The following is a 253,463-nucleotide window of genomic DNA, read 5'->3' on the forward strand; positions in this document are numbered from 1 at the left end:
AATTACGCTTTAATTTCTATGATCAACCGAGTTTAATGCGAAGAGAAAAGGAAAACTTCGTTAGTAACAGAAATCATCTATCTTGATTACAAGCTTGTTAACAATTTTACTATCCTTTGTAATGATAATTGATACTTCAGCGAGGATAAATCGAAGAGATCGCAAATTAGATATACAACACCCTGAAAAAAGTAAGCGGACACGCGTCGGTTTCATTGACACCACTGCCATTCACTTCAGTAGCGCGTCGCACCCACCATTTGGACTCTGTAATACACTGCACCGCCCCTGGGTAGGCAGGGTTCCACCAATGAATCATATAATAAATTTGCGTGCATTCTATAAGCTACCTTTTCGAGAAAGAGAGAGAGAGAGAGTAAAAGAAAAGAGAGAAAGAAACAAAATAGAGAGAAATGAGGGAGAAAGACATGAGAGAGAGAAGAAATAAAAGAAAATAAAAGATAGTGAGAAAAAGAGACAGGAGAAAAACAAAGGAGAGAGAAAGGAAAAGACAGAGGAGAGGATAAGAGAAAACGAAGGAAAAAGAGAGAGAGAGAGAAAGAAATTAGAGAAAGGGTAAAAGAGAGAGGGAAAGAAGAAAGAAAAAAGAGTGAAAAAAAGAGAGAGGAGAGAAACAAAGAGAGAGAGAGAGAGAGAGAGAGAGAGAGAGAGAGAGAGAGAGAGAGAGAGAGAAGACAGAAATAAGAGAGAAAAAAGAAAAGCGAGTGAGAGAAAGAGAGAGGAGAGAAACAAAAGAGAGAATAATGAGAAAGAGAGAGAGAATGAAGAATACAGAGGAGAGGGTAAGAGAAAACGAAGAAAAAAGGGAGAGAGAACGAAATTAGAGAAAGGGTGAAAGAGAGAAGAAAAAAAAAAGTGAGAGAAAGAGAGAGGAGAGAAACGAAAGAGAAAGAAATGAGAAAGACAGAAATTAGAGAGACAGCTGAAAGAAAAGTGGGTGAGAGAAAGAAGAAAGAAAAGAGAGTGAGAGAAAGAGAGAGGAGAGGAACAAAAGAGAGAGAATGAGAGAGAAAAAGAAGAAATAAAAGATAATGAGAAAAGGAGATAGGAGGGAAACAAAAGAGAGAGAAATGAGAGAGAAAGGAAAAGACAGAGAGGATAAGAGAAAACGAAGAAAAAATGAGAGAGAGAGAGAGAGAGAGAGAGAGAGAAAGTAAAAGAGAGAGAGAAAGAAATTAGAGAAAAGGTAAAAGAGAGAGAGAAAGAAGAAAGAAAAGAGAGTGAAAGAAAGAGAGAGAGGAGAGAAACAAAAGAGAGAGAAATGAGAGAGAGAAAGAAGAAAGAAAATAGAGTGAAAGAAAGAGAGAGAGGGGAGAAACAAAAGAGAGAGAGGAGAGGAGAGAAACAAAAGAGAGAGAAATGAGAAAGACATAAATGAGAAAGAGAGAGAGAATGAAAAAGACATAGGAGAGGGTAAGAGAAAACGAAAAAAAAAGAGAATAAGAAAAAAATTAGAGAGAGAGAAAGAAAGAAAGGGAAAGAAATGAAAAAGAGAAAGAAAGAAAGAAAAATGAGAAAGACAGAGAGGAGAGGGTAAGAGAAAACGAAGAGGGGAGACAGGGAGAAAAGGAAGCGGGAAAGAGAGAGAGAGAACAGGAAAGAGAAAGAGAAATGAGAGGAAGCGAAAGAGAGAGAGAGAGAGAGAGAAACAGAAATAAGAGGAAGGGGATAGATGGGAGAAAGAGAGAGAAAAAAACAAATTAGAAGAGAGAGAGAGAGCAATGAGAGAAAGAGAGGAAAAAGTGAGAGAGAGAGATAGAGAGAAGAAAGAAATGAGAAAGGAACGGGGAAGAGAGTGAAAACCGAAACAAATGAGCGAGAGAGAAAGAAATGAGTAAGATGGGGGAAAGCACACTGAAAGAAGTAATTGCTTTAATTGTTTCCCAACGAGTGTCACTTATCAGATTTTAATGTTCACTTTGCAACGTGTTTTCTTAAAGACATCCCGCGTGCATGAAATTTCCTGAAGGATGTTAAAAGCAGCAAGTTCGCTTCCACTAAATCCGAAATGTGGGTCGAGCACGGTACAAACATCGATTTATATTTAAAATTTAATTTTAATTTTTAGCGTAGACCGACACGTATGGTTGCCCCCTTGTAGTCCGTCAATATCTAAATTAAGTGTTTCTAATTCTTTTAATGAAAAATTAAAAATACCTAAAATCTGTCATTGGAAAAAAACCCAAATTTATTTATTATCTAAACATTGATTATTGCTCTTCGATTTATCAATATTTTAATACCAAATTTTGAAAGCCTTTAAAAAATTACCATTACTTTTTTCAAATAATATACGTATTTGATGCGCAAGGTGCGTGCAAAATTAAACGACAATCGTTGCTTACCAACGCCTAACTACTGCGCATGTCAACGACATTCACATCGTGCTGTAGCTTCTTTTTTCCTGTACACATCACTTTTGTAATCGTAATTTAGGGCAAACAAATTCATTAAATTTTTAGTTAAAATCTGCAAAAATGGTGCAGAAAAGTTGGAAATGTTACGAAACGCGACGAAACACGAGTCAAGCACGTGTGTACGAATGACACAAACGATTCAGAGGAACGGTAAGATCACAACATTGGAGTACCCTTCTTATTCACCAGATCTGGCGCCGTGCGACTTTTTTCTGTTCCCGAAAATTAAAACTCACCTCAAAAGAAAACGATTTGAGGACTTAGCAGACAAACAGAAAGCAGAAATTAAAGGCGCCATCTTCCGAGAACTTCTGCGTTTATATACATATATTACAGTATTATTACATAATAATTAATTGAAAAACATTTTCCTGTATGCTCGCTTGGAAAATTAAAAAAAAATTTCGATTTGTACTGGATCCTTTCAATAATTATTTCAATTGTTCTATTTGAAGGCTAAATACCCGGATCAATGATATCAAACGAAATACGTTCGAAGTACTACTGTTGGTCTCGCCCTGGTAGCGAATGTTATAATATTGTGACAATTTATCCGAGGCGTGGTGCGGGGCCCCTAACTTTTGGCTCCCTTGTATCCAATGGATAGGAACGGTCTGTGGAAAACTATTTTGTTCACATTTTTTCCCCCAAAAAAATTGATTATCCAAGGGTGGCTAACCTTCTCCTGCAGCGTGCCACATATTATGTTAGCGATACGTCACGTGCTGCCTAGGAGCCGATCCATTAGCTACAGGAATTATTAACCCCCCCTACACTACGCGCTTGAAGCAACTTTATTTTATTTTATTTTTTTCGCTAAATACATAAAGGAATTTTATGCTCAGTCCATTTGTGGACTACTATAATCTCAATCCGATTACTGAGTGGTCAGTTCATTAAATACACTCGTTTAGCCAATGCCAATGAATTCAGGCTGCCGTGACAGCTGAATTATGGCCTACTCTGCAAAATAATGCCATGCAATTCTGGTTCAATTGATGTCAACAATTCTGGTTCGTGTTGACATAATTGTTTCCAACAGTTATTCAAAATCGATGGTTGTAGATCTCTGCTCTAAAGAACTCGTTCTACCTCATGCCACAGGTGTTCAATTGGATTGAGATACGGGGACCACTATAGTAGGCTGAATTCTGGCCCTGTGAGATAGTGCATTTTCCTGTTCAAATAACCCATTCACAGATCGATACACTGCAACCACGAAAGAGGAGCCTCGTCTGAAACGATTTACAAATAACCTGCGGCATCTAAATGTTACTCCACTCATATCAACGGGCCAATTGTGCACACAAAAGCACTCCCCCCCAACCAAAAAGATGCCTCTTTGGCTACCACTATTGTGCTAAGTTGTTCCACTGATTTTGGCCTTTGTTATTAGAGGTTATCAGACTTGTCAGTCTTCCTTGGTCTCTTGTATCGACAAGCTCTTTCGGAGCACAGGATTGCCATTCGCTGTTTGTTATTTGGTATTGATTCTCGATGGAACCGAGACACAGTGGTATTTGAAACACAACCGGTTCAATTCCCGAGATAGTCACATCGGCTTGTCTGGAGTCATATTGACCATCATGCCATGTTCAAAGTCAGTTATTTTTTTTTGCCTTGATCATTTTCGCCTGCTAAGCACATACAGAACTCCTACATATTTTTGCCCATCTAGTTTACATTGCATGAAATTATGGCTCACTTTATACACTTAATGGACAGAAATCATGGGATACCTACCTAATAACGGGTAGGCCCACCTTTCGCCCGGATAAGGGCAGTCACACGGCGAGGCATTGAGTCCACTGGTTCAATAAAACGTTCCACTGGTATTTCCATCCATGCTTGCATCACCGCTGTAATTCTGTCATATTCCTGGGCGCAGGATCCAAAGCGCGAACGGACCTTTCCACAGAATCCCAAATATGCTCCAAAGGGTTCAAGTCCGATGAACAGGGAGGCCATTCCATGGTGGTAAAATCTGCGGAAAGCTCTTCGAACCCTATTCTAGTCACCACGGGTCTGTGGGGAGGCGTATTGTCCTGCTGAAAGATTTCATTGCCCTGTGGATGCACGATGACCATGAAGGTCATCGCGGAAACTTAATACGTGCTAAATTCCAAGTAGGGGAGAAGTTGGCGGGAATCTTTTTGTTTAATATGTTAAGTGATGTGTGGCGCTTAAACCACTCAATGACGAGGGCTTCGTTTTGAAAGATTTTATAACTGGAATTTAGTTTAACTATTGTGATCGCTGAATCGATGAGTGGGTTATGATTATAAGATTTAACTTGTTGTGTTAGTTCTGTACTTGCTAAATTAGATTTGAAGCTATTAAAGTGGCAGTATGCACGCGTGTTACAAATTTTTGATGTCCCGAATTTTGCTGTTATATTGCCTACGTAACATGCTTGACAATCTGATTGGCATCTAATTAAATATACTGTATAATGTTATTATAATCTTGTGTCCCATACTCGTATGTTGTCTTGTATGAATTGAATTTAGAACTTAATTTGTTATAAGATGTAAATATTAATTTGATATTTGTATTTTTAAAAATCTGTTGAAGTCGTCTAGCATAGTGTTGATGGTATGGGAGAGCGATAAGGGGTTTGTGTATCTTATTCTTATTCACGTGGTTATTAATTTTGCTCGGGTTATTAGTATTATTATGGACTTTGGTGATGGTTTCTTTTATTAGTTGTAATGGGTATTTCCTGTCGATGAATTTTTTGGTGAGGTATTGCAATTCTACCGATAAGTCTGTTTGTGTGTGACTATATTTGATAGCGTTGTATATCTGATTGTATAGAACTGCTTTTTTGTGTATAGAGGATGGTGTGAGTGGTAATGTAAGAATTTACCGTAAGTGTGTTCTTTCTGTATATTTTTGTGCCTAAAGATGTACCTATTTTGTATATAGTGAGGTTCAGAAAATTAATTTTATTATCGGTTTCTATTTCGAGGGTAAATTTGAGTCTCTCATGTGTTGTATTAAACGAGTTCAACACATGAGAGACTCAAATTTACAACTTTACTACCACTTTAATAGCTTCAAATCTAATTTAGCAAGTACAGAACTAACACAACATGTTAAATCTTATAATCATAACCCACTCATAGATTTAGCGATCACAATAGTTAAACTAAATTCCAATTATAAAATCCTTCAAAACGAAGCCCTCGTCAATGAGTGGTTTAAGCGCCACACATCACTTAACATATTAAACAAAAAAGATTCCCACCAACTTCTCCCCTATTTGTAATTTAGCACATATTAAGTTTCCACGTGCACTGAAATGAATGCATTTCGGGAGCCCAACCTGTATATAACACACTCGCGCGCTCTCCCCTCCCCACTATAGCTAACTGAAGACGATTTCGAAAGTCGCTCGTGCGTGACTATTAGCTTTTATCTCACTTCATTTAATTTATTTTAATTAAACAACCATAGAATGGAAGGTGCACTTTCCTTTATTAGAAAAATTTTTAAAGCCCATAACAATTTTTAAATTTATAATCCCCGTAAGTTATTAGAATCTCTTAACCACTATGCACGTGGCAAAACTTTCAACCAACTAAGTGGATTACTATGAGGTGAGTGCTGAAAAATTAAGCTAAGCTATATCCACGATCTAATGTGTATTGTATATGTGGGGCGGTAGAAAGTGTTCAGTATATAATGAGCGAATGTGAGATATATGATCTCCGAACGGACATGATGTTATGTTATGAACCTAGGGAGCCCCATGAGGTCTTTAGTTCAAAAGAGAAATATGTAAAATTTATGGTTTTTGTTAATGAGGTATTTATTCCAGGGCTCGTTGGACAGTAGAGGAAGACCGTCTCCTTGTCTATGCTGAAATGGAATTGAAAGATCTTAGAGATAAGAATATCAATCAGCTTTTACAGGCTAAGTTTCCTCATCGCACCATCGATGCCATTAAGAGCCGAAGGAAAATATCATATTACTCTGAGTTAGTTCAACAACTGGTAACCCAAGAAAGGGTAAGTGCCACTGACTCTATCTGTCTATTGACTCCTCTTCTTCTTCAGAGCCACTCTACTTTCCTGTAATTGAGCATATTTCTGAAGGAGGGTTGTGTTGACCCCCCCCCCCCCCAGCCAGAGGTGTCCGGTTCCGCCGGCAGAAGAGATTCAGATCCTCCTCAAGCGGCGCCTGTGTCCATAAGCTCTGTTCCTCTACCCTTAACATCTCTTCATTCCAGTCCTTCTATTCGTTATTTTGTGAAGAAGGAAGTTTGGAAGTGGGACGATATGAAGACGCCCAAATCTGCTTTGTATGACGAGATAATACGGTCCCTAGCAACTGTTCCTGAATCTACAAAATTTTAAATTCTATTTAAATTCATCGCCTTCTTAAGACCTTTTTAGCTGATGCTCTGGACAACAGAATCAACTTCGACGAGTTGGATAGGTTCATTGATACTGTCTTCCTTGGCTCCGATGTTACTGTTCGACGTCCTACCAAGCCACTACTTCATCGAGACGAGCCTTCTCATCATCTTGCTAGTCGTAGGGTTTTCAGGAGGAGAGAGTATGCTAGTACTCAAGCATTATATTCTAAAAGTCGCAAGAGATGTGCCCATCAGATTCTGGAGGGTCTTAAATCCTTGCCTCAGGAGGTCAACTTTGTGGAATTCTTTTCTTTCTGGTCTCAGCTTTTCTATCCTCTTTGTGATGATTCTCCGTTTATCTTTCCTACCTCCTACTGTGAAAGTGAAGACATCTCGAATGTGCTGTATCGTCCTATCACTCCAACTGAGCTCAAATCGGCTTTCTCTGGATTATCATCTTCACCAGGTCCTGATGATGTCCCACCTTTCTTCCTGAGGAATGTTCCGGCTCAAGTAGTGATCTACTTACTACACATTTTCCTATGGACTGATCATCTGCCTCTATCCTTGTTCCGTGCTCATACGATATTCATTCCCAAGATCTTAACTACTTCACCGGCTGATATATCGTCCTATTTCTGTGTCATCTGTTATTTTGAGGACTTTTCACAAGATTATCATCAGTCGGGTGATATCGATGGTGAAACGTGATTCTAGGCAGAAGGCCTTTATTCCTAGAGATGGAACAGCAGAAAATATTTCATTATTGCATTGTATGATCCATCATTCCAGGACCAATTTGAACCACTTACACCTAGCAACTTTAGATATTAAGAAAGCTTTTGACACCGTTTCAAATAAGGCCATTTTGGAGGCACTAAGGTATCATCATTTCCCTATTTCCTTTCTTACCTATATTCAAGAGCTGAAAATGAATTTCACAACTCCTTTGAGATTTTTCGGAAAATGTTCCACGATTAAACCTACAAGAGGAGTTCGACAGAGAGATCTCTTTCACCATTTCTGTTTAATATAGTTATAGATCTCCTGTTGAAGAAATTGCCATCGTATATAGGCTATTCCATAGAGGGCCACGATGTAAACTCCCTTGCATTTGCTGATGATCTTGCCGTTGTGGCCAATACCACCACACGGCTCCAGTGTCTCCTCGATAGGACTTTTTATTTCTAACAAACCAGGGCTTAGCTATCAATATGTCAAAGTCTTGGACTTTGTCTTTAGTCCTCTCAGGTAGGGAGAAGAAAATAAAGGTTGTATCGGGCAAATTCCTGCTTGGTAATGAGTTGATTCCTTCTACAGAAGCGTTGTTTATGTGGACATACTTTTGGGGTTCTGTTTTCTACTGCTGGTAAAACATCTTTTGCTGCTGATTTAGATCTGTATTTAAAGCGGATAAGATCTGGTCCCCTTAAGCCACAACAACGGCTGTTTATTCTTAAAACTTTCCTCATTCCAAAATTTCACTACCCTTTGGTTTACTGCAGCCAAATTAAGCCATTTGGACTTACAAATCAAGTTAGCTGTGAATAGTTGGTTACACCTCCCCAAGGATGTTGTTTCTGCCTATCTCTATGCAGATGTCTCCCAGGGAGGGTTGGGAATACCCTCCCTTCGGTGGGTTATCCCAATCCTCAAGCAGAGACGTCTGCAGAAGTTACAATACTCTTCCTCTCCTATCATCAGGGCAGTCGCTAACCCCCCTACCTTGAGGTCGGAGTTATGCAATACACAACGTCTCTCTATGGATGGTAGTTTTATTATTGATTCTAAGGCCAGAATGAAGGAATGATGGAGGTCTCTCTTACATAGGTCCTTCGATGGACGTGGCCTTGAGGAGTCGGCCAGGGTTTCTGCACAGCATCATTGGGTCGGAGATGGGAACAGATTCATGTCTGGTCACTCTTATATTGACCTTATTAAGACAGAAATCAATGCTCTTCCTACCCTCTCCAGAACATCTAGAGGAAGAACATCTGATAGGAACTGTAGGGCAGGCTGCTTAGCAGTAGAATCACTGGCTCATATAGCTCTTAGGTGCCATAGGTCCCATGGCCCTAGAGTTAAGCGTCATGATGCTGTTGCAGGCATAATTAATAACCGTCTATACTAGAAAGGCTGGCTGACTCTTCCTGAGCCGCCCTTCAACACTGAGGAGGGGCTTAGAAAGCCAGACCTCCTTTGTGTGAGGAGAAACTCCATCTATTACCTCGTTGCCCAAATAGTCGGCTCTGGTCATCTTGAGACATCCCATCATCTCAAGAAGAGGAAGTATGATTCCAATGTTAGTCTAAAAGAACAGATAAAGCAGGAATATGGTGGCAATCCCGCAGTTTCAACAGTAACCATTTCCTATCGGGGGATCTGGTGTCTCTCCTCAGCCTCCCTGCTTCTTACCTTAGGACTTACCAAGTCTGATTTCGGATAATATCAGTGCGAGTACTGCAGGGAACCTTTGGCTGCTGGAGGGCTCATCAGCAAATGATATCTATGACAAAATAGATTGATAATCTTCCGTGTAGTTTGTAGAACTCCACATTTGTATTGGATACCATGTCCTTATGTATGGAAAGATTGTGAAAAAAAATAAAAATATATAAGAATAGTATATATTATGTACAGTATTTAATGATTAATTTATTTATTATGTAAATAATAAGTCAGTTTTAAATTTACTGAGATTTATTGTTTAAAGTTTTAATTAACTTGAGCTGTGATGAGATTGATGAAGTTTGGTTCGAAGTTATCGTTGTGGTTATGTTGCGTTTAAAATTAACAGAGAATGAAAAGATAGAGGAAGTTCTGCCTCCTTGTGGTAGGAACGGTAACTCGCGTCATTATGTTCTGATTTATCATGCAGTGGCACGAGGCTAAGTGAACTAATATCAAAGAGCTGAGGCGTATTTGAACATATGTTCCTGGAATCGCTTGATTTGAATAAGTGCCGAGATAAGTATCCATACATTCATACCATGAACATATGGATACCGTTGTCCCACTTCCCGTGGATAGGGATGTAATTTTAAGGGAGTTACAGCATTGCTTTGGTCAGACAAGTCACACGTGTGACTAATCTGATTAGCTGCTACTGTTGTCACTAAATTGAGACAAAAAATAATTTTCGTTTAGATTTTACTCAAGTTTTTGACAGAGTCCCACGTGAGTGATAATTGCATCAATTGGAGCAATGTGGCATTAGGGAGAAGCTTGTGGATAAAGAGATGTGATAAGTGGAAGTAGATGGACTAGTTATAAATAGTCATTGCTCTTCGTGAACTAATGTTGGGTGGGCCCACGTATACACCTCTGGCATTCCCCTCGCTGAATAACTCTTCATGTGTGAATGTAGATACAAAATATTCATTTAGTTTGTTATCTACCTGAGCAGGATCATCAACAGTTGAACCATCGATATCAAGTGGACCAATCTGATTCATCCCCTTCCTTCTAGAGTTTACATAAGTAAAGAACTCTTTGCTGTTTTTCTTTGCATCCCTTACCAAAGATTTCTCGTAATCTGCCTTCGCCTGCCTAACCTCCTTTGTAACTTGGTTGCATATCAACTTGTATCTATCATAGGCTTCTGTGTCACGTGTTAATTTGTATGTATCCCATGCATTTTTTTCCTCTGCCACATGTCTCATTAGTTCATCTGAAATCCATTTAGGCCTAAACCTTGAACAATATTTCTTAGTTGGTATGTAAAGCCTAGTACCTTCCAAGATAAGTTCTTTAAATGCTTCCCATTTTGAATTTGCTGTTGGTAACATCATCAGTTGGTCCCACTGTATAGAATTTAAATACCGTCTCAGACCATCGTAGTCGCCTTAACATAAGCAATAACCCTTCCCTTTACCCCTGATAGTAGTTGGTAGTTACCTCTTTGAGTAAATCCTACTTCAGCACACTGTAATCACTGCCACCCAGTGGTTCCTTTATCTGCAGATTCCTAATGCATGAAGAATCACTACTGATAATCAAATCAAGAGTATTACTCCCTCTAGTTGCCTCCCGAACACGCTAATGTAGAAAACAATCATCCAATAAATCCACAAAAGCCTGGCTAGTGTGTGAGTGACCAACCCACAAATTCCAGTCAATATCTGGGAAATTAAAATCCCCCATTATAAGACTCTCTGATTAACTGGCCCACTCTATTTCTCTGTACAGTTTCTTATTATATTCATCAGAGTTATTAGGCCTTTACCACACTCCTATTCTCAATTTTGATCTCCCAATGCTTATGTCACACCAAACTGACTCGACACTGCACTCTCCAGCGATGTCGACTGGCTTCACTTCCTTTGATTTTATGTGTTTCTTAACTAATGGCATAACCCCTCCTCCCTTCCTATCCTTTCTGTAGACGTTGTACTCCCCAAATTCCAGTTCTGCATTCCTTATATCTGTGTGGCACCACGTCTCTGATATCCCAACAATATCCGCCTTTGATGCTTTGAGCAATACCTCAAATTCATCAAATTTATTTACCAAACTCCTAGCATTGGTGTACACAGAAGTATACATGCACCTGTTCTTTTTCTTAGCTACCGTAACACAACCCATGTGTTTACTTGTACCGCAATGACTCCCAACAGTCTCTGAAATATCCTGCATCTTGTTTTCCAGGCTTCTGCTAGTTCCAATAGAAGCAGTGCAAGAACCACTTTCACCTCTGCCAGTGGCTACTGTTAATCTATTAATTCTTGAATCCCCCCAAGTTAGCAGTTTTCCGACCCACCTAACACTGCCTCGATAGCATCAGCAAATATTCTTGCACCCTTTCTATTTAAGTGTATCCCATCCCTCTAGAATCAGTCACTTCTCTTAACAAGTACAGACGAGGCTGATAAAATTCTACCCCTTGAGCCTTGCACAATCTTTCCATGGCCGAATTGATCGACAAGGCTCTCATCATATACTCCCTCCTATCGTGTCTGGACAGAATTGCAGACATTTTCAAATTCAACCCTTTTTTGGCTTGGCTTGCTCAGTGGGATAGTCACATCTCCAGTACTCAAGATGGCAAGTCATTGTCATTTAGATGATTTTTTGAGTGGTGACTTGGAACCCTAACTAATGGGGTATACTTCTGTACTCGGATGAGTCTAATTTTTACCTACAGATTCTAAACATTATTTCATCTGGGCACAATGAGGAATGCAGTACCATCTCTCCATTATAGAAAGGGAGACTTACAGTGCAGGTGGTGTTCTCATGTGGGGCAGAATAATCATCAATGGCCGCAGGCTTCATATTTTTGATAGGCAGAATAATCAATGGCCGCAGCCTTCATATTTTTGATAGGCAGAATAATCAATGGCCGCACCCTTCATATTTTTGATAGTACAGTAGCTGCACAGTACAGATAATAGATCGCCAAACCCTATGTGCAACTTTTTTGAGGTGCAGTTGGCCCAGATTTTTTCATGCATGCCACTGCACATTAGCATTAGTAGAGGCATTTGATGCAAGAAAGCAAGCTTATGCAGCATCCGCCAAAGAAAAAATAAAAATAATAAAAATAAATAAAAATAAAAATAAAATAATAATAAATAAATAAATAAAGAAATAAAAAATACCCACTTCCACTTCACCCCTCTGTTCATTCGAAATACCTGTCCAGCTGAGCCTTAAACTTATTTAGGCTATCAACTTCCACGACAAAGGATGGAAGTCTGTTCCACCAACCAACCAACCACCAGCTGGCTAAAGGCAAATTTTCTCACGTCTATCCTACATCTGTATTTTCTCAATTTGAATTTATGCCCTCTCAGGTGATTATTCTGAGCAAGAGGAAGAATCCCATCAGCATTGAGCATTCTCAAACCATTCAAGGCTTTATACACCTCTATCAGATCACCTCGCTGGTGCCTAGTCCCCACACACTGTAATTTGCAAAATTTAAGCCTTTCTTCGTAAGAGCACCCCTTTGTTCCATTCACTAATCTTGTTGCCCTTCTCTGTACTCGTTCCAGCATCTCTACATCCTTCTTGAAATGAGGCCTCCAGACCTGTATACAGTACTCTAGGTGTGGCCTGACCATTGCCTTATACAAGGGAATAATCACCTCCTTATCCCTGCTAGAAAAATTCCTATATATCATCGACAATACACCATGAGCTACTCTTGCAGCCCGTCTGCACTCCTCAGAAAACTTCATATCTGCCTGCACAACCATCCCCAGGTCCCTTTCATTCTCTGCCACTGTCAGTGTAGTACCACAGAGTTGATACCTTGCTCTGGGGTTGCTGTTTCCCATATGTAGTACTTTACATTTGTCAATATTAAACTTCATTTGCCACCTCTCAGCCCATCTGCTCAACCTTTCCAGATCCTGTTGCAGTAGCATAGTGTCAGTAGTGTCCTTGACAACCCTGCCAACCTTCGTATCGTCTGCAAACTTGGACATTAAGCTTGATATACCATCATCAATATCATTTATAAATACAGAAAACAATAATGGTCCCAATACTGAACCCTGAGGGACTCCACTAATAACATTAGTCCACAATGAGCAGTGTCCATTGATTACCACTCTCTGTCTTCTCCGCCTCAACCACCCCTTTATCCATAGCAGCAATTTTCCTCAAATGCCACACTGCTCCAATTTGTGCAGCAGTCTTCCATGTGCAACAGTATCAAAAGCCTTCCTAAGGTCCAAGTATATAATATCAAAGTTATTCCCTGCATCCAGTTCTTTTGTGACTGCATCATAGTATCTAATCAAACTGGTCAGGCAAGACTTCCCCTTAACAAAACCATGCTGTGTTTGAGCTATAACTGAAGTCTTGTCTAGATGATCCTGCAGTGCTTCTTTAACCACTGCCTCCACATAGAACTCAAGGGATGAAGTTGATCTTGAAACTGAAAATATTCTGACTGACGTGGCCAGCATGATCAGCAGACTTAAATCGAATAGAACATATGTGGATAGATCACATTGCATGTTGACAGTGAACTCCTTAGTCACTTTGTGAGCTGAGGTCTGTGCTGGTGGAAGAACAGGATTTGTTGCCACAAAACCTTACACCATTATATCGAGCATGGTTCAGCACTGTCAGTCCTGTTTAACTGTCAGAGGGGATCATACTGGTCATGTGACCATATTTTCAATCATCTTGTATGGACTTCAGTAGTGACCTTCTTTTTTTTTTCTTTTTTTTTTTTCTTTTTTTTCTTTTATACTCCGGCACGACAACCAAGTCAGTAGAGTTTACAATAAATCATCAATACAGATATTTATCGTATTTAGTAGTCACGGGCTTGAACTCCGGTCCACTCAAGGAACGCGTGCTATGCACTCCTTCTCCTGACCAATGGGCTACATCAGGCCCAATTCTTATACAACCCCTATAAATGTCCATTATACCTGTCTGAAGCTTCATGCTTTCTTCTCATTCCATTACACCATACCAAATTTTGTCTCGCTTAATCGCAAGCTGCATGAGTTACATCATTTTTTTTCTGCCGAGCGGCGTATATGTGAAAAGCCATCGAATGTCGGCTACAGAGCTTGCCAACCAGAAACCTTACAGGGGGACCTCATTAAGGTCTACAAGGCTCAGAGTAGTAAAAATGAATAGTCAAAGTTTTCACTTATGATTCCTATGATTAACTAGTAATAAATTCATATTACAGGGGATGAAATTCATACTGGATTGTTGAAAATTTTCCTTCAGCCACTGAGTTTATTACTGGAAAAAGTTACCTACAATGCAGGAAATTTTCATTTTTATAGTGCAGCAAAAGCCTCTGTCTTCCTTGCACTTTATGAGTGATGCTAATACTAATGATAGAATATTTTCCTTTAGTCAGTGATGACTATTTAAATTCCACTTCAAATATTTGTCCAATCCCTCATGTAGTCAAAGTTCCAAGCTCATTTCATGGAAGTTTGATTTCTGAAATCTGTAGGAGCAGGGGTTTTTTTACACATATAGCAACTTAAGCCATATTCCACCATACATGTCTGTAAATTGCATATATTCTGTAGTCAGTTTACTGGACAAAAAACACAAGTTGCCGGGAGAAAAAATCTTGCTACCCTCACCTGAGACCAACTCAGCAAAGTTGCAAAAGATACAAATTCCTTGCATCATTGACAGGATTCAAACTCACGTCTTTTCCACCAGTGTGGAGGAGAACAGTGATTAAACCAACTTACAATGAGGGATTCTGAAATTTGTTTCATAAATTTAACAACGCATTAGTATTCATCTACAAGGTGGACAGGGTGGATGCCCTCGAAAGATCTAAATTGAGCGGCCCATCAGGCTCTCAGCTGCCCACATCAACGCCAGAGCTTGCACTTGGTCATCACGCAACACAGCGGCAACCCCTAAGGCAGAATGCGCTGGTCCCACAGGAACTAGTTGTTGTTGGTGACTCTATTGTCAGGGAAACGGGGAACATGCTTTGTAAAAAGGATAGGTGGAACAGGACCAGGGTATGTCTGCAGGGGCAAAGGTTGATGACGTTGTAGAGCGGATATCATCTTTCAAGGGCACAAAAGGTGATATAGTTGTACACGTTGGCACTAATGATATTAAGAGTAGGAGACCGGCGGAATTACTCAACAAGTACAGGTCACTGTTGAAAAAAAGCCGTGAAATAGGGTTGAATTTGAAAGTGTCTCCAATTCTGCCCAGACACGATAGGAGGGAGTACATGATGAGAGCCTTGTCGATCAATTCGGCCCTGGAAAGATTGTGCAAGGCTCAAGGGGTAGAATTTTTTTCAGCCTGGACTGTACTTGTTAACAGGAGAGATTGCTTCTACAGGGATGGGATACACTTAAATAGAAAGGGTGCAAGAATATTTGCTGATGCTATCGAGGCAGTGTTAGGTGGGTCGGAAAACTGCTAGTTTCGGGGGAATACAAAGAATAATAGTTTAACAGTAACCGCAGGCAGAGGTGAAGGTGATTCTTGCACAACTTCTATTAGAATAAGAAGCGACCTGGAGCGAGGGGTGTTGGGGGTTTCAGGGACGGATGGCAGTCATCATGGAATAGTTGGGTATATGGGATGTGTTAGGGTAACAAGGAATAGGCATAGGAGCATGTATGCTTGCATGTATACCAATGCTAGAAGTATAGTAAATAAATTTGATGAATTTGAAGTGTTGGTCAAGACATCAAAGGCGGATATTGTTGGGATAGCAGAGACGTGGTGCCACAAAGTTATAAGGAATGCAGAACTGGAATTTGGGGAGGACAATGTGTACAGAAAGGATAGACAGGACAGAAAGGGAGGGGGTGTTATGCTGTTAATTAAGAAAAACATAAAATCAAAGGAAGTGCACCCAGTTAATATAGATGAACAGTGCTCTGTTGAGTCAGTTTGGTGTGAGATAAGCACTGCGAAAGGAAAAATAAGGGTAGGAGTGTGTTATAGGCCTAATGACTTGAATGAGTACAATGAACAATTGTACAGAGAAATAGAGTGGGCCAGTAAATCAGAATGTCTTATAATGGGGGATTTTAACTTTCCAGATATTGACTGGAACTTGTGGGTTGGTCACTCGCACACTAGTCAGACTTTTGTGGATTTATAGGATGATTGTTTTCTGCAGCAGCATGTTCGAGAGGCAACCAGATAAAGTAACACTCTTGATCTGGTTATCAGCAGTGATTATTCGTGTATTAAGAATTTGCAGATAAAGGAACCACTAGGTGGCAGTGATCACAGTGTGCTGAAGTGGGATTTACTCAAAGAGGTAACTACCGTCTTCCGTAAAGGGGAGTACAGTGGTCTCAGACAGTTTTTAAATTCTGTACAGTGGGATCAACTGACGATGTTACCAACAGTAAATTCTAAGTGGGAAGCATTCAAGGAATTAATCGTGGAAGCTACTAGACTTTATATACCGATTAAGAAATATCGTTCAAGGTTTAGGCCTAAATGGTTATCAAATGAACTAATGAGACTCGTGACAGAGAAGAAAAATGCATGGGATGCATATAAATTATCAGGTGACGCAGAAGCCTGTGGCAGATATAAGCTAGTCTGTAATCAGGTCACAAAGGAGGTTCGGCAGGCAAAGGCGGATTACGAGAAATCTTTGGCAAAAGATGCTAAGAAAAACAGCAAGGATTTCTTTACTTATATAAACTCTAAAAGGAAGGGGATGAATATGATTGGTCCACTTGACATCGATGGTTCGACTGTTGATGATCCTGCTCAGATAGCAAACAAACTGAATGAGTATTTTGCATCTACATTCACACGTGAGGAATTATTACAATTTGAAAATGGAAGAAGGTTATCAAATTGTAGCAGTGTGCTTAATGATTTTGTAATAACTGAGAGCAAAGTGGAGGAGAAATTGTTGAAGTTAAACATAAGAAAGGCACCTGGGGTGGATGGGATCTATCCAGTTATTTTAAAGGAGGCGGCAAAGCAACTAAGCAAACCCGTAGCCATAATTATGAGAGCATCCTTGGACTCAGGGGAGGTTCCCACGGACTGGAGATGTGCAAATGTGTCCCCAATTCACAAAGGTGGATCGAAGGGTGACACGAGTAATTACAGACCAGTTAGTTTAACTTCTGTTCCGGGTAAAATGATGGAGTCACTGGTTAAAGATGCATTGCAGGATCATCTAGACAATGCAGCAATAATTCAAACACAGCATGGGTTTGTTAAGGGAAAGTCTTGTCTGACAAATTTGATTGGTTATTATGATGTGGTCACAAAGGAACTGGATGCAAAAAATAATTTTGATATCATATACTTGGATTTCAGGAAAGCTTTTGACACTGTTGCGCATGGAAGACTACTGTACAAATTGGAGCAGAATGGTATTAAGGGTAAGTTGCTACAATGGATAAAAGGATGGTTAAGTGGGAGAAGACAGAGGGTGGTAATCAATGGGTGCTGCTCTTCGTGGACTAATGTTATTAGTGGAGTCCCACAGGGTTCGGTGTTGGGTCCACTGTTGTTTTGTGTATTTATCAATGATGTTGATGAAGGTATATCAGGCTTAATGTCGAAGTTTGCAGATGACACAAAGGTTGGTAGGGTTGTTAATGACAGTAATGGCAGTGTGCTACTGCAACAGGATCTAGATAATTTGGGCAGATGCGCTAAGAAGTGGCAACTGAAGTTCAACCTTGACAAATGCAAAGTACTGCATATGGGTAGAAGTAACCCCAGAGAAACGTACTAACTGTGTGGTACTACACTTAAGGTGGTAGAAAATGAAGACCTGGGAGTAATTGTGCAGTCAGATATGAAGTTTTCTGAGCAATGCAGAAAGGCTGCTAGGGCAGGTCATGTGGTTTTGTCAATGATATATAGGAATTTTGCTAGCATGGAAAAGGAGGTGATGGTCCCTCTGTATAAGGCAATGGTCAGGCCACGCCTTGAGTACTGCGTACAGGTCTGGAGGCCTCATTTTAGGAAGGATGTAGATTTGCTTGAGCGTGTACAGAGAAGAGCAACACGATTGGTGAGGGAAATGAAGGGATACTCTTACCAAGAGAGGCTTAAGTTCTGCAAATTGCAGTGGCTGGAGACTAGGCACCTGCGCGGTGATCTGATTGAGGTGTATAAGGCCTTGAATGGGTTGAGCACGCTGAATTCTGATGGGATCCTTCCACTTGTTCAGATTACGAACCTACGGGGACATAAGTTCAAATTAAGAAAGGACAGATGTAGAATAGATGTGCGGAAATTTGCCTTTAGCCAGCGGGTGGTTAATTGCTGGAACAAACTTCCATCTGTCGTTGTGGAAGTTGATAGGTTAAATAAATTTAAGGAGGAACTGGACAGGCATTTGGAGGGAATGGTGTGATTTTTTTTTTTTTTGGCTGATGCTGCATAAGCTGCTACACTTGCTTTCTTGCATCATGTGCCACTACTACTACTACTACTACTACTACTACAAACGAAGTGAGGCAAGATAGCATTATCTACTTTTTTGGTTGATGTATAAACTTGCATCATTGTGCCAATGCAAACTTTTCTATAGTTCAAAAAGTCAGTTGCAATTACTGCAGGCCAATGGTTGCAGTTCCTTTTAGACATTAGACACACAGTAGTGAGCAGGTATCTGATATGCACATAACATCCCTGAAACTGTCACAATAGCCTGGATTCATTTCAGCATTGACCCCACAAGAAGTAAAAAAAAAAAAAAAAAAACAGGGGGAACCGATCCGTTAACTGCTTTCCAGTTTTCAAAATGGATGTTGCAGATCTCAACTCCCAAGGTCTTGTTACAGCTGACCCTTCATACAGGTACCATAATTGGACTATCTGGAAGCTGGGGAAGCCAGAATATTAGGCAGGATTCAATCATTACTGGAGCCAATTTTGTATAGTTTGGCCTTGCAACACTGTTGGAAGAACCCATTTGCAGATGGATATACTGCAACACTAAGGGATACACCCGGTTGGAAATATTTTCAAGTGGCACCCAAATGTTTTGCCAGTTTTCAAAGGTGGACCATAAAAATATCCCCCTATATTGACATGTGGCAGAATGGTCCACTAACTACTGCCTTCACCATATTCTATTCCTTCCAACAGCATCAGAAAGCAAGAATCAGGATTATTCAAGGCTTATATTTTCCCTATCCTCCACCATCCAGTGGTGTTCCTCACACACTGTATACTTTTTTTGCTGATAAGTATGACCCCCCAGTTTGGTTGTTGGCAGTGTTTATAACCTATCGTTGGCAAGGTGAGGTGTGCGTTACAAGATGCCTCTTTGGTTGTTCGTACTGAGTTATTTGTAACCGTTTTTTATATGTAACAACCACAGCTTTTGTTATCCTACCACAAGTCTTGTCAACAGCTTCTCACATCAAGCTGTTTCAAACAACAGGATCACTGTTAACTGGATATTATTTGGTTGTTGGAGCAATCTCAATACATTATAGGCTTCATGACTCTGATGAGTATAATAAGGAACTGTACAGGGAAATAGAGTGGGCCAGTAAATCAGAGTCTTATAATGGTCTTAATTTCCCAGATATTGACCGAAATTTGTGGGTTGGTCACTCACACACTAGGAAGGCTTTTGTGGATTTATTGGATGATTGTTTTCTACATCAGCATGTTCGGGAGGCAGCTACAGGGAGTAATACTCTTGATCTGATTATCAGTAGTGATTCTTCTTGCATTAAGAATCTGCAGATAAAGGAACCACTAGGTGGCAGTGATCAGTGTGCTGAAGTGGGATTTACTCAAAGAGGTACCTTCAGGGGTAAAGGGAAAAACACACTTCCTAGTGTGTTTTTGCTTGCATAAAGGTGACTACGGTGGTCTGAGACAGCATTTAAATTCTATATGGTGGGACCAACTGATGATGTTACCAAGAGCAAATTCAAAATGGGAAGCATTCAAAGAATTTATCTTGGAAGCTACTAGGCTTTACATACCAACCAAGAAATATTGTTCAATGTTTAGGGTTCGATTCCCACCTCGGGCTTGGATCAAAGTACAGCAAAAACCTTGGGAGGTGCAATATGGCCACAGAAGCCGATGCGCCAACAACTACCAAATCAAAAAAAAAAAAATCAATGTTTAGGCCTAAATGGATGTCAGATGAACTAATGAGACGTGGAAGAGAAGAAAAATGCATGGGATACATATAAATTAATGGGTAACATGGAAGCCTATGATAGATATAAGCTGGTCTGTAACCAAGTCACAAAGGAGATCAGGCAGGCAAAGGCAGATTATGAGAAATCCTTGGCAAAGGATGCAAAGAAAAACAGCAGAGTTCTTTACCTATGTAAACTCTAGAATGAGAGGGATGAATCAGATTGGTCCACTGGATATTGATGGTTTAACTGTTAATGATTCTGCTCAGGTGACTAACAAACTAAATAAGTATTTGGCATCTACATTTGCCCATGAGGAGTTATTTAGGGAGGGGAATGCCAGAGGTGAGTTAAACTCTGCCAGCAAGTTGAATTATTTTGTAATAACTGAGAGGAAAATGGAGAAATTGTTGAAGATAAACATAAAAAAGGCACCTGGGGTGGACGGGACCTATCCAGTTATATTAAAGGAGGCAGCAAAGGAAGTAAGCAAACCCTTAGCCATAATTATGAGAGCTTCTTTGGACTCAGGGGAGGTATCCATGGACTGGAGATGTGCAAATGTGACCCCAATTCACAAAGGAGGATCAAAGGGCAACACAAGTAATTATAGACCTGTTAGTATAACTTCTGTTCCAGGAAAATTAATGGAGGCACAGGTTAAAGCACTGCAGGATCATCTAGACAAGACTTCAGTTATAGCTTGGACACAGCATGATTTTCTTAAGGGAAAGTCTTGCCAGAACAATTTGATTGGATACTATGATGTGGTCACAAAGGAATTGCATGTAGGGAATAACTTTGATATCATATATTTGGATCTTAGAAAGGCTTTTGATGCTGTTTCACATGGAAGACTGCTGCACAAATTGGAGCAGTGTGGCACTGGAGGCAAACTGCTGCTATGGATAAAGGGATGGTTGAGTGGGAGAATACAGAGAGTTGTAATCAATGGACACTGCTCATCGTGGACTAATGTTATTAGTGGAGTCCCTTAGGGTTCAGTATTGGGTCCATTGTTGTTTTCTGTATTTATAAATGATATTGATGATGGTATATCAAGCTTAATGTCCAAGTTTGCAGACAATACGAAAGGCAGGGTTAAGGACACTAATGACAGTACACTGCTGCAACAGGATCTAGAAAAGTTAAGTAGATGGGCTGAGAGGTGGAAAATGAAGTTTAACATTGACAAATGTAAAGTACTACATATGGGAAGCAGCAACCCCAGAGTGACGTATCAACTGTGGTACTAGTGAGTGGTAGAGAATGAAAAGGACCTGGGGGTAATTGTGCAGGCAGATATGAAGTTTTCTGAGCAGTGTAGACGGTCTGCAAGAGTAGCTCATAGTGTCTTGTCAATGATATACAGGAATTTTTCTAGCAGGGATAAGGTGATTATTCCCTTGTATAAGGCAATGGTCAGGCCACACCTTGAATACTGTATAAAGGTTTGGAGGCCTCATTTCAAGAGGGATGTAGAGCTGCTGGAACATGTACAGAGAAGGGCAACAAGATTAGTGAATGGAACAAAGGGGTGCTCTTACGAAGAAAGGCTTAAGTTTTGCAAATTAGTGTCCGGAGACTAGGCACCTGCGAGGTGATCTGATTGAGGTGTGTAAAGCCCTGAATTGTTTGAGCATGCTCAATGGTGATGGAATATTTCCTCTTGCTCAGAATAATCATTTGAGAGGACATAAATTCAAACTGAGGAGAGACAGATGTAGGATAGATGTGTGGAAGTTTGCCTTTAGCTAGTGGGTGGTTGGTTGGTGGAACAGACTTCCATCCATTGTCGTAAAAGCTGATAGCCTAAATAAATTTAAGGCTGAGCTGGACAGGTACTTGGAACTAACGGAGGGATGAAATGGGAGCGTTTTTTTGGCTGATGCTGCATAAGCTTGCTTTCTTGCATCATGTGACTCTACTAATGCTAATTAGGCGAAATTGTGGCTTTATGTGAAAACTCTGGTAGGCTTACATATTCCATACTGGCACTGACTACCATGCCACAAAGTAATTAAAATCTGTCATCTTGCCCATTCTCATTGCACACATACAGCATCACTATGTATCTGCACACCTGCTTTATATTGCGTTGATGTGAAGTGATACTGTTATTGAAGGAGTGATCTATTTCATGAAAAGGATATGTATACCTAATAAAGTTTCCACTCTGTATAGTAAAAAAAAAAAAAAAAAAATGGAGATCAATATAAAAGCCTTATGACAATGCTTTTATAAAATATCCTTTGATCTTTGTATAAATAGTCATGTTGGTTAGAAAGCAGGTAGAGAATTATGTTTTATTTAGTGCTGCTAGAAATAATCTAGGAATATGTAACCAATTTCTCCTATACATACTAAAATATGAAACTTCAGCTCTCTTTAGGTACTTGCCCACGAAAGGTTTTTAACAGAACTTTTTTTTTTTTTTTTTTTTACCCGAGCTCACAAACTGGAAATTTATAATTTATGAAATGAAGGTTTCTTACACAAATTTCAGAATAAAATTACACTTCTCTGAAATGATTACCTTTCAGAAATTTGTGTAAACTAAAAAAATTAATTTTTATCTTAGTTATACCAAATTATTGGAAAAATGGCAATATCTAATCAATATCATCAATAAATCTAAAATAGGATTATCTCTACTTATCACTCTTAAGTTGCCCTGATATAGTGTGATATGTTTGTTATTTGGTTTTTAGGAGCATTAGCAACTAAGGCCATATTGCTCCGGTAATATGCGGTGGTCATTCCCTGACCTTTCCACCTCCTCCGTATTTGGTGGTGACGGGATCGAACCCCGGTCTAATCAAGAAGCGTGTGTTACGCACTGCTGCTCCTTCCCACCTGGCTACGGAGGCGCCATAGTGTGATATGGGAATCCACTCTATGCAGCAGAGCTTTTCTCAAAAGTAATACAAATAAATTTGCTACCAAAATTGGTGCTTCTTGAAAATTAAGATGCAATTTCTCTGTATAATAATAAGGAAACTATCAAATTAATGCTATTTAACAGTGAAAGATTTAGCATTAAAACCCTTGGGAAAATTTTTAAGACCTTCGTATAAACTGATCTTTTCTTATATAATCATAAAACAAGGGAACCCTATGCTGTGTATCTTCTCTCTATAAACAAATTCAATAATATGTACATCTAAACCATGATTAGAAGTCTAGACCAAAATAATTTGGTATTTAGAAGTATTGCAACCTTACTACATTGATTTTATTTTATCTTTTTTAAACTTAATTATAGTTTTAATGCTAATTCCCACTCAAATGTTTTATACATGTTGAACTGAACTTTCTGAAATTGTGTTTAAAGAACATATAATTTCAAGTTCATCATTTTAGTCACTAGCACTTGATTTGTTTTGGATCAATTTTAAATTAAAAGTGGAGGTTGAATTATACCTATAAATTAAATATCACAACACGTAAAAATAAGCTAAACTGAACAAAGTTTAGCTGCATACTGCTAGTGCAGTATACAGTTTAGAGTAACTTCCTGTACAGAATACAACAGCTTAGGTCACATCATTTACATGGAAGAAACTGCAGTTAAATAAAAATTAACCTGTTACGTTAACTTCCAATGAGCTTGAAATCTGCAAGGTAACCAAGTATAATTCTGAGGAAGGGTATCAAATGCAACGTAGAACTATATGAAAGATATTGCTCAAACCGTGCTGTATCAGAAGACAGTCAATCAATCATCGTATAATGGAATGTTGCTTTAATGAAAATAACGAGATATTTATAGAAAAATGTTTCATTCTAAAGTTTGAGCATCTTTCTGATGCAAATATAATAATAAACTACATACCATGACTAAATAAATTATATTATGTGACATCAGAATTCATAGATAAAGAACTTTTGGTGAATCAAACTTCACTTTTTATCATAGAAGCATTGGTCATGTTAATGTTTATTTTTACTAATAAAAGGACATTACTCCAATACACTTTGATTTGAAATATGCTATATATATGCAATGAAGGGCTACCTTTTTTATTTCAAGATTCTACATTAATTTAAATTCAACACAAATTTTCAGGACTTTTGGAGCTCTATCAACCAAATTGGGACATGTACCCACTCTTTTTCTAAAAACAGTAATATTGGTTGAAAACTCTTCACTCTAACCATGAAAGGCTAATGCATGAAATTCTTGAATTAACTATATTGGGCACCAAATAACACTAATCTATAAAATTTTTGGGCGCCTCCGTAGCCAGGTGGGAAGGAGCAGCACTGCATAGCACACGCTTCTTGATTAGACCGGGGTTCGAGCCCGTCACCACCAAATATGGAGGATGCGGAAAGGTCAGGGAATGACCACTGCATATCCCGGAGCAATATGGCCTTAGTTGCTAATGCTCCTAAAAACCAAACAAAAACATAAAATTTTTGAATTTCATTGATGGATGTCTAAATTCATTTTAAATTAATTTAAAAGCAATTTTAATTTTCTGTTGATTTAAAATTAATTTTAAACTGTACCATCTTGAAATAAGATATTTCATTGCATTTTATAGCATGTTTTTAACAAGGTTGCCTTATAATAAGTCTGAAATTATTGTTTAAATCTTACTTAATCTATTTTGTTTGTTCCAAATATGAAGTACATTAAATAATAAGATCTCAGTTACATTTTACAAATGCATTAACGAATACCAATTGCATCACTTTTGTAACATGTATTGTCTCAGGTGCTTCCCATAAGATGGCAGCACTAAGCACACTACAAAAAAGTTGACAGTGAAAATAGTGCCATTTTTCTTGAAAGAAAAGCAGTGTTATCAAATGTTTTTAACTGGGGGAAATGCCAATCTTCCTTTAAAAAAAAAGGAGGGGGTAGGAAATGCTGCTCTTGTAAAGGAAATACCATGTTTGTTTTCATTAATATTATACATACTCCCATTTAGAATACTACCAATATTTTATGGTGTGGATGGTGCTGCCATCTCATGGGAGCACCTCAATCAATACACATTAAACAAGTATTACCATTCATATTCATTAGTACATTTGTGAAATATAAATTAAGATACCTTATAGCTTGAATATACTTCATATTACCTTAATGAAAAAAAGGAAAAAAAAAAAAATAGTTGCCCCAGTATATTTCTAAGCACAACACTTTTTTACAACATAAAACCATAATTTAATTTTCTTCTCAATTTTTTAAAGTTGAAATTTGAGACTTTAGCTAGAACCTATAAGGTATATTCATTAAAAATAAAAATGCTTTTATTGCTGTTTCATAAATACTTCAGCAAACTTTTATTTTATAATTTTTTAAAAAATATATTACAATAATGATGATTATGATATTGCAATATCTGATTTTTCTGCAGATTTAAATGATTCTGATCCTCTTAAAATTGGCAACTCTTGTTTAATGATTCAATAAACAAATAAAAAAATTACCCATATATCTTTTATTGGATGTAGGAGTTTCTTGTTTAACACAAAACTGCAACAATTACTAAATTAGAATACATATAACTTGTTACAAATTCAGGTACAGACTTTATGGAAAGCACAACAATATACTGTTAGTTTCTATATATTTCTTTTTTCATTTTTTTTTATCCCTTTTGAATATGAATTATGCTGCAATAAACATCATTCAAGTAACAATGCTGGAATTTTATATGGTAAGATATGATTAGTGAAAACATGACCTTTGAACAAAATAAAAAAAAGCGGAATTGCATATAGCAGTTCAGCCTTTTTTTTTTTCTTACTGTAATAAAATTTAGCAAAATGCACTAAAAATAGCAACAAGGAGTAACCCCAATTACAAAAATGCATAACTTTCTTAAGTGTGCATGTATGTGCATGTGTATCTTTCTGTTCATTATTTAAATTTTAAGGGTATACAAATGTTTTAAAACTCAAACACAATTGTACTAAATTATATGGCACTTTTCTAAATAAATTATACAGCCTTTTACAGTAACAGTAATCTATTTCATTCAGAATAAAAATAAATTCATTTCGTGAAAAAAAAAAGAATATGAAGCAATAAAAAAGAATGCAACTCATCCGGTTTTCAATTTTGAATATTTTACATCTCAACAATCTCTATTTCTAATAATAGTAATTTTCATTACTATTACTAGCTGAGAAGGAATCTCAGCTAATAATAGTAATGAAAATTGTGGTCAAGCACAGTTTCTTAATAACCAGATTAACAAACCAACCATCTGAAATAAAATTTCTAATCTTTAACTGGCAGCTCACAGTTTACAAGAGCAATCTTACTATACATTTTTACAAGTTAATAGGAATCTGCTGAATTTACATGTAGCAACAAACACACTTTCTTGCTTTTTTCTTCCCATAAAAAGAGTTGGTAGATTCTCAGGCAGCTTTAAACCACAAATTTATCAGTAAGAAAATTGCAAAACCTTATCTTAGCCTGGCTGTCTCAATTTCTATAATTATTATTTAACTAATTGATACTGATTTTTCATAGGGAAAATAAAATGAAACAACAAAATAAGAACCCATTCTCTTAAAATCAGCCTAGTCATCATGCTACTTGTTTTAGATGTTTTAAAAGATTAAAAATTCAGTTCTTTTCAAGAAAGAAAAAAGGAAAGAAAAGATACATACGGTGAAAATCCACTGAGAACTGAGAAAAATCCTAAGTGTTATAATGATAAAATTTCAGGTTACAAAATAAATGTACATGAATGCTAAATAAAAGAAGAAACTGGTAAAATATGTTGTGTAGTCCCTTCTCTCTTGATTGCAACTGTATTATAAAAGTTGTTGCAATCAAAACAATAATTTGTTGCAGTACCTTGCACATTAATGTTATGCACACACCAAATGGCTACTCCAATGAAATTGATTTGGAGTCACAGAATTTCTTCTTTTGACCTGGAGTCACAAAGGATGGCATCTCTAATTTTACCTTGATTCTTAACCTAACAGCATCAGCAAAAAATTCTATAAGGCTTTAACATTAAGTGGAATATTTGCCCCATTTTAATACAAGAACAGTTGTCAATATTTTATTTATGTATTTTTTCCTGGTCGGTGTAACAATTTTCTTTTAACATTAAAATGCAGGGCAATCACAATAATCTGAACGCATGTAAACCAGATCTTAGGTTTAAATTTTTTTCAATAATTAAAACAAAAAAAAAAAAAAAACCCAGTTTTATAGTAAGCAGAGAACTTGTAGGTAATTTTCTTGAAATTACCAAATTTGTGTTTGTCTTTACTACCATTACAGAAGTCAGTCTGGAGATAGCTAGAATCATCAGCAACGTGCTGTTTGCATGCATTTAATAACAGAAAGTTTTTACTTGTTCTCAACAAATAAACTTTCAAGGCTGCGCTGTTCAAGAAAACTTCTTGCCTGATAGGTGACATTTCAAAACTAAGAACATTTTAGACAGTCAGCAACATAAAAATACTTCTGACTTTTTCATTGGAAGTCTTTTCACACTACCACTAATCACCCATGCTTTACTCAGCTAAGAGTGAGTAACCAGCAGTTCTATTCTGTGCTGTCGATTCAGTTTTGTTGCAAGTTGGATACAACCAAGTTACAATATGTATATCCAGGTGTAGTTGTTTTAATTATTTATGAACTCTTATTGCAGCAGTGATAACAGGAAGCTCAAAGCATCACTCACAGAGACGTGTGATATTTTAAAGCGACTTCACACAGAAGCCGAGTTAAAATAAAAGTTCACATACTGATCAAGTAAGCACAATGTCTAAAATGGATGAATATCCTTCAGTGGGAACTACCATATATATTTTAGGTCCTTCCAGAGTGATTGCATAAAAACACAACTGGATAAATATCTGTATAAATTTTTTTTTTTTATTTGCAAATTTCAAAAAATTATTTCAAGATGAGCGTATTTGGAAAATTTAGAATGTGCTATGAAATTAGACATTTGTCCAAAAGCGATGAAAGACTTCACTGTAGAACCCTACTGTACAAATTTATTCAAAAGGAAACTGAATTGGGTTTGTCCTGAATAAGTATATAATGCTAATAAGAGCAGATAACAATGAACAGTTTTATTAATTAAAATTGCAGTTCATAAAAGCAAAAATACTGCAATGGGTAACAAAATCAGAAAAGAGTAAATGGTGCTCATTCCTTGTTTGTCCTACACTACCACACAAACACCAATAAAGCATAAGAAGTTAGATTTGATTTCAACTTCTGTATTGAAATATCCCTGCATTCTACAGTATTGTACTGAATAGGGAAAATGCAGCCAAATCCTGGGGAGTTAAAGGTGAACAAAACAATTGTTTTTAAATGGAAATTTTTCACCTCAAACACTGCTTGGTGCTCTTCATATACACAAAATACCTTAATCACAGTTCAACATACAGTTGCTAACAGTACTCTACAGCTGATGAGAAGCCAGTAAGTTCCGAAACAGCTGTTCTAGCAGTGTCTTAGATTTTTAAATGTATAATGGATTTATCTATTCTGGTGATGCTATACAATTTGAGAAGATATTAGAAAATTAGGCAGAATTGTGGATAATGGTATTTGACTATAAGCTAAAAATAAGCCTAAGCCTTAATTCTTGAGTACTCAGTGCTTGGTTTTCAGTACGAGCATATAAGTCTTTCCAAGACTGAAATTAACGCAGGTAAAGCAAACAAATTTTGCTTTGGAAATGATTTCGAATTTCAGACTGAGGGTGAAATTATAAATAGTATCTTACAAGATAAAGAAAGGAAAATAAAAAGGACCATAAAGATGCCATTGAAAGAAATTTGGTGAACCATGACAATGCTATTTCATGTTTTAACATATGAACTGAATGGGCTACAGAAAATAACATTCCAGCTCACCAGATCTGGCTTTTACACAAATTTGTGAAAGCACTTTAAAGAAGAGGCAAAGCAAAGTAAAATAAACACAAATCGGTTATTTATTCATTTTTATTTAAAAGTATTACATTGTGAATATTTACCATGGGAGTTTTTTTTTTATTTTTTTATTTCATAATCAGAGTAGTTCAACACTAAGTTTCAAATGCTTTTATCTTCAGAAGCTTCTAATGCTCTCATGTGTGAATATTTCTTACTAAAATTTTAATTAATTGTTTTTTTGACATTATTATGACAACTTTAAAAATAAATTATCATGTTCATAGTAGTTTTTAAAAAAATTATAGTAAATTTTAAAATTGTAATTTCATCATTTTCTCTCTCTAATCATTTCTATAATAATAACTTTCAAATAAATTCAGCAACACACGCAAGCTTTAACAAAAATCAGAAGGAATATTATACTGTGCTAGTGTGCTAGTAATATAATTTAGTGTCTAAATTATTATTAGCATATGGTGCAAGGAAGCCTGCAGCTTATTCTGCACCAGCCAAAAAAAAAAAAAAATTTCTGAATTACTCTGAGAGAGAGAGAGAGAGAGAGAGAGAGAGAGAGAGAATGAGAATACTTCATGAAATCTTAATGGTTTTCTTTCTTTGCTATCCACAAGTGCACTTTCTTTGATCTCCACCCTCCCCCAACACTGAGGGAAAGCAATCAGATCATTGATGTAAATAAACAATTAACATGCAGTCACAAACTAACTCCGCTATACCTGTGCATATCATTTGCACAGCTAAGCTTGAGTTAAAGAATGATATGAAAATCTACTCAAGGATATTTTGACAATAGCTATGTCCACAGTTGCTGAACTTAAATGGAGTTTATTGCTATGGCAAGATTTGAATATTTTTCATATTTTTAGGAGTATGGAGATGGAAATTTACCCAAACATCTGTACTAGTGAATTAAGGATGGTAAAGAGTGACAATGAAACTAATCCATAACCCACCAGTTTCACTTCTGATAATACTACTCTTCCTCATAGGCATTTTACAGTTTAAATTTATTTGTAGATCCACACTTTTCCATTTAATTTCTATCCAAATAAGGTTTTTTTTTTTTTTTTTTTTTTTTTTTTTTAATGTACCTTCTGGTTACTGGGGCTGTTATTTATTTTATGAGGATTCTTGTTTAATCTTAATAAAGAAAGCACATTGCTAAGGAACAGTTAAAGGATTTTCATGGATTTTCAGTTTATAAGCTTGTTCAAAAAGCACCATTTTTTTGTTAATGGCAGAAGAGTATTAAAGGGTACGAAAAACAGCATTAAAAAAAAAAACTTTGTACCTTATATTTTTGTTCCCAGAGAAAGAAAATTGGCAGAATTTTAAGAAATGCAGTGCTCTTCCAAGTACAGTTCATTCTGCAGACAGAAAACATATCTGTATCAATTATAAATAAATGATGCCTATCAATTTGTAGAAGTGGAAACAGAAAGGTATTCCAAGCTGTAATAATTTAATCATGCTTTGACATGCTGTCACAAACTTTTAAGAACAAAAACATTACAGCATGTGACAAGTAGCACTGATAACAATTAAAATTAAAGAGGAGACTCATATTTGAATTTTTTCTGAAAAGTGAAATACACATATTTCAGTCAATATTACTACACAATTTCCCTATATGTAATGATATTAAATCAGTTTAATAACATTAATAATGACCATTAGAGCAGATTTCTCATTATAGATCTTACTCATAATAAGGACTTTCACTGCATATTTTAACATGAAAAAAAAAGCACACTATGATTATTACAGCCAACAGTAATAATCATAGGGAAATCATTAATACTTAAACTGACAACAGAAAACATGCAAAAAAGAAAATATGCTGCATAAGAGAACTTTACTTTTCAGAGGTGTTAGCTATTCAAAACATGCCCCATTATGAATGTTTGTATATACTGCACACAGTCAATATACATACATGCAAAAAACAAAACAAAAAAAAAAAGTTAAAATTACCATACATATCAAATCCTTTAAATGTTTACAGTTATAATTATATACCACCGTAATATATATAAAATTCTGCTGACTGAAAAATGACCAATAATTAATGAAAGAAGGTAATAAAAATCCAATTCTACATGTAGGTGTGAAATTTTGTCAGTGATACAATCTAACAGTAAAAATGACAACTTAAAAAAAAAAAAAAAAATCAAATGAGCCTCCAACCCCAGTATAATAAATGAAGCTGGCTTCACGAAAAAAGAATCAATATAAATTTAAAAGTACTTAAAGAAAATTTATACTTTTAATATTTTTACACTTTTAATTTATATTACCATTTTATGAATTGCATGCATAGCAAACAAAGGATGCACCAAGTAATTCTGCAAATAACATACTGTTTTGTCAAACTAAATCAATAAATTATTAGTCAAAAGATAATAAGTACTTCAAGAAAACCTTGCATTCTAAATTTATAGTTAAAATAAGGGATAAAAAAAAAGTAAAACAGACTTGATATTAAATACTAAAACAAAACCAAAATATATTTTCCACAATTAAAATATCGAAAGGCAAGGGGAAAAGAAACACACACACACCAATGTAATAGTGCATAAGGTACTACTCAAAAGTTTGTGGACTATAAAAATTATTTCACTTAATGGCTATTCCATGGTTTCTTTTCTCAGTAGTGGCTCCCACTCCCCCACAAAGTAATAATTCTTGCTCAGTGATTCTGCCACTACTGAAAGCACTTCTGGAAATTTTATTAAGTCTCCTCCCACTGACTTTAAAATTTAGCCTTTGGAACAAAAAAGATCACAGACACCAGGGCTATAATACTAATACATAACCAATCCCCGTTCTACATTTTTCTGGATGTTTAAGTCTGACAACTTCCTACAGGTCTGTAGGATTTCCTCCCCCAGACCCTTGTAAAAGTGCCATGCTGACACTGTAGAATTTACTTTCAACTCCATCATCCTAGTAAAATACAGTAATCCTAATGGGTCGATTACTTTACTCTAGCTGCATCATGTAGAACTATATACCACCATGTGTTGCCATGGTATGGAGAGTCCATAAACTTTTGTAGCACCGTGTGTGTGTGTGTGCATATATATATATATATATATATATATATATAAAATATTGAAGTACATATTGTGTATAAAGACATAAATATACAACTTATTGGCTTGGATCACAACAAAATTGATTGAACACTACAAACATTATGACAATACTATCTATGGAACATGTATATAGTTTATGTGGATGCATTTCACATGAAAACCAGGTTTGGATAGGTATATCTGAAAAAAAAAAAAAAAAAAAACAGAAAAAAAAAAAATTATTTTTTATTTTATTTTTTTTTTTTATGAAAACCCCAACTAATATGAATAATATACAGGGTGGACTACGTTAGTTTGCCAAGAAATAATTTATCCAATATAAATCTGAAATCTCGAAGTCAATTTCATTCAATATTAAGTTATTAATATTATATTATATTTATATGATATTTATGAACATTTAAATGATTTGTTTAAATTTTCAGCAATTTAATTTTTGATAAACTGCATCTCCTCCTAGTAAAATAGCACATGGTCCACCCTGCTACATAATGCATATTATTATATCCTAATGACTTTGTCAGGAGTCAACCATCAAGTTAAAGATAATTAAAAAACAATACATGGGTTCCCTGTTTCTGTAATAATTAGTATTCAAGCAATATTAGCCAATATACAAAAATGCATGTATACCATTAAGAAAATATGGATGAAAAAGATGCTGAGAGGATGAATAATGAGATGAACAGTTTAACAAAACAGAAAAAGATGGCAATAGCAAGTTATAAAGTCTACAGCTGCTATAAGTTGATTTGTAACAGCACCACAGAAAGGGTTAGGCTGGCAAAAGCAGACTATGACAAATCACTGGCAAAGACTGGGGGCAACAGTTTTTCACATGTGTGAATGCAAAGAAAAAATCAGATCAGACTCTTAAATATGGATACAGAAAAGTCATAGATAACCCATATGATAAATTGAACAGGTACTTGGCAATGATCTTTACAGATGAAAGACTGTTGCACAAAGGAATTATGCAAGTGAATGTGAGCGGTATGAAATCAGCAATACTGAAATTATGGCACTCTTTGTCAGGAAAACTTTCAAGTCTGAAGGCAAGGTCCTGGTGTTGATGAGATATACCCAGTAAGTTTGAGGGAGAGTGGAGGGGTTACTATTATGATTAATTATGTCGCATGTCCATCATTAATTATTAATGATGGACATGGGAGAGATTCTTTTGGAATGGAGAAGTCCCAATGGGCACCTCCGTAGCCAGGAGCAGCAGCAGCGCATAGCACACGCTTCTTGATTAGACCGGGGTTCAAGCCTGTGACCCCCAAATAAGGGGGATGAGGAAAGGTCAGGGAATGACCACCGCATATCCCTGGAGCAATATGGCCTTAGCTGCTAATCCTAAAAACTAAATAACAAACAAACAACAAGTGCCAATGCATTGGCAATATATAAAGGCAGTTTAAAGAGCAAAGTAACTAAAGACCAGTCAGGCAGACTTTATTGGTAAGGAAAAACATGGAGGCAGTTATAAAGAATGCAATACAGGGGCATCTAGATAGAAATGGTATTCTCAAGAAAACTCAGAGCAGTTTTGTAATGGGAAAATCATATTTAACTGATCTAGTACTCACCAGCTGGATGTATAAAATAATTTTTACATTGATTGGACTTTAACAAAGCATTTGATTCTGTTCTGCATGAGAGGGTACTGTATAAGCTAGAATGTTGCTATAATGGATAAGGTCCTTAGATAGATTTATGAATGGCACTGCAGGATAACAGGCAGAGGGATGTGATTATTGGCTACTCTTCAGACTGGGCTAGTGTTAGAAGTGTGGTCCTCTAAAGCATTAGTACTGGGATTGCTGTTCTCATTTTCTTAAATGACATTGACAAAGGGATGGAAGGCATGATATCAAAATTAGCAGTTGATATGAAAATTAAGAGGGTGGTTAATGACCAGTGCCAAGCAGTGCTCTTTCAGATCAACTTGGGAAGCTTCAGGAATGGTCAGAAAAGCACAACTATGTTTTAATACTGCAAAATACAAGCGTTTTACACTTGGAAAATAAAAATTCCAAAATAACTTATCAATTAAAGACAGCAGAGGAGAGATTTGAGATTATATACCAGGCAGTATAGATGGGCAGCAAGAAGGGCCCTATTACTATTGATGATTTATTGAACATTTACTTGTAGAGATAGTGAGGCCATAATCTCACTGCTGACTGGGCTAACCAGGTGGGTAAAGTGCCTGCCTGCCTGCCAACCCAAAGGTCGCGGGTTCGAATCCCGCTTCAGGCTTGGATCAGAGTAAAATGCAAAAAAAACTTTGGGGGGTGCATTATGGCCACAGAAGCCGATGTGCCAATAACTAACAAAAAAAATAATAATAAATAAAAAATAAAATAATAATAATCTCACTGTATAAGGCAAAAGTGAGTGTGCACTTGAAATACTAGAACTGAGAGCAATAAATTCAAATTATAAGGAGAAGAATTTAAATTTTATTGGAATAGGTTACCTCCATGAGTAGTTGAGCTGGGGAATTCAAAGGTCAGCTGGATTAGCACCTATGCAGAGAAGAAACTTTTTTTTTGGTGATACAGCAAAAGCAGGGCATCATTTCACACAACAGCACTTTTCTTTTAGTATCCTACCAGCTTTGATGTCTATATATGTATTTCTGCTGAGTTTAATGATCAAATTTGGAGGGTTAGATCTTACCCCACATAGTCCGTTAAAGTGAGGTTTTATGATTAAAGCATATTAATTGGCAAATAAAGTTTAAATTTTAATTTTAATGCAATGTGTAGTGATTATTACTAACCAAACAGAGAACCAGACTGAAAACAAAAATGGAAAGTTATGTGCAGAGACTTAACATGCCCAAGAGAAATTTGTTGTTGTTTGGTTTTTAGGAGCATTAGCAACTTAAGGCCATATTGCTCCGGGATATGCGGTGGTCATTCCCTGACCTTTCCACATCCTCCGTATTTGGTGGTGACAGGCTCGAACCCCGGTCTAATCAAGAAGCGTGTGCTACGCACTGTTGCTCCTTCCCACCTGGCTACGGAGGTGCCCCCCAAGAGAAATAAAAACATCTGTAACAGCACATATTCAAATGAAACTGTACTTGTAGCTAATGCAAGAGTAACGATCTCTGGCAAAATTTGCAAAGTAACGACCTCTGTGCTGGACAGGGTAAAAACACGTGATAATGTGCATGAAAACAGCAAAAAGAGTAATGACAAGTTTTAGTGAATGAATAAGGAACAAATTAACTGGTGGACTATATGTAATGTATTGAAGTCAAATCATGTTTGACCTCAATACATTACTTTTGGCTATTTTCATGCACATGATTACACATTTTATTATGTCCAACAAAGATGTCGCTTTTCAAATTTTGTAGAGATCATTACTATTACACTGGCTCTAATTTAATTTGATTTTCTATGCTGCTGCAGTCAGTATGTCACATGGATTTATCTTGGGCATGGTAAGTTTTCACTTCTTTCATTTTCAATTTTTTCTGTTGCCAACAATAATCACTATGCACTGTTAAAATTAAAACTTAAATTTAAACATTATTTACTCAGTAAGTTTTAATTTTAATATACAGTAATACAATGTATTTTTGAGACAACAGTGCTTGCATAATATTGATTATTAGAACTTATTAAAAGCAATATGTATTGTTGCTTTTCCTCTCAAACATGGCAGCAGAATGTTATTAGAATTGGCAATACACAGCAATATGTATTTATTTTATTTTTGTGTACTCTGTAGCTTTGCTTAAGTAGTTCAACATAATTTATAATTCTTCCAGATATACCTATTCAAAGCTGTTTTTCATACATACATATTCCATATATGTATACAAAATGGAAAAAAAAAAATCTGCAAATTATCTAAATTTATAATCTAGGAAACAGACAATGTATTGTATGCAAATTATTATCAGAGTATAACTGTATGGATCTCCAGGCAATCATATAACCAAGCTGTTAAGCAATAACATGAGAAAATAGCCATGCTAATTACCAGTAACTAGTCACATCATCTCTTAAAAAGCTGATGACAACACTTGCCAAGCCATTTATATTTGATAATACTAACTCCATATGGTCATTTGCATTTCACTCCTTGAAAAATGCATTAAATTTTGTATGTATTTAAATTATTGTCTACTGTGCTAATTTTAATTGCAGTTATCAGTTTCTGTGTGATGTTGTTAAAAACTTAAAAATTATTTCTTTAAACAAATATTTCCACTGATTATAAATTAAACATGTTAATACTCAATTGTAGTGACTGTAATTGTAAATTTCTAAGTTCTTTAACTTAAAATGTCACTTGAAAGGCCAAGAAATGTCTCTTTAGCAAGAGGGAAGGGGGAGAGGGGGGAAATTGTACTCAAATTTTTCTTCCTGAAAGCAATTAATATTTCAAGGCTATTGAAAAGGACAGTGAAAGAAAAGAAAATTTCAACAGAAATAAATTTAATAAGAAATGAAGGCAAGCAGCACTACAGATATTAAATTCATAAACAAAGATTACATATTCACTTTCATGTTTAAAGAACAATTAAAATACCTGATACGAGTTGTGAAAAAAGTTAGGCCATGTATAGTATGTATGGTTTCATTCTTACAATATATTACACACACATTTTATATGTTGTAAGGATATCCAAACTTTTTTGAAAGGGAGTTCATTAAAAGCTAATCCTCCTTCAAGGAGGGAAACAGTTACTTGTTTAAACAAGATTCGGGACGGATAATTAAAAATGTTCTGCCACTCTCCCGCATAGAACAAGTGTCAAGGTGTCTGTGGGCTAGATGGGGGTCCAAAAGGCCATACTGAGGACGAAGTATACCATACTTACTTTCAGCTACAGCATGGCTAAATATACTCAGTACTATCTTCATGTTTCTGTCACATAATGACTACATAAGCTCATTTCATTCACCATAGGAGAATAAGCTGAATTCATGTTTATTCTCCAATTTGTTTTCTAATTTTTAAAACAAATAAGCAAAGATACATAATGCTTATAAAAAAATTTACAAACAGCATTACACAGGTAATGCTTGTTGCAATTCTTTATAATTCAACAATTTTAATACAATTACCACCAGATCCCCATTGTTTTAAAACTATCTACATTTATTTCTTTTCAGAAAAAGATAACAGCCCTTAAAAACAATGTAAAATATACAAATATAAAAAGAACTCAATTTTTACAGTAACTACAAACAAAGAAATAGGCCAAATGAAAAATAAAATTCACCTTAAATTCCAAAATTTACAAATTTCGCCCAAATATAGAAGGGCAATATACAAATATATTAAGTATGATAAAAAATATAAATGTAAGATATAACAGCAAAGTGACGGCTGTGTAATTTCCATGTTTCACTTTGTACTTTTTTTTGTATATATATGCATGTATACACACCAAATTTGGCAATATATGAGTTTCCTTCCTTTCTGCTTTATTTTTTCATTTCTTTGGTGAAAAGCTAAGTAGTGAAATTCTAATGTGATGAAACTATAAGCTAAAGTTAAATTTAAAAATAATAATAATAATAAATAAAATACTGCCCTGGACAAGTACAGCTAAATTAACTTCAAGCTAACATTTGATATGAAACATTTTTTCCAAACATCAGCCATTTTGATTACTAGACCTAATCACACTTTATTCCATTTTAGATATTTTTTAATAAAACAAACTGAAGACTTAAAGGTTTTAAGTTTTTAATAATCTGAAAAATTTGTGTTCAAAATATCTCAGAAATCTTTATACAATTAAATAACTGTGCCTAAATTAAAATTTGCTATAAATCATTAGTCATATTAAAAACTGCAAAAAGATGTCAGTAAATAAATACACAAATTACTTTTGAAGACAAATAAGAAACTGCAATTAAAAAGTTCAAAGCAAACATAGAGGCACCATTGAGAAGTGAAAGTTTTATGGGAAGAAGGAAAAAGGATAAAATAACAGGCATAAACACATTCACGAGCACACTACTTTCCTTTCAATAGCATAACGATGTTTATGAACATCTTCATACTAGAAGCAAACAGAAACATGCTGTTTTGATCTACTTTTAAAATGAAAGATATCATAACAGTACACACAGACCCTATTAAAAATAGCACTTTCAATTTTCTTTTCATCTGCAGTTTCAATATCAAATCCCATTAAGAATAAAAATGGGACTAACCTTTGTTAGCACCAATGGTTGTTATTCCTATCATTTATATTCCCAAGAAACCAATAACTACAATATACATACAATGCACTGTGTGACAAAGAAATACATGTGATATTAATGCAAATTAATATAGCCCATGATTAAGATAACCAATACTATATATATATTAGTCACACTGCACATGAATCTTAATGTACATTAAAAGAATCTGAATGTCTATTAGTATACATGAAACAAAAATAAACTTAAACATGGGAACAAAAGATACAATTTTTGATTAATTAGTATCAGCAAAGTAATGGTGGATGTAATATTGTCACCATTTAGGCACTTGATAAATCTGTGTAGGCATTAATTTACTATCATAAAAAAATGAAAGGAATTCATAATACCAATTTAAAAAAAAATTCTAATGTAAAAACCCTATAATTATGATATAAATGATTTTTATTATACACATCAATCCAAAAGATACTATAAAACAAGGGCTTTTACTAATTGCTACTTTTTTTTCATCCCCCCCCCAAAAAAACTTTTCATGTAGGAATATGATGCAAAGATATAAACAAACAAAAATCTTAATACAATCCTAGTTAAAAAGTAGTTTCTCCTCCATCCAAGATTCTTCTTGGTACAAAAAATAACTAATTTGATTTCTCAAGACCTTTCCAGTGGTGAAGAATGAAAAGGCGTGGAGAGAGAGAGTCTCATATTATTGGATGGCTTTAGGGCAGTGGTACAATAACGTGAGTCTGGAAACCTTTCATGGTAGCGTTCAGATCGAAGGAACTTGACAGTTACCAACTTCCCTGAAATGAAGATTAAAAAAAAAAAAAAAAAAAAAGGCAAACTTCCAAGTAAATTGAAACAATGACAAAGCTAATTGTATATTAATACCAAGTATAAAAACAAACTGCAATAATAAGTTGAAATGTAGTAAATATCAATAAAAAAGGAAATAATAACAATAATAATACAGTAAAGTCCTGAATAATCACAGGGAATGAGGTACCAGCTATATTAATGTGCTGGCTGAATGAACACTGCTCTTATAGGTGCTTGCACTGCACAATGAAATGTCATAACATGAAATTAAACTTTAGTCACACCAATGTACAGCAATTACTCCGCATAGCACTGATAATTGGTACCAAAACTGTTCTGTGTTATGCGAAACTGTGCTGATTGAGGTATAATTATAATAGGTTTAACTGAATGCGTACCAGAGAAAGAGTCTATAAACAAATTATAATAAATTTATAAACAATTTACACTTGATAACCAATTAAAAGGATTTGAAATAAAAAATATTGCAAAAATTTTATTAATGAAACATCATGAGAGATGAGAAAAAAGCTTTATTGTTTATTTAGGTATTTCAATAATAAAGTCTGGTGAAGTCATCTCTTCTTTTTCTCAGTGTACAAGTCATTGTAGCATCACATCCCATCTTGTAAAATTTACCATATCTTGATGCTATGTTCAACATTCAGAATCGCCTCACAGGCCACGTAAACCCCCCGAAAACCTTTTTCTAATTCTCTTTTGAAAATTCTTTTGGTGCCACTTCAGAATTGTTTTCCTCTTCTTCATATACAGTTTGCTCGTCAATTTCAAGGAGAGTTGCATCATCTAAGCTATTTGCATGTGAGTCAACGCAGTCACGTACATTGACAGTGTCCAAAGTTTTGAATCCTAAGCTTTTCCAATCTTCACAATGTCTTCGGCCATTGTCTGAACTTTAATTACAATCTTCTATCCATATTAAAAAATGATGTTCCATATTAATCAACAGTGAACTTCTTTGCTTAGTTATCATGTTCATCATGTTAGATGCTGTAGAAATTCCCTGCTCTTTACACCGATCTTTCTTTCAAATAATCGTTTGTACTGATGCTTCATTCATTCCATTTTTCTGCGTGATTTTAGCACATGAAGCACCATCTTCATGGCACTTGATAATATCAAGTTTTTTTTCTAATGTAAGCTACTAAATTGATGTTTAGTAGCTCTGCCGTTTTCATTACTTTTCCTTTTTTTGACTCATCGTTTCGTATTTAAAGGGATAAAAAATAAATTGTGAAATGAAAAGTTTGAAAAGCTATCACATCGTCTCATCACAATGGAATTAAGAATAATGAACACTGTTGCACGTTGCTGCTGACTGCCTGAGGGGTGCTATTGGCACATGTGAGACAACAGAGTTGGCACCGCAGCATACATGTAGAGTACATGTCTAGGCTATTGAATGAGTTTTAACATATACAGTAAATTTTCGACTTAAACTTAATTGAAAACCGTGATAGAGTAAAACCCGTGCTGTCTGAAGCTGTGCTAAGTGAGATATTGCTGTATACATTATTTCCTGTGAATTAAATTTAAAATAACACTTATCACTGAAAACTTATCACCAACTGTGGTTTTATGTCACAAACTGCTGTAAAAGCAAGATGGTTTTTACAATTAAACATTCTTGGATTTACAAACTGACTTCACTTCACTTCATCTTTACATGAGTGGAAAGCCAAGGAACTATATAATTTTCATATCTTTCTAATCTTCTACAAATAACCAATTTCTGCGTTAAAGTCAACACAACATATTTACTTTTTTTCATCAAATTTCTGATCTTTTCTGGATACCAAAATGGACAATATCTGTCCAACTAACTGATGTTTTAATGCCGGCAGCTTTAATACAAAGGACAGACTTCAGTACCTTTGGTAGTCACTTTTGACATAATGTTAACAGTAAATATAGTACTTTCCAACTTTCTAAAATTTTTTCAAAGTTAATTTTTTAATATAAATTGTTGCTTTGTTAAACACTGTTGTTTTCATTTAATGCATTTTTTTAATGTTTATTTAATTTGCAATCTTTCTGCTACTAGTAGACAAGAGGTGCAACTGTCCTTTTTTCAATATATGATTTTTAAAACTGTGCCGCCTGAATGAGCTTTCCAGATGAACAAATGCCGATATATGGGCTTTTACTGCATAAATTTTAACTAAGCTTGATTCAACATTCTAATAGCATTCTTTCTGTTCAGCTTGAATTGTTGCATATGTACAAGAATAAAGTTTAGCTGTGTGTGTATGTGTGTGCATACAGACACACAGGAGGATCACACCATTGTGGTAGTAGTAGTGCTGTGGCACCTATTTTAAAATAAAAAACTGAGTATCACCTCTTTTGCCTTAAAATACAGTTGGAGCTCTTTATAGCGACCTTTTTTTAGCATTCCAGCATGTTATAATGGCCCTATATGGTAGGTCCCAGTCAATTTCCCATAAACTTAATGCTACTTTACATTCATTATAATGACCTCAAAAGACAAATAAACTCTCTAAAATGATCAAAAAGTTTCCACCACTCTTATCTTGTTTTTTTACTTTTTTATTAGAATATTCACATTTCAAAATGAAAGAATACTGAAGATAGTAGCTAATGATGAGCTTGCAGGAAACTGTGAGAAATCACTGTGATTTCCCATGCTTATCAACAACTTCTCACAATTGTTACAGTAATGAAATTAACTTCAACTAGAAGTTTATTTCATTGTACTGTAATCAGAGCATATAGGTTTATCAGTATGGCTCCTGAAAAGTGGGAACCTTATCCAATCGCAAACAAAATTAAGATTTTACAAGTTGTAGACAATGGCATAAGTCCTAAAACCAATACTGCTGAACATTTTGGTATTCCTAAAATTACACTAAAAGGTCAAGAAACGATTGAGTTTACAGAATTCTGCTGCACCAGGATCAGAGCATGAAAGATGAAGCATCCAATCTTGAAAAGGTACTCTTGAATGACTAATGATGATGAATGCAAAACACATTCCAGTAGATGGAAATCTTTTAAAAGCTAAGGCCGAACCATTTGCACATCAGATGACTACCGAAGACTAAGTCTTCCAATGGATGGCTCCAGAAATTTAAGACTCATCATGGGCTGTCTTTCAAAAACGTGTACATTGAAAGTGCAGCCATCAACAGCTAAGAAAGAATGGAAGGTGAATCATTTAAAAATGTTTTGTTGACATATGACAAGAATGACATCCTCAATGCTGAAGAAATTGGACTTATTTTATTATTATTTTTTTTAAAGTTGTTACCAGGTGTTTACATTTAATGAAAAATGTAGTGGTGGAAAAAACAAAATAACAAATTACCATTCTCCTAGTGGCAAAGATGTCTTGCTGAGAGAGGCTTTCTCTCTCAATCACTAGGCAAGCTCAAAAGCCCAGATGTTTTAAAGGTTTAAAGATATTTCTGAGTATTGAGCAAACCAAAAGGCTTGGATATCACCAAAAATCTATGAAAAATGGATCTGAAAATTAGATTGAAAGATGAGAAAAAATAGAAAAATTTTGCTGTTTGTGGATAACTGCACCCGTCATTACCAAGTGAATGGAATACATGCAATCACTGTTAAGTACCTGCCACCATATATGACATCAATTCTTCAGCCACTTGATCAAGATGTAGTGCAATGCTTTAAGAAAAATATCAAAAAATGCTATTAAACAAAATTGTGTTGTGTCTCAAAAACAAAACCTAATGTGAAATCAACATGCTGTAGGCAATGTATATGTGTTTTGGAATGGGATGAGGTTGGTGAAAAAGTGATTGCCAACTGCCTCACACATTTTGGATTCATTGCCTCAAATGATGAAACAAATGAAGCTTTGTACACTTCTTCCTCTATTAATCACAAAAGACAGTTAGATAATAGTGAAGAAATTTTTGAGGATGTGAGTTGTTGCCGAAACTTAGAGGGAGACATGTTTTGAAGATTAAATCAAAGATATATATATATTTTTTTATGTGAACCCCAACCACGAGAGGTATTAGAACCTATAGTACTTAGTACCATGCTAGGGTTGGAAGTTGAGAAGGCGAAAGAAGATATTTGTTGACATTGGACTTGAACTTCTGCAGATTGTAATTTGCAGGAAATACATATGAAGGAAGGTTGTTCCAGAAAACGGCAGTTGAATGAATAAATGAGGAAGATGAAAAGTTGGTTCTGTGGGTTTGAAGTTGGACAGTAAATGGATGTTGGCTGGTGGCGGCACGTGTTCGGACTGTTTTGAAAGAGAGAGCAGGAATTATAGAAGCCAATTCAGAAGAACAGTGCCCATGGAAGTATCTGTAGAAGAGGCATGCAGCAGAAACAGTACGTCTATGAGAAAGCGAGTGGAGAGACTCTGTTAGAGATGAACCATTAATTAACCTAAGTGCCCTCTTCTGAATGGAATCAAGAAGCTTGAGAGAGGTTTTGGGGGCACTACCCCAAATGTGGGAACAATATTCCATGGCAGGACGGATTTGCGATTTATACAGAGTGAGCAGCTGTTTGGAAGAAAAGTAACACCGAGAGCGAAAGAGAAAACCAAGTTTTTTAGATGCAGAGGAAGCAATGTTTGTAATGTGCTTGTGCCAAGAGAGATTAGAAGTCAGGGTAATCCCCAAAAGAGATATATCATTTTGCCTAGAAATCGGAGTGTCACTAAAGATAAGCATAGGAGCAGAAGAATCCTTTTTGCGAGATATAAGACAAGACTGAGTTTTAGAAGGGTTGAAATCAACTAAGTTGTCTTTGCCCCACTGGAGAATTACCTGAAGATCGGCATTCAAGGAATTGGTAGCAGTTATTCAAGAAGTTGAAGCTGATTGAGCAGGGTAAGGTTTCTCAATATGGAAAATGGAATGCAATGTGCTATCATCGGCAAAACTATGGATAGGATTTCCAGTTAATGGAAGAAGGTCATTAATATACAAGAAGAAAAGAGTGGGGGAAAGAACTGAACCTTGGGGGACACCGGCATTGAACCTTGGGGGACACCGGCATTAGTGGAGAAGTTAGAAGACAGAGAGCCATCTACCATCACCCTCAGTGAGCAATCAGAGAGAAAACTGGATAACCAATTACTAAAAACAGTTGGCAAACCATAAGATGGAAGCTTGTTTAGAAGACCTTTATGCCAAACACGATCAAAAGCCTTTGAGATGTCAAGAGCAACTACCTGTGTTTCACTGAACCTTTCCATTGAATTAGTCCATAAATGGGTAACATAAGCCAGAATATCACCAGTGGATCGACACTGACAGAATCCATACTGGCGATCGTTCATCAGACGGAAGATTTCTAGGTAGTTTAAGAGTTGGCGGTTAATTGATTTCTCCATTACTTTAGAAAGAGTAGAAGTAATTGCAATGGGACGATAATTGGATGGGAGGGATTTGTCACCCTTTTTAGGAACTGGCTGGATATGAGCAAATTTCCAAGCAGAAGGAAAAACACCTTTCGAATAAGAAAGTGAAGAAAGGCGGCAAAGAATAGGAGTAAGTTCAGGAGCACAGGTTTTGAGAACAAGTGGAGAAATACCATCAGGACCTGGAGCTTTCTTAGCATCAAGATTCATCAAAATCCTTCTGATATCATTTTGACAGACGACCACAGGAGACACTGAACGGAGCGTGTTGGGAATGGTGAGAGGTGTTTCACCAAGATCATTAATACATGAGCTGGAAGAAAAATGGGATGCTAGCAGATCAGCTTTATCCTTGGCTGAAGCTATCATTTTGACAGACGACCACAGGAGACACTGAACGGAGCGTGTTGGGAATGGTGAGAGGTGTTTTACCAAGATCATTAATACATGAGCTGGAAGAAAAATGGGATGCTAGCAGATCAGCTTTATCCTTGGCTGAAGTGACAACAGAACCATCTGGTTTGGGCAGAGGTGGGAGCAGAGATGGGCAAAAGTTGCAGCCAACAGCTTTGGCAAGAGACCAGAATGCTCGGCTACCATTACGGCAAGAAGCAAGTTTTCTACTCTTAGCCTGTTCAAACTCTAGTTTGGACTGATTAATAACTGCTTTACAATTGTTGCGAGCTTTGGTGTAGGCAGAAAATGAAACTGAAGAATTAGAAACAAGCCAATTATGATATGCAACATTCTTCTCTTGAACAACCTTAGCACATTTATTGGAAAAACCAAGGTTTAGATAAAGGACGAGATTTTAAAATGGAGTGTGGGATAAAGGATTCCATTCCTGCAAGAATAATTTCACTGACACAATCTGAACAAACGTTGACATCAGAAGTTTTGGAACAGTAATCCGACCAAGGAAAAGTAGAAAAGAAGTCTCGCAGGTCATCCCATTTTGCATTCTTGTAATGTCAAACAACATGAAGTTGGGAATAGCCATGAGATAAAGGTTCCACTGGAGAAGAGACAATCACCAAGTTGTGATCGAAGTGCCTAAAGGACCTCTCACTTCAACCATGTACTTAGAAGGGTTGTTTGTGAGAAACAGATCAAGCGTGTTGGCTGTATGATTAGGACTGTCCGGAATTCTTGTAGGTAAATGAACAATCTGTGCAAGGTCATTAGTAATTGCAAAAGCCTCAGCATCTCGACCTACTGGGTCGGTGTGACTAGAAAACGGAAGCCAGCTGGAGTTGTAAACATTAAAACACCAAGGAAAATTACCTCACTGTTAGGAAAGTTGGACTGGAGAAAGTCAAGTTGCAAAGAGAGGAAGTCAAAGAGCTCCAAGTGATTAGTGGAGTTGGGAGAACGGTAGAGACAACAGATGAATTTGACACAATGAGGTAGAGAGATTTTAAGCCAGAGAAGGTCAAAGAGAGGAGATTCCAAATTTCCAAGTCTCTGACAGGGAATATCAGAACGGACATATGCACAAGTACCACCTTTGAGGCGAAAGGAATCATACAGCAAATAATTTGGGCATCTGAGATGAGCAGTAGTTGAATCAACCGATAACTGAGATTCTGTCAGAAAAAGTACATGGGTTTTGGCAGACTGCAAGTGGAAATGGACATCGTTGAGATTAGAATTGAGACCACGTATATTTGTGAAATGAATTAGGAAGTGCTTGGGAGGTTTAGATCTTTTCGCAGATAAGCTTGCTCTATTATTTTGACAATTCATGGTGTATTCAATAGTAAGAAAAAGTGGGTGGGACATGCTGTATGAAGTAATGAAATTTTTGGATAGGGCATACACGTGGTAAGAATATACCCAGATCCTTGACATAACGTGGCCTCGACAATGCTCCCCGCATACACACTACTCGGACTCCCTCCAGTCACTATCTGGCAGAGTAGAGGTATTCGGAAGCCTCCTAGAGAGTTACCAATAGGTTCGGTCCGGTGTACTAACTTGTGGCCGGCCTGCGAACACCGTTTTAGAGCTGTACCCTCAAAATGTAAGGAATATTGGATCTAGCCACAACGTTCATCATAACCTCAAAAGTCATCAAACATACTACATGATGCAAGAGATAGGGAAAGGTTGTCTGGAACTTAGCTCTAGAGACTAAACATGGATTCCACCACTTCAAGCCTCCAATAAGCAAAGTGGTGGTATTTCACCGGTTGATGAGAGTCATCTACCAGCTAGTACTGCCTGGTAACATAGAGGGGCGGCGTTTCTCCATGTGGTGTGTGCGCCACACCTCAACCCCTGCTTACGTTGGTTCACACCTGGGTAGTCACCCACCATGTACTTGTGCATGGAGGTTATACCCAGGATTACTAACAGTCCCACCATCGTGAAGGTACAAGCAGAGGATCTGGCTGTCACAGACCGTCCGGACTTCGCCGAAATTAGGTCCACTTGACTTGAGTGTCACCCAAATATCAGTTCCATCAGCGTTTTAGACTCCCAGGTAGCAAGTATAGCTTGTCTGGCATATCTGAGAGAATGTCTGTGACAACCTCAAGGACAATTACTTGACATATGTAAGGATTCAGGTACCCAACTCTATACTTAAGTTAGAGCTCATGCAAAACTATGTAAATGGCCATTGGCAGTGTTAATATGATCACTGATTAAGCAGGTTTTTTTTTTTTTTTTTTTTACATAAACTATACATAATATATTATGTGTAAACCAAAAATAAATTCTACAATGAAAACATCAATGTAAAATAATTGCAGTCATTGTGAAATTATTACTAGTATTAATTAACTGATACTAGAGAACATCCAGAGTGACACAACAGATTTGAGGAGTTGGTAAGGATGCTGAAGGTTTTTGTGGTTGTTCAACTTTTTTACATGTGTACTTTTCAAAGACTGACTGCACAACAGCCCCCCCCCCAAGCACAGATGGTCCTGTAACAAGACAGACCATCTTGGATGGTCTCTGTTGCCCTTGAAGACCTTAGCAGTATCATGGTCGATCCTCTCTAGGGTTGCCATTCCCTTGGCAATGTTCTTGAAAGTTTCAGCCATTTCCTTTGTTGTTAAGTGTTTTGGAAGTTCCACTTCAACATCCTGGCTCTCCTCTGCAACCTTCTCGGCCTCCCATTCCATTAACAAGTGGTCTCTTCTCATTGTATAGATGGATGGGAAATCCAAAGCCATGGGTTACAGTTCCCATATCTGAGGCATATTTTAGGCACCATTTCATCAAGCAATTGAAGGACTATTGCCAAGCCAAAGGAATCCCCTTCAAAATCTTGCTGATCTCTGACAATGCCCCCGGTCATCTCATTCTTTGTAAATGGATAAATTGCATCCTAACATCAAAGTTGCATTTCTCCTACACAACACAATGCTGCAACCAGTGGATCAGAGGGTTATAGCAACCTTCAAGGCATACCATCTATGAGGACATTTTCTCAAACTATCTGACCATGTAGAACTTCTGAAGAGTACTAAAATATGAAATGTAATGGTAATTAATTGAGATGAGATCAAGCCAATGAATATGAACCAGTTTGCAAGAACACATGCCCTCAAATTTGTAAACAGTTTTTTTTTTTTTTTTTTTTTTTAACATTCAAGTTGATCTTGCTTGTTCAACTGAACCTTGAGTATGATGCTGAAGATGTTAAAATCAGCTTGATTCGTGTGGTGAAGAGCTGACAAATGAGTTAATGCACAAAAAACATAGGCTTCAACCTCCAGTATCTCAGTGCATTACTACCAAAGGGAGCAGAGTTAGATGATTCTCATTCTTAACCTTAAAACTTGGCAGTTTTTTTTTTTTATTTTCTTCTTCATCAATGTATACTTATTTTGGTAAAGATCTCATACTGTAAAAGTTCTTCACCGTGGTGAAGGACTTTTATAGTATGGACAATGACTCATTCAAAATAATGGGTCATCAGACTACTATTACACATGTATCCATAATTATATTACAAACAGAAATCAATGTCATAATAACATATAAAATGTAATATCAAGTTTAAAAAAAAACGTATGTACCCTGTATGCAGGAAAGATGTTTTATTTTATGTGAATACATCTCTTATGAAAATCAAAACCATTTAAATTTTTAAAATTGGACATCTAGAACTGAAGTTATGAATGATGTAACGTTTTATGCTCACACCTGCTACTTACTCTACCAAGTCAACATTAGTAACTGAGTTAGGGTCATTTAGAAGTGATGTCATTTCCGTCTCGCATTTTTGCTACTAATCAGTTTTACTTCAGTCCAAAAAATTCAGTAGGTGCTGCCAAAGATGTTTTTACATGAACACACAAAAAAATGTAGGAATCTCATAAAGTTAATTAATATCATTAAAGATATTCTTATGAATATCCAAACAAACTCTACAATTGACAAAATTAACACCAGTCAATATGTATAAAATATTAATACAGTAACTAAAATATATTTAATATAAAAGTATTTTGTGGATCAAAAACCTATTTCTCCCCCATCCCATTTTTCATAAACACCTAACCTAGTTATTCACAGATTTGACATTTGTGAATGTCTCCAGGAACTTAACTTCTTCCATGAATGGAAAGCTCCTCTCAACAGTTAATGCAACCTGATCAGCCAGATGGAAGGTATACAGATGATTCTCAGAATTATGGAAGTTATGATTCTAGGAAAGGTTCTAAGCAGAAACCCATTTTTCCACATAAAGCTACTAGAACATTTGATAATGATATAATAGAAGACTGCACTCCTGACCAAAGGTCTAATATGAAAATTTTGTTAGGTGAACATAAATTGCATATTTAATCAATCAATCACATATAAAATATTGTAATAGTGCTAATTTAACTAGTATATAATCATAACTATTTTAATTATTCTGACAATCCACTCTCACTAAGACCTTCTTGGATAGCACAGTAGATACTGCCACTGCTCTTTCATTGAGTGGGAAAACAACAATAGGAATTAAATCCAGGCCTTTTCCACACAATGTGATAGTATTACTAGAGGAGATGGAAAAATTATGTAGATAAAGTTTTTTTGGCTGATTCTATATAAGCTTGCTTCCATGTATCATTTGCAGCTAACACATTAATACATTATGCATATGAGAGAATCACTCTATTTCCGACATCAAATGCAGACAGCTGAAGTTGCACAGGTCTGTACCCTGTAATCCTGATACTGATCGCAATAGATCCACCAGCCAATAGTGATGGAAATTCCAACCCAACAACATTAGCAAGTCCAGCTCATTCTAGTCTCACAGTAGCTGCAAGACTGGTCACTAAGAGTAGCAGGAGAGCAAATAATGTCAAAGCCAGCCAACCAGCAGTACCAGAACTGAACAAACTCTCTCATTGACTCAGCAATAACATGCTTCTGGTTTCAGCTCATCAAACCTGGATATCCAGATGCCACATTTCATTTATTTATTCCTTTGTGTAGAAGAGGGACTGCTTTGTTGCAGGAATGCAGGGAAGCTTGAAAATGACCATGCAAGTGTATCCAGTTCAGTCAACTTTGTTGAGTAGCCTTTGACAAATATTTTGAGAAAGAAATCAAAATGTAGTGCAGTTGTAATCCAAATTATTAAAAGCAAATTAGTTATCCAAATTTATTAACCTTATTGTCACATACTGAAGTGTTGTCAATCTGTAATTTATTTTTTATCAGTCCTCAAATGATCACTTTAAACAGTATCACAACAGTGACAGAATAATATTACTCTTCAAATGGGATAAATAACAAACTATAATGTAATGGGGTAACTCAGATAAAGTGGTGTTTATGTATAGGTTTAAAAATGAAACAATTTGCAAATCAAAATAAAATACTAATCTTCTCTTGAATAATTAAATAACTAAAAAAAGAGAAGAAAAAATGCTTGTCACTGCCATCTTCAGAAAAAATAAAAAAATCTTAAACACAAATTGAATATCTTTTGATGGGTGTGTTATTCATTTTATTCTCTCAAAATATATTAATTTTTAACATCTGGTGTTTGAGCATATCCTTTCCTTTAAGATGTGTATGGAATTAGAATCAGAAAGAAAAATATATAGGACAGAGTCAAATAAAGAGAATAACCCCACTAGCAAGCTCAAGGATAATTCTGGGCAAAAAAAAATTAGACATACCATCAAACCACCAACCATGAAGAGCTCGATATGCTTGGCTTGCTGCTCCAGAACTGCTACATTTCAAATAAACACAACCCTGAAATAAATAGATCAAAACAGATCAACCAAAGGTCAACCTAAATAATTAAACTGACTCAAGCAATCATAAGCACACTCATATAGATACTTTAAAGATTATTAAGTGATAAATGTAAGTTAATAAATATAAATTTTACAGCTAATAAGTAAATATAAGTTTTATAACTAACAACCATTGGCATTTTAGATAAAACAACCTAAAGTGTCCATTTTTGGGTTGACTTATTAAAATTTATATCGAATCCTAATCTGGCTTCCATGTTTCTAAAGCATCAATTATTATCATTCTTTTTTTTAATCCTTCAGGCATTACTGTTAATAATTTTTTTGTTATTTGGTTTTTTTTTTTTTTTTTTTTTTTTAGGAGCATTAGCAACTAAGGCCATATTGCTCCATGATATGCGGTTGTCATTCCCTGACCTTTCCGCATCCTCCGTATTTGGTGGTGACAGGCTCGAACCCCGGTCTAATCAAGAAGTGTGTGCTACACACTACTGCTCCTTCCCACCTGGCTACGGAGGCGCCCGACCGTTAATAATAATAATAATAATAATGATAATAATAATTTAGTTCTAATACAGTTCAAAGTACATAAAATACATTTAAAAAAATATTTGCTTCAATGACAACCAAGGCAGAAGAGTTTACAAAAAGAAATTCCATCAAAACTGCAATAATAATACAAAGTTAACAAAATATAGTAAATAATATGATAAAAACCCTTCACTGTGCGTAATTAACAATGGTTCATTAAATTTAGGGGACCAAACAAACAGTGAAAAAGCAATTTGAACTTCCACAACTGTGGTCTTCTTTTCAAGACCTTTGACCACTAGAAAAACTGAAAAACTAACAAACTATAATTTAAGATCTCAAAAAAAGATATATCACAACATATGGTATTAGTTTAAAATACAAATTTAATAAACCATTATTAATTACATGCACTGAAGGTCTTTTTTTTTTTAATTCAGTCAGTTGATCTGCTGACTGTTAGTAATGCCTTGAATTCTCACATAAGTATCGTTAGAATAACAAAAAAACAAACACAGAATGGTTATAATACAAGTATAGCATATAGAGTTGAAACCCCCAAATCTGGCAGTCTATTATCCAGCATGACCCATTTTCCAGGCTAATTTTAGGAAAATGAACAAATCCAGAAAACCACTTGAGGGATAAACTCCAGAATCAGCAAATTCAGTTCTTGGATTGGATATTTGCCCAGGATGCATCAATGCAGCTGTAAAGAGTGTAAATTATCACAGGACTATGTGCCAAACACATCAAGAAATTTGTGTAAATCTGTAAATTGGGAAATATTAATGGAAGGGCACAGGATTGTCTGCTGCTATTCATGAACAAGATTAGTGACACACTGATGAGAGTGATGCATTGCTTAAAAAGTTTTTTGGTCTCAAAATCCATATGAAGCATTAACTGATACAACTCACCCAATAAATACTAAACTTTGAGCTCATATTTATAAACAGTACTGACACAGTAGCACTTTCTCCCATTTGTATTTGTCTTTAATTAAATATATAACCTAAAAGAAAAACAAATGGCACAGAGGATTGTAGTAGTTTAAAACACAATGGATCATTATCAATAAATAAAATAACAATCTTTATTGAAAGTGTTGTGGAAAAGGTTGGATTGCTTAAAAAACTCAATAGTGGTATTTTGCTGAAGTGAATGCAAAGGTTATTACATTGGTTCATAAGTTGTGTATGGAATATTTTTTAAGGAGATAATTATATTTTTCCAAATACTATATGTCACCTTTCTCTTTATGTCAGATGTAATTTAATTAACATCTGATGGTGATTTTAGATCATACAAAACAGGAACTTTTTGTAAGAACTTTTTTCTTAAGTTACAAAAAGATAAGATAAAAGTGTATATGTTAGGGATCGTCACAATAATGATGGGTAACCAGATCAAGAACTTAATTGCTCATTGTATCAGAAATTAAGGTATCAAGAAATTATCATTGTATTAGAAATTAAAGCAGTGCGCAATTCCTAACATACATTTCACTATTCTCTGAAATTATTAGATCACACATCGAGATTCAATCCTGAGGCAACATAGAAATAAATTATGAAAAATGTTACCTTAAGTATGATACTGTTTGATGTGAAAAACAATATCATACTTTTTTAGGTCTTTCAAGAGAAAGAAAATAACATATTACAGAAAAAATTGTATAGTTTTTGCTTACTAAGATTCACAAGATTACAATATCAATACACTACTATCTTTTAGGCTTAGCATTGTTATAGAAATCTACAAGTTTTAGCATGCTTAAATGAAAAGAATGACTGAAAATGAATAAATTTCAAATTAAAGTACTGATGAAAGTGTTTAACACAAGAAATTACATAAAGAAAAATATAACACTGTAACTGAAAGAAACACACTGCTGTTGTCAGCCTCCAACAACAACTGGTGCCATGAATGAGTGCTCCGAATTATATTTAGTATTAGGGTAGACATATAGTTCCAGGAAGTCACAGGCATTTGCTGCACCAGTAAAAAAAAAAAAAAAAAAAAAAAAAAAAAGACAGATTAGAAAATACAAATTATGCACTTCACTCCTCGCGTAGGTAACTATCCAGTTGATCTTTAAATTTCTTCAAAATGTCAGCCTCAAATACTTGCAGAAGCAAGTTGTTGCAGTAGTCAACAATTCGCTGGCTAAAAGAAAACTTCCTACAATCTAGTCTAAATCTCTTCCCCTATAATTTAAACTTATGGCCTCCAGTTCTGGAATTCTTTATAACAGTGAAAATTCTACCTTCATTCATTTTACTAATCCCTCTTGAAGCCTTATAAACCTCAGTCAGGTGTCCTCTAAGGTGCCTGGTTGCCAAGCTCTTTAACCCACATAATCAAAGTCTTTCCTCATATGGCTGCCCGTTCGCCAATCTTACCATGCAAGATGTCTTGGACCCTTTCAAGAAGCTCAGTGTTTTTTTTTTTTTTTTTTTAGGCTAGGTCTCCACACTTGGACACAGTATTCCAAATGCAGTCTTACAACTGCCTTATACTGTGGGATTATGATCTTCCCATCGCTACAGGATAATGTTTGATAAATCATCAATAGGACACTATGTGCATTCCTGGAACCTGTTCAGAAAACCTCACATCTGCCCATATCATAACTCCTAGATCCGTTTCTTCTTCTACTGCTTTTAATTCAACCCCACCAAGTGTATAATTTAATCTGAGGTTGCTATTCCCCAAGTGTAAGACTATTTTGCTGTATTAAATCTTAGCTGCCACTTTTCTGACTATTCTTGAATCCTGTTCCAAGTCATCCTGAAGGAGCACTGCTTGACATTTATCATTAATGACTCAATCACTCTATATGTCATCTGTAAATTTGACATCATGCATTCTATCCCTTCATCAATATTGTTTATGAAAATCAGAAATAGCAGTGGTCCAAGAACTGATCCTTGGAATACCTCCCCAATTTTGATGTTACACCAATTGAAGAATATCCATTAATCACAACTCTCTGCCTCCTACCTGGCTGGCACTCCGAAATTTATATTAGAATATTTCCAGTAATCCCAGTATGTTCCAGCTTATATAGTAACCCCTCATGAGGGACTGAGTCAAATGCTTTTTTGCTAAAATTCAAATAAACTATGTCAGAATTGTTCCCTACATCCAGCTCATGAGTAACTGTGTCAAAATAGCTCACTAAGTTAGTTAAACATGATTTTCCCTTAATAAAACCATGTTGTGTGTCCTTAAAAATGGCATTTCTTTCTGAATGTCTTTGGATTACACTCTTAATCACAGCTTCTAAGACTTTCCCTACCATTGAAGTTAGACTAACCAATCTATAGTTACCTATTTCACTCTTAGAACTACCTTTATGTATTGGTGATAGGTCAGCAATTCTCCAATCCAAAGGAATTGCTCCTAGGTGCACTGATACCCTCATAATTAACCTCACTGATTCAATGCACTGTCTGGCTGTCCCACTCAAATTACTGGGTACATGCCATTAAGCCTGGGAGCCTTACTCACCTTCAAGATCATAAAATTTTTTAATAAATAGTCATCAGTAATTCCAAAATCATTAATTTTATATGACTCAAACTCACTTACACAGCCTCTTTTCAGAATGAAGGGTCTTTTGTTAGTAAAGACCGATGCAAAATACCTATTCAGAACATCAGCTAGGTTATCTAAGGCTTTTCCACTCCCAGTACACAATGGTCCTATCTGATTTGTTTTTTATTTCTTTGTATGACATACATGAAAAATCCCTTGGCCCCATTCTTTGCTCTTTTCTCCAGTGCTTCCTCATATTCAGCCTTCACCTCCCTAATCTTATTTGTGGTACTGTTACAGACCAACTTGTAGTTGTTGTAGGCGTCAGTACTTTTCATTCCTCTGTAACTTTCCTATTCTGACATCCTCCTCCTCGTGCAATATTTTCTTCATGGTATATATGCATTCATGGTTTCTGCGATTTCTGCTTTAAAAGTATTCCATAATTCAAATGTATCTACCCTCCCTTGGCAATCTGCCCAATAAATAGATGTCATATAGCATCTTAAACCGTCATAGTCCCCCTCTTCTGAAATTAAAACCCATGCCTTTACCTTTAACTATTGCAACATCTTCCTTCATCTTCCAACTAACAAGTGTGTGATCACTACTTGCTCATGGTTCCTGTACTTTAAGCCCTGTGATGTCATCTGATTTGTGAGTAATGATGCGGTCACCAATATTCTCACTTCTAGTATTTTCTCTAACATTCTGGTACAAATAATAATAATCTAGTTTATTTTAAAAATCGCTCCCTGTGGTGAGTTTCCCTCCCACTTATTACAATCAATTAACACAGATTGAAGTTATACATAATAAGACATTCACTCTTGCTTGCCTATTCCATCTGCATGTAGACACTCCTACCATACTCTTCAAAATCTTCTGGTCTGCAGAATACCCCCACTCTCATTATACCTTTGATTCCAACTAACTCACAGATTTTATGCTGGCAGATGTAACTTCTGACTCAGCAAAATCTCTTTTCACACTCAGGCTGCTTTTGATGAGAAGCATGACATCACCACTCCTGTCTTCCCTATCTTTCGTAAATACATTATACATACTATAGTGGAACTTGTCATCCCCAATTTCTGGGTGGCACCTCATTTCTGTTAGCCCTATTATGTCAGCATTAGTTGTACTAAACAGGAGTTCAAATTCGGCCATTTTAATGACAACGGTTCTGACATTACTGTAGACACAGTTAAGATTAAGTATTCTTATATATACACACACACCCCTGATGTTATTTGGACTTGTTTCCCTAGTCCTTTATCTTCCAACTGACTTGAAATGTTGTTGGCCTCAGAAAATCTTACCAACATCAGCTGTTGCAACAACAAACAAGAATTTGAATTACATTGCAATTTAGGGCAAAAGCCTCAGGTTGTGTAAAAAGTTAACATGCATACAAGTTAGTACAATTGCATCAGATCTGTTTGCGGTTAACTACTAAATAGTTATTTAGTCTTCTCCTATGGTGAAGAGTTACTTATTTGAGGTAGTGAAATATTATGGCAACTTGTGAAGGTATTCACAGTATGAGATAAAAATAATGATGCCAATCTTATAAATATTTAGTAGTTAGCTGCAAACAGATCTGATGCAATTGCACTAACTTGTACGCAAACAAGAATTTTTGAGGTGAGTGCAAGCATTACTTTTACCCATATCATCAGATAAATGCAGATCTGCAATACCCTTCTCCCTCCCTACTAGCAGTTCCCTGAATCCTTAAGGTATCCTCAATATAATACTAGCAAAAATCCTTGCACCGCCTTTGTTCAAATAAATACCATTTCTACAAAAACGATTCCATCTCAAGTCTTGAGTTAATCTACAAGGCTTTCAAGCACATAATCCCTCCTATAGTGTCTGCAGAAAACTGCAAGCACATACAGATTCTGGGCTAAATTGAAGCCTTTTTTTTTCCCAGCATAGTCCTATATCCAACAAATGGTCAGATCATGTTTGTTTAACACATTCGCTGCCGATCACGCACCAGCGCGTGATGTCGCAGCAGTATTGAAGAGCCAATCACGCTCTGGTGCGGGATGTGGCATCATTACCCAGTAGCCAATCACGCACGGGCGTGGGATTCACTAGACTTTTGTATGAAGTTGTCAACTTCAGTTGGCATTGTGTTTCTGCTGTTTATATTTGCTTTGGCGTCAAGTAAAGGATTTAAACTATATGTAGTTGTATGTGGTGTTGAATATTTTGTTACGTGACGTGAGGAAAAGCCTTGTAATATGAGTTGTGCAGATGACAGTTTAGCAGGCCAGTCGGGCCCGAAAAGAAGAAAAGTGCACTACAAAAAATCCCTTACAGATGAAGAAATTGCAGAAATATTGGAGGATTTATCTGACGTATATTCCAGTGACGTCAGTTACAACGATGAAGATTTTATTCCTCCAAAGGACGCTTCGGATTCGGAAAGTGTAGATGAAGAAGGTATTGTGGAAGAGGCTACACTTTCACTGCAGGATCCCTGTAAGTTGGAAAACGTCGTGTAGGAAAATGACGTAACATTGATGAAACAGTTTCGTTTCACAAAATCCGAGTCTTTGCTGCAACCCGTGCCAGGTGAGAATCCAATAGATTACTTTCGTCATTTATTAACCGACAATATCTTGGATGAAATAATTACACAAACAAATGTTTATGCTCATGAAATACTTCTTCCCAGAGAAAATAAAGAACATTCTCGAATAAATGCATGGAAGGACACCACTAGAGATGAAATGCTGGTATTTTTAGGATTAATTTTACATATGGGAACCATTCGACTGAACTGCATACAAGATTATTAGAAAACAGATAAGCTGTTCGGATTACATGTATTCGCAGACAACATGAGCAGGAATCGTTTCTTATTATTACTGCGGGCCTTGCATTTTGCAAAAAATCCAGAAAAGAAAGAGGTATGTCCACGGGATCGCCTATATAAAATTCGGAAAATGGTGAATCTGTTCAATGAACGAATGTCGGAAATATATTATCCAGGACGTGAGATTAGCTTAGATGAGTCTATGATATTGTGGCATGGAAGGCTTGTTTTTCGACAGTACATTCAAAACAAACGCCATAAGTATGGCATCAAATTGTATATGATCACAACGCCTACTGGCATGGTTATCAAATTTCAAGTGTATACCGGTATGTTGGATGATTCTGGTGGAAAAGGACATGCACAAAAAGTCGTCATGAACTTACTTGATGGGATGTTAGATGTCGGGCATAGCATATTTATGGACAATTATTACAATAGCTATGAACTCGCTAAGTGTCTCGCTGACAGACAAACCCATTGTACTGGGACAATCAGAAGTAATAGGAAAACATTTCCGAAAGAGGTTCGAGAAAAAAAACTGAAGAAAGGAGAAACTTTATCAAGGTGTGCCCGTGGTGTAATGATTGCTAAGTGGAAGGATAGAAGAGATGTCAGTTACATATCTACAGAATACCAAAATGATATGGTGGAAATGCAGAACAAACGAGGCGAAGTGAAATCAAAACCATTGCCTATAATTGAGTATAATAGGTTTATGTCAGGCATTGACAAGCAAGATCAAATGCTTGCCTATTATCCTTGCGAAAGGAAAACCATTAGGTGGCCTACGAAAATATTTATGCATATTTTGCAACTAATAATGATAAATGCACACCATATCTATAATAAATATTCACATAACAAGGTGCAACTTTATGACTTCCGTTTATCAGTGATCAGATCTTTATTAAAACAGCCATCTGATCTCCCTCATACTGTGCATCATGTACCTGAACTGGAACATGTGCTCAAACCACGGGAAGAAAGAAAAGGTGGAAAGATATTGAGGAAGCAATGCAAACGTTGCTATTCCGAAGGGAAACGTAAGGATACAATCTATATCTGCAGTGTTTGTGAAGGATCACCCGGCTATTGCTTAGATTGTGCGAAAATTATACATAAGTAACATTCTGACACATAGTATTTATAATCTGTATTGGTTCGGTATGAAATAAAACGTATTTCTTAATGTTACCATGTTTTTTGTTTTATTATTTACAAACTATATTATTATGTTTTTATGTCACGTGCCAGCGCGTGATGCGGCATTTAAAGCCAAATTTGACCTCCAGTGCCTATCACGTGCTGGCGCGTGAATCTCAAAATTTTTTGGAAACTGCTTATACGACACTTAAATATTGATATGGTATACCGAACAATCCCTTATTACCAATTTTCAAGCTTTTTGGTTATGGAAACACAGTCGGCTTCTGGCGACAGTCTCCGCCTTCTGTGCCGCGCTATTGACGATAGCATGCTGACCCATGACCGGCAGCGAACGTGTTAATATTATTAGTCCTTACATGAATAATAATTCTTTCTTTACCCCAATTAAAATCTGACAATCTGTTGGTTACATCATCAATTGATGCTCTCAGAAAACACACCCTGGTTCCGGTTCATCTAACTTTAATACAAAAAATGTTATGTATTTTCCTCACAATAGTCTACCAATAAAACTAAATCTCCTTCAACCAAAGAAATATGCACTTGACTATCCTTTTCTCGGACCTGAATTGGTGATGCACCACCTGGCAGGTTATGAGATACTTGAATCTCTGACGAGCTCCTAGTTGTATTTGTTTCTAGGGCAAGCACCTGTTTCTTCAGTGACTCAGATTCTTCTCATAATGCACCAAGTTCTAATTTAAGATCAGTACACTGTTTACATCAGGTGCAAAGAAAAGAATTATCAACTGAGCATCGCTTGTCTACTAAACTAACCATAGAGTATGTACCACTGGCTATACAAATGAACTTGTGACTCACATTGGAAATGCCTACAGGCATTTCCATCTGACTCCTTGGACTTTGTGCTGCAAGTGGATCTGGTAACAACCATTATTTAGGTAATATCTGAACACCAATTTGTAATCTTTCTTAAATTTAAATTGTAAATTTACAATTTAAACTCAAATTTTGTAACCTCAAGAAAGAATACAAAATTTAAAATTAGCATTAGCATTAGTAGAGGCATATGATGCAAGAAAGCAAGCTTATTCAGCATCAGCCAAAAAAAAAAAAAAAAAAAACCTCTCCCATTTCACCCCTCCGTTCGTTCGAAATACCGGTCCAGTTGAGCTTTAAATTTGTTTAGGCTATCAACTTCAACAAGAAGTGATGGAAGTCGGTTCCACCAACCAACCACCCGCTGGCCAAAGGCAAATTTCCGCACATCTATCCGACATCCGTCCTTCCTCAATTTGAATTTATGCCCTCTGAGGTGATTATTCTGAGAAAGATGAAGAATCCCATTGGCATTGAGCATGCTCAAACCATTCAAAGCCTTATACACCTCTATCAGATCACCTCGCCGGTGCCTAGTCTCCAGACTCTGTAATTTGCAAAACTTAAGCCTTTCTTCGTAAGAGCAACCCTTTGTTCCATTTACTAATCTTGTTGCCCTTCTCTGTACCCGTTCCAGCAGCTCTACATCCTTCTTGAAATGAGGCCTCCAGACCTGTATACAGTACTCAAGATGTGGCCTAACCATTGCCTTATACAAGGGAATGATCACCTCCTTATCCCTGCTAGAAAAATTCCTGTATATCATTGACAAGACACCATGAGCTACTCTTGCAGCTCGTCTGCACTGCTCAGAGAACTTCATATCTGCCTGCACAATTACCCCCAGGTCCTTTTCATTCTCCACCACTGTCAGTGTAGTACCGCAGAGTTGATACATTGCTCTGGGGTTACTGTTACCCATATGTAGTACTTTACATTTGTCAATGTTAAACTTCATTTGCCACCTCTCAGCCCATCTGTTCAACCTTTCCAGATCCTGTTGCAGCAGCATAGCGTCAGTAGTGTCCTTAACGACCCTGCCAACCTTTGTATCATCTGCAAACTTAGACATTAAACTTGATATCCCATCATCAATATCATTCATAAACACCGAAAACAACAATGGACCCAACACTGAACCTTGAGGAACTCCACTAATAACATTAGTCCACGTTGAGCAGTGTCCATTGATTACCACTCTCTGTCTTCTGCCACTCAACCATCCCCTTATCCATAGCAGCAATTTGCCTCCAATGCCACACTGCTCCAATTTGTGCAGCAGTCTTCAATGTGCAACAGTATCAAAAGCCTTTCTAAGATCCAAATATATAATATCAAAGTTATTCCCTGCATCCAGTTCTTTTGTGACTACATCATAGTATCCAATCAAATTGGTCAGGCAAGACCTGCCCTTAACAAAACCGTGCTGCGTCTGAGCTATAACTGAATTCTTGTCTAGATGATCCTGCAGTGCTTCTTTAACCAGTGCCTCCATTAATTTACCTGGAACAGAAGTTAAACTAACAGGTCTATAATTACTTGTGTCAGCCTTTGATCCTCCTTTGTGAATTGGGGTTACATTTGCACATCTCCAGTCTATGGGTACCTCCCCTGAGTCCAAAGAAGCTCTCATAATTATGGCTAGGGGTTTGCATACTTCCTTTGCTGCCTCCTTTAATATAACTGGATAGATCCCATCCATCCCAGGTGCCTTTTTTATGTTTATCCTCAACAATCTCTCCTCCACTTTCCTCTCAGTTATTACAAAATCATCCAGCTCACTGCCAATGTTTACTTTACCTACATCATTCTCCTTCCTGAATAACTCCTCATGCGTGAATGTAGATGCAAAATACTCCTTTAGATTGTTAGCCACCTGAGCAGGATCCTCAACTGTTGAACCATCAATATCCAGTGGACCAATCTGATTCATCCCTTTCCTTCTCGAGTTCAAGTATGTAAAGAACTCCTTTCTGTTTTTCTTTGCATCCTTTGCCAAGGATTTTTCGTAGTCTGCCTTTGCCTGCCTAATCTCCTTTGTGACTTGGTTACAGACCAACTTATATCTATCATAGGCTTCCATGTCACCCCTTAATTTGTATGTATCCCATGCATTTTTCTTCTCTGCCACATGTCTCATTAGTCCATCTGACAACCATTTAGGCCTAAACCTTGAACAATATTTCTTAGTTGGTATGTAAAGCCTGGTAGCCACCAAGATTAGTTCCTTGAATGCTTCCCATTTTGAGTTTGCTGTTGGTAACATCATCAGTTGGTCCCACTGTATAGAATTTAAATACTGTCTCAGACCATCATAGTCGCCTTTACGAAAACAAAAACCCTTCCCTTTACCTCTGATGGTAGTTACCTCCTTGAGTAAATCCCACTTCAACACACTGTGATCACTGCCACCTAGTGGTTCATTTATCTGCAGGTTCTTAATGCATGAAGAATCACTACTGATAATCAGATCAAGAGTATTGCTCCCTCTTGTTGCCTCACGAACATGCTGATGTAGAAAACAATCATCCAATAAATCCACAAAAGCCTTGCTAGTGTGCGAGTGACCAACCCACAAATTCCAGTCAATATCTGGGAAATTAAAATCCCCCATTATAAGACTCTCTGATTTACTGGCCCACTCTATTTCCCTGTACAATATATTATTATACTCATCAGAGTCATTAGGCCTATAGCACACTCCTACTCTCAATTTTGATTTCCCTATGCTTATGTCACACCAAACTGACTCGACACTGCCCTGTCCATCGATGTCAACTGGCTTCACTTCCTTTGACTTTATGTGTTTCTTAATTAATAGCATAACCCCTCCTCCCCTCCTGTCCTGTCTATCCTTTCTATATACATTGTATTCCCCAAATTCCAGTTCCGCATTACTTATATCTGTGTGACACCACGTCTCTGATATCCCAACAATATCTGCCTTTGATGTTTTGAGCAATACCTCAAATTCATCAAATTTATTTACCAAACTCCTAGCATTGGTGTACATGCAGATATACATGCACCTGTTTCTATTCTTAGCTACCCTAACAACCCATGTGTTTACTTGTAACGCAATGACTACCAGCAGTCTCTGAAATATCCTGCATCTTGTTTTTCAGACTTCTGCTCATTTGAATAGAAGCAGTGCAAGAATCACTTCCACCTCTGCCAGTGGCTACTGTTAATCTATTAGTCCTTGTATCCCCCCCAACTAGCAGTTTTCCGACCCACCTAACACTGCCTCGACAGCATCAGCAAAAATTCTTGCACCCTTTCTATTTAAGTGTATCCCATCCCTGTAGAAGCAATCTCTCCTGTTAACAAGTACAGTCCAGGCTGAAAAAAATTCTACCCCTTGAGCCTTGCACAATCCCTCCAGGGCCGAATTGATCGACAAGGCTCTCATCATATACTCCCTCCTATCGTGTCTGGGCAGAATTGCAGACACTTTCAAGTTCAACCCTAATTCACGTCTTTTTTTCAACAGTGACCTGTACTTACTAAGTAATTCCGCCGGTCTCCTACTCTTAATATCATTAGTGCCAACGTGTACAACTATATCACCTTTTGTGCCCTTAAAAGATGATATCCGCTCTACAACGTCATCAACCTTTGCCCCTGGCAGACATACCCTGGTCCTATTCCACCTATCCTTTTTACAAAGCATGTTCCCCGTTTCCCTGACAATAGAGTCACCAACAACTACTAGTTCCTGTGGGACCAGCTAATTTACAATATATTACAGAATTTAAATTAATAAAGTATTACAGAATTTAAATTAATAAAGTATTACAGAAATTAAACTGTACATTAAAACTTTATTTACTAGTGAATAAAATTTAAAGAAATTTTAAACTCAAAAATTTCAAATTTTAAATATTTAACTTGCAATTTAGCCTCTTTGATACAAATTTATCAGCCAGATTTGGAAGAAGGCACCAGAAAATCATTGTACTGATGATACAGATAAACTAATCCATTATTTAGACTGTCTTATTTAAAGTTCTGTTGCATTCTAACTTGTTGTGCCTTCTACATTTCCAAGGTAGTTTCTGATTATTATTATTCTTTTCAAACGGAATATATTACAGAAACATGAGGTTTGCTATTGCTGTCGCTTGAAAGTGAGGGAAAGAATGCCGCTTCAAGCTAATCGCAGTAAGCAAAAAAAGACGGCCGTATAATGTTAATATAGTAAGCAGCAGCCTAAACTTTCAGTGTTACATTCAGTTTTATACTTGGCAAAAACAGATCTTTTAAGCTCAAGAAAGTCTAAAAAGAGATCAGGCACTTTTAAAGTGACTTTTAAACTGTTCAAAGGTACTGAAGAAAATAACTGTTAGGCTAATTCTAGGTAACGGTAAGTGTCATAGAAACACTAGTGATTGGCAAAGTCAGAAGGATAAAATGGAAAATTATCTTTTAATCGTGATTTATTTTCCTTGTCTCTCTCACATTTTTTGCTCCTTTTAAAAGGATAAAATATGAAAAACCAATTATTCTAGTCAGACAATGACGTGACAGGTAGCAAATTCTCAACAGACTTTTCCATTAGAATTCATTATTGTTCTACACATTTTTTTCTTCTTAATCTTAAGAATTAAAAAACAGTCCACTAATGCTACTAAGTTTTATTTTCCCTATTTTAAATTTTAATGTAATTACTGATTATTTGTAGAATTTTAAATGGAAACCCCAAAGATCAGACTGCACTTGACAGGTACTGAGTTACAATGGATAGGCAAAATGGTTGAAAGGCTTTTATCATTGGAACTGCAGACTTCAGACACACACACACACACAATGGATAAAAACAGTATGTGTTGGGCAGTAAAATGAGTATATTCTACATTATGAGAAAATTCTTGTCATACACTTATGTCTCATAGAGTGATTTATTCAATTATGGTATCATAGTTCAGTTTTTTTTTTGTTTGTTTGTTTTAAAAAATATAATAATTACCTCTGGAGAAGATGTGTCTACTTTTATATGAACTATTCCATCATTACCTTCACACTTTTCTAAAATAGCATCCTGGATATAAATCTGCCAGTTATCCCCATATTCCCTTAAAAAAGAAATAAAATAAAATACTAAATATCCTAGCATAAGAAATTTAAAAAAAAATACTGCCTTAAGTAACTTTCAAAATCAACGTTAATTTTGCAACATACAAAGCTATATAGATTATTAAAATACATATGCTTTTTACAAATCAGTGCTGTTGTTATAATTAGAAAAGAAGAAAAATATTTGTAATATAAATGTGGTAATATAATAAAAATATAATATAATAAAAATATTTGTAATAAAAATATTTGTAATATAAATGTGGTGATATTACAAATCATCTTGTAGCCTACAACAGCTACAAGATGATTTGTAATATCACCACATATAAAATTAGAGGCCAGGGCTGCTCATGCGAAAGCACTGGCTAAAGAGAGCAAAGAATGGGGGCAAGGAATTTTTACGAGGGAGTATCAAGAAGTTTGTATCATGACCAAAATAAAACACCAGTAGGAAGCTGCAGTTTTTAATATAAGTTGTCTATATATTCAATAACTAACATGTAAAATTTCATTCCCGTAGGTGATCGTACACCAGAGGTGGAGCCCGGAATCTGAGAAAGGACGCTACGGTTGACAAAGTGGAGTATCGAGCAGTGACCAAGTTCTTGAATTTGCAGGGCAAGAAAGCTCAGGACATTGCCAAAGAAATGAAAGCTGTGTATGGGCAGAATTGTGCATCCTATGACACTGTAAAAAAAGTGGAAACGGGAGTTCCAGTGCAGTCGTACAAGTGTCTTTGACAAGCCAAAAGAAGGAAGGCCATCAACGTTCACAGACAGTGAGACGGTTGCAAAGGTTGACAGATGGTGCTCAGTGACAGACGTGTGACAATTCATTTCATCACAAATGCAATGGGAATTAGTTATGCCACAGCATTTTACACGACCATCTGCACATGTCTAAGGTCTCTGCACAATGGGTTACGAGATTGCTGACGCCTTTGTAGAAGCAATGTCGAATGCAACGTTCTCGCTAACTGTTGGATTTGTGTAATGCGGATATTTTGATGACGAATGATGGGTGTACCAGTATGATCCGGACACTAAAGACATGTCAAAGCAGTGAAAGCACACCTCCTCCCCACCTCCCAAAAAGGCAAAGACTACTCCATCTGCAAAGAAGGCGATGTTGTCTGTGTTTTGGGACAGAAAAGGGGTTATCCTGACAGATAACCTACCTCGTGGTTCAACACTTACTGGAGAATACTACAGAAATCTTGAAGGTGAAAAGGAGTGGAATGATAACCGAAGGTGTCTGTCTTCTGTCAGACAATGCACCGGCTCACACGGCCGTTGCCACCACCAATTTTTTGCCCACTGAGGCATTGAACAACTGCAGCACCCACCCTTTCTCCTGACCTAGCACTGTCAGACTTCTTGTTTCGAGAAATGAAGAAACCAGTATGTAGACGCCACTTTGATTCATCTCAGGAAGTCATCAATGAAGTGGAATCATGGTTTTAGGCAAAAAGTGTGGATTTCTATGATCAAGGCATTAAACAACTGATCGACAGATGGGAGAAATGTGTTACTATACATGGAGAGTGCATAGTAAAGTTCCTGTGAAGTTTCACCTTTCTGGGGCTATTATTTCTAAGTAAGGGTACGAACTTTTTGATACCCCCTCGTATGTATGTGAATACAAGAATAAAGTGAATCAGATTCCTTTGGACTGGAGAAGTGCCAAAGAATCTCCAATGCATAAAGGCAGTTCTAAGAGTGAGGTTGGTAACTACTTTTTTATTGTGCCTGAGAATTAGTTATGCCACATAACTAATTCCCAGGCAATTCATGCTTTCTTTCTGCTTTTTTCCAGTTGTCGAACATTCATTTCTGAATAATAAAGTATGTTCGGGCATTGTTCAAATGGCGCCTCCCTAGCCAGGTGGGAAGGAGCAGCAGTGCATAGCACACGCTTCTTGATTAGACCGGGGTTCGAGCCCGTCACCACCAAATACGGAGGATGCGGAAAGGTCAGGGAATGATCATCGCATATCCTGGAGCAATATGGCCTTTGTTGCTAATGCTCCTAAAAAAAAAAAAAAAAAAAAAAATTGTTCAAATAAACATCAGTTTTAAAAATACGGTAAGGACTAAATTCTTCCAATAAATTAGGTAAGACATTTTTTCACAACGTTTTACACATTGTGTACAAAATTTTAGACATTTTACACATTGTGTCTTTCCATCCACCTGCTTAGGCACCGATCTGTAGGCTTAAAATCATTTACAGTGAGTTCATTTGCAAATTCCTTCACCTTTTTTGCATAGGATATTTCTACTGATCAGAGCATATTTTAATCATCTCAACATCTTCAGCAAATTCATCCTTTCCACATCTTTTTCTTTTCCTGTTAAGAATGTCATTCTCAGTCACTCCTAATTCATACGATTTTCTATTCTTTAAAAGTTTAGACAAAATAGGCTGTGAAAGAGCAGATTTTAATGCAGCTTCTCTCTGACTACACTTAGATAAGGCATCATAAGCACTTAGAATTTTGTTCTTTTCGCTCAAACTTAAATCTCTACATTTCTGCAACATTTCTATTCTAAGAAAAAATAAATCATGGTTCAATTCTTTATGGATGTCAATTTCAAACTAAATTCATGCCTATTCACAGAAAGCAGACAGTGGATACAGTACAGCACATATGCACTGTGAGATCATATGATCACTTGTGGGAAAACTTCAGATTTTTGGGCAGTGTAATTAAATACCAATAACTTGTCATATATAGCTGTAAAACTGTACCACATAGACCAGTGGTTTTAGACCTTTTTTTTAATAACTCCTAAGTAATTTATTTTATTTTGTGGCACCCTACTCAATTTTCTGTCTATTAGATCCGATTCTGTGTGTGTGTGTGTGTGTGTGTGTGTGTGTGTGTGTGTGTGTGTGTGTGTGTGTGTGTGTGTGTGTGTGTGTGTGTGTGTAATATAAATATATATAATATTAAATTTAATATACAAGGTGTCTCAAAAATATTGGTAGAAATGTTTAGGGGCAGTAGGTAACATCTAAAGGAATGTGAATCGCATAGGAACCCATAACCGGAAATGTCACCGTAAGTCGGTACACGGCGCTGTTCATCAGTTCGCGAGAGGGAAAATTTCTGATTTACTCATTCTAGCAGTAGGCACCACACGAAGAGCATGCATCAATATACGAACTGTGAGCTGTCAGACATGCACCTAGTGTATGGATTAGCAGAGGGCAATGGACGAGCCGCTCAACGAATTGATGGAGAATGCTTCCCAGACAGACATGTACCAGACCACCATTTATTTGTGCATGTGCATCAAAATTTGTGTGATTATGGGTCATTTAGAGGTAAGAGGAGTAGTGCGGGCAGACCACGTTCGACGTGAACTCCTGCCATAGAAGAAAGTGTGTTGAATGCCGTCCAGAATAATCCTACTACCAGCACACATGCCATTGCCTCTGCCTTAGGAGTGTCTAATTGCAGTGTACAGCGTGTCTGGCACGACAATTCCTTACACCCCTTTCATCTCCAAAGGGTTCAGTTACAGCTCGCCCAAGATCATCCGCCGACCGGGCTAGCCGAGTGGGTAAAGTACCTGCTCGGCAACCCAAAGGTCGCGGGTTCGATTCCCGCCTCGGGCTTGGATCAAAGTACTGCAAAAACCTTGGGAGGTGCAATATGGCCACAGAAGCCGATGCGCCAACAACTACCAAATCAAAAAAAAAAAAAAACCAAGATCATCCTGCACATGTGGCTTTTGCGCAGTGGTTTCTCCAAGGAAGTGTTCAAGACTTGAAATTTCCAGCCTATGTTTTGTTCACGGATGAGGCTTATTTCACTCGGGAAGGCTTATTCAATCAGCAAAATGCTCATGTGTGGGCTCACGACAACCACGACACAGTGTGTGCCCCCATGCGGCACAAAACTGCTTCGCAATAAATGTGTGGGCAGGCATGGTCGGTGACTGCTTAGTCAGCCCATACCTGTTACCATCCCGCATGAACTCCGCTAAATATCGGATCTTTCTTGAACAAATTCTACCAGGGTTACTTGACGATGTTCCAGCAAATGTGAGACGCAACATTTGGTTTCAACATGACGGGCCGCCTGCCCATTATGGAAGGTGTGTTCGTGACCATTTGAACAGGCGTTTTGGGCATCAATGGATTGGTCGCAGTGGACCCATTGCCTGGCCCCCACGCTCACCTGATTTATCGAGCCTTGATTTCTTTCTGTGGGTAGCCCTCACATCTATTGTGTATGAGTCGCCTGTGGAGACAGAAATGGATCTCGTGGCGAGACTCGTCTGCACTGCTGTTACTGTCAAAGAAACTCCACGTGTGTTCGACCGTGTCTGCCAATCCATGCTGCGTCGGTGTCACGCATGCATCGGCGTCTCATGGTGGAACCTTCAAGCATCTGTTGTAACATCATGAAATGCATCCATCTGGTACTCCATTGTTAATATTATGTCAAATAAATGTTTGCCACTAATTACTGTCTTGTGTCATTTCTGCTTCTTGTGCCTCTGCTACTACTTTCCCGTGATGTTTCCAGTTATGGGTTCCTATACTATTCACATTCCTTTAGATGTTACCTACCTCCCCTAAATGTTTGTACCAATATTTTTGAGACACCCTGTATATAATATTAAATTAATATTAAATTTTAATATATAATATTAAAAAAATTATGTTATATGATAGTTATTACAATAATATAACTATAAACAAAATTACAATTCATAATACAAATTATATATAAATATATATATATAATAATAATTTTATTCTTTATATAGAGGTACTAAATAAACATCAATTATAGATCACCACAAAATTAAAAAGATACCGTACATGTTTTATAATGAAATAATATTAGTAAATTAATAAGAGGAGTTTACCTCAATATAGTACGTGGAACACTTCCGTATGATACCCTCCAGAAATAAAAACGAAAAAAATCGACAACTTACCGGTACATTAAAGTAAAATATAAATAATTAAAGTAATAATTAATAGTAAAAAGTAATAATTAAAGTAATAATAATAAAAAATAAAATAATTATTATTTTATTTTTTATTATTAATAATTAATAGTAAAAAGTAATAATTAAAGTAATAATAATAAAAAATAAAATAATTATTATTTATATTTTACTTTAATTATTTATATTTTACTTTAATGTACCGGTAAGTTGTCGATTTTTTCGTTTTATTTCTGGAGGGTATCATACGGAAGTGTTCCACGTACTATATTGAGGTAAACTCCTCTTATTAATTTACTAATATTATTATCAACGTAGAACATATTGAGTATTACAGCTCTGTTTCATACTATATAATGAAATAAATATATAAATTTAAAAAAAAAAAAATTTAAACCCAAATTATGTGGCGTCCCTGGAATGTTGTTGCGGCACCCCCAGTTGAAAACCACTGGTATAGACCGATAGCAAAAGCATCATCTTTTTTCAATTGTTCACTTGCTTTTGTTTATAGGCACTCTCCTGCTTTTCCTGTAGGCTACAGACATGTGGCAAGAATTAAAAGTTAAAATGTACCACTTTCACACAGAGGACAACAAGTTCATAAACACTATTTGGAGTAGTCAGAGTTGAAAATAATCAACAAATTTCTGACTTACACACAATTTTGTGTTCTGGAAGACATATTTCTTCTAATTGAAATGAAAAATGATAACAATAAACAACAGTATGATCATACAAAGTGGCAGAATTTACATATACATTATAAGATTATCATATTTGATTATAATAAGTGGCTGAAAACAATAAACAGCAATAACATTAACTAGCATTCACTGTGTATATATTTCCCCTTGTGAAAGATGCAGTAAAACATTCCTTAGGGATGTATGTAGTTCACTAATAAAAGGTACTATATACTGCTGATCAGCTTGGAAACGTTCTGCCACAAAAGGAATTTTTTGTCATCAGGAAAAGACAAAGCATCACTTGATGCAAGGTAAGTATAGAGGGTGGTAAGGTAAGTATAAGAGTCTAGTAAGTATAGAGGGTGTGATGAATTCATATGTATTTTCCTTAAAATAGTCTAGCATCTAGGACAAAATGACATGCCTGGAAGGAGCATTAGCAGGGTGAAAAGCTAGATGGTTTGTGAAATGTGGCATTTCTTCTGCAAGCTAGGAGGAATTGCTTCTTAGAATTGCTATATAGTTGTGTCCAGTAACTGTGGTGTCCTTAGGAATATAATGTGATGTTCATTAGCATCCTATCACCATTTTCTCTGCACTTGAAATAACAAGATTTCTTCAGAAGTGGTCAATTAATGTGCTTCCATTGGACAGACTGGCACTTGATCTCTGGATAGAACAGTGGGAACCATGAATAGTGCTTTCTTCCCCACGTAAAAACTGTGGGAAAGAAAGCGCTATTCATCTTTTATAAACATCACTTGGTACACATTGAAATAACTATCTTTAGTTCCTGGGTAAGTATCCTAGGTACCCACCTGACTGAAACTTCGATCATTTTGAGGTCTTCGTGAAAAACTGTTCACATGGAGCCCACAAATATTCCTAGTGATGTGGAAGTGCATCCACAATATGTCACCTGTTCTCCGTAACCTTTACCCAAACAGAGACAATGCTTTCCTCTGAACAACTGGTTCATGGTCACAATTTGTTTGTTTCATTCTCATCTTTCTTCATATTTTTTTGACATCATCAGACTTTTAGGACACAGTTTTTGCAGTGAATATCAATAACTTTCCTTACTTGTACACAAAAATTTGACAATAATATGCTGCTCTTGCATCTTGCAAAGGAAAGTGCTACCATTTTCACTGTCTCACATGCTCCCAATTTGAGTGTTGCAAATAATTTTCTGTGGTGGGTACAGGACATCAGAATAGTCAATTAAACAAAACAATATACAGTGGATTCCAGTTATTTGGGCCACCGGTTAATCGAGGCAGCCGTTTATTTGGGACAAATCTTAAAAAACAGAATCCAATCAAGAAAATAGCCAGGGTTTACTTCGTTTAATTGGGACAACATGCCGTTTAATCGGGGCAGGAGACTGCAGCACTGGAGATCACCCTATGATTGTCTCCGACCGTACCATGTAGTTTGGTCGGATTTCTGGAGGTCACAACCATAAAATAATAAAAACAATTAACAGTCACCTGTTATTGGGCTTTTCTGTTAGTGAAATCTATCATAAACGGATAGTAAACTCGATCTTATTGAATTTGCGGTAATACCGACAATTCTGTGGGTTATTATGGCGAAATGTGTTTACACTTCCATGGAATCTTCAGTCATATAAAAAATTTAATTTTCATAATCTTCTCTTCATTCCTATTTTGTAAAGTTTCGTAACTTGTTACTCCATTCTCACTTGCGCGTGTCATGTTACTTGCAATTTGTGTGTGCCGTGTTTTTTGTTATTGATTGCTTATCTTTTTACTGTTTTAAATTTTAACCCCCATCCACAAATGTCAGTGAACAGAAATGTCAACTAGTTCGTATGTACATGTTACAGTTCATATTAATTATTCCAATTATCACATATATTCTTCCAATTTTCATGTATCATTTAGTTTTTTAATTGGTAAGGTAATAAATTTGTGCTTAATATATCTTTACTTTTATAGCCTGTGGATAATATTCTTCCTATTTTCGCTAATTATAATCGCTGTTTAATAGAATTAAAATTCAATTCACAAACATGATCACAATGACCGGTGCTTACTACACATTGTATAGTGAACGGTACTTTACTATGGTGACTCCATCGTAACGTGATTTGATTGTACAGTGAACCAATTGTAAAGTGGGGTTCCATTGTGTTTTTAACTTTTTTTATGTGAAACTTTGGATAATTGGGGCAGCTGCTTAATCGGGCCAAAATGCACTAGTCCCAATTTGTTCCAAATAACCAGAATCGACTGTATTTCAAGAATTCTCAAAATGCTGGATCTTTTCCTTAGTGAGAATTGGCATAAAAATTAATTAAAATGTCCTAATTAGAACATCATGCAAACTACACAGAGAAATTAGATTTAATAAATTAGGAGAATTTATAACTTACATATATACCTAATACAAATGCAAAAAAAAAGTTTAACTGAGAGCAATTATAGAGTGAAATGTGATTATGAGGCAGTATCTAAGAAGTTCACAAGGAAGACATTGTTTAGCAGCTTACAAGTGGTGCTGTTCTTGAAAGGTTGGGGAAAGAGAAGCACCAGTTTCTATTTCCCCCATATAGTTTTTTTATTAATTTAGTACCAACAACATGACATTTATAAAATATATATATATATATTTTAAACTATTTTAAAATTGACTATATCAGTTTTTGATAAAATTTAAATGTATACTTACATTTCTGGATCAAACATGTTGCGTATTTTAAGGTACTGCGTTACGCTAAATGGGGGCATGTTCAAGCCTCTCCCTGAACTACCAAATGCTGAAATATAGTCAAGAATTATCAACAAAATAAACCTTAACTAAGTTAATTAGGCAACTAAATCTGTATGAATATATATACATATAATACATATGTATTACTGAATTTTAACAATGCTGAATGCCACTCATACTCAAGAAAAATATACTGTTGCATATTTCATACCTCTGAAAAATATATACAGTAGGAAAAAACTGCAACCCTACAATTAACAAAACTTTGAAAATGTGTAAATAAATTGCTAGAATATTTACAATTTACTTAGAGCATTACAAAAAAGACAGTGTATAACTTATACACAAATGCTGAATGAAGAATGTTTATTTCCAAACTTTATTTTTTCTTGCATCATTCAATTTTTTTTATTTCAGTTCATATTTGTGATTCTATATTCCCCATTCCCCCCAGCAATGGATTAACACACAAGTCTTGAAAGACATTCCACAAGTATAGTACATCAAAAAAAGTTAATTAAATACAGCAATGTATATATTACATTATTTCAAAACATTCAGGGACATACATATTGATGTTTGTTTGTTATTTGGTTTTTAGGAGCATTAGCAACTAAGGCCATATTGCTCCGGGAGGATATGCAGTGGTCATGCCCTGACCTTTCCGCATCCTCCATATTTGGTGGGCAAGGGCTTGAACCCCGGTCTAATCAAGAAGCGTGTGCTATACACTGCTGCTCCTGCCCACCTGACTACGGAGGCACCTCATACATACTGAAAGATGTCAGAGTTTATAGAGGAGCCGAATGTGGATCTCACCATTTTCTTGTTAAAACAACATTGAGGTGGAACTGGATTAAGAAAATAAGAGTGGAAAACAAACTATACAGGGAAGGAGAAATGCTACAAGTGGTAATGCTGAATAAATCTATGAATATTTAAAAAATATTGTAAAAAAAATAGCTAATGAAATCCTAGGCAAAAAGAAGAGCCAAGGACCAAAAAAGACCTGGATTACAGAGAAAGTAAGAGCTGCTTGCATATCAGAAAATGGCTGGGTGAAAGGAATGATGCATATAGGAACATTTATGTTGAAAAGAAGAAAACAGCCAATTGGTTGGTAGTAAAAGTGAAAAATGGGAAAGGAAAAACGTGACTATTAATAGCAAATTGGGCTTCAAGTAGGGTTGCCAGATGTCCTTTATTTTAGCCAAACTATCCTTGTACTTTACTGAAATGAGAAAGGACACAATTTGTCCTTTATTTTCATTTTTCAATGCCTGTGCCTCGTAATGGCAGTGGCGGATTTCCGCACAGGTGTACACTTCGAACCCCACATAGCCCCCCCCCCAAACTGACAAAAAATTACAATTTCATTTCAAAGCTTCAACAGGGGATACATGTTAAAAACCCCTCAAATGCAAAATCTGCTAGTGAGAAATGAACCATAAAGAGATGACCTATTCTAGCCTCTCCGGCTCATATATGTAGTTTCATGAACACTATGCACTTAGCTTCATACTTCCCGATTAAATTATATTTTTTTTACAAAGCATAAAAACTTGCACCTGTGTGGCCATGATCTAATTTTCACGAAAATTGTGTGACTGGTAGATAATTAGTAAAATCATAGGTATCGGAAAAATCACTTTTTATAATATGGAGTTCAATGGCTTTATTTAAACTGTTTTTCCTATAACTTTACAAAGAAACATTTATCTATTTCATTTATACGGTTATAGGCACCTACATATTTCATGTTATATACAAACATTTTTTATTTTTTAGCCATCAAAAATGAAATTTCCCCCCAAAAAGAAGAAGAAGAGGCTTTGATCTTATAACAAAAATTGGGAGCAAGAATATGAATGGCTAGCTTCAACAAATGATCCTTGTGAGACGAGATGTCTCCTATGCAGAAATGTATTTAAAGTTGGTTATATGGGCATCTTAGCAGTTACTCAGCATAAAGACTTGCAAGCTCAAATTGGCAAATTCTTCAAATCTTCTTGATAGGTTTCTTGTGAAAAAGAATATGAAAGAAGAGGATTTAGTTACTGCAGCTGAAATAACTCATATTTATCATTCAATTAAGCATCACCATTCTTATAACTCATTAGATTGTAGCATGAAATTCAACTCTAAACTTTACAATGATTCAAAAATTGCACCAAAAATATCATGTGGAAGAACTAAATCTGCTGCCATTGTTTGTAATGTTTTAGGTAAAAAAAGCATTGCAAATTGTTTTGGACGATTTAAAACATCATGATCTACCATTTTTTTTTTGTTTAAAGATTGATGCTTCTAACTGAAAGAATATGAAAATGTTTCCTTTGTCAATTCAGTACTTCAACAAAGAATATGGTCCTACAAATTATTTAGTTGATTTTTTTGAAAATGCTGATGAAAGTGCAGATGGAATGTTTGAGTGCCTAAAAAATTCCATAAATAATTTAGGATTGGATTGGCAAAGGGTATCTAGTTTCAGTGCAGACAATGCAAATTGCAATTTTGGAAGTAATAAATCCTTATTCCAAAATATTAAGAAATTAAATGAAGATGTAATTAAAGCAAACTGCCAATGCTCACATTATTCATAATTTAGTTAAATATGCTTTTGGTAATTTAGATATTGATATAGAAAATACTGTCTTAAAAATATATGGCCATTTTTCTGTTCCAGTTAAAAGAAGGGATAACTTTAAAGAATTTCATGAGTTTGCTGAAATAGAGTTTAAAGAAATTTTAAGTCACATACCAACCAACTAGATGGCTTTCTTTACAACCATGTATAAAACGAATTTTGCTTTCGTGGAAGGCTTTGAGCCTTTATTTCGTAAGCAAACCAAAAGACTGTTCCAAACAGCTTTTTAAAATCCTTCAAATTAATGAAAATTCAACACAGGTCCCTATAATTATAGAATTATATTTTCTTTTCTCAATGTATGCGATCAAAATAATTTGCAAAGTAATAAAAGATATTGAAAAGAATGAAATGTGTGCCAGCGATATTTTTTATATAATGAATGATCTAAAAAATTCACTGAAGAATCGTCTTGATCAAGAATTTTTTGGGTATCAAGTCCATCAGCATTTTCAGAAATTAGACCTTGTAGTTAAAAGCACAGTAATAAATGATTTCAAAGCATTTTATAATGCTGCATTGAAATATTTAGAAAATAAATTTAATTTTAATGAAAATACCCATTTTTTGAAACTCAGCAAATTAAGCTTTAAAAATGGTTGTCCTAACTATGACTCATTTGTTGAAGTAGCAGAATATTTTAAATTAATAGAAAAACTAAAGTTGGATATGAATGATTTATTTGATGAGGTTTCAGTACTGAAAACAAATTATGAAACCGTCAACCTCTGAAAAATTTAAAACTTGTTCAAGTACTTCGAGTCAATGGCATTTAATTTTGAGAAGTGTTGATTTTAAGCTTTCAATTTTCAAGGTCATTTTGTATGTTTTTTCAGAAAGGATTTTTAATGTAATGAACTTGAAGTGGAGGGATGGGCAAAATAGATGTTAAGTTTCACTCATAAAAAGCAAACTAATGATCTACATCAATTTTAAAGATAATTGTTTAGATTTTTCTGAGCAAATTAAACATGATGCCAAAGTTCTTAAGGCTGCTCGAAGTAATACAAATTATGTTCAATGGGAATGATTTCTAGCTATTAAACCAGTACATTTTTTTTTTTTTTTTTTTTTTCGCTTTTTTTCACCTACCTAAAATTACTTTAGCTTGATGTCAATTAATGCACTAAATTTTCATTAAAATATTTGGATCAATTCATGCTTTTTATATCATCCATATCGTCATTATCCTTATATATCAATCCATATCCTTCCCCATAGAAAGCTGTGGTTTACCATTAAATATTTTAAATTTTAAATTACACTAAAATTTGCAAATATTTATAGTCAATATGAAAACTATAATTTTTAAACCAAAATCTAAAAAATATAAACAAAATGTTTAATTATTAACTAAAAAATCATTCAATTTTCCTTTTTTTTGGGGTGGGAGGGTAGTGGAGTGAGAGTTGGAGAGTGGTAGCATTAATTAATTTTGAGTGTCCTTTAATCTAGTCATAGAAATCTGGCAACCCTAGTTTCAAGCGATCAGGCGGAATCGTAGAAGGTCCTTAAAGACTTGAGAAAACAGAATAAACACAATGCTGGTTTGCAATTAATGCCTTTGAAAGACTGGATGAAGTACTATGAAGGACTTTTAAAAGAAGACCAGGAAGAGTTCAAGATAGTGGAGGATTTCGGTGTGCAAGACTCGGGCTTAAAAGTTTCTGTTAGGGAAGCGGAACTCTTACTAAAGGAGGGAAGGAATGGTAAATCGCCTGGACCTGTAGGAGTTTATATGGAACTTCTGAAATACGGAAGAAGAGGAGTGGCTGTTTTGATACAAAAACTGTTAAATGGTATACTGAGAGGAGAAGAAATACTGAAAGAAATGACAACAGGATATATTACATCAATTTATAAGAAGGGCGATCAGAAAAGCTGTTAAATTACAGAGGAATATGCATCCTGAACCCGCTGTTAAAGATTCTTGGTAAATGGATCAGTAACCATTTAAAGCCCGAATCAAGGTGTCAGAAAAACAAAGTGGTTTTTCAGCCGGGAGATCATGTATAGACCATATCTCAACAGTATGACAGATCCTTGAAAAATGCCAATTGAAAGGAAAAGAAATCTTTATAATTTTCATGACCTTGAAAAGGCATATGACAGTGTTCCAAGAAAACCCTTATGGAAAGCACTGAAAGAGGCAAATATTGGTGGACAATTGATTAACATTATCAAGACAGGAATAATAGATGCAGAATTAAAGTTGGATCAGCTTTGTCACCTGAATTCCACACTTCAAAAGGCTTATTACAAGGCTGTTGCATGTCACCAACACTTTTCAAAATTTATATCAACTTCTGCCTAAGATCCTGGTCAAAAAAGGTAATAAAATAGGATTGCTGATCAATAAGAATATCTATATTCACAATTTATGTTTTTGCAGATGATCAGGTGGCGACAGTACAAGACTTAGAAGATGCAGACTATGCATGTCGTAAATTGTTTGAGGAATATAAACGATGGGGTCTAAAAATCAATTTTAGCAAGACTGAAATGTCTTCAGGATCAGGACACATTTTAAATATTGAAGGTTTTAAAATCAAACAAGTTGATAAATTCAAATATTTGGGATCAATCTTACAAAGTGATGGATCATCACAAGTAGAGATCAATAAGAGAATTGCAGATGGCAGAAAGGCTATTGGCATGTTAAATTCTGTTCCATGGAACAAAAATATTCTAAATAAAACAAAGAAACTTAGAAACTTATATTTCAAACGATTGTTTTTTTTTATTATTTTTTTTTTTATTTGGTAGTTGTTGGCGCATCGGCTTCTGTGGCCATATTGCACCTCCCAAGGTTTTTGCAGTACTTTGATCCAAGCCCGAGGCGGGAATCGAACCCGCGACCTTTGGGTTGCCGGGCAGGTACTTTACCCACTCGGCTAGCCTGGTCGGCTTCAAACGATTGTACAATGTCTTCTATTGTATAGAGCCCTGGACGTTAAATAGACGAGGGGAAAACAAATTGCTCTCCACAGAAATGGATTTTTGGAGACACTCAGCAAGAACTTCTAGAAGAGACAGAAAACAGAATGAAGACATAAGAGAGAAAATGGAAGTAAAAAAGAATATTATTGACACTATCAACATGATATGGACATGTAAAACATAACATGATATGGACATGTAAAACAGATGCAAGAAACCAAATATTCAAAGGCTATCCTGGAATGGACACCTCCTGGAAGAAGGAGAAGATGAGGACCAAGGAGGACATGGATGGATGGATGGATGGAGTACATGACAGCCCAAGGGTTAACTGACCAAGACACCTTACTTAAACCGCACTTTATGGGGGGAAAAATTCCTACCAAAAAATAACTTGTAGCTGAGGAAACCCATTGTAAATGGAAACACTCATCTTGAAGAAGAAATACAGCAATGTTTCAAGAATTCTTAAATTGCTGGGCATTTTTCTCAGTGGAAATCCACATAAAAATTAATTAAAATACACTAATTTTAATTAATTACACTAATAAAACATCATGAAAACTACACAAAATACATATGGCATATACAAAAATCACATCAGATCAGCAACTGTATGTGTTTGTCTATGCCACATATGTACTCTGTCTCGTTTCCTTGGTTTTAATTAGTATAATGCTAAATTTTATGTCAATATTCACTGAAAAGAGGAACCAATAGGTGTCCTGGAATAACTAGTTAATCTTACTGCATTTGTATAATGGCTAAGCCCATTATATGAAGGGGATATAAAACATTCATAGCATGAGTATGAAAGGGTAGTGGTACAGTACAGTGTTAGAAATTTTTGTACTTAATGTATAACTATTCAAATTCCACTAAGTTTCATGCAATTTTCAATGTTTTTTTTTTTAAATACAGGTCCTGAAGTCAACAGAGTTGTGTGGATGAGGAAAGATGGACAAAATCAGTCATCTAATATATGATAAAAAAAGGAAATAACACCAAAGGCAATTTATGAGGATATTGTTACAACAATGGGGGGGAATGCTCCTTCCTAATCCATGGTTAAGAAGTGGGCAGCAGAATTTAAATGGAGGAGGGAGCCTGGAAGATGACTCACATTGTGGAAGACCTACAACATGCAATGCTACAGAAGTTTTTGACAGTGTGCATGATCTGTCTATAAGTGACTGATGAATGACAGTTCAGTATGCTACCAGCAGCTTGAGCATTTCACCTGAACGTGTGTATAGAGCTTCTCACTATGAAAAACATGTTAGTACAGTGGGTCCTAAAAAATTGTTGATAAAAGATCATTCACATAAAGAAAATTTCCTTGAAAAGTTTGTGACCATGAATGTTATGTTATGTTATTTGGTTTTTTTTAGGAGCATTAGCAACTTAGGCCATTTTGCTCTGGGGATATGCGGTGGTCATTCTCTGACCTTTCCGCATCTTCCATATTTGGTGGTCACGGGCTCGAACCCCAGTCTAATCAAGAAGCGTGTGGTACACACTGCTGCTCCTGGCTATGGAGGCGCCAAAACCATGAATGAGACATGGGTCCATCACCAGAGACAAAGGAGCAGTCCAAACCAGTGGAAACATAGCTCTTCTCCCTCTCCAAAAAAAAAAGCTAAGTCAATCCCTTCTGCTGGCAAGGTGATGGCATCAATTTTTTGGGATGCTGATGGAGTGTTGCTAGTGGATTACCTTTCTAAGCCAGAGAGTCACACGGGCATATTATACAGACCTTGTAAAGCATTTGCAAGAAAACATCAAAGACAAATGTCAAGGAAAACATGGTAAAGGAGTCTTTTTCCACGAGGACAGAACACCTATTCACAAGTCTGTCATTTCAATTAACTAAGTCTTTAACATAGCCCCATAGGAAAAAATCCAGTGGAGGATCACATCAAGGAATACCGGGAACTAGGGAATGGGACCAACCATGCCAATCCACTGATCTGGAAAACATTCACTGAGCAGGTCATGCACAATCTTGGCTAGATGCAGAAGTGGTCCATCCTGCTTGACATCACTACAGGCTGACAATCTGCCAGCTGTGTATAAAAAACTGGTTGCAGCATATCAAAATAATTGCTGGGTTTGACCATTTGCTCTGCAAAAAAGAATGATCCAATTATTCAATCATACTTAAAGACAATACCACACATCAACTTTTAAGGCTATCATGTTCAGCATCCTTTGTTATGCAGAGATTGTCCAGAAACATGGTAAGTAGATTCATCTGAAAATCTAATGTTATTCAAGAAACCATCATTATCAGCTTGTAAATGTATGAGCCATCAAGTGTTGTCATTGTGCTGTACTTCAAGAAGATGGAGCTGGTATGGATAAGGCTAAAAACCTTTCTGGAGAGGTTGAATCAAAATGTGTAATAAAAAAAAAGTATGACAATATTTGAATAAAATAGGAAGAAAGGAAATTTCTTCCTTTAATTTCTTACTCTGATTGTAACTACAGTGGCTACCTGCTTGATTTACAGGTAAACACTGAAACACCACCACATATGCTCAATATTTTCTTCATTAATCCTAGGTTAATTGGAATGATGAATGACATTCATACGCATATCTCCATGAAATTTTTGTGCACCTAAAAACAGATGGATGTAAAGGTGGGTCTCTGCCAGATGTCACTTTGAAATTCTTTTAAACCTAAATATCTTATTAACCAAGACACAAACTGCATTTTTTCCTGCAGGGCCACCACCTATACTGCTTTAATGATAGTGTATTCAATTTAAAGAGAAGTGCTGTAGTCTGTAATCAGAAAAAAAAAAATCTTTTTCAGTTTATTCATCACAAGCAGGAAGAAACGTTAGTTTAACTTATGCACTTTTATTTTCGTTATTAAGGTTGTAGGATATCTTATGGAATGCATGTATATGCTAAAATATAGGATAGAATAGAAATGTCAGTAACTTAAGTCTAGTGTAAAATAACTTAACAGAGACCAAAAATGCTAGAGGAAATTTAAGATAATTTTAAAAGCTTTCATACCTTGTCCTTGCCACACTTTGCCTTGCCTAGAACTTGTTCCCTGGAAGGGAAACATTTTTAAAAAATATTATATATATATGTATGTGTGTGTGTGTTATCGTCAATTTTGCTGTAGACCTTTTATATGTAAGTTCCTCAAAACAATATATTTATATATTATTATTAGTTTGCAATAAGGATCAAACTACATAGTTTGTCATCTTAAAAAAATATATATTACTATGAATTCTACAACATAATGACCAGTTATATACCACTTCATTTTACAGGATTTAAAATAATTAAATAATAAAAATGGACAATGTTAATTGCACATCATAACAGATATCAATGAATGAAAATAATGTGACATCATGTGAACAATGAGAATTTACCAACAATTAAGTCATACTTACACACTATTGAGATTTTTAATTTCGTAATTACTTTAAAATAAATTTTGATTATATGAATAAGGAGCCTTGACTTTGACTAACAAAAGATTTTGCAAAAAAATATTTATAACTGAGACAAGCAAATAGAGAGAAATGAAAAAGACTGTTACAAAGTGTACAGTTCTGTGTGGTCTTATTACTAATCTTAATGTGATTATTTTGCTATGCAAGTATTGTAGTATTATGTACTATACAGTAAACCCCCGCTATTCGCGGTATCTATATTCGCGGTCGCTGATGTAATATAAAATGAAACCTAAAAAAAATGTGAATTTTAAAGCGCCGTGAACATTTTCCGCTGTAAAAAAACATAGGTGTGGCTAAAATCTTTTCTGGTCAAAACAGCGCTCAGTGGGTGGGGGGAGAGGGGTGACAAAATCGCAAGCTTGGATGTTTCTCACTAATCCTTGTTTAGTATGTGTTATGCGCTTGTCATGGAAGGTTTCATCGTTTGCTTTTAATTTATATGCTTATAAATTGAATAAATTTATCAATTTATAAATTGATACGCTTACAAAAATGATAAATCTATCGTTTTGCAGTGTAAAACAGACTTTTTCAAGCGTGTTAACAGAAGAAAGTGACTTTATTGTGGACAAGTTCTTTCTAACCCGTACAAAAATATGGCTAAGAATAACAATGGAAATGCGAAAAGACAAAGAAGGTGATGACATTAGCGTGTAAAATTGAGTTATTAGACAAATCGGAAGAAAAAATCCGCCATAGTGTCTATTAAAACGCGCTAATTGCTTCAAAAATTTGCTCTGTAACTTGTGATATTAAACCGAAAAAAATGGAAAAAGCTTTAAATCTGTGGATAGAAGACCAAACTCAAAATAAAATTCCGTTAAGTTCTCTCATCATTCGTGAAAAGGCAAAACTCCTTTATCAATACTTTAGCGAAACTGGTGATAGCACTGGAGGGATAAGTTTTTTAGCTAGCAAAGGTGCTGGTTGGAAAGATTTGTTTGAAATTTCTAATAAATATTACATTTAATATTAAATTGTTTCTTATTTTCATTTCTTGCCATATGCTTGCAATTCACTATGTACTGTCTATGTACATAGTCATATTATGACTATGTACGTATAATACATACATAGACAAAATTTTAGACTAGTTTTTCTTATATATTTCATACTTTGGAACGGAATCCCTTTATGTGAGCAATAACTCAGTATTCGCATTGTCGATATTCGCGGAATTTCTCAGGAATGTAACCCCCGCGAATAGCGGGGGTTTACTGTATATTTCTTATTTGTCTTAGTCAATTTATTTCTTATTTATTTAATCTATATGCACATAACTGCAAACAAGGTTATTCCTTTTTCTTTTTTTAATCCTAGAATCATACCCTATTTTCCTTATAGATTTTATGATTCAACAAATGCAGATTTTTACAATGTGAAAATCTTCAATTGTTAAATACATTTGTCTACACCCTTGAGATGGCCACCTAGGGTCAGAAGAATTTACAAGACAGAAAACACAAGGACATTACCAAATTAATCAGGCATGTGGGTTGAAATCACAGTCAACTCAAATCTCACATACATGTACTACTGAACTCCCGTACATTCTAGAACAGTACTGCACTGCTGTTTCCTTTCAAAGGGCTGAATTACTAATTTGTCCATTGCTAACAGGCTAAATTAACATTAAATTAAGAGAAGTTAAAATACATCAATAATGTACAATCCTTTTCGTCATTAATTTTTTTTCCAACTGGGAATGGGACTTTAACAGCTTTGAAAATAGATTCGTAATAAGAATATATTTAAAAGATCCTCGATGCTGTCACAGACATTCTCTCATGTATGCCAAGCTGGGTTTGCTACCTGGGAGTCTAAAACACTGATGGAACTGATATTTGGATGAACTCAAGTCAAGTGGACCTAATTTCAGCAAAGTTCAGTCAATCTGTGACAGCTAAAATCCTCTGCTTGCACATTCACAATGGTGGGGCTGTTAGTATCCCTAACTTGCACATGGGGTATAACCCCCCATGTGCAAGTCCTGAAATAAGGCACCTAGTATACTGGAGGTGATCACCCAGGTGCAAATGAACGTAAGTAGGGGTCCGAGGTGTGGTGCTCACACCACATGGAGGAATGCTGCCCCCCCCGTGTTACCAAGCAATATTAGGTGATAGATGACTCATCAACCAGGGCAACACCATCACTTTACTTATTAGAGATTTTAAGTGCTCAAACCAATGTTTAGCCTCCAGACAAAGCTCTGGCAAGCCCCCATCTCTTCCATCATGCAGTATGATTGATGTCTTTTGAGGTTATAATGGAAATCATGGCAAAAACAATCTTCCTTACGTTTCGAGGGTACAGCTCTAAAACAGAGTTTGCAGGCTGGCTGCTAGATAGTCCACCAGACCAAACTAATAGGTTTGGTCTGGTGGTTGTGCAGTCTGCTAGTGCAGTGGTTTTCGACCTTTTTTTTTAATAATGGCACCCTTAAGTAATTTATTTTATTTTGTGGTACCCCTATTCAATTTTCTGCCTGTTAGATCTGATTCTCTCTGTATATATATTTAAAAAATGTTATATGATAGTTATTATAATAATATAATTATAAGGATGTACCTTTTCATAATGAAATAAATACTTAAATTTAAAAAAAAAAGTAACTTAAACCCAAATTACGTGGCACCGCTGGTTGAAAAACACTGTGCTAGTGTATAATCTCGCTGCCTCTACTCTGCCAGATGGTGACTGGAGGGAGTCTGAGTACTGTGTATGTGGGGGGGTGGGGAAGAATTGTTGATGCCTCATTATGCCTAGGAGCTTGGCATACTCTTGCCTTCCATATGCCATATCTAAAAATTTCATTACTTCGTACAGCATGTCCTCCCCCACCTTTTCTTACTACTGAATACATTATGAATTATCAAACTAACAGAACAAACTTATCTGTAAAAATATCTAAACCTCCCAAACAGTTCCTCATTAATTTCACAAACATATGTGGTCTCAGTTCCAATCTCAATGATGTTCAATTCCACTTAAAGTCTGCCAAACCTCACGTACTTTTTTGACAGAATCTGTTATCAGTTGATTTAACCACTGCTCATCTCAATTATACTAATTATTTACTGTATGATTCCTTTTGCTTCAAAGGTGGTTCTTGTGCATATGTCCACTCTGATATTCCCTGTTAGAGACTGAGTAATTTGGAATCTCCTCTGGCTTAAAATCTCTCTCTTTTTTTTTTTTATGAGAACCCCAAACACGAGAGGTATTATAACCTATAGTACTTAGTACCGTGCTTGGGTTGGAGGTTGAGAAGACGAAAGAAGATATTTGTTGATATTGGACTTGAATTTCTGCAGATTGTAATTTTCAGGAAATACGTATGAAGGTTGTTCCAGAAAACGGCAGTTGAATGAATAAATGAGGAAGATGAAAAGTTGGTTCTGTGGGTTTGAAGTTGGACAGTAAATGGATGTTGGCTGGTGGCGGCACGTGTTCGGACTGTTTTGAAAGAGACAGCGGGAATTATAGAAGCCAATTCAGAAGAACAGTGCCCATGGAAGTATCTGTAGAAGAGGCATGCAGCAGAAACAGTGCGTCTATGAGAAAGCGAGTGGAGAGACTCTGTTAGAGATGAATCATTAATTAATCTAACTGCCCTCTTCTGAATGGAATCAAGAAGCCTGAGAGAGGTTTTGGGGGCACCACCCCAGATGTGGGAACAATATTCCATGGCAGGGCGGATTTGCGATTTATACAGAGTGAGCAGCTGTTTGGGAGAAAAGTAACGCCGAGAGCGAAAGAGAAAACCAAGTTTTTTAGATGCAGAGGAAGCAATATTTGTAATGTGCTTGTGCGAAGAGAGATTAGAAGTCAGGGTAATCCCAAAAGAGATATCATTTTGCCTAGAAATCGGAGTGTCACTAAAGATAAGCATAGGAGCAGAAGAATCCTTTTTGCGAGATATAAGAAAAGATTGAGTTTTAGAAGGGTTGAAATCAACTAAGTTGTCTTTGCCCCACTGGAGAATTACCTGAAGATCGGCATTTAAGGAATTGGCAGCAGATTTTCGAGAACTTGAAGCTGATTGAGCTGGACAAGGTTTCTCAAAATGGAAAGTTGAATGCAATGTGCTATCATCGGCAAAACTATGGATAGGATTTCCAGTCAATGGAAGAAGGTCATTGATATACAAGAAGAAAAGAGTGGAGGAAAGAACTGAACCTTGGGGGACACCGGCATTAGTGGAGAAGTTAGAAGACAGAGAGCCATCTACCATCACCCCAGTGAGCGATCAGAGAGAAAACTGGATAACCAATTACAAAAAACAGTTGGCAAACCATAAGATGGAAGCTTGTTTAGAAGACCTTTATGCCAAACACGATCAAAAGCCTTTGAGATGTCAAGAGCAACTACTTGTGTTTCACCGAACCTTTCCATTGAATTAGTCCATAAATGGGTAACATAAGCCAGAATATCACCAGTGGATCGACACTGACGGAATCCATACTGGCAATCGTTGATCAGACGGAAGGTTTCTAGGTAGTTTAAGAGTTGGCGGTTAATTGATTTCTCCATTACTTTAGAAAGAGTAGAAGTAATTGCAATGGGACGATAATTGGATGGGAGGGATTTGTCACCCTTTTTAGGAACTGGCTGGATATGAGCAAATTTCCAAGCAGAAGGAAAAACACCTTTGGAATAAGAAAGTGAAAAAAGGCGGCAAAGAATAGGAGTAAGTTCAGGAGCACAGGTTTTGAGAACAAGTGGAGAAATACCATCAGGACCTGGAGCTTTCTTAGCATCAAGATTCATCAAAATCCTTCTGATATCCTTTTGACGGAAGACCACAGGAGGCATTGAATGGAACGTGTTAGGAATGGTGGGAGGTGTTTTACCAAGATCATTAATACATGAGATCAAAGAAAAATGGGATGCTAGCAGGTCAGCTTTATCCTTGGCTGAAGTGACAACAGAACCATCTGGTTTGGACAGAGGTGGGAGCAGAGATGGGCAAAAGTTGCAGCCAATAGCTTTGGCAAGAGACCAGAATGCTCGGCTACCATTACGGCAAGAAGCAAGTTTTCTACTCTTAGCCTGTTCAAACTCTAGTTTGGACTGATTAATAAGTGCTTTACAATTGTTGCGAGCTTTGGTGTAGGCAGAAAATGAAACTGAAGAATTAGAAACAAGCCAGTTACGATATGCAACATTCTTCTCTTGGACAGCCTTAGCACATTTATTGGAAAACCAAGGTTTAGATAAAGGACGAGATTTTAAAGTGGAGTGTGGGATAAAGGATTCCATTCCTGCAAGAATAATTTCACTGACACGATCTGAGCAAACGTTGACATCAGAAGTTTTGAAACAGTAATCAGACCAAGGAAAAGAAGTCTCGCAGGTTATCCCATTTTGCATTCTTGTAATGCCAAACAATACGAGGTTGGGAATAGCCATGAGATAAAGGCTCCATTGGAGAAGAGACAATCACCAAGTTGTGATCTGAAGTGCCTAAAGGACCTCTCACTTCAACCTTGTACTTAGAAGGGTTGTTTGTGAGAAAAAGATCAAGCGTATTGGCTGTATGATTGCGATTGTCCGGTATTCTTGTAGGTAAATGAACAATCTGTGCTAGGTCATTAGTAAAGCCACATTCCATCAAATTCATCTGTTGCCTCTATCATTCTCAAAACTCCACTAATCACTTGGAACTCTCTAACATCCTCTCTTTGAAACTTTACTCTCTCTGGTCCAACCTTCCTAACAGTGAGGTACTTTTCCTTAGTGATTTTAATGTTGACAATCCAGCTGGCTTACGTTTTCTATTAACACGGACCCAGCAGTTCAAGATGCTGAGGCTTTTGCAATTACAAATCACCCTGCACAGATTGTTCATATACATACCAGACAATCCAATGGTGGGTGGAACAGACTTCCATCCCTTGTCGTGGAAGTTGATAGCCTAAATAAGTTTAAGGCTCAGCTGGACAGGTATTTCGAACGAACAGAGGGGTGAAGTGGAAGTGGGTTTTTTTTATTTATTTATGTTACTTTTTTTTTTTTTTTTGGCTGATGCTGCATAAGCTTGCTTTCTTGCATCAAATGCCTCTACTAATGCTAATGCTAATGCTAATCCTAACCTCACAGCCGATACACTTGATCTTTTTCTCACAAACAACCTGTATAAGTACACGATCAAGATGAGTGGTCCTCTTTAGGTGCCTCAGATCACAACTTGGTAATGGAGCCTTTCTCTAGTGGCGATTCTCAACCTTGTGTTGTTTGGCATTACAAGAATGCAAAAATGAGATGATCTGCAGGATTTCATTTCTCTTTTTCCCATAAATGTGCTAAGTTCATTTTCCAGTTCATTCTGTTTTGTGCAACGACCATCCATTTACTACCCACAAACTCATGAATTTCATCTCTCCATCTCCGTTGTTGTCTTCCAGGTTTTCTTCTAGAATCTCTGGAGTATCATTCTGTTATTTTCTTAGTCCATCTGTCATCATGTATTTGAGCTATGTGTCCTGCTCAAGACCATTTAAGTTCTTTAGTTTTGATAAGAATGTCCTTTACTTGAGTTTGCTGCCTAATCCATGTGTTTGTCTTCTTTTCTAACAGTGTGATTCCCAAAATAATTTGTTCCATTCTTCATTGTGTAGTTCTTAGCTTCTCTTCCATTCTTTTGGTGAGTAACCAAGTTTCACTTCCATAAGCCATGGTGCGAAGTATACACCGGCTCATTATTTTACTTTTCAGACAAATTGGGATATTGCTCCTCAGTATACTATCCATCCAAAATTTATTCTTCTCTTGACTTCCAGCCATTTATCATTATTACAGCTAATGACTTGTCTCAGATAAGTATATGACTCCACCTTTTCAATTACTGCTCCTTCAATCATTATATCCCTTTCTGTGGCATACTTGTTCATCATTACTTTTGATTTAGCCATATTCATCTTTAGTCCAAAATCCTTACTAACTGTGCATAACTGATTAGATTTTCCTCTAATTCTTTGGGATTGTGGCTTATGATCACAATGTCATCTGCAAATCATAAATGGTTTAGATACTCTCCATTCACATTGACTCATTTCTGCAACCAGTCTAATCTTCTGAAATCTTCCTCAAGGGCAGCAGTAAACAACTTTGGAGATATTGTGTCTCCTTGTTGAACTTCTTTCCCAATTTTAAATTTCATACTGTCTTTGTCTAGTCTAATAAAGGTGGCAGCGTTCTCATAAATTTTCGTCAAAATCATAATATATGGGGTATCTATGCCTTGTCTTTCCAGTGCCCGAAACACTGCCTTATGCTGTATAGAGTCAAATGCCTTTTCAAAATCCGCAAATGCCAGGCATAATGGTGTTTTATATTCATTTGTTTTCTCCATTAGCTGTGATATTACATAAAGGTGATCCATAGTTGAGAATCCTGTCCTACAGCCAGCTTGCTATTTTGGTTGATTCTCATCAAGTATTCTTTTTAATCTGTGAACCTTGTGACCAACTTGTAGATGTGGGATAACAAGCTAAATGGTCTATAATTTCCAATTTCTGATTTATCTCCTTTCTTATGCAGCAAAACTATGATTACATTATTCCACTCCTTAGGCGTCACACCTTTTCTAATGCATTTTGTGAAGTCTTGCCAGTTTTTGTGTCATGTCTCTTCCTCCCAATTTTAACGACTCTACAATAACTTCATCTTCCCCCAGGACTTTCTGATTCTTCATTTTCTTCAACACATGTTCTACCTCATCAGGAAGAATATAGGGTATGTCGAATGCGTTACTAATTTGCAATCTATCTTCCACACTGCTGGCATCATTCCCTCGCTCCTTGTATAAATCTCTATAGTAGTCTTCTGCTATTTGAATTATGCCTTCTCTGCTGGAAAGAGCAGTGGAAACCATTTCTGCCTTCTCTGCAGAAATGGTTTCCACTGCTCTGTAAACCAATCATGGCATTCTTTGCACCATGCAAGGTGACCATTGACTGCAATTGTTGGTGTTTGCATTCATCACTCTCAGAGGAATGCTGGTATGGTGTTCTCTGCATAGTGTATTGTATAAACCTCAATCCCAATTGATGCTGTTAACACATGGTTAATGTTTTGCATGGATGCATGACAACATTGTTGTATTACCCTTCTAATTATCTCCTGTTCACATAAGTGAGCTATGTGGTCTTCCTGTGCATTGCTTGAACATACAGGAAGACTACAGTAGTAGTGCTGGCATTTCATGATAGTATCACTGATAGTTAACTTTGGATATTAGCTTCACTCGAATGTAAAAGGAACATTGCCTGTTTTTTTCCAACCACTATTCAAGGTATCATTCTGAATGGTCAGAAAGGGAATTTACAAGTGGGGTCGTGTATGAGATCAAGTGCCCGGATTGTGAGGAATGTTATGTTGGTGAAACGAAATGTCGGTTCAAAGATCATCTGGGGGAGCATATGAACGCGATAAAGAACACAGATTATGGGAAGTCTGCTGTGGCAGAACATTTTTGGGAGGAACACCATCAAATCTCCCCAGACGAAGCTGTTATCTTCGACCTGACACATAGATTTTGGGACCGCAAATGGCTCGAGAGCTTGCAGATTTGTTCCTCTGAGAGCAATACCATTAATAGAGACAGGGGAATCCTCATTCATCGCCTCTTCGAGGCGGTGGTTCTTGGACAGGATGAGCAGTTCCGCCTGGCATGAAATGGCACTGGAACCAGAAATGGCTCCTGAGCCATTTCTGGTTCCAGTGCACATGAGGAGAATACTGCCCCTGCTCCTGTAGAACCATGTGCTGAGAACCATGAGCCTGCTGATATTTAAGGATAAATCTCACTGTTGAAAAAGGAGGTGGATGCCTCTGAAAGCTACGGTGTTTTAGCGCTTTTATCATCCTGTGTTTTATCTACATTGTTTTTTTTGTAAATAATTCTTTGCAGTTTAAAATTTCATATTTTATTGTACAGACAATTACCTTTTTATTAGTTTTATCCGGTGGAATTTTATCACTCTATTTATTTCATTTATCTACATCATTATTTTAATATAACATAACACTATTTATAATTTTAATAACGGTTGGTGTATGATTGTGCAGTTATTATGAATATGAATATTCCTAACCCCAGAGGCCTATTTGAAGATCAAATGGGCATGTATGGGTGTAGAGGATTCTTGGAAAATATCTGCTGCTGGAGTGCACTGTGCAAAGAATCAAGATTGGAACAGGTGCAGTTACTGTGTGGGGCTTTTTCTCATGGTTACAACCTACACCCTTTTGTGGTTGTGGGCAAGAACCATAAATGCCAATGACTATCATACCATTCTGGCCAATTTCATGAGATTAGCAAAGGCACATGACGCACGAAAGCAAGCTCATCAGCAAAAAAAAAAAAAAAAAACCCTTATTTCACCCATCCACTCGCTCCAAATGTTTGTCAAGTTCTGCCTTGAATCTATTTAAGCTATCAACTTCTACAACGACAGATGGAAGTTTGTTCCAGCAATCAACCACCCGCTGGCTAGAGGCAAACGTCCGCACATCTATCCTACAATCGTATTTCCTCAATTTGAATTTATGCCCTCATGGGAGATTATTCTGAGCAAAAGGAAGAATCTCATCAGCATTGAGCATGCTAAAACCATTCAAGGCTTTATACACCTCAATCAGATCACCTCGCAGGTGCCTAGTCTCCAGACACTGTAATTTGCAAAACTTAAGCCTTTCTTCGTAAGAACAACCTTTTGTTCCATTCACTAATCTTGTTGCCCTTCTCTGTACTCATTCCAACAGCTCTACATCCTTCTTAAAATGAGGCCTCCAGACCTATATACAGTACTCAAGGTGTGGTCTGACCATTGACTTATACAAGGGGATAATCGCCTCCTTATCGCTGCTAGAAAAATTCCTGTATATCATTGACAAGACACCATGAGCTACTCTTGCAGACCGTCTGCACTGCTCAGAAAACTTCATATCTGCCTGCATAATTACCCCTAGGTCCTTTTCATTCTCTACTACTGTCAGTGTGTTACCACAGAGTTGATACATTATTCTGGGATTACTGCTTCCCATATGTAGTACTTTACATTTGTCAATGTTAAACTTCATTTGCCACCTCTCAGCACATCTGCTCAACTTTTCTAGATCCTTTTGCAGCAGTGTACTGTCATTAGTTTCATTAACAACCCTGCCAACCTTCGTATCGTCTGCAAACTTGGACATTAAGCCTGATATACCATCATCAATATCATTTATAAATACAGAAAACAACAACGGACCCAACACTGAATCCTGAGGGACTCTATTAATAACATTAGTCCACAAAGAGCAGTGTCCATTGATTACCACTCTCTGTCTTCTCCCACTCAACCATCCCTTTATCCATAGCAGCAATTTGCCTCCAATGCCACACTGCTCCAATTTGTGCAGCAGTCTTCCATGTGCAACAGTATCAAAGGCTTTTCTAAGATCCAAATATATGACATCAAAGTTATTCTTTGCATCCAGTTCTTTTGCGACTACATTATAGTATCCAATCAAATTAGTCAGACAAGACTTCCCCTTAACAAACCCATGCTGTGTCCAAGCTATAACTGAAGTCTTGTCTAGATGATCCTGCAATGCTTCTTTAACCAGTGCCTCCATTAATTTCCCTGGAACAGAAGTTAAACTAACAGGTCTTTAATTACCCGTGTCTCCCTTTGATCCTCCTTTGTGGATTGGGGTCACAGTTGCACAACTCAATCAATGGACACTGTTCATCGTGGACTAATGTTAATTAGTGGAGTCCCTCAGGGTTCAGTGTTAGGTTGATTATTGTTTTCTGTATTTATAAATGATATTGATGATGGTATATCAAGCTTAATGTCCAAGTTTGCAGACGATACAAAGGTTGGCAGGGTTGTTAAGGACACTACTGACGCTATGCTGCTGCAACAGCATCTGGACAGGTTGAACAGATGGGCTGAGAGGTGGCAAATGAAGTTTAACATTGACAAATGTAAAGTACTACATATGGGAAACAGCAACCCCAGAGCAATGTATCAACTCTGTGGTACTACACTGACAGTGGTAGAGAATGAAAGGGACTTGGGGGTGGTTGTGCAGGCAGATATGAAGTTCTCTGAGCAGTGCAGACGGACTGCAAGAGTAGCTCATGGAGTATTCTCAATGATATACAGGAATTTTTCCAGCAGGGATAAGGAGGTGATTATTCCTTTGTATAAGGCAATGGTCAGGCCACACCTGGAGTACTGTATACAGGTCTGGAGGCCTCATTTCAAGAAGGATGTAGAGCTGCTGGAACGAGTACAGAGAAGGGAAACAAGATTAGTGAATGGAACAAAGGGGTGCTCTTACGAAGAAAGGCTTAAGTTTTGCAAATTACAGTGTCTGGAGACTAGGCACCAGCGAGGTGATCTGATAGAGGTGTATAATTAAGCCTTGAATGATTTAAGCATGCTCAATGCTGATGGGATTCTTCCTCTAGCTCAGAATAATCACCTGAGAGGACATAAATTCAAATTGAGGAAAGACAGATGTAGGATAGACGTGCGGAAATTTGCCTTTAGCCAGCGGGTGGTTGGTTGGTGGAACAGACTTCCATCCCTTGTGGTGGAGGTTGATAGCCTAAATAAGTTTAAGGCTCAGCTGGACAGGTATTTTGAACGAACAGAGGGGTGAAGTGGAAGTGGGTTTTTTTTTTTTTTGGCTGATGCTGCATAAGCTTGCTTTCTTGCATCAAATGCCTCTGCTAATGCTAATGAAGAATCATTACTGATAATCAGATCAAGAGTATTACTCCCTCTAGTTGCCTCCCGAACATGCTGCTGTAGAAAACAATCATCCACTAAATCCACAAAAGCCTTGCTAGTGTGTAAATGACCAACCCAGAAATTCCAATCAAGATCTCTGATGTGGCAGTTCTTTAGTACAGACTTATGTTTATTCAATGGGATAATGCCCAATTCATACTGCTGGCTGTTTAAGCTGATAGCAGGTTTGCTGCAGTTTGTGACAAACACAGTTGTGTAGAACCTGACATATATCCAACTTCGTTTTCTTATTCTGTAAAAGGTTTTTTTTATTTATTTTATTATTTTGTTTGTGATGTTTCTTTTCATAATGGATGATAGTAATTACTATACGTAAATTTTTGATTTTTAATAAAAAACATTTAAATATTTTTAAAAAAGTTTTTACATGTTATTAAAAAAACAAAAAATATTAATTCTGCTGAAAATGAAAAAACAATGTTATATATAGTCATAAAATATAAATATGACACTAACAGTCACTTCCATTTTCCATTTCAAAGAACTGTTAAGTGTGAATTTCAAACTTATATTTGCCGTATATTAATGTATTTTATTAAACAAATTAAGGTATATAGAGATAATAAGCAAAGCAAGAAACCACATCAATAACACATCACAACCACATCAATAACAGTAGAGACAAAAAATGTTTGTACAATAATTAAATATAAAACAAAAAAGCTACTTTCCATAGAAGACACTTCCACCACATGTCAGTTAACATGCCAATTTCAAACTATATTTGTGAGCAAAGATATACTGAAAGTTCAAAATTTATGAGATAATGAAAGTAAAAACACTTAATGATTAAAAGATATTTTTGAAGATCCCCTGTTGGGTCCTGCACATTGGCACTGGTTGAAGAATGACTCATGGACACAAATGTGAAAAGGATGGAATGGCCAGTGCAGCCCCAATTTGAAACCTACAGAACATTTATGGGATGAACTGGATATGGGATGAGAGCCAAACCAACATGTCCCATAATGGTGACTCAACTGGTCCCTCACTGTTCTACTGGAGAAATTGAGGACTATAACCACTGCAGTCTATCATTGGTAAAAAGCCTACTCAGGAGACTGGAGTGGGTTACAGAGGCTGAAGAGAAACTGACATACTAACCAAGTGAGTGGCAGTGATATCAAATGTGAAACCAACATGTGCCTGGATACTTTTTGGAGGGTAGTGTATATGTAGTGGTAATAGTAAGGGAGGCAATGGGAATTTCTTTATTTATTATTACAGCCACAAAACAGCAATAGACATGCCTTAAGATGCAGCTACAAAATTGATTACACAGTTATAAAGCAGATCCAAACAGAAACTTCGAATATTAATTACAAAAAGGGGAGGAATAAAAAAAATATGTATATATTCATTTTTAATTATAATCGTAAAAGAAAAGGAAGGCTCAGTCTGACTGATATAAACAGAGAGGAATAAAATTGTATGGTTGAATTTCTTCACTCACATTAGAAAAATGTAATATTAAAATGAATTTCAAAGCTTAGATAACAGATGCATTTAGGGATTTAAGTTTAGAGATTAAGTTAAGAGATTAAAGTGCCCAGGGGCATCAAATATTTCCAAATTTGCTTTGTTGATTAATCTTGCCATTCTGTTATAGTAGTTGTAATACCCATAATTTGTTCTTGCATAGGATGGTTTAGCAGTGGATAGTTTCTTAAAGCGCTGATCAGGGCATTAAAGTTTATTTTTGAGACTAAGTTGAGGCTATTTATGGTATCATTTAACAGTTTGTTAAATAGGAGTAAATCGGCTTTATCTCTTCTTTTAGAGTCTCAAGCCCAAAGAATTTATCCCACACTTGGTATGATTTCTCATTATATTGCAATTCACTTTTTAAAAAAAAAACATGTTGTATTGCACTTTTTTGGATATTTTCAATTTCTAATTTTTGACCTGGCTGCATAAGAGACCAGACCTGTGAGGCATATTCTAGGGCTGGCCTAACATAAATTTTGTAGAGAAATATAAATAATGCCAATTTATTAATATCTCTGCTAACTCTTTTAAGAAAGCCTAACTTTTCTAGCTGCCCTCACAATGCCTGAGATATGGAGATCAAAGGAGAGTGATTTGTGTGTGTGTGTGTGTGTGTGTGTGCGTGTGTGTGCGCGTGCGTGCATGCATGCATGCATGCATGCGCACACATTGGTAAAACTTATCAGCTCATGCTTATTCTCCTTAACTACCACTATTCTCCCTCAGTCACTGAATTACTAGTTGCAGAGTTTCAGTTAAAATTATAGTCACTGGTATTGCTTTATAAGTTTTTATGTTGCTGCAAATATGTTAATTTTGATTTGGTAGTCCCTTAAAATATTTGGCAGGTCATTGACAGATTAGAAATAGCTGTTGTTGTTGTTTGGTTTTTAGGAGCATTAGCAATTAAGGCCATATTGCTCCGGGATATGCGGTGGTCATTCCCTGACCTTTCCGCATCCTCCGTATTTGGTGGTGATGGGCTCGAACCCCGGTCTAATCAAGAAGCATGTGCTACGCACTGCTGTTTCTTCCCACCTGGCTACGGAGGCGCAGATTAGAAATAGCAGAGAGTGCAAGGATGAACCCTGTGGGACACCAATTTCTGGTTTAAAAGGGTATGAAATTTTACCTTTAAAAGTTACCGACATTTTTCTCCCTTCCAAGTAGTTTGTGATCCAGTTAAGAGCCTGTCCTCCATTAATCTCTGATGCACCACCTTGTCAAAGGCTTTTCTTAAGTCTAGGAGGATAGTGTTAATTTGTTCTCCTCCATCTAGCACTTGGGGTATATCTAATACAAAAGAAATCATATCTGCACAAGCATATTGTCTCTTGATAAATTTGTGTAATCCGATAGATTAAGTTATAAATTTAAACAGCTGTTTCATTACAATGGATTCAATTATCTTTGAGAGTGTATTTAATTGACAAACTGGCCTGTAGTTGTTGGGTGAAGATGGGTCTCCAATTTTATAAAGAGAGGAAACAAAAATCTTTTTAAATTGAGTGGGATAGCTTCCACTTTCAAAAAATAATTTATTAAGTGAAGTAATGGCTTTACTAATGTTGTTCCAGATTTTTTCCAAAAAAATCTGTAGAAATACCACCAGGGTATTTCTACTGTTTTTCTTTGTGCAAAGTCTTTTTTCATACTGCAGATTGTGCTCAACAATTTGGCTTGGTTGATTTCAAATACACTTAGTATATAATTGTAATTAGGGAAAATTCTTCATTTACTTCAATTATGTCATCATCTGCATTTTTTTTTTGTATATTCCTTCAAAGCTGATAGAAAAGTAGTCCACCTGAGACATATATAAGAGCTTTTGGAGAATATCCACACTTTGTAGCATTTTGATTTTCTTGTCTTAAAATAACTGAATAGAGACTTAATATCTTTTGCCTCAAAGACTCTTCTTTCAATAAAACCCAAGTATTTGTCACAGTCACAATTTAATGTATTCTTGACCTCTCTTCTTAAAGGAGAATATTTATTATAAAAGCACATTTTCTTATTTATCTTAAACCTACTATGCATTTTTTGTTTCTTTTTGCCAATAAAGATTTTAATTCTTAGAGAACCAGTGTTGATAATTTGAATCTATAGCACAGTACAAGGCTGTTCGTAAATTCATTAATGATTTGATAAAAGCAAGGATCATTAATTTAAAAAAATAATTCTCAATGGTAGTTTTTGAATGCATAATTCATATCAGGTCATTTCACTTTATTGAAATTAAACTTTGTTTTTGTACTACATCAGTACCTTTAATTAATATCTTCTTAACAGAAAAAGCCAAGGGATTGTGATCTGATTTGACTAGTTTTGTTGGCTTATTAACCACCAATAGAAAACTGGTAAAGATTAAATCAAAGCAGTTCTCATTTCTAGTTGGAAATTTACAGTTCTGATTCAAATTTAAAAATAATGATAATACGTTTTGAAATCTACCTTTTGGTGTCCGCACATTAGTTTGATTCTCATTGCACCCATTGTAGGCATGCAGCATATTAAAGTCCCTTAAAACAATTAAATGATCCAGTCCCAGATGTTGATCAAAAATTTGGTCAATAGTGTTCTAAAATTCAATCATTAGAGAATTATCTATAAGCGGTCGAAAGTAGACAATCATAACATAGCAGAAATAAGCACCACTACCCAGTTGTAAGAAAATAATTTCAATTTTAACCTAAAGTTTTATTTTAGAGACAGAGATCTCTTTTATACAAATGATCATAAGCCCATTGCCTTTCTCATCCAGTCTATCCCTACGAACAAACTGGATAGACCAGAGGAGAAAGGTGGCTGTCAAAGCCCAGTGGGGCCAATTCATTGTCCCTATTTTGAGTGAGCCATGTTTCCACTAAAAAGTAAATATTGTAATCTTCTTATATTGGAATGGAACAAGATACAAAGAAATTGGATGTAAAAATAGTGGATACTTCACAGACAATAAAATTTGCATATGCAGAAGAGGAGTTAGAAATTTTGTTAGGAAGGCAACCTGGCAATGATGGCAGAGGATATAACAGGCTCGCCTACGAAATACCTATTCTACATTAATCATCATTTTGAAATTAGCAGATCTGCCTCTGCATACCTTACTAAATATACAATTTTGCTTAGTTTTACAAGCGTTGCTAATGCAATTATGAATAAAAACATGCTAACAGATGAGGCAAATATGGTTCTGTTTTTTTCCAATGGTTTTGTGCTGATATTTTTGGTAGTAATGTAATAGCATAAAATAAACAAATATTGGACACTTGCTGCTACTACCCAGAAATTATGTGCTCTTTGTTTTAAGCTTACTTATTATATAAAATGGTTTATTGCCTTGATTATTATTCATTTTATTTTTTATTTAATTGATAAACCATAGCAATATATGCACATTGCTAGTTTGAATTTTTACACGCTTAAGTTTTATAATTTTGAAAATGGAAGTGGCTAACAGTTTCATTTTTACAACAGAATTAATAAAAGTTCTGTTATGTTGAAAATAAATATAAATAAAAACATTTTTTAAATTTTTCATTAAAAAATGTTAAAAATGCATTTATTAAGTATTGCAATTCATTAGGAAAAAATAAATTGGTGAGCTTAGCCCCATGCAACCACATTTGTTATGATCACAGAGGCTACAACTGTTGGGTTAAGGAAAGCTGAGAAGAAAATAGTTAGAACTGTAAGAGGTAAGACATCATTTAAGAAGAGGAAGAAGATATTTACAGGGAGAATAGATACTGCGTTAAGGAAGCAAGTAGCAAAATGTTTTGTACTAAGCATTATTCTTTATGGGGCTGAGGCATGGGCACTAAAAGGGGACAATATTACAAGAATGTTAGAAGCAATTTACATACACTGTGTGTTCTTGAAAAGTAGTTTGTAAAGCAAAAATTCATGAATCAGAAGTAATTTTCTCAAAAATAATGGTATAATAAGAGGATGTATTCCAAAAAAATATAAAATGTTGGCTCCCAAAAATGTATCATGACAAGAACAACCATAAGATTTATTTAAGATATATGACCTACCAACAAAATTTAAAACTTTTTTAACAACTGATCTTAAAATATCTTCATTACGATAAACAGTAGAGGTAGAATGTACTCGAGGAGCAATCCTTATGAGTTAATAAGGCACATGAATACAAAAGTATGTTTCTGGTTAGATCACACTGCAGTCTAGCATAATAGCTTTGAAATTGTGATAATTAAGACAGAAATAAATAATCACAGAAGTAATACTTTTCTATCTTATGGTTACAATAAGTTAGCTACCAGCCCCTTTCTAGAGTCAAATTTTACAGCAACTAATCTAATAGAAATTCTTCACACCTTATACTGCTTATTTCTTTACACCTTATACTAGAAACATGAAATTACTTCAGAAAGAATAGAAATAAAACCATCTAAACAGAAAGTATTTTTATCTAACAGGAGATAATAGTGGCAATTTGAACTTTCTTCATGTATGCTTGTTATTACATTTCTCAAAAAATAACTTAAATAATATGCTACATTTAACTGCATGTACAGTATACGTAAAATTATTAAACAGACAGCATAAAAATCGAAAACACTTCACTCTTATCAATCAGTTTTTTTTTTTCAAGAGATGATGCTTTATAAAGCCTTGGAAAGGTTTGTAATATGAAGATATGAGTATGTAAACTGGAATAACACTGCATCGAGGAGGGTAGGAGAAAACAGAAGTACAACAAAGGCCATAAGGAAAAATTAAGAAAAATTAGATTGAGCATGTGTTGAGGCAGGAGGGTTTTGCAAGAGATGTAACTGAAGAGGAAAGTGATAAGCAAAGGAAACAAGAAGAAGGAGAGCTGCAATATTATATGATCTGATAGAGGTTGAAGAGTATTGTGGATTGAAGGAGAGGGCTAGAAACAGAGAAAAATAGAGATGTCACTGAATTATGACTGTCGTGGAACTGCCACGTGGTAGAGAACATATAATAATGATTCCAGCAGCCCATGGCATTTGCTGCACCAATCAAAACTAATATAGTGTGAAGGAGGTTGTTTATGCATGAGTAATTCACACACATCATTTCTACTACCAAGGTAGTTTTAATGCATCATTTTAATCATATTTTATATTGTGAATACCTTCACAATGAGTTGCCATGGTATTGCACTACCTCGAATAAGTAATGCTTCACCTATGGAGAAGACTACTGTTACTTATTCTCTGAGTATACCACCACCCACAATGCACGGTTTCAAAGCTTATTGGCTTCCCATCGGTGGGTGGACAGGAACCCTATTGCTGCAATAGTGACAACCCAGTTATGAAGTATAACTCTACAATATGAGAAATGCCTGATGGTGTGCGTGGTTTAATCTAAAAGATATTTCTTGGCTGAATGCCTAAGAGTGCGAAGGAGTTTGTTTAACCCATGCATAAACAAACTCCTTCACACTCTTAGGCATTTAGCCAAGAAATATCTTTTAGAAAAATAACATTAAAATAAAAATATATAATAAAATAAAATAAACTACCTATTTGACCCCCTCCCGTACATAGTTACCTATCCAGTTGACCCTTGAAACTCCAAGCTGTCAGCAACAACAGCCCATGGAAGCAACATGTCCAGTTTCTCTGGACAAACCACATTTTACCAGAAAGGATGTGCCTACCAATTTAAATGTGCCTCAATTTAAAAGAAACATTTATCCTATTATGTTAACATTAACAAGTAATGTATCTTTTACAACCTTGTGCCAGTAAATTACACTGCACAAAGGAATAACTAAAAATCCTGTTAACACCAAACAACTTCCAAATTTTAACTGGACCATCTTAATGGGATACTTTATTACCATTTCCTTTCTTTTTTCCCCCTCCCTTAAAAGTAAATACAGATGAACATTACCACTTCACAAGGTTTGCTCCTTCTGAAGTGATTAATTTTACAGCAGTCTTGCATAATTATGAGTCAGAAACACCACTTAGCCAATGGTTCTGTACAAAAAGTAAACTAAAGTCTTAATTTTCAATAAACATATGCAAATAACAACCAAATAATGATGCATTGAGATAAATTTCAAATGTTTAACACTCAATACTATCAGCTTTCATTTAATTTTAATTTTTGCAAATTTATATCTTGAGAGAGAGAGAGAGAGAGAGAGAGAGAGAGAGAGAGAGAGAGAGAGAGAGAGAGAGCACAGTTCTTACATCATGTGAAGTAGGCTGTAGCCATCTCCATACTTTAAAATTCTCCCCAGCAATATACTGTTGTTCAACACGAAGTCTTGATTCATTTTCTTCAAGAAATGCAACTGCTTTATCCCATAAGTTCTGCTCTGAGTTTCTAATACAACATCAATGTAATAATGTAATAGCATAAAATAAACAAATGTTGGAAACTGCTGCCACTGGCAACAAGTGCCCAACAAAATTTCAAAACAATTAATTACTTCCTTTAATCTGAATAAAACTAAATCACAACATAAACACTAGACTCATAATATATATATTCCATTAAAGTTAAATACAAAGAAGATGAAGAGTTAAGTATACCTGAACAAAAAATAAAAGCTACACATGTACATACAGGAATATATGCATATTTTAAGTTTTTAAAGTATAGTTTATTGCAGTTTTAATTGAAGTCTTAATATTTTATGTTTTTTTTATCTTATCTTCCTTCATGGATTAGGCAATCCGCCTGTTCCGATCTCGAAGAGGTCTGCCCATCTTTTCTTTGGTCTTCCTGTTTCTTTTTGCTTTTGCTCTATATGTATAAGCTAATTTAGGGAATCTATTATCTTCCATTCTTTCTACATGCTCTTTCCATCTTTGTCTATATTCTATAATTTTTCCCTTAATTGAGTAAATCTTTAATTCCTTTCTAATATTTACGTTTGGTATTTTATCTAATTTTGGTATTCTATCTAACTGCAGAAATTAAATTTTTAAGATATTTAACATATCTTAAAAATTTAATTTCTGCAGTTTGTATTCAATTAACGTCTCTTTGTTTCGGTATCCATGTTTCAGAACCGTAAAGAAGTGTTGGTATTGCCATTACTTTGTAAAATTTCAATTGTGTTTCTTTCCTTGTTTTCTTAGCCAGAGTTCTTTTTATTGTTCCACATATATTTTGAAATTTTGCCAATTTCTGCTTCATATCTTCTTCGACATCATATGTTATATAACATCCTAGATATTTAAAATGTTTTACTTGTTCTAATATTTTATTGTCTATAACTATTTTTGTTCTCACCGTATTTTTCCCTTTAAAAGCCATTGTTCTAGTTTTCATCGTTGACATTTTAACTTTATATTCTTCTGTTATTTGGTTTAATTTAAATACTGCTCTTTGTAAATTATCTTCACTATCTTGAATAATTACTTGATCATCTGCAAATAACAGTGTATTAATCCTATTCTTTGTATTTAAATATATACCTGTATTAATTTCTTCTTTCCATTTACATATCATATGTTGTTTGTTATTTGGTTTTTAGGAGCATTAGCAACTAAGGCCATATTGCTCCGGGGATATGCGTGGTCATTCCCTGACCTTTCTGCATCCTCCATATTTGGTGGTCACGGGCTCGAATCCTGGTCTAATCAAGAAGCATGTGCTACACACACTGCCCACTTGCTATGGAGGCACCTACATATCATATCCTCGATATATATGTTAAACAGCATTGGTGACAAGCTACATCCCTGTCTAACTCCTTGATTTATTATACTTTCTTCTGTTCATTTATTACCTGTATCTATTACTATTTTTGTTCCTTGATATAAACTCTGTATTATTTTTGTAAGATGCTTTGGGTATCCTTTATTACTCAATATGTCCCATAGTTTTCGTCTGTTTGCTCGATCAAATGCTTTTTCATAATCTATAAATGCTAAATGCGTTTCTAAATTAAACTCTTTTCGTTTTTCTATTATTTGTTTTAATATAAATATATTATCTGTACGTGATCTTCCTTTTCTGAATCCTGCCTGTTCTTCTATTAATATTTCATCAGAGATAATTTTAATTCTATTATTTATTATTTTGCTACAGATTTTATATACTGTATTTAGTATGCTAATCCCTCTATAATTCTTTGTTTCATTTCTATTTCCTTTTTTTAAATATTGAAATAATTTTTGCTATCTTTCATTCTTCTGGTATTTTATATTGTTCCCAACATTTATTAAATAAATTTAGTATCCTGTTTTTTAAAAAACTTCCTCCATACTTGATCAGTTCTGCATTTATACCATCCATTTCTACTGCTTTCTATTTTTTGTAGCTTTCAATGCCTTTTGCAATTCTTCCTTCGTTATCAGATCTATGTCACTAACTGGGTCTAACTGTATCTCTTCTGTTTGATATGTTGGGTCTTTCCACAATTCTTCGTAATGTGTTTTCCATTGTTCTTCCTTTATTATATTTATTCTTGAAGTGTCTTTCTCTGTGCTATTCAAGTGTTTCATCATTTTATATGCCAAATTTTGTCTTCCATGAACATCATGTTCTATTGTGCTTATAAATCTATCCCATGACTCTGCTTTAGCCTTCCTTATTATATCTTTAGTTTTATTGCGTTCTTGTTTATATATTTCTTCATTCTCACTTGTCCTATATTTAAGATATTTATCTTGTTTATCTTGTACTGCTTTAGCTATTTTTTCATTCCATATCTTTACCCCCCCTCCTCTTCTTATAGTTTTTCCTGAATTATCCTAGTTATTTGTACATAATTTTAGTTTTAATTATAGATATTTTATCGTTTTAACATCCATATAATTAGTCGGTTGTTGTAATAAACTGTCAAGTCAGTGGAAGCAGTATATTATTAATATGTAGTAATTAACTCATGTGCAGCAATAGTGAGCAAGTATACAACTCTCCCACTGTATTAAAATGAAAGCAAACACCTATGAGCAGAACTTAAACATTTTAGTGAGATTTAACATGCTAAATCAGTAGTTTTCAATGGGGGCGCTGTGGCACTTTAGGGTGCCACAACAACATTCCAGGGGTATCACGTAACTTGGGTTTAAGTTACTTAAACTTATTTTTTTTTTTAAATTTATATGTTTATTTCATTATAAAAAGGCGTACAGTTTCTTTTTAATTTTGTGGTGATCTATAATTGATGTTTACTTAGTACCTCTATATAAAGAATAAAATTATTATATATTGTATATATATAATTTGTAATATGAAATGCAATTTTACATATATAGTCAATTCTGGTTATTTGGGACACATCGGGACTAGTGCATTTTGGCCCGATTAAGCGGCTGCCCCATTTATGCGAAGTTTCACGTAAATAGTTAAAAATACAGCTTTACAATTGATTTTTTGTACGATCAAATCATGTTACGATGGACTCACCATAGTAAAGTACCATTCACTATACGATATGTAGTGTCGGCCATTGTGATCACATTTGTAAATTAAAGTTTAGTTCTATTAAACAGCGATTCTAATTGGCAAAAAAAAAATAGGAGGAATATTATCCACAGGCTATAAAAGTAAAGATATCCTGTATTAAGTACAAATTTAGACTTTATTACATTACCAATTAAAAACACTGTAAATTGATACGTGAAAATCAGAAGAATTTTTTCCACAGGTTACCAAAATAAAAATACGCTTATGTGCATAGCTTAATTAATACGTACATATTAATACATACAATGGGGGCGCTGCGGTACCTTAGGGTGCCACAACAACATTCCAGGGGTGTCACGTAACTTGGGTTTAAGTTACTTAAACTTAATTTTTTTTTTTTTTAAATTTATATGTTTATTTCATTATAAAAAGGCGTACAGTTTCTTTTTAATTTTGTGGTGTTCTATAATTGATGTTTACTTAGTACCTCTATATAAAGAATAAAATTATTATATACTGTATATATATATATAATTTGTAATATGAAATGCAATTTTACATATATACAGTCAATTCTGGTTATTTGGGACACATCGGGACTAGTGCATTTTGGCCCGATTAAGCAGCTGCCCCAATTATGCGAAGTTTCACGTAAATAGTTAACAATTCAGCTTTACAATTCATTTTTTTACGATCAAATCACGTTACGATGTACTCACCATAGTAAAGTACCATTCACTATACGATATGTAGTGCCGGCCATTGTGATCACATTTGTAAATTAAAGTTTAGTTCTATTAAACAGCGATTCTAATTAACAAAAAAAAATAGGAGGAATATTATCCACAGGCTATAAAAGTAAAGATATCCTGTATTAAGTACAAATTTAGACTTTATTACATTACCAATTAAAAACGCTGTAAATTGATACGTGAAAATCAGAAGAATATTTTCCACAGGTTACCAAAATAAAAATATGCTTACGTGCATAGCTTAATTAATACGTACATACTAACTAGTTGACATTTCTGTTCACTGACATTTATGGGTGGGGATTAAAATTTAAAACAGTAAAAAAGACAAGCAATCAATAACAAAGAACACAGCACACACTCACAAATCGCAAGTGAGAACGGAGTAACAACTTACAAAGCATAAAAAATAGCAATGAAGAGCAGATTCTGAAAATTATTTTTTTTTATATGATTGAAGCACTAACAGAAAAGCCCAATAAACAGGAGACTGCTAATCGTTTTTGTTTTATGGTTGTGACCGCCAGAAATCCGACCGAACCACATGGTATGGTCGGAAACAATCATAGAGTAATCTCAAGTGCTGCAGTCTCCTGTCCCCGATTAAACGGCATGTTGTCCCAATTAAGCAAAGTAAACCCTGGCTATTTTCTCGATTGGGAAAATTGAGTGGGGTGCTGCAAAATAAAATAAATTACTTAGGGTTGCCGTTATATAAAAAAGGTTGAAAACCACTATGTCAAATCATATGAAAAATAAAATGTTTAAGAAAAATAATGCACATATAAATATAACCATTGTAGAAAACTATTGCAACTGATAATAGCTATAATTACATTATATACACAGGGTGTATCATAATATGTGGAGCCTACTTCAGGGATGGATTTAGGACTAAAAAACAATAAAAAAGTTCTTGTAAACATACGTCTGATTTTGCTTATTTCCAAGTTATAGCCATTTTTGTGTTCCAGCAACTATCTGCTTATGTTTACAGGAAATGCTCAAAATGACCACCAAACACCTGAATACAAGCCTGCAAACACAGACTTCCTCACCCACTCAAAAGTTCCAGGTGTATGTTGGATTTGCTGTTCTGGCGCTGATGGGTCTACCACCACCTGAAACCCGTTTTCTACATGAACCAGTTTCCACAAGGCATTCGCATATTCTCTGAATGATCTTATTTGGCACATGACAATTAGGGAAGTTTTCTGCACACAGACATCTTGTCGTGGCTGCATTACATCTAGCAAGTCCATACACGAGATGCATGTGTGCTATCTCTCAATTTGAATAAGTATCCATTATCACAGCAAATGCACAGTATCAAAATGTTAATAACAAGCTCTATATGTAGCACCCTTGTCAGGAGAACTAACTGAAATCACTCAAAGAACAGTATGGGATCTTGTTTACATAACTATTAGCAAGACCTTTTACCAGATATCGAGCACTGTTTGTAAGCATTTGAATGGAACCAGCTATGCAAACTCAGTTTATGGAAAGAATTGCTGGAACACAAAAATGACTTAGAAACAAGGCAAAATCAGACCTATGTTTACATGAACTTTTTTTAAATTGTTTTTAGGTCCTAAATCCATCCCCAAAGTGGGTTCCACATGTTATGATACACCTTGCATATGTATATATATATATATATACAAAACAACCTTCAGTGACCAGAAAATTCCATTATCTTATAAAAAGAATGAGGGAGAGAGGGAATTAAAAACCATTACATTACCTCTGTGAAGGTGGTATAATCATATCCCGCACATGTAAAACAGCAACATATGGTTCACAGTCTGGATTAGAAAGGAAAGCTTCATGATTCTGTTCTAATATAGCTAAAGGTATATTGAAGAAAAATACATTGAAGAGAAATACATAAAAAATAAATACATTGAACTCAGCATTAAAATAGAAGAAAATCCACCAATATTAATGGGAAATTAAACTTCCCCATTTCAGTTATCAGTTTGAGAAAAATCTATTGAAATTAACAAAAGGTATCAAAGCATTGTAGCACAATTTAGAGAAATGTTCTACTAACCCAGGAACTGTCATGCTACACTTGACAGATGTAGTGCAAAAAGAATATTCGTGCAAAATTCTTTCATTCGTAGTTAACAACCGAAGCTTTTCTTACCTTCCTACACAGGAATGAATATGATGTAGAATATCTGTATGAAAACACATCACGTGTTTTTGCAACCAAGTAAGGGTGAAGACTATAAAGTTTGTACTCGGGTTATCCAGAATCATCATAATTTCCCATCCTAATATATAGATAACATGCAGGCACAATTAAGGTTAAGTTGGGGGGAAGGGGTGTAATAGCACACTATCTTATATATTTCTCCAATATATATATTAATTTATTACAATTTCAATTTTGCTTTAACCTCCTTATAAGTTTCCATATTTATATTCACTTTGTGCCTCGTAAGCATGATGGCATATCTATTATAATTAGGAAATGATGCTTAGTAGTGATTTTCTATGGAATTTTTCAATCTAAATAACCACTCTTATTCTCATGGGTTTTTTTAAAAAGTTAGTTTATTTAGCCTTATTGACTATATGTACTATACAATTAGGTTAAAATTTCATGAACCTTGCCTGAACCTATCATCAGACCATACTTGGCTGTACTGTTAACAGTCTCCTGTCTTGCTGAATGCTTACATCTTCTTCGTTTGGAAATAAAGACACAAAACGAATATTCAAATTTAAAAAAAATTTAAATAAATTTGAAAATAAGACTTGTAAACTTAGGAATGTAGTGGCAAAAGGTGCAGTGTTAAGTACATAGGTTTCCAAACCTAGAAGGCAATAGATGAGTAAGAAGGATGAAAAAGGAAGTAAATAAAATAGAACAGAAGAGTAAATTATTGCTAAGGCAAAATGAGGATTAATTACAGGCGATCATTGCAAGGCCGTTGTATGGAAATTTTTGCTAACTAACAGGAGACAAAATTAGGACAGAAATAGACCTTTCTGCCCTGAGGACCGTATAGCTCAGAATATTGAAGTATTTAGTAAAAGGAAAGTAAAAAGTACAGCCACTCCCCGACTTATGTAACAGTTGCATTCTGTGGAACTCTACTCTACTCAAGTCGAATTTCCCTAAATGCTTATGCAGCACCTGCAAATATACAAGCTGAATTTAATTGAAGCAAAAAAGAAATGTTCGACGAACATGTAAATAGAATGTTTTATTCGAGTTTTTATCTCATGCGCAGGAAAAATTACAAAAGTGAACAAAATTACAAAAATTTCAAAATTATAAAATTACAAAAAGAGAGAGAAGACAAGCATAACGTTAGCAAGACCTCTTTAGAAGGGGTTTTTTCCAACACATCACAAAATTTCTCTGCAGCTGTAGAATCGGAACTGGTGACTTCACCGCATACTTTAATGTTTTGTAAATCAGCACGATGCTTGAATCTATTAGGCCACCCATTGCCTGCCATGAACTTGGGTTGGGGTTCGGCATACTTATCATTAATATCTTCATAAATACTTTCTTTTGCTTGAATGGGCATGGACTCAGGGGTACTTGAATAGAATAGAATCTTTAATTGCAGCAATGATAGACATACAATTAGTCCCGTCACGGCATGGTGGTGCCAGGGGTTAACAAGACATATTTACAAAAGAGATACACATGAGAAAAAGATATTAGTATTAGTATTAGTAACGGCCGTATGGTGCAAGAAAGCCTATGGCTTATGCTGCACCAGCCAAAAAAAAAAAAAAAAAAATCCGAACAAAACAATGATAAAAACAAAAATTAAATAAATAAATAATAATAATTAATAAATAAATAAAAATAATAAAATGAAATTAAAAATTAAATAAAAAGGAAATTAATCCTATCATCCTATGCGCTTCCCTTACCCGAAAGTACTATCCAGATGACCTTTGAATTTCCCCAAACTGTCGGCCTCTACCACCCATGAAGGCAACTTATTCCAGTAATTTATAACTCGCTGGCTAAAATAAAACTTCCTGCAGTCCAATCTAAACATTTCCCCCCGTAACTTGAATTTATGTCCCCTAGTTCTAGCATCATTTATAATCTTGAAAATTTTGTCCTCATTCATTTTACTGATGCCTCTCAGAGCCTTAAACACCTCAATCAAATCTCCTCTAAGGTGTCTAGTTTCCAAACTCTGCAACCCACATATTCGAAGTCTTTCTTCATAAGGACGCCCTTTTGCCGATCTCACCAGGCGAGTTACCCTTCTTTGCACCCTTTCAAGAAGCTCGATGTCTTTCTTTAGGTGCGGTCTCCATACTTGAACGCAGTATTCCAAGTGTGGTCTAACAAAAGCCTTATATAATGGGATTATCATGTCCCTATCTCTACTTGCAAAAGTTCGATAGATCATCGATAGGACACCATGGGCTTCCTTGCAACCTGTTTACAATGCTCAGAGAATTTCATGTCTGACCGTATCGTAACACCCAAGTCCCTTTCCTCCAGTACTGGGTTTAGTTGAACTCCACGAAGTGAATAAGTTTTTTTGGGATTACTGTTTCCCAGGTGTAATACCTTACACTTTGTTGGATTAAAGCACAGCTGCCATTTTTCTGACCATTCTTGAAGTCTATCTAGGTCTCTCTGAAGAAGCTCAGTTTGACAGTGATCATTAACTACTCTACCAATTTTAACATCATCTGCAAATTTAGACATCACGCCCTCTATCCCTTCATCAATGTCGTTTATGAAAATTAAAAACAACAGTGGTCCTAATACTGATCCTTGGGGAACCCCACTTCTTACATCAACCCAATCTGAGGAATAGCCATTTATCACAACCCTCTGCCTCCTGCCCTGAAGCCATCCTTCTATCCATCTAAGGATTTTCCCAGTGATTCCAACCTGTTCCAGCTTATAAAGCAACCGCTCATGTGGGACTGAGTCAAAAGCTTTGCTGAAATCTAAATAAACAATGTCGAAATTATTCCCTAAATCCAGCTCGTGAGTGACCCTTTCGAAATAGCGAACCAGATTTGTTAAACATGATTTTCCCTTTACAAAACCATGCTGAGTATTGAGAATTTCAATTCGATCCAAATGATCCTGAATTCCACCCTTGATCAATGCCTCCATGATTTTCCCTACTACTGAAGGCAGACTGACAGGTCGATAATTTCCCACTTCACTTTTAGAGCCACCCTTATGTATGGGAGATACATTTGCGCTTTTCCAATCCAAGGGAATCTCCCCAGAGTCTAGTGATGCTCGCATAACCAGCCTCAGTGGTTCAATGCACTCGCTTGCCGCCTCTCTCAAGATTATAGGGTATATTCCATCAACTCCAGGAGCCTTACTAGTCTGTAGGCTTGAAAGTTTTTTCATTAAATAATCTTGCGAAATTTCAATATCATTAATTACATATTTTTTAACTTCGCTCCCACAATTTCCCATTGCCACAAAAGGCTTTTCATTTGTAAATATCGATGCAAAATAACTGTTGAGTTCATCTGCAACGGCAGCTGGTGTATTTATTACTATCCCCTTTCCCTTACGTAAAGGTCTGATCTGGTTTGTCCTGCTCTTCTTCGCATTTATATATGTGAAGAATTCTTTATCCCCCCTCTTTGCTCTGTTTGCTAGTGATTTCTCATAAATTGCCTTTGCCTGTCGAACCTTTTCTGTGGCTCTATTACATATCACCTTGTAGCTGTTATAGGCTTCAGTACTTTTTATTGCTCTGTAACCTTTCCATGCCACCTTTTTCTGCTCAAGTAATGTGGCAACTTCACTATTCATCCAACTTGGAACCCTTCTCGTGGAGTATTTTTTTAATGGTATATACGCATTCAAGGCATCTGTGAATAATGTTTTAAAAGCGTACCACAGTTCAATTGTATTCATTCTCTGCGCGATATCTACCCAGTTAATAGAGGCCATGTAGTACCTTAAGGCATCGTAATTTCCTTTTCTGAAATTAAAACCCATTCCTTTGCCTTTTACTTCTGCTACCTCTCTCGTCATCATCCACCGTAGAACTCCGTGATCACTTCCTGCTACTGGTTCCTCTACTGTCAGCCCTGTTATGTCATCTGATTCATGTGTGATGATGAGGTCTAGGATATTCTTTTCTCTAGTACTTTCCCTGACATGTTGATACAAATAACAGTCATCTAGTTGATTTAAAAATTTTGTTCCCCATGTCGAGTTTCCTTCCCATTTACTCCAATCAATTAGAGGCAAATTGAAATCACCCATAATAAGGCATTGACGCTTACTTGCCCATTCCATTTGCATGTAGAGGCTTTTGTCATAGTCTTCACAATCACCTGGTCTGTAGATTACGCCTACTCGCATTGTACCTTTGTTTCCAACTATCTCACACCATACAGACTCTATACTAGCATGTGAAATGTCTGAATCTGGGAAAGCTATCGTCGCACTCAGGCTGCTTCTGATAAGAAGCATTACCCCACCACCCCTTCTATCTACTCTATCCTTCCTAAATACATTATACAAGCCGTACTGAAACTCATCATCCCCAATTTCCGGGTGGCACCACGTCTCTGTAAGCCCTATTATGTCCGCGTTACTTGTTTTAACCAGCAGTTCGAATTCGCTCATTTTATTGACGACACTTCTAACGTTACTGTATAAACAATTAAGATTTACTGTTCTTGTATATTTAACAACCCTAACACAACCCTTGAAGTTTTTTAGGCTCTCTTCCCTGATATTAGCTACCTGCTCACGTGAAACGTCTTTGCCCCCAGAACATCTAGATAATACATCCAGTTGGGGTAACAGATAAGAACTCTTAAGGTATGTGCAAGAGTTACATTGACCAATATTATCAGATAAACGCGTGTCAGTATTACCCACATCCCCCCTAACTAGCAGTTTCCCTGAGCCTTTAAGGTATCCTCAATAATACTGGCAAAAACTTTTGCACCACCTTTGTTTAAGTGTATCCCGTCTCTACAAAACAAATTCCTTCTACCTACAAGTGTGGGCCATGCTGATAGAAATTTACCCCCTAAAGCCTTGCAGATTCCTTCAAGTCTTGAGTTAATCCACAAGGCTCTTAACATATAATCCCTCCTATCGTGTCTGGGCAGAATTGCAGACACATAGACATTATGGCCTAGCTCGCGACATTTCCTCAGCATGGTCCTGTATTTTTCCAACAAATCGTCAGATTGTGTACGTTTAATATCGTTTGTCCCCACATGAATAATAATATTTTCTTTACCCCCTTTAAAATCTGACAGTCTGTTGGTGACATCATCAATAGTTGCTCCCGGCAGACATACCCTGGTTCTGCTCCACCTATCTTTATTACAAAAAATATTCCCCGTTTCCCTGACAATGGAGTCTCCTAATAAAACAATGTCCTTTCTAACCAGGGTAGTTTGCACTTGGTTTTTCTGTTTTGAGGCTCGAATCGGGTGTGCATCACTTGGTAGATTGCTGGAGTTTTGAGTCCCTGACGAGCTCCCAGAAGCATTATTTTCGAGGGCAAGCACTCGTTTTTTCAGGGACTCAAATTGTTCCATCAGTGCACCAAATTGTAATTTAAGATCGGTGCACTCCTTACATCGATCACAAAGAAAAGAATCCCCAGGTGAGGTAGGATTAGTCACCAGGTCGACCTTGGAAAACATTCCACAGGTTCCACAACGGATTAAATCATGACTCACCCGTAAATCGCCATCTGCTATTTCCGTGTGACTCACGATACCCTGTGACGTGTTTAAGGCAGATCTCGTAACAACCATTATAAATTTAAATAAATATCAATGAAAGTAACTTTAAAAAATTATATCTATAATATTATTAAAATCAAACAGTTACAGGAACACCTATAACAAAATAATCCAACAATATCTAAATAAATCAAATATTTAAAAGCACTATCCAAAAGTAAACCACTTAACTGAGGAGCCCTGTCTAAGCGCGTCCGCTCACCTCGAATGCCAACGTACGACTGATATATCAGATTATTAACAAAGCACAGTTTTACATTTTCAGTTCGACGAGGATACCCTTCCTGTATTTTTTATTATTGACCACTTCTTGGAGGTCCCCGTCGATGGCTTGCAGTGAGGGCAGCATTTGCTTTGGCAGGAATCTGTCGGTTAGTACTAGCCAGTTACGGTTTGCTAGCAGCTGTGCTGAAGACCGGAGATAAGGGGGAGGAATGCGCCAAGAGCAGTGATCCTAGAAGTTCGGCTCTGTAATTTTACCGGTGGCCATCTTGATGGTGAACAGCAGCCTTCTTTCTCCGATGTAGGACCGGAGCCTGCGTAGGTGAAGAGCTTCTGCTAACTGCGTTGATCTGAGAGCTGGGGGAAGGTGGAGTTTGCTGTTGGCCCATTTTAGAAGCCAGAATTCGGCAGAGAATATTCTTTTAATGTTGGATTCGGCGGCCGATGCCCATATCTCTGAAGCATACAGTATTGTTGGGTAAAGGATTGATACAATGTATCTTTTTACCAGTTGTGGGTCGGTGGTGTGGGGCAGCTGTTGTTTGGCAACCCAGCGTAGTGAATTCAGCCTCGACTGTATGAGGTTTATGTGATCGTTGAAAGATAGTTTGGAGTCGAAGACGACCCCCAGATCTTTGTGTGTTTGAACACTTGGAACTGAGGAGCCGTTAAGCACAGGCTCCAACGTTGTTGGGCTGTCCTTTAGAGAATAAGTTATTTGTGCCGATTTTAGGGGGTTGATTTGGAGGTTGAAGGTATTGAGGTAGTCAGCCATGTCCTGCAGTTTACTAGTGATTTCGGCTGCCGAGTTGGATGGTGATATTCTAGTAAGGAGCTTGACATCGTCAGGATATGTGATCCAATTGCACTTATTGGTCACAAATGGCACCATGATTGCTGAGAAGAGAATGCCAGACAGGACCCCCCCCCCTTGAGGTACACCGGCAGTTATGTGACGCGTGAAGGTCTTTATTCCGATCTTTAGAACAAGGGACCTCTTCGATAGTTGAGATTCTAGGAACCAGAGAACATCGCCGCGAAAATTGAAGTACAGGTGACCCCCGCTTAACGCTGATAGTTCGTTCCGGGAAAACAGAGCGCTAAGTGAATCCGCGCTAAGCGAGCGCCATATTCCCATAAGGTAACATATGTATTTGTGAGTTGCGGTCTATTCCATAGGATATTTTCTAATCAATAATAAATGGTAGTGAAAATATGCACCAATATCGATTAAAAATACTTAATATTCAAAATTTAGTACATATAAAATATTCTACATTATATACACATATAATTATGAGGTAATTAACTTACGAAAATCATGAATTTATTAATTCGATGGCCCTGTGCTCTCGAGTTTTCGTATCTTTGGACTGAAAAATGAGTCGATTTTGGGTTGTGCTTTGGCCTTCTTCCTCTCATTGTACAACAACATGTAGGGATTCATTTCTTTCTTCAAATTTCTTATTACCTTGGCACTTCGTTCCATGTCAGGGTCGTTCTCCCGGAAATAATCACACATTTTTTCGAAGTGTTCAAAAGCTTCACTAAGTCCTTTTGCAGTCAGCGACTTCATCGGTTCTTCATCTATAGTATCTTGATCATCATCTCCCTCAATAGCAAGCTCTTGTTCTTTTAAAATTTCCATTAGTTCTTCATTAGAGAGGCCATCCCTGTCGTTGTCGATCATCTCTTGTACGATGTCTTCGTTAATTTCGTGTAATCCTGCTTCTTTTTCGAGCTCAACAATTTGTGTTTTAACATTTTCAACGGAATCATCAGGTTCCTGGGAATGCTTTATGCAATTTTTCCAAACTTTCCTCCACACTCCATTCATGGTTTTCTGAGTCACTTCATCCCAGGCACTTGAAATGTTGTAGATGGCGGTTTTAATGTTATAGGATTTCCAAAACTCCTTTAAACTCGGTACATTTTCAGTGTTGATGGCTTTAATAGCTTGGGAAAAGGTGTTCCTTATGTAGTACGCTTTAAATGTGGCAATTACTCCTTGGTCCATTGGTTGGATCAGAGACGTAGTGTTTGGAGGCATGTAAAAAACTTTTATGTGATTGTTCAAGTCTTCTAAGCTCTCTTTGCTTGGGTGTCCTGGCGCATTGTCCATGATTAGAATAGCTTTATAACCAATGTTATTTTTTGCACAATATTTTTCCACTGCAGGACAGAAGAACTCAGCATACCAATCAATGAAAAGCGGTCTGGTTACCCAAGCTTTTTTATTAGCCTTCCAGATGACAGGTAGGTTTGATTTAGCTAAACCTTTAAGAGCCCTTGGATTTTCGGAATGGTAAACTAAAAGGGGTTTTAATTTAAAATCCCCCGCAGCGTTACCACCCAACAACAAAGTTAACCGATCCTTCGCCGCTTTGAAGCCTGGCATGTTTTTTTCTTCTTTCGATATGAAACTTCTTTTAGGCATACGTTTCCAAAAAAGACCTGTTTCATCTATGTTAAAAACTTGTTGAGCAGTATAACATCCCTCTTCAATAATTTTAACAAATTCTTTTTTGAAAGTTTCGGCTCCTTGTTGATCTGCACTTGCAGCTTCTCCCTGTATTGCTACATTGTGCAGGTTATAGCGCTTTCTAAATCTATCAAACCAGCCCTTACTAGCGTTAAATGGTTCCACATTTTTTTCGGGGTGAGCTTCCTTTAAATCTTCATATAGGCTCTTCGCTTTTTCTTTAATAATAATTGAACTTAACGGAATTCTACGTTGAATGTTGTCTTCAATAAAATTATGTAGAAGTTTCTCCATTTCAATCATAATAGCCGGCCTAGCCCTGGTCAATTTAGTTGCCTGCAGGGGAACAGCGGTTTTTCCAGCTGCTAAAATTGATTCTTTATTTTTTATGATTGTTCTTACAGTTGAACCTGCCAGTCCTAAATTATTGCACACATCCACTTGTCTTTGACCGGAATCAATTCTCTTCAAAACGTCTAATTTAATTTTCAAACTCAATGTTTTTCTTACTTTTCCAATCTTTGCACCGCGTCCAGACATTGTTGCTTTTTCATTCTTCGCCATAACTCTCTGCAAATGTAACTTCGTTGCACTGATTGTGATACGATGTTCGAGTACAGTAAACTGTCTGTATGTATGCACTGAATGATATCTAGAATTCCTCTGGCAAGTGAGCTGAAGACGGTGACAAATGTTTTATTTATCTGAAAAGTTCGATTTTACCGTGCAGTAAAATCAAATGGTTGTTTATTGCACGAAAATACTGTAATAAATTATGGTGTGAGTCATGGAGAATGTTTATGGAATTTTCAAAACAGTAAAACAAACAAATTTTATGTACTTCGGGTGACCACAAGGTCAGAGGAGTTCAGAAGACAAGAGAATACTGTACAAGAAACAGCACCGCATTTAGCACTGATGGGATTGATTGTGTGAAAAACATTTCGCAAGTTATAGTTCCCACAGTAAAACAAAAGAAGAGATAGGGGGTAAATCTATTTTTAGTATCTTTCTATTACATGTCAGAACAGAAAATGCAGACTTCGTAACAGCATATGACACTGGATGGTAAATTTTTTCAGCTGGTGTACTAAAAAAGAATTTCTCCCTTGAAACTATCCACACCAAGAAAATAGAGCATATTGAAAGTTTCAATTTTGTACATAGAGTAGAAATTATAAAAATAATTACTGTAGTTAATTTCATGGTGACTATTTTCTCCTTTTGCCAAAAAAAAAAAAAAAAAAAAAGGCTCAAAACAGACTGGACTGAAGACGGATTTGCCAAAAATTCAATCTGTATGCTAGTAAAATAGCGTTATAGTGAGTTTTGACAGCGTTATAGTCAGATACGGGTTATAATATAAGAACAGCGTTATAGCGAATCAGCGTAAAGCGAACTGCATTATAACGGGGGCCTGCTGTAGTTTTCTAAGAGATGTAGGAGATGAGGTATATAGATGGCATCAAATGCGGAATGGATGTCAAGATATATAACTGACAATTCCTGTCTTTGTTCAAAGGCATCTAAGATGTGCAGAGTGGTTGTTGCAAGGTTAGTTATAGTTGACCTTCCTGATATCCCATAGTGTATTTGCTGAGGACTGTCACGGAGAATTTGATGGGTGACACACGGTAGCAATGCTTTCTCCAAAAATTTTAGCAATACAGAGGCGCAAGCGATGGGCCTATGTTGGCTTGGGAGCGTCGATTGTTGGTGCTTAGGAAGGGGCCAGACAGAGTACCTGTTCCACTGGGGTGGAAAGAAGTGAACTTCGAGGCATCTGTTGTATAGGTTGAGGAGTGAGTCGATGATGAAGACACTTAAACATTTGATTATGAACTGGGGGATGCCATCGTCACCGGTGGTTGTTGTGAGAGGGAGAGTATTAATGGCCTGCATCAGTTGTTGCTTAGAAATTCGGATCGTAGCGAGACTATCAGTGAGATGAGAGCGGTTGAGGAGTGGCCGATTAGGTAGAGCTGGAGATTGATTAGAAAATCTGGCAACGTAGTTGAGCCAGTCAATTGGGTCGACGTTGCTGGAAGAACTAGCCTTTGTTCTGTAGAATGGTTTCCCCTTTTTTAGGGTTCTTTCGAGGTGCTTTTTAATTGCAGCTGATTTGTTTCTGTTGAATTCGGCCCTGGCTTTGGAGAATGAAATGCGGTCTTGGACATTGCCGGAAGCTTTCCACTTGGCGTGTAGTAATTGTTTGTAGTGGAAACTTTGGTTGAGCTGGGGAGTCCACCATGCTCTGGAGCGCGGAGTAATGGTGACTGTCTTGGTAGCAGTGTGAAGGGCTATGGTATTGATCCATTTGGTCATTAAATCGATTGCGAGGCTCAGTTCACATCCATCTAAGGTGTTCCATGGGACTGTGGATGCGGCTTCAATGCAGAGTGCTGGATTCAGGAATTTTGGAGCGGTGACCTTTTTCACAGATTTGGTTTTGGGGGTATTGAAATATTTTTTGGGTAGGAGAGCTGTAAATATGATTGGTTGGTGGTCTGATTGAAACATGTCGGCTGTGGTTTCTTCGAGTTGGCATGTTGCCGAGGAATAGACTATGTCCAGTAGGTTTTGGTCTCTCGTTGGCTGGTAGTTAACTTGGAATATTTGGATTGATTGGAGAGATTCTGTGAGACGACTTTTGAGGTGTTGGGTAGATGGCGAAAGACTGAAGTCCCCACATACGATGTGAGTGGCTGCGGGGTGGAGATTATTTATTAACCAGTTAGTGGCTGCGTCAATGGCCATCATAGTTGGTGTTGGAGGAAGGTACAGGGATGCAACGTCTATAGTGGTACCTTGATGTTCCAGAGTTATCATTAAGGCTTCCACATCTTGAGAGATACTTGAGACAGAGTGTACGATGGAGAACTTTGTCGTATTGAACTCCAACCCCTCTGCGGTTATCGCGAGAGGCAGCCAGTACATGAAAGCCTGCAGGAATGGAGCAGCTGATATCTGTCTGGTTCGCCTCTAACCACATTTCAGCGAGGCACAATATGTCTAGTGAGTTTGAGAGTAGAATCTCTTCCAGTGTATTAAGTTTATTTCTTAAAGACCTGATATTCTGGAACATTACATGGATGGTAGAAGAGGTTGTAATGCTTATCCTCACAGGAGGGAGCCTTGCTTCCCGGCTGTGAACAAGTAGAGGCTCTCGATAATGAGAGATCAGGACAGGGATGAGGCAACCTCGGGTTCTCTCGCGTTGGAGGATGGTATTACCAACCTTGGGCAGAGTTTGTTCCAGTATTTTGGTGTGGGAAGATTCTGGTGCTGGCATCCTTTCTGGCAGGCAATTATACTCGCCAAGTCAGCTGGGACTGCGGTGGGAGTACTTTTGTCGGATCTGAGTAGTCGCTTTAGGTTTCGAGGTTGATTGATAGTGAACAAATGGCCTGATCCTCGTTCCGACAGGCCAAATGGCGACGCTCCCTATCAGGTCTACTTGCTGTCGGCTACAGTCAATTTTGAATGCAGCATATTGTTGACTCCTAGTTTGTAGTTTATGTACAGTTGGCCGTAGATTCAACTCTTCATATATAACCTGTTTGACTAGTTCAAGGGTTGTGCATGGATCCAGTCGAGATACGAGAAGGCTGGTTGTACTGTTTCTGGTAGTGTCTTGAGTCCTGAAAGCTCGTAGCTTGGAGTTTATTGCTATGCCGTACTTTATAGAGTTTCTCTGAGTGTGGGTTTCTTGTCTGGTATCGCCGTTTAGTGAAGCTGCTACAGATTGGGCAGTGCTGTTATCGTGGTTGCCATTCGTCTGATTTTGAATTATGTCGATTGAGCTCGCTTGGGCGTTGATGTTATTTGGTTTTTTAGGAGCATTAGCAACTAAGGCCATATTGCTCCGGTGCGGTGGTCATTCCCTGACCTTTCCGCATGTTCCGTATTTGGTGGTGAGCTTGGGCGTTGACGTGGCTTGATGAGATTGTCGGTATATTTTCTTGACTGCGTTGGGAAGTCAGCGATGGGTTTAGGTCACTGTCAGGGAATGAAGTTTGGAGGGAACTGTGCGATTTTATCGCGGTGCATGTTAGAGTTTGACCTTTGATGGTTTTGCCACTATTGCTCACCTCGGTGGCCAGGATTTCTGCGTATGACTTATCCCGGGGGAACTCTGAAGGTTGCACAGCATGGATGTTTCTTAGGGCTGTGCAGCCATGTTGGGGTGATGCTGATGTATCAGCACATTTGCACATCATGCTTTCCAGTGTGTGAGAGTTGGCTTGCGGACTGGCATTGATTTCTTGACTTTTTAGGCAACTAGTTATTTTCTCTATGAGGACTTCCACTATTTCGTTGATTTTGCTGTCAAAGATTTGCTTTAGGGATGACTTTAAGTATTGGATGTTAATTTCTGGTTTGGTTTGGCACCCTTCGGACCTCTGCGCAGGTGCACTTTGGCTATTTTCAGATATTGGCATAATATAAGCTGTCTGAGGGGTTGTTGAAGGTGCATCGATGCTTACATGCGATGTGGCCAGGTTCAGGTGGCCTGGTGTTGGTCTGTAGGAGGCGTCAGTATGAGGCGTTATATCTGTAACGATGGTGTCAGTCTCGTAGGTATTATCGCTCATATTTTCTTGCAGCTTGGCATAGTGCTGAGTATTATCTAGTGGTGACGCGACTTCCGTGAAATCTACCTCACTGGGCTGTTTTTGCTTTGCGCTTTGGGCTGTGCGTGGCGAGTTCTGTGAGTTATTGTTGGAAATTTTCGGGTTGTCCTTGTGGCCTAATGAGCGTAGCTTCTTGCAGCATGATCCCTTGAATTTCAGCCTGGCTGCCATGGAAAGTTTCTTCCAGCTGGATGGGGACTGGCCCGAACATCCGGAACAGATGGGGTTATCACAGCTGGTACAGAGGATGACGTCAACAGCCAAATAATAGCAAAGGGCACATTTCTGTGTCGAGTTTAGAGGTTTTCCGTTTCTGCTCATATTTGGGAGGAAAGCAGTGGGGATATTCAATGGACGGGCGTTTGGGTAGTCTACGTGGATGTCTTGCTGTGAGTTGGCTTCGGGCTAGGGGTTGAGAAATTTCCGCACAGTCGAATAGTACGGCAAGCAGAGTAAGCGGGAAGCTGAGTGAAAACAAAGGGCGCACTTCAGCCTAATGCTGTGATCAGAAAGTAAGCTTTTCAGCACCTGGGGCTATGGCTGGTGAACAAAGGCTGGCAGAATACAATGTGCTATAGCATTCTTATTCGTTTGCAGTGATACGAATATGGAAAAACAGTAAATTCTATTTACCTGATTCAGGCGGCAGGATGAAAGCTTCGTCGTCACAAAAACTCCACGGACACAAAAACGGTTGATAGTTATTGTCCAAACTAAGAAGTAAATTTTAGTGGGAACGAGCCAATATCATTCAAACCTCAGATTCTTATTTTTAAATTGAAATAGTGAAACCGCTAAGCCTAATTATCAACAATGCGGTCAGCAGAATGCTAAGCCTAATGAGATTAAGTAGATAACAAGAGGGTTCTCACAAGATAACTCTGGTAATGACAAAATTTTCTCACCCACATAATCCGCTTACTTAGTTCTTTCAGCTGGCACACTTTTCCAGTGGAAGAAAACACTTTAAATACATTAAATAATTCAAAATTCAGGAGCTCGAGAAATCGTGGCTGCACTGAATGACGGCTATATAAACTATGAATATACTTGCTTCTGAATCTGATTTTCCATCCATATTATTAACAGCTTTTCCATCTTCAATATAGCACCTGAACGCTGCTTTGTGATCACTGTTGATCTTAAATGCGTTGATCCTTTAACATGTTATTTTATACGCACACTCTCCCTTAAAATAGTATTCACTGTTGAAGCAACGAGACCTAATTCCGTGCAACAGATGACAAACTTTGTCCTGCTTCGTACTTCTTAATTAATCGTCTTCATTTCTAAATCAATTTTGTTTCCTTTCCTAGCACTGCCAGCACTTGCACTTTCCATTGGTCCCTTTCCCTTCACCATTTCGGAATCTTCTCTTCATTCCGAAATGAAGAGAAGATTCCGAAAATTTATTTATGTTTTTTATATAACTGAAGATTTCAATGAAGGGGAACTCATTTCACCATAATACTGTAACATAAAAACCCAAAGAATTCCAGTTATTGGGATTATTGCAAATGCAATAAGATCGAGTTTACTACCCATTTATAACAGATTGTGCTAACAGAAAAGCCCAATAAATAGGAAAGTGCATATTGTTTTATGGTAGTGACCTACAGTAATGTGTTTTAGAAAAATATCACAGAGGTGTTCAAAATTGATTCTTATAACAGAACATATGATAACAATGAAAGTTTAGTGCAATTTCCATTACAAAAATTACCTTTTAGAGAGATAAACAGCTTAGTTATATAGCAAAAAATTTCAACATCCAAGGTCTTGGAATGAATTACCAAAAAAAAAAAAAAAGTGTTATTGGGTTCACATTATGATATTTTCACGATACCTCCATTTATTCCTACGAGATGCAAAATACGTTTCCACGATTTTTTTTTATGTTTGCACTGGCCAGAAAAACTTGCGTAAAGTCGAATTTCCATAAATATAGTATTATGTAAGCCATGAAAACTATAAAGCTTGTACTCAGGTTATCCAGAATCATAATTTCCCATCCTTATATACAGATAACATGTAAGCCCGTTAAGGTTAATTGAAAAAAAAAAAGTTATAACATGCTATCTCAGTGGTTCTCAAACTTTTCTATCCCATGCACCCTTTTCACCATAGGTCAGAAGGTAATTCACCCCCTTCCAAGGTTGATGTCATTCCCACTTTCTAAGATTGTCTGACTCAAAAGGTGCATTCCAAAAAGATAAAAAAAGTGAAATATTTATCTTTATTTTTAATTTAATATGTGACATCCAATAAAGCATGATGACCTGTAGATTATGTACAATCTGTAGAACTGCAGTTTATAGAAAGATCAATATTCCAACAGTTTGAGTCTGTCAATAATATATAGATAGGACCTCAATATCATAGATAGGAAGTTACGATCCCAAACAACCCAAGTACAAACTTTAGTCTTCAATCATATACTTTCTACTTTCCTTTTACTAAATACTAGCTATAGGTTTATATTGCACGATTTTGTATTGCACAAGGGTTTCTAGGAACACAACTATCGTGCTATATGAGGACTGACTGTTTGTGTATATATATAAGCTAAATTAAAATAGGATATTGCCAGTAGCAGGGCAAACCACTATTGAACTAAACCAAATAAAATAACAATAACGGGGGGGGGGGGGGTAAAGAAGAAAAGGGTAGTGTTGAAGTAACGTTCCTAAAATAATTTAGAAATTAAGCCAATTAAAAGAAATTTAGCGGCGTCCCCTAGTAAGCACCAGTTTCCAAATTATGTGAAATCTAACTAAGGTAGAAACGTAAACTAAAATTACATTAATTTGATCATACAAAGGGTACTAGGAAAGTTTTGCAATATGACGCAACAATGAATCACAGGAAGCTGCTTGTTGCTGCATGTTGAGACATGTTCATACGTGCATAGTAGCCGCCGCGCCAAGTCGATGGGCTCAGTTATTCATTAGTAGTGAGAGTGTAAAGTGCTTGCGATGGCATCGTGGTCACGAAATGAGATAACGACAGTTTTGCGGTATAATTTCGTGCGTGGTTTAACCATAGACCAGTGCTTAGAAGAAATGACTCTTGCACTAGATGATGATTGTCCACATCGTACAATGATATTCAGGTGGTATAGAGAATTCCAAAGGGGAAATTTCACTCTGGAGGATTCTGAGAGGCCGGGAAGGCCACGAACGTCAGTTACGGAGGAAAACGTTACTGCTGTGAGGAAAATGCTTGACGAAAACAGGCGAGTGACCTACCAACAGATAGAGGATACTTTGGGCCTAAATGCACCAGAAATTCGTTCTATTCTGCAAGATCATTTGCACGTGAAGAAACTTTGTTCTCTCTGGGTGCCGCATCAACTGACTGAAGAGCAGATGACACGACGTGTGACTTGGTGCCGGGAGATGTTAAAAAAGTTTGATAAGGGACAATCTCGGTATGTGAACAACATCGTGACAGGTGACGAGACTTGGCTGTACTATTACGATCTGCCGACCAAGGATCAAAACAAAGTTTGGGTCTTTGATGATGACGACACACCCGTAATTGTCAGAAAATCCCGATCTGTAAAGAAGAAAATGATAGCTGTATTTTTCAAATCGAGTGGAATTGTGGAACGTGTCGTTTTGGACATGCAGAAGACAGTCACAGCTAAGTGGTATACTGAACAATGCCTGCCTAAAGTCATTGGATCTATGAAGAACCTGCGGCCAAAGTCAAGAATGGACACCTGGTACCTCCATCACGAAAATGCTCCAGCTCACCACGCCAAAGCCTGCACCGAATATTTGACCACGACAGGACTGAAACTTCTCGAGCACCCTCCCTACAGTCCAGACCTTGCTCCCTGCGACTTTGCACTGTTCCCGCATGTGAAAATGAAGCTAAAAGGGAGGCGGTTTTCCAGTGATGAGGACTTTCTACAGGCTTGGGACACCGAGTGTGCTTTACTCCCTAGTGAAACTTGGCAGAACTGGTTTAAAGATTGGTTTCGGAGGATGGAGAGGTGTATTGAATGTAGAGGAAATTACTTTGAAAAAATTAAATAAACAAAGCTGTATTGCAAAACTTTCCTAGTACCCTTTGTATATATATATATATATATAGACAAATGTATTTTGTCTGTCAAGTGTGCTGACCTGTCAAGTGTAATTCCAATGGAAAAAGTTGAGAATGCCAGCAAGGTAAAAGCAGATTACCTGAAATTAAATGGAATTATGATTAACATAAAAAATAATAATGATAACAAAAATGGTACCTAATGCAGTGGATCCTAGGATTTTAACTACTCCTTCAATGGGTCGGCAGCTAAAACCAAAAAATAGGAGCTACCGCAAAAAGCAGGGTCTCTGTTTCTGTTATGTACACACATATGAAACGTTTACATCATAGCTGACCCAACAGAGATCAGAAGGAACAAATAAAATTCAAACATAAATAAAAATACAGTTAAAAAGCTAAAATAATGCAGATTAAATTCTGTTAAAGGAAAATTGAATGAAATTTGAATTAAAAAATGAAGGCAAAAAGCCCAGTATGAAATTTAAACAAAAGTAACTTAAGATAAAGGAATAAAGTCAGGTTTTGACAACTTACCGTAAGCTTAGACCGGAATCAGTTAAATTATCTGAGTGTGGCGAATGCAGAGCTACGTTGGAGATCAAAGATGAAAACTGATAGTTCTCTGTACAGTATATTTATATCAAGTGAGGTAACCCCGAGTGAGGGGGGAAGGTGTGAAATGGTCAAAAGTGAACCATACCCGTGTGACAGAGAAGTAAGCAATTAAACATATGAGGCTAAGTGCCAGCAAAGAGAGAATCAATGACTAACAAGGTAGTGTAGAAAAGACACTAAACTTTGTTTAAGAAGAAAAAAAAAAGTGATAGCAGAGGAACAGCATCTCGATATTGCTTTCGGCCAGCCTAATTGCATACAAGAAATAAGTTGTAGTTATTAAGGACAGCAGAAAGTAATTGGAAGAAGGGGAATAGAGTTGTACTCGGGCTGTCCAGGGTTGCAAAACCCATACCAAAGTGGGTCCCTGGACTAATGCCCAATTTAATTGCTAACAATTAATATTGTTATTGAAGAAATGTAAAAAGAAAGAAAAATTGAAATAAAAATAATAATGTCAACAAAACGGCAAACAGAACATAACTAAACCCAATACCCCGGTAGAAAGCCAATCAGTGGGCAAAACGTTCTACACCATGAAACATGACAGAGGCTAGGGGGTATTAACTATACATTATGTACAAGCCTGAAAGTAATATGAAATCAAACAGCAAATATGTTGTTTATATCAAAGTTGTAGTTTATAAGTTTTTTGAATTTTATATTTATTGCTTTTTTAAATGATGGTAGAGGAAAGCTGCAGGGAAATTGTTGCATAACAATTTATTATGGAATAGTTTGATATTGTCAAAAACGAGACCGTTGTTATTGCATATTGTTGCAATTCTGATGCACTGAGAGAGTATTATGTTAGCATGTTTTTTTTTTTTTTTTTTTATGAAAACCCCAAACACAAGACATATTAGAACCTATAGTACTTGGTGCCATGCTTAGGTTGGAGGTTGAGAAGACAAAAGAAGTTATTTGTTGACATTACACTTGAACTTCTGCAGACAGTAATTTTCAGGAAATACGTAAGAAGGAAGGTTGTTCCAGAAAACAGCAGTTGAATGAATAATCAAGGAAGATGAAAAGCTGGTTCTGTGAGTTTGAAGTTGGACAGTAAATGGATGTTGGCTGATGGTGGCACGTGTTCGGACTGTTGTGTTATTGTTATTTGCTTTTTTTTTTTTTTTTTTTTTTTTTTTTTTTTAGGAGCATTAGCAACTAAGGCCATATTGCTCCGGGATATGCGGTGGTCATTCCCTGACCTTTCCGCATCCTCCGTATTTGGTGGTGACGGGCTCGAACCCCGGTCTAATCAAGAAGCGTGTGCTACGCATTCGGACTGTTGTGAAAGAGAGAGCGGGAATAATAGAAGCCAATTCGGAAGAACAGTGCCCATGGAAGTATCTGTAGAAAAGGCATGCAGCAGAAACAGTACGTTTATGAGATAGCGAATGGAGAGACTTTGTTAGAGAGGAGTCATTAATTAACCTAACTGTCCTCTTCTGAATGGAATCTAGAAGTCTGAGAGAGGTTTTGGGGCATCGGCCCAGATGTGAGAACAATATTCCATGGCAGGACGGATTTGCGATTTGCACAGAGTGAACAGCTGTTTGGAAGAAAATTAATGCGGAGAGCAAAAGAGAAAACCAAGTTCTTTTAGATACAGATGAAGCAATATTTGTAATGTACTTGTGCCAAGAGAGATTAGAAGTCAGGATAATCCCCAAAAGAGATATATCAACTTGCGTAGAAATCGAAGTGTCACCAAAGGTAAGCATAGGAGCAGAAGAATCCTTTTTGCGAGATATAAGACAAGACTGAGTTTTAGAAGGACTGAAATCAACTAAGTTGTCTTTGCCCCACTGGAGAATTACTTGGAGATCGGCATTTAAGGAATTGGTAGCAGATATTCAAGAAGTTGAAGCTGATTGAGCAGGGCAAGGTTTCTCAAAATGGAAAGTGGAATGCAATGTGCTATCATCGGCAAAACTATGGATAGGATTTCCAATCAATGAAAGGTCATTAATATACAAGAGGAAAAGAGTGGGGGAAAGAACTGAACCTTGGAGAACACCAGCATTAGTGGAGAAGTTAGAAGACAGAGAACCATCTAGTATCACCCTCAGTGAGCAATCAGAGAGAAAACTGGATAACCAATCACAAAAAACAGTTGGCAAACCATAAGATGGAAGCTCGTTTAGAAGACCTTTATGCCAAACACAATCAAAAGCTTTTGAGATGTCAAGAGCAACTGCTTGTGCTTCACCGAACTTTTCCATTGAATTTGTCCATAAATGGGGGGCTTAGAGGGGAACAGGTATTCTGTGTGTTATCAGACACTCAGCCTAAAACACTGATGGATCCAATATATCTCTATTACAGAAGATTTAGGAGAAGTCCGGTTGGCCTGCCTCCCTAAAATCCACTCATGCACACCTTCTCGATGGTAAGCCCTATTACGTCACTTAGGTGGCAACGAATGTGTAGAGTGGTTCTCTTCAAGACGCCTGGTCAGTGTGAAGAGGAAAAGACCAAACCCTCCAGCATATGAAAGCACGACGAAACAAATGGCCCTCAGTCCCCAGCAGCTTTCATTCTCCCTCTTATGGCAGCGAGAGGATCAGAGTGGAAGCAGAAGGTGCTAAGAATCTCTGGGTACGACCAGGCTGCCATGCACAGAAACTGAACTTGGCCTGTTATAACGTAAGATCACCCATCGGTGAAGACAGGATATTAGAGCTGGAAAAGGAATTAGAAAATATGAATTGGAATATCATCGGTTTGGCTGAAACAAGAAGAAGAAATGAATCACTTATAAGTTTATCAAGTGGAAATCTGCTGTACACCAATGGAAACAGTGAAAGGAGTGAAGGTGGAGTTGGGTTTCTGGTCCATAAAGATTTTAAAAACGACATTTTGGAATTCAAAAGTACATCACCAAGGGTGTCAAGACTAATACTCAAGATTTCTAAGAGGTACAAGCTAAACATTATAATGATTTATGCACCAACATTGAGCCATGATGATGAAGAGGTTGAAGAAATATACACTGAAATTGAGAGTCTTCTAGATGAGCAGAAAACCCACTGCACTATTATTATGGGGGACTTCAATGCTAAGGTTGGAAAAAGACAAAACAGCGCAGAAAGGGGAACTATAGGAAATTTTGAAATTGGTGAAAGAAATGAAAGAGGTGAAAGACTTGTGGAATTTGCAGAATCTCAAGGACTGTCAGTAATGAACACTTTTTTTCAAGAAAAGGGTGAACAGAAAGTGGACATGGAAGAGTCCAAATGGATTAACTACTAATGAAATCGACTTCATCCTCACTAACAGAAGATATATTGTGAATGATGTTACCGTCCTGAATAAGGTAAATGTTGGAAGTGATCACAGAATGGTAAGATGTACACTTGATATAGATGTAGGAAAGGAAAGGAAAAAACTGACTCAAGTAAATAATACAAAGGCCTTTGAGATAACAGAAGAGGAGAAAAAGCAATATGTACTGGAACTTAAGAACAAGTTTGAGCTTCTGCAGACTGCTGAGGACCACAATATCAACGAGGAATATTACAACTTTTTGAAAGTGAAAGCTGAAGAAACCTATAGGGAAAAAGAAATCCAAAGAAGAAAAAATTAGTCAAGAAACACTTGTCATGATGAACCGAAGAAGACAAATGAAAAGCAAGAAAAACACTGACAGGGAGAAAATTAAGTATACTGAGTTATGCAAAGCCATTAGAAAGAGACTCAGAGAGGACATAAGAAGATTTAACACAAGAAAAGTAGAACAAGCATTAAGGGAAAACAAAGGATTTAAATCAGCACCCATGAGCAGTAATACAGAAAGACAAATGATACTGAAACTGAAGAATACCAATGGTCTACTTATAAACAGCAGAGAAGGCATAATTCAAATAGCAGAAGACTACTATAGAGAATTATACAAGGAGCAGGGGAATGATGCCAGCAGTGGAGAAGATGGATTGCAAAGTAGCAACACATACGACATACCAATATTCTTCCTGATGAGGTAGAACATGCATTGAAGAAAATGAAGAATCAGAAAGCCCCGGGGGAAGATGAATTACTGTAGAATTGTTAAAATTGGGAGGAAGAGACATAACACAAAAACTGGCAAGGCTCTTCACAAAGTGCATTAGAAAAGGTGTGACGCCTAAGCAGTGGAATAATGCAATCATAGTTTTGCTGCATAAGAAAGGAGATAAATCAGAAATTGGAAATTACAGACCAATTAGCTTGTTATCCCACAAATACAAGTTGTTCACAAGGGTCATTACTAACAGATTAGAAAGAATACTTGATGAGAATCAACCGAAAGAGCAAACTGGCTTTAGGACAGGATTCTCAACTATGGATCACCTTCATGTAATATCACAGCTAATGGAGAAAGCGAATGAATATAAAACACCATTATGCCTGGCATTTGTGGATTATGAAAAGGTATTTCACTCCATACAGCATAAGGCAATGTTTCGGGCACTGGAAAGACAAGGCATTGATACTCCATATATTATGATTTTTAAGAAAATATATGAGAGTGCTACCTCCTTTATTAGACTACACAAAGACAGTAGCAAATTTAAAATTGAGAAAGGAGTTCGACAAGGAGACACAATATCTCCGAAGCTGTTTACTGCTTCCCTTGAGGAAGCTTTTAGAAGATTAGACTGGTCGCAGAAAGGAGTCAATGTGAACGGAGAGTACGTAACCCATTTATGATTTGCAGATGACATTGTGGTCATAAGCCACGATCCCAAAGAATTAGAGGAAAATCTTAATCAGTTATGCACAGCTAGTAAGGATTTTGGACTAAAGATGAATATGGCTAAAACAAAAGTAATGATGAACAAGTATGCCACAGAAAGGGAAATAATGATTGAAGGAGCAGTAATTGAAAAGGTGGAGTCATATATTTACCTGGGACAAGTTATTAGCTGTAATAATGATAAATGGCTGGAAGTCAAGAGAAGAATAAATTTTGGATGGATAGCATTCAGGAAATATAGTCACATACTGAAGAGCAATATCCCAGTTTGTCTGAAACGTAAAATAATGAACCAATGTATACTCCCGACCATGACTTATGGAAGTGAAACTTGGGCACTCACCAAAAGAATGGAAGAGAAGCTGAGAACTACACAGCGAAGAATGGAACGAATCATATTGGGAATCAGTTATTTTTTTATTTTTTATTTTTTGATTTTTAGGAGCATTAGCAACTAAGGCCATTTGCTCCGGGATATGCGGTGGTCATTCCCTGACCTTTCCGCATCCTCCGTATTTGGTGGTGACGGGCTCGAACCCCGGTCTAATCAAGAAGCGTGTGCTACGCACTGCTGCTCCTTCCCACCTGGCTACGGAGGCGCCTATTGGGAATCAGACTGTTAGATAAGAAGAGAAACGCATGGATTAGGCAGCAAACTCAAGTAAAGGACATTCTTATCAAAACTAAAGAACTAAAATGGTCTTGGGCAGGACACATAGCTCAAAGACATGATGACAGATGGACTAAGAAAATAACAGAATGGTATCCAAGAGGAGCTAGAAGGAAACCTGGAAGACAAAGGCGGAGATGGATAGATGAAATTAATGAGTTTGTGGGTAGTAAATGGATGGCCAGTGCTCAAAACAGAAGGAACTGGAAAGTTGCTGGAGAGGCCTTCATCCTTCAGTGGATTGAAAATGGCTGATGATGATGATGAAGCCAGAATATCAGATGATGAATACCAGAATATCAGAAGTCAGAATATTAGAACCAGATCATCGACACTGACGGAATCCATACTGGCGATCGTTGATCAGACGGAAGGTTTCTAGGTAGTTTAAGAGTTGGTGGTTAATTGATTTCTCCATTACTTTTAGAAAGAGTAGAAGCAATTGCAATGGAACGATAATTGGACGGGAAGAATTTGTCACCCTTTTTAGGAACTGGCTGGATATGAGCAAATTTCCAAGTAGAAGGAAAAACACCTTTCGAATAAAAAAATTTATAAAAGGCAGCAAAGAATAGGAGTAAGTTCGGAAGCACAGGTTTTGAGAATAAGTGGAGAAACACCATCAGGACCTGGAGCTTTCTTAGCATTAAAGTTTGTCAAAATCCTTCTGACATCCTTTTGACAGAAGACCACAGGAGGCATTGAATGGAGTGTGTTGGGAATGGTGGGAGGTTTTTCTTCCAATTCATGTATTAATGATCTTTTACCAAGATTATTAATACATGAGTTGGAAGAAAAATGGGATGCTAACAGGTCAGCTTTATCCTTGGCTGAAGTGACAACATAACCATCTGGTTTTGACAGAGGTGGGAGCAGAGATGGGCAAAAGTTGCGGCTAATAGCTTTGGCAAGAGACCAGAATGCTCAGCTACCATTAGGGCAAGAAGCAAATTTTCTACTCTTAGCCTGTTCAAAATCTAGTTTGGACTGATTAATAACTGCTTTACAATTGTTGCGAGCTTTGGTGTAGGCAGAAAATGAAACTGAAGAATTGGAAACAGGCCAATTACGATATGCAACATTCTTCTCTTGAACAGCCTTAGCACATTTATTGGAAAACCAAGGTTTAGATAAAGGACGGGGTTTTAAAGTGGAGTGTGGAATAAAGGATTTCATTCCTACAAGAACAAGAATGTACTTTTTTAGAAATGTTAGAGTGACAATGAGTAAAACTGACTACATTAAAGTTAAAAGCATCTCTTTTATTATATATGTTGATTGTTATTGTTATGTTTGTTATTTTGGTTTTTAGGAGCATTAGCAACTAAGGCCATATTGCTCCGGGATATGCGGTGGTCATTCCCTGATCTTTCCGCATCCTCCGTATTTGGTGGTGACGGGCTCGAACCCTGGTCTAATCAAGAAGCGTGTGCTACGCACTGCTGCTCCTTCCCACCTGGCTACAGAGGCGCCTATATGTTGATTGTGGCATGAGGGCTGTTGATATTAATATCCAGGTATACATAATTGGCTGAAAAGTCATTATTATTTGTTTCCTCCAGAGTAAGTTCTGAACGGTAAATACCAGAAAAGTCCTGTATAAATGTAGGGTAGTTGAATACTAACAAGTCATCAATATATCTGTAAAGCTTTATGTCTGAGGGTAGAGGTCTCAGACCAGTATAGATATAGGTTGGCTAAGACACAGCTAACGGGGCTACCCCGCTAAAATAGGGGTACCTCTGGTTTGCAAGTATACAGATTTGCCATAAAAAATGCAATTATTGGAAATGCATATATTTATGAGATTGTTCCAATAAACTGAATTACAACCAATAATATGTTTGTAGTTATTGTAAATTTCATTCAAGACCAATCTTAAGTTGGTTAGATCTATGCTAGTAAATAGACTATTGAAGTCAACAGTTTGAACATGAAAGATGTCAGTATTCAGATCATTAATAACTGGTATATTGTTATTAATTATTCTACTATCAGGAAGGATGCCCATGATAGGTTTAAGTAACCTTTCCAAAGTTTTGCCAAGTTTATGGGCATAACTGTACTTGTAGGAAGTAATGAACCTGAAGCATGTGGGGTTTTTGTCTACTTGGGTATGAAATATGCGTGTTGGCTGTATGGTTAGAATTGTCCTGTATTCTTGTACGTAAATGAACAATCTGTGCAAGGTCATTAGTAATTGCAAAAGGCTCAGCATCTCGACCAGCTGGGTCGGTGTGACTAGAAAACAGAAGACAGCTGGAATTGTGAACATTAAAATCACCAAGGAAAAATTACCTCACTGTTAAGAAAGTTGGACTAGAGAAAGTCAAGTTGCAAAGAGAGGAAATCGAAGAGCTCCAAGTGATTAGTGGAGTTGGGAGAATGGTAGAGACAACAGCTGAATTTGACAGAATGAGGTAGAGAGATTTTAAGTGACAGAAGATCAAAAAGAGGAGATTCCAAATCACCAAGTCTCACAGGGAATATCGGAACAGACATGCACAAGTACCACCTTTGAGGTGAAAGGAATCATACACTGAATAATTTGGGAAACTGAGATGAGCAGTAGTTGAATCAACCGATAACTGAGATTCTGTCAGAAAAAGTACATGGGGTTTGGCAGACTGCAAGTGGAAATGGACGTCGTTGAGATTAGAATTGAGACCACGTATATTTGTGAAATTAACTAGGAAGGTTTAGATATTTTCGCAGATAAGCTTACTAATTTATTATTAATTTGACAATTCATGGGGTATTCAATAGTAAGAAAAAGTGGGTGGGACATGCTGTATGAAGTAATAAAATTTTGCGATATGCCGTACACATGGTAAGAATATATCCAGATCCTTGACATAACATGGCCTCGACAATGCCCCCGCATACACACTACTCGGACTCCCTCCAGTCACTATCTGGCAAAGTAGAGGTAGCAAGCTTATACACTAGCTGATCCGGAAATCTCTTAAAGAGTTACCAATAGGTTCAGTAAAGTGTACTAACTAGCAGCCGGCCTGTAAACACCTTTTAGAGCTGTACCCTAGAAATGTAAGGAAGATTGGATCTCCCCATGATGTCCATCATGACTTCAAAAGTCATTAGTCATACTGCACGATGGAAGAGAAGGGAAGGGTTAACCGTATGAAATAAATATAAGGAAATCTGTAATTGTTAAAGCTGATTTTAAGTTTCTTGCTGAAAGCAAGAAACTTAAAATCAGCAGTACAACTTTCAACAGTATAAATATACTGTTGAAAGTTGTTATTTCAACTGATATAAATATATGTTGTTAGTGATGGACTTGTAGGTGGCACTGGTATTTAATTCCTTCCCCCCCCCTCACTCGGGTTATTTCAACTGATATAAATATACTGTACAGACAGGCACCTCCGTAGCCAGGTGGGAAGGAGCAGCAGTGCGTAGCACACACACTTCTTGATTAGACCGGTGTTCGAGCCCGTCACCACCAAATACGGAGGATGTGGAAAGGTCAGGGAATGACCACCGCATATCCCAGAGCAATATGGCCTTAGTTGCTAATGCTGCTAAAAACCAAATAACAAACAAACAAACTGTACAGACAACTATCAGCTTTCATGTTTGATCTCAGATGTAGCTCTGTATTCGCTACACTCAGATACTTTCACCGATTCCAGTCTAAGCATACAGTAAGTTGTCAAAAACCTGACAACTTACTAAATTTCATACTGAGCTTTTTGCCTTCATTTTTTAATTCAAACTTTCATTCAATTTTCCTTTAACAGGATTTAATCAGCATTATTTTAGCTTTTTAACTTTACTTTACTTTATTTATGTTTGAATTTTATTCCTTCCTTTTGATCCTGTCGAGTCGGCTATGATTTGATTTGATTTGGGTTTTGTTGGCGCATCAGCAACTAAGACTATAATGCGCCAAATCCAGGTCATATACAAAAAGTTAAAACATTCAGTGACCTAATTAGTTAGGCCACCATGTCGAGATATAACATAGACATAAAATGTATAAGAGTAAAAAATATATCAACAAAGAAATAGCAATTCAATTTTAAATACGTGTAAGAAGACTTACTGATTTTAAAAAGCTAAAAACAGCAGACACAAGGTCATTGTCTGATAAAATCTGACTGAGTGTATAAGGCTCAGTCGATGACTAAAAGCGGTAAAATAAAAATCACGTTCATGTCTAAAACGTGGACACTTTAAAATGTGACGTATACTTAAATAGGTGTCACAGTTCTCACACATAGGACAGTCATCTGCCCTCAGCAGAAATGCATGTGTCAGATGACTATGTCCTATGCGGAAGGGCGAGCTAAAACAACTTCCTCTCTGCGATTCCTGTGCAGACTAGACTGCCAATGTCGGATTACAGGCTTTAGTCGGCTATGATGTATACATTTCGTACGTATATATCATAACAGAAACAGAGACCCTGCTTATTGTGGTGGCTCCTATGGTTTTGGCTGCCGATCCTTTAAAGAAGTAGTTAAAGTCCTAGGACCCACTGCATTAAGTACCATTTTTGTTATCATTATTATTTTTTATGTTAATCTTAATTCCATTTAATTTCAGGTAATCTGCTTTAACCTTGCTGGCATTCTCAATTTTTTTCTATTGTAATTACACTTGACAGGTCAGCACCCCTACCCAATACACTGATAAAATACATTTGTTTATATTTCATTATGGTTGCTGGGTATTTCTGCTATAACTAGTAGCGTCCCAGATCTATAACCCAGTTTAATAATTTAATACTTTTTCTTGTTTGCTTAGACTTTCAGTAATGTCATTATATCCTATTATTTTTATCAATATCACACACACACATACGCAAGCGCACACACACACACACACACACACAACACACACACACACACACACACACACACACACACACATGATTTTAATTAAATCCAAATGAATCAAATATTAGACAGCAGAAATAAGTGCAAAATTAAAGTTTCTTGCTGGAAATTAAAGTTTTTATAAGGATAGTAGAGCAGACATCAGTGGCAGCAAATATGCAAAAACCACAACATGTTGCGCCGACCGGGCTAGCCGAGTGGGTAAAGTACCTGCCCGGCAACCCAAAGGTCGCGGGTTCGATTCCCGCCTCGGGCTTGGATCAAAGTACTGCAAAAACCTTGGGAGGTGCAATATGGCCACAGAAGCCGATGCGCCAACAACTACCAAATCAAAAAAAAAAAAAAAACAACATGTTGCGTATATTTAACTGTAATTTTATGTTTCAACAAAAAGAAATGAAAGTATGCCAGTAGCATGGCAAACTAGTAGAGTGAAGATTTTAACGTGTAAAATTAAGAACAGAGTACTGTTGGAGAAATATTATTAAATAATATAAAAATTAGAGCCCAAATTAAAGGAAAATTTAGCGGTGCCACCCTTTGCTAAGCATCGGTTTTCGAATTGTGTGAAATATCACTATACGTAAATGTAACCAGCCAACAATACAGAAATAAGTAAAAAAACAGAAAAAAGTAAAAATAAAAAAGTAGAACATACCATAATATCGAATTGAATAGAAAAGACTGACCATTATGTCCCATCTCATCAGTGGACCACGAGGCCATAATGGTCAGGGAACCACTACATTTCGAATGCTACACATATTCATGTGGTGAAAGAATGATACTAGGTCACACTGCCGGTGCAATAGATTTGTACAACGGTGGTCCATATGTAGTGTAAAATAAATGGGACAGAGAAGTAACACTCACATGGAAAAACCAAACTACTGAACAGACAAAGCAACTGCTAAACACATATACATATATATATATATATATATATATATATATATAGGGAAATAAGTTAGGCTATATAGGGCAGCACAGATGCAGCATTAGCAATTCATCACACTACTACGATGTAAATATAATTCTAATTAAATCCAAATGAATAGAATGTTACACAGCAGAAATAAATGCAAAATTAAGTGAAAATAAAAAATAAGTATAGTAGAGCAAAGCATAATATTATGTTCTACTTTTTACTTTTGCTGTGATCACTGCCACCACTAGGTGGCAGTGATCACAGTGTGCTGAAGTGGGATTTACTGAAAGAGGTAACTACCATTAGGGGTAAAGGGAAGGGTTATTGCTTCCGTAAAGGCGACTACGATGGACTGAGACAGTATTTAAATTCTATACAGTGGGACCAACTGATGATGTTACCAACAGCAAATTCAAAATGGGAAGCATTCAAAGAACTTATCTTGGAAGCTACTAGGCTTTACATACCAACTAAGAAATATTGTTCAAGGTGTAGGCCAAAATGGATGTCAGATGAACTAATGAGGCATATGGCAGAGAAGAAAAATGCATGGGATACTTACAAATTAACACATGACACAGAAGCCTATGATAGATACAAGTTGATATGCAACCAAGTTACAAAGGAGGTTAGGCAGGTGAAGGCAGATTACGAGAAATCCTTGGCAGGGGATGCAAAGAAAAACAGCAAAGAGTTCTTTACTTATGTAAACTCTAGAAGGAAGGGGATGAATCAGATTGGTCCACTTGATATTGATGGGTCAACTGTTGATGATCCTGCTCAGGTAGCTAACAAACTAAATGAATATTTTGCATCGACATTCACACATCAGGAGTTGTTCGGCAAGGGGAATGCCAGAGGTGTATTCAACTCTAGCAGTAAGCTACAGAATCTTGAAATAACTGGGAGTAAAGTGGAGGAGAAACTGTTGAAGATAAACACAAGAAAGGCACCCGGGGTGGATGGGATCTATCCAGTTATATTAAAGGAGGCAGCAAAGGAAGTAAGCAAACCCTTAGCCATAATTATGAGAGCTTCCTTGGACTCAGGGGAGGTACCCATAGACTGGAAATGTGCAAATGTGACCCCAATTCACAAAGGAGGATCAAAGGCTGACACAAGTAATTATAGACCTGTGAGCTTAACTTCTGTTCCAGGAAAATTAATGGAGGCACTGGTTAAAGAAGCACTGCAGGATCATTTAGACAAGACTTCAGTTATAGCTCAGACACAGCATGGTTTTGTTAAGGGGAAGTCTTGCCTGACCAACTTGATTGGATACTATGATGCAGTCACAAAAGAACTGGATGCAGGGAATAACTTTGATATTATATACTTGGATCTTAGAAAGGCTTTTGATACTGTTGCACATGGAAGACTGCTACACAAATTGGAGCAGTGTGACATTGGAGGCAAATTGCTGCTATGGATAAAGGGGTGGTTGAGGGGGAGAAGACAGAGAGTGGTAATCAATGGACACTGCTCATCGTGGACTAATGTTATTAGTGGAGTCCCTCAGGGCTCAGTGTTGGGTCCATTATTGTTTTCTGTATTTATAAATGATATTGATGATGGTATATCAAGCTTAATGTCCAAGTTTGCAGATGATACAAAGGTTGGCAGGGTTGTCAAGGACACTACTGACACTATGCTGCTGCAACAGGATCTGGAAAGGTTGAGCAGATGGGCTGAGAGGTGGCAAATGAAGTTTAACATTGACAAATGTAAAGTACTACACATGGGAAAAAGCAACCCCAGAGCAACGTATCAACTCTGTGGTACTACACTGACAGTGGTAGAGAATGAAAGGGACTTGGGGGTGATTGTGCAGGCAGATATGAAGTTCTCTGAGCAGTGCAGACGGGCTGCAAGAGTAGCTCATGGAGTATATACAGGAATTTTTCCAGCAGGGATAAGGAGGTGATTATTCCATTGTATAAGGCAATGGTCAGGCCACACCTAGAGTACTGTATACAGGTCTGGAGGCCTCATTTCAAGAAGGATGTAGAGCTGCTGGAACGAGTACAGAGAAGGGCAACAAGATTAGTGAATGGAACAAAGGGGTGCTCTTACGAAGAAAGGCTTAAGTTTTGCAAATTACAATGTCTGGAGACTAGGCACCAGCGAGGTGATCTGATAGAGGTGTATAAAGCCTTGAATGGTTTAAGCATGCTCAATGCTGATGGGATTCTTCCTCTAGCTCAGAAAAATCACCTGAGAGGGCATAAATTCAAATTGAGGAAAGACAGATGTAGGATAGACGTGCGGAAATTTGCCTTTAGCCAGCGGGTGGTTGGTTGGTGGAACAGACTGCCATCCCTTGTGGTGGAGGTTGATAGCCTAAATAAGTTTAAGGCTCAGCTGGACAGGTATTTTGAACGAACAGAGGGGTGAAGTGGAAGTGGGTTTTTTTTTTTTTTTGGCTGATGCTGCATAAGCTTGCTTTCTTGCATCAAATGCCTCTACTAATGCTAATGCTTTTTATTTTTTTCTCTATTTTTACTTATTTCTGTATTGTTGGCTGGTTACATTTACATATAGTGATATTTTCCACAATTCGGAAACTAGTGCTTAGCAAAGGGGTCACCACTAAATTTTCCTTTAATTTGGACTCTAATTTTTAAATTATTAATAATGTTTCTCCAACAGTACTCTATTCTTAATTTTGCATGCTAAACTCTTCTTCGCTCTAATGGTTTGCCACGCTACTGGCATACTTTCTTTTTATTGAAACATAAAATTACAGTCATATATATATATATTTATAAAAGAATAAGAGAAATTTACCTCAATATGATAAGTAGAACACTTCCATATGATTCTCTCCAAAAATTAAAACAAAAACAATTAAAAAATCGAAAATCTTACATTACAGTAAGAAATAATTAACAATAATTTAAAATCAAATGAACACAATTAAAAATAAATTTAACGCAATTAAAAATTAAGTAAAAATTAATTTAATGAAAAAAATTGCAAAACGATTTTTCTTCCTGAAGCTGACAATGCTTTGACCGTATTCTGTGATCAAACGAATGAAAATTACCAAATAGGGATGAGCATGGAACTTAAATAGGGATTATCTGTCTTCGCGCATGCACATAAAGGACCACAAGTCAGAGATTAGATGTGGCTGGCAAACATTAACAGAATTCTCATGTAATTTAATTTCGATGGTTTCTGCAATTAATAGTGTCATAGAAATTATTTTACATAATTCTGTTAATGTTCGCCGACCATATCTAATCTCGACTCGTGGTCCTTTATGCGTGGTGCCTCCATAGCCAGGTGGGCAGGAGCAGCAGTGCGTAGCACATGCTTCTTGATTAGACCGGGGTTTGAGCCCATAACCACCAAATACGAGTGAAAAGGTCAGGGAATGACCACCAGATGTGGAAAGGTCAGGGAATGACCACCGCATATCCCCAGAGCAATATGGCCTTAGTTGATAATGCTCCTAAAAACCAAAAAACAACCACCTTTACGTGCATGTATAAAGACAAATAATCCCCATTCAGTAATTTTCATTCCGGTGATCACAACTTCAGGAAGGAAAATCGTTTTGCAATTTTTTTCATTAATTAATTTTTACTTAATTTTTAATTGTGTTAAATTGATTTTTAATTGTGCTCATTTGATTTTTAATTATTGTTAATTATTCTTGTTTTAATTTCTGGAGAGTATCATACGAAAGTGTTCTACGTATCATATTGAGGTAAACTTCTCTTATTCTTTTACAAATATTGATATCAACGTAGAACGTGTTGAGCATTATAGCTCTGGTTTGTACCATCAAATATAAATATATATATATATATAATTTTTTTTCTCCATTATCTCAACCTGGGTGGGCAGTCTGTTTGTGTATATACCTTACATCATTAAAAGTCTGAACATGAAAAGTTTGAATAATGAAAGAACCCACAGACTAGCTTCATTCTTTTTGGAGCTCAAGCCATTATTATACACAGTAAAATCCTATTTCAATATCTATTCCTTACTAAATTTGAAATGTCATTAAACACTAACTGAAGAATTAAGTGTCTATGTCAATGTAATTTCTCACCAAGAAATAGTTCCTCTTATATGTCTACAGACTAAAATCAAGAGTGAAAACAAACTTTCCTTATGTTTTTAATTTCTTAAATTTTCTTAATGTTTTTAAGTAATCATAGTTCATAATTACATAAAATTCAAATAAATTTATAATTAGTGTAGTAATAATTATGCTGGGCTTCTATGGCTTAGTAATAATAACAGCATTGAAAAGCACAAACTCACCTATGATTTTTTCTAATCATATCAAACATTTTCCTTCGATCATGTTCCTTTTTTTTCTTGAAATACTTCATAACAAGTACTAACAGGTAAAGGCCTATAATAACTGAGAACAGGTATTATGATATTAGCTATGAAAATTATGTCAAGTAATAACTACATGTTTTTATAACAATGTAAACTCAGTGTAATTGAAAAAAAAAATTTTTTAGATGGGGGAGGAGGAAGAAGAACAGTTACAAACTGGCAATATGCACATGTTTAGTGGAGGAGAATGGGATTGTCAACAAAATTTTATAGACAAATGAATTTTTTTTGTTACAGAAGTGAAGAAAAGCTACTTTAAATATATATTTAAAATTCAGAGTAAGAAACATCAATAAACCATCAGGCATCTCTCATTGTGGAGATATACTTCACAACTGTTTAGTCATCATTACATCACTTGGGTACCTACCCACCCACCGAAGAAGGGCCAAATAACCCTGAAACGGTGCCGTCTGGGTAGTGGTATCCACTGAAAATAAGTAACAACAGTCTTCTCCTTCGGGTGAACTGTTACTTATTCGAGGTAGTGCAATGTCATGGCAACTCGTCGTGAAGGTATTCACAATATGAGATGTAACTTAAACGATGCCGCTATTGGAAATATTTGCTAATCTATAATGGGCTGTGTATTAATGATGCAAGTGCACTAATATATACATAGTCTAACTCTTTCACAGCCTGAGGTTTAAGCCCTTAATGCATTAGAGTATACAGCTGCCTTAATTTTACTTTTGTTTTTGCCAATATATTCTTTCCCCCCATAATTTTAAAACCGTTTTGCAACACACAACTTACTTTACACTCGTGCATTTTTTTTTTTATCTATTTTAAATGCTTTTCTACAAATCTAAACTAGCAGAACATGGCTGTAGTGCAAAGCAAAATTAAAAAACAATTATGGTGGGGAGATGTTGAGAAAAAAATAAAAATTATGGAGGCTATATACATAAAAAAAATTCAGCAATACAAAATTAACGCAATGTCTTTTGTTCAGACATCAAAGGTGCATTCAACAACACTGATCATGGGAAAGCTGTCAAGATACTAAAAATCATTTTCTCATTGACACAGAGGTGATCTCACATAGTACAGCCTAAATCACAAATATCTCTGTTCCCTGCTAGCATATGATATTCTTGTCACAACCACAACAGGCATTTCTCAAGGAGGTGTACTCTACAGTACTATATTTGCAGCATCTCTACAACCACTTCTGCAATGAAATTCAAATGTGCTGACATATGCCAATGATCTGAAGCTATTTACTATTTCAAAAGCCTATGGTGATATTCGCAGTTAGCCATGATGTAAATTTACATATGTACAGAATTATCAAGTATCTGAAAGAACTCAATCTCACTATCAATGAAAGCAAATCTGCTCAGATAATTTACTTCTTACAGAAACAACCAAACCACATACAAATTAAAATTGCATAGGTCTTAATTCCAATTGTCTATGCCCACAAAGACTAGGAGTAGTATTTGACAAAAATCTTTCTTTTAATTCCCTGTATTTACATATTACTAAAAAACTTCAAAAATCAAAATGGCTGATCAAACAAGAAATGGAGTTGATCCAAGATAAAGAGGGGAAAAAAAAAAGTCATAAATCATGTTCAAAGATGCACCTTTCCAATACTGTCATATACTTCCGAAACCTGGTTTGGAGCCCCTTCGAGTAACTGTCAAGTAATTCCTTTCCCTAGAGTATTGGGTTCTAAGATGGATCAACAGCAAACTTGGTTTTCCCCATAAAATATCCAGGCAACAGCTTTATGAAACCTAAACAGGGGAAGCCTCAGCAACAGATCATAGAGTCAGTCATGCTTCTTGCAAAATTGATAACTTCTGCATGCAATTCACCAAATACAGCTAACATAATAACAGCAAGCCCCCAACAGAGAAAATTCAAGAAACCAACAACAATTCAAATCTAACTTCTCCAGACTCGAGCATATGAACAGAATGTTTCCGAATGCACTCCATCTCGTAAATCAATTGCCAAAGATTTCTCAACTATCAAGCCTACAGGAGTAAGATTTCCAATCCGATAAAAATAAATACAAACAGCAGCATGCCTTCAATCAATAATTAGCAACTGAATGCCTAATGGTACTGTACTGAAACTGTCTTATTTTGTTAATACAGTGGATTCCGGTTATTTGGGCCACCAGTTAATCAGGGCAGCCGTTTATTTGGGGCAAATCTTAAGAAACAGAAACCAATCGAGAAAATAGCCATGGTTTACTTCGCTTAATTGCGACAGCATGCCGTTTAATTGGGGCAAGAGACCGCAGCACTGGAGATTACCCTACGATTGTCTCCGACAGTACCGCGTGGTTCGGTCGAAATTCTGGCGGTCACAACCATAAAACAATTAACAATCACCTGTTTATTGGGCTTTTCTGTTAGTGAAATCTATCATAAACGGACAATAAACTCAATCTTACTGAATTTGCAATAATACCAACAGCTGGAATTCTGTGGGTTATTATGATGAAATGTGTTTACACTTCCATGAAATCTTCAATCATATAAAAAAAATTAATTTTCAGATCTTCTCTTCATTCCTATTTTTAAAGCTTTGTAACTCGTTACTCCATTCTCACTTGACGTATCATGTTACTTGCAATTTGTGTGCCGTGTTCTTTGTTATTGATTGCTTATCTTTTTACTGTTTTAAATTTTAACCCCCCCCCACAACTGTCAGTGAACAGAAATGTCAACTAGGTTGTATGTACATATTACAGTACATATTAATTATTCCGATTATCACGTATATGCTTCTGATTTTCACGTATCATTTAATTTTTTAATTGGTAAGGTAATAAAGGGTAAATTTGTGCTTAATATATCTTTGCTTTTATAGCCTGTGGATAATATTCCTTCTATTTTAATTAGAATTGCTGTTTAATAGAATTAAAATTCAATTCACAAACGTGATCACAATGACCGGCGCTTACTGCACATCGTATAGTGAACAGTACTTTACTACGTTGAGTTCGTCGTAATGTGATTTGATTGTACAGTGAACCAATTGTAAGGGGGGGGGGGTACATTGTATTTTTAACTATTTACGTGAAACTTCGGATAATTGGGTCAGCCGCTTAATCGGCCCAAAATGCACTAGTCCTGATGTGTCCCAAATAACCGGAATGGACTGTACATGAATATAATTCATATTGTATTGTTTTTTGTATACAGTTGAAGTTCTTTACAGCAACCCTCTTTTTAACATTGCAACACGTTATAACGTCCTATGTGGGCACTTCCGTAGTTACTTTAGCTTCATTAATATTAATAAATATCTTGTTTATATTTCTATTTGTGATGCTAGTCATTAATGTAAAAGATTAGAAATGTGAAAGTCCTAGGTTCTTTGAACACCATTGTATATTGAAGTAATTGATGAGCTTGCAGCCTGACCATGAGAAATCATTTCTTAAGGTTCCCACACTCTTTTCTCACAGTGCGGTAATGAAATTAATATTGGCTAGAAGTTACATTTCATTAGTTAGAGTGTATGTTTATTGATATGGCTCCAAGAAAGCAGATAGCTTTGCCAATCACAGATAAAATTAACTTTTGCAAGCTGTAGATAAAGGTATTCATTCTAAGACTAACATCGTCAAACAGTTCTGCATTCCTAAGAGTACTCTGTTTACTATTCTGAAAGGTCGTAAAAAGACTGAAAGTTTAAAGAAATCTGCTGCACCAGGTAGGATTTGAGCATGAAAAGCGAAGTATCCGCATCTTAAAAAGTACTTTTGGAATGGCTAATGATGATAAGTGCAAAAAAAAAGTTCCCATAGATGGCAATCTTTTAAAAGCTAAGGCTGAATGAATTGTTTGCACATCAAATGGATATTGAAGAATTTAAAAGTTCAGAAGAATGGTTCCAGAAATTTAAGGCTCGTGACTGCCTGTCTTTCAAAAATGTGTGTGCCAAAAGTGTAGCCGTGGACAGTGATGCTGCAAAGGATTGGAAGGAAAATCATTTAAAAAATGTTTTGCTGGCATACAATACAACCACAATGACCTTTTCAATGCCGATAAAACTGGACTCTTTAATCATTGGGAAACCCCAGAAGCCTAGATGCTTTGAAGACTTAGAAAGTTTTGAAGACATTACCGACTATGTATAGAGCAAACCAAAAGGCATTGATGATATCACAAATCTACAAAGAATGAATCAGAGACTTAGATCACATAAGTGAGAATAATAGAAAAATCTTGCTGTTGGTGGATAATTGCACCACCTCATTGTCAAGTAAATGGCTTCCGTGCAATCACTGTCGAGTACCTACCACTAAATATGATGTCAGTTCTTCAGTCGCTTGATCAAGGTGTAATCCAATGATTTAAGAAAAACTACCAAAGAATACTATTAAACAAAATTGTGCTACATCTTGAAAGCAATTCGAAATGTGAAATCAATATATTTGTGTGTTTCAGCATGGGATGAAGTTTATGAAAAAGTGATTGCCAACTGCTTCAAACATGCTGGATTTATCGCTTTGAATGATGCAATGCGTGAAGTTTTGCATGCTTCTTCCTCTATTAAGTGTGAAGAACAGTCCAATAATAGGGAAGAAATATTTGAGTATGTGTATTATCACCTAAACTTACAGGAAAAACTCAACCTTCAAAGATTATGAAGGTTGAGTTTTTCCTGCATATACATTGAATGCTTCAGAATATGCACGAATGAAGAGGACCTCATTGCAGAAGTAATGGAATCTTCTGAAATTTGTAGTGATGAAGATGAACCTACTGTGGTTGAACAAGTAAAGTCAGCAAAAGGTGCTCATCAAGGATTAGAACTTATATGTCGATTTTTTTCAAGCACAGCCTAACTGCAAAAGTGAAATGTTATCGTACGCCTTCATCATTCTCTTTTAAAACATGCTTTACCATTGAAACAGCATGTTTTGACAGATTATTTTAAAGTATGAAACAATTCTCTTGATAGGTATGTAGCTAAGTAGATAGTATGAACCAGAGCTGTAATGCTCAAGAGCTGTAATGTAGCCTAAGTAGTAAAATTTATAATTTAATTGTAACTTTACTGCACTCTACAATTAATGTAAAATTTACAATCATAATGTTTTTGTTTAATACTGTAGTACATATTATAAATAAGATTATACTAAATTGTATTAGTAGAATTCCATTAAATGCTCAAGCTTTTACTTGTTTTGTTTCTGATTTTATGAATAATCAATATAACATCCTTCTGATATAACAACTGTTTTTCTCATTCCCTGGGTGGTCGTTATATAAAGCTTTTATTGTATATGAATATTGCTATGTATATTAATTATTTACTATTTTATTGCCTCTGTACTAAATTATCTCCCCATAGCCATGTGCTGTGAAGGGCTTGCTGTAATATGCAATAAATGAATATTTATTTATTAAATAAATTAAATAAATAAAATTAAATAAAATAAATATTAAATAAATTATTAAATTAATTTAGGCAAAGATATGCAAAATTTATGGGCTAATATTTTTAGAAATAAAATATAACATTAAAAACGGTTCTGTCAAATTTTGCTGACATCTTTTTAAATTGTAGGGCAACACCAGAATAGGTGAATTCACTACATATTTTAAAAAAATTAGAGACTGCCAGGACAGATGTTTTTTGAAGCTTACTTGCTTCTTATCTCAGCTGCTGGGTGGTTTCTACAGTGGCAGACAAAAAAACTGCATCACACCTTAAAAAAAGTAACATTGTAGTGAAATGTATAAGATATTGTTTGATTACAGTCATTTTGTTTGTCGCAAAGCAAAGGCAGATATCGTCAGATATCACTTCTATTGCATCAGAAAATAATTGCAAGGTATTGCATCAGCAGTTTCTATAAATATGACCTTGGAAGGATATACATGCTCATTAGTATCCTGTTTTGCAAAGAGAGAGAGGTAAGCATGGCTCCATATGTTCAGTTGACAACAAGAAAAAAAAGTGTAGCTGTTGCTCTGTCCCAGGAAGGGCTTTCTACATGTGCTATCGCTGATAAAATAAGCAGCCAGCAGTCAACAGTATCCTGTGTGCTGAAATTAAAGCATGAAACCGGTAATGTAAAGAGAAGACCTGGATTTCCCAAGATCAATAGTTGAAACGGCTATGTCTTCGTAATCGCCATGCTAGTGCACCTGATTTAAAACTAGACTTTGAGATGGCATTTGGTGTTAAAACAAGTGCATGAACTATCCAAAGAAGGCTTTCAGAATGTGGTCTGCGTGCCTATTGGCCCAAGAAGAAGCCTTTGTTGACCTAACAAACGAGGAAGTGACTTGCTTGGGCTAAAACGCATGTTTCATGGAGGGAGTGGATGCCGGTTACTTTGCTCTGGTGACTAAACATGGGTTTCACCACTTCAAGCCTCCAATAAGCAAAGTGGTGGTATTGCACCGGTTGATTAGTCATCTACCACCTAGTGTTAGTATTATATTATAGTATTGTATTATTAGTGCTATTTTATATTAGTATTAGTAGTACTGTGCATAAGTTGAAGGAGAAGAGGGGAATGTCAGAAACTTTTTCTTATAGCAGGGTTAGGAAACCTCTGGCTTGCAAAAGTTGCTTAATAAAATAAATTTTCTGTTTATACTCCAGGACGACCAAATGATCAGAGCAGTTCACAAGGTAGACAGAATACAAGAAACAGCACCGTATTTAGTAGTCAGGAGCTTGAACCCCAGTCACTCAAGGCACGTGTACTTATGCACCAGCATGCCTGACCACTCGGCTATGGCGGCCTCTGGCCTACGGTTGTTTTCAAAATATATATAATGAATAGCCAGCCAAAGAATATATATATTATGAAATTGTTTATTGTAGTTTTTATCATATTTGCTGTTATTAAATAGTTTTTAACATTTTGATTGCAGAACTTCTAATGAATCATTTGAATTTGCACCATATATGACGACTCGAGTAATCAGCAGTGTTGCCAAATGGTAAGCAGGCATAGTGGTTCCCAGACTCTTAGCTCTGCAGAATGTGACTGCAGTGCAAGTGTATAGTGTATTTCAATGGCAAACATCAGTGAATAATCAACAGATAAGAGTAAATAATTTGGAGAGGATTTACCATTTTATTTTTATAAAGGTATTTATTGAAACCTATCGCAATGCATAATTGAAAATCTAAGATTATTAAGGTTTTATAAAATCTTTGAAATTATAATTTTTGATTTAATTTTTTTATAATTGTATACTATAATTGTATTTTTGTAATTATCTTGAATTTGTATTTTGCTTTTCTTATTAATAAAACTAATTATATGTATGAGTATGTATAAATATTATAATAAATAACATAAAACTGTTTATGACAATTTTTTCATTATACACCATTTTAATAATCCTAAAAATTGCGGAAAGCTAAAAAAAAGTTTTCCCACATGTACCGCACAGACATTTTATTTGGCCAACCATTTAAAAAGGTTGCCCACCTCTGCTCTCGAGACTGAACATGGGTTTCACCACTTCAAGCCTCCAATAAGCAAAGTGGTGGTATTGCACCGGTTGATGAGAGTCATCTACCACCTAGTGTTAGTATTAGTACTAGTAAGTATTAGTAGTATATTACAGTATCATATTATTAATGTTATACTAATATTAGTAGTGGTACTAGTAAGTATTAGTATTATATTATACTAATATTAGTAGTGGTACTAGTAAGTATTAGTATTATATTATACTAATATTAGTAGTGGTACTAAGTAGTATTAGCGGTACTGGTTAATATTAGTTAGTAGTGGTTTTGAGAATAATACTATAGTTACTTGTAACTGTAGTATTATTCTAAAAACTTACTCAGAATTTCATTTCCAGACCATTATGGTATTATTTCAAACAGCTATCAAGATCTTCCAGAATTTCTATGTTAACTAATGATTCTAATATCTCAATCAACTGTCCTCTTAGCATTGCTAATCTTTTTTGCCACCCCTTTTTCAAAACTTTGTTCTCCTGAACAGCAACGTTTCTCCTGAACAGCAACGTCCTATTCCGTTATCCGTTTGAATATACACCACAATTAAGTGGTCACTTTGAAACTAAAGCAATCAAAAGACTAACAAGATTAAAATGGATGAAGACTTTACGACTTAAACAAGCACCATCTTAGGAAGAATACAGTACAAGCACAACTGGCAATGATAAATAAAATAATTTTATTAATATGTTCAGAAAGATAAAGAATCAAAATAAAATAGCTTGAGAACATCCAGTGATTGGAACAACAGCTGGACACTGATTGGTAAGATGAAAAGTGATTAACAGCCTTCCAAACAAATTGACAGTTGGACCAGACCTGTTTCCCATATTCATGCTAAAGGTATAAAGGATAAAAAATCTAAATAAAAAAACAGAATATATAACAGCTGGAATGATCTCATATTTACTAAAGATGACCTTTTAAAAGCGATTAATAGCCTTTTAAATAAATCAACAGCTGGACCAGACCTCTTTCTCATATTCAAGCTCCAGCAAATGTATTAGTGCTGCTGCACAATTTTGATGAAAGACTGAGGACATGGAGGATCTTACAAATCTGGAACTGTTATACAGAAAAACTGATTCCAAAGGTCAGATGCCCAAAAGGACCATTTTAGGCAAATTTCATTGGATGCACTTTGCTCAAAGCCTTTGAAAACAACCTTACTCAAATTCCTAATGCATTCTCTCTGTGGACATAGATAAGGGTATTCACCAGCAATATGAATCCCATATTTGTGCCTATTGAGTCATCCAGTACAGGGTATTGCACCTTGTACTGGATGACAAGCTTTTCAGTTTATTCAATCTAATGCACCAGAATTCTGCAGAAAGGAATGGAGGATAGACTACTGATCTATTTTCTAATTATTTTGAGGATCTTGACATAAATTAGATGTTACTTAGTTATCCATCAAAGACAGGTGGCTCTGGACATAAGTTTGTCTACCATGGAGATGTTTCTAAGTTGGTAAGCATAAAAGACTAGATATGCTAATGGCAAATCCATGACAACTGTTAAGCCAACGAACTATCAGCTACTTAAGCTTGAGATATTCGTCTCTGTATGTGTGGAGGGGATAGACAAGTTTATAGAGGCATATAGGGCAATGTGCAGCATGTCTCTTGTAGGTACTGGATTGCCAGTCAGCACATCTAATGACTGTGTGTATGTGTTTGTTAAGTGCCACAACAAATAAGGCTATGAAGCATCAGTACACTGTATCTGTAAACTGCATGTATTCTGTGGCCAATTTGCCTGACAAAAATCCTGAGTTTACAAGAGAAAAACCATGCACATCTCACCAGAGATTGACTAACTCAACCAAGTTGTGAAAAAAAAACCATAAAAATTCCTCACATCATTAAAAGGATTAAAACTCATGTGTTTTTCACCGGGTGTGGAGAAGATGGCGATTATATTTATATTCACTGTACTACCTACAAGGACTTAACTGTTGTCAGTGACTCTTGTTTTGAGAAAGTGGGGCTGAAATGAGTCTTCCATCCCATCAGTCCTATATCTGTGTGTGTGCTTACTTTTATAAAGCTTGGCAATTAACCAAAACAGTGGTGACAGCCTCAGCTGTAACAAAGAAGGTGGTGCTACACCTAACAGGTGTAAACTTTTTTTTTTAATTTCTGGAAAAAATTGAGTCCTTTTCATTTCTACTTGGAGTATACCAACATGTCATCATTTCTTAATGAATTGCAGTACTTACTGTGTACATTTCTTGGTTTTTAATTTAAAAAAATTAAATATTTTAAAAAATTGTGATTTTTACACCTTTTATTTTTTAACAAATATTAATCCAAAATATTAATTCAAAAATTAATTCTGCTAATAATTTAAATAGCGTTATAGGCATAACATATAAAAATGAAAATATTAGCCTCTTCCATTTGCATGTGCATATATTTCTGCTTTACATATAAACTAGTTTTTAAAAAATTTTAAAATATATGTTAGATACTAATTATTCATTTCCAATTTCAAATTTGGCATGCTGTGAAGCACATGAAATTTGAAATATTACATATGTTGCTAACCCTATTCTGAATGATCATTGCTTGTGTTTATTATTAAAAAATAATAATGAAATCTTTCAAAAATACGTTGCTTATGACCACTGAAACCACTGATGTCTATAGACCATAGTTTAGTTCTGTAAATAACTACTGATAAGGGGAAAAAACACAATTCCAAGCTTCACAGCAACAATGACAGTCAGTTTTTCATGCTAGCATTACTACAATAAGGTGGGGCTGTGCGTGCTGGTTGCACTCATATTATAACTCTGGGAAAATTATTTTAAAAAAATTCATAAACCATATAACAAAGCAACAATTTGTCTATATTTAGGAAGGTACAGAAAATCAGATTTTTATCTTCAACAAACAATTAATGTGGGCTTGTTTTTTTGAACTACAACTCATATATGCAGCACTGCCACTGAAGGATTAACATGAATTTCTATATCATTTTAATTTTTTTATATTTGTTATTATCATGTTTGCTGTCTTGGTGGGATTTATTCTGGACCCTATTGCATTCAGGTAAGCTTCCATTTCTTGTATTTGTAAACTACTCCGTGTCTATACAGTAAACCCTCCATTTAACAGACCCCGATATAAGGGATTGCAGATTTAACGGACTGGAAAAATAATAATACAGTAATGTACATATTAATCTCGACATATTTTTTTAGGTTATACAAAACTTCAGTTATTATTAATTAAAAATTAATAATAATTACCTATTTCCATTATTGTTTTGATAATTACTTTTATATTTATAATCAAATTCAGGCAACCGTTTTTTATTCTTTTTGAAAACGTGATCAAATAGCTGTTTTCCCAGATTACAGATAACAGCAGGCGGAGACTTGCGAGCTGAACGTGACTCAGGACACTAAACTGCAGGTCTACTGACTCGCTTTGTTTCGATCTCAGTCTGCTTCAAGCTATCGTGTGATCAGGTTGTATACAGAGTATTTCTGTGATTCCTGAATTGTGACTTTATTAAATAATTTTGCAATCCTTACAATTTAAAATGGTACTGAGTGATAGAGGAGTTAAAATAAAGCGTGTGAACTTAAATGTGGCACAGAAATTAGAGCTAATTAAGAAATTAGAATAAGGCATCTCAGTAGCATGTGTTTGTAAAATTTATGGCGTAAAAAAAAACTGTTTCTGATATCCATAAATCAAAGGCCAAATTGCAACATTTTATATTTACAACAGAATATTACATATTCTTTATTATAATTTAATAATTTTATATTGTACAGTACTGTATATTGTATTAAAGCATTTTTTTTTACATTAAGAGCAATAAAAAATGCACCCCCAGGTTACAATCGGCATTAACAGACACCCTTCTTCCCTATTAGTCCGTTAAATTGAGGGTTTACTGTATTTTGTGGGTGTGCTCAAGACTGTCAGATGACTGACAGAGAAGGGAAACAAGACCGGTAAAGGAAACAAAGGGGTGCTCTTACATAGAAAGGATTAAGTTCTGCAAATTGCAGCTTCTGGAGACTAGGCACCTGCGAGGTGATCTGATTGAGGTGTTTAAGGCCTTGAATGGATTGAGCAGGCTCAATGCCGATGGGATTCTTCCTCTTGCTCAGATTACAAACCTGAGGGGGCTTAGATTCAAACTGAGGAAAGACAGTTGTAGAATAGAAGTGCGGAAGTTTGCCTTTAGCCAGCAGGTAGTTGATTGCTGGAACAAACTTCCATCTGTTGTTGTGGAAGTTGATAGCTTAAATAAATTCAAGGCAGAACTAGACAAATGTTTGGAATGAATGGATCAGTGAAATGGGAAGGGGTTTTTTTTTTTTTTTTTGTTGCTGATGCTGTATAACTTGCTTTCTTGCATCATGTGCCTCTACTAGTGCTAATGTAATAAAGAATTAGATTTCATCAGCATATGTTATAAAATTCTCATGCTGTTCAGCTGTAAAATGCATAGATATTTAAACTTTAGTCTCTTGTTTTATTATGACATTTGAAATATAGTATGGCTTCAAGAAGTGATCCAGTTCCAATTAAATTCCGACTAACATATTTTCAATCTAGAAAATAAAATTAAAAAACTAAAAGGAAATCAAACATATCATCTTCGTTTATAAGAATACTTACTGAAAATACTTAGAAAAATTTCAGTCACTGTCCATTTAACAGCATGTCTCAATCGACACCAAAAAGGCTTATCAGCAGTTTTAGCTTCCAAGGCACAAATAGAATTTAAAGAACTTTCTTCTACACCTTCCGTATTATGAAACCTATTTATAAAAAGCATTTATATCACAATATAATTTTGCATTTTCTAAATTTCTATAAGTTTAAACAGTAATTTATATAATTAAATTTTATTTTTAAGAGGATTTATAATCCTAATTCAGCATAAAAGCAAGTCACTGCAAAGAAAAAAATGAAAGAGCAACTTTTAATATTTTTTACATTTCCTTTGCATGTGGTACATCCTATTATAAGAGAAATTATACAAATTTGTAACTACAAATGACAAAGAATGAGAGCTGGACAAATTAAAAAAATGTTAACAAGACAAGAGTAAAGAGTGAATCAAGTAAAGCAACAACATGAAATCTGTATCAGTGTAATTAACCAGAATTAACAAAGTGAGGCACTTTAACCAAAAATAAATCACATTTATACCTCAGCAGACTGCAGGGATTTTCACATGCAGATGGAGGAGAGGAGTTAAATATTTTTTTTCATAAAATACTGATTTCATAAAAATTACATATTTTACACATAAATATGCTATAATTATCAAGTCATTTGAACCAATCGAAAACAGCAATACTACAAAATATTCACCGTGATATACATCAATGAACGGATCTAAAATTCAGTTTTCTGCAGTTAATTAATCCTCAAGCAAGTGTATTGAAATTTCATTTTGAATAGACATGCTTCTTAGTATTACTTTTATGAAGCATTAGCATCTTAAGGCCATATTGCTCCTGACTGTTATGTTATGTATGTCAGAGTGTGCACACATGGACTAATTTGCATGTTGTGCAGGCTGGAAAAATTCTATTCTCTCTCTCTGCCTGAGATTGACTATCTATAGACCTAACTGAAGAGGCATTCAAGAATTACAAGAATAGGAGTTGAACCCAGACCTCTCCAAGCGAGTAAAAAAAGTGGCAAAACCACTACTGTCACAGACAATGAGCAGACATGCAGTGCATTTCGCAAGCCATTAAGTTTTTTATTTTAACATTCTAATGGATATAAGTAAAAATAAATATGGATATAAGCATGAATATATTATACTGTAAACTCCTACTATAACACTCCTGCTTACAGCATTGTCTCACTATTCATACACTTTCCATGTATTTTTAACATGTATAGAACCCCTGTCTCGTCCCAATGGTATTCTCCACCTTTCGCGGTCGGGGGGCTTGCGTGTCCCGATGACCCGGACAGCTAAGTCGGCGGTAGCTTAGCTACTGGTAGGGCCTCCCAAGCTGGACAGGTCAAAGGGTAGGGGCCAGACTAAGAGAGATACCCTGGCCCTCCAGGTTGGGGGTTGCTGCAAGGGGCTAGCTCCTCGCTCAGTGTAAAAAATACACAAATGCTAAACGACCTATAAGTGAAAATGAAAATGGACTGCACTTTCGGGAACGACTCGGCAAACGGAAAAGGAGTATTGATTTTGGGATGCTGGAATATTCAAGGCCTTTCAAATAAAAGAAACTTTCTTTCGGATGAACTGCAAAAATTCAAGTTAGACAGCGTCGTGTTATCAGAAACAAAGAAAAAGGGATGTGGAGAGGAAATAATGGGAGAATACTACCATTTTTGGAGTGGAGTTGATAAGAGTTAAAGAGCAGGAGTTTCTATTGCTGTTAAAAATAAATTGAGACACAACATCAAAAACTGGCAATTTATTAATGAAAGAATGATCTCATTGGAACTGAAAATATACGGGAGAGAAATATGTATTTTGGGAATATATGCCCTGACTAATGACACCGCCGATACCTTGAAGGATGAATTTTGGGAGGATCTGAGAGAACTAATAGAAAAAATTCCTAAGAACAAAGAGATATTTCTAATGGGAGATTTCAATGCAAGAGTAGGAGCTGAACAAAATAGCAAAGTTATTGGAAGATTTGGAGAGAAAGAGAGGAATGACAACGGAGATAGACTATGCAATCTTTGTGAACAGTTCGACTGTTCACAAAGATTGCATAGTCTATCTCCGTTCACACATTTTTCCAACACAAGGATATGCATAAATATACTTGGTCACAGGAGACAAGACAAATTAGATCAGTTATAGATTACATTATTTCAAAACATTCAGGGACATATGTATTGAAAAATGTCAGAGTTTATAGAGGAGCTGAATGTGGATCTGACCATTTTCTTGTTAAAACAACACTGAGGTGGAACTGGATTAAGAAAATATGTGTGGACAACCAACAATGCAGGAAAGGAGAAATGCTACAAGTGGATCAATTTAACATTGACCTACTCCAGGACGACAGCATTAGAAACAATTTCACCCAAAGACTGGATGCTGCAATTAATATAGAGATAAAAGGTAATACTGAAGAAATCTATGAATATTTAAAAAATACTGTTAAAAAAATAGCTCATGAAATCCTAGGCAAAAAGAAGAGCCAAGGACCAAAAAAAAGACCTGAATTACAGAGAAAGTAACAGCTGCTGTAGAGGAAAAGAAACTTGCATATCAGAAATGGCTGGGTGATAGGAATGATGCATATAGGAACATTTATGTGGAAAAAAAGAAAATAGCCAATCGGTTGGTAGTAGAAGCGAAAAATCAAGAATGGGAAAGGAAATGCGCAACTATTAATAGCAAATTGGGCTTCAAGCAATCAGCGGAATCGTGGAAGGTCCTTAAAGACTTGAGAAAACAGAATAAACACAATGCTGGTTTGCAATTAATACTTTTGAAAGACTGGGCGGAGTACTATGAAGGACTTTTAAAAGAAGACTGGGAAGAGTTCAAGACGATGGAGGATTTTGGTGTAGAAGACTCGGGCTTAAAAGTTTCTGTTAGGAAGTGGAACTCCTGCTAAAGGAAGGAAGGAATAGCAAATCACCTGGGCCTGAAGGAGTTTACATGGAACTTCTGAAATATGGAGGAAGAGGAGTGGCTGTTCTGATACAAAAACTGTTAAATAGTATACTGAGAGGAGAAGAAATACTGAAAGAAATGATAACAGGATATATTACATCAATTTACAAGAAGGGCAATCGGAAAAGCTGTTCAAATTACAGAGGAATATGTGTCCTGAACCCACTGTTAAAGATCCTTGGAAAATGGATCGGGAACCATTTAGAAGCCTGAGGTATCAGAAGAACAAAGTGGTTTTTTCAGCTGGGAGGTCTTGTATAGATCATATCTCAACAGTATGACAGATCTTTGAAAAATGCCAATCAAAAGGGAAAAAAATCTTTATGATTTTCATTAACCTTGAAAAGGCATATGACAGTGTTCCAAGAAAACTCTTATGGGAAGCACTGAAAGAGGCAAATATTGATGGACAACTGATTAACATTATTAAGACAATTTACAGGAAAATAGATGCAGAATTAAAGTGGGATCAGCTTTGTCACCTGAATTTCAAACTTCAAAAGGCTTATTACAAGGTTGTTGCATGTCACCAACGCTTTTCAAAATTTATATCGACATCTGCCTAAGAACCTGGTCAAAAAAATGTAATAAAATGGGATTGCCGATTAATAAGAACACCTATATTCACAATTTACTTTTTACAGATGATCAGGTGGTGATAGCACAAGACTTAGAAGATGAAAAGTATGCATGTCGTCAATTGTTTGAGGAATTTAAACAATGGGGTCTAAAAATCAATTTTAGCAAGACTGAAATGTTGTCTTCAGGACCAGGACACATTCTAAATATTGCAGGTTTTAAAATCAAACAAGTCGATAAATTCAAATATTTGGGATCAATCTTACAAAGTTATGGATCATCCCAAGCAGAGATCAATAAGAGAATTACAGACGGCAGAAAGGCTATGGGCATGTTAAACTCTGTTCTGTGGAGCAAAAATATCCTAAATAAAACAAAGAAACTTATATTTCAAATGATTGTACAAATGATTGTATGGAGCGGAAACCTGGACATTGAATATTCGAGCGGAAAACAAATTGCTCTCCACAGAAATGGATTTTTGGAAACGCTCAGCAGGAACTTCTAGAAGAGACAGAAAACAGAATGAAGACATAAGGGAAAAAATGGAAGTGAAAAAGACTATTACTGACACCATCAAAGAAAAGCATCTAACATGGTATGGACATGTAAAACGGATGCAAGAAAACAGATATTCAAAGGCTATCTTGGAAGAAGGAGAAGAGGAAGACCTAGGAGGATATGGATGGATGGAGTACGGGAGTGCATGACAGCCCGAGGCTTAACTGACCAAGACACCTTGAACCGCACTTTATGGCGGGAAAAAATTCCTAACAAGAAATAACTTGTAGGCTGAGGAAACCCATTGTAAATGGAAACACTCCTCTTGAAGAAGAATAGAACCCCTGTGTAAAATGCTTTCCTGCTTATTCCGCATTTTTTTTAAGGTTCCAAGAAAGAATAAACCTAGATATAACCCTCCATCCTCTTGAATTTTGGTGATGGTAAATTAACAATAGAGACTAAATTTTAGGAATTCATGCAGTTTGTTTATTTCATAGAAATCACTTCCGGTGCAGGTGATAATTGTTTATCTCATTTAATTCAAACGAGTGGCAATGTTATAAATTCTGAGGCCACCACATAATCTTTAACAACTGTACTAAACCAGTCATTGGGGCACCCTTGAATACCCTGCCCATAGTGGTAGTGGACATGATAGTATAGTAGTTGCACCACTGACTCAAAGCTCTGAAGTTAGAAGGCCATTCTTTACAACTCAATGTCTAGCCATTTATCATTACATTTACAGGCATTAAGTTATTTATTATTATTTTTTTTTTAACATTTTTTGTCTGCTTCCTTCACTGGTACAGCAATCAATGTCTTTTAAGAGTGTGTCCAATATAGCATCAATAAATGTCATTAATTAGAGCATTACTATTATGATAATAATATATTTATCATGTTTATAATACTTAAGATGTACTTAGTTTAATTTAATAAAATCTTTCTAAAATTTAAAATTTTTCATTCTTTTTAACAGCATGCAAAGGAAAGGTTGAAAGTTCCAAAAAAGCAAAGCATAATATATTAAGTGGGCAGGGTTTCAACTTATGTATAAAGCACTCCTACATAAACACTACAAAAAAATATTGCTGAAAAATGAAAAATAGTCCCCAGAATGGGGTTCCTGCTCATAGTGCTCTTTGGGGAGTCCCCTTGAAACTGCAAAAGTATTATAATGAGAATGAATCAATACTATATTTATCAATGAGAATGAATGTGATATAATGTTACCGTATATTTAAAACTGCAACCCTATATAGTGTAACTTTGATATATCACACTTCTTTATAACATAGATTTGGATATATCACAGATATGATCATGTTCCCAAGGTGGATGTAAAAAAAAATAATATGCACGTTAAAGAACTACTAATCACATTGTAAATTGGCAAATGTAAAATAATAATAGCAATGATAACAAACAATAAATGTCTATGGAGATAATGTTACCTAATTCCCCATTCAGGATTGGCTTGCAACAAGATTATGGAATGATTAAAATCTTCATCAAACCTGGACAGATCCTGAAAAGCAAAAATAAACAATAATTCTATGTGCATAACAAACTTAGTCTTATCGAAAAATTACCAAATAAAATGTGTAATTTTTAGCCTAAGTAGAAAGTGAGTATTTGTTTTCAAACCCAAGCAAGCATTAGAAGAAAGAGAGCTCACTCTGGCTAGGACTAAAAGATCCAAGAGTAAATAGGACAGCATGGAGGAAAGTGTAAATGGAAGTTTCGTAGCCCTGAAGGACTGATCTGTACTATTAATGATCTGTAAATCCATTGGATATAATAAATTTAGATGATGGCATCTTGTTTGAATCCTGTCATAGGATGGAAAAATACATGAAGTACCCAACTACGGCTTTAGTTAGTTGATCTCAGTTAGAGGCACAAGGTTTTTTTTTTTTTATCCTCAACAGTTATTCCAGATTTATGTCCTACATAACATGCATATCAATAAACACATAAAATCTACACTAAATCAAGTACACTATTCCCTGTTCAGTGCACTTGATTAAGGGACAAAGAGGAGTTCTTGGATTCTGGTCAATCACTCTAGCATACATATAGTACAACTCCAACATACAGCGAATATGATCATGCTCTCAACAGTTGTGGAAAGGGAGTGTCAATAATCTGATCCAAAATGTAATCCAGCATCATTATTTGTTTCTAAGGAAAAATATTCTCATAAAAGGGTGTTGTTCATCTTACACTACAATTCCATGAATGCATTTAATTGCATTGCAATGATCACGTTTGCAACAGATACATAAAATAAATATGTCAAAAAAACTATATGTCAAAAAATAAAAATGTGGGTGACATGATTAGTAGTATTTCTGCATATAAATTTCAATTTTTGGAAATGGCTAAGGATCTCAAAGAAAAAAATTCGATCATTTTGCAAATATGCAAGGTCATTTGCAAAAATATCCTGTTTTTGAATTTAATAGTGAGAAATATGTTTCTGATATTGAGAAAGTTGTGGATGATTTTGAAACCAGATTCAGTGATTTTAAAACAATTGAAGACATTGTTCAATATACTGTATTTCTTATCCATTTAATGTCGACTTAGATACGAAACAAATTGCAGGAAGGAAAAAAAAAAAAAAACGCTGACATTTTTCACACTGAGAAAATATTATTTGAAAATGAAATTAAAACATTGCAAAACAATATCTTCCTAAAAGCCAGGTCATCAGAAAAAGACTTTTGGAAATATATTTGCCAAGAAAAATACTGTAAAAAATGCAGTGAACTTTTAAATTCCTGTTTTGGTTCCACATATCTATGTGAATCAGCCTTTTTGTATTTGAAACAAACAAAGGCCAAGAATAGCTCTACTCTTACAGACTTGCATACAGAAGATTCTTTACTGTTGGCCTTATCACAGTATATCCCCAATTTTGAAAGATTGACAGATGACATGAAGACACAACCTCACATAAATTAAAAATTTAAATACGTATGAATTTAAAGAATTCTGAATTGTATTTAATTTTAAAATTTATAAACAACATTTTTCAATATGTGTTGATTAACCTTTTTAACCATGTGCAATGAAATTCTTAAGATGGTAGACAGCAGCACATTTTGAAGAAAAAAAGTCGATCGCATCACAAATTAAGTTGGCCACCCCTGATATATATACAATAAATAACATAAAGCTGTTTATGATAATTTTTTCATCATACACCATTTTAATAATTCTAAAAATTGTGGAGAGCTAAAAAAAATTTGGCCAGCATGTACCTAACAGACATTTTATTTGGCCCGTTTATAAAGGTTGCTCACCCCTGGTATAAAGCAATGGTTAGGCAACATCTTGAATACTGCATACAGGTCCAGAAGCTTCATTTTATGATGCTTGTTGAAACAAGTGCAAAGAACAGCAACAAGATTAGTAAGGAAGAACAAAAGGGTGCTCTTACCAAGAAAGCTTCAATTCTGCAAACTGCAGGATCTAGAAAGTGGGGACCTGCAAGGAGATCTGACTAAGGTGTTTAAGACTTTGAAAGGATTGATAAGCTAAATGCTGATGTCACCCTTCTTTTCCTCAGAAAACACTTCCACTTAAATTTAATCAAACTATCCACTTCCACAACACCAGCTACAAAAGCAGATAGTCTGAATACATTTAAGGAGGAACTAAATAAATTATTAGATGGGTTGGATAGGTGATGTGGAATGTGTGTGTTTTTTTGGCTGACATTGTATAAGTTTGTTTTCTTGCATCATTTGCCACTACTAATACTAAATATATAAGCGAATTTGCTCTCTGCTTTTCAATTTAAAAAAAAAAAAATATATATATACATATATGCTTACTCTTAAAATGTGTGAGTTGTTTCTTACAGACCCTGTGATTTTCAGCAACTGATTTGTGATGTAACAAAGTTTGGAGATTAGTGCTGGTAGACTATCTTATTCTACCATCTCAATAAAAACAGGTATAATAAGCTTCAGTCTATATACAAATAAAGCATAGTTAGTCAACTTATAAATAAACAAACCAAATAAGTCTGCCTATTTTAAAAACAAACACCTCTGACTCACCCGGGCACCCATGTCTGTAATCAAAGCAATTTTGGCTTCATCTAATGACATAGTGCGATTTGGCCTTTTAATTGGTTCACATTCATGTTCACCTGGGATGTGGAGGGAGATAAAAAAAACAAACAAAAAAAAAAAAAAAAAAAAAAACATGAATATATATTATATCTAGATTCTAAATTTTTAGTTCACTATGTTAAGTTTCATACAAATATTTGGCATAGGTTATTAGCACAGTAAAATCTAAACAAACAAATTATTTGACATCTAGATAACCTCATAGCTCAAGTAAATTTAACCCCAGGGGCTCACATCTGGTGAGTATGGGCTTGGCACACCCAGGATCCTCAGCTGGATATCATCATTCTTCTCTTTTTTGGTGATTCCCTTCTACTTCTGACTCTTGTTCTTTCTCCCTTGCAGGGTAATTCAGAAATTATTTTATTTTATTTTATTTTTTGGCTGGTGCAGCATAAGCCTCAGGCTTCCTTGCACCATATAGCTAATAATAATAACTAGCATATTTACATTCTAGAGCATGGGTCAGTAGTTTTCTTTGCATTCCATATTGAAAAACAATGCAACTTATAATCCAGATCCCTTTTTGACATAAAATTTAGAAAACATCCAGTAAATATTATCATAACATTTTTATTTCCTTTTATTATATAATACTTACTTATTGCATATTACAGAACACAAAGAAAGGCACATTTGGTATAACAAATGACGGATTTTTTTTATAGGTCACATAAAATTTAGGGAATTTACAAAAATATAAAACTAAATAATTACTGCTTGGTGACACCAGCTTTATAAAAAGCTTTCCATTGTGATTTGTTCATTCCAGTTGGCTTGTAAGAATTGAATATTGTAGTTATTTACATTTTATTTCCCAGAGGTTAATCCATCCAAGGAAAATGGTAACAAAAGGTCAACAAATGCTGGACAAAAAAAAGAAAAACAATTTTGTTGACTCAATCAAAAACCTGAAAATAAGGTGTTTAGAAGGATGTGAAAATAACAGAAACAAATATAATATTGGTTGAACAATGTACAGTATTAAAACAAAAAGGATAAGCTTTTATTATTCGTTTTGCAAGCAGAGATGAAAAGAGGGTTTGAGAAATGGTACACATGGCATAAAATGAAAAAGTTAAAGTATGAATGGTTTAGAATTAAAATATTTTAAGGAAATCCATTTCAGAGAAAATGCTCACTAAAAAAATCAAAGGATTTCTATACACAAATGGAATTAACTAACCTTGTGTTTTTTCAGATAGCTAGCTAGCATGTTTTAAACTTAAAGTGGATGTCTCTGGAAAAAACCTGCAGATTATGCAGCTGCTGAGAGTTATTGTAACTTTTGTAAAAAAAAATGCTATCTAAATATGAAAATATGAATTAACTACAGATCAAATTCCCAACGTTGATGAAAAATCTGGTCTTTTTTGGCATCATTTGCCAACATGACTCTTAACTCTGGTTTTCAACCGGGGTGCCTTAACAACATTCAAGGGGTGCCATGTAATTTGGGTTTAAGTTACTTAAACTTATTATTTTTTAATTTATATGTTTATTTCATTATAAAAAGGTGCACAGTATCTTTTTAATTTTGTAGTGATTTATAATTGATGTTTACTTAGTTACCTTACCTTTACCTTTAGTACCTCTATATAAAGAATAAAATTATATACTGTATATATATATATATATATATAATTTGTATTATGAAATGTAATTTTTATAATTATATTATTGTAATAAATATCATATAACATATATATATATTTTTTAATATTAATTTAGGAGGAATAGTAATATAAGTCTGTGTTGAAAATTCTTTAGTGTTTTTGACTGCATTGGAATATGTTTTGGCAGGCATCACATTTAATATCTGTTTACGTGCCTCTTGGTATGATACATTTTTCTCTACCTTGTACTTCATTATTTTCTTTCCCATTTTCCATGATTCGAAAGTTCTAGAATATGCGGGGTGAGTACCCTAGCAATTGGGACACTTTGGCATTGCTGCTGTACATTCAGTTTGGGAGTGGTCTGATGAGCCACACAGGGGACAGATTGTCTTACCTTAACATGCTGTTTGAGAATGACCATACTTCTGGCATTTAAAGCATCTAAGTGGATTTGGTATATATGGTCGGATCTTACAGGAAAGGTAGCCAGCTTTTACTGATTCTGGGAGATTCGGACTGCTGAAAGTAAGGATAACATTTCTTGTGGGTGTAAGGACACCATCTTGTTTGGTCATAATTCTCTTAGCACCGACAACACGTTGTGCCTTAAGTTCTTCAGCAATTTCTTCCTCAGAAACATTAAGGCGGTCCTGTTCCAAAATGACTCCCTTTGAGGTGTTTAAAGTTCTGTGCGGGGTTACTGAAATGGGAAGGCCTTCGAAGGTCGTTTGCTTCAGGAGTTGTCTAGAATGACTGGGATTGGAAGTCTCTATAAGATCTCCTGAGCGAAGGCGTTTGAAAATTTTGGGAGTACCTGCTACAGCCTCTATGCTTTTCTGCACAAGAAATGGCAACAAGCTACTAAGAGGTTTCGTTGATAAAGAGTGTAAAATCAAAAAAGCAGGTAGGTCATGTGAAGAATCATCTTTTTTGATTCTTTTTGCTTGAGATGACTCAAGTTCATGCGAGCACGTAGGCTCTACAGTCGGTGATATTAATGGATCCATAATTGCTCCTTTTCACCCTGAGTATTGAATTATACTCAGGTTACCAGCCCCACCACATGGAGGCAGGAGCGGTGCCACCAGTGACCAAGTGATAAGAGATTAGTGGTTAGTGTGTTAGAGAAATTGGTTATATATATATATATATATATATATATATATATATATATATATATATATATAAAAGAAAGGTGTCTTTCCTTCCTTGATACGAAGCGTACTTCTTTATTTAGAAAAAGCCAAAATTAAATAACTTTATAAAGAAAGGGTTTTAACTATCTCTACAATCTGTCGCTTAGAGAAAAGATGCTTTCAAATCACTTTGGAAATACTGCTATGATCACTCGCTTGGCACTCGGGGGCCAGCTGAGTGGCACCCTGCTTTTTCATCATAAGATATAATGTAGCTGTATATGTTTTGGATGAACTTGACAAAAGAAACAACAGACCTGCAAGCAGGATGACATCAGGAAGATGCTGCAGAGAACTTCTGTAGCTTTCCATGGAATATTAGCTATCCTTTCTACATCTATACATGGTAGTAATAATGATCAAGAAAATAAGTAAATGTTTGATCTGAATTGATGTTAATGACGTACAATAATTATTATTATTTATAAATTTTAAAAAATTTAATTTTACTTGTTATGATTGTCCTATACATACTTTTAGTTGGCAACAACTTGTTTTACTTCAGTATATGCTCAAAAATTAAATTTTACCCTTGTTATTCATTTGTTTGTCCATGGTTGATGGGATGCACAGATAAACAGAAAATGCTATAACGCCCTAATCCTCATGTGTGATAACAAAGCTTTTACTATAATCGTATTTACATACTTGCTAAACTCTTAGAAATCAAAAGACTTTTAATAGTCATCTGGCTTTAGCTGGAATGCCCTGGAACTGCATTTTGTTCATAACAAAGCTTTTACTATAATCGTATTTACATAGTTGCTAAACTCTTAGAAATCAAAAGACTTTTAATAGTCATCTGGCTTTAGCTGGAATGCCCTGGAACTGCATTTTGGCACAGTCTTAATGGCAATCCCACATTTTTCTTCCAAATTAATGGAAATAATTACTGCATACCATATGCTGCAGTGGATACATTATGCAAGTTGCCAAGAAATGCAATTAACTGATTTAAAGTTCTTTGCTTCTTTAATTTATTTTTATTATTTTACTTTTTTTTTTTTTTTTTTTATGTTCAATTACATAGGATGAATGCAATGTACAAAATTAGCAGGACTTGGCAATTGCTGGGTTTTGGGCAATAAATCTACCCAAGCATGAATTGTCAAAATAAATGGCATAATTCAAGCAGAGATAAATGGCAAATGCATTGATAGCTTACTGTCTGCCAATTTCTCTTTGTGATTTACTTTTTTTTGTTCTATAAACTTTATTATTTTATTCTTAGTTACTCTTTTACCCCTTGGATTGTCAGTAAACATGTGGAAATGAGAAATTCAAACACAATGAGGTTATCGAAGTAATTACCTACACAGTTGTTTCACTAATTTCTATTTAAAAAAATAAAATAAAAGGAGAAAAAATAAACAGATCAAATGCTACAAGGGATATTTTCACCAATAATCCAAGAGGATCTGCATAGAGGAATAAAAGCAGAGTATTTCAGATTGTTTCTTTATTTTTTCTGTCTCCTGGGTTGCTAGATTTTGTATGTTGCAACTATCCTATGTAATTGAGCATAAAATAACATAACAAAAAAATAAATAAAGATAATAAAAATTGACACAGATCAACTTTTCCAGCTGCAGGAAAGTGTTTCACGACCATTGGAGCATCAATTCCCCTGAAATTAATACAAAAAAATAGACATCCTAGAGAATAAAATACATTAGAATAGGTTTTATTGAAAATGTGGAGTCTGGGTCATAATTCACTGGATTATGATTCAGGTGTAGTGATCCAGCAAAGCTGTGCCATGAAACAAGTCAGTTTTCAGTGTTTTCCATTTTTCTGAACAGTATATATAACATGCAAATATCAGTGGGATGAATCAACTATCAAAAATGAAGTTCTCAGATATCTTTAATACAGTATATACATGCTATTTTACTTAAAAATATTAAACTCCCATATGGTACATTATTTAAAAGGCAAAAGTAACAAAAATGGCTATAATAAAACACCTGAGAAAAGTTTGCTTTGATTATTAATTTAGCCATCAAGCAAACTGTTCTGTAGGTGTTTCACATTCAGCACAACAAATACAACATCTGTTGTGCTCACGATAGGAGGGAGTATATGGTGAGAGCCTTGTTGATCAATTCAGCCTGGAGAGATTGTGCAAGGCTCAAGGGATAGAACTTTTCTCAGCCTAGTCTGTGCTTGTTAACAGGAGAGACTGCTTCTACAGGGATGGGATACACTTAAACAGAAAGAGTGCAAGAATATTTGCTGATGCTATCAAGGCAGTGTTAGGTGGGTCAGAAAACTGCTAGCTTGGGGGGGCTACACGGACTAATAGATTAACAGTGACAGTAGCCACTAGCAGAGGTGACAGTGATTTCTTTTTTTTTTTTTGTTAGTTGTTGGCGCATCGGCTTCTGTAGCCATACTGCACCTCCCAAGGTTCTTGCATTTTCTACTCTGATCCAAGAACAAGGCGGGATTCGAACCTGCGACCTTTGGGTTGCCAGGCAGGCACTTTACCCACGGCTAGTCCAGTCAGCATAACAGTGATTCTTGCACTGCTTCTATTGGAGTGAGCAGCAGCCTGGAAAACAAGTTGCAGAGACGGCTGGGAGTCATTGGTCAGACCAAGCAAATACATGGGCTGTGTTAGGGTAGAAAAGAATAGGAACAGGTGCACATATACTTGCATGTACACAAATGCTAGGAGTTTGGTAAATAAATTTGATGAATTTGAATTACTCTTTTCAAAACATCAAAGGCAGATATTGTTGGGATATCAGAGACGTGGTGTCACACATATATAAGGAATGCAGAACTGGAATTTGGGGAGTACAATGTGTAACAGGAAGGATAGAAAGGATAGGAAGGGAGGAGGGGTTATACTATTAGTTAAGAAACACATAAAATCCAAGGAAGCGAAGCCAGTCAACATGGCTGGACAGTGCAGTGTTGAGTCAGTTTGGTGTGACATAAGCACTGGGAAAGCAAAATTCAGAGTAGGAGTGTGTTATAGGCCTAATGACTCTGATGAGTATAATAAACAACTATACAGAGAAATAGAGTGGGCCAGTAAATCAGAGCATCTTATAATGAGGGATTTTAATTTTCCACATATTGACTGGAATTTGTGGGTTGGTCACTCGCACACTAGCAAAGACTTTTGTGGATTTATTGGAGGATTGTTTTCTACAGCAGCAGCATGTTCGGGTGGCAACTAGAGAGAGAGAGAGTAATACTCTTGATCTGATTATCAGTAGTGATTCTTCATGCATTAATAATCTGCAGATAAAGGTACCACTAGGTGGCAGTTTGTTGTTTCATTTTTTTGTTTGTTAGTTGTTGGCGCATCGGCTTCTGTGGCCATAATGCACCTCCCAAGGTTTTTGCATTTTCTACTCTGATCCAAGCCCAAGGCGAGATTCGAACCTGCAACCTTTGGGTTGGCAGGCAGGCACTTTACCCACCAGGCTAGCCCGGTCGGCACTAGGTGGCAGTGATCACAGTGTCCTGAATTGGAATTTACTCAAAACCCTTGCCTTTACTCCATCAGGAGTAAAGGGAAGGGTTTTTGTTTCGTAAAGGTGACTACGGTGGTCTGAGACAATATTTAAATTCTATACGGTGGGACCAACTGATGATGTTACCAACAACAAATTCAAAATGGAAACCATTCAAAGAATTAATCTTGGAAGCTACTAGGCTTTTCATACCAACTAAGAAATATCGATCAAAGTTTGGGCCTAAATGGATGTCAGATGAACTAATGAGACATGTGGAAGAGAAGAAAAATGCATGGGATACATATAAATTAATAGGTGACAAGGAAGCCTATGATAGACTTAAGCAGGTCTGTAAATAAGTCACAAGGGAGGTTAGGCAGGCAAAGGTAGATTATGAGAAATCTTTGGCAAAGGATGCAAAGAAAAATAGCAAAGTGTTCTTTACTTATGTAAATTCTAGAAGGAAGGGGACAAATCAGATTAGTCCACTTGATATCAATGGTTCAACATTTGATGATCCTGCTCAGGTAGCTAATGAACTAAATGAGTATTTTACATCTACATTCACACATGAGGAGTTATTAAAGGAGGAAAATGCTGGTAGTTTATCAAACTGTAACAGGGTGCTTAATGATTTTGTAATAACAGAGCAAAGTGGAGGAGATACTGTTGAAGTTAAACATAAGAAAGGCACCTAGGGTGGATGGGAGCTATCCAGTTATATTAAAGGAGGCAGCAAAGGAAGTGAGCAAACCCTTAGTTCTCATAATTACTCCGATAATTATGAGAGCTTCCTTGGACTCAGGAGAGGTATCTATGGACTGGAGATGTGCAAATGTCACCCCAATTTACAAAGGAGGATCAAAGGATGACACAAGTAATTACAGACCTGTTGGTTTAACTTCTGTTGCTGGGAAATTAATGGAGGCACTGGTTAAAGAAACACTGCAGGATCATCTAGACAACACTTCAGTTATAGCTCAGACAAAGCATGGGTTTTTTAGACTGGATACTATGATGTGGTCACAAAGGAACTGGATGCAAAAAATAATTTTGATATTTGGATCTTAGAAAGGATTTTGATACTGTTGAATATGGAAGACTGCTGCACAAATTGAAGAAGTGTGGCCATTAGAGACAAATTGCTGCTATGGATAAAGGGATGGTTGAGTGGGAGAAGACAGTGAGTGGTAACCAATGGACACTGCTCTTCATGGACTAATGTTATTAGTGGAGTCCCTCAGGGTTCAGTATTGGTTGTTGTTGTTATTTGGTTTTTAGGAGCATTAGCAACTAAGGCCATATTGCTCCGGTAATATGCGGTGGTCATTCCCTGACCTTTCCGCATCCTCCGTATTTGGTGGTGACGGGCTCGAACCCCGGTCTAAATCAAGAAGCGTGTGCTACACACTGCTGCTCCTTCCCACCTGGCTCAGTATTGAGTCCATTATTGTTTTCTGTATTTATTAATGATACTGATGATGGTATATCAGGCTTAATGTCCACGTTTGCAGACGATACGAAGGTCAGCAGGGATGTTACTGACAGTACACTGCTGCAACAGGATCTAGAAAGCTGAGCAGATGGACTGAGAGGGGGCAACTGAAGTTTAACATTGACAAGTGTACTGCATATGGGAAGCAGTAACCACAGAGTAAGGTATCAACTGTGTGGTACTACACTGACATTCATTTAGTGAGAGAGGGGGGGAGATTGAAGACTGGGGAGGAAACAGATAGAAGAATAGGGACGGATAGAGTAGGCATCCCCAAAGAGGTCAGTGGAGACGAGCCCCACCAGGCGAAATATGGGGGGGTAGGCAGGGAGGAGAGGAGACAGAGATCCGTCTCCTCCATTCCCTGCCTGGGGATGGGGTTTTAAAGGGAACCAGGTTAGAGTACCCAGTTCGGATCGCCAATGGCGTGTTGGCAGCAAAGCCACAGAATGTCTTCGTCCGTGTCATGTCCAAGGAGTGTCGAATCCGGTATGAAGGTCCAGCTGCCCATCCCGCTCTGGGGGTGGGATATGTTAGCTGGCAGTAGGGAACCAACCATATGGGGGGGGAGACACACATTTACTTCATTCGTAATGTGCATTCTCACTCTACTTACATTCTTTTTTTTTTTATTTATTTTTTTTTTATTACTTTTTTTTTATTTATTTATTTATTTATTTATTTATTTATTTTATACTTTTTTCTTATTTTATAATTTTTATATATATATATATTTTTTTTTTTTTTTTTTTTATTTATTTATTATTTTATTTTTTATTTCACTCAACTCATTCATCTTTTTCTCACACACCAGGAGGGGATGCAATGATGGGTAGCATAAATTTAAATACTAATTAAAACCAGGGTTAGTGTGTACTTAACTTAGCATTTGTGGTTTGTGTTCTTTTCTCTCACGCTTGCACTTTTATTCATTCTTCTAGCTCTCATCTCATTTATTCGACTCTTTCTTTCTGCACTGCACTCTCTGGGCACCGCAACTTACTGTTATTCTTCAATTGTGGTGCAGGCCTAGCTGCAAGGTTTTTTTTTTTTTTTTTTTTTTGCAGGCCAGGGGAGAATGCAGTGATAGTGTTTATGTGGTTTGTAAATGTTTGTTGGTACAGTATATATAAAGTAATATAAGTTATTTTTAACTTTGTATTCTTTCGGCCAATTACATTTGCTCTTCTGCTCATTCCCATTCACTTTCTCTGCATGCATTCCCATCCCCCTCCCCTACATTGGTTTGGGGCCCCAGGTTCCTACACGTGGCATGGTAGTCATGGGGAGTTTTGTTATGTCAGGTTTCTGTCAGGGTGCAGAATACTGCTATCCTAACAGTTTTTAAGTCATCATCTGGGCGTGGTGGGAAACTTGGGCAATTTTACTATTGATTATTGTTTAACTGCTGGGGGGCTGACTTGCCATTCTTTGCATTGCTCTGCGCATTTCGAAAACTTTCTGTGTGAAAGATGTAAAAGCTTTATAATTTTGCTCTTCTATGATGAAGAGATGTTCTTCTCCCCTGGGAAGGGGACCAATCTGTGCTATTAGCTCTGTTCTGGGGATGTCATATATTATACATTCATAGAGAATGTGTGCCCAGTCTTCACTTTCGCTACAGGTGCAGTTTGGGTCATCGGTCAGGCCTAAGGAGGTTAGTTTCGCCTTTAGGGAGCCGTGCCCTGTCAATATAAATGTTGTAAAATGGTACTACACTGACAGTGGTAGAGAATGAAAAGGACCTGGGAGTAATTGTGGAAGCAGATATGAAGTTTTCTGAGCAGTGCAGATGGTCTGTAAGAGTAGCTCATGATGTCTTGTCAATGATATACAAGAATTTTTCTAGCAGGGATAAGGAGGTGATTATCCCCTTGTATAAGGCAATGGTCAGGCCACACCTTGAGTATGTTCCCTGACCTTTTCGCATACTCCGTATTTGGTGGTCACGGGCTCGAACCCCGTGTCTAATCAAGAAGCATGTGCTACGCACTGCTGCTCCTGCCCACTTGGCTATGGAGAATCTGTGAAGTGATCTGATTGAGGTGTATAAAGCCTTGAATGGTTTGAGCATGCTCAATGCTGATGGGATTCTTTCTCTTGCTTAGAATAATCACCTGAGAGGGCATAAATTCAAATTGAGGAAAAGACAATTATAGGATAGATGTGCGGAAGTTTGCCTTTAGCCAGCGGGTGGTTGATTGCTGGACCAAACGTCCATCCGTCATTGTAGAAGTTGATAGCCTAAATAGATTCACGGCAGAACTAGACAAACATTTGGAACAAGTGGATGGGTGAAATGAGAAGGTTTTTTTTGGCTGATGCTATAAAAGCTTGCTTTCTTGCATCATGTGCCTTTACTAATGCTAGCATAGCTCAGAGATGATACCCTCCAGCCAATTTGGAAAGCAGAGGTTTAACTAATATGAAGATTAATAAAAACTTAAAGATTATGAAAAATTAATATCAATAACTATTTATTTCCAAATAAAATAAATTAATTAATTAAAGTTGAACAAGGTGATTATGTGCTAATCCCATTTAAGGAAAGAAATAAACGAAATAGAAATAAACTTAATGCAGTGTGAACTTAGTCTAGTAGGCAGCAAACTTTCTATTGTAGATTTTGGAAGATTGTAACATGTTTATTTACAGCAGTCGGAAAAGTCTGCTTGCTAGCTGCAAAACAGAAATAACAGATTGCAAGCTACCATTTGAGTTATATATAAGTTAAATATTATTTAACATAAATATAATGACATTTTCGATAACCAAATCACCCAGTAGTAATGCTCAAAGAACAAGTTATGCACTGAATTGAAATGTTAGTTTTTTTTGTGTGGGAGGGGGGGGACTTAATGACCAGTATTTAGAAAAATGGATTTGGGACTGTATTTGTTGTACCTATATTGGCTATTCCAAAAGGCATCTGACATTAGATTTTAAGTGTATATCACTAAATCCAATAGGTTTATGACTGAAAAAAATAAAATAACATTTGCATATTTGAAGAATATGCACAAACTGGATTACAAATCACAATAAAACTAAACTTACCGGAAAACCTTTGGCTAAATCAGAAGAGTTAGCAGGTATATATTTGTCAATAGTTATTTATGTAATTTAATGCTTTAACTAAAGTTAATTATACAGCCAAAACAAATTTTATGATCCCAATATATTTATTACAAATAATCTCACTTTCTTTTCTTCAACAGAACAATCAAGAATCAATTTCAAAGTATTGTCTTCAAATTATAAATTCAATAAACCAAACATTCTTAGAAAAAATATAACTCAAAAATCACATACCAGCCACATGTGCTAGAAAGCTATGAAGTTTTCCTGCTATACTTAAGGCTCGGCTTAGCGATCCATTTGGTATGCAAGGATACTAAAGTATAAATTTAAAGCACATCTAGTTATATTAAATTACAAAAACATAATTAAGTAAATAAAGAAGAAATTAAACACATATTATACAGCAAATAATAAAATGACTTTTTTTTCTCTTTAAATCTAATATAGAGGTTGAAGGGCATTTTCACACAAATGCAGGCACAAACACCAATCTGAATGTATTAAATATAGAGAGGGGAAAAAAAAAAAAAAAAAAAAGTAAACTGCAGCCATTATCAACCCACTGCAGGATGGAAGCCTCCTCAACAATTCATGTTGAGGAAAATGGACCATAAGTCAGCGGGTGGTTGATTACTGGAACAAACTTCCATCTGTCATTGTAGAAGTTGATAGCTTAAATAGATTCAAGGCAGAACTTGACAAACATTTGGAGCGAGTGGATGGGTGAAATAAGGGCTTTTTTTTTTTTTTTTTTGGCTGATGCTATATAAGCTTACTTTCTTGCATCATGTGCCTTTTCTAATGCTAATCTGCCACGCTGGTCCACTGCGGGTTGGCAGATCGACCGTATTTAGCAGTCAGGGGCTTGAACCCCAGTCTACTCAAGGAGCGTGTGATGCTGCATTTGGATAAACAACAATTTTAAAAACTGAAGTTTTTTTGGAATAAATCCAATGTGCTGATGACCATTTCTTTGCTTTTGTTCAACTTAACATTCATGGCATGAAATTGTGCATATTCACATGACTGCAAAACTAAAATAAAAGCAGATTTCAAAAACTACCAACTGTCAAACTCCTCTGCTGCTCTACTTGGGGATCGTGCAAGGAACCTGACTATTACAGCAAATGTCAAACATGAAGAGTGTTATGCATACACTGGTAAGTTGCATCACCCATTCCATCGATGCATTCATAAGACAGAGTGACCTACTGCGAAATAACACTAATTCTCATTTTTTGTTGCAAAATGCAAATGTAGTTAAAAAAAAAAAAAGTCCCATTAGAATTGATACAAAGGGTACTAGGAAAGTTTTGCAATACAGCTTTGTTTATTTAATTTTTTCAAAGTAATTTCCTCTACATTCAATACACCTCTCCATCCTCCGAAACCAATCTTTAAACCAGTTCTGCCAAGTTTCACTAGGGAGTAAAGCACACTCGTTGTCCCAAGCCCGTAGAAGGTCCTCATCACTGGAAAACCGCCTCCCTTTTAGCTTCATTTTCACATGCGGGAACAGTGCAAAGTCGCAGGGAGCAAGGTCTGGACTGTAGGGAGGGTGCTCAAGAAGTTTCAGTCCTGTCGTGGTCAAATATTCGGTGCAGGCTTTGGCGCGGTGAGCTGCAGCATTATCGTGATGGAGGTACCAGGTGTCCATTCTTGACTTTGGCCACAGGTTCTTCATAGATCCAATGACTTTAGGCAGGCATTGTTCAGTATACCACTTAGCTGTGACTGTCTTCTGAGTGTCCAAAACGACACGTTCCACAATTCCACTCGATTTGAAAAATACAGCTATCATTTTCTTCTTTACAGATCGGGATTTTCTGACAATTACGGGTGTGTCGTCATCATCAAAGACCCAAACTTTGTTTTGAGCATTGGTCGGCAGATCATAATAGTACAGCCAAGTCTCGTCACCTGTCACAATGTTGTTCACATACCGAGATTGTCCCTTATCAAACTTTTTTAACATCTCCCGGCACCAAGTCACACGTCGTGTCATCTGCTCTTCAGTCAGTTGATGCGGCACCCAGAGAGAACAAAGTTTCTTCACGTGCAAATGATCTTGCAGAATCGAACGAATTGCTGGTGCATTTAGGCCCAAAGTATCCTCTATCTGTTGGTAGGTCACTCGCCTGTTTTCGTCAAGCATTTTCCTCACAGCAGTAACGTTTTCCTCCATAACTGACATTCATGGCCTTCCCGGCCTCTCAGAATCCTCCAGAGTGAAATTTCCCCTTTGGAATTCTCTATACCACCTGAATATCGGTGTACGATGTGGACAATCATCATCTAGTGCAAGAGTCATTTCTTCTAAGCACTGGTTTATGGTTAAACCACGCACGAAATTATACCGCAAAACTGTCCTTATCTCATTTCGTGACCACGATGCCATCGCAAGCACTTTACGCTCTCACTACTAATGAATAACTGAGCCCATCGACTTGGCGTGGCGGCTACTATGCACGTATGAACATGTCTCAACATGCAGCAACAAGCAGCTTCCTGTGATTCATTGTTGCGTCATATTGCAAAACTTTCCTAGTACCCTTTGTATATTTCTTAAAAATGCATCCACCAGAATGTGGGTGCACCAGAAATGCACCCATGAGAATGATCAGGAAATACACATGCAGCACAAAGGTGCTAATTTTTTTAATAACAACAACTATTTAAAAGAAATAACATACCCATATTTTATGCAAGTGATTGGAAAGTTGCTATCTACTTTTAAACTGCTGCTCTGGAGAATATTTATAAATATTACATTCATCAGAGCATTTTGTACAAGTTAACATCCTGAACTACAGTTCTGTTTTACATAAAGTAATGGCTGGGCAACTGAGTATCAGACAGACCAAAGACTGTAGCCATATATGAAGTATAGTCTATAGTGTTACAGCTCAAGCAGCACCGGGGTTCCCACAACTCCACATTTATTGCCAAAATCTCCTTTTGAAATGCAATACAAACACAGTAAAGGCCAGATGAGTGTGCACAACTGTGTGGTTTAAGTAGTGTAGTGTTGGTACAGTGTTCATCAGACCTCTTAGTCACTGGGCCTCCTTGCAACCAGGATCTCAATGTTGCTGTACCATGTACCATGGGGAAGTGGACCAAGTCAGTAGGTGTCACATAAGTCTCTAGTGGAATGAACACTGGCTTGCAATAGGTTTACCAGGGAGAGCTCATAAGAAAAAAAAAAAAAAGTTTTTATAGAAAATGAGTACAAGGATGACAGGTTGAGCTTGGGACAAAAGGTGAAGAGGAAGAAGGTGGATGTTAGGAAGGCTTTGCACCAAGAAATGGAATAAGAACAGCAAAAGGTATTTAGGGTGGTATGGCCCAAAAGGTCATAAATGGGGGGAGAGAAGTTTGGGATTTAAGGAGGGATGAAAGTTACAGGGCTAGGGTGTCCTATGTGGGGATTTGGATCGCCTTCATGACAGTATGTGAAACTTTGATATCTCTCACTGGCCAGACCAGCGTCAACATCTCATGGCATGCCACCTGAAAAAGGGAAACAGCATGGCATCAGGAATGGCAGTACGGGCTTCCCAGTGGGACTGCCCTGAACTGCAGTCTTGAGTTTGGGGGGCCCTGCTTCCCACAAACACACTCATCTATTACACAGCTATTTCACCGCACACAGACAGCACACTTTTTTTCTTTTTTTTTATGCACAAACACATGTAAAAAAAAAAGGGTAAACTGCCGCCATTATTAACCCACTGCAGGATGGAAGCCCCTCAACAATTCATGCTGAGGGAAATGGACCATAATCTGTCACGCTGGTCCAGTGCGGGTTGGCAGATCGACTGTATTTAGTAGTCAGGGGCTTGAACCCCAGTCTACTCAAAGAGTGTGTGTTATTTCACTTCCACTCCTGACCACTTGGCTACAGAGACAAACACATGTAAGACAGGGTCAACACATGTCTTTTATAGATCCTTTTGCCCAACATTCACCCTAACACACATATAGACCACAGCACCCTAGGTACCAAATGTTTTTTTTTTTTTTTCTTCTTGAGACAGCCCAAAAATGCAATCGGGTGGTCATTGCATAGTTTACACACACAGTCGAATCAGTCATACTACAGATACACATCTTAGCTTCCAGTGAAATACTATGTTACTTTTTTTTTTTTTTTTTGGACATATATTCAAGGGTGCATATACATTCTTCGACATTCAGAGGTAATTTCTTGCTCTCAATCTTCCACTTCCTGAATTTGAATATGGGGAGTACAATGTACACAGGAAAGACAGACAGGACAGATGAGGTGGAGAGGTTATGCTCTTAGTTAAGAAGAATATTAAATCTAAGGCAGAGCACCAGTTGACTTGGGTGATGAGTGCAATATTGAGTCAGTGTGGTATGATATAAGCACTAATAAAATAAAATTGAGAGTAGGAGCATGTTATATGCCTAATGACTGTGACAGTATACCAAACAGCTATACGAGGAAATAGAGTGGGCCAACAAATCAGAATGTCTCATAATAGGGGATTTTTACTTTCCAGATGTTGACTGGAATTTGCGGGTGGTCACTCACATACTAGCAAAAGACATCTGTTGATTCCTTGGATGACTGTTTTCTACAGCAGCATGTTAGAGAGGCAACAAAAGGTAGCAATACTCTTGATCTGGTTATCAGCAGTGATTCCTAATGCATTAAGAATCTGCAGGTAAAAGACCCACTGGGTGGCACCAATCACAGTGTACTAATGTGGAATTTAATTAAAGACATAACTACTGTCAAAGGTAAAGGAAAGGCTTTTCCTTTCATAAGGGTGACTACAGAGGTCTCAAAAAGTTTTTAAATTGTGTGCAGTGGGACCAACCAATGATGTTACCAACAGCAAATTCTAAATGGGAAGTAATCAAAGCTACTAGGCTTTTCATACCAACAAAGAAATACTGTTCAAGGCTAAGACCTAAATGGTTATCAGATGAACTATTGAGACATGTGGCAGAGAAGAAAAGTGCATGGGATGCATATAAATTATCAGGTGATACAGAAGCCTATGGTAGATATATATTAGTCTATAATTAAGTTACAAAGGAGGTTAGACAAGCTAAGGCAGATTATGAGAAGTTTCCGGCAAAGAAAAACAAAAAAGACTCTGTGCTTATATTAACAGTAGAAGAAAGAGAGGACGAATCACATTGGGCCACAGTGTTTACAGGTTAACTGATGATGACCCTCCTCAGGTTGCAGACAAATTGAATAGTATTTTGCATCTGCATTCACACATGAGGAATTCTTTAGGGTGATAGATGCCAGAAGTTTATCAAACTCTAATGAGGAGCTAAATGACTCTGTGATAACTGGAAGGAAAGTGGAAGAAAAATTGTTGAGAATAGACATAAAAAAAGTCACCTGGAGTGGATGGAATCTATCCAATTATATTAAGGGAGGTAAGCAAACCCTTAGCCATAATTATGAGGGAATCTTTGGATCTAAGGGGTCCCTATGGACCCCTTAGATCAAAAGGGAGATCAAAAGATGACACGAGTAATTACAGACCTCATGTAACATCTGTTCCAGGGAAAATAATGGAATCACTGGTTAAAGAAGTAATGCAGAACCATTTGGACAGACATGCAATTATACTGCAATCACAGAATGGATTTGTCTAGGAGTAGTCTTGTCTAACCAATCTGATATGTTACTATGATGCAGTGACCAAGGAACTGGATGCAAAAAATAATTTTTTAACATTATATACTTAGATTTCAGGAAGGCTTTTGATACTGCTGCACATAAGACGCAGTACAAAGTAGAGCAATGTAGCATTAAGAGCAAGTTACTGCTTTGGATAAAGGGATGGTTAAGTGGAAGAAGATAGAGTGGTTATCAATGGACACTGCTCTTCGTGGACTAATGTTATTAGTGGACTTCCACAGGGTTCAGTGCTGGATCCATTGTTGTTTTCAATATTTATCAATGATACTGATGCAGATATAGCAGGATTAATGTCTAAGTTTTCAGATGATACAAAGGTTCGCAGGGTGGTTAACGACAGTCATCCATGGTAAGGTGTTGACACCATGATCAATGACAAAGCTGCAAGTGCATGTTGTATTTGTTTCTTCATCTATCAATTCCAGTGTCATAAATTCTTGTACATTTATTATGTCTCATGATATTAAATTAAAGAGGTTTCATTTCAAAAATGTAAAACTGTCTGAATAAACTGGAGTAAATTATACAGGAAGTGACTGATAGCATTCCCATGGATTTTCTTTCATGTTTAATATAAAATGTAGCAGTCAGATTGAGAAAGGTTGTTGACAATACAGTAAACCCCCGCTATTCGCGGTATCTGTATTCACCATCACCGATTTAATATAAAATGAAATCTAAAAAAAATGTGAATATTAAAGTGCCGTGAATATTTTCTGCCATAAAAAAACATGGGCGTGACTAGAATTATCTTTTCCAGTCAAAACAGCACTCAGTGGGTGGGGGGAGAGGAGTGACAAAATCGCGAGCATGGATGTTTCTCACTAATCCTTGTTCAGTAGGTGTTATGCGCTTGTCATGGAAGGTTTCATCGTTTGCTTTTAATTTATATGCTTATAAATTGAATAAATTTATCAATTTATAAACTGATATGCTTACAAAAATGATAAATCTACCGTTTTGCAGTGTAAAACAGACTTTTTAGAGCGTGTTAACGGAAGAAAGTGACTTTATTGTGGACAAGTTCTTTCTAACCCGTACAAAATTATGGCTACGAATAACAAGGGAAATGTGAAAAGATCAAAGAAGGTGATGACATTAGCGAATAAAATTGAGTTATTAGACAAAATTTCTAATGGTGATAGTGTCTCCTCAGTGGCAAAACATTATAAAATTAATGAGTCAACGATCAATCAAGAAATCGGAATAAAAAAATCCACCGTAGTGTCCGTGAAAATTCACTAATTGCTTCAAAAATTTGCTCTGTAACTCGTGATGTTAAATTAGAAAAATGGAAAAGGCTTTAAATCTATGGAGAGAAGACCGAACTCAAAATAAAATTTCATTAATTTCACTCATCATTCGTGAAAAGGCAAAACTCCTTTATCAACACTTTAGCGAAACTGGTGATAGCACTGGCGGGATAAGTTTTTTTGCTAGCAAAGGCGCTGGTTTGAAAGATTTGTTTGAAATTTCTAATAAATATTACATTTAATATTAAATTGTTTCTTATTTTCATTTCAATGCCATATGCTTGCATTTCACTATGTCCATAGTCATAATATGAAGGTACATATAATACATACATAGACAAAATTTCAGACTAGTTTTTCTTATATATTTCATACTTTGGAACAGAACCCCTTTATTACTATGGGAGCCATAACTCAGTATTTGTGTTTTCGTTATTCGCAACATTTCTCAGGAACGTAACCCCCCCGTTACGTTCCTGAGAATAGCGGGGGTTTACTGTACTAGTAATGGGGGTATGGCTAGAAAGTTGAAAGATTTTTTTTTTTTTTTTAAGGAGCATTAGCAAATAAGGCCATATTGCTCCGGGATATGCAGTGGTCATTCCCTGACCTTTCCGCATCCTCCGTATTTGGTGGTGACGGGCTCGAACCCCGGTCTAATCAAGAAGCATGTGCTATGCACTGCTGCTCCTTCCCACCTGGCTACGGAGGCGCCCCAGTTGAAAGAATGGCCATGGTATGAGCTGATTGCAATCGATGACAAAGCTGTCGGAGCACATTGGTAATGGTGTTGCTTCATTCATTATTACAGTGACTGTAAGTTCTTGTGCGTTTATTGTCTCATGATATTAAATAAAGTTGTTTTTTGCTTCAAAAACAGAAATATCTGAAAAATTTAAGAAAAACATGTCAACTTAAAATTTCTGGTTAAATTGGGGGGGGGGACCTCAATGAAAGCTAATATCTGTTACAAGAAGTTTATGAAGGGTCTACAATATCAAAAGGGGCACATATTCTAGTAATACAAACAATTCTCTGAAAGAAGTAAAAATTTTCATGCCAATCCTTGATTCAGCCACCCAAAGACAGCAGCAAAAACTGCAATAACTGTTGAAAAATGTTTGGTAACTCATTCGTAGCAATTAAAAAATGACAGAGAAACAACTGGGGCAGATAAAGAGTGTTTATCAAAATTTAACAATCAATCTGGAAATGAAAATCTGTGATACGATGGTGCAAAAACAGATCCTTCGCCCAGAACATCCTACTGACGCTACTGATTTGACCTCCCCATCTAACTTCTTTCTATTTCCTAAATATCCCAACTACTCTGAAAGTAACGTATTTTGGGTCTCTCAAGTCCAGTGGCATACATCCAGGGAATTAAAAATCAATATCGGTAAACAAGTTTCATAAATGTTCCCAATCATGCCAGAAGTGACTTTGTGTAAGCCCAAGAAACCTACTCTGAAGAGGACTAAAGCAAATAACTGCCAAGTTCAATTTTAACTTACTTATAAAGTCAATCCCAGCATTTTCTAGTCACATCTTGCACCCTCTATCTGAATAAACATAAAGTAAGTGATATAAAACTATCTAACAAAAATTGCCCGATTACATCTTTTGTGCCCATCCAAGATCTTTTTAAAAGTTTATAGTAACTTTAAAAGTACAGTAGAGCATCAATTATCCAGAATAATTAATGTCAGACCTCTTCCGGATAGCCAAATTTTCTGGATAATCGAACGTAAGGTAAGATTAAATAAATTCTGTTATAATGTATTAAGGTAAAATAAAAAACTAAATAGCGTGAAAAAAACAAATTTATTTAATAAAAAAAAATAATAATAATAAATTGTACATAAAAATTTACAGTGTGTATATTCAGATAGGTATTTTACTGCAAATTTTGGGGGGAAAAATTTTAAGTAATTTTTTAAAATAATGTTCAATCGTTTTTTGTTTCATTTGTTGTGACCTTTTTTTTGCTGCTAAATCTCTCAAGTTCCTTAACAGTATCAATTTGATTATAACCCATTCTTCCTAGTTTTTTGCCCATTTCAGTGCTGTTTCTAATGCCGTACTAGCTTCGCTACTTGTTGGCCCTGAAATTTCTTTGATGGGAACTTCCTATTCTTACTAAAATCCCCAGAAGTTTCTTATTTCAAATGAGCAGAGACAATGTCGTCATCTGATAACATTTGAAACTCTTGATCGGGTGCAACCGATAAAAACCATTCATCGATGTCTTTTGAATCACAATCTTTGCATCCAGGAATGACAGAAAGAATTTTAACAAATTCTTCCTTTGGAAGTGAGTTCGGTCGAATATTTTCACCATACGTTGTTCCTGAATCAGCCTCTGGCCTGATTTTTCGCCATCCATGGGCAAGTTTAGTTCAGAAACATTGTTCCATGCCTCAGCAATCATAAAAACTGATTCCAAAATGTTCAAATTTTTATAAAACAAAATGATACCTTCATCAGAAAGAAGCAAACATCATAATAACCTTTTTCTGTAAAACCTTTTAAAAGTCTCAATAATGACTTGGTCTAAAGGCTGAATGAGAAGTCACATTTGGTGGGAAAAATAAAACTTGAAAATTTGGATCAATGCTGTTAATGTCATTCTCGCATGGATGGGAAGGTGCATTATATAATAGAAGCAAAACTTTCCCAGTTTTTTTTTTTTTTTTTGTGGTTTTTCTGTCTTTTTTTAACTTAAGGAATAAAAAAAATTATAAACAAGTCTCGAAAAACAGAAACATCAATCCAGGCAATTTTTTGATTTTTATACGAAACAGGAAAATTAGAAAGATTTTTAAATGCTGTTGGTTTTTCAACTTACCGATAATGAGCACGAACAATCTGTGCATCCTAGTAGCATTTGCACACAGCAATTGTAACTCACTCTTTTCTCATCTTAAAACCTGGTGCACACATTTGTCTCAATTTAAAGTTTTTCGGCCAACCTGTGCTTGCCTTAAAATCTTCATTACCTCTTAATTTTCGATTAAAATCTAATGCTTTTCACACAACACTGGTCCAGACATTGGCTCATCTGAACTTCGCTTCTGAAGGAACCACAAATAAAAAAGTGCACGTTCTAAAGCAGCATTTTCAGGCTTCAACATTGTCTTTTTTCTAGATCCTCCTTCACTATCCATAGTTGACAAATTCTGATATAGCATTGGAATTTTTCTTGATGACATAAATAGTTGAAGTCCCCACATTAAACTCTTTGGCTAGATTTCCTAAATTTCATCTTTTTTAATTCTATTAATAATTTCTGTTTTTTGTTGCACTGTTAAAATACACGTTTTCTTTTTGTTGACATTTTACCATAAAAAACTGAGAAAAATAATAAATTTCACAGTTTCGGGCCGATATTATTCTTACCAAATCTGGAGCTAATCTAAACATAATATGAAATGAAGAGAACAAAATATGTCGTAGAAAATTAGGTTCACGGAAGCGAATAACTAAACTCTTATCACTCATGGTTTCCTAGAAAACCCATTAGTTCTAATCCAACATTTGACCAGATATAAGATGTAAAAAAACAAACAGAAATACTCTCGTAACATAATAAGCATTTGTCTCAAATACTACCATTAAAAAAAAAAAATCAGCCTTTCGAATTATTCCAGATAACTGACATTCTACTGTACATTGTAAATTGTACAAATCACACAAATCAAAGCTTAACAGTTTTGTAATTTTAATGTAATATTTTATATTGGTGCTGTCTCTCTCTTCTCACTCTTGTATTAGCACATGTCCATTAAAATAAAATATTTTTAACCCTGCAGCAGGCATGGCAAAGAAGTCACACATGCTGGTGTGTCATTACATTGTACACTACGCTTTATATTTTTGGGGAAAAGGCAAGGAACAGCTTAGAATGATGTATATTACATTCATTATTCTGATGTACATTAGAAAATAAGAAAATAGTATGTTTAGAAAGAGCAGTTATGTTATCAAAAAAAAAAAAAATAATAATAATAAATTACAAATACTTCACATTCACTGAACACAGCATTATAGAGCAAGCAGAAACCAAATTCTATGCAAAAATTATACACAGGCAGGCATGTGGCATATTTTGTAGAACAATGTGAGTTTATTATGGCTATACTATTTCAATTAAAAAATAATCACTGACGCATATCGAAATTAAAAAGATTACTGAGTAAATATTAAAATTTACACTGACATATTCTACAAGATTTTTTAATATTTATATTTAAGAAGGGGGAGGTTGACAGCATGTAACACTGCATGCTTAAAATGACAATGGAATCAACAAGGAGGGAGCAAATCTTACATCCCATTTTGATAGAACAGCCTATGCCAGTAAATATATGAAATATAATATTTTATTCATACTAATACTCTTTCAATGACTAATTCTTGCACTAAACAGCAGTACATATCAAAGGTCATTCTACTGTTGTTATTTTCAGTTATTCCTTGATGAAAAAGTAAATAAATTAAGAAACAAAAATAATAATTTCAAGCATATTACAATAATTTTTCACATTTCACACGATTGTAAGATTATTAGCTAGGGTTAAAAAAAGATAAAATCTGATAATAATGCTAAATATCACTAACAGAATTACTGATTTGAAATTGGAACAATCTGTAAATTTTCCCATTATTAATGTACTCACCTGAGTCAATCCACCACACGTTGGATAAGAAATATCTACAAGAAAATATAAAGTAATTTAATACACCTAACAGCTTCTTTTTAAAATAAATAAATAATACCAATAAAAGAGGTAATACCAATAAAAGAGGTAATACCAATTAAAACTCTAGGGGTTCCACCCTTGTTTTATAACAGGCTAAACATATTGAAATTTACTTGAGGAAAAAAAATTTGTTTTCTGATAATGCTGACACCTCAAATATGTTAATACCTTTCTAAAGACACTCTCCATTATTTGTAATGAGGTACTACTATTAGAGCTGTTTCAACAGCATTGCCTTCTCTTCAGAGAGCAAATGGAGAGGAGTCCTGCCAACCTGAGCTGCTCATGTCAAAATTTCTGCTTTGCTGTTAAATTATAAACATTTTATTAATTATGATTTACGAAATTTATTACATTCCTCAACTGAATTTCTATTCTTAACCATTAAGTCTTCTATTATATGAGGGGTGATCATTTAATTTGCAGACTGGTGCAAGGCCTTATCTTAATTGTCATCATCTGAATCTTCTGTGGATTTCTCCTTCTCGAAATACTCTCCCTTGAACTTTACACACTTTCTCCACCATCATACCCATGCATGAAATGCTTCTTGCAAGCCATTTTTCAAAAGACTATGAAGTGCTTCCATTGTGGCTCAGGAAGCATCATTGTGTCAGATGCGAAATGCTTGCCTTCCAGAGCTTTCAGACATGGAAACAGGAAGAAATCACACGAGGCTAAGTCCAGTAAATAAAGGAAATGTAGCAGAACTTATAGCAGTGACCACTGCCAATAAAATATTAGCTGTATGGGGACTGGCATTGTCTTGATGTAGAAACCACTTCACACCAGAAAGTTCAAAGTGGAATATGGCCGTCCTACCAAGACACTCATTACCATATGCTTCATTCATCCCTTTAACTGTTTCCGATGCATTTAAGCCCCATCTGACACAATAATGAATTGCATATCGCTGTCCAATTTATATGTCCAATGTGATACTTGCTTCAAAATGATTGTCAGTGACCCCCCTCCCCCCCGGCTAAAAACTCTCTTCATGCAACACTAGCTCGACAAGTACTAGTATGTGCACACAGAGTCTGCTAATTAGTGATCAGGGAGAGTGGCTCTAGTGGCAGTTAGGGAAAATTTGTGCAGTAAACATAAAATCTTGTACCAGTCTATGAATTAAATGATCACCCCTGGTATTTTCGCTTCCATCACTTCCACAGTTTCCAACCCACAAACGAATGGACTACTGTTTACAAGATGAAAAACTGCACAATGGGTAAAATATATGATGGGTGCAACAGATCCAGTTATGAAAAGTATCTGAAAAGTTTCTGGTCTACCATATAGGAAAGAGAAGCTAGAACACTACAAAACAGTGATCTGATTTTGACTAAAGTTGGTGATAATATTAGGAGAGATAACATTGTGAACAAATTCTAGAGTTTAAATTACTGTTTTTTACATCAATAAATTAAAGTTTCTGAAAGATCTTCATTAAAATTTATTGTATTCCTGTACTCTGTTTACTTCAATTTTAACCTTGATATAAAAAAAAATATATGTTAATGAAAATCGCTTGTTGATCAGTTGCCAAGATATCACTGTATTATTCAGCATATGAATTACCAATGACACTTTACCGAACAACATATATTTGTTCATGTCAGTTTTAAAATTAGAGCGAACAGAATTTAGAATGATTAGCATTAATGTTAATCATTCTAAACTCTGTTCACTCTAATTTTTTAGGAAGGATGTAGAGCTGCAAGAACAAGTACAGAGAAGGGCAACAAGATAAGTGAATGGAAAAAAGGGTTGCTCTTACAAAGAAAGGCTTAAATATTGCAGATTATAGTGTCTGGAGACTAGACACCTGTGAGGTGATCTGATTGAGGTGTATAAGGCATTGAACGGTTTGAGAAAGCTCAATGCTGATGGGATTCTTCCTCTTGCCCAGATTAATTGCCTGAGAGGATATAAATTCAAATTGAGGAAAGACAGTTGTAGAATAGATGTCAAGAGAAGACAAATTGCTCTGCATGTCCAATAGATGGGCTTTGAGCTATCAGACTGGTAGCTTATGAGAAAGCAGACTGTTGCTCTGCACTATTTCTGAACAAGTTGGACAAAAGGTGTTGATAGTTCACTGGTGTTGACCACAATGGGAAAAGGAAATACACACAATTACCAGGCATACCAGACATTCAAGAAGAAAAGATGAAAAGACAGGAATGGCATATCCAATAGATATCTTTGGCATATAGATCAATCACTTTTGCCTAGAACAGGAATACTGTTGTTCCCCATACAACCCCTCATACAGTTCATAATTGTTTGCTGAAAGCAGGACTGTGATAACGAGTCCCGCAGAATCGCTCGCCTCTCACTCCTCTCTATGATTATTTTCTGTCATGCACAGGTCAATTGTATGCTGGAATGGCATTTGGTAGTGTTTAGTGATCAGAGCTAGATTGAACCTTGGTGTTAGTGATCATTTCAACAAATGAAGGTCAGAAGATGCTTCTTGGGGGGGGGGGGGAGGTGACAGCAGACTGTCATTCAGTTGCCAAGCTGGTGAAAGGTTGAAGGGGAGTTTGGCGTTAATAATTTTAAGATTAGAATGATGTCGACACCATTCAATCATGAGTGTTTCATATTGAAGAATTCTATAATTAGATTTGAGTTCAATAATGGAAATAGCAGAGTCGACGAGAGAGGTGTGATTGTGGGTTTGGGCATGAATTGTGAGTTGACGGTTAAATTTCCCACGTGTCAAAAAGTGCATCACGAGAGTATAAACTTAAACCTTTAAAACAACACGTGTTCTCTGCCCATTCAATTGCCAACTGAAGACGTTATTATTTAATGAAAGTCCTTCGTAATGACTATTGGCCTCATCGTATTATTTTATTCAAGCTTTCAACTTCTTCCCTCTTCAATGACAACCAAGGATCGGATGTGTACACTTCTACCTCCTTGAGCTTATTTTAAATTCCGTTTTTCTTCATTTCCCCCCTTAGTTTCTTAGCTAACAATTCAACTAAATACTAACCACCTCTTCTCAATATACCACTGCAGATTTATTCAAGGTGAGTACCGTTTTTTAAGCAATTGCTATTCTATTATTAGATGACACAATTAATGTAGAACATTACTTGAAACTCCTTCAAAATTACTATGTCCAACTCTTCAAGTCATGTGGTGAACATGGGAGAAACATTTTTACAATGGGATAGGACAAAACCACATATTTATTCCCCTGTCATTAAAATGTTAATTTTAATGACAGGGGCATCTCTAATCAATATCATGGATTACATGCCTGGATGGCCTTGGCCAAAATACTAACCAGATCTGAATCACTGTGTTCGTTTTCTGTGGGGTTTTCAGATGGACAATAACTACAGGAATAATCCACATACCATGAAGATTTAAGTTTGAACTCACAGCTGCTATGGATGACATCTCTGAAGAAACACTGTCTGCAATTATAGCAAACTTCAATCAATCTGTAAACAATCTTGGATGCACAAGATACTTAATAAATATATTTTTGTTTGAATAAACTCCAAACCACCAATTTAAGTTCAAATACATCATAAAACACAGGAATTCAAAAAGCTTTTTCACCTTCTTGATGACCCTGCATATACACAAATGAAACATTATTTATTTCAGCATTCAACAACAAAATGAATCAGTATGCAATAGTCTATTTTCAAATATGTAATGAAATTAACACTCTTAATATTTCCATATTTTTCTTATCAAACTTACTTTTAACAGTCAGAGCATGGGGGTCCTTCTGTTTGACATTCATGTAAAGCATGCCAACCACAAAAAAGAAAACTGCAACCACCGCTACAAGGAGCCATGAAATGCAATAAGAATAATTTGTTGTATTTCCAAGTTGATCACCAGTCCTAAATTCTCCATTAAGTGCAGAATCATCTGTCATGAACCCATTGGCCTTAAGTGAGTGACTTGTTTCTGAAAATACAACATTAGTAAAAATATTTTAATGTCAGTAGAGCTTTTTTTTTTTTAAATGTACACATATCTAATGTTTACAAATGGTGGAAAAAGAAAAATTTTACTCACAGTTATAATAAATTCTCTCTCAAATGAAAATGCAATACAAAAATTGTGGCCTGAACATAATTCCAACATTCCAAGGGTATGTTTATCTCAATTTTTATAGTGGTAAACTTATAAGAAATTTAAGTAATTCATCATGGTCTGCTTCTGGTATAATTTTTAAAATATTATTAAATTAAAAACCTGTGATTTGAACTGATAACATTGCAACAGTAAAAGAGGAAGGTGTTATCTTCCGAAAATAATGTTATAACAGAAACTGAAGCTGGTTCCAGTAGAACTGGGGGTTGGAAATTTAAATCAGTCAAAGCCACCATCATTCCAATGGTTTGGGTGAAGTAACCATATCAATTAAAACTAAAAGTGTAAGGGTCAATAAGTCACTGAGAACTGAAAATTGCTGTTGTTTGAATAAGGAAATCAGTAGATTTCAAATAAGAACAAGACATCAATTTCAATAACTTTACTGAATAAGCTAATAATGTAAATTTAAGTAATGACTAACTCAACAGTATCTTTTAATAAAGATATACCTTTTCATAGTGACAGTAATGTTACCAATATTGTACCCCCCCCATCCCAAAAATAAAATTAACAGATAAAACATTCAAATTTCAAAGCAAAAGAAACATGGAAATTGTTCAAAGATAGCTTTAATATTAATTAATATAATCAACAATTAAACAATGTTCTTTATAAGTTGTAATACTGCTCACCAGGAATTAAAATGCGTAACATAATAAAAGTACTTCGAAGGTGGTAGCAAAGAACATGGTTACATAGACAGACAATTAGGAGAATGAGACAGCAGTTCACTGCATAGTGGAAAAAAATGTAATGGCTTCTCTGTACAATCTAAATTAAAAAATATTAACAAAGTAAGGTTACCCCAAGTCTTCAGGACTTCATCAGTAATGTAAAATTAAACTGTTTTAAAGTTATAGTCTGTTACGGTTACAATTAATTCACTGTCATCTCTCTTGATGTCAGAAGGGAAATTCACATTTGTGAGTGATGTTAATAACTCTATTTAATATCAAACATGTGCTATGCATCTTTAACTTTTAAAATGTAACTGCAAATAGCCTAATTTTCATATGCCACTGATGAAGAACCCAAGAATCTCATGCAAAGCTATACCTAATATAACTTTACATGGGAAATTCTTGCAGAAGCCACACGATGTTATTCAGATTTTATCTATAACACCCATGCTAAATTTCAGGAAATAAAAATTTTAAATAATAATAATAATAGTCTGTCTACATATAGGATCCGTAGCTGAGTGATCAGGAACGGGAGTGCAGTAGCACATGCTCTTTGAGTAGACCGGGGTTCAAGCCCCTGACTACTGAATACGGTCGATCTGCCAACCCACACTGGACCACCTTGGCAGATTATGGTCCATTTTCCTCAGCATGAACTGTTGAAGAGGCTTCCATCCTGCAGTGGGTTGATAATGGCTGCAGTTTACCTTTTTTTTTTTTTTATAGTTTTTCATTATTTCATACATGGGTAGACATTTATTATTATGATATTTTTAAGTTTTATTTCCTCAAACTTAGCATTGCTGTTATTAATGGGTTCCGAGCCAGCTGATACAGCCACCATCATTCCTTCATTTTGTGGTAGTCATCTGAAGAAATTCTCCATGTACCACATCCCAACTGGTAAGGGGCTTCTTAAGTTTTATGGTTAGCTGTTAATATTTTTCAATTTTTATTGTACAATGAAGTCATTAAATGTTTTACCACTATGTAGTAAAGTACTGTCTCATCCTCATAATAAAAGTAACAAAGTTTATGCAATCTCACTCCTCCAATGCATACTATTTAATAAAAAAAATCTTTATATGGTAACAGAAATTTCATATAAATGAGATATTCTCAGTGCACAAATTGGAAAATATTAACAAATAGAAAGATAACACTCAGCAACAAAAACAAAATTAAAGTATTTTTGTTAAAAGTTTATCTACACAAAAACATTATATGTAACTTTGCATTAAGTTTGACATGTGAATGCTATCATCAACTATGAATATGCACAAACTTGTAAATCTTCACATCTTGAAAAACTTTTTTTTTTTTGGAGGTTTAAGAATCAGAACACCTTAAACATAAGTTTAATTTTTTAAATTACAATAGCCAACAAAAAATATTTTTTGTCACATATTTAGCAATGAAAATATGCGATTCTGGAAGAAATAAACTTGCTAATTCTGAAAATCACCATAAAAAGTCTATCACGTCTACATCAAAAGATGTACCAATGTTTAATGTTAAAATAAAGGGATATATACATATAATTCAAGTTTGTAATACAAGTGTAAAAAAATATATGTTCTTTATAACACATTTAACTTCAGAAAAATATCATAAATCATAGCGAAATAGTTATTTCAATAATATATAATCAACATACCTGTAATTGTCTTTAAAAATGGTTGCTACTAAGGGATTTTCTCGTATTCCTGCTTACTCTCCTTCACAAGAAACCAGCAGTAATCCCCCATCGTTAGAGGATCCCAGCGACCTTAGTACTGCTTTTCCATCATGGAAATATTTTGATGAAACCATTCCCCTTGTTCATCATTCACATCTCCCAGATTTTCAGGGGGAAATTTGATATGGGAATGGAGAAAATGAATTTTCAATGACATTCGACAGCTGATGTTTTTGAAGCACTCAAGTGAATTAGACACCAACATTTCATAGTTTTCTTCTTCCCTATTACCAAAAAAACCATTTACTACTGCCTTAAATGATTGCCAAACTGCCAATTCAACCTCCTCTAACTGGGTTTCAACCACATCATCTTTCAGGAGTTTCCCAATTTGGGGTCCTACGAAAATTCCTTCCTTAAGTTTGGCATATGATAAATTAGGAAACACACCTCTCAAGTATGCAAATCTGTTACCTTCTTTATCTAGTCCCTTCAAGAAATTTTTCATCAATCCAAGTTCTATGTGCATGGGTGGAAGAAGAACTTTGTTTGATTGCAATAAAGGAATATATTTTACATTACATTATCCTAGTATGAACTTGTTCTGCTTGTCCCAATGTTGCACAACATAATGTTCTTCTTTCACACAGCTGTCCCACAAACACAAAAGACAACATTTTGTGAAACTGCCCTGCAAACCAACAAGCAAACCAATAACCTTAAGATCACTGCATATGTTCCAACCATAATTCTGGTATTTTATAGCATGTAGAACCTTAGACATGCTTTCATGACTTTCTTTAAGTCCAACTGAATGAAACACAGGAACTGATAGAAATTCGATGCCATTATGAAGCAAAACTGCTTTTAAACTTAATTTTGAGGAATCTATAAATAAATGCCATTCATCTCACTTATGCACACCTAGTTCTTTCAATAGTCCAATAATGTCTTTGCAAAAGCACACACTGTCCTCTGTAGCAAAATATTTCAAAAACTTTTCCTACTGCAAGGGTTGCGGGCCAAACACTCCTACTCTCAAGGGACTGTTTATGTTTGGAGGATATTTTTACAACCCTGAGAATGTGTCACAATCAAGTTAATACTTGGAAAACCTTGGCGCATTCTACAAAAATCTTCACCAAAAACTGTGTGCTCTCTTCAAATTGTAAATTGTTGCATTGGAATTTGAACCTAAGAACCATAGGTAAAAGTCTGATTATGTTTATCACAAGGAAACCAAGACCAGAATCGATTGCTAAAAATTAAGAAAATTAGCTTATGTCTGTTAAAATAAAAGTATGTCATACATTACTGGCTAGATTATACGAAATTGGCATATGTTAGCATATTTATTTAGAGGTAAATGCCAATTTCCCTCTAAATAAAAATGTCTCTCTATATTTAATAACTGTGACGTGATGTGAAACTATCATGGTGATTTTTGAAATCTATGCATAAAAACTGGTTAAAAATAGCATTTAAGTTCTTGGAGGTGAAAATCGTGTTGGCTAATGTTATCAACCAGAACAGCACTCTGGTGGCCTGATTTGAGCACTGGCCAATATTCTATACCACTGTTTTCAAAGAACCAACTTAAAAAAATAATAATAATAATAATATATATATATATATAATACAGTCGATTCCGGTTATTTGGGACTAGTGCATTTTGGCCCGATTAAGCGGTTGCCCCAATTATCCAAAGTTTCACGTAAAAAAAGTTAAAAATGCAATGGACCCCCGCTTTGCAATTGGTTCACTGTACAATCAAATCACATTAAGATGGACATGCCATAGTAAAGTACCATTCACTATACAATGTGTAGTAAGCACTGGTCATTGTGATCACGTTTGTGAATTGAATTTTAATACTATTAAACAGTGATTCTAATTAGCAAAAATAGGAGGAATATTATCCACAGGCTATAAAAGCAAAGATATATTAAGCACGAATTTATTACCTTACCAATTAAAAAACTAAATAATACATGAAAATCAGAAGAATATACGTGATAATTGGAATAATTAATATGTACTGTAATATATACATACGAACTAGTTGACATTTCTGTTCACTGACATGGATGGGGGTTAAAATTTAAAACAGTAAAAAGATAAGCAATCAATAACAAAAAACACGGCACACAAATTGCAAGTAACACGATACGCACAAGTGAGAACGGAGTAACAAGTTACGAAACTTTACAAAATAGGAATGAAGAGAAGATTATGAAAATTTATTTTTTTATATGACTGAAGATTCCATGGAAGTGTAAACACATTTCGCTATAATAACCCACAGAAATGTCGGTATTATCGCAAATTCAATAAGATCGAGTTTACTAGCCGTTTATGATAGATTGCACTAACAGAAAAGCCCAATAAACAGGTGACTGTAATTGTTTTTGTTGTTTTATGGTTGTGACCTCCAGAAATCCAACCGAACAACGTGGTACGGTCGGAGACAATCATAGGGTAATTTCCAGTGATGCAGTCTCCTGTCCGGATTAAATGGCATATTGTCCCAATTAAGCAAAGTAAACTCTGGCTATTTTCTCAATTGGGTTCTGTTTTTTAAGATTTCCCGATTAACCGGAATCCACTGTATATATATACTGGTGTTCAAAGGAAGTGTATCACCCCTTAAAATTGTAATTGTCATACAAATAACGTAAGTATATGGCAAATATTTCTTACAGGTTAGCATTAGCATCAGATAACATTGACACGTGTAGGTGATGACGTAATATTGCATCAGCTGTTACTTTCAGCTATATAAGCATGCTTTGCAAGAGTTGTAGTCATTCCTTGCTTGTGCCAGGATGGAGAGTTATGTGCAGTTGAAGCCATGAAGAAAGAGTGCTATTGTTCCTTTTCTTGAGGAAGTATGTTCTTCTGATCATATTGCTTAGAGTGTCTTGTAATCAGTAGACAGTGAGTAGATTTCTTTCAAAACTCAAGAATACTGGTTCTGCTGATAGGTAAAAAGAAACTGGACACAAATGAGTCTCTATGCCAAAACAGGAACGCATTTTGAAGTGCTTATGCCTTAAAAACTGTAAAGCTTCTTTGTCTGAGCTGAAAAGAGAATGGGAAGAAAATAAGGAGTGGTAACAAGTGAAGTAACAGTCAGAAGACTCCTCTTTAAAAATGGACTTGTAGTCAGTCGTCCTAAGAAGAAGCCCCTCCTCACGCAAAAAATTAAAAAGGCCCAATTAATTTGGTGTAAGGAGCATGTCAAATGAACTCCTGAGCAGTGGAAGTCAATTATATTCTCAGATGAGAAATTCAATCTGCATGGCTCTAATGGGAGACAAACAATTCACCGTAGACATGGTGAAGAATACCATCCAGACTGTATGGTGTCGACAGTGAAATTCCCTACCAGCCAAATGATATGTGAGTGCATTTCGTATCGCGGAGTAGGTTACCTGCAGTTTATAAAAGGTTCCGTAAATGCCAATGGATACCTGGTTACAGTGGAAGGCAAACTGCTGCCAACCATTAGAGACCATTTCAACCTGCCAAGTAACTGCATCTTCAGTACGACTCTGCCCCTTGTCATTGGGCAAAAAGTGTAAGTAGGCACTTCTGTAGTTACTTTAGCTTCATTTCTGCATTAGAGGTTCGACAGTAATGTGTTTACATTTGTTATAGGTGAAAAAATGGTTGGAAGAACGGTCCATTACAACTGTTAGCTGGCTGGGAAACAGCTCCGGCCTGAATCCTATAGAGAACTGTTGGCATCGTGTGGAATCTACAGTTGCCAGAAAGAAACCAAAGACCCTTCACGAACTTTAGGAAGCCATAATTCATGTTTGGAACCAAACTATCAGTTGATTATCTTCAGAAATTGATCTTGTCAATGCCTCGACAGCGTGCTGCTGTCATCAGGCCCAGAAGCGTTTCAACTAAATATTAGTTTGCACCTGGTGAACTTTTCATTTTGTTTTCCATTTAAAATGATAAACTGAAGCAAATTAAGGGCTTCTGATAACATTTCAGCCACAATTGTCATGTTTACCAAAATTATTGTATAAAAATTGCAAATGCTCATTTTGGAATATTTTGAGAGCACCTGTCAAATATTACTTAGCTTTGCCTTAACTATTAATAAATATCTTTTGTTTATATTTCTATTTGTGATGCTAGTCATTAATGTAACATATCGCGAAAAACGGTTAAAAATATGAAATTCCTAAGTGATGCACTTTCTTTGAACACCAATGTACATACACAAACTAACCTACCATTAATATCTATATAATTGCATATTTACAAATAACCTTAATTTACAGGAAAACTAATAATGTGTGCTGTAACTGTTAGGGCTATACCAGACAAGCACTTAAAGCACAGGCATTAGCTGGCAGTACAAATGCCTCCAAAACGGCAAACTACACATAGCGTTCCTAATGTCGTATTGTTTCAAACTAGAAGGGGTGTTTCTAATGACCCACCACCAGCAACTCAATTTTTCTATTCTCAGTTTCAAAATTGATGATGTTCAAGCTGGAACTACTGCGCATTTATGTATACAGTTGATTACGAGTAGAAAGAAAGCAGAAAACAGTTTACATTCCCAAACTGTAACGAATTAATTTTGGAAACATAAAGTAGCTTCCTATTAGATTTTACAGCAAGGGACTACTCAGAATAAAATACAGAATTAGCATTAGTAGAGGCATACGATGCAAGAAGGAAAGCTTATGCAGCATCAGCCAAAAAAAAAACACAAAAACACGCTCCAATTTCACCTCTCTGTGCATTCCAAATACCTGTCCAGCTCAGCCTTAAATTTATTTAAGCTATCCTTCCACAACAAAAGATGGAAGTCTGTTCCACCAATCAACTACCCATTGGCTAAAGGCAAACTTCTGCACATATATCCTACAACTGTCTTTCCTCAATTTGAAATTATGCCCTCTCAGGTGATTATTCTGAGCAAGAGGAAGAATCCCATCAGCATTGAGCATGCTCAAACCATTCAAGGCATTATACACCTCAATCAGATCACCTCGCATGTTATACCTATTGTTACTGTCTTCACACCAGTTGACATTATTTCCAGATGGAATACTGATAAGTAGTTTCCATTCATCTGAAGCAGAAAACATTTTCCACTACCCACACTGCAATGGATTACTTTCCATGCAATAAAGGTTACTACTGTTTGATTTTATGAATGCTCATGCGAAGTTCTTTCGACACCAGTTTTCGAAGTTAACACAGCTATTAATAGAAATATTTTCTTGAAACCCAGAAAACATGCTGTACCGATATTGTTCCCTGAAAACAATTACAATAAAGCAAACTTTTCTTTTATCAAATGAGCATAGTAGTGTTATCAGTTTCTTCTAATAGATGAATTTCCTTGATTTTTTGTTACTAGACTCAAAACACATTAAAGAAAGGAAGAACAATCTTTTTGTTTTTCAAAAACAATTTATTGCATTTCTTTTGGTTGTGTTTCTTATGCCAAGAAACAGTTGCATGAATTTTATTTTTTTTTTCTCTAGTATCACAATCGCAACGATAGTGTACATTACAGCTTACTGCTTCCTTTCAATGCTTTCACTATACTTTTCAAAAAAAAAAAGAGATGTTATAAAATTATTTCAGATGCAGAGAAGGCACCGAAGTTATGTTTGAAATGAAAAGTTCAAAATTCATTTTGGAAGAAGAGACCGCACGTGATTTTTTTTGTTAATGGCAACAATAGTTCTACCGTTGCAGTGTATATTCTTCAACAGTTTTCTAATTACTGTTTTGATCTTATTTAATAATAATAAGGTTCTTTATTAACTTAAATTATGCACATTCGTGATACTGTACACAGCTAACCAGAGGAGTCTAACAATAAATTGTCTATACAAGTGAACAAGCTTGCATTTTGTTAACTAATGAAACAGTACCAAAATAGAAGTGATATTAACAATAAATATAACGTTCAGAACATGGCTTTCTGATTCTTCTGATCATTACATAGTTCATCCCAGTTTGGAAACATGTCTTTTCCAATTTTGATCCAACACTTTGCTTTATTTCTTTGTGGAGTAGTCTTTTAATGCCTGGTTGTACAAGGCAGGCCTCCTTTCCACCTCACAAATAAACTTCTGTGTAAAGCATTGTCCTCCCCAAAGTATAACAAATACACAAATAAGGGCTTATGGGGAGAATTTCTCCACAGGTGATATAAAAAAATATCGTCACTGGCATTTGCAATGCCTTCAACAGCGTTAGCAGGCATTAAATGCCAGCTAACATTGTCCAACATAGCATTTGTAATGTACGTCTAGTTTGCACAGCTATTCTCTGTTTCCTGTAAAACTAGGCATTCGAAGGCATTTCCAACATTGCGCTTTGCTTTAAGCGCTCGTCTATTATATCCCTTAGCCTTTATGACTCTAGCCTCTCTGAAATGCTCCCTACAAGTGATTTTGTAAATGTCCTCTGACATTTTCTGCCATGAAATAGCAGAAAATATCAGAGGACATTTACATAAACTTTCAAAGCAGTGACTAGTTCAGATCTGTTTTTTCGACAGTCTCTCTCTCCTCACACACATCCAAATCATTCAGGGGGGATTAAGGTCAGGGCTCACCAGTCCAATTTTTTGATACACATTCTCAAACCAATCTGGCACAATACAAGCAGTATGACATGGGGCTACTGTCTACTGATACAGGTATAGGTCTTCTCTGACATGCTGCCACAAGCAGGTAACACATTATTGTCCAGGAAGTCTATGTATACCTCAGTATTCATGGTTTTGTCCAAAATAACCAATGGTCACAGGGCCAAACCATGAAAAATAGTCCCAGAACAGCATGCTGCCTCTGCCAAACTTCACTTTCAGGACAATACAGTGCAGCAGGTAGTTTTCTCCGAGCATCTGCTACACCCAGGCATGACCATCAAACTGGTCTACCAGTTTGATGGTACCCTGACTCACCACTCTAAAGCACGGCTTTCTATTGGTCTATGGTCCAAGAATAACAGGCCATACACCAAGTTAGATGACATCTGGCATTAGTGGGGGTTATTAGCAGCTTACGGACAGCTACACAACCAGGGTAACACATATCATGCAGTGCCCTGCATGCTGTACTGTTGCTGACATATGCCCCAATCGTCTCACTTAGGGCCTGTGTGCTGTGACAGAGTCCACCTGTGTTCCTAATGGACAATTGTTTGCAGGGCTCTCCTGTCATGTTCCATCAGCCTCAAGTTTTATGGGTCATTTCGTGACAATTTCAGCACCAGCACACTTCCATTTGTAGATTGCATCACCAATCATCGACCTAGGGATCTTTAGTGACATTGAAATGTCATGTACAGACCAGCTGCCTATGTGGCACCTTACTATTATTCCATACTGGAAATCTGTAAACTCAGTCAATCATGACATCTTGAATTCACAATCATACTACTGTCATCACAAAGACCTACAAGCATATTTGTAGTTGTGTCCGACACATGAAGCTTGGATAGAATGTGATATTAACGGTAGGGCAGTGTATTTATAAGTACCCCAGTACCTTAAATTTTTTAATTTCTTTTTTTTTTTTTTTTCGTTCTATTAATGCATTAAGTTTGTTTAAACTTTAAACTGTAACTGGTTGGTTGGAAAAAATTGCAAAAAACTTTCCACTGTTCTTATGATTTATGATTGAGCAAATAGGATAAAAAAAAATTGTGAGCTTAAATAAGTCAATTTTTTTTTATTCACACATATGAATGAAAGTGATCAACAAATTTACAAGAAAATTTATAATTAATTTAATGCAAAATTTGAGCTTGTTTGTATGAAATCAAATCCTCGAACACATACCCTAAAGGGCACAGCTGTTACTGTATCACCAATGAAACAATCCTCTATACAATCAATTATATCCTTCAAATAGGGAATGCTATAGATTACATAAAACTGCATTATTAAATTATATAGATAAAAATATATAATGCATGTTGGTTAATGCAATAACCTAAAAGAACAGTTAACCCGAAAAAAATTTATAAAATCAAAACACAGTACTACTTTAAAAAGTGAGAACTGTTAAATATCTCCTAAAGAGATATAGAATATTATCTCTTCATTTTCTTGCCTGCCATGTGATTTCCATCCCACGACATAAGAATTAGATCCTGATCAGCAAATCAGGATCTAACTGAAGTTTACCAACAGATACTATTGCAGATGAAAAAAAAGGTGGAAAGGAGGAGAACATCAGAAAAAGGAGAACAGAGGCAAGAGATTAATAAAAAATGACAAACTTTTTTATTATATCCTGAATTTGGGCTTAAACTTAATTTCACTAGCAACAAATTAATTTTATACTGAGATGGGATATTGTATTAGTAAACAGTCCTATGGACTGTTTACCAATTAGTTTACCAAACAGTCCACTGGACTTTTTACCATTACAGTATTCTTTCAAACTTGGGTGCACCCAGGATTTTTCTGTCTGTGCATTTCTGTTACACACCAACTGATTATGACAGATTATGGATAATACTCATGTAGACTTTGCCCTCTTCAGAAATGTTGAGTCAAAGTTTTGTTTTTAACAATGGCCCTACTGTCTAGACTTGGCTGTCAAGAGCATTTCCAAAGTTTCACCACAAAGAGAGCTGAAGTGTTTCTTTTCTTTTTCTTTTTGAACTGGCTGAATTATTACATTTCAACTTTGCAACCAAGAAATACTGTACATCAATTCTTTCTTATTTCATAATAGCTTCTGCTGCATCATCTATTTCTTTAGCTTTAACAATACTAAGAAGCTGAACAAATGTCCACAAAAAATTTCAAATTTAAAGATGGTGCATTATTAAATTTATGCAATTTGGCATTTATAAGAACATAAGTTTCCAATGGGAACAATATAGCTACATGCAGAAGGAAATTACTTCCTCACCAAACAAAAAAACTCCTTTTTAAAGTGACTCACCTCTGCCATCTGTTTGGCTAGTCTCATAGGAAAACTAAAAGTAAAATGGAAAACTTTAGTTACTTTCAATTTTACTTTTAATTTTCCCTAAGAATTTCACCAAACAGACAGCCAAGATGAGCCACTTTAAAAGGAAGAATTGCTATTTTATACTATTATTTAATAGGATTGAGGTGACAAGCAACCTACTGAGCTACAATTTTAATAAGAACAAAAGAACACAATCTTCTCTTGTTTTAGACTGTCCATGGCCATAGCAATAGATCTACCTAAGACTAAGTGAGAATCACCCTGTTGATTTATTTTGCAATGGTAACTAACTTCCAAAATAGAAGTGGAAGAATTAACAACTGTGGGTCTAGCAAATTTATATATCACACACTTCAACACATCAAGGAGTAATGACCTCAGTTAAATGGAAGTGATGCACGCTTGATTGAGGTGCTATGTTCAGATTTTCACACTTGGCATAACATTTAATACCCAGAGAAGGGAAACATGAAGAGACTAAATTTTCTCTATTTAACAATTCCACACTCATTTCACCTCTAAATTATTGTATTCACAGTCTCAATAGTTAAATCATTAAAACAAAGTTAAAAAGTTATCATTTTTTACATTTTCCATATTTTTCATTTTATAATATGGCATTATAATTTTTATAACAAAAAGCAGTGTCCACACATGAAAGCTTTCCATTAATTTTTTTTCTTGATCAAAAATACTATACACATTATAAAATTAAAATATCATTTTTGTATTAGAAATAGTATTTTTTTAAACCTATGTAGTTGTATATTTTTGAACAACATTTAAAACAGCTATACATCATTATCTCCTGCTGAATTTTTTTTTCCTACTTTCTAGAACACTCTTCATGCATTAGCATTAGCATAGGCATTTGATGCAAGAAAGCAAGCTTATGCAGCATCAGCCAAAAAAAAAAAATAAAGTAAAATAAATAAATAAAAAATAACCACTTCCACTTCACCCCTCTGTCCGTTCGAAATACCTGTCCAGCTGAGCCTTAAACTTATTTAGGCTATCAACTTCCACGACAAGGGATGGAAGTCTGTTCCACCTACCAACCACCAGCTGGGTAAAGGCAAATTTCCGCACATCTATCCTACATCTGTCTTTCCTCAATTTGAACTTATGCCCTCTCAGGTGATTATTCTGAGCAAGAGGAAGAATCCCATCAGCATTGAGCATGCTCAAACCATTCAAGGCTTTGTACACCTCTATCAGATCACCTCGCTGGTGCCTAGTCTCCAGACACTGTAATTCGCAAAACTTAAGCCTTTCTTCGTAAGAGCACCCCTTTGTTCCAATCACTAATCTTGTTGCTCTTCTCTGTACTCGTTCCAGCAGCTCTACATCCTTCTTGAAATGAGGCCTCCAGGCCTGTACACAGTAGGTGTGGCCTGACCATTGCCTTATACAAGGGAATAATCACCTCCTTATCCCTGCTAGAAAAATTCCTATATATCATTGACAATACACCATGAGCTACTCTTGCAGCCCGTCTGCACTGCTCAGAGAACTTCATATCTGCCTGCACAACCACCCCCAGGTACCTTTCATTCTCTACCACTGTCAGTGTAGTACCACAGAGTTGATACGTTGCTCTAGGGTTGCTGTTTCCCATATGTAGTACTTTACATTTGTCAACGTTAAACTTCATTTGCCACCTCTCAGCCCATCTGCTCAACCTTTCCAGATCCTCTTGCAGCAGCATAGTGTCAGTAGCGTCCTTGACAACCCTGCCAACCTTCGTATCGTCTGCAAACTTGGACATTAAGCTTGATATACCATCATCAATATCATTTATAAATACAGAGAACAATAAAGGACCCAATACTGAACCCTGAGGGACTCTACTAATAACATTAGTCCACGATGAGCAGTGTCCATTGATTACCACTCTCTGTCTTCTCCCCCTCAACCACCCCTTTATCCATAGCAGCAATTTGCCTCCAATGCCACACTGCTCCAATTTGTGCAGCAGTATTCCATGTGCAACAGTATCAAAAGCCTTTATAAGATCCAAGTATATAATATCCAAGTTATTCCCTGCATCCAGTTCTTTTGTGACTGCATCATAGTATCCAATCAAATTGGTCAGGCAAGACTTCCCCTTAACAAAATCATGCTGTGTCCGAGCTATAACTGAAGTCTTGTCTAGATGATCCTGCAGTGCTTCTTTAACCAGTGCCTCCATTAATTTTCCGGGAACAGAAGTTAAACTCACAGGTCTATAATTACTTGTGTCAGCCTTTGATCCTCCCTTGTGAATTGGGGTCACATTTGCACATCTCCAGTCCATGGGTACCTCCCCTGAGTCCAAGGAAGCTCTCATAATTATGGCTAAGGGTTTGCTTACTTCCTTTGCTGCCTCCTTTAATATAACTGGATAGATCCCATCCACCCTAGGTGCCTTTGTGTTTATCTTCAACAATTTCTCCTCCACTTTACTCTCAGTTATTAAAAGATTCTCTAGCTTACTGCTAGAGTTGAATACACCTCTGGCATTCCCCTCGCTGAATAACTCCTCATGTGTGAATGTCGATGCAAAATATTCATTTAGTTTGTTAGCTACCTGAGCAGGGTCATCAACAGTTGACCCATCGATATCAAGTGGACCAATCTGATTCATCCCCTTCCTTCTAGAGTTTACATAAGTAAAGAACTCTTTGCTGTTTTTCTTCGCATCCCTTGCCAAGGATCTCTCGTAATCTGCCTTCGCCTGCCTAACCTCCTTTGTAACTTGGTTACAGATCAACTTTTATCTATCATAGACTTCTGTGTCACGTGTTAATTTGTATATATCCCATGCATTTTTCTTCTCTGCGTTAAGAATCTGTGTTTCATGCGCTAAGAATCTGCAGATAAAAGAACTACTAGGTGACAGTGATCATAGTATATTGAAGTGGGATTTACTTAAAGATGTTAACTACCATCAAAGGTAAAAGTAAGGGTTTTTGCTTTTGTAGGAAACCACAGTGGTCTCAGATAGTTTTTAAATTCTATAAAATGGAACCAACTAATGATGTTACCAACAACAAATTCAAAATGGGAAGCATTCAGGGAAATAATCATAGAAGCTACTAGGCTTTTCATACCAATGAAGAAATACCATTCAAGGCTTAGACCTAAATGAATATCACATGAACTATTGTGACATGTGTCAGAGAAGAAATCAGGTGATACAGAATATAGTTTATAAACTAGTCAGTAATCAAGTCACAAAGAAGGTTAGGCAAGCCAAGGCAGATTACAAAGTCTATGTCAAAGAATGCCAAGAAAAGCAGCAAAGACTTTGTTACTTATAGAGAAGTGACAACATCCGCAGCATCCGCCAGAGGTGCTTCCCACGCTCACACTACTACTCTGTGCCGAGCACTTACTAGTGTGATTAGAGCATGTGACGCATTTTTTGTAACCAGTACAATATCTCTAGTTCTAACCTTTTAGAATTTTTGAATATATGACGTCACAATCATACTTCCTGCAGTTCTACTGCAGTAAGTATGATTGCAACAATGCAAGTATTTGCCATATGATTGCAACAATGCAAGTATTTGTCAACAATTTCTTTTTTTGTTACATTCCATTGTTAGGTGCCTCCAACAGTTGTGTATGTCATTTCAACTACAAGATCAGATACCTCAATCGAGACATTTAGATACTTTGCGGTCACAAGTATATGTTTCATACTTTAGTTATCATAAATCCATTGTATATTGTCTTCCATAAATTATAGAAATTTGTGAATGATCAATAAAATATTTACAATACAAAAGTTCTTTTATTTCATAATCATTATATACAAATCAAATTACCTCAAAGAAATGCAGAGGATGTTTCTCATAAAACCATCTACCACACGTGCTCAGCACACATGGCACTTTTTTATTCTTTTTTTTTTTTTACAACTAGGAAAATATAATGGATATGCTTTTTTTTTCTTTTTTCATGATAAAATTTTAATATTGTGAATAAAAAATAACATGAAATATTTCCCCTATCACAAATAACAAAAACTATCATAAAACATTCTAAAATACAAAAACGAATATTACATTTAAAAAAAAACTATTCTAGAAAGGTACACAAAAATCACAGATTACATGAAAAAAATTATTACACAAATATTCAAGAAAAATTTATTTTAAAAATTTCCATATAGAATTTACTTCTTTATTATTTTTTGTTGATCTGCTTTGCTCAATAGCTGAGTGATGATTACAGAGGAAAGATTTGATGTACTGATCTGGATCAAACTGAAGCAATGGTTTTCCATTTAGATGTATGGTCTTCATATCTGCAACGTGTTCAATAGTCAAAGATGTTATTTTTATTGTTGCAATATTATTCATTGCACCGAAAGCTCGCTCAGCTTCAGCACTGCTAATCACGATGGTTTCGAGGATAGTTTTGGCTTTTTTAATTGAAAAAGGAATTTCACTCGATTTTAAAGATAAACTGTCCAATGAAATCTCTAAAATCATTAATTTTTATTTCATATTTTATTAGAAAACTTAAATTTCTTATTCGTTTTTCATGCCACGGCTCTCATGCCTCTTGCCATGGAGACAAAAATTCTTCCATATTACATGATTTGGGTAGCATATGTTTAAAATTTATTTCAATTCCTCATCGTCAATGATATCATTATTTTCTTTATTTAATTTAAAACTCTGTTGCATTAATAACTGATCCTTTAAGGATAAAACAATGCAGTTTAATAACCTGCCACAAGGTAATTTTTTTTAAATGTGTTCTTTCTTCAAATTTTGATTCCTTCAAATTCTTTCGACTTCAACATGCTCTCAATTTTAGCTTCAGAATTTTTCAAATTAACAAGAGAATTAATTTGATAATTCTAATAATTAATCTGCTTTTACTATAGTGATACTGCGACTTTGTAAAGCTTCTGAAAGGTAAGAGAGAGCTCCTGCAGGATGTCAATCATTAGTGCTAAATTGTTAAGAAATTCCAGATTTAAAAGTCAGTTTAATAATCCCGAATATTTAACTTCTGATTCAAAATGTTTGCACAAAGCAGGATAATTCCTCCAAAACTGCAATTGCCGTCTGCAAGCTACAAGCTGCCCATCGTGGCCCGAACACGCAACTGATCTTTATAGTTTCCAGATCAAGTCCTTTAGCAATCATCCTTAACTCTTGCCAGTTTTCTGGAGATTGGTGATATAATGTGCAGGTTTTTTTTTTTTTTTTAATTATTGCCTGTATGGCATTATATTTTGGAACGTTTTCTTCACAATGAAGGCCTCGACGCAGTTTCAAAATCTGCCAACATTTCATCTTCTGAAATTTATTTAATATCTTAGTTGCTTCGACTATTTATGTTGCTATTGTCAATAGTTCTTTGAATACTGTCCAAACTGTTGGAATCACTTGGATATTCAGCCACCATGATCACGTAAACTTAGACAGGAAAAAGTTACTGAAAGGCATGGAATCACTTTTCCAAAAAACAGATGACTTTTTTCATCTGTTTTTCTTTACTCTGGAAAACAGAAGACTGTTTTCCAGAGTAAAGGGGAAGCACAATTCCAGCCTGATATCATGGTATCATTGCTGAAATCTTCAATGATCCAGAGTAATTGCTTCTTGGTTGCTGCGTACAGTTTGATGTCATTCATGTACATCAGGTGGAGAGGGTGTACACGTTTTTCCTTCCTTTGAAGTTATATCCATACTTGCTGTTGAGCATGGTGGATAGTGACAAGAATGCTACTATCCACCATGGATCGGTTCGATTGTGATGTTCTCGACCTTGATGGTGGTACTCCACTTCGCCATGTCTGCTTCTAAGAAGTTTGTCACTGTCAGATTGACTTTGTATATCTTCAGCATCTCTATTAGCCAGCTAGAAGACACTGAGTCAAAAATCTTGTGGCAATCAATGTAAGCCATGTACAGGTTGTGGTGCTTCTTGTAGGCTTGCTCTATAACTGTGGCATCAATGGTTAATTGCTCCTTGTATCTGTTCTGCTGTTTGGCCATGATATTCTGGCTCTCCAAGTGATCTGATATCTTCTTGGTTATGCAGCCTGGTCAAGATCTTGTACATTGTTGGGCAACAGGTGATCAGCCTGTATTTCATCGGATTTCTTGTATGGTGATCGGCCTGTATTTTTACCGGATGTCTTTTGATGTGATTCAGATTTTAGCCTTCAGATGTGATTCCTTAAGTAAGAAATTCTGGGATTGTCTCGGCGCATTATCGTTTGGGTGAACTGCTCTGCTAGGTTCTTGTACCAGTAGTTGTGGACGTTCTCTATTCCTGGGGTTCGCCAGTTGTGGAGTTCCTGATCGGCTGTCTTACTTCTTCCCAAATCTCCCACTCTCTCATATTTTGTATTGTACGTCCTTGGTTATCTTCCATTCTAGTTCTATCCAGCGGGTTGGGCTGTTATGTCTTACTTCACTGCTCCATACGTTGCCCCAGAACTCCTCAACTGTCTTCTGCTCGGATGGTCCGTTTCCGTCTTTCTTGTCTTCTCCGAGACTCCTGTAGAAGGCTCTTTAGTCCTCACCAAAGATTCGGTTGTTTATTTTCCTCTGGGAACTCTCTTTATGTTGGGATAGTCTCTTGCTGAGTGCGAGAACATTCTGTTTCAGTGTGTCCAAGTATTCTCCTATTCTCTGATTTTTAGTCTTTTGTTTGCTGTGGACGCTGTCTCTCTTGTGGATGCTCTTCAATTTTTCAATCAAATTTCTTACTCCTATTACCCCATTGGTACTGGATCAATTGGCCTATCTTGACTCTTAATTCTTCTATCTTTTGCAGAAGTTTTCTTTCCCAAGTTGGCGGTTCCTTGTTTTTTCATTTCTTCTGTGGCAGGTCTCTTATTTCTCTTCCATTAATCCTAGTGGCTGCTATGGCAGCACAGTATGCAGCTGTGTGGATGGCCACCAGTGTTGTTGTAATGTGGTATTATTTTCTGACGGAGATGGTCTATGACCAGGGCTGTGCAAATGAGGGATGCATTGGAGGTGCAGCATCAGGGCCCTGATCCAGGGGGGGCTCAACTGAGGGACGCATAAAAGTCTCAACATAAATAAACAAGGTCCCCTTAACCCTTTTTGCATCCAGACCCCCAAGTACCTTTGTACGGCTCTGTCCGTGACTCTCCACAGGATTCTATCTTGTCTACTTTTGTATCATGTGGATCTTTGTGGGGTCCATTCCCTCGAGTTCTATTAGAACACGATTTTCCTGTGTAACTGTGCTAGTGACCACCGAGGAAGGAAGAAAATGCCAATGCATGAAGTGGAGCATAGAAATGAATGCGTTTCATGTGAACATACTATGAAATAACAATGCTAGAGACTGATATGACAATGTACAGGCCGAGACTACATACCAAGTGGTTGCAACAATTCCTAGATATTCAAGTCACTGAACAGCAAATGGAAGACGAGAGAAGGACCATCATAATGAAGAACCTGATAGCTAATGCAATCTTGGAAAAAATGAAACAGGATGCGACCAATCAACTAGAAATAATATGGACAACATGGAACCACAGGAGGAAGAGCAAGAAGAAATACAACCCAGAGCAGCTGAGGTGGAAAGAGACGAGGTCATGATATCCAGAGAGAATTTGATGACAAATATTATCATTTCTATCATCCTCCATACGCACATCTCCCATTTTCGATTTCCATGTCTTTGTTCCATAAAATACCACACCCTATCAGATACTGTACCAATCTTTTCCTTAAACCAATTCCTAATCTCACACAAAGAGCATAAGCGAAATGAGTATAAGAATAGCAGTGGGTAAAAAAGCTTTTGAGAAGCAAAGAATATTATGTGCTTCTCAAAAGCTTTTTTACCCATTGCTATTCTTATACTCATTTCTCTTATGCTCTTTGCTTCTTTCAACATTAGACTTTCCAAATACCTATACTCAGTGCTTTTTTTGGAAAAAAATTGGTGCTGGTACTCATTCTTTGCTATCAGGAAAATTGAAAATTAAAAGGATGCGAAAAGTACTCTAAAATTTTTTTGTTCCTGATATTGTTACTTTAGTAGTAATGTTTTTGGAATAAGAACAACAAATTCAATATATTAACACAGTTTATTAAGCATAAATTTATCATTCAAGTATATAAAAAAATAAGTAAAATGTGAGTAAAATAAGTAAATAAATCGGCCAACTACTGATTTCCGGGCACTCGGGATGAAGGGTCCGTAGTCACGAATGGTCGTTAGTGTAGTATCTCGAATAGAGGGCGTTATGGTAACTGAAAAAAGTTTCTAATACTCCAGATTGGCTTGAAACTGAGGAACTAATGAAAATGTTGTCTGTTTGAGTCTTTCCAGTTGTTGTGAATGACAAGGGTGGGAGAAGCGACCCCGACTTCTTCCTGGAGAAGCGATTAAAGTCTTGGAGGAGAAGCGACTGGCAGGTGAGGGCCGTGCAAGACTCCACACAGGTGCCTCTCCACCACCGCCACCGCCTCAACACTGGCTCTCTGAGTACTTCCTTGCCAAGACAACTCCAGCTTTCAAAATTGTTAAAAAATATTTCTTGTTGCAAAATTTATAAATGACCTTTATAGAATTATTAACTAACTATTTAGCAACCTTTTTGTCACCAAAAGGAGAGTTACTTAGTACAAAGAATCGAAGTGCAATAAAAAATTGCTTTTTTAATTTTAACACAAAAAGTAAATGACAGATTTCAATCAGAATAATTTTCCCTTGTTAAGCGTCAAATAACGTATAGCTAATGTAATTTTTAAATTTTTAGCTCCATTAGTGATGGAAATAGAGGGGGGGGGGGGGGAGATATGAAAATTTCTAAATTTTCCTGTCTGGCGCCACCATTTTTAATTTTAAAAATATTTTAAAATCATATTTTAAACCTACTCGTTGAGCTCTTTCCAATGGTGTATAATAAGTATAATAATGTTGTTGACATTTTATGTCCCCCCCCATTTCTCAGACAAATTTTTGTCAATTTGGTATCATACTCAGAGCATTCATCAAATGCTTCAATTCTTCCGAAACATCTTTTCAATTAGATATTCCCAAAATCCACGAATTGTATCTCTTTTTCATTTAACTGTAACCTGATTGACAATTTTCTAATTTCATTCTCACTAAATGCCAACATTTCGTGTTTAGAAGGATTAATACCTTCAATACCTTCACTGGTCTCATTTTCCTTCTCTCATCATTGGTATTGTCACTAGTTCTTATTTGAATTTTTCCTTTTCTTTTTTTTTTTTTTTTTTTTGAAACTGTCCAAAATGTCAGTGTCATTGGGATATTCAGGGACTGCGACCATATGGAAAAATGTGGATAACGCACTTCCGCAAAACAATAGATGATTATTTGTCGGGTAAAAGAAAATCAATTTTTTAATTCTCGAAAGGGGTTGATTCACAGAGGCTTACAGTTGATTCACAGAGGTGTACAAACCTACGGCCCGCCCGGAAAGTGAACTAAAACAGCATTTTAAATTTTGTTAATTATCAAAAAAAATTCTCATTAAATGTTTTGTTCAGTAAATGTAATTGTGTATTGTATTTAATAAAATTTTTGAATATTTTCAATTTTACTTTTACATGCAACAAGATATTAAAAATGTAACACACTACAGAAATCTAACTTTGCCTTTTTTTTTAAATATGCCTCTGTACTGGAAAAGGTTGGACACCACTGTCCAAGAAGGTGGGCCAGAGCCCATTGGAAATACCCATTGATCTGCCTGCTCACTCTTGACCAGAGTGACTTCATATGTGGGACAGGTGGTCGGATAGGTTTTTACCACGTACCACTAAGTTGTAGAATGCTTTAAGCTCTCTTAATTCGTGCAGCAGCACTAACTGCCTAAATTGCCGAGTTAATTCTCTCCTAATCCATTCGCTATATGAAAATTTTCTTGCTCAACGGAAACTATTTTAAATCAAAATACAAACAGAGGTCCGACTGAGTAATTTAGAATTATAAAAATGGTTATACAGTTTTATATGGAAAATATCTTAACAATAGAGTGAAAAATGCAAATTTAGTTAAATAACTTTAAGTTTATTTGAATAGTAGGTAAACATGTGAAAAAAAATTATGAAATATTACAAATTTCGAAGTGCACTGCATCCAAATGTCACACGTCACTGTGAATAAAGGTGCCGGTGCACTGTACCATTGCATACCATCCCAAAAAAAGCCCTGCCTTTACTCACTCACCTGTTCTGTTCTCTCTCTCTTTCCCCTCCCATTTCAATAATTAACTTGTACTCTTCCACTTTCAAAAAATGTCTTCTCAATATTTATTCTCAGTGTAAAACTATCAACTTTCCTTTAGCCTATCACCCAATTTCTTCAAAGTTTCTTCAAAATCTGGCACCAGTGCTATATCGTTTTTAATACTTTCGATAAACATTCACCATACAATTCTCCCTTATTTACATTATGAGATGCCTCTTTAACCATTTCTTCTATATAAATTAAATAAAGTTGGGGACAGACAACACCCCTGCCTCACACCTCTTCCTATCTCTACATTTTTAGTGTCACCTTGTCCTACTTTGCCCTACCCTGATGATTACTTTTTATCCCCAATATAATATAGTGCATTCTTCTGCCCTTACAATCCTCTCCTCTCCCTTCCAATAACTTAATTGAGTGTACCTGATCAAAAGACTTATCCAAATCTATAAAACATATACCTACATCTTTGTTCCATAAGATGCTTACATCTTGTTCCACATATTGTTTCTGTCAATGCTTACCCTTGTTTAAGAATACTAAAGGAGCTCAAACTCAGGGCCCTGGGATCCATACTTAACCTGGCAGTATTCAAGTGGGATGTGACAGGTCCCTCTTCAAAACTATTGTTGTACATTAATTGTTGGTGTAATGCTAAGAACTAAAGCTTTCAATACTTTCATAAATATGGTTAAACTTGTATTTGAGCAGTTTTAGCAGAAGTAGTAGTAGTAGTAGTGAAAAATGATGCAAGAAAGCATGTTTATATAGAATCAGCCAAAAAAAAACACACACTTCATTTTTATTTACCCTCCAAGAACCTGTCCAACTCCCCCTTGAATTCACTCAAACCATCCACCTCAACAACAGATGGCAGCATATTTCAACAATCAACCACTCACTGGATGAAAGCAAACTTCTGCTCATCAATCCTGCAAACATCCTTCTTCAACTTATGAAAGGTTTTTGCTTTCATAAAGGTGACTACAGTGGTCTCGGACAGTTTTTGAATTCTATACAGTGGAACCAACTGATGATGTTACCAATAGCATTTCTAAATGGAAAGCATTCAAGGAATTAATTTTGGAAGCTACTAGGCTTTTTGTACTAACTAAGAATTACTGTTCAAGGTTTAGGCCTAAATGGATGTCAGATGAAGAAATGAGACTCGTGGCAGAGAAGAAAAATGCATGGGATGCATATAAATTATCAGGCGACACGGAAGCCTATAGTAGATATAAGCTAGTCTGTAATCAAGTCACAAAGGAGGTTAGGCAAGTGAAGGCAGAATACAAAATATCTTTGGCAAAGGATACAAAGAGAAACAGCAAAGACTTCTTTACTTATGCAAACTGGTCCACTTGACATTGCTGGTTCGACTGTTGATGACCCTGCTCAGGTAGCTGACAAACTGAATGAGTATTTTACATCTACATTCACACACAAGGTGTTATTTAGGGAGTGGATGCCAGAAGTTTATCAAACTCTAAAAGGGTGCTTAATGATTTTGTAATAACTGAGAGCAAAGTGGAGCATAAATTGAAGTTAAACATAAGAAAGGCAACTGGGGTGGATAGGATCTATCCAGTTATACTGGAGGCAGCAAAGGAAGTAAGCACACCCTTAAGCCATAATTATGAGGGCATCCCTGGATTTGGGGGAGGGTTTCGCAGACTGGAGATGTGCAAATGTATCCCCAATTCACAAAGGTGGGATCGAAGAGTGACAAGAGTAGTTACAGACCTGTTATTTTAACTTCTGTTCTAGAGAAAATAATGGAGTCACTGGTTAAAGAAGCATTTTAGGATCATCTAGACGAGACTACAGTTATAGTTTAGACACAGTATGGATTTGTTAAGGGGAAGTCTTGTCTGACCAATCTGATTAGATACTACAATGGGGCCACAAAGGAACTTGATGCAAAAAATAATTCTGATATCATATACTCGGATTTTAGGAAAGCTTTTGATACAGTTGCATAGGGAAGACTACTGTACAAGTTGGAATGGCATTAAGGGCAAATTGCTACAATGGATAAAATGATGGTTGAGTGGGAGAAGACAGAGAGCGGTAATCAACGGACACTACTTTTTGTGGATCAATGTTATTAGTGAAATCTCCCAGGGTTCGGTGTTGAGCCCGCTGTTGTTTTGTATATTTATCAATGATATTGATGAAGATATATCAGGCCTAATGTCAAAGTTTGCAGATGATACAAAGGTTAACAGTGTTCTTAATGATAGTAATGACAGTACGCTACTGCAACAGGACCTAGGAAAGTTGGGCAGATGGGCTGAGAGGTGGCAACTGAAGTTTTAATATTGACAAATGCAAAGTACTGCAAATGGGTAGCAGTAATCCCAGACTAATGTACCAACCGTGCGGTACTACAGTCAGGGTAGCAAAGAACGAAAAAAACATAGGGTAACTGGGCAGTCAGATATGAAGTTTTCTTGATAAGATTTATTAGTCAATTACCGTATTTCCCCATGTATATGACACTCCCATGTATAAGAAGCACCTTAATTTTGGGGCCCAAAATTGAAAAAAAAAATGTATTACATAAAGTTATTGAACTCAAGTTTTATTCATCATAAAATTCACACAACTCATCACTGTCAAAACTCCCATCCATTAGCTTGTCCTCATCTGCGTCTGATGACGAATCACTGTCTTCATATATTGCCTCGTCCTCAGTTCCATCTATGGCATTTGAAATGCCACACTTCTTAAATGACTTGACAACGATCTCAATCTTGATATTATTCCAGGATCTTTTCACCCAGGTACAAACTTCTCCTATAGTTGGTTTCTTCACTCTTCCTGCTGGTGTCAAATTGTCCCCAGAAGACTTCATCCATTGGTTCCATTCGTCTCTCATGGCAGCTCTGAAGGGTTTGTTAATGATGACATCGAGTGGTTGGAGCTGGGATGTCAAGCCTCCAGGTATGACGGCAAGTTTTGTTTTTTGCTCTGCAGTAATCTTCTTTGCATTTTCTGTTATGTGTGCCCTGAACTGATTAAGCACCAACAGGACAGGTTTGCATTTGAGCCCATCTGGTCTCCTGCTCCAAACTTTCTCAAACCAGATCTTCATCCCATCCTGAACCATCCAACCCTTGTCATGAACGTGGACAATCACTAATCGAGGAATGTCTTCTTTTGGCATTGTTTTGCATTTGAAAATCAGCATAGGAGTCAGCTTGGTTCCGTCGGCACAACAAGCTAGAACAACTGTATAATGGCTCTTTTCATGTCCACTTGGCTTCACAGTTACAGTTTTCACCCCCTTCTTATCAACAGTTCTGTTACTTGGGACATCAAATTGAAGGGGGACTTTGTCCATATTTGCAATCTGTCCCAACTCAAACTGATGTGTCTTCCGACATTGAATGACAAAACGATGAAATTCAAGGACCTTCTGCTCATAGCTTTCAGGCATCTTTTGGGCAAGTCTGGTGCATGTACGCATGCTTAGTCCATTCCATTTCATGAACCTGAAGCACTAATTGTGTCCTTTTTTGAAATCAGTAACTTCTTTTTCATCAGCAATTCTTCTTGCCTCATGCTGAACCATCTTTGTGGACACAGGAATTCCAATTGCCCTTTGCTCCTCAATCCATATCTTCAATTCCCTCTCTAAATCAGGCCATTTTGCTAACTTGCCTCTAATGGCCTTCTTCTGCCGTGGCGTTTTCAGTAGGGTTTCTTCTTCCCGTAGCCAGTCCCGGATTGTTTTCTCAGTTGGAGGAGGACCAAACTTATATTCAGCAGCACGATTTCCATTCACTTTTGCAAACTGGATCACTTTTAACTTGAATTCAGCACTGTACGAAAATCTTTTCTGAGCCATTTCTGGGCAGAATGTGCAAAACGTAATCTAATATACTGGTAACAAGTACGAAACAATGAGTGCAAAGACAAGCGCGAAAAAGTGGGAAATGGAAATAAAAAAAAATCTACAACCACTGTATAAGACGCCCAGTTTTTAGACCCCAAATTTTTCAAAAAAAAGGTGTGTCTTATACGTGGGGAAATACGGTAATTACTTTGATGACAATTTCATTTGTTGAAGTTACTCCCAGGACTGCTTCGAAATATCAACCTAACCTGGCTACCTGAACAACAGGTTGAGTTTCCTAATAAGTTTCTAAACCTAGAGTTCTGTGATATACAAAACCAATTACTTTGGTTAAATTGTTTTAAATCATTTGTTTTATGATTATCATTTTGTATTTTTAAAATTCTTATGATTGGCATTTTATATTTTTACAATGCTTGACTGGTATTTATTTTTATAATGCATTTTTTCTCTATAATTGTAATAGCTATAGAGAGAAAAAAGTTCAATGAAAAAATCTCTAACCACAATTGCATTATAATTTTCAACAAATGGAGCTCTGTGATAAATAAAATTTCCCGCTTAGGTTAAAAAAATATTTTTTTAAATTAATTTTATTCCTACCTAATTCTGTTGCATGCATTATTGAAGTAAAATATTGTAATCCAAAAACAAAAAAAAAAATATTTTTTTTCATTTTTAGATTACAATATTTTACTTCAATAATGCATTGCAACAGAATTAAGTAGGAAAAAAATTAACGAAAAATTTCTATTGACATCCAAATTGTAAGCTACTAAATTAGAACATATAATAAAATTATACTGCAGTTATATTTATAACTGCTGCGGTTAAGAATATATTTATACTTAGTGTTCTAGAACGGGAAAAAAAAAAAAAAAAAAAAAAAAAATTCCAGTGAGAAATAGTAATACATGGCAACACTGGAGGCTCTAAATTATGGTGTGCGTAAATCAACCTGCAACAACTAGGTTAAAATCACATTAATCAGGTTTAAAAATAAAATTTTTAACATTCTTCCTCTTTAATTTTTTTCAATATGCCATGTCTTTACAGAGGTTGGCTGTGATCGTCACAATCGACATAAATGAGGTAGTAGCCCTAAACAAACCCTCATTGCTCTGATCATACCACTCTCTAAGGTTTGCCAACCAAGATTTCCTTCTTTTTCCATTGATCTTGCCCTGGATTATCATTTGCAACATCTTATATTTGCCATTCCTCTTCATATATTTAAATATTTTAGCTTCCTCTCCTTAATGGTGTTAATTATTTCTGTCGTTTTCTTCATTCATCTCATGTTCTCATCATTCTTTATCTTATCAGTCCATGACACTCTTAACATTCATCTGTAGCACCACAACTCAAAAGCATTTAACTTATTCTGGGTTTTCTTTGTCAGTGTCCAGGCCTCAGATCCACAAAGGAGGAAAGAAAAGACATAACATCTCAGTATTCTTGTTCTTAAAGGAAGTGTAATATCACTGCAGCATAGAAGATTCTCCATTTTAAGGAAAGCTGCAAGTGCTTGTTCAATTAGCATTAGCAGAGGCATTTGATGCAAGAAAGCAAGCTTATGCAGCATCAGCAAAAAAAAAAAAAAAAACCCACTTCCACTTCACCTCTCTGTTCGTTCAAAATACCTGTCCAGCTGAGCCTTAAACTAATTTAGGCTATCAACCTCCACGACAAGGGATGGAAGTCTGTTCCACCAACCAACCACCCGCTGGCTAAAGGCAAATTTCCACACGTCTATCCTACATCTATCTTTCCTCAATTTGAATTTATGCCCTCTCAGGTGATTATTCTGAGCTAGAGGAAGAATCCCATCAGCATTGAGCATGCTCAAACCATTCAAGGCTTAATTATACACCTCTATCAGATCACCTCGTTGGTGCCTAGTCTCCAGACACTGTAATTTGCAAAACTTAAGCCTTTCTTCGTAAGAGCACCCCTTTGTTCCATTCACTAATCTTGTTGCCCTTCTCTGTACTCGTTCCAGCAGCTCTACATCCTTAAAATGAGGCCTCCAGACCAGTATACAGTACTCTAGGTGTGGCCTGACCATTGCCTTATACAAGGGAATAATCACCTCCTTATCCCTGCTGGAAAAATTCCTGTATATCATTGACAATACTCCATGAGCTACTCTTGCAGCCCGTCTGCACTGCTCAGAGAACTTCATATCTGCCTGCACAACCACCCCCAAGTCCCTTTCATTCTCTACCACTGTCAGTGTAGTACCACAGAGTTGATACGTTGCTCTGGGGTTGCTGTTTCCCATGTGTAAAAAAAAAAAAAGTAAAGTGCAGCCATTATCAACCCACTGCAGGGTGGAAGCCTCCTCAACAATTCATGCTGAGGGAAATGGACCATAATCTGCCACGCTGGTCCAGTGCGGGTTGGCAGATCGACCGTATTCAGCAGTCAGGGGCTTGAACCCTGGTCTACTCAAAGAGCGTGTGCTACTGCACTCCCGCTCCTGCCCACTCGGCTACGGAGGCCGTCCCATGTTTCCCATGTGTAGTACTTTACATTTGTCAATGTTAAACTTCATTTGCCACCTCTCAGCCCATCTGCTCAACCTTTCCAGATCCTGTTGCAGCAGCATAATGTCAGTAGTGTCCTTGACAACCCTGCCAACCTTTGTATCGTCTGCAAACTTGGATATTAAGCTTGATATACCATCATCAATATCATTTATAAATACAGAAAACAATAATGGACCCAACACTGAGCCCTGAGGGACTCCACTAATAACATTAGTCCACGATGAACAGTGTCCATTGATTACCACTCTGTCTTCTCTCCCTCAACCACCCCTTTATCCATAGCAGCAATTTGCCTCCAATGTCACAATGCTCCAATTTGTGTAGCAGTCTTCCATGTGCAACAGTATCAAAAGCCTTTCTAAGATCCAAGTATATAATATCAAAGCTATTCCCTGCATCCAGTTCTTTTGTGACTGCATCATAGTATCCAATCAAATTGGTCAGGCAAGACTTCCCCTTAACAAAACCATGCTGTGTCTGAGCTATAACTGAAGTCTTGTCTAAATGATCCTGCAGTGCTTCTTTAACCAGTGCCTCAATTAATTTTCCTGGAACAGAAGTTAAGCTCACAGGTCTATAATTACTTGTGTCAGCCTTTGATCCTCCTTTGTGAATTGGGGTCACATTTGCACATTTCCAGTCTATGGGTACCTCCCCTGAGTCCACGGAAGCTCTCATAATTATGGCTAAGGGTTTGCTTATTTCCTTTGCTGCCTCCTTTAATATAACTGGATAGATCCCATCCACCCCGGGTGCCTTTCTTGTGTTTATCTTCAACAATTTCTCCTCCACTTTACTCCCAGTTATTTCAAGATTCTGTGGCTTACTGCTAGAGTTGAATACACCTCTGGCATTCCCCTCGCTGAATAACTCCTCATGTGTGAATGTCGATGCAAAATATTCATTTAGTTTGTTAGCTACCTGAGCAGGATCATCAACAGTTGACCCATCAATATCAAGTGGACCAATCTGATTCATCCCCTTCCTTCTAGAGTTTACATAAATAAAGAACTCTTTGCTGTTTTTCTTTGCATCCCTTGCCAAGGACTTCTCGTAATCTGCCTTCGCCTGCCTAACCTCCTTTGTAACTTGGTTGCATATCAACTTGTATCTAACATAGGCCTCTGTGTCATGTGTTAATTTGTAAGTATCCCATGCATTTTTCTTCTCTGCCATATGCCTCATTAGTTCATCTGACATCCATTTTGGCCTAAACCTTGAACAATATTTCTTAGTTGGTATGTAAAGCCTAGTAACTTCCAAGATAAGTTCTTTGAATGCTTCCCATTTTGAATTTGCTGTTGGTAACATCATCAGTTGGTCCCACTGTATAGAATTTAAATACTGTCTCAGTCCATCGTAGTCGCCTTTACGGAAGCAATAACCCTTCCCTTTACCCCTAATGGTAGTTACCTCTTTGAGTAAATCCCACTTCAGCACACTGTGATCACTGCCACCTAGTGGTTCATTTATCTGCAGATTCTTAATGCATGAAGAATCACTGCTGATAATCAAATCAAGAGTATAACTCCCTCTAGTTGCCTCCCGAACATGCTGATGTCGAAAACAATCATCCAATAAATCCACAAAAGCCCTGCTGGTGTGTGAGTGACCAGCCCCCAAATTCCAGTCAATATCTGGGAAATTAAAATCTCCCATTATAAGACTCTCTGATTTACTGGCCCACTCTATTTCCCTGTACAGTTTCTTATTATACTCATCAGAGTCATTAGGCCTATAGCACACTCCTACTCTCAATTTTGATCTCCCAATGCTTATGTCACACCAAACTGACTCAACACTGCACTGTCCAGCGATGTCGACTGGCTTCACTTCCTTGGTTTTTATGTGTTTCTTAACTAATTCTTGGGCCCATTCTATTGAAGCATGCTCAATTCTTGAGCATGCTTCAATAGAATGGTCCCAGTCCTCACTCAGCATATATTCAAGATAACAATAACTTTTAACCCTTTCAATTTCTTCATTATTGATTGTAATTTTTGTTCATACTTCATTCTAACTGATCACCATGAATTTTGTTTTCTTGATGTTTAACTTCAGACCAAAATTCTCACCTTTTCTATATACTCTATCCATTAATGATTGCAATTCATTCAGCAAAATAGTATCATCTGCATATCTGATCATGTTTACTGTATTGCCATTAATCTTCATCCCTTCTGTACATCCCCCTATAACTCCTTTAAAAATTCCTTCAGCATACAGGTCAAACAATATAGGTGATAGAATACATTGACAAACTTCTCTTTATTTTCTATCTCTTCTGACTTCTCTCTTGCTATGCATAGTTTTGCTGATTGTCCCCAATACAAATTCACAATTATTCTGATGTCCTTGCCATCAATTCCAATCTTTTCTAAAATTTGAACGTTTTGTGATGTCTTGTATGATTGAATGCTTTTTCATAATCTAAGAAGCAGAGATATGCCTCCTGATTCACATCTTGGCATCTTTCTACTAGAGTTCAAGCTGTTCTCAAACATTTCATACATTTTTTGAAGCGATGGTTGATCTAAACATAATCAACTTGATTCCTCACAATATTGTTTTCTCCATCACCTAGAAATTTCCATGTATATAGTCTGCACGGTGGCAGCTCGAAAAAGGTATTCATTATTACAAGTTCTAATCTTTGTGCAAACTCTACGGGCCTGTCTCCATGGTCATTTCTCCTGCCTAGCTCAAACTTGCCCACAATCCTTCTACATTCACCAGCACCAACTTTGGCATTATAATCACCCATAATTAGTGTGATGTCAACGTTGTTGGATGTAGCATTGATTCAATTTGTTTATAAAATGCCTTGATCTCCTCTTCACATTTGTCACCTGTAGGTGCCATAGATCTGAATTATATTTACGTTTTAAAGTGTTGTTGCTATCCGAATCATCATCACTCTGTCTGAGTAAGGTAATACATTTTTTACTGCTATACAAACTTTAGTATTAACCAAAAATCCAACTCCTCCTCTATGATTTCAGTCATCTGTGCCGCATAACGAAACATACCATTTCACTGATTGTCCCCAATGCAAATTCACAATTATTCTGATGTTATAAAAATTACAATTTTCCAATTAAAATTATATTTTAATTTTATAATGGGTACAGCATTATTGATCGATACTGTACCCATTATAAACATGAACCATTCATATGCAACCACATCATAAAATGCTAGATATTACTGATGAAAAATAGAAATGTGATCATTTACATTATGAACACTTTTTAAAGTTTTTCTTTGGCTACTGAGACTATAAATATATTAATTTTGTGTTAAGGTGAGAACTTATAAATATAATTGTTAATGAGGGGGAAAAATTAAGTGGCATACGCTGATATGTAGCGTCATTAAATTTATGACTCTGAAAATCACCCAGTGTCCACACACCTCATAAAATTATTAAAAGAAAAAACTGCTGCAATTATGAATATGATATTTTACTGTAAAAATACATTAGCATTAGTAGAGGTATATGATGCAAGAAAGCAAGCTGATGCAGCATCAGCAAAAAAAAAAAAAACTTCCCATTCATTCCAAATGTTTGTCTAGTTCTACCTTGAATTTATTTAAGCTGCCAACTTCTACAACAACAGATGGAAGTCTGTTCGAGCAATCAATTATTGTTCAAGGTTTAGGCCTAAATAGTTGTCAAATGAACTAATGAGACTTGTGGCAGAGAAAAAAAATGCACGGGATGCATATAAATTATCAGGCGACACAGAAGCCTATAGCAGATATAAGCTGGTCTGTAATCAAGTCACAAAAGAGGTTAGGCAGGCGAAGGCAGATTACAAGAAATCTCTGGCAAAGGATGCTAAGAAAAACAGCAAGGATTTCTTTACTTATATAAACTCAAAAAGGAAGGGGATGAATAAGATTGGTCCACTTGATATCGATGGTTCGACTGTTGATGATCCTGCTCAGATAGCAAACAAACTGAATGAGTATTTTGCATCTACATTCACACATGAGGAGTTATTAAGAATTGAAAATGCAGAAGGTTATCAAATTGTAGCAGGGTGCTTAATAATTTTGTAATAACTGACAGCAAAGTGGAGGAGAAATTGTTGAAGTTAAACATAAGAAACGCACCTGGGGTGGACGGGATCTATCCAGTTATATTAAAAGAGGTGGCAAAGGAACTAAGCAAACCCTTAGCCATAATTATGAGAGCATCCTTGGACTCAGAGGAAGTCCTCACGGACTGGAGATGTGCAAACGTATCCCCAATACAAGTAATACGAGTAATTACAGACCAGTTAGTTTAACTTCTGTTCTGGATAAAATAATGGTCACTGGTTAAATATGCATTGTAGGATCATCTAGACAAGACTGCAGCAATAATTCAGACATAGCATGGGTTTGTTAAGAGAAAGTCTTGTCTGACAAATTTCATTGAATATTATGATGTGGTTACAAAGGAACTGGATGCAAAAAATAATTTTGATATCATATACATGGATTTCAGGAAAGCTTTTGACACTGTTGCGCATGAAAGACTATTGTACAAATTAGAGCAGAATGGTATTAAGAGTAAGTTGCTACAATGGATAAAAGGATGGTTGAGTGGGAGAAGACAGAGGGTGGTAACCGATGCGTGCTGCTCTTTGTGGACTAATGTTATTAGTGGAGTCCCACAGGATTTGGTGTTGGGTTCACTGTTGTTTTGTATATTTATCAATGATATTGATGAAGGTATATCAGGCTTAGTGTCGAAGTTTTCAGATGATACAAAGGTTGGCAGGGTTGTTAATGACATTAATGGCAGTGTGCTACTGCAACAGGATTTAGAAAATTTGGGCAGATGGGCTGAGAAGTGGCAACTGAAGTTTATAACGTTGGCAAATGCAAAGTACTGCATATGGGTAGAAGTAACCCCAGAGGAACATACCAACTGTGTGGTACTATACACTAGAGTGGTAGAAAATGAAAAAGACCTGGAAGTAATTGTGCAGTCAGATATGAAGTTTTCTTAACAATGCAGACAGGCTGCAAGAGCAGATCATGGGGTTTTGTCAAGGATATACAGGAATTTTGCTAACAAGGAAAAGGAGGTGATTGTCCCTCTGTATAAGGCAATGGTCAGGCCACGCCTTGAGTATGTACTGCATACAGGTCTGGAGGCCTCATTTTAGGAAGGATGTAGATTTGCTTTTGTGTACAGAGAAGGGCAACAAGATTGGTGAGGGGAATGAAGGGATCCTCTTACCAAGAGAGGCTTAAGTTCTGCAAATTGCAGTGGCTGGAGACTAGGCACCTGCGAGGCGATCTGATTGAGGTGTATAAAGCCTTGAATGGGTTGAACAAGCTGAATTCTGATGGGATTCTTCCACTTGTTCAGATTGCGAATCTAAGGGGGCATAAATTCAAATTAAGGAAAGGCAGCTGTAGAATACACATGCGGAAATTTGCCTTTAGCAAGCGGGTGGTTAATTGCTGGAACAAACTTCCATCTGTCGTTGTGGAAGTTGATAGGTTAAATAAATTTAAGGAGGAACTGGACAAACATTTAGAGGGAATGGTTGTGTGAATTTTTTTTTTTTTTTTTTGGTTGATGCTACATAAGCTCATGTGCTTGCTTTCTTGCATCACATGCCACGATTACTATTATTATCAACTACCCGCTCGATAAAAGCAAATTTCCACACATCTATTCTACAACTGTCTTTCCTCAATTTGAATTTGTCCCCTCAGGTGATTCTAGGCAAGAGGAAGAATCCCATCAATATACATAACTGTGTTAATCAATAAAAAGAATTTGTATATTATGAATGAAATTTAATTTCAAAGTCCAAAGTCTGGATTAAAAAAATTAAAAAAATTTCCTGCTTTTATTGATAGAAATTACAAAATCTCCAGCTTTCTGAAAGTCAGAGGTTGGCAGATATGGAAATATTATAATACAAATGAAATGTGGAGAAACTGTGTACTTGTAGGATAGATGCGCAGAAGTTTGCCAACGTGTGGTTGATTGCTGGAACAAACTTCCATCTGTCGTTGTGGAAGTTGATAGCTTGAATAGATTCAAGGCAGAACTAGACAAACGTTTGGAGTGAGTGGATGGGTGAAATTAGTTTTTTTTTTTTTTTTTTTTGGCTGATGCTATAAAAGCTTGCTTTCTTGCATCATGTGCCTTTACTGATGCTAATAATAATTGCAACTTGGCATGAACTTGTTACTAAATTAAATAATATATAAAGTACACAAATACATAAATCAAATTTACTGCAATTTTAAGGAAAGCACTGACTATTTCAATCCTGAAATAGTCAGTGCTTTCCTTTGCACATAGCATTTGCAGTTTAGATTCGTTATACATGCTTCTGCCTATTTTTTTAACTTCTGCAACCCTTCTGTTCCACTTTGCTATGGGCTATTATATTCATAAGTTGGCATATTATTTTTTGGCTGATGCTATAAAAGCTTGCTTTCTTGCATCATGTGCCTTTACTGATGCTAATAATAATTGCAACTTGGCATGAACTTGTTACTAAATTAAATAATATATAAAGTACACAAATACATAAATCAAATTTACTGCAATTTTAAGGAAAGCACTGACTATTTCAATCCTGAAATAGTCAGTGCTTTCCTTTGCACATAGCATTTGCAGTTTAGATTCGTTATACATGCTTCTGCCTATTTTTTTAACTTCTGCAACCCTTCTGTTCCACTTTGCTATGGGCTATTATATTCATAAGTTGGCATATTATAATAAAATAAACTAATGACTGCATAAATTTATATATAGAAAATAAAAAATTACCTGATATACTATGATGATTATTGCAACTATGTTCTGCTCGCCATTTCTGAAGAAAACTTTCTGCAGACAATTCACTTCTTCTGTCAGTTAACAAAGTACTGCCAGGAGAACTTTGATAGCTTGGATCATCCCTATTTGGTGTACTTGTTCTTGGGTGTGTGATATTTAGAGATGGGCAGGTGCTAGTCCTGCTATTAGAAATCTTTGGATCCTTATTATAAACATTCCATAATGTTGTCCTAGATTTATGTCTTTCACTATCAATATCTGAGTCAGATGAATCAATATCAAATGTAGTATCCCACGAATATCCTAGTGGTGGATTCTGCTTAGAAGTTAACCTTTTAGTACTAAACTTAGAATTATTTACACCTTTCGATATAGGTCTTTTAAAAACTGAACTTTCACTTGATGATGGTATTGTTGCAATTTTCACACTATCTTGTGATGAAGAATACTGAGAGACATCAGCTTTAACAGCTCTGTTAGTACTCTTGCGCCGACGTGTTGGGCGACGATCTTCACGGCTGGATAATTCACCTTCATCTGAACTGAAACCACTCAAATTAAACTGCGTTATTTTTGAAAGGCCAACATTACAACGATGTTTTCTATTTTCCTCAATTAATCGGTTCAATTTTCTTTCCAACACACATCTTGTACTTTTTGTAACAGGTCCGACTTGTTCACCAAATTCTTCTAATCGTCTTCGAAGTTCCGAATCAGACATCTGGGATACCATCTTGGCATTGAGGTCACAAATGCCACGATTAAAACCCACCGAACGCAGCCAAGTTATATGGGAAAAAGATAATCACTTCATTCTCTATAATATGGTACCCACAGGCACAAGATACTTTTCCTGTGCAGTCATAACTTAAGCAGCAAAGAAAAAAATAACAGTAATATACATATATACATGTATTGTGGAAGCTTGAAACGATGCTTTGGCTAACTAATTAGGCCTAAACGCTGTTTACAAACATTAATGGTTACGTTGGAGTTGTTCCCCAATTTCCAATACCTTACTGTATATCATTATATGGATGATACTATATACACAGGGTTACATAAATTAGTATGAAAGTTAATTTCATTAAAATGATTAAAGAACCGTACAGCGTTGTTAATGGCTAAGATACCTTCCTGCCATGATCCAAAATATTAAAATAAACTAAAAGCAAAACAACTCTACCTAAAATTTCATAAACTAGATCGGAGCTGGCAAATGGTACAGCCAATGAACTTGAAATTATTTTAGAAGTTAAACGCCACCTCTGCATACAAACTTAAAAATGCACACAGCAATTGAATAGCCATAAACATAAAAAAAAATTATTATTATTATATTATTATTGTTATTATATAGTAAAAACACCTCATAATTATTTATGACTAATTACTGGATTGTAATAAGTAATAACTATTGGTTTGGAGGTACGCTGAAAGATAACAGCCATAAAGTGCAAATTATTATAATTATTATTATTGGCAGGAAGCCTGAGACTTTTGCTGCACCAGCCAAAAAAAACTTTTTGAGTTATCCTGTGAGAGAGAGAGAGAGAGAGAGAGAGAGAGAGAGAGAGAGAGAGAGAGCAGGTAATCACCAAGGAAGAGAAGAATAATGATCTCCAGCTCAGGACTTTGGGTGTGCCAAGCTCATACTAACCAGATGTGCCCCTGGGGTTAGTGTATCATGTCTGAAAATTTCTATTCTTTTTTCAGTTATTCTGTTTTGGGAGTATGAAAATCCGAAGTGTTCAAGCAAGGTTCGCAATAGAAATGGACTGGTGCATGCTAGCATGCTCCGGTCCATTTCCAGAACGCTGTTCTCGTTCATCACATGTGTCAGAAATTACATGTACGTACTTTATTCATAAAAATAAGAAAGTTTATTAACGAGCATTCGTTTCGTAAATTATACTATTTCGGCCCCTCTTTCAGAGAGGAAGGGAGGAAAAATGGAAATTTGCATGACACCAAGCAACTAGGTCATGGTGAGAAAAAAGCTCATGAACACTTCGCCCTCGTATTATAGAGAAGTGTATCTCAGCTGAGAGTGGCGACAAATTTGAAATATAGATATTTCGGAGTGGTGTGAAAGAGCAGTAACATAGTGCACTGTTCTACCAAAATATTTTAAGTAGAAGAATGGACAATATTAATAACAATGCCATCCTTCGTGAAAATATAGTGATGTTGCAACTTATTAATCGATTAAAAAGATCAAAGTCCTAGTCCCGTCACAGACTGAAGGATTAATATAGGTTTTTCTCAAAAGAGCAGTAGTTAATCGAAATAAGCAGTAGAATTTTTCTCCAAAGTTATTCCAAGTTTTTCAGTTTTATCACATACACGCAAGGCAGGATTTACAAGGATGCAGCAGAACAGTTATAAGAGGGCACTGGCAGACAAGCGCCTGAACAATACAATTATTGTTGGTTCAGGGGCCCTCCTTGATCGTACTCTAGGACCTCTAAAAATATATGTGCCAGGCACAGAGACTGCTTAAATATAGAATGGTATCCATTTTAACTGTTTTCTTTACATGGTGTCCCGACGAGCATTCTGATTCGTCGAATTTTCCGTATCGAGCCCTGCAATACCCATTCATTTCCTCTATTTGGAAGAGGAAATAGCAGCAGTAGTAGTAGTAGTAGTAGTAGGGGTCTTCAGACTCTGCAATTTGCAAAACTTAAGCCTTTCTTGGTAAGACCACCCTTTCGTTCCCCTCACCAATCTTATGGCGCTTCTCTGTACCCGTTCTAGCAACTCTACATCCTTCCTCAAAGGAGGCCTCCAGACATTTACGCAGTACTCAAGGTGAGGCCTGACCATTGGCTTATACAAGGGGATAATCACCTCCTCGTCTCTGCTAGCAAAATTCCTGTATATCATTGACAATACCCCATAACCTGCTCTGGCAGGCTGTCTGCACTGATTAGAAAACTTCATATCTCACTGCACAATTACTCCCAGGTCTTTTTCATTTTCTACCACCCTGAAAGTAGTACCACACAGTTCGCTCTGGGGTTACTTCTACCCACATACAGTACTTTGCATTTGTCGATGTTAAACTTCAGTTGCAACTTCTCAGCCCATCTGCCCGACTTTTCTAGACGAGATTGCAGTAATAATTCAGACGCAGCGTGGGTCTGTAAAGGGAGAGTGGACCTAATACGACAGTCATTTTTTTTTTGTTTTTGTTGAAAACGAAAAAAATCACAAAAAAATTGCTATTCCTAAAAAATCAACAGTTTCATACAGATGTATCCTAATTATCATGACAACAATAACGCTAATTCAAGAGTAAAATGTAACATGAATGACGATGAGAATCCAGGGCAATGGCATCAGTACGGCGGGAAAAAGCCAAACAGACGTTAACATCCGTCGTTTTCTTTTCTTAGTGTAAATTCAGCAGTCTATTCTACACTGGTGTGCAAAACTTAAATCCCCCGGCGATCTAAATCCCAACCACAAAATTATTACTTAAGGTACTCTTTACTGATGAGAGTAGATTCAGTCTCAGCAGCGATTCTGGACGTCAGCTAATGTGGCGAGAAGTTGGCACACGGTATCATCATGCACACATCCCTGAAAGGGATCGATATGGCGGTCGAGGTATTCTTGTCTCGGGAGGCGTTATGTTGGATGGACGTACATAACTCCAGACACTGGAAGGCGGTACTCTAACCAGTGCACTCCACTGTACTGAAGTAATCCTTCCCCATGTGCGTCTCTTCCGAGGTGCCACTGGTCCAAGTTCGTGTTTATGGATGATAACGCCACACTCCATCGCACTGCAGCTGTTTCTATGCTTTTGGAAAGTGAGGATATTGTTCGTATGGATTGGCCTGCCCGTTCAACAGATGTAAATCCCATCGAACACATATGGGACGCTCTGAGGAGTTGCCTAGCGGCACGTCCACACCCACGAGAAAATGTTCACCAGCTGAAAATGGGGCTGACAAAGGAAGGAACGAAGTTACAGGCAGAACTTATCAACAACATTGTTCTAAATATGGACAGGCAGTGCAAAGCCTACATCGACATTAGGGGTGATCATATCTCCTATTGAGGACCACCTCTTCCCTTTGTTCCATCTTTGGCAGTGATAAATCTGTATCATGGCAGCTAGTGCTATATTGGCATTTTGAATAAAGTCCCTCTGTACCGTTTTGTTTCCTTCATCATTTCTGTACCTCACTAAATTCCTTTCGTATGCTTTTCCCATATCCAGGCCACTCCTATGAGAAGCTACAGGTGAAAACCTGACTGTTCCTTAATTTTGCAGACCAGTGTAATAACTAATTGCTAGTCCTCACGAGTAGTTAAGTGGTTACAACGCGAAGCCGTTATTTCCACGCCGATTGGCAAAGGCCTGGATTCGAATTTTGTCAATGACGTGAGGAACGTTTATAGGTTTTTATCACTTTATATCTGAGTAAATGGCTCAAGCGAGGATGACAAAGTTTTTCTCGCGAAATCTCAGATTTTTCATCCAGCAAAAGAGGCAGACGGACTAAGGATGTACATTCAATTTACGAATGTAATAAACACAGATGGATGACATTGTTCTCAGGTAATCGAATATCACAGTTCTTTTAGCAACTTATTGCTAGCTAATAAAGATTAAGATAATAATTAGCAGCAATAGAAATATCTATTTCAATATAACTATTCACTTTTTGCTGCTTTCTATTGTAAATGTCTGCAAAATTTCTAACCACAGTTTTGCAGACTTCAGGTCAGCGCTCCTTATTTTTTTATTTTGGTTGGAATAATCATTACACAATTAAGAATGTTCCTCAATGGTAGAATATCATAAGATCAACAACTACGTGTTCCATTATAAAATTTAAAAAGATATAAACAAAAAATACATTAATATGACAATTGTTGGACGATGTTGCTATGGGGAACAGTCACATTCAATTGAACGTGTGTCATGCAATGGAGAATAGCAAGGTAGTGGAAAGCGATTTCAAGTTTCTTCAAATGGCTAAGAATGGCCCGTTGTTTCCTATACGCTTCAGGTAGAATGGTGTGAAACAGAAGATGGATTTTAATTTTCACAGCAGAGTCATTCACTTTACACTATCTGAAAGTTTCAATTGTTTTATATACGCCTACTAACCACGTGAAGGGCTCCTATATAAGCATTTTGTGGAAAACTGTTCATGAAACGCTTGACAATTAAATTCTAGGACTGAGTGAATTTAAAGAAAAACAAATGTTAAAATTATGCAAAAAATTTCAAAAGTAGTAGTGGCACATGAAGCAAGAAAGCAAGTGTAGGAGCTTATGCAGCATCAGCCAAAAAAAAAAAAAAAAAAAATCACACCATTCCCTCCAAATGCCTATCCAGTTCCTCCTTAAATTTATTTAACCTATCAACTTCCACAACGACAGATGGAAGTTTGTTCCAGCAATTAACCACCCGCTGGCTAAAGGCAAATTTCCGCACATCTATTCTACATCTGTCCTTTCTTAATTTGAACTTATGTCCCCGTAGGTTGGTAATCTGAACAAGTGGAAGGATCCCATCAGAATTCAGCGTGCTCAACCCATTCAAGGCCTTATAGACCTCAATCAGATCACCGCGCAGGAGCCTAGTCTCCAGCCACTACAATTTGCAGAACTTAAGCCTCTCTTGGTAAGAGAATCCCTTCATTCCCCTCACCAATCGTGTTGCTCTTCTCTGTACACGCTCAAGCAAATCTACATCCTTCCTAAAATGAGGCCTCCAGACCTGTACGCAGAACTCAAGGCGTGGCCTGACCATTGTCTTATACAGAGGGACAATCACCTCCTTTTCCCTGCTAGCAAAATTCCTATATATCATTGACAAAACCCCATGATCCGCCCTAGCAGCCTGTCTGCACTGCTCAGAAAACTTCATATCTGACTGCACAATTACTCCCAGGTCTTTTTCATTTTCTACCACCTTAAGTGTAGTACCACACAGTTGGTACGTTTCTCTGGGGTTACTTCTACCCATATGCAGTACTTTGCATTTGTCAAGGTTGAACTTCAGTTGCCACTTCTTAGCGCATCTGCCCAAATTATCTAGATCCTGTTGCAGTAGCACACTGCCATTACTGTCATTAACAACCCTACCAACCTTTGTGTCATCTGCAAACTTCGACATTAAGCCTGATATACCTTCATCAACATCATTGATAAATACACAAAACAACAGTGGACCCAACACCGAACCCTGTGGGACTCCACTAATAACATTAGTCCACGAAGAGCAGCACCCATTGATTACCACCCTCTGTCTTCTCCCACTTAACCATCCTTTTATCCATTGTAGCAACTTACCCTTAATACCATTCTGCTCCAATTTGTACAGTAGTCTTCCATGCGCAACAGTGTCAAAAGCTTTCCTGAAATCCAAGTATATGATATCAAAATTATTTTTTGCATCCAGTTCCTTTGTGACCACATCATAATAACCAATCAAATTTGTCAGACAAGACTTTCCCTTAACAAACCCATGCTGTGTTTGAATTATTGCTGCATTGTCTAGATGATCCTGCAATGCATCTTTAACCAGCGACTCCATTATTTTACCCGGAACAGAAGTTAAACTAACTGGTCTGTAATTACTCGTGTCACCCTTCGATCCACCTTTGTGAATTGGGGACACATTTGCACATCTCCAGTCCGTGGGAACCTCCCCTGAGTCCAAGGATGCTCTCATAATTATGGCTAAGGGTTTGCTTAGTTGCTTTGCCGCCTCCTTTAAAATAACTGGATAGATCCCATCCACCCCAGGTGCCTTTCTTATGTTTAACTTCAACAATTTCTCCTCCACTTTGCTCTCAGTTATTAAAAAATCATTAAGCACACTGCTACAATTTGATAACCTTCTTCCATTTTCAAATTGTAATAATTCCTCACGTGTGAATGTAGATGCAAAATACTCATTCAGTTTGTTTGCTATCTGAGCAGGATCATCAACAGTCGAACCATCGATGTCAAGTGGACCAATCATATTCATCCCCTTCCTTTTAGAGTTTATATAAGTAAAGAAATCCTTGCTGTTTTTCTTAGCATCTTTTGCCAAAGATTTCTCGTAATCCGCCTTTGCCTGCCGAACCTCCTTTGTGACCTGATTACAGACTAGCTTATATTTGCCACAGGCTTCTGCGTCACCTGATAATTTATATGCATCCCATGCATTTTTCTTCTCTGTCACGAGTCTCATTAGTTCATTTGATAACCATTTAGGCCTAAACCTTGAACGATATTTCTTAATCGGTATATAAAGTCTAGTAGCTTCCACGATTAATTCTTTGAATGCTTCCCACTTAGAATTTACTGTTTGTAACATCGTCAGTTGATCCCACTGTACAGAATTTAAAAACTGTCTGAGACCACTGTACTCCCCTTTACGGAAGCAAAAACCCTTACCTTTACCCCTGACGGTAGTTACCTCTTTGAGTAAATCCCACTTCAGCACACTGTGATCGCTGCCACCTAGTGGTTCCTTTATCTGCAAATTCTTAATACACGAATGATCACTGCTGTTATCACCTTGAGCAGCTACAGACGTGTAAGAACATTTGTATAGTTGTTGAAGGAAAAATAAGGCAATTGGAAGATATCATCTGAAAAAAGACACTGGTCCAAAGACTTTCAACTCGCATGGTCAGACTGAAAAAATAACATCGTACAAGGAAAGACTCCAATTTTGTAGGCTACAGAGGTTAGCATTAGTAGAGGCATATGATGCAAAAAAGCAAGCTTACTCAGCATCAGCCAAAAAAAAAAAAAAAAAAAAAACACAACCACTACTCCCATTTCACCCCTCCGTTCGTTCGAAATACCTATCCAGCTGAGCCTTAAATTTATTAGGCTATCAACTTCAACAACAAGTGATGGAAGTCTATTCCACAAACCCACTGCCCGCTGGCTAAAGGCACATTTCCGCACATCTATCCGACATCCGTCCTTCCTCAATTTGAATTTATGCCCTCTCAGGTGGTTATTCTGAGCTAGAGGAAGAATCCCTTTGGCATTGAGCATGCTCAAACCATTCAAAGCCTTATACACCTCTATCAGATCACCTCGCCGATGCCTAGTCTCCAGACTGTAATTTGCAAAACTTAAGCCTTTCTTCGTAAGAGCAACCCTTTGTTTCATTCACTAATCTTGTTGCCCTTCTCTGTACTCGTTCCAGCAGCTCTACATCCTTCTTGAAATGAGGCCTCCAGACCTGTATACAGTACTCTAGGTGTGGCCTGACCATTGCCTTATACAAGGGAATAATCACCTCCTTATCCCTGCTAGAAAAATTCCTATATATCATCGACAATACACCATGAGGTACTCTTGCAGCCCGTCTGCACTGCTCAGAGAACTTCATATCTGCCTGCATAACCACCCCCAGGTCCTTGTCCTTTTCATTCTCAACCACTATCAGTGTAGTGCCACAGAGTTGATACGTTTCTCTGGGGTTGCTGTTTCCCATGTGTAGTACTTTACATTTGTCAATGTTAAACTTCATTTCCCACCTCTCAGCCGATCTGCTCAACCTTTCCAGATCCTGTTGCAGCAGCATAGCATCAGTAGTGTCCTTAACAACCCTGCCAACCTTTGTATCGTCTACAATTAAGCTTGATATACCATCATCAATATCATTTATAAATAGAGAAAACAACAATGGACCCAACACTGAACCCTGAGACACTCCACTAATAACATTAGTCCACGTTGAGCAGTGTCCATTGATTACCACTCTCTGTCTTCTGCCACTCAACCATCCCTTTATCCATAGCAGCAATTTGCCTCCAATGCCACACTGCTCCAATTTGTGTAGCAGTCTTCCATGTGCAACAGTATCAAAAGCCTTTCTAAGATCCAAGTATATAATATCAGAGTTATTCCCTGCATCCAGTTCTTTTGTGACTACATCATAGTATCCAATCAAATTGGTCAGACAAGGCCTGCCCTTAACAAAACCATGCTGGGTCTGAGCTATAACTGAATTCTTGTCTAGATGATCCTGCAGTGCTTCTTTAACCAGTGCCTCCATTAATTTTCCTGGAACCGAAGTTAAACTATCAGGTCTATAATTACTTGTGTCAGCCTTTGATCCTCCTTTGTGAATTGAGGTCACATTTGCACATCTCCAGTCTATGGATACCTCCCTTGAGTCCAAAGAAGCTCTCATAATTATGGCTAGGGGTTTGCTTACTTCCTTTGCTGCCTCCTTTAATATAACTGGATAGATCCCATCCACCCCGGTTGCCTTTTTTATGTTTATCCTCAACAATTTCTCCTCCACTTTTCTCTCAGTTATTAGAAAATCATCTAGCTCATTGCCTATGTTTACTTCACCTACGACATTTCCCCTTCCTGAATAACTCCTCATGTGTGAATGTAGATGCAAAATACTCGTTTAGATTGTTAGCCACCTGAGCAGGATCCTCAACTGTTGAACCATCAACATCCAGTGGACCAATCTGATTCGTCCCTTTCCTTCTTGAGTTTAAATAGGTAAAGAACTGATTTCTGTTTTTCTTTGCATCCCTTGCCAAGGATTCCTCATAATCTGCCGTTGCCTGCCTAATCTCCTTTGTGACTTGGTTACAGACCAACTTGTATCTATCATAGGCTTGCATGTCACTCATTAATTTGTATGTATCCTATGCATTTTTCTTCTCTGCCACATGTCTCATTAGTTCATCTGACAACCATTTAGGCCTGAACCTTGAACAATATTTCTTGGTTGGTATGTAAAGCCTGGTAGCTTCCAAGATTAGTTCGTTGAATGCTTCCCATTTTGAATTTGTTGTTGGTAAGATCATCAGTTGGTCCCACTGTATAGAATTTAAATACTGTCTCAGACCATCAAGTCGCCTTTAAGAAAGCAAAAACCCTTCCCTTTACCTCTGATGGTAGTTACCTCCTTGAGTAAATCCCACTTCAGCACACTGTGATCACTGCCACCTAGTGGTTCCTTTATCTGCAGATTCTTAATGCATGAAGAATCACTACTGATAATCAGATCAAGAGTATTACTCCCTCTAGTTGCCTCCCGAACATGCTGGTGTAGAAAACACTCATCCAATAAATCCACAAAAGCCTTGCTAGTGTGTGAGTGACCAACCCACAAATTCCAGTCAATATCTGGGAAATTAAAATTCCCCATTATAAGACTCTCTGATTTACTGGCCCATTCTATTTCCCTGTACAGTATCTTATTATACTCATCACAGTCATTAGGCCTATAGCACACTCCTAGTCTCAATTTTGATCTCCCAATGCTTATGTCACACCAAACTGACTCGACACTGCACTGTCCAGCGATGTTGACTGGCTTCACTTCCTTGGATTTTATGTGTTTCTTAATAGCATAACCCCTCCTCCCTTCCTATCCTTTCTGTAGACGTTGTACTCCCCAAATTCCAGTTCTGCATTCCTTATATCTGTGTGACACCACGTCTCTGATATCCCAACAATATCTGCCTTTGATGTTTTGAGCAATACCTCAAATTCATCAAATTTATTTACTAAACTCCTAGCATTGGTGTACACGCAAGTATACATGCACCTGTTTCTATTCTTAGCTACCCTAACACAACCCATGTGTTTACTTGTACCGCAATGACTTCCAGCAGTCTCTGAAATATCCTGAATCTTGTTTTTCAGGCTTCTGCTCATTCCAATAGAAGCAGTGTAAGAATCTCTTTCACCTCTGCCAGTGGCTAATGTTAATCTATTACAGGTTGGCAACCAGGCACCTCGGAGATAACCTGATTGAGGGTTATAAAGCTCTGAGGGGGTTAGTAAAATGAATGAAGCTGGATTTTCACTGTTAATAATAATTCCAGAACTAAGGGCCATAACAAGGAAAGAAATTTAGACTAACTTGTGGGAAGATTTCTTTTAGCCAATGAGTCGTTTGTTGCTGGAACAAGTTGCCTTCGCAGGTTTTTGAGGCTGGCAGTTTCAAAAAATTCGGAAGTCGATTGGACATTTATCCATGTGAGGAGAGAAACACATAAATTATATTTTCTTATCTGCTTTTTGTTTGTTTTTTTTTTTCGGTGCTGGAAAAGACTGTTGTTTCCTTACACTATATGACAAATACTATAACCTTTTAACGCACTTCAGCTGACTGCTACCGATTATTTTTCATATCACATTTTTTAATGGTCTCTGCTCTACGTTCTTTCAAACATTGACAGGAGAGACTGCCTCTACAGGGATGGGGTAGACTTAACTAGAAAGGGTGCAAGAATATTTGCTGATGCTATCGAGGTAGTGTTAGGTGGGTCAGAAAACTGCTAGCTTGGGTGGATACACACACACTAAAAGTTAAACAGTGGCTGCAGGTAGAGGCAAAAGTGATTCTTGCACTGCTTCTATCAGAATGAGCAGCAGCATGGAAAGCAAAGTGCTGGAGATTTCCAGGATTGCTGGGAGTCATCGTGGAACAAGTAAATGCATGGGCTGTGTTAAGGTAACTAAGAGTAGAAACAGGAGCATATATATTTGCATGTACACCAATTCTAGAAGTATAGTTAATAAATTTGATAAGTTTGAAGTGCTAGCTAGTCAAGACATCAAAGGTAGATATTGTTGGGATATCAGAGACGTGGCGTCACACAGACATAAGCAGTGCAGAATTGGAATTTGGGGAGTACAATGTGTACAGATAGGATAGCCAGGATAGGAAGGGAAGAGGGGTTATGCTGTTAGTTTAGAAACACATAAAATCTAAGGAAGTGCTTCCAATTGATGTTGGTGGGCAATGCACTGTTCAGTCTGTTTGGTGTGACATAAACACTGGGAAAGGAAAAGTAAAAGTAGGTGTGTGTTATAGACCTGATGATTCTGATGAGTATAATGAGCATTTGTGCAAAGAAATAGAGTGGGCCAATAAATCAGTGTCTTATAATGGGGGATTTTAAATTTCCAGATATTGACTGAATTTGTGGATTGGTCACTCGCACACAAGCAAGACTTTGTGGATGTATTGGATGGCTGTTTTCTACAGCAACATGTTCGAGAGCCAACCAGAGGGAGTAATACCGTACTCTTGATCTGATTATCAGCAGCGATTACCATGCATTAAGAATTTCAGATAAAGGAACCACTGGGTGACAGTGATCACAATGTACTGATGTGGAAGTTACTTAAGGATGTAACTACCATCAAGGCTAAAGGGAAGGGCTTTTGCTTTTGTACAGGTGACTACAAGGGTCTCAGACAGTTTTTAAATTCTGTACAGTGAGATCAACTGATGATGTTACCAACATTGAATTCTAAATGGGAAGCCTTCAGGGACTTAATTTTTGGAGGCTACTTGGCTTTTCATTCCAACCAAGAAATATTGTTCAAGGTTTTAGGCCTAAATGGATGTGAGATGAACTAATGAAGCTTGTGGCAGAGAAGAAAAATGTATGGAATGCATATAAAGTATCAGGTGACACAGAAGCCTATGGCAAATATAAAGTAGTCTGTAATGAAGTCATAAAGAAGGTTAGGCACGCGAAGGTAGATTACAAGAAATCCCTGGCAAAGGATGCAAAGAAAAACAGCAATGAGTTATTTTCTTATCTAAACTGTAGAAGGAAAGGGATGAATTAGATTGGACCACTTAACATAGATTGGTTGAATATTGATGATCATGCTCAGGTAGCTGACAAACTGAATAAGTATTTTGCATCTGCATTCACACATGAGGAATTATTCAATAAGGGGAGTGCCAGAAGTTTATCAAACTCTAACAAGGAGCTAATTGATTTTGTAATAACTGAGAGCAACGTAGAGAAGAAACTGCTGAAGTTAAACATAAAAAAGGCAACTTGGGTGGACGGGATCTATCCAGTTATATGTGTTAAAGGAGGCAGCAAAGGAAGTAAGCAAACCTTTAGCCATAATTATGAGGGCTTCCTTGGACTCCGGGGAGGACCCCATGGACTGGAGGTGTGCAAATGTATCACCAATTGACAAAGGGGGTGCAAAAGGTGACACTGGTAACTATAGATCTGTTAGTTTGTGCTCCGGGGAAAATAATGGAATCACTGGTTAAAGAAGCATTGCAGGATCATATAGACAAGAATGTAGTAAAGTTAAGACACAGCATGGGTTTGTTAAAGGGAGGTCTTCTCTGACAAATTTGATTGGATCCTATGATATGGTCACAAATGAACTTAATGCCAAAAATAATTTTGATATCATATACTAGGATTTCAGGAAAGCTTTCGATACTGTTCACATGGAAGACTGCTGTATAAATTGAAGAGGTATAGCATTAAGGGTAAGTTGCTATTATGGATAAAGGGATGGTTGAGTGAGAGGCGACAGAGTGTGGTAATCAATGGACACTGCTCTTCGTGGACAAATGTTATTAGTGGGGTTCCCCAGGGTTCAGTGTTGGGTCCATTGTTGTTTTGTATATTTATCAATGATACTGATTGAAGTATATCAAGTTTAATGTCCAAGTTTGCAGATGATTCAAAGGTTGGCAGGGTTGTTAACGACAGTAAAGACAGTATGCTACTTCAACTGGAACTAGACCAGTTGGGCAAATGGGTTGAAAAGTAGCAACTGAAGTTTAACATTGACAAATGCAAAGTACTGCATATGCAGTACTTTGCAAGATGAGAACTCTTAACATGGTTGTTACGTTTCTCTTAACCCAAGAGAAACGTACCAACCGTGTTACTACACTCAGGGAAACGTGGAAAGTGAAAAAGACTGGGAGTAATTGTGCAGTCAAATATGAAGTTTGCTGAGCAGTGCAGAGGGGCTGCCAGGCAGATCATGGAGTCTTGTCAATGATATCTATGAATTTTGCTAGCAGGGACAGGGAGGTGGTTTTCCCGTTATAAAAGGCAAGGTCAGGCCACACCTTAAGTACTGTGTACAGGTCTGGAGGCATTTTAGGATGCAGAGTTGCAAGAACGAGTACAAATAAGGGCAACAAGGTTGATGAGGGGAACAAATGGGTGCTGTTACCAAGAAAGGCTTAAGTTCTGCAAATTGCAGCGCCTGGAGAGTATACACCTGCGAGGTTATCTGATTGAGGCGTATAAGGCCTTGAATGGGATTCTTCCTCTTACTCAGAGTATGAACCTGAGGGGGCACAGATTCAAATTGAGGAAAGACAGTTGTCGAATAGATGTGCGGAAATTTGCCTTTAGCCATCGGGTAGTTGATTGGTAGAACAGATTTACATCTTTTGTTGTGGAAGTTGATAGCCTAAATAAATTTAAGGCTGAGCTGGGGACAGGCATTTGGAACGAATATGGAGGGGTGAAATTGGAGGGTTTTTTTTTTTTTTTGCTGATGCTGCATAAGCTTGCTTTCTTGCATCGTATGTCTCTACTAATGCTAAAACGTGGATTTTACGGAACATGTAGTTAGAGGAACAGCAATTCAGTGTTTGAAGGGGTTTTGTTTAGTTCCCCAATTCCAAGCTTCTTAATGGACACCATATTGTCCACAAACTTAGAGATCTGGCTCCCTTCTCGAAAATGAGATTTTTTTTTAAAGCTTAAATTTCTTCATGCTTCGCGTCGAGTAGCGTTTATTCATCAGTTCATAATGCCAAACGAACTTGGAAACCGTTTCGGCGGTTGAAGCTTATTAGATATCCACAGATCTTTTCTAGATTTTCACAGCCATCCTGAAATCGTACAAACTGGCAAAAAACAGGCTAACATAATAGAGCATTGTTAATATGTCATTATTTTTCTAATTCTTAGGTTTCATTCAAATTATATACACCGCACTTTTCAGCTTGAAACAAGATTTGATGCTCACTCTTTGTTCCATCATTTAATACAATGACAATATTCTATGTGAACAACACAATAATTCTCTTACAACTGCATGCAAACGATTTCAGACACATGAATAACCTTCTAGAGTGAATCAGTCATGTAGGTCAGCCACCACTGTGCTGCATAATGGTCCTATGCAGTGCCAGCCAGAAGCATATTCAGCTGGTTCTGTCGAACAGGACCCCACGCTCAAATGGCCTAAATAATGTCATCCGCGTCTTTCAGCATTTTTATCATCAAGCCTACCATTGTCTTAATGTCTAGTTACGCACATTATCATCATTCCAAGAGCTGACTACTATTGTAAAATTTGAAAAAATAAAAAATTAAAAAAATCGCTGTTACAAAAATACCCCGTATTTATTTTTGCACAGGTCCCCAGGGTCCTACAAGTAATTCTTGAACAGGATTCCACAAATTTTTGGGCCGGCCCTGATCCTATGTACCAGTTTGTTGTTTTGGTTTTTAGGAGCATTAGCAACTAAGGCCATATTGCTCCAGGAATATGCGGTCATTCCCTGACCTTTCCGCATCCTCCATATTTGGTGGTGACGGGCTCAAACCCCAGTCTAATCAAAAAGCTTGTGCTACGCACTGCTGCTCCTTCCCACCTGGCTCCGGAGGCGTGCTATGTACCAGTACTTTGACATGCATGCACTTTGACATGTGCTCCTATGAGCTCTGACAATCAACATCTGGGACTCAGTCCGGATGTTATTTGTCAGATCTTGTGGATTGGGGGATACAAGATGGCCAATTGAAACAAATTGTACATAGGACTCCATTTTTGGTTGAAAAGGCAACTTTTTTTTTTGCAATGGGTTATAATAGATACAGTGGAACATGCCTTTTATTGTTGTTCGTTGGCTAGTTTGGAATATCTTAAGAGGAATTTTAAAATGGCATAATTATCATTAAATCAAATTTTGCTTTTGGAGTTTCTTACTCCCTTTTAGGAATGATAGGCTTCAAATACAGCACATGAAAAATTCGTAAGTAGGAGTCAGAGAAGTTTATGAACAGGGTGTGATCTGAATTATATTCATTTAGGCACTTTGGAATGGTGGGGTTGTAAAGAATAGGCACTGTGGGATTTATGAAATTATGGTCCGAGCCATCTTATTTTCTTCCTATTTAGGCGCCAGGAAAGGTATCGAGATTTTAACTGCCCTAGTTACTTGAGAGTAGAGCATTAGGCTATATCGTTTCCAAAGATCACAGGACTCTTTTGATTGCAGGAAATTGTGACTTCCCGTGACGTGTAAAGATTTTGGCCTATAGCGGTAATCAACGATTAGCCAAAATTTATTTAAAAAGTGTATGATGAACAATAACCACATGGAAAGATCTCATAGAGTTTCAAAGGAATACTAGTCGGGTATTGGCTAGGAAGCTAATGTTGCACTTGTTCAATGCCAAGTTGACGAAGAAATGAAAGATTATCATTAGCCATATGGTGCAAGCAAACCTGAGGCTTTTGCTGGAACAGCCAAAAAAAAAAAAAAAAAAAAAAATTTCTAACTTACCCCGAGAGAGAGAGAGAATCACCAAGGAAGAGAAGAATGATGATATCCAGGTCAGGATCCAGATGTGCCAAACCCATACTCACCAGATTTCAGCCCCTGGGGTTGAAAGAGGTAGATCTGCTGGAAGGAACAAGTACAGAGAAGGGCAATGAGATTAGTGCACGGAACAAAAGGTTGCTGTTACCAAGAAAGGCAAGATTAGAGATGACACTGCAGGCAAGAAGTGAACAGGTAGGCATAAGATACCGTGTCAGGAACCAAGATGTGTCTGGTTACCTCATTTCACCACCAGATCTTAGAACACTGTTTCTCAAACTGTGATCCGCGAAAAATCGTAATAATTAAAAAATAAAATAAATAAAGCATATCTGTAGTGTACACCACTTTTGTATCATTACAATAATATACATCATTTTTTTTTTGGTTATTAATATACTGGCATAGACTAATAATCAAATAGACTGCAGAACACTTTATTTTGGCAGACTTTGCATAGAGAAGTATGCATAGAGGTAATGTCACCTAAGAAAAAGTAGCAATGTGGTGATCTAGTATGCGATTTAGCCTGGAGTACACGGGTTGAAGGAGAGGAGGAAGCAAACTGATATTATAACTAAACTCACTTCCTTGTATAATTTTTTTTGATAATTATTAGTATTTCGAAATATTATTAAAATATGTGACCACGGATTTGTGGTTGAAAAAGGGAACATTAAAACGAGAAGAAAGTACTTCTAGTAATGCAACTGTGGTCGATGAAAATGAACACAATATTGTCACACAATATGAACACACAATAAAGTGAGGATGAACAATTGCAGCCAAACATGTGTTTTGTAAGTGTTCTGTGACTAAAAACGTTTGAGAAATGCTGCTCTAGAGAATCTTAGTTTGAAACTACAAGCAAACAAAAGCACACAATCAGCACGATGAAAAGCACACTAAACCTGGACTATGGATTGTTTTGGTATGGAGGATTCTTGGAAAATATTTACTGTATGCTGTCAATTGAGAAATTTGGAGGATGAGATGGACTTAGTCTGTGATCGCTATAGGTTAGTAGAATCGCTGCCCTCCTGTCAGATAGAAAAGGACCGAGCTCGAATCATGTCAATGACGTGAATTTTTATGGTGATATTTCAGAACGAGACTGAGTTAGTTGGCCTCAGGCAAATGCAGCATGGTTTTTGTACCAGAAACTTGGATTCTTTATTCAGCAAATAGGCAAATCTACCACAGAAGACAAAAAAAAAAAAAAAAAAAAAAAACCACCATAGGTTCACCCAGTAATTTCTTACATATACCCATATATGTACTATGTCTGTAAATTGTGTATTTTCGGGTTGATTTTCCAGTTTTTCTGGGCCCGCCGCCAACTAACTCAGCCATGGGATTTGAATCCAGATGTTTTCCACCCAGCGTGTGGAGGACAGTGACAATGCCACTGTGCTACTGTGCAGACACCACAGAAGACAAGGAATTTACAGAAATATACGGAACAATATTGTGTAGATCACTGATACACCTAAAACTCTACAGACTGTCTGCTAGTCACAGCGAATGGAACTCATGAATGCTAGCCCTCACTCGATGTCCCGGGCAATTTATTTGCACCCAAAATTGTCACAATTTTATGGAAGCAGCCCTTATACTTTCTCGATAAAAATACTTGCAGTATGTTCTCATGGGTAGCACAGTTGATATATCACTGCCCTGCACAACCATGTGGAAAAGACATGGTTGCAATTCCGTCACTGATGCAAAGAATTTTTATGGGCCTTTTTCATGTGACTGATTTGTCGGTGAGGCAATGGTAGCAGTTTCCCCCCAGAAACCCCAGTTTTTTGTCCAGCAAATCAACCAGAGTTGTTGTGATTCTAGGAGCATCAGCAACTAAGTCCATATTTCTCCATGTATATTTTGTAAATTGCCTGTTTCGAGGTCGACTTTCAGTTTTGCTGGACGAATAACTCGAGTTTCCAGGCGAAAAAACCATGCTACCCTTGCCTGACTAACTCGGCCACATGGTGAAAAAGCACCATAAAAATTCCTCACATCAACAAGGCTTGAACCTACCGTGCTACCCACGAGCACTTCGACCATAGAACACACAATTTACAGACATATATACGGTGTAATATGGCTTAAGTTGCTGATGTGCCTAAAATGCTACAATCAACCCTGCAGTACAAAGCAAAGGTTGTGAGCACATGGTTTGAATTTAAAAAAATTGAAACATCAGTAGCCAGCACAGAGCCTCAAACTTAACCTAATCAAAGTCTTTAGGATGAATTATGGTTTTTTTGGTTTTTTTTAGGAGCATTAGCAACTAAGGCCATATTGCCCCGGGATATGCGGTGGTCATTCTCTGACCTTTCCGCATCCTCCGTATTTGGTGGTGACGGGCTCGAACCCCGGTCTAATCAAGAAGCGTGTGCTACGCACTGCTGCGCCTTCCCACCTGGCTACAGAGGCGCCTAGGATGAATTAGATTGTATAATTAGGACAAGGCATAAACTGCCATTGTTAGTGAGGTTCATGAATTTTTAAAGGAATGAACCAAATACCAGTAGATTTTTGCCAGAAACGAGTGCATAAATTGGACTTACTGCTACTTCCTTGTAGCAGTTCACCTTGTTGATCTCTGGTACATTCAAGTGGGTCATCTGAACAAATAGAGGTATAGCCTAGGCTTGCAAATTAGCACAGGTCGGGCTTACTCCAGGTGTCTCTTTGGAAAATAAGAAAATACAACTTATGCACTTCCCTCCTCACATAAGTAACTATTCAGTTCACCTTTGAATTTCTTCAAACTCTCAGCCTCGACTATCCACAAAGGCAATTTGATTCCAGTAATCAACTCATTGGCTAAAAGAAAGCCTACAATCTATTCTAAACCTCTTCCCCTTAATGTGAATTTATAGATCCTAGCTCTAGAATTCTTTATAACAGTGAAAATTTCACTGTGATTTTACTAACCCAGTCGAAACTAGGTTTTCAATCTTTTTTTTAATAATGGCACCCCTAAGTCATTTATTTTATTTTGCGGCACCCCTACTCAATTTTCTGCCTGTTAGATCTGCTTCTCTCTCTCTGTATATATATATATAATATTAAAAAATATATATGTTATACGATAGTTATTACAATAATATAATTATAAAATTACATTTCATAATACAAATTATATATATACAGTACATAATAATTTTATTCTTTACATAGAGGTAATAAGTAAACATCAATTATAGATCACCACAAAATTAAAAAGATACTGTACACCTTTTTATAATGAAATAAACATAAATTAAAAAAAAATAATAATAAGTTTAAGTAACTTAAACCCAAATTACGTGGAATATTGTTGTGGCACCCTGGTTGAAAACCACTTTACTAACCCCTCTCAGAGGCTTATAAACTTCAGTCAGGTCCCCCTCTAAAGTGCCTGATTGCCACTCTGTAACCCACATAATCAAAGCCTTTCCTCATAGAGTCGCCTTTTTGTCTCTCCATGCAAATTGCTTCATTGGACCCTTTCAAAAAACTCAGTCTTTTTGCAATGAGATTTCCATATTTGCACTCAATATTCCAAATGTAGTCTTATAATATCCTCGTACAGTGGGTATCTCCCTATCTCTACAGGATATTGTTCAATAGATCATGAGCTTTCCGGCCACCTGTTTACACTGCTCAGAAAACTTATCTGCCTATATCATAACTGCCAGATCTTTCTTCTACTGTTTTTAATTCAACCCCACCAAGTGTATTATTTTATGGTTGCTGTTCCTCAAGTGTAAGACCTTTTTGGTGCATTAAAACATAGCTGTCACCTTTCTGACCATTCATCGTATAGAAACACAGCTAGCAATGATCATTTATTTAACTCTTCTGTTTTTTATGTCATCTGCAAATTTTGAGATCATGCCCTCTCTTCCTCACTGATGTTGTTTTGAAAATCAGAAACAACACTGGTCCAAGAAACAACCAATTCTTGGGGATTTGGACTAAATCCAAATCTAATCCAAAGCAGCCAATTAGGTTAATTATGAGGGCATCATTGGACTCAGAAAAGGTTCCTTTGGATTGGAGAATTGTCAATGTATTGTGTTTACATGAGTCCAATGATGCCCTCATAATTAACCTCAATGCACTCTCTGACTACCTCTCTCAAAATTACTGAGCATATGCCATAAACTCCACGAGCCTTTCCTTTAGATTTGAATTTTCTAATAATCATCAATAATTTTGAAATCACTATTTCATATGTCTGTCTCACTCGCACAGTCTCTCTTGGCATGAGGAGTCTTTCGTCAATAATGACTGATGCAAAGTACCTATTCAATTCACCAGCAACATGGGTTATGTAAGACTTTCCCACATTCAGTACATAAGGGTCTCATCTGATATCTGATTTATTTTCTTCTTTGTATTCACATACATTGTGAAAGTGGAGCATGTTTCTTGCCATTACAGAAGTGTTTTCTTGTTTTTGCTTTTCTGATACAGGAACTGGTGTGTGTGTGTGTGTGTGTGAGAGAGAGAGAGAGAGAGAGAGAGAGAGAGAGAGAGAGAGAGAGAGAGAGAGAGAGAGAGAGAGATAGAAAGCTATGGATTTAATTGGAATTTAAATAAAGCCACTTCTCTGCAATCAGAGAAGTTTTGTTTTATTTAATTAACTTCTCTTGTGTTGTAATGCTCTTCAACCAACATATATCAATATAACTAATGCGGTTATAACCAAATAAAGAGCTATATCATTCATAATATTTTTTGTAAAATATATTTTTCTTTCTTTCTTTTTTATCACAGAGTTTTCAGCACGTATTTAAATATGAACCATGAATAAAATCTGTAAAATTTTTATTGGTAGATAACAAGAAATGGATACATCATTAGTGATATATCCACCATATTTCATTAGCCCTGAGCTAATGAAATATGGTGGTGGAAATCTGGTTATATCTGAAATCCATCTATATTTGTGTGGTGATAAACAGATGGCTAAAGAGATAAAATACTTTGTGAATGTCATTGGGCATACATATTGATTAAGACATCTAAGTAATAATAATATATTAAAATCAGCTCATTAAAAATATTACATTAGAAACAACATATTAAAAATAATATATTACAATCAGTACATTAAAAATAATACATTAGAAACAGCGTATTAAAAATAATACATTAGAATTAGCTTATTATGATCTAAATTGAAGGAGTGCCTTATGTTCTGTAGTTGAACAATTTTTAAAATTTCTTATCATCATTTGGTATAACTAGTGTAACTAAAGTATATATTAACAAACATAACAACTTCATGTTTTAAAATTCTATGACAGACCTATGGAAGTAACTTCTGGTCTTGATATATTTGGTAATAAATAAATACAAAGCTAATAATCATGATAAAATTAAATAAATTAATAAATATAACAAAAAGCAGTGCTTCTGACAAGAGATATATCTATTTGAATTTTTACTTGGTCAAGAAAATATTGGAGAGAAATGCTATGTCTAATGGGCCTCAGTAACCATTAGTTACTGAGGCCCATTAGACATAGCATTTCTCAGACATAGTAACCTCAGTAACTTGTCTAGAAGCATTCAATATGGCTTCCTATCAGCAAATTAATATTTAATCTTCCAATGTAAATTTAACTCAATCTTTAGGTATTTGGTTTCTCAATTGGTGGGGACAACTCATCAGATAGACTCCTGGAACTTATAGCCTTTCCAAATTGAAATTTTGTGTATCTTAGACCTGTGGATGGAGAGACAGTCATGTGGCACTGTGAATCTCAGTGATCAGTAAAAGACAAACTGTTAGCCAGAAAAATTGGTTAACATCCATGTTGGAACCAAGGAGGGTATAAAATAATAAAACATAAATTGATGGTCTATAGAAAGAAATCATGCTATATATATATACCATCCCACAAACTTTGTAAAAAAATGAACTACACAGGTACGTGGGAATGAAGCACTATTTCAGAGGAAAAGAGCAAAATTCTGGGAGAGGGATCAATATAGAGTGCTATACTAAAATCAGCACTGAGTAAAATAGCATTATGGAAGGGGGCATAGTTGTAATAGCTGAGCAACCAAAGATGGTTAAAAATTGTTAAAAAAATAACAATTAGATGTGATCAAAAAACAATGAGGCAATTTTTTTTATTTCATTCTATAAACGACTAAGTTCAACTTATATCTCAATCTATGTAACCTCTCTTAATAATGATAATATTTCTGTTTTACTAGGATGGATATGCTGAAAGCCAGTCATATGCAGTGGAGACTCAGTACCTCTACAAACCAATCAAATTCCACCTGATATATACTGTTTGTTTCTTATGATAATTTAATTGCTGTATTTCTTTTAGTTATTGATAAGGAAATAAAGAAGGAAAATAAAATCTATAGCAATTACCGTTTTGCTGAAATTATAACAATTTATTCAAATTTAGTTTAATTATTTAGCTGTGACCACACATTTGAATTTCCCATGTTTTCATTACTTTTTTTTAGTTTGCTGCTTCTGTATACCGCTTTGGTCTGGCTCCTCAAATTTTCTCTTCGTCTATCCAGAGATTTGGAGGGTCTTCTTTTTTTTTATATCATTTAGTTCTTTCTACTTCCATTAGTACTGGTGTCTTTGCAGTTTATTTTAATTGTTTCTTAACTTCCCACAAGACTCACAACATGGATATATTTGCCAGTCTAATTTATGTAAGTCTAATTTATGTAAATCTGAATTTGAACATCATGTCCGAAACCATGTCAGTATGCAATGCACTGCAGTTTCAGCGATCAGTCTTTATTAATCGGGTAGTTAATAGGGCAGCAAAGCAGTTAGATGGTTTTTCAAAGTGGCTGGAAATGGTTAGTCATGTTTCAGTTCAGTGCAGTTAACAAAGCTAACAGTCATGATAAAAAAAAATTCCTGTTTGTATTCCAATGCAACCACAAAGTCAGATCAGTGTACAACAAATCACTGTGACAATTACTGTAATTAGCAATTACATGAGTTTGAACCACAGTCTACTTAACCAAATGTATGTTTCACACTAACCCCTCAACTATGCAAGGGAGACTGCAGAAATTATGGCCGTGTTTAAAAATCTTATCTAATGTAATGGATTTTCTGAATTGTATTTCTCAAGCGGAACTTAGGTGAAGTAATTGTGAAAGTTTTGGCTTTCATCAGCTAAGCAAAGAAGAGTTGAGTGAAGATGCTTAAATTCTTGAAAGGCAGTAACATGAAGAAAGGGATGACAAAGCTTAATATATATTACTGTTTGTCTGATGCAGGTACATTGTATAATACTATATGCAAAAAATTGAAATACAGGAATTAAGTACTTTTTTTTTATTTATGTATAACTATAATACAACCGCCCAAAATCCAAAACATTCCAAAATCCAGAAAGGCTGAAGTTCCAAGGTTGCCAAATTTTGGAGGTTCAGTTCACCTCATAGTGGTTAAGTGCTTATTGTGAATTCATGCCACTTGGCGGGAAAAAAAGTTATTCAGGACATTTTCTGTTCTGTGCAGTGCTATGAAAATGCAATATTATTTGACATGGGTAAAAATAAGGGAATGCACCTAAAGTGAAAAGTGTGGCTGGTGGTGTATATGTTGTGGTAGTGGACTTGAGTCCTGTCACAATGTAAATACCACTAGGCATCCCTTCACTTCAGCATGCTTTTCACACAGATAGATATCTATAGCAGATAACAAGAAATGAATATTAACACAGCAGTTCCCTTTCACCTCCAGAAATGACATCACCCATAACAGATAATCCTTGAATAAAATTAATTTCACCATCCCAAGAGGATGGTGAAAGAGGATGAGAGAAGTGCAACTTTGTTCCCAGTCAATCAAAAGACAGAAAGGAAACAAACAAGAGCTTGTTACACAGATCCAATGACCCTAAGTGTTTCATGGAGAACAAAGAAATAAGTAGAAATATGTGGCAGTACTTTTTTATTTTTTTAAAGTATTTTTGAAACTTCTTTTCAAACTTCATTTTTTTGGAACAAGTCAAGGTGTGGAAAATTGTAAAAGGGTCATGCATATACTAATGTTTCAGATGGTAATGGTCATACATGATTTAGCATGTAAAAGATCTTGCTTGATTAAGACTATCAGTTATAACTTATGTGTCTATATGTTTTTTTTTTTTATATATGACTGAGGAAACTCAGTCACTATAGCCACAATAAGTGAAAAATAAAACTATTCTGGTTGCTATTAATAGAGGAATAGAGGCTCAAGTTTATTTCTTTTGTGCATGAAATATTGCTTCATTCATGTGTCATGTTTCTTGCTCTTGTCTATAAAAAGTTTGTTGTTATTTGTAAATATTACTTGAAAGTTTTATCCTAGAGACAGAAACGTCAATGTCGATTTAAAAGTAGCACATGCTTTAAACCTATGCTCTACAAGAACACTGTTAAGGTAGATAAGAATATTTTAGAAAGGGGCAAGTTTTCTGGGGATTAACTGTTTTTCCTAAAAAGGAGATTTCTGCTTTCAATCTTTGTCTGATATTTATTGGTGGTGCACTCAGATCTGCAAGTGAACTTTTAGATAACAGCTGCCAGTTGCAGAATGGTTAAGTCAGGAACAAAGAAATAGTATAAACTAGTATATCATTTTGGTTGAGTGTGGCACCCAGAAATAAAACTATAATATTATTTCCTGGAGAATACCAATGCCAGAAATCACAATTACTTGCATAAATTAGTTTTTAAACTTATTTCAAGTTTCTATACACCTACTTATATTTCTACTCAAATTTCTATACACCTACTTATATTTTTTACAGTAAAAATATTAATTTTATAATGAGCATATTTTATTTAGGATAGAGAACTACTTGTAAAAAAAAAACTGTGATAGATCAATCTCAAGACCTCATTCAATTCTGGAAGTAGCTCATATGGTGGAAAGAGCTGTCATCACCAAGATTAGGTACGTATAAATGATAACCAATATTACCAATCTGATTTGAATTTTTAATCCTTTATTACACTTTGATAAAACATTAACAGGCTCTGCATCAGAAGAAAAATTCTTTTATTTTTGATTTTAAATGGAGGAAAAGAAATAAATGCCTCAAGAACTAAAGCTGCATTACTTGCAAGAATGAGAGAAATGTTTGTGTCAGCAATATTTCTTCCCAAATCATTGTCACATACATAAGACTGCAGCAATAATTCAGACACAGCATGGGTTTGTTAAGGGAAAGTCTTGTCTGACAAATTTGATTGGTTATTATGATGTGGTTACAAAGGAACTGGATGCAAAAAATAATTCTGATATCATATACTTGGATTTCAGGAAAGCTTTTGACACTGTTGCACATGGAAGACTACCATACAAATTGGAGCAGAATGATATTAAGGGTAAGTTGCTACAATGGATAAAAGGATGGTTGAGTGGGAGAAGACAGAGAGTGGTAATCAATCGGTGCTGCTCTTCGTGGACTAATGTTATTAGTGGAGTCCCACAGGGTTCAGTGTTGGGTCCACTGTTGTTTTGTATATTTATCAATGATATTGATGAAGGTATATCAGGCTTAGTGTCGAAGCTTGCAGATGATACAAAGGTTGGAATTAATGACAGTAATGGCAGTGTGCTACTGCAACAGGATCTAGAAAATTTGGGCAGATGGGCTGAGAAGTGGCAACTGAAGTTTAACCTTGACAAATGCAAAGTACTGCATATGGGTAGAAGTAACCGCAGAGAAACGTACCAACTGTGTGGTACTACACTTGAGGTGGTAGAAAATGAAAAAACCTGGGAGTAATTGTGCAGTCAGATATGAAGTTTTCTGAGCAATGCAGACAGGCCATGGGGTTTTGTCAATGATATATAGGAATTTTGCTAGCAGGGAAAAGGAGGTGATTGTCCCTCTGTATAAGGCAATGGTCAGGCCATGCCTTGAGTACTGCATACAAGTCTGGAGGCCTCATTTTAGGATGTAGATTTGCTTGAGTGTGTACAGAGAAGGGCAACAAGATTGGTGAGGGGAATGAAGGGATTCTCTTACCAAGAGAGGCTTAAGTTCTGCAAATTGCAGTAGCTGGAGACTAGGCACCTGCAAGGTGATCTGATTGAGGTGTATAAGGCCTTGAATGGGTTGAGCACTAAATTCTGATGGGATTCTTCCACTTGTTGAGATTATGAACCTAAGGGGGCATAAATTTAAATTAAGGAAAGACAGATGTAGAATAGATGTGCGGAAATTTGCCTCTAGCCAGCGGGTGGTTAATTGCTGGAACAAACTTCCATCTGTCATTGTGGAAGGTTATAGGTTAAATAAATTTAAGGAGGAACTGGACAAACATTTAGAGAGAATTGTTTTGTAAATTTTTTTTTTTTGGCTCATGCTGCATAAGCTCATACACTTTCTTGCATCACATGCCACTACTACTGCTACATTCCTACATTATCACAACTAATAATTTTAAAGATTTCAACTTTTTTTTGATCAATTTAAAATATACATAAAGATTCAGATAAGTTTTCTGACTGTTGTTCATCTGTTTTTAGGAAAATAACTACAATAGCTGTTGAAATTGCAGTATCTGTGACTGGTACTGAAAGTTTTCCATGCCCCATAATAGCATATGTTTGCATGGATGCATGTTGCACATTCAAATCTATATGCTGCAACAAAAACTACAAGATTTGTTATTAAATGAGCACTGTGTGTCTGCTATTAACAATAAAATTAATATTCCTCTTTCAACCTGGCTGCCTCAGAGTATACATAAAAATTTTTCCTACCATGAAAAACTGTTTTCCTGTGCTACAGAAAAATGTTGACCTAGGCTAACTTAAATATAAAATTTGACCACGCACATGTTAGTTAAAGGGTGTTGTATGAAGCCCAAGAAACTTATAGGGAAAAAGAAATCCAAAGAAGAAAAAATTAGTCAAGAAACACTTGTTATGATGAACCGAAGGCGACAAATGAAGAGCAAGATAAACACTGACAAGAAGAAAATTGAGTATACTGAGTTATGCAAAGCCATTAGAAAAAGCCTCAGAGAGGACATGAGAAGATTTAATACAAGAAAGGTAGAACAAGCATTAAGGGAAAACAAAGGATTTAAATTAGCAGCCACGAGCAGTAATACAGAAAGACAAATGATACTGAAACTGAAGAATAGCGATGGTGTACTTATAAACAGCAGAGAAGGCATAATTCAAATAGCAGAAGACTACTATAGAGAATTATACAAGGAGCAGGGGAATGATGCCAGCAGTGGGGAAGATGGATTGCAAATTAGCAACACATACGACATACCAGATATTCTTCCTGATGAGGTAGAACAGGCATTAAAGAAAATGAAGAATCAGAAAGCCCTGGGGGAAGATGAAGTTACTGTAGAGTTGTTAAAATTGGGAGGAAGAGACATAACACAAAAACTGACAAGGCTCTTCACAAAGTGCATTAGAAAAGGGGTGATGCCTAAGCAGTGGAATAATGCAATCATAGTTTTGCTGCACAAGAAAGGAGATAAATCAGAAATTGGAAATTATAGACCAATTAGCTTGTTATCCCACATCTACAAGTTGTTCACAAGGGTCATTACTAACAGATTAGAAAGAATACTTGATGAGAATCAACTGAAAGAGCAAGCTGGCTTTAGGACAGGATTCTCAACTATGGATCACCTTCGTGTAATATCACAGCTAATGGAGAAAGCAAATGAATATAAAACACCATTATGCCTGGCATTTGTGGATTATGAAAAGGCATTTGACTCCATATAGCATAAGGCAATGTTTCGGGAACTGAAAAGACAAGGCATAGATACCCCACATATTATTATTTCGAAGAAAATATATGAGAATGCTACCTCCTTTATTAGACTAAACAAAGACAGTAGGAAATTTAAAATCGAGAAAGGAGTTCGACAAGGAGACACAATATCTCCGAAGCTGTTTACTGCTGCCCTTGAGGAAGCTTTCAGAAGATTAGACTGGTTGCAGAAAGGAGTCAATGTGAATGGAGAGTACCTAAACCATTTACGATTTGCAGATGACATTGTGGTCATAAGCCACGATCCCAAAGAATTAGAGGAAAACCTTAATCAGTTATTTACAGTTAGTAAGGATTTTGGACTAAAGATGAATATGGCTAAAACAAAAAGTAATGATGAACAAGTATGCCACAGAAAGGGAAATAATGATTGAAGGAGCAGTAATTGAAAAGGTGGAGTCATATACTTATCTGGGACAAGTTATTAGCTGTAATAATGATAAATGGCTGGAAGTCAAGAGAAGAATAAATTTTGGATGGATAGCATTCAGGAAATATAGTCACATACTGAAGAGCAATATCCCAGTTTGTCTGAAACGTAAAATAATGAACCAATGTATACTCCCCACCACGACTTATGGAAGTGAAGCTAAGAACTACACAGCGAAGATGTTTGTTTGTTGTTTGGTTTTTAGGAGCATTAGCAACTAAGGCCATATTGCTCCGGGAAATGCGGTGGTCATTCCCTGACCTTTCCGCATCTTCCGTATTTGGTGTGACGGGCTCGAACCCCTGTCTAATCAAGAAGCGTGTGCTACGCACTGCTGCTCCTTCCCACCTGGCTACGGAGGCGCCACACACAGCGAAGAATGGAACGAATTATATTGGGAATCAGACTGTTAGATAAGAAGAGAAACACACGGATTAGGCAGCAAACTCGAGTAAAGGCCATTCTTATCAAAACTAAAGAACTAAAATGGTCTTGGGCAGGACACATAGCTCGAAGACATGATGACAGATGGACTAAGAAAATAACAGAATAGTACCCAAGAGGAGCTATAAGAAAACCTGGAAGACAAAGGCGGAGATGGATAGATGAAATTCATGAGTTTGTGGGTATTAAATGGATGGCCAGTGCTCAAAACAGAAGGAACTGGAAAGTTGCTGGAGACCTTCATTCTGCAGTGCATTGAAAATGGCTGATGATGATGATGATGTATGAAGGTATCAACATAATAAAATAAACATTTAACTGCACAGTGTAAAATAACTGCAAATAACATTAACATTTGTGGATTATAAAAGATAGACTATGCAGAATAAGACACAGAAAGTGGATATGGTAGACTTAGATTAAGGTTAATTTCGTATTTTGCTATTTTTTTGCAATGGTTCAAGATCACAGACATTACATTTACTTGTCTATGGTTGTTCATTTCCTTTTTAAGCTCTTGTGAGTAGCAGTGGTTACAACTGCTGTTCTTGTACACCATGTGGAAAAAAGGCTTGAATCCTGTAAAGATGGAAGCAATGTTAATGGATTTTTTCATGTCATGACTAAGTTAGCCAGTCTCAGAAAATAGCTGCATGGTCTTTCAAACAAAATTTCAGACACAATATCTAATATTACATAGCCTTAGTTGCTCTGGCACAAAAACAAAACATTTCCATTTTAGCTCTATATCTTTGTGGATTAGAGAGATGTTGGCCTTCTCCAGTCCATATGAGAAATGTGTATTTCTAATAAGGGGATTACCCCTGAATGCAATGATGGTGATCTCATAATTAATACTAATTAATACTACTGGTCTGATGGGTCCATTTACTATCCTCATTTAGAATTAGTAAAATTAGCAGACATATCCCATAAGCTCCTGCCTCCACAGTTTTCACTAACAGTCAATTCTCCATGATCACCACATCACTTAAAACTATTCTGCAGGATAGTTAAAAATTTGTGCAAACAAAAAAAAATTATAAATTACTGATATTTGGGTTGTGCAAATTTTTAATCACCCCGTAGCTCATTACCTGTAGTTGCTCCTGGACCAAATGTGCTTTAATTTTTAAAGATTGTTACAAAATATCTATTCAGTATATCAGCCACTACATTTGGGCTGGGCATTATCAATGATTCTACTGCTTTTTATCTTGTAAAGGGGGAGGGGAAGCAACTGATTTACTCCTTTCTTCTTAGTAGATATATACAAGTATAACTTATGATTCTATTGAAAAAGGAGAAG

General features: G+C 36.4%; 1 protein-coding gene across 1 annotated transcript; it reads right to left on the reverse strand.

The window, feature by feature from the left end:
- Positions 1–39,163: 39,163 nt before the first annotated feature.
- Positions 39,164–223,949, reverse strand: LOC150090213 (uncharacterized). Its single transcript, XM_090390206.1, has 17 exons — positions 223,099–223,949; positions 187,918–188,130; positions 184,105–184,139; positions 172,709–172,790; positions 161,539–161,630; positions 158,920–158,993; positions 153,376–153,518; positions 141,167–141,269; positions 120,468–121,245; positions 108,070–108,073; positions 107,665–107,767; positions 101,991–102,126; positions 82,023–82,062; positions 73,365–73,452; positions 64,899–65,004; positions 50,929–51,007; positions 39,164–39,374 (listed from the first exon to the last, which is right to left on the reverse strand). Exons 1-17 carry the CDS (start codon positions 223,838–223,840, stop codon positions 39,223–39,225), a joined length of 2,970 nt encoding a protein of 989 aa, XP_090246332.1. The 5' UTR covers positions 223,841–223,949; the 3' UTR covers positions 39,164–39,222.
- Between the last annotated feature and the right edge of the window lie 29,514 nt (positions 223,950–253,463).

This window comes from Mastigoproctus giganteus, chromosome 2 (genome assembly GCF_048544385.1).
Source record: "Mastigoproctus giganteus isolate SK-2022 chromosome 2, ASM4854438v1, whole genome shotgun sequence".
In the NCBI taxonomy this organism is placed as follows: Eukaryota; Metazoa; Arthropoda; class Arachnida; order Uropygi; family Thelyphonidae; genus Mastigoproctus; species Mastigoproctus giganteus.

What these genes read in the sequence shown, in the direction of transcription:
- LOC150090213 (XM_090390206.1), bottom strand. Translation starts at nt 223,840, where the DNA reads ATGGTATCCCAGATGTCTGATTCGGAACTTCGAAGACGATTAGAAGAA. An exon ending in CTTTCTAGCACATGTGGCTG is followed by an intron (nt 161,631 to 172,708) that starts GTATGTGATTTT and finishes TCCACATCCCAG; the next exon opens with GTGAACATGAATGTGAACCA. An exon ending in TACAGCCTACTTCACATGAT is followed by an intron (nt 82,063 to 101,990) that starts GTAAGAACTGTG and finishes TTTCCCTTCCAG; the next exon opens with GGAACAAGTTCTAGGCAAGG.